The 288,358-nt window shown below is 40.7% G+C and overlaps 5 protein-coding genes and 1 long non-coding RNA gene across 27 annotated transcripts in view; 1 reads left to right on the forward strand and 5 right to left on the reverse strand.

The window, feature by feature from the left end:
- Window positions 1–1,392: 1,392 nt before the first annotated feature.
- Window positions 1,393–30,377, reverse strand: VPS33A (VPS33A core subunit of CORVET and HOPS complexes). Its single transcript, XM_006047181.4, has 13 exons — window positions 30,205–30,377; window positions 26,646–26,711; window positions 25,908–26,035; window positions 24,278–24,464; window positions 18,469–18,585; window positions 17,238–17,412; window positions 13,557–13,750; window positions 11,878–12,004; window positions 10,603–10,670; window positions 9,577–9,714; window positions 6,604–6,741; window positions 2,495–2,663; window positions 1,393–1,979 (listed from the first exon to the last, which is right to left on the reverse strand). The coding sequence occupies exons 1-13, from the start codon at window positions 30,304–30,306 to the stop codon at window positions 1,798–1,800; spliced, it is 1,791 nt and encodes a 596-aa protein (XP_006047243.1). The 5' UTR covers window positions 30,307–30,377; the 3' UTR covers window positions 1,393–1,797.
- A 4,851-nt stretch (window positions 30,378–35,228) lies between these two features.
- Window positions 35,229–151,668, reverse strand: CLIP1 (CAP-Gly domain containing linker protein 1). Of its 13 annotated transcripts, XM_044930229.2 has the most exons (30): window positions 151,517–151,654; window positions 147,177–147,229; window positions 119,125–119,319; window positions 114,311–114,882; window positions 103,023–103,147; window positions 101,585–101,804; window positions 97,686–97,883; window positions 96,730–96,833; window positions 94,735–94,795; window positions 93,295–93,327; window positions 89,617–89,721; window positions 85,043–85,987; window positions 82,933–83,049; window positions 80,706–80,763; window positions 79,414–79,497; window positions 78,331–78,487; window positions 76,278–76,443; window positions 75,955–76,170; window positions 71,196–73,463; window positions 69,999–70,115; window positions 67,808–67,914; window positions 65,961–66,056; window positions 62,499–62,619; window positions 47,429–47,481; window positions 40,937–41,054; window positions 40,707–40,857; window positions 40,150–40,199; window positions 39,011–39,016; window positions 37,710–37,834; window positions 35,229–36,902 (listed from the first exon to the last, which is right to left on the reverse strand). In XM_044930229.2, exons 3-30 carry the CDS (start codon window positions 119,207–119,209, stop codon window positions 36,677–36,679), a joined length of 6,684 nt encoding a protein of 2,227 aa, XP_044786164.1. In that variant the 5' UTR covers window positions 119,210–119,319; window positions 147,177–147,229; window positions 151,517–151,654; the 3' UTR covers window positions 35,229–36,676. The 13 variants fall into 13 exon arrangements, with proteins under 13 accessions (XP_044786164.1, XP_044786163.1, XP_044786165.1 ...); XM_044930228.2 differs by lacking the exon at window positions 147,177–147,229 and having other exon boundaries at window positions 151,517–151,668; XM_044930230.2 differs by lacking the exons at window positions 147,177–147,229; window positions 151,517–151,654 and adding an exon at window positions 136,194–136,969.
- A 30,701-nt stretch (window positions 151,669–182,369) lies between these two features.
- Window positions 182,370–204,641, reverse strand: ZCCHC8 (zinc finger CCHC-type containing 8). 5 transcript variants are annotated; one of them, XM_006047188.4, is made up of 14 exons: window positions 204,162–204,641; window positions 202,892–202,934; window positions 199,226–199,300; window positions 197,183–197,288; window positions 195,966–196,040; window positions 193,680–193,783; window positions 193,499–193,564; window positions 192,871–192,931; window positions 192,261–192,403; window positions 191,212–191,354; window positions 188,394–188,515; window positions 186,607–186,693; window positions 186,238–186,355; window positions 182,370–184,430 (listed from the first exon to the last, which is right to left on the reverse strand). In XM_006047188.4, exons 1-14 carry the CDS (start codon window positions 204,358–204,360, stop codon window positions 183,649–183,651), a joined length of 2,124 nt encoding a protein of 707 aa, XP_006047250.3. In that variant the 5' UTR covers window positions 204,361–204,641; the 3' UTR covers window positions 182,370–183,648. The 5 variants fall into 5 exon arrangements, with proteins under 5 accessions (XP_006047250.3, XP_044786173.2, XP_044786174.2 ...); XM_044930238.2 differs by having other exon boundaries at window positions 202,892–202,929; window positions 204,162–204,636; XM_044930239.2 differs by lacking the exons at window positions 197,183–197,288; window positions 204,162–204,641 and having other exon boundaries at window positions 202,892–202,936.
- Window positions 204,642–211,305: 6,664 nt separating this feature from the next.
- On the reverse strand, window positions 211,306–227,025 carry RSRC2 (arginine and serine rich coiled-coil 2). Of its 5 annotated transcripts, none has more exons than XM_006047192.3 (10): window positions 226,836–227,025; window positions 222,984–223,140; window positions 221,874–221,917; window positions 219,258–219,470; window positions 218,585–218,788; window positions 217,423–217,545; window positions 214,986–215,065; window positions 213,444–213,673; window positions 213,011–213,100; window positions 211,306–211,950 (listed from the first exon to the last, which is right to left on the reverse strand). In XM_006047192.3, the coding sequence occupies exons 2-10, from the start codon at window positions 223,062–223,064 to the stop codon at window positions 211,771–211,773; spliced, it is 1,245 nt and encodes a 414-aa protein (XP_006047254.1). In that variant the 5' UTR covers window positions 223,065–223,140; window positions 226,836–227,025; the 3' UTR covers window positions 211,306–211,770. The 5 variants fall into 5 exon arrangements, with proteins under 5 accessions (XP_006047254.1, XP_006047253.1, XP_006047252.1 ...); XM_006047191.4 differs by having other exon boundaries at window positions 213,444–213,676; window positions 226,836–227,024; XM_006047190.4 differs by having other exon boundaries at window positions 219,258–219,448; window positions 226,836–227,023.
- Window positions 227,026–227,141: 116 nt separating this feature from the next.
- KNTC1 (kinetochore associated 1) overlaps window positions 227,142–288,358 on the forward strand; it is a 69,544-nt gene continuing 8,327 nt past the window's right edge. Inside the window, exons 1-55 of one of the 2 annotated variants that reach the window (XM_006047195.4) lie at window positions 227,142–227,335; window positions 229,415–229,593; window positions 230,261–230,381; window positions 234,343–234,458; window positions 235,313–235,391; window positions 236,168–236,245; window positions 237,749–237,783; window positions 238,020–238,130; window positions 239,107–239,200; window positions 239,563–239,615; window positions 239,829–239,944; window positions 240,441–240,495; window positions 241,021–241,119; window positions 242,233–242,276; window positions 242,382–242,447; window positions 242,540–242,615; window positions 247,197–247,322; window positions 247,413–247,502; window positions 247,893–247,946; window positions 249,262–249,323; window positions 252,187–252,298; window positions 252,993–253,136; window positions 253,322–253,378; window positions 253,481–253,576; window positions 255,464–255,580; window positions 255,671–255,814; window positions 256,238–256,336; window positions 257,036–257,139; window positions 257,289–257,388; window positions 257,831–257,965; window positions 259,536–259,655; window positions 261,191–261,263; window positions 262,357–262,424; window positions 266,352–266,632; window positions 267,540–267,712; window positions 268,335–268,432; window positions 268,976–269,114; window positions 269,702–269,758; window positions 270,258–270,421; window positions 271,103–271,207; window positions 271,508–271,636; window positions 272,279–272,395; window positions 273,436–273,545; window positions 274,886–275,093; window positions 276,503–276,592; window positions 278,508–278,679; window positions 278,766–278,824; window positions 278,953–279,169; window positions 280,313–280,386; window positions 281,445–281,655; window positions 281,791–281,900; window positions 284,251–284,297; window positions 285,666–285,744; window positions 287,509–287,627; window positions 288,006–288,141. In XM_006047195.4, coding sequence (XP_006047257.4) covers window positions 229,465–229,593; window positions 230,261–230,381; window positions 234,343–234,458; window positions 235,313–235,391; window positions 236,168–236,245; window positions 237,749–237,783; window positions 238,020–238,130; window positions 239,107–239,200; window positions 239,563–239,615; window positions 239,829–239,944; window positions 240,441–240,495; window positions 241,021–241,119; window positions 242,233–242,276; window positions 242,382–242,447; window positions 242,540–242,615; window positions 247,197–247,322; window positions 247,413–247,502; window positions 247,893–247,946; window positions 249,262–249,323; window positions 252,187–252,298; window positions 252,993–253,136; window positions 253,322–253,378; window positions 253,481–253,576; window positions 255,464–255,580; window positions 255,671–255,814; window positions 256,238–256,336; window positions 257,036–257,139; window positions 257,289–257,388; window positions 257,831–257,965; window positions 259,536–259,655; window positions 261,191–261,263; window positions 262,357–262,424; window positions 266,352–266,632; window positions 267,540–267,712; window positions 268,335–268,432; window positions 268,976–269,114; window positions 269,702–269,758; window positions 270,258–270,421; window positions 271,103–271,207; window positions 271,508–271,636; window positions 272,279–272,395; window positions 273,436–273,545; window positions 274,886–275,093; window positions 276,503–276,592; window positions 278,508–278,679; window positions 278,766–278,824; window positions 278,953–279,169; window positions 280,313–280,386; window positions 281,445–281,655; window positions 281,791–281,900; window positions 284,251–284,297; window positions 285,666–285,744; window positions 287,509–287,627; window positions 288,006–288,141 — 5,868 coding nt within the window. In that variant the 5' untranslated portion in view covers window positions 227,142–227,335; window positions 229,415–229,464. The remainder of the gene's footprint in view (window positions 227,336–229,414; window positions 229,594–230,260; window positions 230,382–234,342; window positions 234,459–235,312; window positions 235,392–236,167; window positions 236,246–237,748; window positions 237,784–238,019; window positions 238,131–239,106; window positions 239,201–239,562; window positions 239,616–239,828; window positions 239,945–240,440; window positions 240,496–241,020; window positions 241,120–242,232; window positions 242,277–242,381; window positions 242,448–242,539; window positions 242,616–247,196; window positions 247,323–247,412; window positions 247,503–247,892; window positions 247,947–249,261; window positions 249,324–252,186; window positions 252,299–252,992; window positions 253,137–253,321; window positions 253,379–253,480; window positions 253,577–255,463; window positions 255,581–255,670; window positions 255,815–256,237; window positions 256,337–257,035; window positions 257,140–257,288; window positions 257,389–257,830; window positions 257,966–259,535; window positions 259,656–261,190; window positions 261,264–262,356; window positions 262,425–266,351; window positions 266,633–267,539; window positions 267,713–268,334; window positions 268,433–268,975; window positions 269,115–269,701; window positions 269,759–270,257; window positions 270,422–271,102; window positions 271,208–271,507; window positions 271,637–272,278; window positions 272,396–273,435; window positions 273,546–274,885; window positions 275,094–276,502; window positions 276,593–278,507; window positions 278,680–278,765; window positions 278,825–278,952; window positions 279,170–280,312; window positions 280,387–281,444; window positions 281,656–281,790; window positions 281,901–284,250; window positions 284,298–285,665; window positions 285,745–287,508; window positions 287,628–288,005; window positions 288,142–288,358) is intronic. The other variant, XM_006047194.4, reaches the window with a different exon arrangement.
- Window positions 233,854–245,297, reverse strand: LOC112579936. Its single transcript, XR_003104253.3, has 3 exons — window positions 245,154–245,297; window positions 242,474–242,670; window positions 233,854–235,073 (listed from the first exon to the last, which is right to left on the reverse strand). It is a non-coding gene; the product is annotated as an uncharacterized LOC112579936 (long non-coding RNA).

Here is a 288,358-nt window from a genome sequence, read left to right on the forward strand (position 1 = left end):
ATCCCAGGAGCCAAAGCAGTGATGGACAAGGTGCATTTTATTCTCTACAGCAGCTGAGACTGAGAGCCACTGGGGCTGGAAAGTATAAACTAATCCCCCTGGGCTAACAAGGAGTTGAGAAAGGATTCCTAAAACAGGAATTGCTTTCTTTAAGACCTTTCCAAATACTGAATGTTAAAGCCAAGTTAAATTCACAAGAAGCTTATCTTTTAAATATTCCCTCTTCTACCCCTCATTTTTACATTAAAGAGATTTTTTTTTTAATGCAGGATTTCTCCTTCACTCATAACATGGCATGTGCTAACAGACTTTCACTAGAGACGAAAACATGTACAGGTACTAATTAACAACAGAAATGACACCTCGGGGGACTTCCCTGGTGATCCGCTGGCTAAGACTCTGTGCTCTCAATGCAGGGGGCCTGGATTTGATCCCTTGTCAGGGAACTAGATCCCACATGCTGCAGCAAAGAAGATCCCAAGTGCTGCAACTGAGACCCAGTGGAGCCAAATAAATAATTTTTTAAAAAAAGAAAAGAAATGACACCTGGGGAGGGACACTGACTTTGGACCCCAGCAAAGAAGGGGGAGGGGTCAACTAATTTTGCTGGAGACTTGGGCAAGGGCTGTAAAACCATTAATTTAGTCCCCTTCTTGGCCTTAACTCTTTCAGATGCTGGGACAGTGCAGGAGGGAGATTTCCAACTTCTCTGCCAGCACTTTCCCTCTTCCTTTCCACAGCCTAGCAGTCTCCCCCAGGAAAGGTAGCAGCTGGATGCCTGGATCACCAACAAGCTGTACCAGAGGGGGATGACATCACCAGACCAGGGAGCTGGGTGTTTCCTAGCATAACAAACACCAGAGGCCGTGTAAGGAGTGGCTGCAGACTGCTGGGGCAGCAGGTGTGGCACTTACCTGGGAGGGGGAGCTGCCACATGCCGAAGCAAAGCTGTCACTGCTCACGGGGGGGAACCAGCTGGATGGTGGGCTCACGATGAGCAGGGAAGAAAACTGAAGGCATCTACCACTGAAATTTCTTAATAAAATGCACTAAGAACGCATCTTCAAATACATTCTCAGAAAGCTGAGTCTTCCTCAATGTAAAAAGCTCTTGATAAGTTGGGGACCCACACCAATTCAGCTGATCACAGAGAGCATAAAATCTGTTCTGGGGCAAGAAGCTCTTCCAAACCTTTTGCTCTTTTAGAAGCAGTGGAATCAAAAACAGAAGGGGCCAAAACTTGCCCTGACGACCGGGTAACATAGAGACTGGTGACACTGGATGTATGGTGCCATGTTCGACAGGAAAAAACAATCTCAAACTCAGGTATTTGAGATACCAGCCCCAGGCCCCTAACACTTGGCCACTGCCCTAGGCATGATGCACCTCCAAGAAATTCAGCACTGTTTATTAGGGGTTGGACTTCCACTTTTATTTTCACTTTTACCTGGTTGGTCCCTGCGTTCTTAAGAACTGGCCCCATTTATGGCTGAATAGATTATCCATCCCCACCATGCTTCATATATTTCCAGAGGTCTCTAATGGAGATCCTGGGCTCAGAACATGAAAAACTGGGATTTCTTTTACACAGGCTGAGTCTCTTCCATTCTTCTTTAAAAAATTTAAGAACACAAAAGAGAAACTGAATGGAGAAAACAGCCTAATTTAAGAAGCTGACCCCAAAGTAAATTCTGCGTTCCTGTTGTTATTTCTCCATGGAACTGCACTGCCATTCCCGTAACTTCTTCAAAGGAGCAGTTTTTTCTGTAGTTCATTGGTAAGTCTACTTGGAACGCCCTAGAAAGGTTTTTCCATTAGTGACTCTAACCAGCTGGCCCCGTTGATTAGTTTAGTGGTGGCGATGACATATTCTGTACCTCCATCTTCCAGCTGGGAGAGAAATCGCAGGGCAGCAATTTCAGCAAAGGTTACACCCCCAAGGAAAAAGATCAGAGTGACTCGGTTTTCTCCTGGTTGACCTAAAATTTGAACATTTCAGAATGAAGAATCATTACCATTATTTTTGAAAATTATGTATTTATTTTTGGCTGTGCAGCATGTGGGATCAGTTTCCTGACCAGGGATCAAACCCTCACCCCCAGCATTGGAATGCACAGTCTTAACCCCTAGACTGCCAGGGAAGAACTATTTATTATTGATGCTTCTTTTCCCACCTCTTAAAAAAACTGCATCATTCCTAAGAAAAGTCGTATATGTCTTGGTACAGACAGTTCACTTGAAACTCAGGAACCATGATTTTGATCTCAATGTTTTTTCTAACTTAGGAGATCCTCAACTCAGAGGTTGAAATCTGCTACTCCTAAGGGAGTAATGAGTTCCAGTGCTTACAATGTAATTCACAGCTAACAGCAGCAGTATGTTGGACTCTGACTCCTAAGTCCTTTACAAATGTATTTTACAAAGCAAGTGCATTAATATGTGAAAACCACAGAAACAGTGCATGAGTATCTGTAGATACGGGCCCTGGACTTACGTTTCTTTTGCAGTCCTGTGGGCAACGGCTGCCGTTCCTCAAAGTGGGGCCCTGGGAGGATGCGCAGAACTTCCTCAATACTCCGCCAGCCAGGCCGGGAAAGCAGCTGGGCCAGTCGCACACTGAGCGGAGCGTAACCACTGTATACGTACGATATGTCTGTGGGATTCTGTTAAATAATTGAAGAGAAAAAAGCTTGTACAGCAAGAGACAGAGAAGTGGAGCCACCTAACTGCGGCTTTTGGGGTAATGCAAAATTACTTGATTTGGCTTTGAAGGTAGAAACACAAAGCCCCAAAATAGCTTGCTCCAATGCTGAAATATCTGGCAGCAATATTGAAATATCTTTCTCTAATATCAAAATATTCTCCAGTCTACTCATGCTTGGCTCTGTTCTTAGCAGCCAAGGGGTCACCTTCTTCTTTTTTGTAATTTACTTTTAATTGGAGGATAATTACTTTACAATATTGTGTTTCTGCCATACATCAACACGAATCAGCCATGTGTGCATGTGTGCAGTCGAGTCTGACTCTCTGCGACCCCATGGACTGGAGCCCACCAGGCTCCTCTGTCCATGGAATTTTCCAGACAAAAATACTGGAGTCCGTTACCATTTCCTCCTCCAGGGGATCTTCCCAACCTAGGGATCAAACACAAGTCTCCTGCATCTGCAGGCGGGTTCTTTACCACTAGCACCACCTGGAGAGGTATACATACATCCCCTCCCTCTTGAGCCTCCCTCCTACCCCATCCCACCCCTCTAGTTTGTCACAGAGCATTGGATTTGAGCTCCGTGCGTCACACAGCAAATTCCCACTGCCTATGTATTTAACATATGGTAATGTACATGTTTCCATACTATTCCATCCAAAGGTTCACTTTCAACTCAAACCTTCAAAAGCCACTCAAAGCATCTCTAGGAAATGAAGATGGAAAGTTGTTACTTGGTTTGGCAAGAAACTTCTTGGCAAGTAAAGTGGAACTCTCTAGCCGAGAAACAGAACCCTTGGACCCGTCAATTCAATTTTCAGGCATTTATCCCACAAAGGGGCTTGTGCTCCAGAGGAGAAAAGATCAAAGCACAAACATATTAATGCAACACTGAATGAACTAGTGAAAGACTGCAAATGACTTGAATTTCTAATAAGTCATAAAACAAGATATAACTGAAAACCACTATGGAGCAATTAAAAAGAAATTAAAAGAATGAAGGAGGGGGGACTTCTCTGGTGGTCCAGTGGTTAGGAATCCACCTCCAAATGCAGTGGATGCAGGTTCGATTTCCTAGCTGGGGAACTAAGATCTCACACGCTGCAGGGCAACTAAACCCACATATCATAGTAAAAGATCCCACACGCAGCAACTAAGACCCAATGCAGTCAAATACGTATATAAACGAATGAAGGAGGGGACCTCCCTGGTGATCCATTGATTAAGACTCTGTACTTGCACTGCAGGAAGCACAGGTTCCATCCCTTCTCGGGGAAGTAAGAACCTGAGTGCTGAGAGGGTAAGAGGTGGGTGGGTGAGGTAGGTACAGGCTGGTCAGGGCAGTGAAGAGCCAAACTAATACATCATTTACACTGTACAACACAGGAATTACGGCTGTCATTCCAATCCCAAAGAAAGGTAATGCCAAAGAATGTTCAAACTACTGCACAATTGCACTCATCTCACACGCTAGTAAAGCTCACAATTCTCCAAGCCAGGCTTCAGCAATATGTGAACCGTGAACTTCCAGATGTTCAAGCTGGTTTTAGGAAAGGCAGAGGAACCAGAGATCAAATTGCCAACATCTGCTGGATCATGGAAAAAGCAAGAGAGTTCCAGAAAAACATCTATTTCTGCTTTTTTGACTATGCCAAAGCCTTTGACTGTGTGGATCACAATAAATTGTGGAAAATTCTGAAAGAGATGGGAATACCAGACCACCTGACCTGCCTCTTGAGAAACCTATATACAGGTCCAGAAGCAACAGTTAGAACTGGCCATGGAACAACAGACTGGTTCCAAATAGGGAAAGGAGTACGTCAAGGCTGTGTATTGTCACCCTGCTTATTTAACTTATATGCAGAGTACATCATGAGAAACGCTGGGCTGGAGGAAGCACAAGCTAGAATCAAGATTGCTGGGAGAAATATCAATAACTTCAGATATGCAAATGACACCACCCTTATGGCAGAAAGTGAAGAAGAACTAAAGAGCCTCTTGATGAAAGTGAAAGAGAAGAGTGAAAAAGTTGGCTTAAAGCTCAACATTCAGAAAACAAAGATCATGGCATCTGGTCCCATCACTTCATGGGGAATAGATGGGGAAACAGTGTCAGACTTTATTTTTCTGGGCTCCAAAATCACTACAGATGGTGACTGCAGCCATGAAATTAAAAGACGCTTACTCCTTGGAAGGAAAGTTATGACCAACCTAGATAGCATATTCAAAAGCAGAGACGTTACTTTGCCAACAAAGGTTCGTCTAGTCAAGGCTATGGTTTTTCCTGTGGTCATGTATGGATGTGAGAGTTGGACTGTGAAGAAGGCTGAGCGCTGAAGAATTGATGCTTTGGAACTGTGGTGTTGGAGAAGACTCTTGAGAGTCCCTTGGACTGCAAGGAGATCCAACCAGTCCATCCTAAAGGAGATAGGTCCTGGGTTCATTGGAGGGACTGATATTGAAGCTGAAACTCCAATACTTTGGCCACCTGATGCGGAGAGCTGACTCATTTGAAAAGACCCTGATGCTGGCAAAGATTGAGGGCAGGAGGAGAAGGGGACGACAGAGGATGAGATGGTTGGATGGCATCACCGACACAATGGACATGGGTTTGGGTGGACTCTGGGAGTTAGTTATGGACAGGGAGGCCTGGCATGCTGCAGTTCATGGGGTCGCAACGAGTTGGACACGACTGAGCGACTGAACTGAACTGAACTGATAATCCCACCGGGGAGAAACAATCCAATTTTAGTACTGAGAGAAGAGATTGTTTAATTGTTAGCTTTTGTGCCAAGAGGCAGCCTAATAAAGCCCCTTATGAAAAACCAAAAAAAGAATATAAGAAAAATGAAATTTAGAAAGATGGGAATAAATAACAAATATAAAGCAATGTGCACCCTACTTTGAAGATCCAAGGTATAGAATATGCACCATTTATGTAAAAATGTTTGTCTAGGATTGCCTGGTGGTCCAGTGGGTAATACTCTGTACTCCCAATGCAGAGGGCCCGGGTTCAATCTCTGTTCAGGGAACTAGATCCCACATGCCACAATTAAGACCCCAGAGTGGCCAAATCAATAAATAAATATTTTAAAAAATGTTTGTCTATATACAGAATCTTTCTGGGAAGATGCATAACAAACTGGTTATAGTGATCAATTCTGAGTGTCTGTGGGAGGAACCTTGCTTCTCACATCTGCTTTCCTTTTGTACTGGATCCTTGGCTGACCCTCCCCACCTTCTACCTGGTGCTGTATGCCCAGGAGGCAGCCCCGTGGGCTCCACACCAGCTGGAAAATGGAGAGGACAGGACTGTGCGGTCACGTTTTGTTGCCCGAATCCCTCTCTGTAATGCTGCCAGAAGCTGGTTGAGTCCCTTGGCTTGTCACCACACAGCTCTGCTCTCCTGGTTCTGGAACCCCTGCCCTCAGACCTCAGATGGGAGAGGGTAAGTGGTTCTCTACTGCGCTGCCTGTCCCGCCCCATCTTTATAAAACTCCATCAAACTACTCAGTACAAGAGCACTGCTTTCTGCCAGGATCCACACATTTAAAAAAAAAAAAATTAGAAAACTGTCTTTAGAAAGCAAAGCAGGTGAATAGATCAAGTAGCATATGTCATGGCAATACACCAGCAATGGGACCTCAAATGAGCTGAAGTATGCACAGGGGTGTCTGACTCTGCGACCCCGTGGACTGTAGCCCACCAGGCTCCTTTGGCCATAGGATTTTTCAGGCAAGAATACTGGAGTGAGTTGCCATTTCCTCCTCCGGGGGATCCTCCCAACCCAGGGATAGAACCCGAGTCTCCTATTATTATTATCTTCTGCATTGCCAGGCGGTCTCTTTACCACTGAGCCACCTGGGAAGCTCTCAGTGAGTTGAAGAGGAGCATCTTACTTGCTCATTTACATCATCCATCCAAAGGCGTAACGTTTTCCGGATAGTGGGGTAATTGTTTCTGCCCCCCGTCTGCGGCTTCAGCAGACCAGCCTTCTCGAGGTTGTGCAAGGTCAGGATGTGCTCATAGCCGTAGGTCTGCAAGAGAAATCAAATCAGGAAAACGGTTTCTGTGACTTTCAAAAAGGAGCACTTCCAACAAATTCACTGGTGAACATTCTGGGGCACGTTACCAAAATCCAGGCGATGACTGTCCAAGGGCGCAGGCAGGGCAGGACGGAAGCCTGTCCTAAAGCTGCTTGCCCATGACAACAAATCCAGCTCACTGGATTACTCAAAGGATTTAAACTTTTCACTTTAAAGTTCTGAGAATTTATGGGCCCAACTTAAGTGAGCATCAAATAAATTATAGTATTCTGGACTTCCCTGGCAGTCCAGTGGTTAAGATCCCATGTTTCCACTGCAGGAGGTGGGGATCTTATCCCTGGTCAGGCAACTGAGATTCCCCACAGCATGGGCAAAAAAAAATTATAGTATATTTTCATATGGAATATAACTAGCTGTTAAAAGCAGAATGAGGCAGACCTATACATCCTGATTAAGAACAAGTTTCTGGATTTATTCTTAAGGACAAAAAAATAGAATATAGTAAGTCCTCTAGATACGAAAAAGTTCTGTTCTGAGAGTGTGTTTTTAAGTCCAGCAAAGTTAGCCTGAGTACCCAACTAACACAATTGGAGGGCAAGCTGCAGTTTCTCTTAAGTCTCACATTGATGGAATGCACATTCACATCTTTGAAAGTTTGTAACTTTTGAAGGTTTGTGTGTAGGGGACTTACTGTACTTCACATAATAGGATTTTATTTCTATTAAAAGAGATCTAATGAGTAATAAAAGCTGATGCTTATATGATACTTTTCATGTTTTAAGTGCTTTATATATGTTAACTTAATCATTCTTACTATAACCCCATGAGGTAGATACTATTATCTTCATTTTACAGAGAACTTTAAATAACTTGCCCAAGGTCACACAGCTAATGAGTAACAGAGCTGGGACTCAGATTCAGTTGGTCTCGCCCCATGGTCTGTGTATGTAAACATTCTTTGTACACACATGCAAAGAAAGGGATCTGGAAGCACTCAAACCAAACTGCTCATGTAAGTCCCCTCCGGGGAGGGGAATGGTGGGGAGGGGAGGCGAGGCGGGGCGTTACAGTTTGTACCGTGTGTGTGTGTGTGTGTGTGTGTGTGTGTGTGTTAGATGCTCAGTTGTGTCCGACTCTTTGCAACTCCATTGACTGTAGCCTGCCAGGCTCCTCTGTCCATGAAATTCTCCAGGCAATAATAATACTGGAATGGGTTGCCATTCCCTTCTCCAGGGGATTTCCCAGACCTAGGGACTGAACTCGGGTCTCCTGCATTGCAGGCAGATTATTTACCTTCTGAGCTACCTGGGAAGCCCTTGCACCACATACTTCTGCTTCATTTGATTGTTATATGATGAGAATGCACATGTAATTTTTTAAAGGCGAAGCACACAAAAAACCCAAACTGAGTATTTAGTTTTGACAATAATGTACTTAACTGTAAATAGTAACAGCAAGTACATACAGCTGAAACATTTTTAAACAGAGAGGAGAATTTTAAAAACAATGGTGGGCTTTTCCTTACTATAAAGTAACAGACTTGATTTAAGTAAGTCGGCTAAGGAATCGTCATCAGAAAGTTCCCTTCCTCTGTGGAATTGTCTGGTTAAAGAGCAGGAGCACTAGTCCCTGGCTGTCTGGGGTTAGTCCTGGCTCCGGTATATACTATCCATGGGATTCTCTGGGAAAGAACACAACAACCGCAGATATGCAGATGATACCACTCTTATAGCAGAAAATGAAGACGAACTGAAGACTCTCTTGATGAGGGTGAAAGAGGAGAGTGGAAGAACTGACTTAAAACTAAGTATTAAGAAAACTAAGTTCATGGCATCTGGCCCCATTACTTCATGGCAGATAGGAGCAAGTGGAAGCAGTGACAGACGTTGCTTTCTTGGGCTCCAGAATCACTGTGGACAGTGAGTGCAGCTGTGATACCAAAAGACGCTTGTTCCTTGAAGAAAAGCCACGCCAAACGTAGACATCGTATTAACCTGCAGAGACATCACTTTACCAACAAGGTCCACGCAGTCAGAGCTATGGTTTTTCCAGTATCACGTGCGGATGTGAGAGTTGGATCATAAAGGCGGAGCACCAAAGAATTGATGCTTTTGAACTGTGGTGCTGGGAAGACTCTTGAGAGTCCCTTAGACTGCAAGGAGATCAAGCCACTCAATTTTAAATGAAATCAACCTGAATATTCATTGGAAGGACTGATGGTGAAGCCAAAGCTTCAATACCCTGGCCAGCTGATGCGAACAGCCAACTCATTAGAAAAGATCCTCATGCTGGGAAAGATTGAAGGCAAAACGATAAGGGGATGACAGAGGATGAGATAGTTAGATGGCATCACAAACTCAACGGACATGAATTTAAGCAAACTCCAGGAGATAGTGGAGGACAGAGGAGCCTGGAGCACTGCAGTCCATGGCATCTCAAAGAGACACAACTTAGGGAATGTAAAACAACAACCGGCACACACTAGCTGCTGACCCTGGGCAAGTTACAGCACTCCTCTGTGCCTTGGTTTTCTCATCCATAAAATGGGGATAAGACTATCTCGCTCATCACCTTTGTAAGGATTAAACAAATGAATACACATAACACTCTTCTAACTAAGCCTGGCATGTAGTAAAAGCTCAATAAACATTAACTATTGTTATTATTATGCAAACACAGCAGATAAATACCAAGGACAATCCCTCCAGGTATTAAAACATTTAAAAGATAATGGAAACCCTACACCCAAATAGCAGCTTTGGGAAGTATTTTTTTTAGAAAGACGCTTTCACCCCTGGCAAATCAGTCATTTAAAAATATACTGACCTGTAGAATTTCTCTTTTGTAATAATCCAGAACTTTCTGTTTGAGTCCACTATTGCACACAGACTGGAGGCAAACTAGTCTTAACACCTTGATCAAGGGATGTTTTTGGGCAATACAATCCTCAATGTAGCTGTTAACCTGAAAACAAAGTGTAGATGGGCACTAGCATCTGGTCTGGGGACTGACAGAACTGGATATTTACTATTATTTTTCAAAGTCAAATAAAGGAGATGAGTGGGAGAAGGGCTCATTCTTTTTGCACTTTCCCTCAGCTCCCTCCAGAGTAGCTCCTTTGGCCCTTGCTACACAACCCCCCCCACCCCCCCCACCACGCAGACACGCCAGCGATCAGGAGCACAGGCTGGCGAGGGCAGACTCGAGGGACCCAGCAGCCTGTCTGGACTCATCTGTCTCCATGGATGGACAACCTCCAGAGGCTGCTGCATGTCCCGGGTGTGTGATCCTGGCTATCCCAGCAGCAATTTATCAGCATAAAGTAACAAGAATCTTTCTAGAAGATGGGAATTTTCACAAATTCGATCATTTCAAATTCAGTAATAGAGGTGGATATGTAAAGGAACTATCAGACCAATTTGCTGGGACCTCCCTGGTGGTCTAGTGGCTAGGACTCAGCAATCCCAATGCAGGGGGCCTGGGATCGATCCCTAGTCAGGGAACTGGATCCCACATGCCACAGCGAAAAGATCCCACATGCCTCAACTAAGACCCGGTACAGCCAAATTAATTAATTAATTAAAAAAAAAAATCAATTCACTTAGGAAGTAAATCTATTCATTTAGAGATCTTTGATTTTAGGAGTGGGGCCTCACCTCTCTGTGCACTGAAGAAAGTGCCTTCAATACAATAATCTTAAATACTTGATTAAGATCTCTGTTTTCACATTTTGCACCTGCTCTTCAAAATATTTAGATAAGGCATGGGAATCAAAGCAATTGCTTTTCTAGCTGTAATCTTAGTTTTTATAAGGTATCAATTATTTGTTAGAACAGTTTCATTTTCACATACTTTATCAGTGTCTATTCCAGACATAAACTCCTGCTCCACTGTCAATTTATCAAAGAAGTCTTCAGAAGCTAAAATGGAAACAGCAAATTTGTAAGTAAGAAATTCAATAAATGTTAATGCTTTTATACACAGAGCATGATTAGGAAATATGACATGCAAAAAAGAAAGCAAACAAAAATTCAAACTGCCACCTGAAGAGAATCGAAGAAACATGGAAAACTATAACTCTGACCTCCTAAGTTACATCCAGGAATAGTCAACCACTGTACCCTTTCGCTATTCTTAGGACTCTCATGAAATCTCAAGATCCTTAGGATTCTAATAAGATCTTAGGAATTTTTCTTCAGTATCTGCTGCTACTGCTAAGTCACTTCAGTTGTGTCCGACTCTGTGCGACCCCATAGATGGCAGCCCATCAGGCTCTGCCGTCCCTGGGATTCTCCAGGCAAGAACACTGGAGTAGGCTGCCATTTCCTTCTCCAGTGCATGAAAGCGAAAAGTAAAAGTGAAGTGACTCAATCATGTCTGACTCCTCGCGACCCCATGGACTGAAGCCTACCAGGCTCCTCCGTCCATGGGATTTTCCAGGCAAGAGTACTGGAATGGGTTGCCATTGCCTTCTCCTTTTCTTCAGTATCAATGAAAGCTAATTTGCCAAGAGCCTTTTACTTGCATCATCAGATCTAACCCAGTTTCACCTGATCTCCACTTCCATCAATCTGAAAACAAAGGACTGATTTTCTAACACTTTTATGTAAGATTCAAAGCATACTTTATAAAACAGGGCATTGAACAATCTCTAACTCAGCTTTTATAGCCTGTGTTTTAACAAGTAAATTCATCTTTGGTGTAACAGACATTTCCCAAGCTCTTTCAAAATACTGAACATATACTCTCTACCTAGGGAGTCTTCAAGGGAAAAACAAAAACAGAAACTGGATTCTGCTCTAAGTAATCGTTAATGACAGGATAAAAACCAGATTGAAACAATTAACTGCCTCATGTTAGGGGAAGAATTTTTTTCTCTTTTTGACATTCCAAATATTGTATCACATGATTACATTATCTTATTAATGAAAGAAAACTGAGTTAACCACAAAGGGAACATTTTTGACTATAAACATGGGAACATTTAATTAACACTGAGGATAACATACGGTATTAAAACAGAGCTAACCCTCCAAGGGAGCATGGCGGTGCCAATGGCCATGGTGTCAGTCATGGTGCGTGCTAGTCAGCCCCAGGCGAGCTCCATCACTTCCCAAGGATACTCACTAGTTACATCTTTGATCAGCTCTGCAATCGAGGTGTGATTTGCGAGGGAGCCTCGCGCTGCCTGCATGTGGGGCAGCTGTGAAACGAACTGCTTGATCTCCCCAACTGTCTTGGCGTTGTGCCTTTCCTGAAATGCATAAAACAGCAGGAGCGGGAAGTGGGGAAGATATTTTAAGCGCTCTGTTCTTTGTATTGCTTAGTGGACATTCAATTTATACTAATGCAAAAGAAAGAAGGGAATACAAATAAATCAGGCCAGACCCATCTTCAACATGACACAGAAAAACAGAAAAGATAGGCTCGCTGCTCCTGTTCACTACATTAGTACTTTTTTAGGGAGCAAATGCCTAAGGTTTTTCCCTTCCCAGGGACCAGATAATATTGTGATTAGTATTTGTGGGGGACGATATTAGGTTATCCACAAACATTTCTGAGTAAAAAATTAAAATCAAGACATTATATTAAGAGGGGAACATAAATAGCAAAAAGTTTCCTCTGTAACAGAAAAAAAATCCATTCTTACTGCTGAACCTCAATCTCGAATACTGTCCATGGATAAAAAGAACCTTACTTCGTGATGAGAAATTTTTCTTTTTTTTTGCAAAGTTTAGTAATTGTAAAGCAAGTAACTCAGAAAATTGAAGAAAATCAATTAACGAATCCTAACAAAGATGAACCTAGGGACCTCCCAGGTATGTCCAGTGTTTTAAGACTTCACCTTCCCATGCAAGGGGTGTGGGTTTGATCCCTGGTCGAATCACACATGCCTCATGGCCAAAAAACCAGAACATAAACAACAGAAGCAAAAATTGTAATAAGTTCAATAAAGATTTTTAAAATGGTCCACATTAAAAAAAAAACACTAAAAAAAATAAAGATGAAACCTGGAAATACACACTCAGTGAAAAAAATCAGTCTTCAAAGTTCTCCTAATACATGTTTCCAAAGACTAAACATGCAGAGTTCAGCATCTTACTGAATTCCCGTTTCAAAAATGAGCTTAACCAAGAATAAACCAGTGGCTGGGCAAGAGGAGGCAGGAAGGTGATAATGAAGCCGTCCATTTAAAAGCTCTGGGCTCCTGGGATTTCGCTCTTATTATCACCTCCTGCATCTGCAGAGTTCCCTTGCCATTGGCATGTTGGCTAAACTGGGAGCTTTTGGCCCAAATTGCAAGTTCTATTATAGAGGATCTTTTATTTAGAGTACAGCTGGCTTCCTCTTAAGAGAGATGGGAAATAATTAAAAAGAAGGTAAAACAAATATTTATGGTGAACGCTTGTAAACTCAAAATACTACCCCTTTCTCTCCCTAAAAGAGAAAAACACCTTTTCTCATAGGTCTGGGGAGAAGTTTAAAAAGAAAACCTTGGGGGGGATTTCCCTGGTGGTCCAGAGGTTAGAACTCCTTGCTTCCAATGCAGGGGCAGGGGCTCCAGCCCTGATTGGGGAACTAAGATCCTGCATGCTACGAAGTGCAGAATGAATGAATGAAGGTGCATATATTTAAAAAAAAAAAAAGAAAGAAAATCTTGGGTTCTCCAGTAGCTGAGCCCACAGTTGCTCAGGAGAACTGCAGCCCTGCTCAGTGGCTGCACTTTGGCAGTCCTTGCTCGCTAGGAGGGGTGGGCACTCTAGCCTGTGACCTACAGAAGCTGGGTAACAACCAAACCATCTCACCTCAAATGCTGCGGAGATCACCTTTGCTTTCTTGCTAAGCACAGAGCCCACAGCATTGAAGTTTTTATCTCTGATCTCAGCGTACAGCTCCTCTGCAGAATTCAGCTGAAGCTTCTTTGCTTCCGTGGGAAGGTCCTTACCACCATCACCCTGTTTTTTAGGTGCAAATTTCTCCGGAGGTAATTTCACATAACCTGAACAACAGCAGAAGGGAACAAGGCCCTGCGTGCGTTTAATGGAAGAACCAGTTTAGCTCAGGCACTAAACAGAATTTTCCAACTCAGAAGAGGGTGGAAGCCGGCTTTAGAAAAAATGGTGCATGGCACTGAGGCTCTGATTTTTCCACAATCACAGTACAGAATGCAGTCACTCTTCAATATTAATATCATGGTTCCACTTTTCTTTGGAGTCACCTATCTAAATCACTGCAGCAATGTTTAGTTACTTCCTAAACTTATTCAGGGATGGGTTACGTTTTCACTTAAAAAAATTTTACAAGGATCTCTCCCATTATCTTATGGTGTTTTTCAAACTGTAGGTCATGTCCCATTAGTGGATCATGAAATAAGTTGGTGGGTTGCAATGAGCATTATAAACAAACATACAAAACATTAAATACATGAAGTATTCATCACATGAAGTAGGGGAATGGTTTTTTTTAAATAAAATTTTGCTTCAGTTTCATATACACATATGTGTGTATATAATAGGTCATAATATAATACATATTTTGTTGTTGTCCAAAATAGTTTGAAAGCTATCACCCGAAAGTCAATTTCAGCTCACTTCCTGTTTTTATAAAGTTTTATTGGCACAAAGCCATGCCCATTTGTTTTCTCTTATCTGGGGCTGCTTTCACATTACAATGAAGAACTGAGACTCCACAGAGGCACTGTATAACCTAAAATATCTGCTGTCTGGCTTTTACAGAAGCTATCCACTCCAATCCAGGAGAAGCTCCCAAATTACTCGGTACAGCATCCAGTTCCTCCACTATGTAGCCTTAACCCACTTCTCCCACCTGTGTTCCCTCCAAACCAACTTAGTCGCCATTTCCGGAAATACCCTACATGCTCTTACAAGTTGCCTTAGCACATAAACTGGTTTAACTCTAAGAAGCTTGGCAGTATGAATCAAGGACCTTATAATATTAATACTTCTGACCCCTAAATCCCGCATCAGAGAATGCAGAGGAAGAAATATAGTATATGAAAAAAAATTATGTACACAGATGCCTTTATAACCATTAAAAAAAAAGAAACCCAAACATAAATTGCCCAACATTAGGGGAACGGTTGTACAAACCATGGTATAATATATATTATGGATCTTAATTAAGCTATTAAAATTATACATATGCTGAGAAAATGCTCATCTTATACCAAGTCAAAAACAAGGTTCAGGGAATCCCCGTACCTAGTCCAGTGGTTAGGACTCAGCGCTTTCTCTGTGAAGACCTGGGCTCAATCCAGGTTCAATCAAAATCTGGTCAAGGAACTAAGATACCCCACAAGCTGCGTGGGCTCCCACAACCCCCCTCCCCAAATTTTTCAGAATAATTTGTACAAGCTGATTCTACTTTTTGTTAACTGAAAACAAACTCTTAATAGAAAAAATGACTATGAGGAAATACATATTGGTTGTCCCAAAGTTTGGCAGCAGGATTTCAGGGATCATGGAAGATGTATGTTTTCCTTCTTTATTTTTTCAATTTTCCCTTAATCAATGCTTGACTTATATTATGGAAAAAGAAAAAAAAAAACCTTGCTGCCAAGATACTGAATTTACACATAGTCCTTCTCTTCTTGGAGAATCCCTTCCTACCTCTCACCTATCTTACATGGCCTCCCCTCACTCCCCAGGCCACCTCCCTGCCCTAAACCCTAGCTCCTTCTAAAGGTCTCTTAGGTGTTTGCTCTCTGCAACCATGAGAGGAGGAGCTCCCTCATTTCTTTGATTTCTACCTACTATCTAGCATAGAACTCCTCTGTCCATGAAATGGAGTTTTTAGAAGTATTCAAGATGACATCTTTTGGTGACTTCCCCGGGTGGTCCAGTGGTTAGGAATCTGCCTTCCAATGCAGGGATCTTGGGTTTGATTCCTGGTCAGGGAACTGGGATCCCACATGCTGCAGGGCAACTAACCCCATGTACTGCAACTACTGAGCCCCTGCACCACAAAAAAGACTCAACACAGCCAAAAAAAAAAAAAAAGCCAAATTTTGGAACAAATAATTTAAAAATAAGACTTTTTACAGCCTTATCATTAAAGACTCTGCTTTGTGGAAATTCCTCTTCATGGCTGTGTCTTCATCTACTCCCTTGGCCATCCATCTATCCATCTGCTCTCCATGCATTCTTATGGTAGAATTCACCTAACATAAAACCATTTTAACCATTTTACAAAAGCATTTATTATATACACAACTGTCTACAACCACAGCTGGTCTCTAGTTCCAGAACTTTTTTTATCCCAAAAGAAAACCCTGGGACTTCCCTGGCAGTCCAATGGTTAAGACTCCATGCTTCCACTTCAGGGGGTGCAGGTTCAATTCCTACTTGCTGAACTAAGATACCGCATGCCTTGTGGTGCAACCAAAAAATTAAAGAACAAAAAACCCAAAGGAAATCCCGTACCCAACAGGAGTTGACTCCCCACCCTTTTCCTGAGCTCTGGCCACCACCAGCTGGCTTTCTGCCTCCATGCTTTCCTCCAAGGCTCTTCCTTGGCTCCCTGTGATATAACTCAGGATGCCAAAAGAGACTGGGGCTCATGTAAATGAGGGAAGGAGGCCTGGATGGGACAGGAGTGGTGGAGTCTGCGGTATTCTACAGAGAAGGGCCTGTCTAAAGAAGGGATCTTCACTGGGCACCAGCTGCCACATACGAATGTGGTCATGGGGTTGCCAGAGCCTCATAGGTTTTTAAAGACATGGAATACATCAAGATCATTATTAGAGTCTTCTCCAATTTTAAACAGTGACAGAAACAGGCATAAATCATGCGGTCAAAACCAAATAAAACATATTTGTGATCTCTGACCCCAACTGTCTGTTAAACCTAACTCTAGTAGGCCTTCAAGTCTATCATCAAGTGTCTCCAACCTCCTGTTATCACTTTTCTTCCAGAATGTATCCCGCTGTGCCCCCTGCCTCAGCAAGCTACTTGCCCCATGGTTCCCCACAGGTGTTATGCTGACTGCCCCTCACCAGGAACGCCCCCCTAAATTCTACCCATCTTTCCAAACCCAATACAAAAGCTACCTCGTCCACAAGCTTTCCTGAATGACTGCCTACCTTGGAATCTATGTTCTCCAACTGCAGGGCCACCTGCATTCAGCCCTGGGCCTCTGCTCACAGGGGGCACACACAGTCCTGTGCAGTAAACACTCACCAGCCTATGTGTGACCAACAAGGACAGTTTGCTCAGATGTCACTGAATCCTAGTGTCTAAAATCAGCATTTTAATTTTTCCAAATACTGAGTTATTTAGAAAAGAAGCGTCTTCTGAAAAAAAAAAAATGGTCTTTTGAATTACTATTTCAGCATATTTTTTCTTCTCTGTCCACTATAATAAATACTGCTTAGAATATGGGTTTTTCTTTGAAAAAATTTTTTAACTGGTCTTTTGGATATTCCTATCAGATTACCTATTGGTAAAAGGCAGGGTTACTTTACTCACTGTTCTGAATGCCATAAATTTCATCAATGAGTCCTTCGTACGTAAGCTGAGTGGCGAGAGGCGATAACAAATCCACGTTCCGATCAAGCAACAAGAGATTATCAAACACGGGGAATATTGAATTCTGGCTTCCTGTAAACTCTCTCTTCATCCTGATCATCATATTGGCCACTTGCTGGAAACAAAACATGGGATCAGGTGGGACTCTCATGACTATAAGCAGATTTAAAAATCTTGCTAGGACTAAAAAAAAAAATTGGCTAGAACTTCTCTAGTGATCCAGTAGTTAAGATTCTGCGCTTCCACTGCAAGGGGCCCAGGTTTGATCCCCGGTCAGAGAACTAATATCCCATGTGCCACACGGCACAGCCAAAAAAAGAAAAAAATCAGCTAAAAATGGAAAGTATCAAAAAAGTAAAAAATGGACAAAAATGGTGGAAGAGTGAGATGGACAAGAAATAAACAGCGACAGAAAACCACTCCATGTTGGATGCCCATTCCAACACTTACACTTTTGCCAGCTATTTCTCAACGAGGCATAAAATCAGAGTCTATTATTCACGGAAGTTCTATTCTAGAAAGTCACCGTGAATGCTGAATCAGTGAATACTGAACCACTGCTCTGCAGGGCCATTAGGGTGAGGGCTTCTTGAGTCTCTGGTTACAACAGTTTCATCATCTGATCAATATATAACCTTGTTTTATGTGTGTCCTATTTAAAGACATTAAATATATGCTGTTGATTCGCCAACACTATCATTTATACTAAATGAAGCTCATCTAATATGAGTTTTCTCCCTAAAGGACCATCATAGCCTTCCTACATTCTGAAAACTGGATAGCACTTCCGCACCACCCCTGGGGGCCATTTTAACAGTGAAATCACCAACCGAAAAAAAAAAAAGCACAAAAATGCACACACACACACAAAAGTGGCAATGAGTACTGCATGGCACTATAGTGGCAAAAATCACACTTGTTCATGGTATGAGTTGAAGGCAGAGGGTTGCTTGCTGTGATCTCAGCTGAGAACATGCACAACTTCAATTACTGGATGATACAAATTACTGCCTCCCTGAGCATATCTGCAAAACACTGTGCCAATTTGGGAGCTATAAAGAAATTTTTAGCAAGTATGCGAATTTTCAAATCAAAACAGATTCTCACTCCTCCCCCTCCCAGGGACCAGGGGGCCCTTGCTCCACCATCAGAAGCATCTCCCGTTTCTTACCCGGGCGCACTCTCCTTTCCCAAAGATCTGGGGGATGGTCCCGTACAGAGCTTGCAGGGTCATCAGCCCCTTGGCTGCATGGTACAGGCTGGTCTGGTCACTTTCCAGATAGCACTCCTGTGGAGAGGAAGGGCTAGTTACAGTCACGGTTACCTGGGTGCCTTGTGGTGCCTGCCTCTGTCTGGTGTTGGGACCTGGCAGCCACTGGGTAAGATGGTTTCCACTTCCCCACTTTGCCAGGAAGCTGCAAACTGGGGTCCAGTTTACAAAGCTGCTGTTTGGCAGCCCAGGCCAGGAGCCCAAGAGCTCTGCCATCAGGGGACAGTGTGGAAGCCATTCTCCCAGGGCAGAGCTTTCTGGAAGGCACTCCTCCCAGTTTACCAGCTCTTGAATAAGCTACTGATTAGAAAAGATTTTACGGGCTTTCCATATGGCTCAGTGGTAAAGAATCTGCCTGGCCAGCAGGATCGGGAAGATCCCCTGGAGGAGGAAATGGCAACCCACTCCAGTGTTCTTGCCTGGAGAATCCCATGGACGAGGAGCCTGGCGGGCTACAGTCCAAGGGGTAACAAAGAGTTGGACATGACTTATTGACTAGACCACTACTACCAAGAAAGACTGAGAAGGGAACCAGGCTCCCTCACTCACAGTGGCGAGTGCAGAGGCTAGGAGGGCACTGCGGGAGCCACATGGCGATGCCCACAAGTGCACGTATTCCCTGAGCCCCAGAATCCCAGGTGACCTCACAACGGGCTACGCGGCAGTCTTTACAAACATGACACAGATTTTCACACACTGACGCCGACTGAAGGCCATAACATCTTGAGAAATGCAAAAGGGGCAGCTGAGCATCTTTAGAGTGATCCCATTTTCAGAAAATATATTTTGCCTTATGAAGTATACAGGGTAAATTTTGTAACGTAGGCAAAATTATGCTTCTTTGGCATAGAAAAAGGGACACAAAAATACACACCAAACCAGCTGGGGGAGGTGGGAGGGAGGTTCCAGAGGGAGGGGACATACGTATCCTTATGGCTGATTCACGTTGCTGTATGGCAGACACCAACACAACATTGTAAAGCAATTATTCTCTAATTGAAAATAAAACTAGAAATAAAAATAAACATAATATATAAAAGTGGCACAAAAGTGACAACTCGAGAAGAAAATCTAACAAGTCAATAAATTATGAAAATTATAATAAAAATGAAAAAACACATTGTTAATTGGCTATATTCCAATATAAAATAAAAAGTTAAAAATAAAAAAAACAGCTAGGAAGTGACAGGAGAGACTCCAGAAGTTTTGACACTGGTAGGAGCACAGGTTCCTGACTCTGGTTGTCTTGTTCCGAACCTCAGCTGTGTCATTTCCCAGCTGGTGCCCTGGGGCAATTAGATAATTTCTCTATGCCTTATTGTCTGCAGAAGGAGTATATTCAACATAGTATATGGATTAAATGAGGAAAACACACGTAAAACATTTCATCCCAGGACCTGAAACATACAAGTGCTTATGTTAGCTTTTGTCATTATTTACAATATTAATATTTAACATTATTAATGTAATATTAAAATATAAACAAAATTATTAGCTTTTCTAGTTATATTCATATATAGCTCTTATTAATAATTTTATTATTTTATTATATAACAATTAGAAATCATTTGGATTTTTCCTTTTCATAATCATCATCCACTCATAAGTCAGAATGGAACACTGGACCAGACACCCCTCACTGACCCTCCTGACATGTCTGTAGCCTCCAAAGCCAGGAGGGAGGGGACGCTGGAGGGATTCAGGATGAGAGGGTGGAATTCATCTGTTCTGCCCCAGGGAGGAAGGGGGGCTGTGCCGGAAGGAGCCTGTGAGGATGCTTGGTCTTCACTGAAAGTAATGCCTGGTGGCTCTTCCAAGCCTGGCAATGCTAACGTTTCACTGCGTACGACACAGCCAAATCAAGAATGTCCAGAGACATACTTTATGGAAAATTACTTAAAACTCCCTATCGGAGCAGAGCCAAGACAAAAATTAAAAAAAAAAAAAATTAGAGAACATCTCTCAAAGTAGTATTAATTGTTTAAGTTTAGAAAGCTGCATTACTATAAAGATATTCCTTTTATAATTCTATCTCTTAAAAAAGATTTAAAAGTTGAGGATACATATTTATCTTGAATTTTTTGCTGTCATATGACTGGTGGTGGGTGATTATTTGTCCTAATATCCCTCTATTCTGTGCTTGTGGAATTTCACCTGGTATTTCAGCCATGAGGACATTTTTGGAGGGGACAAATGCTAATACCCATTAACATTTAAATATACATGTTTTTTTGACCCCAAAGTCCCACATGCCTATACAGTAGAGTATCTTGCAATGTTTAAAAAGGAGGTAGGCAGATTTTCTATGTATTCATTCCTACATGTACAAGTGAAGGCCAAAACAGTTTAAGCCCTGTGACTGAGCATTCAACTGAACTGAACTCTAATTCCCACATTCTGTACAGTACAACGTTCAAGATGATCAAAATCATATCCCCAAAGCACAGAAAGGTCCACGTATGTCTCCTGATGCCAAAAAAAAAAGAAACCAAAAACCTAATTATGCTCATTGTTTAAAATCCAATAAATAAGTATAATTACTTCACCTCTATTAGAAATCGGACTTGAATTTAACATTCAAGTAGAATTCTTAGCTTTATTATCCAGGCAAAATCCTTGATTTCTAAAATAGAATCTTCAGTGAACATATACAGCCAAGGGCTTGAAATTCTTGGCAGAAAAGAATTCTGCCCTTTCTTGCAAACCAGCGGTTAAATAAACAGGAAATCTCTCCTCTGGGCAGGTTTTGTCATGCTGGGGCAAGTTTTCCTCAGCTGCTACCGAGTCACATTAATTACACAGATGTGAATTGATTATACCAGGGTACATCATTAAGGTACATGATTTAAAGTTAATACAGCAAAATGTTAATTCCAGAATCTAGGTGATGAGTATACAGGTGTTCACTGTACCATTCCTTCAAGCTTCAACTTTTCTGTATGTTTCATATAAAACTTTAGGTTGGGGGCGGGGCAGGGGGCAGGTGGAGAAATCTGTACTACCATTGGAAGAGGTCTGTTGTAAGCAAAACAATGGGGAACATGACTTTAAAAAAAAGAGCCAAGAAACTCTCTTGGTTATAAAATTCATCAGGGGTGTCACTGAGTTCTTCCTCAGGTTAACTCTTTGAAGGTGGTGATCACAGTAACAACATAATACAGAAGAAAAAGTTTCAAATAATTGTGGGCACAACACCAGTGCTTCTCAAAAGTTCTAGTCTCCAGACTAGCAGGATCACTGTCGCATACGCAAAATTCAAAGAAGGAAACACAGATAAACATGATTACATTAAGAAGACACAATAGGGTGGGGAGTCACTAGAAGTGGCAAAAGGAGGCATTCTGGAATACTGGTAGCATTTTTGTTGTTTTTTTTTTAAGCAGAGTCCCAGGTGTTTTCACTTTGTGAAAATCCATCAAACTTTATACTTATGATTTGTGCACTCATCTGAGTACAGAATATACTTAAAAAGAAAGACATACACATAGCAAAAACTATCACAAACTAAGTCAAGAGACAACTAGAGAGTAGCCCCTGCTTGCGGCAACTAGCCCCCTAGCGCAGCAACAAAGACCCACTGCAGCCAAAAATATAAATCAACCAAGAAAATTTGTTTAAAAAGTGCCATGTTTACTTAAATATAAGACGTGATACCATAAAACTCCTAGAAGAGAATATAGGCAAAACATTCTGACATAAATCATACCAATGTTTTCTTAGGTCAGTCTCCCAAAGCAATAGAAATAAAAGCAAAGATAAACAAATTGGACCTAATCAAATTTATAAGCTTTTGCAAAGCAAGGGAAACTATAAACAAAATGAAGACAACATACGAACTGGGAGAAATTATTTTCAAACAAGGCGATGGACAAGGGCTTAATTTCCAAAATATACAAACAGCTCATACAACTTAACGAAAAAATAAACACTCCAATAAAAAAAATAAGCATACGGTATAAACGGACACTTCTACAAAAAAGATATACTGATGGCCAGTGTTCTTGCCTGGAGAATCCCAGGGATGGGGAAGCCTGGTGGGCTGCCGTCTATGGGGTTGCACAGAGTCGGACATGACTAAAGCGACTTAGCAGCAGCAGCAGCAGCAGCAGTAGGTACATGAAAAGATGCTCAATGTCACTAATTATTAGAAAAATGCAAATCAAAACTATACTGAGGTACCACCTTACACCAGTGAAAATGGCCATCATTAAAAAGTCTACAAATAATAAATGGCTGGAGGGAGTATGGAGCCAAGGGAAAAGGGAACCCTCCCACGCTCCTGGTGGGAATATAAATTGGTGCAGCCACTATGGAAAGCAGCATGAAGGTTCCTTAAAAAACTAGAATTGCCATGTGAAATAGCAATACTACTCCCGGATATATATCTGGAAAAAATAAAAACACTAATTGAAAAGATACTGTATGTACCCCAACTCATGAGAGTTCTAATTACAACAGACATGGAAGCGACCCAAGTGCTCATTAACAGATGAATGGATGATGAACATATGGGGTGTGTGTGGGTGTATATATAAAAAAATGTATGTGTCTGTATACACACACACACACAATGGAATATTGGGCTTTCCAGGTGGTACTAGTGGTAAAGAGCCCACCAGCCAATGCAGGAGACATGGGTTCAATCCCTGGGTTGGGAAGATGCCTTGGAGGAGGACATGGCAACCCACTCTAATATTCTCATCTGGAGAATCCCATGGACAGAGGAGCCTGGAGAGCTACAGTCCAAAGGGTCACACAGAGTTGGATATAACTGAAGCAACTTAGCAAGTGTACAATGGAATATTACTCATGCATTAAAAAAGAATGAAACAGTGCCATTTGTAGCAACATGGATGGACCTAGAGAATATTATGCTTAGCGAAATAAGACAAAAAGACAAACACTATGTGATACCACTCATCTATGAAATCTAAAAAGATAATACCATGAATGTATATACAAAACAGAAACAGACTTACAGACATAGAAAACCAACTAGAGGTGGCAGAGCCCCCTCACCTGCCGGCCTGCACCTCTTACAAGTGTCCTATGTTAATAACTCTGCTTCTCGCCTATCCCTTTGCCTCTCACTGAATCCCTTCTGTGCTGAGACACAAAGAACCTGAGCCTTAGTAAGCCCAGACACCAGCTACTGACACCCCCACCAGGTGGCAGAAGTTAACTGTATGCATGCAGACTCCAGACCCACTGGAATCAGAAGGTTGATGATGCTGACCTCCACTCACCTCACCACTGACCAATCAGAAGCGTGTCCACAAGCTGATTACGCCCTCTTTGGACCATTGCTATAGAACTCCTCACTACTCCCTCCAGGAGGGGACACACAGTTTTGAGGGCATTAGCCCACTGTGGCCCCCTTTGCCTGGCAAACCAATAAAGCTATTCTTTTCTACTTCATCGCCCCCCCATCCAAAAAAAGACAAGACAAGGAACCAGTGGGGCACGGAAGAGGGGAGGGACAAATTAGGGGTATGGGAGTAACAGATACCAACCAGTACAAAAAAAAATAAGCTACAAGAATATACTGTACAGCACATGAAACTATACCTAATATAATAACCCAAAATAGAATATAATCTGCAAAAATACTGAAGCATTCTGCTGTACATCTGAGATGAAAATGACCATCAAGCTCATAAATTGGGCAAAAATCACAGCCTGACATTAAAACAGAAAATGCCAAACTTACTTTGAATGCACCCTCCGATTCCATGGATAGGAGATCCCCATCAAAAGGAATAAGATCTAGGCTATACTCCTCCCTATGAATAAAGGATCCCAAAACACCCAGATCCTTCAACCTCTGTTCGCACAATAAGCTACGTCGTGGCACGAACAAAATGTGGAAATCTCTTGCTGGGCCACGTCTGTCTTCACTGCAAAAGAAGGAACATTTGTTAGCTTATGAGTTCCCTAGAGTCTTCGACTATTTCACTTACTCTATCCCCACTGCCACGCACACAGAAAGCACTAAATAAATGCTGGTGAGATAAACATACGACATTGGCTTTCAGACCCAAACAGTTACAGTCACTTTCTTGCTCTCTTTTTTTTCCCCCGACAGGAAACCAGCATTGATGCATAGCCAATATGTGCATTTTCTAGCTTTCTCTTTAACTATTTTCAGGGACATTAAAGCTCTGAGGTTTACTGATATGGTGTATCTGTGTCTTATTGAAAACAAATGGTTCTCTAACCAAACCAATGCAGCCACAGAGACTCCTTTTCAAATGAAAGCTCAGTATTGACTCTTCTTTCTCCTCTCCTTGGCAGTGAACTTCTCAAAATAGCCCATATGGCTTTTAAGATTTTAGGGGCCACATCAATCGATTGTATCACAGAGTGCAAATGGAGCTGGGAGAATTTCCTCTCTAGACTGGATGCTATATTAAATTTTAATCAGCTCTTACTTTGCTTATGAAATTCAAGCACTTTGTAATCAGTATAACCATTAGAGGTAGGCTTTTTTATTGTTGTTGTTCATTTTTAAAACCAGGGTCCTTTCTACTGATACATATCCAAACTTTTAGCTGTCCTAAAAGAATGCAGTTTTATAATAACTGCCCTCTCAGACTGTTTGAACAATGCCACAAGTTTCCTATTTCCATTCTTGTATTTTTCCATGTTTGTCCTAGTTTTTCTAAAAGACCACTTTCTGGGATGTCTTTGGTGATCCAGGGTCAAGACTCTGTTCTCCCAATGCAGGGGGCTCGGGTTCGATCCCTGGTCAGGAATCTAGATCCCAACAAAGGGTTTGCATGGGTTTCCCTGATGGTCCAGTGGTTAAGGAACTGCCTGGCAATGCAGGTAACACTGGCTCAATTCCTGGTCTGGGAATATCCCACGTGCCATGGAGCAACTAAGCCCGTGCACCACAGCTACAGAGCCTGCGCTCTGGAGCCCATGAGCGGCAGCACCTGAGGCCCACATGCCCTTGAGTCCATGCTCCACAAGAGCAGCCACTGCAAAGAGAAGCCCACACATCACAACTAGAGAGTAGAACTCACTCTCTGAAACTAGAAAAAGCCCATGTGCAGCAACAGAGACCCAGCACAGCCAATAAATAAATATTAAAAAAAAAAAAAAAAGCTTGCATGCTGCAACTGAAGACCCCACATGCCACAACGAAGATCGAAGGTCCCGAGTGCTGCAACTAAGACATAGCACGGCCAGATAAATAAATAAGAACAAACAAACAAGAAGCAAAAGACCACTATCTGAGGCACTGGCAAGAGAAGGGGTTTACAATGAAAAGCTCAGGACATTAAAAACATTAGAAGGATTAACTCCTACTGGCACAAACATAAGTTCTGAGATACCTGAGCACATTTTCAGCAATGATATCCATCAATTCTAGCCTAGGTCTGACAAAAAAAATTATATTCTTGACATCGGCTGCTGGCAAACGACTTCCTTTAAGCGTAAACATTTTTTCCACTTCATGTTCCTAAGAAAACACATACACAAAAGGTTAACAAAATCACTCAACTTTAAGTATCATAGTCAGACTCGGACATCAGAAACACTTGCAGTCAATGCACATCAATGCTTTGTTCTCAAAATTTAGATTTCCCAAAGCCAGCTGTATTAACAATAAGGTATCAGGATGAAGTCACTGTGACAGTCTTTGAGTGTAAATGACTCTAACTATCAAAGATACCAGGTCACAGTCATATATTTCGTGGTGGCTCAGCAGTAAAGAGTATGCCTCCCGATGCAGGAGATGCAGGTTTGATCCCTGGATCAGGAAGATCCCCTGAAGAAGGACATGGCAACCCATTCCAGTATTCTGCCCAGGGAAATCCCATGGACAGAGGAGCCTGGTAGGCTACAGTCTAAAGGGTCACAGAAAAGTCAGACATGACTTAGCGACTAAATGACAACAATGAGAGCAATTAGGATCAATATTGAATCATTAACCAAAGGATCACTGTATACAAAATGTTAGCCATACATTAGCAGCTGTTTTATAAAGACCAAACAGCCCTGCAAGCCATTTACTATTGCTGAAGTACAGAGTTATTAATTCCTGAACAAAACCTGAACAATTCACTTACCTTCAACAGTGAATACTGTGCAATCAGGCCAAAGGGTCCAGTGAGATACTCATCCCAAACTATTGCCTACAAGAGGGGAGAAATGAACATTACAGTTAAAATCAAGAATTTCAACAATATCAACAGAAAATGGCAGTCATACATAGTAGAACTACTGCACTCAAAGTCTGAATAAACAGACTGTAACTGGCTCTGGTCACATTTATATCGTGTGGATCTTAAAAAACAAACAAACAAACAAACAAAAAACCCAGCATCAAGGCAAATAATGTTACTGGCAGTCCTAGGAAACTTAAGATTTAATCACTGTCCTTCAAAGCCAAGTGGGCATTAGGAAGCATCACTAGGAACAAAGCTAGTGGAGGTGATGGAATTCCAGCTAAGCTATTTCAAATCCTAAAAGAGGATGCTGTTAAAGTGCTGCACTCAATATGCCAGCAAATATGGGAAACTCAGCAGTGGCCACAGGACTGGGAAAGGTCAGTTTTCATTTCAATCCCAAAGAAAGGCAATGCCAAAGAATGCTCAAACTACTGCACAATTGCACTCATTTGACATGCTAGCAAAGTAATGCTCAAAATTCTCCAAGGGAGGCTTCAACAATATGTGAACCAAGAACTTCCAGACATTCAAGCTGGATTTAGAAAAGGCAGAGGAACCAGAGATCACATTGCCAACTTCTGCTGGATCATAAAAAAAGTGAGAATTCCAGAAAAACATCTACTTCTCCTTTATTGACCATGCTAAAGCCTTTGTGTGGATCATAACAAACTGGAAAATTCTTCAAGAGATGGGAATGCCAGACCACCTGACTTGCCTACTGAGAAAGCTGTGTACAGGTCAAGAAGCAACAGTTAGAACCAGACATGGAACAACAGACTGGTTCAAAATTGGGAAAGGAGTATGTCAAGGTTGTATATTGTCACCCTGCTTATTTAACTTATATGCAGAGTACATCATGTGAAATGCCAGACTAGATGTAGCACAAGCTGGAATCAAGATTGCTGGGAGAAATATCAATAACCTCAAATATGCAGATGACACCACCCTTGTGGCAGAAAGTAAAGAGGAACTAAAGAGCCTTTTGATGAAGGTGAAAGAGAGTGAAAAAGCTGGCTTAAAACTCAACATTCAAAAGACAAAGATCATGGCATCTAGTTCCATCACTTCATGGATAATACATGGGGAAACAATGAAAACAGTGACAGACTTTATTTTCTTGGGCTCCAATATCACTGCAGGCAAGAAATTAAAGGACACTTGCTCCTTGGAAGAAAAGCTATGACCTAACTAGATAGCGTATTAAAAAGGCAGAGACACTACTTTGTCAACAAAGGTCAGTCTAGTCAAAGCTATGGTTTTTCCCATAGTCATGTATAGATGCAAGAATTGGACTATAAAGAAGGCTGAACACTGAAGAACTGAGGCTTTTGAACTGTGGTGCTGAAGAAGACTCTTGAGTCCCTTGGATTGCAAGGAGATCAAACCAGTCAGTCCTAAAGGAAATAAACCCTGAATATTCATTGGAAGGACTGATGCTGAAGCTGAAGCTCCAAGACTTTGGCCATCTGATGTGAAGAGCTGAAAAGACCCTGATGCTGGGAAAGATTGAAGGCAGGAGGAAAAGGGGACGACAGAGGACGAGATGGTTGAATGGCAACATTGACTCAATGGACATGAGTTTGAGCAAGCCCCAGAAGATGGTGAAGGACAGGGAAGCCTGGAGTGCTAAAGTCCATGGGGTTGCAAAGAGTTGGACACGACTGAGCGACTGAACAATTAGAGGAAACAAGGAACTGTAGTTTGCTGTGTATCTGTGTCACGGTATTATTATTAGACTGAACCACATGGAAACTGTCAAATGCAACAGTTCAACCTACTATTTTATAAGTAGCATACAATTCAATTATAAAAACTAAAACCTCTGATATAGGTATTACAAAGTTTATTTTGAGAAAAATTTTAAAGGCTCAGAAAGTTTAAGTAACATGTCCAGGACTCCCTGGTGGCACAGTGGATGGAAGTCCACTTGCCATGCACAGGACATGGGTTTGATCTCTGGTCTGGGAAGATTCTATATGCTTCAGAACAGCTAAGCCCATGCACCACAACCACTGAGCTCAAGTACTGCAACTACTGAAGTCTGCATGCTCAAGGGCCCTTGAACCACAACTAATGAGCCCCCGTGCTGCTACTGAAGCTCACGTGCCTTAGAGCCAGCAAGCCACAACTACCGAGCCTGCATGCTGCAACTAAAGAGCCTGTGCACCGAGGGCCCGTGCTCCACAAGGAGAAGCCACGGCAAGAAGCCCGGACACCAAAACTAGAGAGTAGCCCCAAACTCTGCAACTAGAGAAAGCTCACAGGCACAACGAAGACCCAACGCAAGCAAAAATAAAAATAAATAGACTAATTAATTCTTAAAAAACGTCCAAGGCCATATTAGGACCTTGAATATAAACAGCATAAAGAAGTCAAGTCTCCAGCCTGGGACTGAACGACCTCACAGAGCACTGCTCTGGGATCCTCTGAGCATTTCTACTGCTAAACTCCAATGTCGGTTCCTTTTCTTTCTTTTTTAAATTGAATTTTTATTGAGACATCTGTAGAATTATAAATATTCAGTTGAAGAAACAATACAGGGAGCCTCCCCAATATGCTTTGTCCAGTTTCCCCCAATGCAAACATTTCACAAAACTATAGACAATTACAATACAATAGACTTTACAACCAGGGTATTGACACTGATACAATCCATGATCTCATTCAGATTTCAGAGTTATTTAATGAGCTGGAACTGGGCGCCTAGGACTTAGCCTGCTTTTGTTTTCTATCCATAGCTGCTAGCAGTCACCCCACCTCTTGGGGTCCTATTTTTTCTAATACTGACTGCTGAATTTCCCCAATTTTCCTCTTCTCTTCAGAGTTATATTGCCAGTTACTTAGAAGACTGATAAATCCTAAAGGGAGAGGAGGGAGGTAATACCACTTAAAAGAAGTCCTATGAAGTTCCTGATCTACGGTTTCTGATTCCATTGTGAATTGGGTGCTAATAAACATCTAACAAGAAAAACAATACTATTTAAGTAAGCTGACATTAAAAATCTCAGATAGTTACGACTTCTCACGATTCAAGTGAGCAGCAGATTGCAAGGTGTTGGTAGTTCATGTTAATTCTTTTGAGAATATGATCTATAACGACACGTATGATCTTTGTAATGAATGGACACTGGTACAGCTACGTTCCTGGGCGTGGCCGCCTCCCCAGTTCCAATATCTCGGGTGGGAACTGGGCAGGGAGCACCGGATCCGCCTCTCTGGGCCGGAGGGGCACCTGACACAAGCTGGTTCACGAAGGACTGAGACAATACGGTGGCTTATTCTGCAGCCACGAAACAACAGCGATGCCACGCGTACTTGGCGATGGAAGCCCCACCAAAAGGCCCCTCTCCCCGACTTATGGTTCCCGCCGGCTCTCCTCCCTGGAAGGAGAGCCCAGGCAGTTAGGGACCGGATGAGGCCAGGCCGGACGGCGGTGTCGCCGCGCACTGTCCCTCACCTTGCTTCCCGCGCACTTGTCCAGGAACTCGCGCAGCTCGCGACGCACTGCCTCGCGCAGTACATTGAGGTTCACTCGCCCGTAGGACAAGTGTGCCGCCATCTTGCCCCACCGCCCCCTTAACCCCCTACTCGAACCAGATCCGCATTCCCCTACGTGTGGCCCACCGACGCTATCACGTGACGACAGGTTCACGTGACCAGGGCCGCTGACAGCACGCCAAACCCGGAAAACCGGAATGGGAGGGCATCTGCCACTCTCCCTCCGGGTCCTAGTGCCCGCCTCTTTCCTCGACCGCGTGGGTTCCGAGGCATCCCAAGACCCCATCCAGACTACTCCACAGTCCAGGGCACCTGAGCTGGGTGCTGATTGAGTTTAAGAACAGAGACTAGATCCTGCACGTCCGGTTTAAAAATTGAGGGTTTCTTAGCAGCAAGTATACTCTCTGTAAAATGATAATGAAGCTATATTTGAATGGAAATCTTTTCAGTGAGTCAGTTCAGTCGCTCAGTCGTGTCCAACTCTGCAAACCCATGGACTGCAGCACGCCAGGCCTCCCTGTCCATCACCAACTCCCAGAGTTTACTCAAACTCATGTCCATTGAGTCGTTGAAGACATCCAACCATCTCATCCTGTGTCGTCCCCTTCTCCAGCCTTCATTCTTTCCCAGCATCAGGCGCTTTTTAAATGGGTCAATTCTTCGCATCAAGTGGCCAGAGTACTGGAGTTTCAGCTTCAGCATCGGTCCTTCCAGTGAATATTCAGGACTGATATCCTTTAGGATGGACTAGTTGGATCTCCTTGCTGTCCAAGAGACTCTCAAGAGTCTTCTCCAACACCACAGTTCAAAAGCATCAATTCTTAGGCGCTCGGGCTTGCTTTATAGTCCAACTCTCACATCTATGTATGACTACTGGAAAAACCATAGCTTTGACTAGACGAACCTTTGTTGGCAAAGTAATGTCTCTGCTTTTTAATATGCTGTCTAGGTTGTTCATAACTTTTCTTCCAATTTTTAAGTTATAGCAATGTCTTAAATCTTTTAATAAATCTTTTAAACTATAGCAATCTAAAGGTCCTGTGCTTTGCTCTTTTGAGTTTGTAGGCTAAATTTCCAAAAATGGCTAAGGGCTGAGGGAACCTTGAGTGACTTTTCTGTTTAGCTCTTCCAGTAGACATTTATACCACATGGTATTTCACATAACTAGTATCCGAAGTAAAATCCAGGTAAAATTCGCATGTTACCTGGTGAGTTGCAAAGATGAAACAGGATGTAATCTACATCGTGTAATCTATGTAAAAGGCTTAGCAGGGTGCCCATAATTTAATAATTACTCAATAAATAGCTTAGTAGAAAGATATATGCTTTTCAATACTTTGAGTGTTAACTGGCTATTTGGGATCTGGTGAAAGAGGCTTATTGCCAAATTCAGACAAATTGAAGAAAGTAGGGGAAACCACTAGACCATTCAGGTATGACCAAAATCAAATCCCTTACGATTATACAGTGGAAGTGAGAAATAGATTCAAGGGATTAGATTTGATAGAGTGCCTGAAGAACTGTTGGTGGAGGCTCATGACCTTGTACAGGAGGCAGGGATCAAGACCATCCCCAAGAAAAGGAAATGCAAAAAGGCAAAATGGTTGTCTGAGGAGGCCTTACAAATAGCTGTGAAAAGAAGAGAAGTGAAAGGCAAAGGAGAAAAGGAAAGATATACCCATCTGAATGCAGAGTTTCAAAGAATAGCAAGGAGAGATAAGAAAGCCTTCCTCAGTGATCAGTGCAAAGAAACAGAGGAAAACAATAGAATGGGAAAGACCAGAGATCTCTTCAAGAAAATTAGATATACCAAGGGAACATTTCAAACAAAGATGGGACATACAATACATACAATAAAGGACAGAAATGGTATGGATCTAACAAAAGTAGAATATATTAAGAAGAGGTGGCAAGAATACACAGAACTATACAAAAAAGATCTTCATGACCCAGATGATCATGATGGTATGATCACTCACCTAGAGCCAGACATTCTGGAGTGAGAAGTCAAGTGGGCCTTAGGAACATTACTACGAACAAAGCTAGTGGAGGTGATGGAATTCCAGTTGAGCTATTTCAAATCTTAAAATATGATGCTGTGAAAGTGCTGCACTCAATATGCCAGCAAATTTGGAAAACTCATCAGTGGCCACAGGACTGGAAAAGGTCAGTTTTCATTCCAATCCCAAAGAAAAGCAATGCCAAAGAATGTTCAAACTACTGCAAATTGCACTCATCTCATATGCTACTAATGTTCAAAACTCTCCAAGCCAGGCTTCAACAGTATGTGAACCAGGAACTTCCAGATGTTCAAGAATTTAGAAAAGGCAGAGGAATCAGAGATCAAATTGCCAACATCCACTGGATCATCGAAACAGCAAGAGAGTTCCAGAAAACATCTGCTTTATTGACTACACCAAATCCTTTGACTGTGTGGATCACAACAAACTGGAAAATTCTCCAAGAGATGGGAATATCCAGACCACCTGACCTGCCTCTTGAGAAACCTGTATGCAGGTCAGGAAGCAACAGTTAGAACTGGACATGGAACAACAGACTGGTTTCAAATTGGGAAAGGAGTATATCAAGGTTGTATATTGTCACCCTGCTTATTTAACTTATATGCAGAGTACATCATGAGAAATGCTGGGCTGGATGAAGCACAAGCTGGAATCAAGATTGCCAGGAGAAATACCAATAACCTCAGATATGCAGATGACACCACCCTTATGGCGGAAACCGAAGAAGAACTAGAGCCTCTTGATGAAAGTGAAAGAGGAGAATGAAAAAGTTGGCTTAAAATTCAACATTCAGAAAACTAAGATCATGGCATCTGGTCCCATCACTTCGTGGCAAATAGATGGGAAAACAGTGGAAACAGGGACGGACTTTATTTTGGGGGGCTCTAAAACCCATCACTTCATGGGAAACAGTGGAAACAGTGTCAGACTTTATTTTTCTGGGCTCCAAAATCACTACAGATGGTGACTGCAGCCATGAAATTAAAAGACGCTTACTCCTTGGAAGTAAAGTTATGGCCAACCTAGATAGCATATTCAAAAGCAGAGACATTACTTTGCCAACAAAGGTTCGTCTAGTCAAGGCTATGGTTTTTCCTGTGGTCATGTATGGATGTGAGAGTTGGACTGTGAAGAAGGCTGAGCGCCGAAGAATTGATGCTTTTGAACTGTGGTGTTGGAGAAGACTCTTGAGAGTCCCTTGGACTGCAAGGAAATCCAGCCAATCCATTCTAAAGGAAATCAGTCCTGAATATATTCATTGGAAGGACTGGTGCTGAAGCTGAAACTCCAATATTTTGGCCACCTGATGTGAAGAATTGACTCATTTGAAAAGACCCTGATGCTGGGAAAGATTGAAGGCTGGAGGAGAAGGGGACAACAGAGGATGAGATGGTTGGATGTCATCAGTGACTCAATAGACATGAGTTTGAGTAAACTCTGGGAGTTGGTTATGGACAGGGAGGCTTGGTGTGCTGTAGTCCATGGGGTCGCAGAGTCGGACACAAGTGAGCGACTAAACTGAATGAGGCTTGAAGTTTTGGTCTTGCCTGGTTACCTTCAATCCTCTATACACTGTTATGAAGAAAGGATGCACTAAGCAATTACCTTGGTGGTGCTAATGCTCAAGCATCCACTTGCTAATGCAGGAGACTTAAGAGAGGAGGTTTCAATCCCTGGGTGGGGAAGATCCCCTGGAGAAGGGAATAGCAGCTATATACCCAGTCCATCCTAAAGGAAGTCAGTCCTGAATATTCACTGGAAGGACTGGAAGGATGCTGAAACTTAAACTCCAAATACTTTGGCCACCTGATGCAAAGAACTGACTCATTTGAAAAGACCTGATGCTGGGAATGATTGAAGGTGGGAGGAAAAGGGGACGACAGAGGATGAGATGGTTGGATGGCATCACCAACTCAATGGACATGAGTTTGAGTAAGCTTCGGGAGTTGGTGATGGACAGGGAAGCCTGGTGTACTGCTGTCCATGGGGTCACAAAGAGTTGGACACGACTGAGCGACTGATCTGCAATATGCTTGCCTAGAGAATCCCATGGACAGAGGCACCTGGTGGGCTACATTCCAGGGGTCACAAAGCGTCAACCACCACTGAGCGACTAACACTTTCACTTTCTTTTTTCACATATGAATAAGCAGAGTGGAATTTGGAGGTAATAATCAGTTCCACATATTTATATACTTCCACTCTCAACTTGACTCTATCAAAAATTTTCAGACTCAAAATGCATCATCAGGATCTAACCAGGGATGGAATCTGTGCCACCTGAATTGAAAGCACTGGGCCTTAACCACTGGGCAACCAGTGAAGTCCCAAACATATTTAATTTTAAAATAATTTGTTCAGTGTTAGAAACTTTTCTTTTTAAAATGTATTTTTATTGAGATATAATTGACATTTAACATTCATTTTAGGTGTACAACATGATTTGTTGTGTGTGTGTAATATATGTATATATATAGAGAGAGAAATGATCTCAATAAGTGTAGATTAATAATTTGAGTCTTTTCATTAGTTCTGTCAATGCTAAGTCAAGGACTACTGTCGGGATACTTTTTTGGTCGTGTTCAACTGGTACCTCTGCTTTGGAAATATCTACCTGTGGGGGGATCAGAGCTCATAAAACCAGACTGCTTGGTTCAGTCATCATTTTGGTAAATATCACAGCAGCTTTCACAGAGTTTCTTTCCAAACCTCATTCTTTAGTAGGTAGTTGGTACTGCACAGTGCCACTTACATTTCTGTGAGTAATATAGTGAGACAATGCAATGGATAACCACCTTGGGTATTTATTTTATGCTGAGTGGGTCACAGAATGCTTTGAGATCATTTCTTAAAAGCAGTTTCTCAACAGACTGCAGTAGAAATTGCTATTTGGACCTCTGGTGCTTACTCATTTAAAGAAAAACCATTAGGACAAATAAACCTGAGAATAATACCAGTCTACTACACTGGCAAAAAAGAATAACCATTTATTAAAGTAGTTACAGAACACTTGTTTGCTTGGATTTTAATACTGCTTTACATTTTGTGTTTGTGAAACAGTTCCTATTAGGATGTTTGTTTATAATCCCAAATTTCAACTGATTACATATTTATTTTTCACTTGTCAAACACATAGTTGATAATCTGGAGGGGAAAATACATCAAAGGCATATGTACAATTATAGAAGTTTTTATTATACATGTCTCCTGGAAGATACATTTATTTATTATTTTTTACATATTCTAAAAGACATTCAAATAAAGATAAATAGATTCAAACTGGTTACTAAACTTGTGGTTGAGGTCCTTCATTTTATTTTTTGTGATAAGAAAATCCAAAACTATTAATGTTGAATTTCTCATAGTATATTCATCTAAAAACACAGTAAAAAAAAAAAGTTGTAAAGATTGTAGACTGGTTCATTTAGGTGTTTTAGAGTGGCTTATTATCTAATTAACCGACTGCTGGGGATATTTGTTGGAGAAGAAAAACAAAACCTGGAGAAAATTCTCCCATTTATTCCTGATAAAGAAAGAAAATGAAAACAGAGAACACACAGCTGCGAAGCCACGTGATGCTGATCCTGGCCTAGTGCATCACGTCCTGATGAACATTTTAAGTGTTTCCTTTTTCATAAAGATAAAAATCTGAAAAGAAAGACATACTGTATAGGTTTTTTCCCCAAAATATAGATTTTACAAAAATATATACATATAATATATAGAAGCTGAAATTATGCAAAATGGATAAACAAAACACCACAGTAGAGTAAAGTGGGTGCAGCATCAAGATTATAATAAAACGTCCCCACAGCAGTTTGGGGGCTTCCCCCTCCCTTTACCTGTTTCATGATTTTATAATCACACCTAAAAGTATCATCAAGCCTGAAATAAAGGCACTACTGACATTGGGTAGTGCAAAGAACTCAGCTATTTCTTTGACTAAAAATAAACGAGTAGATGAAAATGCAAAGTGGCATACATTTTTTTCAACTCATTCCAGTGTCAAAGCTTAACCCAAACATCTAAATATACAAATGCAGCCTGGAAATATTTTAGTGCAAATATGAAGAGGAACGGCATAATTTAAAGTTAACTTAAATAAGGTACTGAAAGGCTAGGAGTCGTTCTGTGAGGTCTCCCTCATAGGGACGGTTAGTGTAATGGCATCTGGTGCAATGGAATACTTTTTAAAAATCAAGAAGACAAAAATCAGAGGTGAAAACCCCCCTTTATTTATTATTCTAACTAAAAGGGCGATTTTGTGGAAGATCGAAATATTTTCTTAGATTTGTTGATGGGGGTCAAAAATAATGTGAGTTCTCCTGAAGTCTGCACGCATAATGCTGGTGGTCAGTTGCCTACACGCCAGTGCATCTGAGAGAGCCCAGTTCTGGGTGGAAGGCTTCATCAGAAGGTCTCATCGTCATTGCAGTTGGTAGCCCAGTGCCCAAACATCTCACAGATGTCACAGTAGGGGCGTTCCTCGCTCCGACTGCCGTGGTGTGTGGAGTGGGGTGGGTCCTCGGACATCTGGGCCTGGGTGGGACAATCCTCTGTGTCGTGGAGATCAAAGCAGTCACATATGTCACAGAAGAGGCGGGGTTTCTTCTTGGACTGTTTCTCCTGGTCATCGCTGCAAATGTTAACAATGTGTATGATCAGAAACTCATCTCCCTCAGAAGAAATTCAAGAGACAGTACCATTTGTAAGGAATAAAACACAAGCAAGAATTCTGGCGCAGTGTGCGAAGCCTCAAGTACAAGTACTAGGGTACGCATTTAAAATCTTCAGATCAAACCATTTCTACTCTTGCCAGATTTGTGGAAGTCAGTTTATGGCCAAATAATCACAAAGCAATTGTTTCTCCAATCCACTGGAGAACCTAACTTTTAAAAAAAATATTGAAGTACAGTTGATTTATAATGTTTCATTAATTTTCTACTGCATAGCAAAGTGACTCAGTTATATGTATATTTTCCTTTTTTTAGTTTTGATTGGATTATATTTGATTTACAGTGTTGTGAAACCTTCTGCTGTACAGCAAAGTGAACCAGCCATACACATACATATAGCCCCCTTTTTATAGATTCTTTTCCCATATAGTTCACCACAGAGTACTGAGTAGAGTTCCCTGTGCTATAACAGTAGATCATTATTAGTTATCTATTTTATATATAGTAGTGTGTATATGGCAATCCCAGTCTCCCAATTTATCCCTCCTCCCCTTACTCCTTGGTGACCTTAAGTCAAGACTGTTTTCTACATCTGTGACTCTATTTCTGTTTTGCAAATAAGTTCATTTGTATCACTTTTTTTTTTTTTTTTAGATTCCACATAGAAGCCATATTTGTCCTTTTCTGTCTGGAGAACCTAACTTTAAAAACACACACGTATTTAGATGGAACTAAGGTTCCACTCAGCATCGCTGAACTTGAAATACCTGTCGTAGTTGTTCAGGTCGTCCCCATTCCCATTCAGGGCTGCTTCTGACATCATCTCCACCTTCATCTTGAGGTCCTGATTCTTCCTCTGAAGGTCCACTATTACTGAATTGAGGAAGTCAATCTAATTTGTTTGGGGGAAAAAATGTGTAAAATGCCTGAAATATGTACCCTGGAGCATCAAGAAGTCAGCAATTATACTCAGGCTGTGGATGCAGTGTGCTGAAGTCACAGGGGCCAGCAATGGCCGTGACTCAACCCTTTTTAAACATGTTTATACACACACACACACACAATTGTACAAAAAGCACAACTAGTTACTTGTTCAGCTAAACTGTAGGACCAATCCAGGACTTTCACATTCTGTAGATTTGAATAAGCTTATGTAAATTCTCCTCAGACCACAATTTAACATTCACTTATTATGGTGGGATGGTAAGTGGGTCTTCAGAGAAAAAGGAAGGAGCTTTTTTGGAGTTTTTCTGTTTGGGGCCACACCCCATGGCATGTGGGATCTTAGTTCCCTGACCAGGGATTGAACTCATGCCTCCTGCAATGGAAGAGAGGAGTCTTAACCACTGGACTGCCAGGGAAGTCCCAAAAGAAGGATTTTTAAGAGAAGACCTAAGCGCCCTTTCAACTGATGCAGGCACACACTGAGAGGGCAGCGTTCAGGGGACTGGGGCCCAGACTCGGAGCAGCGGGGTAAGGAGGTGACTGACCACCAGGAGGAAACACTCCTGTCCGACGTTTCAAAGCAAGGGCACTTTAATTTAAAAACGGTTTCTCCTCTCTTCTACAAATAATGAAAAGGTCTCATTTCTCTAAATGTCCATCAGGAAAAAAAATCCTACTTTACAATTTAAAAAAATGTTGTGTGTGTGTGTGTGTGTGTGTGTGTGTGTGTGTGTGTGTACACTCATATATACATATTGGGTTGGCCAAAAAGTTCATTTGGGGCTTTGTTCAGATGAAAAATCTGAACAAACTTTTTGGCCCATCCAGTATTTATTTTTCAAAGAAATATTTGGCCTTTTTCTCCCACTGGGGCAGTTACAAAACAAAGCTAGAAATCACTGGCTTTGTTATTCTCTGCAGAATATCCCTTCTGACATTGAAGGCAGACCCACTGACTCTTATCTCACTTCTCAAACTGTATTTTATAAGACTATATCCTGTGGGGAGCTACGTATCATATCAGGAAGGGGGAAAAAAGCCATAAAATGGGAAGTACAGTGGGAAGCCACACATATACACACACTCACATACATGCTCACAAATTAGGAAACATAAAACAAACCATTTGCTGATGGGAAGAAAAGTGTTGGCAGTGGCAGATGAAACAAACGGAAGCAGAAAGGAAGAGGGGGGAGAGAAAACATTGTTAATTTTGTGCTCATTAGACATATAAACTAAGCAGAGACAATGCTAGCCAGGGTTAAAGTTAGGCTGTTGGTTGAATTCTTACATGCCTTTCAAAGGAGATGTCATAACAAACAAATCACCAACTCACTGAGTTTCTCTTTTATTTAAAAGTGAAATATTGCTTTTCTACCTTTGAATTTTGAATGGGATAAATATGTTCAAAATATTAATTAAAACTGAAAATACATGTTTATTACTTCTGGGCTCTCAGTTCAGATCAGTCGCTCAGTAGTGTCCAACTCTTTGCGACCCATGGACTGCAGTACGCCAGGCCTCCCTGTCCATCACCAACTCCCGGAGTTTACTCAAACTCATGTCCATTGAGTCGGTGATGCCGTCCATTTCCAAAAATAGAATAGTTTACCTCCATGTAATCCCACTTTTACAACTAAAGCTATTTTGATAATTTTGGCTTTAGGAGACAGTTTTCAAGAACTGTCTTTTTAAGGTAAAGATGAGGAAAGAACCTTTAACAGAGTAATTCTACTTCTAGGAATTAATCCTAAAGAAATATTAGTATAGCTGTAATATGATAGATGTGCAAGACAGTACACTATAGCATTGTTTATAATGCACCTAAAAGATCAGAAATGTCCCACAAGTCATGTCAACCAATAAGGACTGATTAAATTATGGTGTGTGTATATATATATCTCTCTCCATATAATGGAATACTATACATGTGTAAAAAATAAGAGATCAGTTTCTATGCCATTTGTGTAACAAAAGAGGGGAAAGACTGTGTTAGTCTTGGTTTGTATATACATTTTTTAAAAATCTCCGAAAAAATTTAAAAAGACAGTAATAACCCTGATTATCTGTTTAGGGGGTTGGAAACTGAGCAGGAGAGGGATGGTGTTAGGAGGGAGAGTTTTTTTTTAAACAGTGTATATATTTTTAATACTGTTCAATGTTCAGACCATATGAATATATTATCTAGTCAAAACATTAAATGATTAAAAAAAAAAAAAAAGAAAGAAAACAAGTAAGCAAAGCAAAAGGAAGGCATATTACCTGACTCTCCTGGGCTCTTTCATCCTCTTCTGCCTGAGTATCAGTATTACCTTATGTTTAAAAAAAAAAAAGTGGAGGGGGGATATTTTAAAAAATTGCCATCCCATCCTGTTTCCTTGTTCTTAACAACGAAAGGGCCAGTGCGAGAAACTCATTCTGGTGTGGAATCCCCACAGGCGCCTCTGAGCACACGTCTGGAGTTCCGGTCCCGTATCTGGCCCCCTAAGGCACGGCGGCGCTCCCTTGGGCTGGCCCACTGCTGGTGGGTGGCCTATCATGTTCTCCTCCCGGCAGTGCACTTTCAGAACCCACGGTCGCCCCCTACATGGCAGCGGTCACCTGCTGCCTTATATAAATTTCTGCAGCTCAGGACCTCGGGAAGGTCCGGAAGTGCGGAGAGGCAGCCACGCCCCCTTTGAGTGGGGTCTCCCTAGATGAAAGCGCGGAAGAGCGCAGGCCAGGGGGGCGGTCCTCGGAGGGCGGCGCAGGTGCCTCCTTCCAAGGGCAGCTCTACCCCGGGAAGAGCTCCTCTCCGGAGGCGGCGGTGGTCACGTTACCTGAGGAGCTGCTGAGCTGCCTCTTGTTTTCTTTGAGTTGAAGCTCCAAGTTCTTTACCTTGAGCTCAAGCTTCACCTTATCAGACTCTAGAGACTGAACAACTGAATGCAAGGACTTGGCGGACGCGTTCTCTCCCCTGAGCGCCGTGACCTGAAATACATGGGCTGGCTTAGGCTCGGGTTCCGGGCACAGACAGGCGCGGGAAGGCTCCCTGAGGAGGGGACCCTACCTCATTTCTCAGTTTTTCCAGCTCGGCATCCTTTTCTGTGAGTAAGGCACTAGTGATACTGATGGATTTCTGCAAGGAAGCTTTTTCTTCATCTGCGTCTTTTATTAACTTGGATTCTCTAAAAGACCAAAGAGTTCAAAAAAAATTCCAGAATCAACCGAGAGGGTGGTCAGTGTACAAGGATGGGAGAAAAACACTCAATTAACTTTAGCTTAATGTAAGGGGAGAAAGTATCACAGGGAAGTTTTACAGGGGGTTTAAGGCTATTATGCTGGCGAAATTTTACTTGAAGTTTTACTTACTGTGAGGGGAGAAAAAGTTTACCTATGCAGAGATATACCAGAATCTGCATATCATTGTATCCGTTTGAATTTAAAGAAACAAGTTAATAACTTCGGAAGACGAATTAAAAAAACAAGACTGTTGCCCCCCGCAAAGAATTATTAAAAACAAAAAAAATCTAACCCCCCTCCCAGATGAATTGTTATTTCTTGATTACCAGGCAATAACAACAATTAAAATACACACATGCAAAGCGATTATACAGACATCATGCAGAGCAGTTTTATGCTGGAAGTATCGATTGGTTCTCACTAATTTCAGTAACTTTGAGCAAGTTCCCAGAGTGTGTTTTGGAGATCTTATGGGCCAAAACAGTAGTAGAGATTATGACCACTATTCAAACTGAAGGATCATTACTTTTCATCCATAAAGACTCTGAAGACGACTTTTGCTTGCTCATAGAAATGAAAGGTAAATTACAAAAAAAGGCTAGGACAGAAACGTGAAGATGGATTTTCAGCCGTAGAATGGAAGCTGGGAGGACACCTGGAGGGAGCAGGTCAGTGCTCTGGGAGTCTGTTCTCAGGCCGACCCAGCATCTGGTTATCAGCACAGGGAGGGGCACCAGGCTTTCCAGGAGAGGAAGATGTTTCTTGGAGTCAGGGGAGTGGGAAAAGAAAGGGAGAGATGAAAGGAAGACAGGGAAGGAGGGACACAACAGAGACGACCCCAAAGGGCAGGAAGCTACTGTGTGTTTATAAACGTGTGTGCTTTTATTTACATTTTTGTGGTGAAAATTCAAAAGTGCCAGTGTCACGAAAGCCAAGGAAAGACTGAGGGGGTGTCACAGGTTGGAGGAGACTAAGGAGATGTGACAACTAAAGGTGATGGGGTCTCCTAGATGGGTCCTGGGAGAGGAAAAAGGATGCGGTGTGGAAAAACTGGGGAAATCTTAACAACGTCTAGAGTTTGGCTAAGAGGTCTGGACCAATGTTACTCTCTCGGTTTGGATCCAAGGACCAGGGGTGCTAAGATGGGCATGTGAGGGGAAGACGAGTTGCGGCTCCTGGAAAACTCAAATTTTGAAATAAGTTTTTTTTTTTTTTTTTTTTTAAATTACATGCGGTGTGAAACAGAGGAAAAAAGACCTTGTATCACAAAAATATTGGAGGAAAAACATTACTGGGGGAAAATTTCCTAGCTAGCCCTCGGGTCTTACAACCTAAGGCACTGCCTTCACGTGGATAATCATCATTGAGAGTTCACGGGGCAAAGAGAAAAATCGCTCCCGGTTCTGTTGGGAGGAGCTGGGTGAACATGGAGCACGTAGTTGTTTGGTCTGTCTTAGAACTGACAGGAGGGATCAGAAACTGAGGCCCAGGTTAGAAATGGCAGAATGTATGTCTGGTTAGTGAGACCCAAGATATCCGGCACACGAATTACAGAATTCTCATGGTTTATGGTAAATTGAAGTTCTACACAAAGATGGAAAATATAAGTGTTGTATTTATCTCAGTGTGTGGCTTACACTTATACCCCAGAATAAGTAGTAAGAAAAGAATCTGAGACTTACAGAAAATGTCTTGAATTCAACACCCAAGTGTTATACGAACACTTGGTGATGTTAAATTACTAACTGCATGACACCTCACTAGGAAAGAGGATCGTGCTTGCGTGAAACAAAAAACAAAAGAACCCCAAAGATTTAAATGAAAGAAATCTATAGGCATCTTTTTCTATCTGGAAAGTAAGTATCTATTTTTATCTGAAGATTCAATAAATCTTCTGCTCCTTATGTTTCTATTAAAGGATATTTGGTAGTTCATGTTCATTCTATTGCAAAATCTATTTCAATTTCTTGCTATATACAGCACATTAGGTAAAGTTAATAAGGCTATTAAAAGTAAGAGCTTGTATTTCCATGATTTGGCCATTTTTACTTTCTGCTTGTTTGTAAAATAATAAAGGAATTATTTCAAAGCAAACAATTTCAAGAGATTCACTTGTAAATTCAACTCAAATTTGAACAATGTGATTTTAAATATTTTTACTGAGAAATACCAGGGTTGGGGTATTAGCAGATTTAGATTCTTCTAAATCTTTGTGTTAGGGAGGATAAGGACGCCATCAGCTGGCAGAAGAAAAAGGCACAGGTGTCTTTGCTTATCCCCACATACATATGGCCTCTAAGAGGCTGCCTTCTAAGAAGATAGCAAACCGTTATTTCTTGGACAAAACTCATCAAAAGGTGGGTGGTTAAGAAAGGGATCTGACTTGTGATTTGTATACCAAATTCTGAAGGGACAAATAGACCTTGGCAGCTCCTCTTGGTGACAGGTCTTCAATGTCAGCATCTTAGGCAATTCCTGAGCCCAAACCCCACTATGCAAACCAAGATGGTCTAAACTAAACTAGTTCTGCCAATATTACTGACACCTGAGTCACACATCACATTGACAAGAGGGCCTGTGTTACTTTAAGGCCACTCTGGCTTGAGTGACTTGGCCTTACTAAAAATATCAAGGAGGGAAGATAAACAACATGAAAGAAGGGCTTCAGGGGCCAGAAATCTTTCCCCCAAGAGAACGTATAACCCAGATTCTTTCCTTACTACTTACATAAGAAATAAATTCCGGTAATGAAGGAAATACCTTAAAGTGTTACGGGGCAAGCTTTAAAAACGCAAGATAACAAGAACCAAATATTAGGAACAAGAAGAGAACTGCAAATACAGCAAGGAGAACTAAATTTGCACTGAAGTTCTGTGCTGTATATAGAGAGATAAAAAAGATATGTGCGTGTGTGTGTATGTGTGTGTGTTTACTGCTGAGGATATTTTTTCAAAACAAAAGCAAGACACAGAGGGACAAAGGCAGCCAAAAAATATATACGACAACTTGGTTTACTAAAAAATATATGAAATTTATTTATTATAACGTGGATAGACTTTCTTTAGTCTTACCATTAAAGACACACAGATAGAGCAAAGGAAGCAAGTGTAGGAAAGGGAAAAGAGAGGGGGTGAGATGAGCATTGGTAAGTAGCGCAAGCTCGAGACAGTCAGACACTTAGCAACCCACAGTGAGCTGAGCGAGCTGGAGGGGCAGTGACCTCTTCAGAACTGGCAGGCGGGCCGCCCACCAGTCTTCCTTCCTGACGGGAATCTTGCAGGGGTCGCCCGCAGAATTAATCCCGACTCTACAGTCCGCATCTAAGATTTTGGCTCTGGGCTCCCTTCTCTGACATCAAAAAGCCTACAGAAGGGAGGGAAGCCAAACTGGTTCCCGAATCTGCCACAGGCTTTCTGGCCAGAGGAACATGTTTCTCTCCTTCTGTTAGGTAGAGCAAGTCAAGGTTAGCTCTGCTTCATCTACTGGAGGCCTTGGAAACTGCTTTGAAAGAGGTCTGCCTAACTCGGAGTCTGGTTTTCCAAAGAAATGATTACATTTTCAGGCTAAGAGAAAAAATTTCACTGCATGTTGCCTGCGATTCAGCGTTAGAGAGCAAAAAACCCATAGTTTTTTGGGTTAATAAGTCTTAACTTATTAAGTATGTCTTAATAAGTATTTTGTTTCACCCCATGTCAGGAGTAAGTACTGCACTTCAAAATAATGAACAATATAGTCTGAATGAAGCAATTATATTCTTTCTTGGCTATGTATGTTGACTAAGATCTCAGTTCTTGCTTGAACAACCACATTTCAAATATCTTTTGTGATTTTTAAGTACTTCCCAGATTTTTTTTTCCAGTTTTTTTTTTTTTTGATGTGGACCATATTTAAAGTCTTTATTGAGCTTTCTACAATATTGCCTTTTTTTTTTTTTTTTAATGTTTTGGTTTTTTGACCACAAGGCCTATGAGTGGGATCTTAGCTCTCCAACAAGGGAGAGAACCCCCACCCTCTACACTGGAAGATGAAGATCTAACCACAGGACTGCCAAAGAAGTCACTCCAGACTTTTAAATTAAGGAAGTATCCAAATTTTTTTTAGTACTCTATGCTACATGTACTTAACTGTTACACACCTAGATCTACATACAAATCCTTTACAAAACTGACTTTCAGAATGCATTCATGGTCCCCCCAAATTAGCGAAAATATATTTGCATCCAGACTTCTCAAATAGACCTAATTTTCCATAAGGGTTAATTAACAATTTGAACCCCTCCCCCACCAAAGCTCTAAATATAAGAAACCATGTTTAAAATTTTTTCACTCCCAGAAAAAATTATCTTTATCTGCATTTTTCAATTAAAAGAATAATTTTCAAGAGAGATTCTCTTAAACATACCCAGGACCTAACACGGGAGCAGAATGAAATAAGGAGAGAGGGACAGACAAGTATCCAAATTTGTTCTATCTTCTAAAGCCGGGAAAAAAAGTCCCATGTCTAATCACACTTGGAGAGGCATGTGATTTAGTCAAAGTCACAAGGAAAGGAGTAACAAAGCCTCTCATCTTTCTTTTTAAAAAATATTAAAAAGTAAAAATAAACAAACATTAAATGTACAGCAAGAAAAGACCCCGTGTAAAAAGATCTGAAGCCCTGGGTCTTGTGCCTGCATCTGAGTTCTTAGCCAAGTTGCCCAAGTTTGGGGGTTTGGATTTCATCATTTTTAAGTGCAAGCCCCAATATACATTTCAATGGTTTGTTTAGAGATATGAGAAATCTGTGAATTACAAGTGCTACATAAATGCAAAGGGATTAATTACATCAGTACTCACATCTGCTGATTTTTATACATTCCCTTACCAGAATGCCTCAGGAGTAAGTGCCATTATGTTTTCACATACCCTTGATAACTGCATATACAGGGTTCTTTTTAAAGAAACAAAGCCTTTTTCATGTAAAATTAAATATCCCAAGGCCCCCATGGGCAGAGCCGTGCTTGTACCCAGGCCCCAGGGTAAGTCATAGCAGGCCAGTCACCACAGCTCACGAGGGGCATTGGTGGACACCTGGCTGGACCGGGGTGTGGCGGTCATGGAACACATATGCAGTCTGATGTGAAACTTTCAAGAAGAAAGAGTTTAAGGATGTCTTAAAAAAAAAAAGGAGGAAGGCACCCCTGGACTGAGGCCTAATTTCCTTTGGAATGTAGCTTATGGAGCCCACGTGTCTCTGTGGGCTACGTAAGGGCCTAGGTCCTGCAGCAACTGCCAGGCCGGCACTGTCAGTGCAAACGCCTGTGTCAGCCGTCGGTAAGGGAAGCTTCCTCTGCCCTGACAATCGAGAATAAGGTGCTCTGCAAGACTGGGAAGGAATTTTTCTTCCCTATTTTATTTTCTTATGTTTTTTAAGTTGAGGTATACAGGAATTCTTTTCAAAAAACTTATTTATTTATTTTTGGCCGTGCTGCACAAGCGCCACGTGGAATTCGAACTCATGCCCTCTGCAGTGGAAGCGAGGAGTCGTAATCACTGGACTGTCAGGGAAGCCCCAGGAATTCTTGATTGTACTATTTCTAAAGGTTTATTTTTCTTTTCACATTTAATAAGACAGAAAAGCACATCACTCTGTGATGTACTCTACAGCAAACCGCTATACAGGCTGTGGGTCTTAGCAACAATGCACGCTAAACCTGCTTGGCATGCAGAGTAAAGCAGAGAGTTTCTCTAAACACAAACTGCACATTTTAAAAGAGCAGACAGAGACCATCAGAAAGCATAAGCATCAGGCTGATTATTCCTGGGGGCCCATTTATCCTTACTCAAAAGTCCTGGAAACTTCCATTTGAATAGCATTTGATTATCATCAAAGAATAACAAATAACAAAGCTCTTGTTCAGAAAATAAATAGAAATGTTTAAAATGGTGCTTCCCATTATTGTGAAAAAATTAAACTTTTTATATAGCTGAAATCAGTACTTATATGCAGATCAATTACTCTAGGTAAAATGGCAGTATTTTTAGTTACTGAAACTAGGAGGTACAGCAGTATGTAATATGAGACAATCTGACTTTAGGATACTTCTGAATAAATGCAACTGAACATGACTTAAAATCAAAAATCTTCTGTTAGTAATTCATACTGAAACTTTCCAAATTTTTCAATTATAAGTACCAAACTAACACGATGCAGTTTTCTGAGTATAAGAAGGTCATACGTTTTCTACAAGTCACTTCACACAGCATGTTCCAACATTTTCCTTATTAAACACGCGCGCACACACACACACAAAATAATATACACAAAAAGAAAAGCCTACCTCTTTTTCATTTCTAACAACTGATTATTGAGCACTGATCTCTCTTCTTCCAGCTGGAAAAAAACACACACAGAAAAAAAAGTTCAGTTCATAACAAGCCCTCAGAGAGGCTGATTTCTCATCCTGCAGGTCACATTCCCACGCTCCAGTGAAGCTAAAGCAACTGGCTTTCCTGAGAGGCAGTGAGAAAAGACCAAGTGTACATCACCATATGGATTGAACCCGTCCCCCTTGCATTCGAAGGGTGGAGTCTCAACCACTGGACCACCAGGGAAGTCCCAGAGTTACTAATTTACAAATCACTTATGACCCCAATGACTCCTCTTCCTCAGGCACCTGAGAGTTGAAGTATTAAACAACACTGTGTACATGCCATATCTTAAACATTCAATAAATGTTTCCTTCACTTGTTAGATGCATGAGGGGAAGCTTCACTATTAGCATTCTGGTTCCTTTCCTGAAATAATAGAAGGCAAATGTCACCAACTTGGGTAGGGCTAAGAACCGGTAATTTATTCTACAAGGGCCTCATCTTAGGCCTATTATATTCCACTCATTTCTTTCTCACCTATAAAATAAAGTTACAAAAGAATTTCCAGTGGCCCATTAGTTCTAATGTTTTGTTCTTCTATGAAGGTTGAAAAAACAAAAGATTCAGCTAGTCAATCTTGTGAGGGAAGACACACCTCTACTCCCAAACTATACCACAGAGTTTAGCCAAATACAGTCACACTGTTAATAACACAAAAAGGTGAACAAACTCTTACAGTTAAAAAAATTATTTCTTTTTGGCTGTACTGGGTCTTGTGGCCATGGGCTTACTTGCCCCGCAGCATGTGGAATCTTCCCAGATCAGGGATTAAACCCAGGTCCCCTGCATTGCAGGGCAGATTCTTTACCACTGGGTCACCAGGGAAGTCCTTTTTTGTTTGTTTGTTTTTTAATCAAAGGATAACGGCAAAGACTCTGTAATGGTTTTCATTTATTTAAGAATTTATGGATTCTAGAATTTAAGATTCTAGGTTCCTAGAATTTAAGCTGCTACTCACAGTAAGTAGTTGTGGTCTTATTTCTGATTACGTGTCAGTTATGTATGTGCTTTGCTATAAAGGTTTTTATACTTTAAAAATTCTTCAATAGAAACATGTATGTTTTGAACATGAGTCTATCAAGAAATCTACAGAGGTTAACATACAGGTTTTTTTTCCCACTATAGACATTCCTTTCCTAGTCCATTAAGATAAATCCTTCTGCTGCATGAGTAATTCACTTCACGGAAATATTTAGAAATTTTTAAAGAGTAAAAGGAAGAAAAAGAGTGGGAGGCAAACTTTAAAAAATGAAATGAGAGAGGGAGAAGAACATCTGGAGAGTGGGATATGGAGATAAGAGGGGCTCTCATTCTCTCTGCATCCTTGTATGTGGTTTGTATTTATTTTTAAAACAAGGAAGACTGTTTTATAGTTATAAAAACTGAAACACAAGAAAAAAATTAACAAATTAACAAAGCTGCACCAATCAGCTTGCAGGATTTTAGTTCCCCAGCCAGGGACTGAACAAAAAAAATTAGCAAATACATAAGTGACATGGCAGGTAATTCACAGCAGAGAAAATACAAGCAATCAATAAACACTTGGAAAATCATTCAATACTGCAAAGAACAGCATGCAGAGATTCTCCCTGTTTCTTGGAGGATGAAGTTCTTGTGCCTGAATTTCCATGGAACAGAAATTTAGGGTACTTATTGTACTGACTCTTATTTATTTTTTGGCTGCGCTGGGTCATCGTTGCCGTGTGGGCTTTCTCTAGTTGTGGCAGGTTGGCTGGCATTACTAACTCAATGGCCATGAATTTGAGCAAACTCCAGGAGATAGTGAAGGGCAGTGCTGGAGAAGACTCTTGAGAGTCCCTTGGACAGCAAGGAGATTAAACCAGTCAATCCTAAAGAAAATTGCAACGATTCCTATCGCAATTCTTTGTCGCGGTATGTGGGTTTCTCACTTCAGTGGCTTCTCTAGGTTCAGAAGACGGGCTCTAGGGCTCGTGGGCTCAGTAGTTGTGGTGTACAGGCTTAGTTGCTCCTCGGCATGTGAGATCGTCCCAGACCAGGGATCAAACCCCTGTTCCCTGCATTGGAGGGGGGGATTCTTAACCACTGGACCATCAGGGAAGTTCTGTACCAATTCTTCATCGGAAATAGTGGGTTTTTTTTTTTTTCCTTCTTCTGGTCCCGGATCGAATCCAGGATAACAAGTTTCATTTAGTAATCATATTCCTTTAGTCCAGCTGGTTCCTCATTCTTTCCTTGTCTTTTGTGACCCTGACTTTTGTTTTTTGGCTGCATCAATCAGCTTGCAGGATTTTAGTTCCCCAACCAGGGACTGAACCGGGTTGACAACACAAATGAACTTCTTGGCCAACCCAAAAGAGAGGCAAAACTATAGCACCATAGAAGAGAGAAATGGTGTTTAGGAATTGGGAAGTGACTGACTATAAAAAGAGTATGAGAGAACTTCTTGGGGAGAAGAAAATCTTGATTGTAAGGGTATATTATATGACTGTATATATATGTCAAAACTCACCGAACCATATATCTATGAAAGGTGAATTTTATGTATATTTTACCTTAATAAATATAACTTTGGGTGGGGGGAGGCAAACCTAGACAGTACATTAAAAATCAGAGACATCACTTTGCCAACAAAGGTCCATATAGTCAAAGCTATGGTTTTTTCAGCAGTCATGTATGGATGTGAGAGTTGGACCATAAAGAAGGCTGAGCCTGAAGAATTGATGCTTTCGAACTGTGGTGCTGGAGAAGACTCTTGAGAGTCCCTTGGACTGCAAGATCAAACCAGTCAATCCTAAAGGAAATCAACCCTGAATATTCATCAGTGGGAATGATGCTGAAGCTCCAATACTTTGGCCACCTGATGCAAAAGAGCCGACTCACTGGAAAAGACCCTGATGCTGGGAAAGATTGAGGGCAGGAGGAGAAGTGGGCAACAGAGGATGAGATGATTGGATGGCATCACTGACTCAATGGCCATGAATTTGGGCAAACTCCAGGAGATAAAGGACAGGGAAGCCTGGTGTGCCATGGGGTCACAAAGAGGACACAACTTAGTGACTGAACAACAGGCAAATTTGAGTAATATACACAATATAGGTTTTGTAAAAAACAAAAACTATTATTATATATAGAGAGACTGTTACACAAATGAAGAGCACTATGGAAAGAAACACTCAACCATTTATAATGTTGCCTCAATGAAACAACAATAGGAGGAATGGTAACTTTGAAATGGTATGTATTTGTATTGTTTCATGTTACAAACAGTTCAGTTCAGTAGCTCAGTCCTGTCTGACTCTTTTCGACCCCATGGACTGTAGCACGCCAGGTCTCCCTGTCCATCACCAACTCCTGGAGCTTGCTCAAACTCATGTCCAATTATTTCTAATTGTAAAATAACATTACAATTTAAAAGAAATGAATAATTTTATTTTTTAGAGGTATTAAGTTGTTCACAGATAAAATGATAGTATGTCTAGGATTTACTTCAAATTAATCCATGAAAGAGTAGAAGGTCAATGAGAGTAAAATTGAAACAAGAGTGACCAACAGGGACTTTCCTGGTGGTTCATTGGTTAAGACTTCACCTTCCAATGTAGGGGGCATCGGTTCTATCCCTGGTCAGGGAATTAAGATCCCACATGCCTCAAGACCAAAAAACCAAAACATAAAACAGATGCCAATATTGTAACGAAGATTCAATAAAGATTTTTAAAATTTCTTTAAATTTAAAAATCATAAAAAAAACTTTACCAAAAAAAGAATGACCAAGAGCTGATTGCCTTTGGAGTTGGATATCCGGGAGTATCGCTGAACTTGTTTGTAATAAAAGGTTAAATAAAAGGAAGGGTTATTTTACAGAAAACTATTAAGAATACAATGTTGCAGGGAAAATAGTATACAAATGATCATGATTGAAGGGAACACTGGACCAGAAAACCTCAAAGAGTTCATCTGTCCACAAAACTGTTCTATAATGTGATAAACATGGTGAGTAATTTGTTTTAAATGTTATCATTTAAGAAAATACTAGCTTGTGTGACGTGAAGGATGTGCTGAAGTTCAGAATCAAGACACACACTTCTGCTTCTGCAGGTCCAGTCGAACTACTTTGTAATTTGCCTTATATGTAATTATTCTTTTCTTTTGAATTTCATTTCAAAATGTGTATTTTCTGATTAGTATCACGAGCTCTAAAACAAAGGATTAATATCTGAAATTCTCCCAAATAATAAATTTTCAGGATTCAACAAACAAACAAACAAAAAAACCCAAAAAGCTACTTGAATAAAAATTTTCCTGGAGGGACTTCCCTGGTAGTCCAGTAGCTAAAACTCCGGGATCCCAATACAGGGGTCAGGGTTCAATTCATGGTCAGGGAACTAGATCTCACATGCTGCAACTAAGAGTTTGCATTCCTTAACTAAAGATTCTGCGTGCTGCAACTAAGACCCAGTGTAGCCAAATAAATAAACAAATGTTTTTTAAAAACCTTCACATCAGATCAGATCAGATCAGTCACTCAGTCGTGTCCAACTGACTTTATGCGACCCCATGAATCGCAGCACGCCAGGCCTCCCTGTCCATCACCAACTCCCGGAGTTCACTCAGACTCACGTCCATCGAATCAGTGATGCCATCCAGCCATCTCATCCTCTGTCGTCCCCTTCTCATCTTTCCCCCAATCCCTCCCAGCATCAGAGTCTTTTCCAATGAGTCAACTCTTCGCATGAGGTGGCCAAAGTACTGGAGTTTCAGCTTTAACATCATTCCTTCCAAAGAAATCCCAGGGCTGATCTCCTTCAGAATGGACTGGTTGGATCTCCTTGCAGTCCAAGGGGCTCTCAAGAGTCTTCTCCAACACCACAGTTCAAAAGCATCAATTCTTCGGCGCTCAGCCTTCTTCACAGTCCAACTCTCACATCCATACGTGACCACAGGAAAAACCATAGCCTCAAGGAGGAGAAGCAATGTTCTGTTTTGTTACTGGCAGGCATACAGTAGGCATTCAATAACTTCCCAGGTGGCGCAGTTGCTAAAGAATCCATCTCCCAGTCCAGGAGAGGTGGGTTAGATCCCTGGATTGGGAAGATTCCTCAGAGAAGCCAAGGGCAACCCACACCAGTACTCCTGCCTGAAGAAGTCCATGGACAGAGGAGCCTGGCGGGCTGCAGTCCATGGGGTGACAAAAGTCGGACACGACCGAGCACACACGCACGGGCACACGGCAGGCACTCGATAACTATGTGGCACGTGAACAACTGTGTCAGATAGTCAGTGAGCTGGCGCTGTGCTCGGGTGTGAGTGGCAGTGGCACTGGGGAGCCTGGGTCCCCCCAGAGGAACTCTGTGCTCAGCTAGTCCAAGGGAGCCAGGGCTCAGTAGCTGTGATTATCACTGACTTCCCCAGGGAAGTGGTTCACGCGTGGGCGACTTCAGCCTCTTCTCTAAGCTAGTGTTCTGAGGTCTAAAATAGTGGCTCTACCTTGACAGCACAAGTCAGGGCCCCAGCCCCAGCATCTGACGAGTTCTAGTCTGGCCTCCCACACAGACAGACTCCTGCTCTCAGAAGTGGAGGAGGTAAGGTGGGGGGGGGGGGGGGGTGCAGCGCGGAAAGGAAGAGGAGGATTTGGCAATTTCTGGGAACAGCCCTTTCAGAGAGGAAACGATTAATATTAGCTGTCTTGCCACACACACACATTTCTCTTTGTATACAGAACAAGAAGGACAGAAAGGAGAGAAAAAGCAAATTTAACTTTATATGAATTTAACAGAAGAAATAAAAAAGCAAGTAAATATAAAAAATGATTGAGGGCAGAAAAAATGTCCTTTTTAAAAAAAAAAAAAATGTTTTGGCTGCGACACATGGCATGTGGGGATCCTAGTTCCCAGACCAGGGATTGAACCCCATCCTCTGCACTGGGAGCTTGGAGTCTTTTAACCGCTGGACCACCGTGGAAGTTCTAGAAAAATGTTCTTTACCACAAAGACATATTCTTTTCTAAGAACTCCTACTAGGTTTATACTATACATTTATTTTGTAAAATTTTAAAGTAGAATATATATATTTTTTAAAAACCTAAGATGTTAATATCATTTTCTTACATATAAGCAAATTTTAATTTAAAATAATATCAAACATCATCCTGATGTAAAAGATGAGGAAGTTTGCATACTTCCACTTGCTTTCAAGTCTATCACCTCAAATTTGGTTAGTCATATTCTCTGTATGTTTTTCTTATTTCTCCTTTGTCTTTGATCTTTTTTTCTTTTTGTCTTGCAAATATTTTGACGTTACCTCCACTAAATGATCAAAACTGACATCACCAATAATGGGATAAAGCAATAATGGGTATCACTTATGCTATTTTTCTGCTAAAAATGAGTGATCCAAATATCATCATGAGGAAACACTTGAGAAAACCAAAATGAAAAATTTTATATGTACAGGCCTGTTTTTATTTAGTCATAAAAGACAAAGGCAGAGAATCATTCCAGATAAAGATGACTGAAGAGACCTGAGTCAACTGGATCCTGAATCAGGTAAAGAAAAAACCCACAAAAACTATAAAGGACACCACCACCAACTGCCAAAGCAGGAGTAGGGCCTGTACCTTAGATAATAGTGTTCCATTTCCTGAATTTGACAATCGCACTGTGGTTAGGTATTCTGTGTTTTATTTTCACAACTTTCCACAAAGCATGAAATGATTTCCAAATAAAAAGTTGGAATCACAACTCTATTCCCTCATCTGTAGTCCCCTAAACTGTCAGCTTAGCTGTCTATTTACCTGGATTTAGTACTCACGTCCAGTCCCTTTGCCCAGCTTCCCTCGATCTAGTAAGTCTTTGGTTGTTTTTTTTTTCCCCTTTAATGTTTTGGCTGCATGACATGTGGGATCTTAGGTCCCAAACCAGGGATTGAATCCGCATCCCCTGCATTGGAAAGTAGGTTAACCAGTGGACCACCTGGAAGTCCCAAGTCCTGTATTTTGAATCATGTCTTGCTTGGCTAAATTTTATCAGCAAGTAGCTACTTTGCAGGACTCACAGATGCTGCGGCTTCCAAGTTCTTTCATGTTCAGAAACATCTGTCTTCCTACCTGAATAATAACTGCCTGGATATGAGGCTCGTGATCATATTTTCTGTCCATTAGAACTTGGGAAACAATGTACTACGTTGTTTTTCCTTTTTTCTGCATTGAATGCAGCTGCAGTCGGCTGTTTTTTCTTTTTTAAGGAATCTGCTTTTTCTGTCTGGGGACCTGAAGAATTCTCTGTATATTTTCAGAAACATCTGTTAGGTCCCTGTCTATTTCTACATATTTAGCAGTTCTGATACTGTATGGCTTTGGTCCTCAGTTTGTTTCCTTAACTCTTCCTTATCTCCACTCAGCTTGTATTATTTCATCTTTGTCTCTTTAAACAGTTGTTTTATTTACATCACTAAAGTTTTTTTTAATATGTATTTATTTGGCTGCACCAGATCTTAGTTGAAGCATGCAGGGTCTTTAGTGGTGGCATGCGAACACTTAGTTGTTGCATGTGGGAATCTAGTTCCCTGACCAGGGATCAAACCCTGGCCCCCTGCATGGGGAGTGCCCAGTCTTAGCCACTGGACCATCAGGGAAGTCCCTACATCATTTAAATTTTTATATAACACACAGCAATATTTTACTCTGGGTAATGCTTTCTCATGGCCTGAATTCCTCATCACTCTTTGGATTCCTATGTTACTTTCTTTACTTTTTTCCTCTTTTGGTACAGCATGTTTTCAGTTGCTCATCCTACCATGGGCAGCTCTGCTTAGACCTTCTATTTGCTCACATGTAATGTCAATGAATTGTCCTTTATGTCCTTCCTACTTTATCTGAACCCCTTCATCTTCATGTTCAAGGTACAACTGAAAATTGGGTGCTGTGGGCTATACTTTCTGTAGTCAGAGTGCCCGGGGCAAGGATGGGGAGACTGCAATTCAGGTGATGAATAGAGTCTGCTATAGGTCTCTCTCTGAGCTTTCTCCTCTAGATCCTGCATCTCACCCAGTGTGTCGGGACAGAGGTAACTCTATTACCTGGCAGGTATTACAAGTTGGAAGGACTGATGCTGAAGCTGAAGCTCCAATACTTTGGCTACCTGATGTGAAGAGCCGCCTCACTGGAAAAGACCCTGATGCTGGGAAAGACTGAGGGCAGGAGGAAAAGGGGGCAATAGAGGATGAGATGGTTGGGTGGCATCACTGACTCAATGGACATGAGTTTGAGCAAGCTCTGGGAGAGGACAGGGAAGCCTGGTGGGCTACAGTCCAAGGGGTTGCAAAGAGTCAGGCACAACTGAGCAACTGAGCAGCATCATAAGTTGGCTCTTTCAACATCTACTCTCATTTCCTCTGTGTTTCCTTCCCTTTCTGCAGGAATCCAGACTCATCTCTGCAACTGGTGACACTATTACAGAGATCTGGAGGGTCCTCTCCAAATGAAGAGATAAATGCCGTGAAGAGGAGCCCTCTGCTTGGCCTTCCCCCTGCTTCCTTCCAGAAAGTTCTGCAAGGTCTGCATGTTTAAGTCATTGAAAAAAAAAAAAAAAAAGACTCATTGAGATTGAGAGGATGAAACCTACATGCTTAAGGACAGCAGCAGAGCCAAGAGAGAGGGTAGGCTTCCCTGAGGAAGTTCTGGAGTGGCTGGACCCACTGGGACTACCTACCTGTGCATTTATCATCATTTGAAGTGGGGGTGGGGGGGAAACCCACCCATTCCCACCCAACCCTCATTTACTTAAGCCATTCTGTTGGCTGGACTAGCTGTGGAAAATGACAGCTAGCACTTTCTTCCAGGTCTGGTAGAATCCTGAGTGGTAGCAGAGGGCTCCTTAGCCTCAAAACTCTTTCCTTGGCTGCCTACTCACTCCCTTTAGTCTAGTTTTCTCCAAACTGGGGGTGAGGGGAGTTAGAGTGAAATTCTGGGAATTTTGCTATCTGTTTCCTTTCCCTTACCACTATGAACACAGAGTCAGGCCACAGTCAATTTCAGTGTTTACAGCAGGAAACTGGTTGGCTTTGCTGGATTTTCCTGGAGCTCTTGTTATTTATTTATTCTTTATCATTTAAAAAAATTATTTAATTTGTTTGTTTACTTATGGCTGAGCTGGGTCTTTGCTGCTGCGAGTGGGCTTTCTCTGGTTGTGGAGCATGGGCTCTAGGCACTCGCGGGCTTAGTCAGCCTGTCGCATGAGGGATCTTCCCAGACCAGGGATCAAACCCGTGTCCCTTGTATTGGCAAGTGGCTTCTTAACCAGGGAAGCCCCTGGAGCCCCTTTTAATAGTTGAAAAAGTATGTGTCTTTCATTAGGTATTGAGGGAGATTCTGTGATCAATCTTCACTCACCCCTACTTGCCCATGAGCACCCCCACTTCAGCCCAGATTAAAATTTGATGGCTGATGATCACTACTTTTCCAAAATGAAACATGACAAGCTAAAAATAGTGCTTCCTTTCTAAACATTCAGGTCTGGGAATGCAGGCTTATGTAAAAGGCAGGTGATTATTCATGGATCAATTGAGATGATAACCCCTAGTCTTTTGTTTACTGCATCTGTCATATCCTCTGGGAGGAGGAACTGTTGATGAAACACCGTGACTGAGTCATCTAATATCTGTCTCGTTTCCATAAGCCAACTGTGACCTCATTTTGCAAATAACCAGGGGGAAAAAATCAGCACTGTTCCCATAGTGACAGTTCAGTGTCTCTGCAGCCCTCCCAGGGAAGAAAACACGTGCAGTTTGGGAATGATAAATCAGACATTCCGAAAGTGACTCCCTAAGGTGACTGCCTCTATAGAAGAACTCACATCACTCGGATTATTTTTAGTGTTTTCTCTATGAAAAGAATAATGCGCTGCATGGATTCCTTAATCCTGAAACCACGTGACCCTGCCTGAATCCACTGTACGAATCTACCATCCACACGGGGCGCATGGCCTGCTTATGTTGAGGTTGGATTTTGGCAATCACGACCTCTCTGCAACAAAGTCAGGAGACTGGAAGTGAGTGGACTCATGTGAGAGAAGTGGAAGGGGCAAGTCTCACCGTCTCTGCATCATATTCTGCAAAATAGGACTGAAGGGCCCTGGCTGAAAATGAGGAACTTATTTCATCACCCGTTCACTCCTTCATTCATTCAACCTGCATGTCTTGCTCTAGGAGTCCTACTGTCTCAGCGCCAGGTGGGGAGACAGCCTGAGTTCCGAGTGTCACACACAGAGAGCCAAGAAGGAGATTGTGACCCAAACCAGGGAAGGCAGCGGCCACCTGGAGAGGAAAGATGACGACCAGCAGAGAGGCCAAGTGCACCGAGTGGGGGACGAGGAAGAAGACCTGGAAAAGCAGACACACAAATAGCAAGTGATGCGGTGTGGTGGGAGAGGCAAGAGAAACATGAGCAAACGGTGTGGAGGAAGCTGAAGGAGGAGACTCAGAACATCCACAGAGGGCGGAAGGAGCCATCCGAGTGTGCAGACACCACAGGGAAGCCATCCTTCATGCCAGAGTGCACTGGGAACGGCAGGAAGCAGACTGGAGGGGGCAGGGAAGCAGAGGGGGAGGTGAGAAACAGGGCACAAAGCAGGGCACTTCCAAGTTTGGAAGTAAAGATGAGGAGAAGATAGGGCTGCGAGTGTCAACAGTGTGGCTAGGCTGAGCACTGCTTTTAGGAAAACGAGGAGGCTTTCCCAACCCGCAGAAGACCCAAAGGGGCGATGAGAGGTAGCAGCTCCTGTCACGGATGGAGGCTTCAGGAGAGATGCGAGGCAGTCTGAACAGAGGAGGAGCCTAAGACACCTGAAGCAGACAAACAAAATGCAGTCTATCCCTTCGGTAAAATACAACTCGGCCACGGAAAGAAATGAAGTCCTGACACAGGCTAGCATGGATGCGCCTCAATATGCTATGAAAAGCCAGATGCAAATGGACACGTACTGTCTATTGCCACTTATGTGAAATGTCCAGAATAAGCAAATATGCAGGGATTAAAAATGGATTAGTGGTTGGCAGGGCTGGGAGGATGGAGGAATGGGGAGTGGCTGCTTACTGGAGTTTTCTTTGTGGGGCGGCTGGTGATGATGTCCTAGATAGAGGTGATGGTCACACAGTGCTGTAAATGACCTAAGTGCAACTGAGTTGCACGCTGTAAATTGGTTAAAACAGTACATTTATGCAGTGTGTATTTGAACACGTGCACACACCCAAAACCTGAAGCAGCACGAAACCAGTTGGCCATCAGGCGGGAAACAATGTGAGCGCAAACCATCCACAGGAATTATAATGACAATCCTCAAAACCGTCCGTCGTGAGAAAGGGTAAATTACGTTATCTAGTTGGTTGAGTCATATGAAATTGCAAAACAATAGCAATTCCATATGTCCAATCTAACACAGCCTCTTTGAAAAGAGGAGGCACTCTGTAACATTTTGTAAGGATTTCTGTTACAGGTGATGCCAGCTAACACCAACACTTCCGCCTCTCACAACCCTAACTGATCTTGGTTATCACTCCCCTCCCCTCTTAAAATGAAAATCCTGCTTGAGAAAGTGGACTTAAGAGACCCATTTTTCACTGGAAGGGACAATATCTGATGGAGCAGACCACAAAGAATGCGCACGTGTGGGTTCTGCTTCTGGCTTGGTCAGCTGGGTTCTCGAGGGCTACGAGCCAGAGCAGGTGAGCCTACCAACTGTTCCAACACTTCTTCCGGGGGGAACACGGCACCCACGTGTCAATCAAGGCAGATGTGGGTTCTAATGAAGCACAGAGTGGATCGTCTCTCTACCTTCCATCAGCCAGTCCTGCTCTCTGTTAGCCCTCGTTATTTCAGAGCTTCCTACATCAGCTTTTAAGATAAAAGGAGAGGACATTCTACAAAACCAGTCACAGGGACACAGGGATTCCTTTATTGCAACAAATCATCTCACTTCCAAATAATACACAGGAAATGAAATAGTTCTCTTCACAAAAGGCTTCTTGAGGAAATCAAAACCCTTGGCCAATATTCCCAGCGAGAGCCTTAAGATGCAGAACGGATTCTGGGATCCCTTGGGTTTTCTAAGCAAAATAAGTATTTGAGGCAGAAAAAAAAAGTAATGGTAGGATTGAAAGTGCATTTTTATAGTACTATTTGACCCCACATACTCCATTCCTGGTTCAGAGGGTTTTTCTTTTTTTCTTTTAATCTTATCACTTAATGATGAAGTACAAAGAAATAAGTTTTATTCTCAGCAAAAGATAGTAGCAGGCCAACAGACTTAGGAGTTAGTCAGACATGAGATCTGATCTTGGCTCCTCCACTGCCTGGCTGTGTGTCCTTGGTGAATTGCTTCATGTTTGAGCCTCAGCTTCCTTCCTATAATGTACCTCACTATTGCAGGTATGATGATTCTATGAAACAGCAGCAGAACAATCTGCTCAGCGATTGAAACACGGTCAGCGAATTGTGGTGCCACTGAGCAAAGGGAACAGGAAGGAACTCAGGTCCAGGTCAGTGTTTATCTGTCCCACATTCAGTCTTTACTGTCTTCATTTTAGCATGAAACACTGGATATTTCTACAGCACTACAATTAAAATTCTTTTTTTTTTTTTTTTAATTAATTTGGCCGCACTAGGTCTCAGTTGCCGCATGCAGGATCTAGTTCCCTGACCAGGGATTGAACCCAGGCCCCCTGCATTGGGAGCATGGAATCTTAACCACTGACCACCAGAGAAGTCCCTCCTCCGCTTCAGCTCTTTTTCTGAAATAGGGTTTCTGCCCAACCCTGTAGTATATTTCTGAACAAAGCTGATGGATAGTTTGGCTCAACCATAGCAAGCAACAAAGTGGAAATTCGTGATTTTACACAAGTAAGCGGCTTATGTAGACTGCTTAGAGTCTAGATCTCTGGACTCTTGGAAATTATGTAGTACGAGTAATAAGAGCCGATGAATGAATCAATCTTTAGCCTAAGGTTGCTTCTAAGTTACTTTCAATGGGGAGACTCTCTCCACTCTTTTGAGACGTACGCATGTCAAGTGAAGCGTTATCTGCAGTCTTCCTCAGTGCTCACCATGGACATTCTCTCGAGTCACAGCCTATCGTGGTTTGGTTCCCAGCCGCCTGCTTCTCTCTCCAGAGTAAAACTCAAAGGACAAAACCACCCCCTGTTTAAACGGAAGTCACTGCCCCAGCTGCTGCTTGCAGGTGCTATTTCCTAACACTCTTCAAAGTCCCCGCGTTTCAAATTTCTAGTCACAAAACCTTTTCAAAAGGAAGGTAAATGTGAATCCCAAGGCAAAAGAGGAAGAGCTGGCGGATGGAGAGGAGCCCTGAAAACCCCTGCCTGAGGAACCGTGAGGCGTCACTCCTAAGTCTTGCCGGTTCTGAGTGACAGACAAGAGAAATGTAATCAACGGTCCAGTCAAGGTCACAACATAAGACGAGAAGCTGACCTCTGTGTGTTCCTCCCGCTGGTGGGATCCACGCTGTCCACCAAAGATGTTCCGTGAGATGAGATAAAAGGAGACAGACAGACTCAGCACTTGGCTGAGATCCTTCCCTTGCGAGTCCTTACAGACACGCTGATGTCAGAGGTGCCCAGTGTTTCACACACTGGTTTGAGCCAGGAAGAAAAGAACCTCGTCTGGTCCAAGGGCTTCTGTTTTTCATGAACCCCACTCTCTCACATACTGACCAAAGCAGAGTGCAGTGACCCCGTTTAAGTCAACCCACTCTGATTCTTTCCCTGACCCCAATCAGAATCTGACACGCGTCTCCCACACTACCAGCTGAATGAGGCTGAGCACGTGACTACCTTCTGGTGCTTCCGCTTCCTCTGTAACACATGGAGTGATGACAGGGCCGGCTCATGGGAGGACGGCTGTCAGGTATTTGTGCCTGTCTCACAGTAAGGTAAGAGCCACTGAACGTGAGTTATAGTCACCAAGAGCGTCGCTTGTCATCCTGGGGTCTGGGGAGATGGGCCATTTCTCCCACGAAGGAGGGTCATTGTGGAGAGCTCTAATGAAGACTTACAAGTCTGAAATCAATTCTCCAAAGAGTGCTTTTACCACAAACGACGCCACATCAATGGACAGCCAGTACAAATTACTCCAGAATACTCCATCCAAATGAGAATTAATGTTTGTAAAATATGCTTGGGGAAAAAAAATTTCCCCTTGACATGCAAAGCAAAGAATAATGACCACGTGGTAAAATTCTCTTTAAAGTGTCTTTTTTTTTGAGTTTCTGCTCTGAGGCCAGATGTGGCTAACAGTCTAGCATTTTGATTCAAGAATTAAAAAAAAAAAGAATAGGGCATTCTTTAAAATCAGTTTTCCTTCACTGTTTAATGAACTTATCAGAAACCTTTATAATTTAAATAGGGAAACAAGTGGGTTGTGGTTAGCTTCTAGTTCATTGCAGGTATAACACACATTTCATAAACCAATGCATCAGTGCACAGGTATACACAGTTCCCTTAGGAGCTGTTTAAACATTGTTTTTTACTTAAAAGAAAAGCAGAGTTCTATTTATAAACAGCTTCCAACCTTCACACCAAATCTGTATTCTTGGAACCTTCTTCTTAAAATCAATTTTGATGAAAGAAAAAAAAACATCTTAGAGAAAAAAACAAAACTGAAACCAAGGCAGGAGGCAAAACATACTGTGCCTTTCCATTTATGCACTGCCATAAGATCATCTGATAAAAAATCTTATTTTCTCCTTGCTTGCAAGTTCCCGGTGGTTTTTTTTTTTTTTTTTAAAGGACCTGTCAGCTCACTCCTACCCAAGTGCTATAGCAGCATGCTTGAAAATGAGGGGACATAAAACACAGGTGACTTGAGATCCCACTGGAATGACCCAACCACATCAAGCACAGTCTCCGAGGAGCCTCCGCGAGCCCTGCCCAAGGCAGCAGCAGATGCTGGCCTGGCAGGGCCGGGGGTGCCCACCCCGACAGACGCCCACTGACCTTTTGGTGACTGGTGACTTCGTCCCTGCTCCTCCCCAGCTCCTCGTTAAGTTTCACGTTCTCTTCTTGCAGCGCTGAGAGCTGCTGGGACTTCTGAGCTGCTGCCTGCTTTAGGGTTTCTCTGCAAGGACAGCGAGTGTGGGGTTACCATAGAAACAAGACAGGCAAGGAAACTGTGGGAGACGACCAACTCCACTGCACTGGGGAAAATATATCTGGGTCACGTGCCTGATAGGATCTGTAATAACAGGAGGCAGTATTGTCTACCTGCAGGAGGGGCCAAACGGCTTTAACCTCTCAGGGGGAGGACTGCTGCCTGCAATTATTACTTTTTTTTTTTTCCCCAAACCTAATCAACACTACATCTACTCTCTCACCACCCACACTTACCCCACTTCTAAATACTCCCCACACAAAAAAGCAATGTTACTCTCTAAAATAAATGACAAATGAAATGGCCGGTATTCCCTTTGTTTCCATTAGAAAATTAAATACACTACGTTGATAGTGATTTCCATCGTTGCCACAGTATTCTGCTCTAACTGTACAAATCTGTAATCTTTTTTTTCTTAGGAAGAAAGGTAAAGCTGATAGTTCCATTTGCTAGCATTTGTCAGAATCAAGTGTTGCTGTGAATCTGGGTATATTTTCAGGACAACTAAAGGTGAAATGCCCAAAGGAAATGCAGTTTTCTAATTACAGAACAAGTGTTTAATTTTGATTGTATTCTTTCCATACTGTTGACTTGTAATTAAAAGAAGCAAATAAAAATACAGCTTGCTGACCATACATATCATGAATATCAGCATATAAAATGTGAGCAGGGTAAACACATGTATTAAACATCTTCCTGTTATTAAGCTTGACTAAAAATATACATCCCAAATTATCCTTTACATGTGGATATTCAAAATAGTTTATTGGATTGGTGGATTCTAGTTTTAAACCATAGAAGGTGGTCTTGATGCAATTATGAATTTTAAGTCTGGGCTGGCCACGCTCCATTCAGCGAGCTGTCATACGTGGCTGAATTCTGAATCAAGTCATCCGGGTATGATTCCATCTGCTGATTCGTGAACACGTCTATTTTTAACCTCAGTTGTCTAATGGGTGGCAGTATTTGGTACCTGCAGTTTTCTTGATTTTTAACTCTCCATGTACCTATAACATACCTATAGGGCTGACCTTGTGAAGATATAGGGGAATATGTCAACACGAAAATTCTGTTAGCATATTAAATTTGGCATTTGATAGAGATGTTTATTTAGCAAGCGAAGAAAAACTAAGAAGGAATTTTAGACTCAAAAGCTGGGAGGCTTGATTTCAATTATGGATCAACACACACACACATACACATATACACACTACAAGTAAAATTTATCTTCTGGCTAAAGTCTATCAATTCTTGATAAATTAGAGGATTTTACTTATGATGAAATCATCATAAGCCAAACCTTTTATTCCCAAGTGGTCACAACCTTCATTAGGAGCTATTTGGACTCAGCATTTGTGTGGCCTGTCAGTGGTACGTTCTTGATCCTGTTCTTTCTCTCTTACACATTTTCATCCTTAAAAAAATTTTAAAACCTTGGTTTCCATTAAGAGCCCCCAGTAAGGAAAATTAAAACAAGGAGTCAGGAAATATCAAGATGCCCTAAGATTTATACAAATGATATATGCTCAGTGTTTTAAAATCTACAGTATGATTTCATGTATATTTTCTCATTTAATCCCCAAAGCCCAAGGAGGCTCATGTTATTATTTATATTTTAAAGATGACAAAATTCAAGCTCAGGGAAGTGAAAAGATCTGCCCCAAGTAAGTTGTAGAATCAAGAGAGCTAGAGGTAGAACTGGCAGACAGACCTCAGTTGTGATCTGAACATAGAAACACCTTTCAACTTTTCTTTAGACCACAGGAGAGATATGTACATTTCATAGAGGACGCTCCAACAGCCCAACTCCTGGACGTACTCTAAGGAATAATTCTGAAAATACCTACAAATATATTTCTCACAATTTTATAAGTTGCTTTTTCTTCCCTATATATATAACGACATCTTGCAAAACAAAAGAAGACTCATGATTTTAAAACTGAGATGCAAAATAAACACTGCTGATATTGACTTGCAAACATTCTACTGAGGAATCTACCATAAATTTAATAATTACCATGCTAAACATATTCTACTTTTAAAAAATATTTATTTATTTGGTTATACCAGGTCTTAGTTGTGGCATGTGGGATTTAGTTCCTTGACTAGGAATTGAACCTGGACCCCATGCATTGAGGGCCTAGTCTTAGCCACTGGACCACCAGGGAAGTCCTAGTATATTCTAGTTTTATGACTGAGCCAGGTGAGTAATTAAAGGCAAAAATTAGATTGCTTATATCATTTTCCTTCAGAGTCAAAAATTACACACCAGAGATACACAATTTTGTTCTCTTTCCAACTAAAAATAGGACCTGGCTAGCCAAAATCAAGAGTTTTCCTAAAACCAGTTTAGGAAATGGCATAGAGGAAAAGAAACGTTTAGTTGCCAGGGCTGGTTGAGTTTCCAGGGCCAAGGGCAAGATTCCTAAGGCTGGTTCCCATTAGAACTCCTGAGTTTGCAGAGGTGTCCCTTTTCCTCCAGGAACGCCAGTCCTGGCAGGCAATGAGAAACACCTGAAAAGCTCCAGCGCCCATGAAGATCCCAGGTATGTGGTAAACCACAAAACTCAAAGAGCTGCTCCTCCTCTAGCTCAGAGCACAGTAAAATGACTGCGGGTCTCTTTTTGAGCAGCACTGTTCTCATGACACAGTACATTTATATCAGCTGGTCCCTGAAATGTGGCCAAGGCTCAGGCAGGGAACAATGAGTCACTGGGGGTGTATTTGGGGGGGGCGCTTTCAACCCACTCCTCACACCTCCCTCCCGCGGCTTCTCACGAACGTCACCGCTGTGTCTCCCGCTGCCCTTGTGTCCTGCTCTGAGTCCCGGCCATGATGTGCCAAGCTACTGACACGGGGCAAGGTTCTCGTAGCCCTGGGGAGCCAGGAAAAATGGCAGACTAGCAGTAGCAGCTCCTCCTTGCATGAACTACTCCCTTCGGGGAAGGGAGATGGGGGAACCCAGCCCTGCGAGGAAGGCAGGCCCAGGTGAGGTGGGAGGCAGTACGGCTTGTGGGTTTTTGCTCCTGTGGGCCTACAGGCGCGGGCTCAGCTTTTGCTATTCAACGGGGTCTTTCAAACAAGGGCACACAGAGTGAGCTTCTCTCTTGACAGAAGTGAGACCACCCCATGCTGACTAGGGGTGGAGACAGAACAGAAAGACTTGAGTGAGGACGGGGACACATAAATCTAGACCAGTGTGACGACCCTTACAGGAGGCTCCTGCAGGGTGCTACAGGACAGGGGATTTTATCTGACTCCCCGGGGCTCTCTGTGATACGTCCGCTCTGGCCCTGCCCCTCCATTACCTAGTACGGCCCAGGGAGCTCAGAGGTGGGATTATGGCACAGGGAGGTTGGTGAGGGAATCTTCTCTTGATGCTCAGATCCTCCCTCACCAGATGCCTGTGTGACACAAATGAACTGAAGTCAATGTAGTGCTCCAGACCCTCAGGCCAGCAGAGCTACTGTGTCACGAGGTGGGGGGAGATCCTTAACTGTAGCTGAACCTCCCCTCTCTGAACAGCTTTGAATTTTTTTCCCCATCATAGAAAAAGCAATGGCTGTTTCTATTTATGCTGTTTAGCCTTGGCAGACCAGGAGAGTCAAGCCTCTCCCGGTGGCCACCACCACAACTCTACACATATACACAGGTGTAAATGGAACTGTTGGGAGCTGTTTAAATACCGTCTAGAGCAATATCACTAAAACGAAGACTGACGAAAGGATCCATCGTCAGCATTGTGAGCTGTCCATCCCAGGTAAGTAGTCCAGAGAAGACCTCTTCTAGGAGGATTTTAGGAACTCACAGAAGAACTAGAGATAATATACTAATTTAACCCAAGCTTGATCAACAAGCAGTATTGAGGATGGCAACTTGGGAAGAGGAGTTTGGAACTAATGCTTTTGTTTCTGTTTGAATCTCATCTATTTGTTTGAGCAGAACTGGAAATAAATACAAACCCCTGAAGGGCAGAGTCCACATACAATTCATTTTTGGATCCTTCCTAGCTCAACTGTACCTAGCCGAAGGGACTTCCTCAAATGTTCACCAGATTAACTGGCTTTAAATGTTCGGTTCACACAGTTGATACCGAGTAGTTCTCAGAACAGATAAGCAAAATGAAATCTACTCTGTAACTACCACTTACAGCGCCAGATAAATAACCATCTGCAGCGGTTATAAGAACCAAATTCGAAAGGCGGTATTGACAAAGGAAACACGGGCAGCCTGTTTGCCTAAAATATAGGCAGCAGACTGATGAGTAAACTCGGATTAGAAAGAGGCTTTCAAAGTTCTGCTCATTTAATGTCCACACCAGAAGATTAGATTAATCTTAAAATCAAGACTATTTGATACTCTTCAAAGTGCATGCTTTCCCCCACCCCCTATTGAAAGTATTTTAAGGGATTAATTAATAGTAGGTCTGATGTTTCCTAATGTTGAGATTAGCTACCACATAAGCATACTATTTTTTTTAAGGTTATTATTGGGGTATAGTTGCTTTATAATGTTCTATTAGTTTCTGCTGTACAACAACGTGAATCATATATATGATTTATACATATATTCCTTCCTTTTGAACTTCCCTCCCGCCCCCACCCCCATCCCACTCCTCTAGGCCATCACAGAGCACCAAGCTGAGCTCCCTGTGCTACACAGCAGCTTCCCACTAGCTATCTGTTTTACACATGGTAGTGTATAAATAAGTCAGTCCCAATCTCCCAATTTGTCCCACCTTCCCCTTCCTTCTGTGTCCATGTGTCCGTTCTGTCTCTATTCCTGCCCTTGCAAGTAGGTTCATCTACCATTTTTCTAGATTCCACATATATATAAACATACTACCTGAAAAAGTTCTAATTCTCCTTGTATTTGCAAAAGGTTTTATCAAGTCACATTTGAATTCCAAGTGTTATAACTCACCAGCTAGCACATATTTCATTTTGACCCTGTAACTGAGCTATAGTTCCAACTTCACAGTGGTTATAGGGGTGAATTCTCAAGGTTTGCAATGGCATTTAGCAGGGGCAGGACAGAGACTATTACTTTGACTTTATATATACTTGTCAAGTACTTGAAAAAAGTAACTAGCACTGTTTCTACTTTTGCAATTTTAAATAAGTTCCATAATTTCTTTCATAACAGGTAAACTTACATTTCTTTCTTGAATTCTTCTATTTTTTGGTTCTCTACTGTCAGAAGCTCTTTTGATTTGTTCAGCTCTTCCACGTTTTTCAAGTTGTTTTCTTTAAGTGTATCCAACTTAAAGACCAAGAGAAAAAAACTTAATGAAATTATTTCATTTTCCAGTCACATGAGTGGATAGACAAATCATTCATGAAAATGTGCATTAGACAGGTGAAATTAAAATCCTTTGCAAAAAAAAAAAATTAAAAGATCATCTGGGTGAAGAGATTACAAATGATCAAGTCTGTTATAAACTGCAGCCTCCCCCATAGGTTAAGTCAGATATTCCCTATACACCTGGTCAAAAGGTCAAACTAAATTGCAACATAAAGCAAAAGGTCTCTTTCACTTTTATACAATTCCTAAAATTTATCACTGAGCTTGCTATTCATGTACAATGCATCTTAAAACATGCCTTAGAAAATAAAAACATTAGAAATAAATTGCAAAGGCATGACATCAAGGACTAATTTTTTGTAATGAAAACACATTCCTTTCTTCCCGCAAGACTAGTAATTTAGGATATGATATTTTTCAATGTCAGTGCCAAATTTCAATTTATATAATCCTCATTATAAAAATTCCTGGAGTATTTGTAGATGGGAAAGATTTAATTATTCACCTGAACTTCAGTCTGAAAAGGGAAAGACCACATAGCGAGACTGAAAAGCACTCACTCACATTCAGTCCCATCACCTGCCCACGTGGGATGTGGCCAGCCTACAGCCTGGCCTCTGGTGGGAAAAGCAGACACATTACTGGAATCAGCGGGGACATGACCAACCTCAGGCTCTGGCAGGTGGCTGGAGTTCTAGGTACGCAGCCCTGAAGGACGGGGAGCTTGTCATGGGTGACCCATCATACAGTGTGCGCTCCTGGTGCCATGCTGGCTTTCTAGGACTTGTATCGTTATGTCCTTCAGCCGGAGGTCGTTCTGTCCTACCACATGCTACCAGTCAGGAGCCCTGGAAGTCAGGAGCCCTGGAAAGTGTTCTGCAAATTTTAACACCACCATCTTCCTTTTAATGCTCCCTAACATTCCAGATTCACGGAATGTTCAGTGGGACCAGAAAATGATTCATCCAGTCTGAATTCTGGCTGTGGCGAGACACCAAGGGGTAAGTTATGGAAACACGGGATTCTCCCTGAATCTACCTTCAAAGGTTAGGGACATTCCTTAAAATCTTATTTACTTTAGTTTCCAATCGATTACCATCTAAAATTTTTAATGCTTTTATGTTTTCAGCTTAAGTCTTGTTCTCTTAGGACCGTCAATTCAATCACAAATGTACTCTTTTCTACGTCAAGCTTTATTTCCCGTCTAATTATTTCAAAATGTTTATGCCGTTATGGATTTCATTCCTTGCTCTGCTTCCCATGAGGAGGCCTGATCTTTACGACAGCTATTCAGTGTGCCTGTCTGGATCTTCCCTGGCTTTAACTTCTTAACATCTCACCTGACTGTCACTTTAAAAAGCATCTGAAGTTCTATAGAACTTCACATAACTATTTCGGCGAAGCAATCTGCTTTCGATTTACGTAACAGCTTTCCAAAGAAAGAAAGGGCTGGTATGGGGTGTGGGGAGGAGGGCGGGCAGGAATCAAAAGAGAGGTGCAAGGATGAGAGATGCTACTTTTGGACAGAATCAAAATTACCCTGACGCCACAAATCTGTCTGAGACCCAGAAGTGACTGATTCAAAATGAGATATAAGGGGAGGCAGTACTGAAACAGGCCAAGAAAAAGGCCTATGTCAAACTCAGGGCTGAGGGATGGAATCCGGTGGCTCAAAGTTGGGAGGCAGTTGGGAGAAAAAAAAATGCATGTGATTTAAGATAAAAAACACAAAAGCTAGAGAATGCCATTGGTACCTCCTCTCAGTAGTTGTATCAGTAAACAACTATCGCAGAAACCCACACTACCAGGGTTTTCCCCTCCTTTTTTAAAGGTTGATCTTACTAAATAGGTAATGAAGTAATACACTTTATTTCATAGGATCATCATCCTGGTGTACACGTGACTCCACTAACATAGATCAAGCCTGTGTAAGGCCACACTTCAAAAAAAATTAGTAAATAAACCATCCTGAGTTAGTCGTCAAGAATTCCATGAAGTCGATAGGCTGTCCTTTGTACAAAAAGCCATTTAAATCTGATTACTTCATTCTGCAGTTTTTCATTTGTTTGCTTGGAATCTTCCAAGGAGGCCAGTGTTTCGGTCTTCTCTTTGGTCATCTGTTCCATTATCTGCATGGCATCTTCAGCGGTTTGAGCGGCCTAAGTGTGAGAAAGCAGTGTGAGAAATGAGGGCACCCCTTATCAACCTGGGAGGGGGTGACTAACGCTCAGGCCACGAGGCTCAGGATCTGTGTGGTGAAGGGAATCACACAGAGATGGTGAGCCGGTAACCAACCCCATGCCAAGACAGACAGACCAAGACGAACAAGCAGAACAAAGTTATAGACACTTTCTGTGCCATTTTTCAACAAGCCAAACTGAAATATGCAATTTATGTATTTTCAGATCCCTATAAACCTACGCCTTCTAAGTTCTGAATTCCACTGACAATGGGGCTCATCACTCTGACTTATGTTTGAGAGAAATGTTCACTGATAAGAAAGCCTTACATCCTTCTGTGGCCAAATTTTTTCTCTTAATCATATTTGAGAGATTGAAATATGGAATCTCAGTTGGGAACTTTTCAAACAAAAATGGAAATTATTTGGGCAGTTACAGTGTTTAAGGCTCAAGTGTTTAATGAGAAGCACTGAATGACCACGTCTATGAGAAGCTGTAGGCAATGAATACAAGCATGGCTGTGAATAAAAAAGATAATATACACATGGAAACAAATCCTTAGTTGATACAGTATTGAAAATAAAATCACAGAAGTGAATTAAAATCTTTTAAGGCATTAGATCACAATTTCATGTGATCTTAATCCAGCTTCTGAGAATTCTGCCTCTACACCTTCCCAGTAGCTGGAGGGAAGATTTATGAAACAATTAAAGCCACATAGAAGATGCTAAGTTTTAACATGTGACCATTTTATCATTGTTCTTTTAAGCCTTTAAGAACTATGGTTGCCTTTCTCAGAAAAAATCTCCCTAAATTAAAAAACATTTATCCTTTTTATTCACAGTTTGCAATCTTTTCTAATAGAGAGAGATGACAGCAATTAGACATTTGGTAAACACTTGCCCTTTCAGGTGGTAACAAACAGCTTGAGATACCTGACCAAGTGATTAAGTGGGGTGCATTTCCTTCTTTGGAAATGAAGGCACGTTCCCTCAGCCACTACAGGGTTAGTGAACAGGATTAAGGCCAGGGGCCCAATCCCTGAACCTCCCACTTTACCGTAAAGGAGTGCAGGGTCTCGAGCTCTCTGATTTTTAGAGCGAGCTTGCTCTTGTCTTTCCTCAAAATACGGTTTTCGTTTTGAGACTCCAGGAGGTTGGCTGAGATGTGGCTGTTGGTTTTGGCCAGCTGGCTGATCTCTTTCTGGAGGAGGAAGTAGCTTTCGGCCAGCTTCTCCTTCTCCTTCAGGAGCTCGTCGTTTTTCAGCATCATCTCTCTTTTCTCGGCCAGGAGTTTCCTGTTGTCCTGCGTCGCCTTGGCCTGCTTGGCCAGGGTCACCTCGTGCTTCAGCTGCAGGTCGTCCAGCATCTTGGTGAGGTAGCCATGCAGTTCCTGCAGTTCCAACTTGGACTTGGACAAGGCAGCAAAGTCACTCTTCAGAGTCTCTATGTAGGTGGCCAAACGCACCGTCTCTGCTCTCAGGAGTTCCTTCTCCTTGATGATGTCAGCCACTTTCTGCTCCGAGTTGGTCTTACCTTGGACAAGCGTGTAGTTTTCAGACTGGAGCTCCTGGGTGCAGGTTCTCAGCTTCTCCACCTCCTGTTCCAGGAGCGCCACCTTCCCATGGAGTTTGTTGCTCTCGTACAAGGACGACTCTTTGTCCTGCGTCCTGGCTTCTTTCTCCAGCACAAGGGACTGTTGCATTGTGTGAATCTTCTCGTTTAACTTCTGACACTCTTCTTGCAGATTCAACCCGTCCCTTAACAAGATGTTCTTTTCAGAACAGCAGGCCTTGAGTTCAGCATTTAAACTCTCCTTGGCTTGCAATACGTCAGTGTGTTCTTTTTCTAGCATCTTTTTGGCGTTTTGGGCCTCTTTTAGCATCAGAGAGAGATCACACTTGGTGGCTGTGAGCTCTTGGTTTTCCTTTTCTCTCTCTTGAAGCTCTTTCTTCAGAGCATCGAGATTGCTGAGCAGTTTCATCTTCTCGTGCACAACGATTCTTCTGTTGGCTGACTCTTGATCATATTTCTTTTTAAGGTCTTCCATGGCCTTCATGGAGTTCTCTCTTTCTACCAGTAAATCCCCATTCCGCATCTCCAGTACCGATTTTTCTTTCAAGAGGTTATCCTGCTGCTTTTTGAGCTTAGTGATTTTCTGACAAACCAGCTCCTTCTCAGAAGTGAGGTACGTGATCTTCTCATTCAGGTTCATCTCGATGCGGGCGGACTCTTCTGAGGATTTGCTGAGTTTTTCGGTGATGAGCCTATTTTCATTTAGCAGTTCTTCTTTCTCAGCCAAGAGCCTCCTCTCGGAAGAGGTTAAGGTCTCTTTTTCGTGCAGAAGCTGGATGCACTCAGAGTCTGTGATCTCCCGGCTGGTCTTAATTTCTTCCAGCAGGTTTGTGAGGCTTGTGTTCGTGGCCTGCAGTTGCAGAATCTCCAGCTCAGCTTTCCTCAGTGCCTTGCCAGCCTCCTCCAGCTGTGCGCGGAGCTCGCCGGCTTCTGTGCTGAGCAGATGTTTGACCTGGAGGGCAGTCTCCAGACTGGTGTTCAGCTTTTCCTGATCTTGAAGCAGCATGTCCTTCTTGAACTGCAGGTCTTTGCTGCTCTGAAGAAGACGATCTCTTTCGACCTTTAGGGCTATACACATGTTGTCAAGACCTGATTGTTTCTCCAAAGTTGACTTTTTCTCTATTGTAAGATCCTCGATCTCCTGCACCAAGCTCTTCTGATCTTTGACCAGCTCCTCATAGGAGCTCTGAAGCTTCTGAATAATTTCATCTTTATCTTTAGCCAATGCGAGGTTTTCAGTGACCAGCTTCTTGATACGATTCTCCAGGTGATCTTTTTCTTCCCGATACTTCTGAGACTCGGCCATTAGAATATCTTTGCTGAACTGCAGTTCCTCTGCGAGTGCCTGCAAGCTTGCTTCGGAAGCCTGCAAAGACTCGTTTTCCGTATTTATCTTCAACAGTTCCTCCTGTGTGATATTGATCTCTTTCAGTAATTTCTCTCTCTCCACAGCCAAAGCTGCTCTATCGAGTTGTTCCTGCTGATAAAGCTTTTCAGCGTCTTGCTTTTCTTCCCAGATTTTCTCCTTTTCTAAATTAAGAGTTTCATTTACTGACCAGAGCTTCTGTTGGTCCTCCTGAAGTAAAGTTATTTTGGCCTCCAACTCTACAAGTTTGGACAGAAGTGAACCTTTTTCTAACTTTAAAGCATTCCCCTCCTGGGCAAGAAGCTGCTTCTCTGATTTCAGACCCCTCAGCTCTTCTGACATTAGTTCAATTTCTCTTTTGGCTGATGTTAATAAGTAAGTTAGCGACTACAGAGACAAAAGATGGAAAGAACGGAAACAAAATGAAATCAAGCAGACAAATGCAAGCCCGAGTAACTTAACATAACCTAAGTCATAGAAGTTAAAAAAAAAAGTTTACGATAAATGTCATAGAAACTATCTGGATAACAGGGGAAAGAAACTAGATGAACAGAGCCCATAAAAGGATAATGCAAAGCAACTGTAGCTTTGCAAAACCCTGATAACTCCATTGGTTCATCTTTGAAACAACCTCTGAAGTACTCCTGACAGTTAACTAGAAGATACAAACAGTAGTTTGACATCAGGGCATGGGATTCTTTTGCCGTTCCCAATTATCCAGTAATTTCTATCATAGGAGGGATTCATAGAAGAATTTTTAAAAACACAATCCAAAGAACTACAAAAAGTAAGTATCTTTTAACCAAAAAAAGGAAGAGGGAGGAGGTGTTATAAACTGTTGCCTTTCAAACTAACAGACCCTTACTTACTAAAGAACCTGGCCTGAGACCGATTTAGTCCCAATGATACATGTAACTTACAAAAAATGCAGACTAATTTGCTAGGCTTTGATGACCAAAATAAATGGGCTTTTAAAAAAATGTACTAGTTTATAAAATAAATTGACCACAGTGTCTCTACCAGCACTGTCCAGAACTTTCTGCCATGATGTAAAAGGATTTGATCTGCACTGTCCATTGTGGTAGCCACTAGCCACACGAGTGGCACGTGCGACTGAGAAGGGGAATTTATAACTTGAACTAGTTAAAATTTAAATGGCCACATGCATCCAGTGCCTACTGTACTGGATGGCATGGCATAGTTTGGCTATTAAATTAGGGAACACAGGAGCATCGTGGGCTCCATGAACTTCCTGAGATTTCACCCAAAACGGGTTGAGTGTGTATATCAATTTTCCTGGGGAAAACATCTGAAGGTTTCATCAGCTATCAATCGCTGAGCCCTTGCTGCTGACAAACACTGAGGTTCACAGAAATCGGATATTCAGACTACTTTGGAAGGGAAACAATTCTGGCATTTTAACCAAATGATCCTGACAAAAACAACAACAAACAAAATTAATGGGGCTTTACACAAACCTCTAGAATGCTGTGGTTTGGTCAGGCTACAGCATTTTAAGGGAAACATTAGAAAACTGGTGTCTACCAAGATAAAGGGAGCCTCAAAGTCCAAAATTCTGGAAATTATATACAGTGTTAAATGTTTCATAAAACTGGAGATATTTCACAGGGAAAAGAGAAAGCCTTGATGGGCAGCATGTAGCTTCCCTGGTAGCTCAGCCGGTAAAGAATCTGCCTGCAATGCAGGAGACCTGGGTTCAATCTCCGGGTTAGGAAGATCCCCTGGAGAAGGGAAAGGCTACCCACTCTAGTATTCTGGCCTGGAGAATTCCATGGACTGTATAGTCCATGGGGTTGGAAAGAATCGGACATGAATGAGCATCTTTCACTTTCACACATGACGTATATTATGATGTGTTCCATTTAATTTAAAAGGGATCTGTTTTGCTGTTGTTCAGTCGCTGAGTCATGTCTGACTCTTGGAGACCGCATGAACTGTAGCACGCCAGGCTTCCCTGTCCTTCACTATCTCCTGGAGCTTGCTCAAACTCATGCCCATTGAGTTGGTGATGCCATCCAATCATCTCATCCTCTGTCACCCCCTTCTCCTTCTGCCCCCAGTCATTCCTAGTATCAGGGATCTGTTTTAAGTCCTACATATATTCTTCTGTATTTTATTCTACTCAACTCCTACATGTATATAAACATTTCTCTGATACATTAAAGACAATAATTTACTTTTCTTTGAGCAATTTAAATAGCAGTAAGAGGGTCAGAAAACATATTGGGACACTGACACGATCCTGACACCATAGAATAACATTCAATGTATCAAGTTCTACTCTACTCAGTAGTAGGATATTTTCTCACAGCCCTTCAGTCCAACCTCCTTGTTAATAAGCTTTCAGTGCTTTCCTGGGGACCTACGAAAGCCGTCTCCAGAGGTCTCCCTTCTGATTTTTTCCTCTGTTCTTCCGACCGGGCTCCATTCCCTGCCCACCTGCCTCATGCATGGCCTCTGTCTCTTGCTTTTCTGCACGATGTCTCTCCTAACCCTGGTGCAAGGTGGCAGCAAGACAGCTAAGACTAGAGGGACATGCTTTTCTGCGACAGAGAGTCTATTACGAGCAGACGGACAGAGCTCAGGCAACAGAAGGCTCTTTGTGAAGCAGCGTAGGGGTGATGGCTACACAGTGCATTCAGGGTGGAAAGCCCTGTGGCCACCACCAACCCTGAGAAGGAAGAGCGCCTGGTACAAAACACTTGAAGCCACAGGAGACGTCATTCACCCTCCCGCCATGCGCTCTGAAGGCCACTGAACCCATTCCATGCACTGCTGCTTTCTAAGCACCCTTACAACCTTGACGCGGGATGCAGAGCTCACTATACTGGGGCACACAGTCCTCCCCACCACATACTCTGGCTCTGTCGGCTTGCTTCCCCAGCTCCTCCAGCTTCTGCAGCAGCTCGTGGTTCTCCTCCTGTGCGGCCTTCAGCCGCTCCTCTGTGTCCCGTAGCAGCTTGTGGAAGTTCTGCAGGACTTCTTCGTGCTTGGCTTTGCTCTCGGAACTGGCTTCCTCGTACCTGGCTTTCAGATCTTGACATTCGTTCCGGCTCATTTCCATCTTCTTTTCCTGCAGACACCCCACGTCAGGAGGAAGTCACCTGGCCACAGCTGTCCTGCTAGCCACCCCCTCTGCCCCTGCTGGCCACCAGTCCCACTGACTCTCTCTCTCCTTACCAGGTCTGACAGTTTTCTCAGCAGTTCTTTCTTTTCTTCCTCATGCTTTTTAGCTGCTTCTTTCTGACTCTGTTCAGCTTTGAGAGTTACTTCCCCAATACTTTTCTGCAGAAGGCTTGCATTTTCATTAGCCTTGGTTAGTTTCAGCTGTAATTCTTCTACATTTCTAGAAGGAATTTCAAAACGAAGCGTCAGATTTTTCCAAAGAGTACTTTAAATCCTGAGTTATACTTTAAAAGATAATATTGATAATAATTGGCTTAATGATGATAAATGTTATGAGCAATAACATCTAGAATTAGGAAAAAAAAAAAAAACCCTTGACTTGTCCTGAAGCATACTTTTTAACGACTGTGATGGTTATAAATACCTTAGAGTAACAACTACTCTTAGTGTGAACGTTTATTATTTTATGTCCGGCTCAGACGGTAACGGATCTGCCTCTAATGGAGGAGACCTGGGTTTGATCCCTGGGTCGAGAAGATCCTCTGGAGGAGGGCATGGCAACCCACTCCAGTATTCTTGTCTAGAGAAGCCCATGGACAGAGGCGCCTGGCGGGCTACAGTCCATAGGGTCGCAAAGAGTCAAACACGACTGAGCACAGCACAGCACACAGATCAATGCAGAGAGAGGAGCGAAAAGGAAACGTATTAAGTACTTAGAGGTTTCCAAATTTTAGCAGACTAGAATATTCAGGACTCATTTGGGTGCCGCTTCAGAATGCAGATATGAAAATAACAATAAATAATTTGAAGTTCTAGCTTAAAGATAACCTTGTGGTCCAATGAAGATGTATGACGGCCATCAGCCTAGAGAGCAGGCTGTCTCATACATCAGAGGAGGGAAACTTGGATGGAAAGCCTGGATAAAACACCGACAGAAACGGAACTTCTCCAAGGCTCTCGCCACCACCACCTGGCAGCTGTGACCGCCTCACGGCAAGTCTGACCAGAGCCAGGCGACCAAGGTCCAGAGCCCATCACCCACCACCGCTGAACCGGGTGGGAGCGCTTGGCCGAATGCTTTTGTTGTTATTTTTTGGCCACACCTCACACCATGTGGGATCTTAGGTCCCGGACCAGAGATCAAGCCTGTGCCCCCTGCGATGGAAGCGCATTAACGGAACAGTCTTAACCACTGGACCACCAGGGAAGCCCCCGCATGGCTGGATGTAAATGTAACTGCCAGGTGTTACCACTTTCAGAATCAGAAGTCTAATGGTGCTAACATGTCTTCTAAAAAATGTGCCTTGTAAAATAAACATTTGATTTTTATACAGCAGCCATTAACACAAATCAAAGCAACAAGAGCCTCAGAATAAAGACAAGAACAGAGAGTTAGATGAAAGAAGCTTTAGCCCTGAAGAAGTACGGTGTAGTGATCAAGGGCAGCAAGGACGCTGGGACCAGAACTTGCCTAGACTTGAAACCTCAGGGAAGTTGCCTAACCTCATTATGCCTCGATTTCTTTTTCTTTAATATGGGAACAATAATACACTCAGCTCGTGGGATTATCAGAAAAATATACTCTATACAAAGCGGTCAGCATACCATGTGGCATACGGTCAGCCCTTCACAATCGTTATCTATTGTTACACTGCAATAAGTTGAAAATATTTTAAACTGCCTGTAAAAGATGTTACTGCCTGGGACTTCCCTGGTGGTCCAGTTAAGGACCACTTCCCTGGTGGTCCTGGTGTGAGCTAAGACTCCATGCTCACAATGCAGGGGGTCTGGGTTCGATCCCTGGTCAGGGAACTAGATCCCACAAGCTACAACTAAGAGTCCACATGTCGCAATTAAGACCCAGCACAGCCAAATTAATAAATTAAAAAAAAAAATTTTTTTTTAAAGACGTTACTGCCATTGGTAAACTACTACCTTCTCCTTAGAAGGTTAAATAATTGATTCAAGGATACACTGAGACAATAAAGGATGAGAGACAGGCAACTTTTAAAACATAACTATCCTGAAGAGTTTGGCTCTCCTCCCATCTAGACCTTCCTTGAGAGCCTAACCTAAAGCAGGCGCTCTTATTAATACTCATACATACCTTTCTTTCAGACGTAGTTCGTCATTCATTTTTGTCAGCTGAGAAGAATTGTCTCCAGACATTTTCATTATTGCTGCAATGTCATTTTCCAGTTTTTCTTTCGCCTTTATCAGCTGCTCTTCCCTTTCATCTCTCTCTCTAAATTTTGCCTCCATGTCTGAATATATATATATAGAAAAAAAAAATAGAGCTGTTGTGTTATAATCAACAACAATGTATTAACTACATTCTGTATGCCAAAACTTGCTCTGGGAATATCTGTACATAGCAATCCCTGCCCTCATGAAAATTATATTCTAGCAAAGAAGAGAGACAATGAACAAGAAAGAGAACAAATCATATATTAGAGAGTGGTAAGTGCTAAGAGGGGGAAAAGAATACAAGCAGAGACAGGAGCCAGGAAGGAAGCTGGGGAGTGTGAAATCTTAGAAAGAGCCTCTCTGAGATAGTGACATTTAAGTAAAACCCTAGGGGAAATGAGGGAAGAGGAATGCAGGCAGAAGAAAAGCAGGTGCAAAGGCCCTGAGGCAGGAACATGCTTCACAATCGAGTATCACCAAGGAGGCAGATACGGCTGCAGTGGAAGGAACCTGGGAAAGAACAGCATGGGAGGAAATCAGAAAGGCAACAGGACCTGATGGGAGCTGAGGACCACAGCCTTTACTCTGAGCGAGATGGGTGCCACTGGGCCACCTTGAGCAGAGATGTGACATGAGCTGACTTAAAGTTGAAAGCATCTCTTTGGCTGCTATGCTAAGAGAAGACTGAAGGGGGCAAGAGCAGAAGTGGGCAGCCCAGGTGGCCAGCTGTTACTACAGCTCGGATTAAAGATGCTGGCTAGCTGGGATGAAGGGCAGCACTGGGAGTGGTGAGGTGTGGTGGATTCTGACTTGTTTGAAAGCAAGGCAGAGAGGATTTGCTGCGGTTTACAGACCTCCAACAAGATTTCATCACAAGAGAACACAATGAGCAAAGACTTTATGCTTGAACAGTAGATACATTGTAACCACACACTAAAACAATCTCAAATCCTAGGAAGCCTACTATATTTAACGTTTATAATAACCAGAGACGTGTTCTTACCTGTTAAATTTTCTCTCAACTTCTCCAGTTCAGAAGACAGTGCGTTAAACTGTTCCTCTTTTTGATGTAATTTATTTACAGTTTCTATTTGGGATTAAGTTAAAAGTTTAATACATCTCAGAGTTAATAGGCCACCTAAAGCTTGACTGTCTTATAATCAAATCAAATCAAAAGTTTGAGATTTGGGGTCATGGGAATACTTAAGAATCCCATTAGAAACCAAACCACTATATAATGAACCTAAAGAAGCAAGCAAGCAAGCAATTTTCTGTCTCCCCAGATCTGAAGATTAGGTAGGCACTGAACATCCATTTTCCAGGGATCTCTTGCCTCCTTCCACTTAAAACTCAATAGAGCTGCCAATGACTGAAGCTTAAGTAAGATGATACTTTACCCAAGTACATCTACATTTTTTAACATGCCTCAAGCTTTAGGTCAAAAAGAAGAAAGAATTAATGGGAGTCAACCTGACCACCCAGAGTTCATTACTAGAAATATCGTGGACATGATCCATTCAAACATCTGTGTTGGGGGTTAGTGCTGAATACATGTGCATATAGTTCTGTATAAGCTTCCCTGGTGGTGCTAGTCATAAAGAATCTACCTGCCAAGGGGATGTATTTAATGAAAGTTCAACCCCTGAGTCAGGAAGATGCCCTGGAGTAGGAAATGGCACCCATAGGTTTGTATAAATGGAACCATGGAGTATATACTATTTTGTAACCTCCTGTTCTTACTCAATGTGTCTTGGGTATATTTGACAGGGGTGAGTTTTTTAATACAACTGGACTGTATATTTCTAGAAGGCAGGATAGATTCCGGGTGAAATGATTAGGCTGCAGAGGTGACAGCAGTTTGGGAAGATAAGCTGTGTCTGGATGGTGATGTTGGCTCTCTCCAGTACTAAGAACATGTTGGGACTTCAGGATGGTGAGGAAAGGAGGCTGAAGGCATGGACTGAAGGCTGACACAGCTCGGTTGACTTGGTGATAGTATAAGAGAAGTGATGATGCCTTTCAATTTTTTTTTTTTATGTGGAAATATTTTAATGTGTTAGACATATTGGCATCTAATAGTAGGTATAATGTAGAAGGGGATAAACTGAAAATAAACCCGTATACATTTCATACTGCTCACAAAAAAATAAAACGAATTAATTGGAATTTGAGGCTTTAAGAAGCCAAGGGAATGTAGTGTTACTATGCACTGCAGGAACTTTATTTGAGCTGAAGACTGGCTCCCGCTTGAGGACATGACCTTCTCTAAAGTGCTCTTATGTTAGTGAGACGTACCTTGCATACTTCTCTGAAAAGAGACTGCCTCCTCTGAAGCATCAGCAAACTTTTCTTTCTAAAGAAAAACAATCGGACATTCAGAATAGACAGATCTCAAATTATAAAAAGTTTCAATAACTGTAACATTATTTTTTGTTGCTAGTTTTGTTTCATTAAAGCTAACTTATGCTTAAAACATGTAGGTGTCAATTACTACCATATGCATACCATGCATGTGTGCACACAAGTGAACGAGGTTTGTGTCTGTGTGCCTGCCTGGGCATGCACATATGTCTGTATATGTGTATGGATATGCACACTTAATGTCAGTACATGCACGTGTGGGTATATACATGTGGTGCCACGTGTATACTTTTTCTGCATGTTGCTACCCTCAAGTAGCAGAACTTCTCCAGAAATCTGCCTGAGACAGCAAACAGGGTTCAGAACTGTTTTTTAATTTTTTTTTTTTTTGGAAGTTTAGTTGATTTATAATGCTATGTTAGTTTCAGGTGTACAGCAAAGTTATTTTGTTATACACACACAACTATCTATTCTTTTTCAAACTCTTTTATAGGTTATTACAAAACATTGAGTATAGCTCCCTGTGCCATACTAGGTCCTTGTTGGTTATCTATTTTTTATATAGTCATGTGTATACGACAATGATAAGCTCCTAACTTATCCCTTTCTCCCACCTTTCCACTTTGGTAACCATAAGTCTGCTTTCTACGTCTGGGGATCTGAGTTCTGGCATGTTTTACATCTAAGAATAATTAGAACCTAGTATCTGGAAACTAGATCTGTGTCAACTACTTTACATTAAAAAGTCCATCGCTCAATCACTATCTTTTCTAAACATGACAGGAGGGCAGGATAAAACCCCTCTCCTGATTTTCCTGAGATGAATTCTGAGCTAGAGACACCAAGTGAATTTTTAAATGAATATGTGATTTAAAAAATGGGCTCACAAACCACAAGCCCATCAAAGCCCACAGGTTGTCCACCTGCGTTATTCCCAAGGCCAGACTTCAGGAGGCATGTTTTCTCTTCAGAGGACACAGAGAAATACTCTAACTTGAAAAACAAACAGTAAGGCATCCTGAAAGTTTGGGGAGGAGGGCAGAGAAATGGCACGACACCCCAAATGCATTTTCTTAAAGGACACTATATTAAAAAATGGTAATCTCCAGGCCAACTTTTCTCAAAATGTACCTGAAATACTATGCATCAAAACTGGGGGTTCGTCAGAACTCTCTACAATGATAGTGTTGGTCAGTTGGCAGCCACTGGCCACGTGTAGTTATCAAGCCCTTAAAATGTGACTAGCGCAATGGAGGAACTGAATTTTCTGTATTTTTAAAAATATTTATTTATTTGGCTGCACCAGGTCTTAGTCGCAGCATGCAAACTCTTAGTTCGAACACATGGGATCTAGTTCCCTGATGAGGGATCAAACCTGGGCCCTCTGCATTAGGAATGTGGAGTCTTAGCCACTGGACCATGAGGAAAGTCTCGAATTTTATATTTTATTAAATTTTAATTAATTCAAATTTATAGAGCCAAGTGGATGGTAGCTATCATAATGAATAGTGCAGTTAACTACGTATTAACATTTTTAAAAAAGTAGAAATATGTAATATTGGCATTTAAATCAAAAAAATATCAAAACACCTTTATCCCACCACTGGTATTGGCACAGAGGTATAAAAAGTGGAGAGCAAGAAGGCACATGGAAGACCTCCCATTCCAGCATTCTTGCCTGGAGCATGCCATGGACAGAGGAGCCTGGTGGGCTACGGTCCATGGGGTCACAGAGTCGGACACGACCGAGCACAGACAAACATCACCGCCTTGCTAATGGAGGGTGCCTGTGGCCCAGGGAGCTTGCCGGCTTTGCTGTCTCAGGGCAGGGAGGACAAGGCACAGGGCAAGAGCTACACATGAAACCTGACATAACTTGGAAGGCCCCCATGTTCAGTGAAACTAAGTGGTCAGCAACATGTCAAAACGTCAATGCGTTACCAGAGGCAAAGGACAGATTTTAAAAAAAGCAATACTTACCTTTATTGCTAGTTTGGGTTTGATCCAATTCCCCTGATTATCAGCCAATCAATACTTTGCAAGAGAAAGGAAATAGGTGCCATACTTCTTTCTTTATAGAAATTTTCGTGTTTTTTTTTAAAACAGGAATGATTCAAATTGGCCAGAAACCCTGAGATTCAGATTCCTGACAGGTACTTACCAAAGTCTGCAGTTCTTTTTCCAAAGCCTCTTTCACTCGACTGACTTCACTCAAGTTTTCCTGAAGGTTATTAAGCATTAGCTCTTTTCCCTGCAGCTCTTTGGTGATGCTACTAGCCTACCAGACAGAGTTACAGGTACAGAAGCCAATGGACCAAAGGAAACAAAAAGGAATGAGAAAGAAAACATAAGACAAACATGAAAACAATGTATGAGAAACAAACACAACCAAACAAAACTGAAAGGAATAAAGGCATGGGTAAAAGGTCATTTTAGTGTTGTTGCTTTTAGTTCTAAGAAGCCAGTGACTCGTCACACAATCAGTTCTAGATAAGACTGTCCATGGCTATTTTTAAATAATCAAAATACAGTATTTCTCTATACCTAAATTTGGACTATCAGCACGATCTAAAACAGAAAATATAGATGTTTACTGTATTTTTTTTTTTTCTTTTTTGTGGCACACAGGCCTAGCTGCCCCGGAACATTTCAGATTCGAGTACCCAGATCAGGGATCAAACCCGTGTCCCCTGCATTGGGAGATAGATTCTTAACCACTGGACCACCCGGGAAGTCCCATCAGCTTACTTTCTAAATGAGACGGTTGAGCAGTTTTACTTTCTGGATTTTTAAAGACCGTAAGATAGGAATGGTAGTAGACTCATGTGACTGTATTTCATTTTCTGTATTTTGTACATGCTTGAAGTTTTTCAACATGTAAAATAAAACTTTAAACATGTACTAGACAACAGCCATCAGAAAAATTGGCTTTCACTGAATCTTCACGTAAAAAAGTAGACCGGCCATTAGCTACATATTCTTTATTAATTTAATTTCTGTGTTTGGATTGGTAGTTTGAAACCAAAAGAGGAGACTGGAGAAAAATTTTCTGGGCTTGTCATCCTCGGCTAAGATTACTTAGCAATCTTTGCCACTCGTCTGTCCTCACCTCTCCCCATTTAACCATCACAACCTTTCCTTCCTTGCCAATAGAGCAGCTTCTCCCACAGAAAGCTCAGAACATTCAGCATCAGTGCCAGCACCTGAGCTAGTGGCAGGAGGACTGGGAAAGAGGATTCCTTCCTTGAACAACAGTTAAAAATGATTATGACATTTAACAAGGCTAGTTAGTAAGAAATGTAGCTGGCAAAGGTTTCTTATCATTTCCTATGCCTTGGTCAAAAGCACACTTGTCCAATGTATCCTCCCAAGAGCAAGGAATAGACCATGCTCTCACTGTGACGTAGGAAAAAACCCCAATGAGAATAAGTAGCAATGTGGAGGGATCTGGGCTCTTAACCTTCATTTTGCTGTGACTCTTATTGATCATAGCATGTTAATTTACAAGAGTCAAGTGCACTCAGAGTTCACATTCTGTTTTACCTGTGACTCTTGTTATTTAGTCACTAAGTCATGTCTGACTCTTTTGCGACCCCATGGACTATAGCCCACCAGGCTCCTCTTTCCATGGGATTTTCCAGGCAAGAATAAGGGAGTGGGTTGCCATTTCCTTCCACAGCGGATCTTCCTGACCCAAGGATCGAACCCATGTCTCCTGTGTTGGGAGACGCATTCTTTACCACTGAGCCACCTGGGAAGCCTACATATGACTCAACAGACAGGCAATGGGAAAGGATGAGATTATCTTTTAAGCTTCTTATACATTCAATTTATTTACCTCAACACCATCATTTTGGGGAGTTCTCTATTTTCAAAAGAGTTTACAGACTGGAATCAAGCTGAAACAAGAGATCACAGCAAGTCCAGAGATAAAGTATCAGGTTGGTCAAAAAGTTAGTTCAAGTTTTTCCGTAAGATGTTAATGGAAAGACAAGAATGAACTGTTTGGCCAACCCAATAATAAAGTATTCTGATACGAGGAAACCAGAATCTATCCACACCCCTGAGTCATTATTTTCTCTAATCTCCTCAGATGAAACCACACTCAAGATGCTCAGAAGATACTCCACTCATATGGGAAATTAGGTCAGCACCAGTTTTAAATAAGTCAGGAGTTTGAAGGATGAATGACCTCAACTGAAAAATAAGGTACAACGCAAGATAAGAAATGGAGGGGAAAAAAAAAAAAGACAGAGGATGTTGCTACAAACCTTGCTGCTTTCAGCATCCTTTTCAATCTCTAAGTTTTTAATCTGTTTCTCAGCTGCCTCAAGCTGCTGTCTGAGGTTCTCGATTTCCAATTTACCTTCGGAGCTGGCTTTCTGAAGCGCGTCAAGGTCTGAGAGCTTTTCTTCGGCAGCCTTGAGCTGTGATGTAAAATGATCAATAACCTTGGTTTGCTCATTGCATTTGGTTTGTAGCACCTCTAGCTCCTTTACCTTTAGCTCGGCTTCCTGCAGTTTGTTTAAGGTGTCCTCCATTTCCACTAGGTGCTGCTCTTCCGCTTTGTCCAACTTCGACTGGATGGCTTCCAGACTGTTCTCTTTCTCTTTAATGACTTGCATCAGCTTAGCCCTTAGGGCTTCAAGCTCTTTCGTGTGAGCAGATCTTTCTGAGTCTTGCTTGTTCTGCAGATTTTCTATTTCCTGCTGGTAGTCCAGTCTCATTTTCTCTATCTGCGTTTTTAACTCGGCGAATTCGGCTGTCTCGGTGCCGACCCCCTTGCTGAAGGACACCTTCAGCTCCTCCATGGCCTGCTGGTGGGACGCGATGGCTGTCTCCAGCTTAGACTTCCACAGGGCGATCACGTCTGAATTCTCCTTGTTGGCATGGTCGAGCTTGCTTTTCAGGGACTCATTCTCTTTGGAAAGCTTCTCTGTGGCAGCCTGCAGAGCCTTTAACTCCTTCTGGTGCGTTTCTTCCCGGGCTCCAAAATGCTCCTTCAGAGAAGCGACTTCTTTCTGGTGGTCACTATGGGTGGCTTCTAACTTCTCCTGCAAAGCGCTGATCTCTTGCAAGAGGGACAGTGACATGTCCACATCCCCAGCTGGCTTATTGGACTCCAGCCGCCTCCGCAGCTCAGCTACCTCCTGCACTCGCAATGCGAGGTCTTTCTCGAGTTCCATGATGCGGGACTTTTCTGACACTGTGGCCACCTAGTTAGCAGCAGTCAAGGAGAAAGAAGAGACCATTTAAAGGATGAATCACTGATGATTTTCTCTAACCTTGGAGATCTTTAGGGACTACCCCATCTCAGGCACCAGTCAAGCCACCAAGAATGTCTATGTGTCAATCCAGGCCTGACTGTGGCTTAAGCCTGGTTCTGGACACTCCAATTCAAAATATAGTCCAATTACAGCCTTTGGCAAACTTTTCACCATTTTGAGATGCTAAAGGAAAATAAAACTGAATTTTATTGAGCTTAACTCACTCCTCAAATAACTCTTTTCCCTCTAAAGAACCTTAAATCAAGAAGAGTACCCATTAACTATAGTTAGTTAATATAAACAGCACCTTTCAAAGTTCTTATATATTTGCCTTCTGGAAGAAGAATCTTTGTTTTGCCTACTCTACCCAAGGGGTATACACGCTTATCTATCTGTTGGCAGTGACTTTACGGAAGTGTGCTGTCCGGTTAGCAGCCATGAGCCACATACAGCTACTCAGCACTTGAAACGAGGCTGTGAAAGTCACATATACATCAAATAACGACGACTTGGGGAAAAACAGAACATATCTTGTTAACAATTTCTTACGCTGATTATATGATGAAATGATAATAGTTTGGATATATTGGTTTAAATAAAATGTTATTAATTTCACCTGTTCCTTTTAACCTACGCATGTTAATGTGGGTACCAGAAATTTTTAAATTATAAAACATCTGTGGCTCATGTCATAATTCTATTGGGTAGCACTGGCATAAAAACACCTAGGAAATGTTTCAGTGAATACCACGACAACTGGAGAAAAAAAGCCTCAAGTGGATAAAGAAGAACAAATTGACTTTTTTTTAAGAAAGGACAAGGAAAAAATGGTTACTTACCTGCAATGACACGTAAGAGTCTTACACAGAATCCCTCCCCCTTTTAGAGTTTGTAATCGTTCACCGTCTTGCGTACATGTGTCGCTGCCCTAACCCAGTGGTTCTCCGACCTTAGTGTGCGTGTGAGTCACCAGGGATGTGCGTTCGCAGGCCCACACACGCTGATTCTACCTGAGCTTGGGGACAGAACCTGGGAATCTACTGTTATTTAAACTCATACCCCAGGATGAGGAAAACCATTTTCCTAACCTGCATCCTTTTATTCTTAGGAAGCTATTTCCCTCTGTTGTCTGATAGGCAATCAGTTCGGTGCACAAAAAATGTGGGAAACGGTAGCTTCGGGCATAAAAATTAATTATTGGGCTAACCTGGGAAACAGAAGGGGATCTTGAATGATTTCAAGACATCAATGAGTCCCAAATTCCACAGATCAAATGTCCTGCAGGGTGAAGGCTTGTTCCCTCACTGCCTTTAACAGGACAGGAGGCAATGGATGTAAGCTTTCTTCAGCCCCTTGGCCCAAACACAGGCTGTGAGGTGGATAAAGACTCAAGGGTTGACCATGAACAAGAAAATAAAGCACTTGGGACTCCCAAGACTGCATGATCAAGTCACTGGACATTTCAGAGCTGGCTGTAATTGTGTTTCAGGACTGTAGGTATTTGAAAGATGGTAATTCATTGACTTAGCTTTTTCTGGGGTGGAGGTGGGAAGGTGAGGACTTGGAGAGCTTGTTACCACAAAATAAGGTACATTATTAAACTCCATTGCTACGACATCTATACTACAAATAAATTGAACCCAACAGGGCACTAATTCTTAATCAGTCACAACAAAACAGTCAAACTAAGGAAATGCCAAGTAAAAAATGAGGGAAAATAATAGTTTGATTATGGAGCATTTTCACAGCACTTCTATTTTTTATTTCCCCAAATCTGCCCTGGGGCGAAACTATCTGTGTCTGCCTTTCCCAACATAAAAGTCAGGTTACTGTTTCTTATTCTGGCTAATGTCTCTACAGCACCAAGCACACTGTTTATAAACTGGGCTTACTGGCTTAGAGGAATTTTACAGCACTTCCCAAAAAGGAACGTGGGTGATGGGAAATTTATATGGGTCAGTAGTTAGTTCCATACTTGGCAGACCGAGAGTGAGGATCAACAGGACTGTTACAGAAAGGCAACAGTTTGAATCTGAAATACTTGAATAAACTGTGCTGTGAATGGATGCTTTCTTATCCACAGAAAATTAAAAAAAAAAAAATTTGTTTGCTGACAAAGCTGTACAGGAAAGCACTTCAGAAGTTAAAAAAAAAAAAAAACCCTTGCTTCAGTAGCCAGCCACACCACAGGGGCTCAGTCTCCCTATCAGTCCCTTGTATTTCCCAGATCAAGTCTGACTCTCAGGTAACAAATGCCTGGCACCAAATTACCAGGATTTTTTTCCTTACCAAATACACAGAAGACATCTTTAGTTTTGAGGCCAACTGAGAACATTTTCTTTCTTCTTAAAAAATAAAATACTTACGACTTAGAGAAGAAAAATGACTTGATTTTCTAGATTTTTTTAGATTAATGATTTCTTGAGAAAAGAATTTTTTACAAACACTAATAATTCAAAAGAAAAAAAATCAGGATACCAAATTTGATTAGAGACAGAATAATTTTTGAAATTTTAAAATTAAGGATCTTGGTGATTTAGCTACTGACAGTCAAATCCAGGATTTAAAAGGTATACATACATACATGTTTTCTTATATGTGAGTCAGATTAGTTCTTAAATCTTTTAGCACAAAATGACTTCTGTAATAGACAGACTCCATCCTGTAGTGGTTAAGAGCACAGACTTTGGGGTCAAATGGCCCAAATGCAAATCCTGGCCCCACTATCTCTATTAGCTGTGTGAGCTGGGACATATTAGTTAACCTCTTAGTGCCTCAGTGTCACTCATCTGTAAAATGGGGACAATGCTACTACCTCCCTCGTGGGACTGTGGTGAGACTAAGTTAACATTTGTAAAGTGCCGGGTATAGTGTATATATAAATAAATTTCACTTTTTTCATTTTTCAAGTGAACACATGACTAATGCACTGCCTCCTAGGGTGAAACACTGTGAGCTGGGGGTTGGCAGAAGTCATTCTGTTCCCAACACACTTTTCCCTCCTGACCGCTGAGAATTTAACCTACTGGGTAACAGAAATACAAAGAGATCAGGTGCCAAGGGAAAAAAAAAAAATGGGGTGAAAATCTTTAACTCTCTTTAAAAGGAGCCAGTGTTTTCCATTCTCTTCACCCAAGAGGTCAGGGAAGAAGGCAGAAAAAGAGAGCTAAAGTAAAACAATAACAAAAAAATTACTTAGGAAACCCCTAGGAATATGAGAACAAGAGGACAATTGACTTCTGGTGGCAAACAGGAGAAAGGTTATTTCCTGGTATTCATACAAAGACCCACAAATGCAGCTGCGGCTGTCCATGCAGTCTGTATAGCTGCAGACTTTACGTGATGATTTTGGCCAAATTAACCAAAGGAATGAATCTTCACCTTGGACAAAAGGTTCAACGTAAAGCACCTGGGCCCACCCATCAGCCTACACCCATGAGGACCTGGGCGGTACCAGGACCAGCAGACTCAAGTCGAACCACTGGGTCAGGGCTGTAGGCCAACTGCAGGGCCCGTCACCCGCGGGGTCCATCGTTCACAAACATGGATCGGCTTCGTTAAATAGTGAAAACCATTACCCTAGTGTCTTCTAACTCCCTCTGGAGTTTGTCAGCTTTGGTCTTTTCAAAGAGCAGGCTCTGTTCAAGCTCCTTAATGCGGGCATGCTCCAGTTTGGTCTGCGTCTGTTAGTAAAAAGGAAGAGGAAGAAACACAACGGTGCCACCGTGACATGCCAGCACAAGAGGAGAAGGGCGCGGCATGCAGGCTGAGCCACCAGTACCTTCCGCCAAAGGGTGAACAGAAAGGGTGATGGAGAAGGGTGAGGGTGGACTGAGATGAAGAGGTGGGGGGTGACGATGAACACTATGGACGAGAGGATGAGGTGGGCAGGGGACATGAGCTAGTCTACTGAGAAAGAAAAAATGGAAAACACGTGAGGCAAGATGAAAAGTGTCAGATGCATGCAGCCAAATATAAGTTATATTGATAAGTGAAGTTTATCAGCACAAATTAGAATAGTTAATATTCCTCTAATCTATCATTTCCCCTCCTCCCCGCAACAGCTACTTGACATTAATGTGTATGTAACTGACTCAGTGACTTTAAAAAGTAGATTGGCCCTCAAACTGGACATCCATCACCCAAATATGGACAAGATTAATGTCATGACTCTACATCTGGTTGGTAAGTTCCTAGCACAGATCTCTGTACTTCTGCATACAATTTGATGTGAGCAAGGGTCAAGTATTAAACCTAACGAAGGAAGTCTAGGAGCTGGAGCTAAGGAAACCACGCCAGTGGTGCTGGCTGAGATGAATGAGAAGGATCTGGGATTCTTAGCAACATTCCCATACATGACAGGTGAGGAGCCATTAAAATGGGCTTTCCAAAGAGTGTCACCAGGAAAAAAAGAGGAAGGGGATTAGATTTAAAAGAGAAAATTCAGTGACAGTTATACTTGAGAGCCTCCATCCCTGGAGCTCAAAGCAGGAGAAAAGCTTAGCTGGAACTGGGAAGGGGCTCATACTCTTAATCCTAAAACAATCATTTTGCCTCAGCTCAGACGTAAGAAACATGGTGACTCAATAGAAAGGCAAGAGTTTCAACTCCATGCAAAAAGAGCCAGTAAGATCCTCACATGTTTTAAAACCTCAGATTTTGATGGAACCTGATGCAGAACCCAGAGGGCCATCTCTTTCTAACAGTCTTAAGTGTGGCAGAATCTTAATCAACTTGAAATCATCTAGATCAGTCTGAATGGACCTCTTTCCCCACTCACCTCTCCAACCGAAGAGGTTAGCAACGTAATCAACTGATAAAACCTGTCGACAGACCTTCCCCCGGCAGTTTCTGGTTATTCTGTGGTTTTAACTAGTTGGATAGCTCTGTCAGGACAATATAAGGGAAAAGACAACAAACCCTAAAGTGACAGAAAGCAGGGCAAAGCTTAAGCAGAAAGTAGAATCTTTTATGCTATAAATATCTTTACTCACTCCAGGGGTACTCTAGGGATTTCAATGCATTCAAGGGGTCAGTTTGCTTATGAACCAGGTATAAAAAACCATCATAGAATATTTTAAAAGTAAACAAAAAAATTTCTGTAAAAATTCTTCACTTCTTTCAGTCTATACACTCAACAAAATAATGAAATAAAAATAAGAAACTTAATTGTTTGGAGAGTCCCCTTCATCTATATGTGCCTTGTGTGTGTATGCTCAGTTGCTGAGTCATGTTCCAATGTTTGTGACCCTATGGATGTGTAGCCCACCAGGCTCCTCTGTCCATGGGATTTCCCAGGCAAGAATACTGGAGTGGGTTGCCACTGCCTCCTCCAGAGGATCTCCCCGACCCAGGGATCGAACCCGCATCTCCTGCATTGGCAGGTGGATTCTTTACCACTGTGCCACCTGCGAAGCCCCAGATGTGCCTTAGACAGAGGTTGTTCAATTTACCTGCTTTCACAAAAAAAGAATCTCATCCAGATCTACATTTTAATAATTGGGGTCACAGTCGCAAGAACAGAAGTGCAAAATTAACAGGAAGAAGCAAAGGCAACAGTACCTTTCTTCTCTTGACGCAGAGTTCAGTGTCCTCTGGGTAAAAGGTCACTTCCCACCAGGGAAGCCCCAAGAACACTAGAGTGGGTACACGTTCCCTTCTCCAGGGGATCGTCCCGACTCAGGGATCGAACCCAGGTCTCCCACATTGCAGGCAGGTTCTTTACTGTCTGAGCCACCAGGGAAGCCCAAAAAGTTGCTACTACTTCCAGATAAAAAGCAAATACCCACTGAACGTGATCTTCTCCCCATTCCGAGATCCTCTGGGTGTCTCCCGACTGGTGAGAGAGTGCCCACGGACGATCTGGGCTCTGCACTGCACTTGGCCAGCCATCAGCAAAAGGAACTAGCAAGCTGCCTCCCTGTCCTTCCCTGTATGTCATAGAAATGCTTGGCTGGATAGGACCACCCTGCTTTTAGGATTATTACTTTCTCAGACCAGGATAGAGTATCCCAAGAGGAGCGTCCTGGGGCCATGTAGGGTGGGGGAGTTGAGAGGGAAAGCCAAGGCTCTGCGAGAAGCGCACAGGAGAGGCAGGAGGGCGGCCTCATGCAGACTGACTCTGGATGCAGCAGAAGGAGCCTGCTTTGGGAGCAGAGAAGAGACCCAGATCACTGAAGTAGCTGCACAAAAAGGAACCCTTTGGAACGGAGGCTTTAAAAAAAAATTCAGTCTTGAGTTGTCTATTTCAGCTGCTGGGAAGAAAAATCCTTTGTTTTAATCTCTTTCTCTTGTGGTGGTCAATCAGAAGAGGAAGAAGCTTTCAGGTTTTTTTCAATTGGCATCTTGGCCGGCAGGGTGCGCCATGAAGCCATGCTTTTAAGTACTCTGGTAAGATCGCTTCTGAGCCACTCTGGTAAGACCTGAATTGGGTGTTTGATACTAAACAGAGGGAGGAAGAAAAAACAAAACAAAACAAAACATCTCCATACCTTGTGGCACTGCTACTAGAAAAAAATCTCACTTCAAGAATAATAAACTTAGAGGGATGGGATATATGTACACTTACAGCTGATTCACCTTGTTGTACAGCAGAAACCAGCACAACATTGTGAAGCAATTATCCTCCAATTACACATTTAAGAATAATAAATTTAAAACACAGTGTCTTCACTGAAGAGTGCTTGCCTCCAGCTTCACCAACTAGGGGAAACACTGACCCAACAAACTGGAAGTCTGAATTTCTTGTCGGCCGCACTGGCAGCCACTGGCCAGCAGCAGGCGCTCACACAAAAGGCAATCAGTCTGGGACTCCGTGTTCCTTTATTCTAATGGGAATAAATGAAACTTGGGGAAATTTTACCCCAGAATTTCTGTAACAACTTCATCTAATATGTTTTATGTTTTGGTCAGCTATCATATATTTTGGAAGAATTCTATTAAAACTAGAAGGCCTTATGAATTAAATGAAGTAGGTTGGGCCCCCAGACATAATTCTTGTCTTTTTGCCAAAATTCTTTATAGAACAAACATGTGCCTGTGTGTTAGACAAATGGGTTTACAGAACTTAGTCATTACATACAATTTCTTCAGGATTCAAATGTAACAGCTTTGAAAGCCACATGCACAGAAATATTAAGAACAATGTCTCAAGGTCAGATTATGCAGTTAGTATTTGAGTGTATCAATAAGCATTTTAATCTGTAATCAATCTGTGTTAACAAGGAAAGTATCCATACAGTTAAGTGCCCTCTTACATTCTCAGGATCTTCAGAAATCTGGCTCTTTTGCTATCAGTAAAAAAATAAAAAAATTAACAACAAAAGAGACATTCAACTAGAGTTTCAATATGTGTTAGGGTTTCAGCATAACTTTGATTAATTACATGTTTACCGGACATACTAGCCTATCTAGTGCTGATGTCAATATTTTAACTTGCTCCTCCTCAAAACATTGTAGGCTGTATTTGACATGAATTAGATGATGATATGAAACTTCTAATGAGATTTTGGGGTGTTTTTAAAATGGATGAGAACAACACAGAAGTCAACTAAAGGAGTGTGACTCTATATGAAATGAGTGAGGAAGATAGCTGTCAAAATTACTCATAATCCATTACATTCTGGGCCTTATAACAGCGGACCTCAGAAAATGTTTCCCTTACTCTTTGTTGATTGTAAAGATACATATATTTCAAAAGAAATCAGCCTTCTTATTTGGAAGGGCTTTGAAATTCAAGCATGGGGTGGGCATTCAGTAGACTCTAAAATCGCAATGATAGCAAAAATGTGTATTCTGAGAACTGCACAGACAAGAAACGTCTATTAAGATATTACAGATTAAAGTACCAAAAATCTGCTAAATTTGAAATTTTTTAAATTTGCATTTGTCATACATCTAGCAGTGGTTTGAAAAGCATCAAAGCCATTTAATTCTGGGGTCTTATTAAAAAACTCATATGAATCACTGTCATTGTTTAGTCACTAAGTCATGTTTGACCCTTCGAGACCCCACGGACTGCAGCCCACCAGGCTCCTCTGTCCACGGGATTTCCCAGGCAAGGACACTGGAGTGGGTTCCCATGTCCTTCTCCAGGGGATCTTCCCGACTCAGGGATCGAACCCAGGTCTCCTGCACTGGCAGGTGTGTTCCTTACTACTGGGCCTCCTGGGAAGTCCTGAATAAGGAAAATCTCTGAATTTAAAGTATGCCATGAGATAAAAATTGCTTTTTCTTTTCTGGTAATTACTAATACTTTAAAAAATCAGTTACCATAACATATATTTATTTTCTATAGGGTTATAAAGGATTTATCCTGCTCAATAGAAAAGGAAAGCTGAGAGTGTTCTGAACCATCATGATAAAATAAAAAATGCTCTTTAAAATGCCATTCTGATCAAGGGAAAAATAAGTAGAGTCTCACTTAGGACACACTGCCAGATTTATGACTTGATTGACTCCAATGCAAGGTTTTAAATTTGGAAGCATGAGAAAAGGGTAGTGAAAATTTTACCCAGCTACCAGAGTTGAGATGCATAGTGACAGGCTGGAGGGCAGGCAGCCCCTCAGCCATAGCCCACAGCCCAGAGGTGGGGATTCCTGCCACCCCCTCTGCTGCCTGTTCTGGCCACAGTGGTTTTATCCAAATTTCTGAATACCGCACCCGCAGAAGCTTTAGATGGCCGGTGGGGTTTTACCTCAAGATCGCCCTTAGTAATCGATTCTTCTTCAACCCGGAACTGAAGGTCCTCAACCTTCCTGTGGAATAAAATCAAAACGAAATACTTAAGAAAGTAACTAAGGAACACCTCTGCCTTATTCCCCAAATTATATATATAAAATCAATGTCCTGATGAATTTAGCAGATGACGATGGAAAGAAATGCCTTAGAGATGTAGAAAATGAAGAAATGCATTTTAAAGCCTCTGGTTTACAAATCCACAAAGTGGAGGAGAGCTCTTCTCCATTTAGGAAATGCCAAAGTTTTAACCAGGTATGGATCCCAGAAAGGGAAGAGTTGAGAAAATCAACTGGTTCGCCAGGTCACAACCACCAGAAATGGATCTAATCAAGACAAGATCAACCTGGAAGGAAGAGGTCTGATCACCATAGAGACACGTATGAGAAGGGAAGTCTATAATTTCTGCTTTCCAGTAACAGAACGTAGGGGGGAAAGTAGCACAAAAAACAAGTCTGTCTTTATACCACCCACATCAGATATTCCAGGGTGAGGTCAGCAGGCTCCCCATGCAGAGATTCCCAGGACAACATGAATACCTGTTCCAAGGCTGGGAGAAAAAGGCTGGGAATAATTTGGGAGAGAGGCGATCAAGGATTCTATTTCTTGCTTCTAAAAATGCAAGCTTTTTCCCCCCAACCATATCATAAAAATCTCTGATGAGGGCTGTGGGTTTTGATTAATGCCATCACAAAGTCAATGAAATATGATATTAGGAAGATTTACAAGACCTGGGTAACACCCACACTATGAATCTTTACAAAATTGGGTATACGAGAAGGAAGAAAAGGAGGACAAAGTCCATCATCACGCTAAGTCGCTTCAGCCATGTCCAACTCTTTGCAACCCTATGGATTGTGAAAAGAAGGACAAAGTCCATAAGCTACGTGCAAAAAATAAATAAAATTCACTAGCATTTCTAACAAAGTATAGAATAAAAAAATTCTACTCAGTAGAATTTTGAGGTTGATGCCCTCAAGTTTACTGAAGAGCTGGGGGAACATTTCTACTGTCCAGAAGTCAGCTCAGCAAGAGCTGGTTTAAAAACCCAAGCAAGTGGTACAGGGGCCTTGGCCTTCAGAGGGGCCTGGAAGGGTCTGTCAGTGTCCTGTTCACTTGTAGCCATTTTTATGAATGAGATTCAAGGAGAACTTCCTCCCCAGTGGCTAGTCATCTCCTCAGTGAAGCACTGAATGTATGACCCCCCCCATCTCGTACCTCCCACCACAGCCAGTGCTTGTGATCTTCCTGAGCACCTGGTCATCCTAGAGACCGCTAAGTTACATCACTGTGATCAGAAATGACAGCATATGGCATTAAGTGCAACTGAGGACAAATGTCTCATAACCCAGAGACAGTCAACCGATTTCATGCAGACACCTTTTCCGGAGAGCTTGTTCGCTCACGGCCTCAAAAGTCCTATGAAAAGCAAGCTTGCTTTCTCTGTCTCACACAGTTTAGCACTGGATTTCATCCTGCCCTGGATAGTTCTCTAACTGAGAATTCTGTTTTCCTCTAAAGGCAGTGAGTTTCTCGAGGTCAAGACCCCTCTGTCACTACCCCACTCCCCAACACACATAATTTCATCAGATACGTGGACAATGTTTCATAAATACCAGGTAACTGGGTCCAGAAAAAAAAAAAATCCCCTCTCGAGGAATGGCTGAGGTGGGCCCCGGGCTTGAATGGACTGGCTCGGGCCATCCCCTAGAGGACGTCTGGTGCACAGCTGGTGCTCAATACAGCTGCTCAGTTCATCAGAGCACATCTATCTGGTTCCAAACTTCTCAAGAAAGCCAAGTCAAAGCAAACCCTCCTCACACAGCATGGGGAATCCCATCTCCACTGAACACACAGTCAGTCCTCTGGTTCCAAGGGTTTGACCCCAACAAGGCTGTGGATGGGAAAGCACTCCCTAAGGTGGTTTAAAAAGGAGAGCAGGTTTTGGGATCACCTTTTCTCCTCTTCAAGTTGGTTGAGAAGTTCCACCTTCTCCCTGTCGGCAGCTTCCACCATCGTTCGCAGCTGGTCCATCTTGGCCTCCAATTCCAGGACGTGCTGGGAAAGGCAAGGGTGTCAGTGAGTGGCCTCCTCCTGACCCAGATGCTGGCCCAGACGTGCCTCCAAAGAGCTACAGCTAAGTGGTACAACTGTGGGTTGGCATTAGTCAAAAACCTTGTCACATTAAAGTGCTTTCTACGATCTCTTATAACAGGTTATTCTTGGCAGCACTTCTGGGAGCCGGATGATGAAAAACCACACCATTAAAGCAAAAGGGGGCAATGCTAAAACAACTCTCATCTCTTTTTAAAAGATTTTTTAAGGTGGACCATTTTTAAAGTCTTTATTGAATTTGTTAAAATACTGGTGTTATTGGTTTCATGCTTTGGTGTTTTTTGGTTGTGTTTTTTTTTTTTTTTTGGTCACAAGTAGGATCTTAGCTCCCTAACAAAAGATTGAACCTGTACCCCCAGCATTGGAAGGCAAGGTCTTAACCACTGGGCCACCAGGGAAGTCTCCACTCTCATCTTTTTTGAAGCTGAAACTCATACAAAGCATAATCTACAAAACAGGAGTTGTAACCACTACTAAGGTCCTGGTGTATAAGCTCATCTGACAACAGACAGGCCAAGAGACCTGGATGTAAAGACCAAAGAGCGCAGCAGACTCAAGAAGAACAGAACTTCATCTTTATGATGATGGAAACTGGGACCCAGGGCACAGCTTTCAAACAAGCCCAGCAAAGACGTCTATGCTCATTTCAGCACACTCGAGATCAGCTCCCCAGCTCCGAGCACCAGGTATGCTGCCCAGCCTCCTCCCTCAATTTAGAAACCGTCACCGACTCTGTGACAAGATCAGCCTAGAACCCGTCACCATCTCCGCCACAAGGTCAGGGCCAGACTTCACCTGGTCGTGTCCGTCCCGGGCCAGGGCGAGCTCCTGCTCTATCTCCCCCACGTGGCTCGTGGCCTTGGCCACCTCCGCCCTCTCTAGATCCCGTTCGGCCAGCAGCTGCTCAATGTGCTGCTGCTTCTCCTTCAGGGCCTCCTGGAGGGCGGTGGTGCCGGAGATCTTCCTGGCGTAACGGGAGGAGGTTTCGGTCAACTGCAAAGGAAAGTTAAAGACGTGAAGGGCAACGATGCTGTGAGGGATGCAGGGAGGGGGCGGTGCATGCAGGGTGGGCGTCTCCTCGGCAGAGTAAAAGCGCTGCCCCTGGCTCGCAGGCTTGCCCGGGCTTAGGAAAGGTTTTCCATCGTGGAAACAAGACGGCGCATGCCTCGGGTCTGTCAATGTCACAAAGAACCCACCGATGTAAAGAGGCCACAGAAAAACCAGGAAGATGTTCGTGGCTCAAAATCAAAGGTGCCCTGAGCTGGGCTGAGGGGGCCGGATGGAAAATCCCGCAGGACCCAGGTCACAAGCTTCTCAAGACTCCATTTCCACCTGGACTTCATGAATAGTTATCTTCTCATGAAGACAGTGTGGCCAATCTTCTGTTCCGTAGACTTCAGGATGAGACTTTTTTCAACTTCTCGAGCTTCTACACACCATTAAGTGACCATGATGTCACCCACGGAATCACAAACCTTCCTTCAACTGATTACATAGTTTACACACTTGGAACTTTGTCAGATTTTCTTCACCTTTCTTCTAGAATGAAAGGCAGAGGTGATTTCACCCAGGGATCCAGCTGTGAGGACCTGATTTCCAGTCCCCAGAAAGATTTGCAAGGATAAGATGAAAAGGAAACTCATGTTGTGCTTTCAAAGCATGTGTGAATGGGTGAGTGTGCAAGTACACACATAAGAGAAAGGAAGAAAAAGGGCATGGGGGTGGGGGGAGAAGAGGGGGAAAGGAGAAGTTCGTGGAGAAAGAGAAGTAGGGGGAGGAAGGAGAGAGAAAAAGAGTGGATGAGAGGGGGAACAGGGAGGAGAGCAGGAGTTGAGGGAGAGACAGCGGTGGGGGGAGGCGTGGAGAAAACCTGTTTCTGCTCTCATCTCTGCTGTTTCACACAGCAGACACCTCAAGGTGCCTGTCATGTGAAAACACAGAGAATAGAACCTTCTGTTAAAGAGTTCAGAGGTCATTTGGACAAGCTGAATAACAATCTTGCAGGCTGGACCCTGGGGGCTGGGAGGGGCTCCAGAAGAAGCTGCAAACCTTTGGCCAGCACGATCACTGGCATGAGGAGAATGCCACTGTTTCTACTGAGAGAAATTTCTTAAATTACTTAAACATATGAGGGGGAGGGGGATTTCCTGTTCTCTCTTTTAACCACCTGACCTTGACTTTCCAGTTTCACTATGTGGTTATACTTTCTCGTACTAATATTTCCTCCCTTTAAAAAAAAAGATTTATTTATTTGGCCGTGTCAGGTCTACATTGCGGCATGCAGGATCTTCATTTGTTTCAGCACGTGGAATCTTTAGCGTGGCATTTCAACCCTTAGTTGTGGCATATGGGATCTAGTTCCCCAACCAGGGATAGAACCCCGGGCCCCTTGCATTGGGAGCATGGAGTCTTAGCCAACATTTCTTCCTGAATACGCAAAATCTGAGCTTCTCAAACCCTGCAGGATGACACACACACACCTGGGGTGTGTCTAACCTGTGCTGCAGCTAACTCGCAGGGAAACAGTGACACCTGTTGGACATTATGCAAACTACTAGCTTGGAGGCAATTCAGCTTCAACCTTGGATTGTATTTACATTGACACTACATTCCTTTCAGTCACATCTCTCCAAAGCTGGGTTTTGGCCACTGCCAGGACAAAAAGCCCAAATCAATGCAGCACAGAAAATGAGGGTGGCAGTGTTCACTACGAGTCCAGGGCCTGATAGGATGTGCAATGCCCATGAGGAGCAACCTAACAGTAACTCACTGTGGTTATTTAAGAATGAATTACAAATGCTATTTTTGCTTTCAGCTAATGAGTGTCATTTTTTTTTTGAACAGTTACTAAACCGTGAGGACATAAATATTAAGTTGTTTGGACTGAAATACTTAATAAACAGAAGTGTTAGCTATTTTTTTTGGCCTACGGGCACTGTGAAAAAATAACAGAGACTCTAATGGTTCTGTGGAACCGTGATAAATACTGTCAGAAGATCATTTTGCATTCAAGAATCTTTCAGCTTTTTTTACATATGTACAATGGATCATATTGCTGAGCTGTATTTTTAGGAAATCATGCATTTGATTATTCTATGTTTTCCACATATTCATTTATGGTGATTTCTGGTTTAGAAACTATAACCACTCAATATAAAGAGATATAAAAATAAGCTGCTTTAAAAGGCAATGAGACTCATTTCTCTTTTGCTAGTTTTCTTCAAAGAGGAATCAGAACTGGTCTAAAAAGTAAGAGGAGAGGTTGGGGGGACAGAAAGTGCTTGGGGAATCTCCAAAGAAATGGACACAATTGTAACATAATAAAAATGTCTCATTAAAAAAAAAAACACCACTCAAGAAAGAATTTCGAATCCAGAGTAGACATGTCCACAGAATTGCTCCTGGATTAGTCCTGAAAATGTAAACTCATGTCCTGAAACATAAACTCGATGTCCACATTAGAGCTGGCTGACTGACTCTCAACAAGGCTTCATCCAAATAGAGGGTTTTCTTCACCTTCATTTCGCTCAGACATTCTAAGAGTTCTTGTCAAGCTTTTCTTATCAAGTTCACTTGTAATTTTCACGTTCAAGATGCAGGCTTTTATATGCAAAATGACATAGTCCAAGCAGGTACCTGTATCACCTGACCGTAAGGGGAAGAAGTCCAATGGCTGAAGAGGAGGGTAGCCCCTGCTATAAAGAAAGATGCCCCCGAAGGTCCCGTCCCTGCTCAGTGTCAACAGAAAGAAAGCAAGCGAGATTAGGGGCCAGCAGCCTTACTCCCCAATCGCGCCACTTCACATTCTAATTCCTGTCTGCAGTTCATTGTCATGAACCAGAGATCCAGAATCCAGTCTGGAGTGTAATCCCACACAGTCATGTCAAATTTGAACAGTATCTACCTCACTTCAAGCGAATAAACTAAAGGACAGGGGGTGGGGGTGGGGAAGCAAAGCAAAAAGTCATTGCTTTGGCCCTAAGAAAGCATGACATTAACAAACAGAACAAGATGCTGCCTATTTTGATTCTGATGATTTTATCTTACTGATCAAAGCAGGAAAAGGGGAGAAAAGGAGAGAGAGTGGGAAGGGGAGATGGAGAGAGGAGGCAACACAAAACAGGGCCTTTCAGGCATCTTTTCCAGTTGTCTAAGTTCTTCTCTGCATCCTCGGGCCTGAGGCAGGAACACTCCACACCCATTCAACTGCTTTCAGTGGGTGAGATTGCATGAACACAACATGAAAATTCTAAGAACATGCCTTTTCTCAAAATACTTTTAGTTCCTAGTCTGACAACAAAGAGAAAGAGACCCAGGTCCTTGGGGAAAGGGATCCCTCCAATTTTCCTGTCTTCCTGATGCAAAAATAATATCAGAATGATCAACCATCCCATATGTTAGACTAGGGAGTCGTTACTATGGATTCACCAAGCACTGTGGTATCTCCCAGTCTTAGAAGTCTGAAAGGAGGTGTTAAAAATTCTTTATTTCAAACTTGTACTGGTGCTAGAGGTTTGGGTTCTCTTTTGTCACGAAATGTGTAAGGACGTTCACAAGCCACAGTGAAGGAACAATTCATACAAGGGCGAGGGGAGGTGTAACCTTTCCTAAAGCAAAGCAGGCGTGCTGATGGGGGTGGGGAGCATCTGATGTGCCTGGAATGCAGAGACACACAGATGGGAAGGGAGGCTCACCAGTCCTGTCCGGCTGGGCTTGCTGCTCACGGAGGCCACGGAGCTCATGGAGCTGAGAGAGGAGGCAGACGGGCTGCGCTTCATGCTGGCGGGCGTGGTCGCCATCACTCGCCTCACCGCGGCGGCCTTGGCTTTGGCTGGCGTGGTGGAGGGGAAGCCAATCTTGGTGACTTTGTGGACCGGAGCAAACAGGCCATATTTGGGTTGACACTGAAAATACCTTGAGGGGACAACAATTAAGGACAGTAACAAAAAGCGGCTTAATGAAAAGAAAGAAAAACTTACAACCAAAAGGCTCTCCTGACTCTTGTGACTGGCTTGCTGTGAATTCTACCAACTGGCTGGGGTGGTACACCCAGCCTGCAGCATTCACTGGCTGTGCAGGCTGATAAATAACTTCAGTAATGTTCAAAGACACACGAGGAAACAACAGTGTGATACGCAGAGACGGAATCACTTGTCTGTTGCTAAGATTCTATGTAAAGAGGAAGTCATTTCTACTATCTGATAAACACACAGCAGAAGAGTTCAGCAACCCAGTGATCCCACCTAATAAAACCTTGCTAAACAAATGGAAAAAGAAATCAAACAAGCACCTAGTTGGCAAAGTCACTCAAGTAAAGGTGGAGAAGTATCAGGTGGTTAGTCAGTTATCAGACTGACACTTGGAGATGTTATGACTCTAGCAAATTTTAACATCTTAATATCAAGAATATGAATGCTATAACTTCATAATCATCACAGCACTAAGAGATTTTTGAAAATCTCAAGGCATTATTACTGTATTTGGCGCATAGCACCTATATACTTATAATCATCAGCTGTAATAAATACATCCCTCCAGATACTGACAATGGGGGGAGGCCTGTGCACGAGGTGGGGCAGGAGGTCGAGAAGGGCTATCTGCATCTTCCTCTCAATTCTTCTGTGAACTGAAAACTGCTCTAAAACAAAAATAAAATCTTAAAAATAAATAGATACATAAACCCAATGCTTGCTCGGAATCTACTCAGATGCACTGCACATATCACTAAACGAGAGTCAGGGGACTTCCCCAGTGGTCCAACGGTTAAGACTCTGCCTTCCAATAGAGGGAGTGTGGATTTGATCCCTGGTCGAGGAATTAAGATCCCACATGCCACAGATCCCATGTGCTGCAGGGTGCGGCCAAAAATTTAAGAAATAAGTAGTTTTCTTAAAAACCTGACACACACACACAAAATTTTTAAAAATAGAACAAGGGGGAAAAAAAAGACAGAGAGACCATCTAAGAGAGAACAACTAATCCTAGTGAAAGGGAAAATCAGTAGATGAGTCTTAGGAAATACAAGTGCAGCTCTTCAAAATGCTCATGTGCATTTTATTACACACACTGGGTGGGGCTGGCTTGAGCATCTTTACATGTAGGAGGGAGACGAAATTCCAACAGCAGACGCACCTTGTTCCAGCAACAGCCCCATCGTTCTTCCCAAGAGGCTCATCCAACTCCACGCCACACCACTCCCCCTTGGCGAAGTCTGTCTCCCCAAGAAACCGGACTACACCGGCCTTCGTGCCACCAACCTGGAAGCAGAGAATAGTAAAAAGAAGACGTGAACAAAATTCCACAGCTTAATCGTTTGCAGTTAGAGCCAATCATTAATACTTTGTTCCATCATTTCTGTAGGCAGCTCTTCTCTTAACCCCCTCTCCAACTGTTTAAAGAGTTCTCTTCAAAGGTCAGCAAAGGTCACCTGGGTTCTGTTGCTAGAGTGATCTGATACCTGCTGCTGCTGCTAAGTGTCCAACTCTGTGTAACCCCATAGATGGCTGATAGTTGGTACAGTCCAATAATGAATTCTTTAGAAAAAGGGAATAATTACTATTATTACTATTACTTCATGCCAATAGTAATAATTACTGTTACTCCAGAGGGAGTTTCCTGCTTCAAAATAAATATCAGCTAAAAAAAATACAACCCCTACATTACTAAAAGAAAAACAAAATTTGTGTATAATCCACTGTAACAATGGCTGTATTCATTTTCTCAAACTTCCTTTACATCATTACCCATGTAAAGCAATAACATATACATATTAAGGACAAATATTCATACATCCACATATATGAAATATTAATTCTTCAAAATATTTAAAATATTGATATTTTCTACTGTGAGGCTCTTCATTGCTTCACAACTATTAAAATGACAGTTTTTCACATTTTATTTCACATGAACTGGTCAAAGCTTTGAATCTTTTTAAATGTCTCTTTGTCCCAGCTGCTGGCGATGTAACATGCAAACAAAAGTATACCATCACCATTTACTAATCCTTCCTTTGCCACTATTTTTGTTTCAGATACTCATTTTTATCATATTCTCTCTTGTGTGCACAGAAAGAGAACAGATCTGAGTCTTTTTACAGTTTCAGAAATTCAGTATCTGTGCTACTGCCATTACATTTTAATTACTGCTACTTTGCAACCTGTATCATATTTGCTAAGTGCTGGTTTTCCTTTCTACTCTTCTTCAGAATACTGATCTTTCTTACTTTTAATTAAGCTTCTTTTCTTCTTTCTAAATTTTTTGGCTGAGCCTCGTGGCTTGCAGGATCTTAATTCCCCAACTGGGGATGGAACCTGGGCACCTTTTTCTCAATTAAAAAAAAAATTCCCCAATTATAAAGGTGGTAAGTCACTGTAGGCCACTGAGAACATCACAAACAAAAAATACATGTTATTTGTGTATTCTCAACAGCCAGGGACAGTTGCTGTTGACATTTTGACATTTCACTTTCCCTGCTATATTATGGTAGCTGTTTAGTATCCATAATACAGATGTATCACAATACGGACTTCACTCAGTTTTTGTTTGGGATGTTCCCTTTTTTCTTATTGATTAAAAAAGTAACTCTTTATAATAAATTAATTCTTGAATAGACGATGCATTCTCATGGTTCAAAAGCTTTCAAATGTTAGGTATACATCAGGACTTCCCTGGAGCTCCAGTGGTTAAGACTGCCTTCCAATGCAGGGGGTGCAGGTTCAATCCCTGGTCAGGGAAATACGGTCCCACATGTTGGGGGTGCAACCAAAAATAATTTTTTAAAAAGCATGTATCTAGAGAAGAGCCTCTCTTCCTAGACTTCTGTCCCTACCTGCCCCCTCTCCCCACCACAGATAACCTCTGCTATTGATGTACAATATTTCTTCATGCCAGCATTTCTGCAAGCATTTCTTCATGATCTAAAGGCAAAAGTTAATTCGCATTTTTACTCCTCCCTTTCATTCTCACACTAAGGCCAGTGCACTACACGTGCTGTCCCGCACCTGCTTTATTCCACATCAAGACACAGAACGTCCTGCTTGTGTTTACATTCGCGTGTTGTTCCACTGCATGGATTCACTCCAGTTTATTAAATCAGCCCTTACTGGGAGACATTTAGGTTATGTAGGTTTATTTATTCAATAAATTTAAGTCATTTTAGTTAATTAAAAAAGAGTCCAGTGGGACTGTGTTAAATGTAGATTACCTTGGGAAGATAACTTCTTTAATCAACCTTCACAAGGAACTGGCTTTTCAGTTTTTCCTTTTTGTTTTTAATGTTCTCTATTTTATTTAATTCATTCTTTATCTCACTACTTCCTTTTTCTTACTTCCTTGGGGTTTATTACTCTCCCCTTCCTAATGTCTTAAGATCAATAGTAATTTGCTTTTTTTAAAAAAAATAAATTTTCTTTGGCTGTACTCCATGACTTGTGGGATCTCAGTTCCCCGACCAGGAGGATCAAACCCTTGGCAGTGAAAGTACAGTGTCCTAACCACTGGACCACCAGAGAATTCCCTAATTTGCTTTTTAATACCAAAGTTATTTGTTTCCAGTTTTTCTCCAAACACAGCTTCCTGAGAGTTTGGGATGACATGCGTTTTTTTTCCAGCTCTATTTAACCTTTGTTGAGGACAGAAAATATTAAAGCCTCAAAGCTACTGTGTATACTTTTTCTCTGAAAAAGAAATTCTTTGTGAGTCTGATTTGAGGACCCAAAGCAGTTATGGTTGAAGATACGCAGGCAGGCAGGGAGTGTGAGGGTGACAGCGTGCAGACGGCCGCTCAGAAACGCCCTGGGGTCGTGACAGGCGCCCCGAGGAAAGACGGAATTGGAGGCTGGAGAAGACTCCCCGCAGGAGCCGCTGTGTCCAGCGCTGCCACCCACGGCGCGCAGCAGAGCGGAGGAGCACTTGGCAAACGCCTGCTGAGGAGATGAAAGCAGACTTCTCCGTAGGGAACTTCACAGCAAAGGCCACTTCCCCGCGTAAACCCATGAAAGGAAAAAGGTATGCAGTGGCTTGACACTGAATTTGATGGCTCAGAAGCGAGCAGAGGATGAGCTATGCTAACACAGGTTAAGTAAGCATGGGCTCCGAGTTGGACAGATTCACATGCCGGCTCTGTAGGGCTTCCCTGGTGGCTCAGAGATTAAAGCATCTGCCTGCAATGCGGGAGACCTGCATTCAATCCCTGGGTCGGAAGATGCCCTGCAGAAGGAAATGGCAACCCACTCCAGTATTCTTGCCTGGAGAATCCCATGGACGGAGGAGCTTGATGGGCTACGGCCCACAGGGTAGTGAAGAGTCAGACATGACTGAGCGACTTCACTTTCACTTTCTGTCTATGGATGAGACAAGTCGCTTAATTTCTAAATCTTAAATTTCCTCATACGTAAAATGGGAATAATTATAGGGCTGTTGTGAGGATTAAATAAAATAACCCACATAAAATTGCTTCGTGCAATGTCTGACATATATTAGCAGCAAGCGTGTCCATGCCTAAGAGAGTACTAGTTCCAGATCTGGCAAACCGGACTTTTTAACACACTTCTTGGTAACCATGGAACGTATGAATAGCAACCTGCATAGAACTGGCCTCTGTTTCATCCGTCCTCTGATTCCACACCTTCCTAAGCAGCAGACTAACCAACATCACATGAGCAGAACATAGCACATTAGTCAAAGATGAGGCAATCTCTCCAGATAATCTGCTGGATTCTTTGGGGGTGAGTCTAAGTTACTGTCATGACCACTGCTTTTCCGAGAGGCGTCGGATAGGCTGTGGGCTTGTTAAACAAACCAGCAAACTCTCCAGACAAACCATGGCTTCACTCAGTTCAGAAGCTTTATAGCAAATTACCACAAACAATAGATCAGCAATGTTTCCTCTAAATGCAGGTAACAGACTATATGTCTACCCTGAATGCCACAAAGTTTGTTTCAAATGGATGATTACTGGTTCCTGCTGCTGCTAAGTTGCTTCAGTCGTGTCTGACTCTGTGCGACCCCATAGAATGCAGCCCACTAGGCTCCTCCGTCCCTGGGATTCTCCAGGCAAGAATACTGGAGTGGGTTGCCATTTCCTTCTCCAATGCAGGAAAGTGAAAAGTGAAAGTCAAGTCGCTCAGTGTCCGACTCTTAGCGACCCCATGGACTGCAGCCTACCAGGCTCCTACGTCCATGGGATTTGCCAGGCAAGAGTACTGGAGTGGGGTGCCATTGCCTTCTCCTAGAATGAACAGTTTTCATATCCTTTTCCCTCTCCCCTAACCTGGAATTCTTGACTCATAACAGATGAAATGCTTTCCTTTCCCCTATAAAAGATCCTCCATGATTATTCAAAATATCCTCAACAGAGACAGATAGTCACATGAAGTCCTAAATCACTTACTCTTCTACTTAATCATTTTACAATGTCTTTTCTAAGCATCTAAATATGATTTTATAAAGCTAAGTTTTATTTCTCATGTATTGAAGAGAACTCAGAGCATTACAGTATGTGCATTTACATTAAGTATAAGCCACAATTTTCAAATCTATGTTTCAGGGGTAGATAACAAGATTATTAAAAAAAAATTTTTTTAGAACATTGAAACGAAAAAATAGGCAAACACAAATAACTACCATTCATTCTCTTTACTTTTGGAATATATATATATATGTGTGTGTGTCAGGAGTCATATATATATATATATATATACACACACACACACACAGAGACACATGTTAAGAGTCATATATATTGCATGTACACACATATATGACTCCTAACACTGTGGTCAACCTAAATCAAAATTGGAGGTCACCACTGGAGACCTCTAATTAGTTCAAACCATACCTCTTAACTCAAACTAGAAACTTGGCTAAAGGAAAAGCTACCTGTGCTCATGCTTTAGCAAATGTCAGATTTTTAAATTCTCATTCATTCATTCAACATGTATTCCTTGCATGCCTGGGCCCTTGGATACAAAATAAACCAAAAGAAGTGTTGACCCTAACAGAAAGAAATCCAAACAAACAATTCCAGCAAAAAGCGATAAGCACTTGAAGTTTCTAAAAAATGCTGTGGGACCAGAGACAGACAACCTCTTTGTAAACTCTTAGGAAAAATAAGAACTCTGATAAATTCTGCAGGGCTAATGAATGGGTCCAATAACAGGAAATGGGAAACCTTTAATCCTCTCTCAACCCTCCCATCTACTCATCATCAAGTCCCAAACAAGCCATTTAACCTCACTGTGCCTCAGTTTATAAAGCTATAAAATGTCCAATGAGTGGCCACGAAGGACTGTTCCACAGGGCTCTCTGAGCAACAGAATTCTGTGAGGTGGCTGCTTAGCTGCCATGTGGTTAAGTTAAGCGGCTTAATTTAAAAAGGTAAACATGGCTAACTGGTATTTACCAATACAAATTTAGCCCTGACTTAACACTTAATCACCTGTGAGACGGCCTGTCAGTAGTTTATGCCACCTCAACTAGAGAACAATCCAGCTCTGGGCAGCTCTACTGTGACAAACTCCTGCCAGAAAGGTAAGGTCCGCCTGGCCCAGTGTTCATCCTCGGGTCCTAACTGCATCTCCCATGATACTTACAGTGTTACTCCTGCCCTTTAAGGGTGTCATGTGACAACAGTATTTAAAACACTCTTTTTTTCTTTTCTATTTTTTGGCCACATATGGGATCTTAGTTCCCCGGATCTAAGGATCAAACCCAGGGATCAAACCCATACCCCTAGCAGTGGGAGTATGGAGTCCTAAGCACTGGACTGCCAGGGAAGTCCCAACCCTCTGATTCTTTTGACAACATTTTATGAGTACCTACTGCGTGCGAGGCATTGTTCTAAGTGCTGAGCAAAAAGCAGTGAATGAGACAGAGAGTTTCCAGACTTTCACGAAGCCTAAATCCTGGTCTGGGGAACTAGACAATGAACAAATAAATTAAATGAGGTCATTTTCAGTACATAGAGGGCTGTGAAAAGCACACAGCCGGGTGAGGTGATAGTGCTCTGAAGGGTCTTTAGTTGGGGTGACAGGGAAAGGCTCCTTAAGGAGGTGACATCTGAGTCAAGGCTCAAGGACTTTGAGACACCGATCATGCAAAGACCTGGGGGCAGAACATTCCAAGCAGAAGAAAGGGCAAATCCTAAGGAGAGAATGAATCTGGGTGCTGAAGTGACTGCAAGGAGGCCAGTGTAGCTGGAGTGCAGTGAAAAAGGAGCCGAGCAGAGAGAGCTGAGCTTGGAAGTGTGGGCAGGGTCCACAGCATCAGACTCTGCGGGTCCCTGGAAGGAACGGAGATGTTTATTTTAATGCAGTGGGACATCCATTAGGGAACACTGGGCTGGTTTTGGTCACTGCCAAGTCTCCAGCACATAGAACACTGCCTGGCACACACACAGCAGACACTCGGTGTGATCACTGGATGAACTGCAGGGTGGTAAACACACTGTTGAGCCACCTTTTCTCTAGACCAAATAAACAGACCCTTTCTTTCACTATTCCCTTTTCATCATTTTGAGTCTCCCTATCTACAAAATTTGACGGTAAGTAAGTTCTCTTAAAAAACTAAAAGAGCAGATGACGGACATTCTCTTATACTTTAATTCTCCCTAGAACAAACAGGTAAACAAAATGACATAATGAGGAAGACGCCACTTAGAAGTTAAGTGACTTCACTTCTATCTCTAGAAACTAATCTTTCTTTCTGAAAAACATATTAACTCCTTCGGGATTCAGGACCCCAAAAATATCAAGAAACAGGAAAAAAAAAAGTTCAGGGGAAGAAGATTAACTTGTTACCATGGAGAGTGAGCATAAAACTGCTTTACAATATAAGATTATAAGCACCAAAAACGTGACATTTTAAACCATAAGCAAGAATGCGTTTAAGGGTATAGACAGATCTATTTGCGGGGCAGAAATAGATTCACAAACACAGAAAAAAGACTTGTGGACACAAAGGGGTTAGGGGAGGCAAGGGTGAACTGGGAGATTAGGACTGACACATACACACTAACATGCGTAAAAGAGACAGCTCAGGAAATGGCAACCCAGTGTTCTTGCTTGGAGAATCCCAGGGATGGGGGAGCCTGGTGGGCTGCCGCCTACAGGGTTGCACAGAGTCGGACACGACTGAAGTGACTTAGCAGCAGCAGTGGGAAGCTGCTGTATAGCACAGGGAGCTCAGCTGGGTGATGTGATGACCTAGAGGGGAGGGACAGGGGATGGGAGGGAGACTCAAGAGGGAGGGGATGTATGTATACACATGGCTGAGTCACGCTGTTGTACAGCAGGAACTAACATTACACTGGAAAGCAATTATACTCCAATAAAATTTTTTAATTAGTTAAAACTAAATAACTAGGTGAGGAGATAAATAAGACGTGGCATAACCCTAAAATGGAGTATCATCAGTCATAAAAAGCAATGAACTACATGATGAACCGCAAACACTCTGCTGAGTAAAAGGAACCAGACATTACAAAACTACGGAAGATTTGGGGGCGTTTATAGGAAATATAGGCTTCTCTGGTAGCTCAGCTGGTAAAGAATCCACCTATAATCCAAGAGACCCTGGTTGGATGGGAAGATCCATTGGAGAAGGGATAGGTTACCCACTCCAGTATTCTTGGGCTTTTCTGGTGGCTTAGCTGGTAAAGAATCTGCCTGCAATGTGGGAGACCTGGGTTCAAACCCTGGGTTCGGAAGATCCCATGGAGAAGGGAATAGCTACCCACTTCAGTATTTTTGGCCTGGAGAATTCCATGGACTGTATAGTGCCAAAGAATTGATGCTTCTGAACTGTGGTGTTGAAGAAGACACTTGAGAGTCCCTTGGACTGCAAGATCAAACCAGTCAATCCTAAAAGAAATCAATCCTGAATATTCATTAGAAGGACTGATGCTGAAGCTCCAATACTTTGGTCACCTGATGCCAAGAGCCAACTCATTAGAAAAGACCCTAATGCTGGGAAAGATAGAAGGCAGAAGGAAAAGGGGATGACAGGGGATGAGATGGTTGGATGGCATCACCGACTCAATGGACACTGAGTTTGAGCAAGCTCCAGGAGATGGTGAAGGACAGGGAAGCCTGGCATGCTGCAGTCTGTGGGGGTTGCGAAGAGTCGGACACAACTGACTGACTGAACACCAAAAATAGGAAATATCCGTGAAAGGCCAATGTGCAGAGACAGAAAATGGATCATTGATTGTGCCTGGGGCTGGAGGTGCTGGTGGAGAATGACTTGCAGACTGGCAGGAGGAACTTTCCAGGGGATGCAAATATTCTAAAACTGGATTATAGTGACTGCATAACTGTGTACATTTATTAAAAATCATTGAATGTTTGGATGCATAAATTACACCTTCATACAGCTGCTTAAGGAACAAAACAGATACAAATTAAATAAAAGGGAGGATTAGCTTAAAATTAAGATGGAGGTGATGGATACATGTTAGAGCAGCGAGAATGGGAGGGACTTCCCGAGGGGCTGACAATGCAGAAAACTGAAACACCATCTGGGTGTCCCACAGCATTTACTTATTTACTTTTTAAAACAAAAGACAGGGACTTCCCTGATGGTCCAGTGACTAGGACTCCACATTCCCAATCCAGGGGGCCCAGGTTTGGTCCCTGGCCAGGGAACTAGATGCCACGTGCCACAATTAAGACTTGGTGCGTTGGTGCAGCTAAATGAATAAATGCTTTTTTAAACAAAAATAAAATCTATTTGTAACTGTTTAAACATTTAATAGGAACTGGAAAAAAAAAGAAGAAGAAGAACCTGAGACTGATAAAAGTACAGAATATTTAATTGTAAGAGTCACACTCTTATAGAGCACTAAGATCAAAAAAGTTTAGCAAAGACTCTGGTCTTGGGAGCAGACTCATCTTACTCATGACCATTTCTGAGACAGACTCCTTGACCAACTGCCCCAACTCTCATTTGCCCATGGGCTCAGCACATAACTGAAATTAAAAACATACAGATCATGGCGCTCCACTCTTTTGAGCAGGGGAATTTGGGAAACTCGGAGCCAAATCCTCTTTTGCTAACAGCAGAGGGAGAACCCAGGGCTCCCCTGGTGGCTCAGATGGTAAAGAGTTCGCCTGCAATGCAGAAGACCTGGGTTTGATCCCTGAGTTGGGAAGATCCCCGGGAGAAGGAAACCACAACCCACTCCAATATTCTTGCCTGGAAAAGTTTCATGGACAGAGGAGCCTGGTGAGCTACAGTTCATGGGGTCGCAGAGAGTTGGATACACTGATCAACTAAACACAAAAGCATCAAAAAACCTCCAGTGCAACAAAACTGCAGCTGGGACAGATTCAAAGCTGGTACAGAAGTGAACTGTGACTGTACTAGTCACTCAGTTGTGTCTCATTGTTTGTGGCCCCATCCAGGCTCCTCTGTCCACAGGATTCTCCAGGCAAGAATACTGGAGTGGGTTATCATGCCCTCCTCCAGGGGATCTTACAGACCCAGGGATGGAATCTGGGCCTCCTGCATTGCAGGCAGATTCTTTACCATCTGAGCCATCAGGGAGGCCCCCAAGAAGTGAGTACATGCCAAACAAACAAGTTACAGATTGAGCCTTGGTAAGCACTGATGTGCTGAAACGATGCTCTAAATTCTGAAACATCAACTGCTAAAACTCATGACTTTTATAACTGGAAGAAGGAACCACTAACCTTGAAACTAACAGATCCAGAAGGAACTCCTTGAAGGTAACAGGTATAAAGGGCCGCCACAAGTATGAGGGGACTCGTGAATTCACAGGCTGCTACTCGTGGATGCTACAGGACCGGGAAGCAGAGTCCTGAATTCTAAATCTAAAACCTGCCTTCAACACACTGTATGTCCTTGTCTGTAGGACAATATAATCACAAAAACTGCCTATTTCAAAATTACGCTACTGGTCATCAACTCTACATAACAGGTTCTAGGGTAAAAACACCTAAACTTGAATTGCAGAAACATCACTCTTAAGGTTGTACAAACTTGGGCAAATGACTATACTTCTTAAAGCCTATTTTCTCATCAGTTCTGTGGTGCTACTCCATTCACTGCTGATACAGAGTTCCCTGGTGGTCCAGTGGTTACAACTCCTCACCTGCTGAGGGTCCAGGTTCGATCCCTGGTCAGGGAACTAAGATCCCACAGGTTGTGCAGCCCAGCCAAAAATGAAAATTTTTAATTAAAAATAAATAAATAAAGGATCCACTGCTAAAACATTAAATGAAATGCATAGGATACTCCAAAGACTAACAGCCATGTTTCTTTTCCTTTTTTTTTTTTTTTTTAAAGCAGTTGTACAGATATAAAGGATATTGAAAGAGCCCAGGGTCAAAGACTTCAGACAAACGTTATGCCTTGAACTTAACAAAAGTGCTGAAAAAGTAAAAGAGTAAAGCTTTAAATTTTCAGTGAGAAAAAGAGCTACCATTTATTGAGTGTTGACTGCTAAGAATTATATATGCATCATCCAATGATGAGATGTTTGGACAGCATCTCTGACTCAATGGACATGAACTTGGGCAAACACTGGGAGATGATCCGGGACTGGGAGGCCTGGCGTGCTGCAGTCCATGGGGTCACAAAGAATCAGACATGATTTAGCAACTGAACAACACCAACAACATCTAATTTAACCCTCAAAACAATGCTAGAGGTTAGCATTATTACTCAACCTTGTTTTCACAGACAAGAAAACTAAGAAGTTAAATAACTTGCTCAGGCCATAACGGCAGAGTTAGACTCACCTTATGTTTTTAGCACTGCTATACTGCCTCTTATGTAAAACAAACAAAAAAAGAATAAACCAATCATCATGTCAAATTCGGGGATTCGTGAATGCACAACATATAGACCTTAAACACTGTGTTTCCTGCCTTTTTAGCACAACAGAACCTAGTGTACATTTCCTTCCTTTTCCTAGACCTAAAGCTGATAGTTTAAAAGGCACAGAAGTTCTGAAATAACATCCTGTGATGTCTGAGTTTTCCAAGACACTCAAGGAGACAGGAATTCATATTTATCCACATACTATCCGAAAGCAAAAATTAAAAACCAGAGAGGGAAAAAAAAAACCCTTTGTTAAAAAACATCTCAGTCTATCTCTCAGCCTGTTTTGTCAAATAAAGCTATCTTAATATTTACAAGCTAAAAATTCAATATTCTTTTAGCTAAACTGGAAGACAAAACTAGGTTGATCACTGCAAACCTATGCTTAAACTATGTACAAACTACATAGCCAGTTTCTAATCTGTTGGATATTCACACAAACCAGAAAACCTGATTAATTTCTCTAGAAATGAGTGAACAGAACAGATTCTGAGCCCACACGTGTGTATTTCATCCCCTCGCCAGTGATTATCTCTCAAATCAACACGACGACCTCAGAAGGTTTCTGCACTCACCAGTACTCGGTCTCCGATTTTGAGTTCTCTCTCTCCTTTCTTGATTGAGCCGGCCTCTGAAAGGTTGGAGATAGATTCGCTGGCGGTTTTCGTAAGGTTGCTGATCTGAGACGTAGCTGAAGGTTCCTTTGCGGTTGGTTGGGATGATTTGTGGGGAATATTTGAGGGGGTGGCTGGGGACGAGGACGCCATGCTGATTCCTGAAGTGGACAGAGACGAAGTCGCCCGGGAAGCGTGAGGTGTCTGCGGGCCATCAGCTTCATCCTCTGCCTGCACCTTCCTCGTCAACTTTGAAGGTCGGGTAAATATCCCCTTTAGAGGCTCACACTGGAAGTACCGAACTCCTGCTACTGAGCCATCGTTCTTGCCTATGGGCTCATCCAAAACGATCCCGGCCCACTGGCCTGGTGCAAACTGGGTTTCTCCCAGGAACTGGATAAATCCAGGCTTATTACCATTCACCCAAACTCGCTCCCCAACTCGAAAGTCATCCACAAACTCCTCTTGTGTCTCAGAGGACAGAGTGCTTGATGCTCTTTCACTGGATATTGTTTTTTCTATTGGAGCAGCAACTGCAAACAGAAGAAAGGATCAGAAAAGATTCAGTTTCATATTTAAGCAGACAACTCCTAAGTTAAGGAAAATAAAACAGAGAAGAAGAGTCAAAAGCAACAGAAGTAGCCACAATACTTCAAGAGATACTCTGTTTATCTTTCTTCTTTTTTTTTAAGCAAGGAGGTAAAAAGACTCTTGAGAGTCCCTTGGATTGCAAGGAGATCCAACCAGTCCATTCTAAAGGAGATCAGCCCTGGGTGTTCTTTGGAAGAAATGATGCTAAAGCTGAAACGCCAGTACTTTGGCCACCTCATGCAAAGAGTTGACTCATTGGAAGACTCTGATGCTGGGAGGGACTGGGGGCAGGAGGAGAAGGGGATGACAGAGGATGAGATGGCTGGATGGCATCACCAACTCGATGGACGTGAGTCTGAGTGAACTCCGGGAGTTGGTGATGGACAGGGAGGCCTGGCGTGCTGCCATTCATGGGGTCGCAAAGAGTCGGACACGACTGAGCGACTGAACTGAACTGAACTGAAAAAGTATTAATACTTGATCCATTACTACTGTTTTCAATGCTATCAAAACTCAGTGAGCTGATAAGACTTAATCTTTATTTGAAATTTAGATTGCTGCTAAGTCACTTCAGTCGTGTCCGACTCTGTGCGACCCCATAGACGGCAGCCCACCAGGCTCCCCCGTCCCTGGGATTCTCCAGGCAAGAACACTGGAGTGGGTTGCCATTTCCTTCTCCAATGCATGAAAGTGAAAAGTGAAAGTGAAGTTGCTCAGTTGTATCCGACTCTTAGCGACCCCATAGACTGCAGCCTACCAGGCTCCTCCATCCATGGGATTTTCCAGGCAAGAGTACTGGAGAGGGGTGCCATTGCCTTCTCCTGAAATTTAGATTGGAAGAAGTCAAAAACAAGGGGGAAAAATGTAGTCCTTTTCCCAGAATTTATAACATAGGTCTGATTTCATTGTTTTCCCGTATCCTGCACAACATGAGTGAACTCAGACCCATTGAAATGGACTCTATTCCCCCATTTGAGAGGTCACCTAAAATTGACAGGACTAAGCCAATAGTCACAACAGAGATTCTCAATTAACTTGACACAGGAGGAGATTTAGTGCTGGAGTCCCCACCGTCACTGTTTCAAGACCATTCTTTTGCTAGCAGAGGTGGAAGCCCCAGGAAGGAAGAAAAGAGAGCCAGACTCCCTGTGAAAGCAAGATGAGTTTGCAAACTCTGCTGCTGCTAAGTCGCTTCAGTCATGTCCGACTCTGTGCAACCCCACAGACGGCAGCCCACCAGGCTCCCCTGTCCCTGGGATTCTCCAGGCAAGAACACTGGAGTGGGTTGCCATTTCCTTGCAAACTCTGCCCAGTGGTAAAGACAGAGTTAAAATTTTGCCAGAAATGTGGTATTTCCACTAGGAATACATTCATGCATCCACCCAGCAACCACTGATTAAATATTTAGCGTGAACTGGCAAACAGAGCCTGAATTCTTAATGTCTGCCATTTACCGGGCATATCCTGATCTTAGGACGTTAGATGACCCGAGTTTTTTTTAATCTGTAAAGGGGGAAAGTAGTGATATCTATCTTGATGGTTTTTTTTTTTTTAACCCAAAATGAGAATTAAATGAAATAATGTATTTATCCATGTTATACATCTTTTTTTAGTTCCAACCACTCTAGAACTAGTCCCAGGCACTGTTCTTCACTGGGAGACAAAGCAAGACAGTATAGTCCGTGCTTTCGTAGAGCTCAGAGTCTAGAGGTAGAGAAGCAGACAGTTACGAGACACACCAAGCCATTTCAGGTGGTCTAAGTGCTGTGGAGGAAATAACGCCTTTGGGTAGAACAGTCAGGGAAGGCCTCCTGGAGGAGGTGACATCTAGTCTGAGGTCTGATCAGCTGGAGTGAATCACACAAAGCCTGGGGAGCAGAGTGGCCTGGCTGGCTGAGAGTGGGTACTGAGCATCTGAGCATCTCTTTACCTTACATAGAAAGGGAGACGGGAGTTTCCGTTTGTGGAGGGTTTTTATTGTTGTTTTTTTTAGAAGACAGTGGGTGCTCTCAGATAGAACAGATAATAATCTGCCAAAGACAGGGGCTAGTTTATTTTTTTTTTTAAGAGTTAGTGCTAGCTTTGTACATCAATGTGTCCATGGAGCCTGGTATGCTAGAGTCCATGGGGTCGCAAAGTGTCGGACACAACTGAGCGACTTCACTTCGACTTCCACTTTGTACATCAACAATCATTCTTCAGAGTGTGGCAAGCATGAATTTCTGAAAAACCATCTTCATAAACGTGTCTTGAATTCCTTGGCAATGACTTCCTTTCAAGCATATAAGTTTTAGTCTTAATAAGCTACTTTAATCTCATGTGTGCCAAGGAAGGCTGGGGAAACCAAGTTGAATTACATATGATCTGTGGACTCAAGGACTCTATATGCTAAAAGGTGTGCACAAAAAATATTAAAAGTGAAAAAGACAATTCTAACAGGGGTTAAGTATAACAGTGGATGGCTTCATAGAAGGTTTGGCATTTGAAGGGGTCTTAAAAGAGGAAAGATTTTGGGGAGAAGAAGGGGATGCCAAAATTAGAACTGATTTCCACAAGGCTAAATAGCCCTGAAATAAGTCCATTTCTTCATAATCCTTTGCCTTATTAGTAAAGCTTTCTTTTTATGGCCTCTCTGAAAAGAACCAGGTTTTATCCTGATACATACAATGTAAAGAACTCACCATCTCTAATCAGTCAATACTTACTGAGCTCCTGTTACATGCCAGGAAATCTTCTAGGTGTGTAAATGGAATATAGCAGTGGGGGAAAAAAAAAAAAAAAAAACACAAAGATTCCTTTCCTCAAGGAAGCACAATGAATGTCTTTATGAAAGAATTTGAAAAAACAATGTTGGACTTAATAGATTATGGTGGGCACCTGTCTAGAATGGCTGAAAACCTAAGATTTAGATTTAATAGTACATAAATCACATAAAAAGATGACAAAAGCAAGCATCAGATGTCCTCTCCTCCTGCCTCTCTGATCGTTATGGGATGTAAGTGGAAACGGTAGAGGAGAAGATGGAGAACAGATGAGAAACAGGTTTCTGCTGCTGCTGTGTCACTTCAGTCGTGTCCGACCCTGTGCGACCCCATAGACGGCAGCCCACCAGGCTCCCTCGTCCCTGGGATTCTCCAGGCAAGAACACTGGAGTAGGTTGCCATTTCCTTCTCCAATGCATGGAGTGAAAAGTGAAAGTGAAGTCGCTCAGTTGTGTCTGACTCCTAGCGACCCCATGGACTGCAGCCTACCAGGCTCCTCCGTCCATGGGATTTGCCAGGCAAGAGTACTGGAGTGGGGTGCCATTGCCTTCCCAGGTTGCTAAAGATAATCAAAGGCGCAGGTTCATCTATAAACTGGCACAGGCCTCGCTCGTGAGCCAGACTTGAGCCACTGTAGTACCTGCTCCCTGATGACAATGGCCAATTTCGGGTCAATGACTGTCATCGTATCTTTTAAGTCTGACTAGTCTTTGCTTTCTCTACATATCCCTAAACCCCAAGGAGAAAGGTCCTGATGGGCTCAGGAAGATACATGGGGAAGAAAACTGAAGAAATACTTTAACACTGTCAGGATCAAATACTGAAGTTAGCTTGACAATTATTTCAGCACCGGTGTACCAGGGGTCCCTAACCTCTGGGCTACAAACGAGTGCCTCCTGTCAGATCAGCAGCAGCGTTAGATTAGGAATAAAGTGCACAATAAACATAATGCACTTGAATCATCCCCAAACCCACCCCCTCCACAAGTGTGTGAAAAAACTGTCTTCCTTGAAATCAGTCCCTGGTGCCAAAAAGGTTGGGACCACTGCCTTACACTGAAGAAATGAAATTAAGATAGACTCTTCATTGAATAAGACTTCTAGAGAGAAGACTTGGAACTTCCCTGGTGGTCCAGTGGTTAAGACTCCATGCTCCCAATGCAGAGGGCCAGGATTCAATTCCTGGTCAGGGAACTAGATTCCACATGCCACAACTAAAACCCAGTACAACTAAACAATATTTTTTTTAAAAGACTAGATATAAAATTCTATGTCTTTTAATTGAAACTTTTTCAAGTATTTTCAAGAATATGAAGTTCTATAAGGACTGTCTTCTTACATTTTTAAAATCAAGACTTTCAAATAGAAGTCTTCATATCGGATTAAAATGTACTTGCTGTTAAAGAGAAACATAAAGCATTACCAGCAGCAGGCGTCTTCAAGGCTGTGCTTCCAGGCTTCAGAATCTTGGTGGGGGCCTTAAGCCCGCTTGGTTTTAGCATACTCATTGTCTTCTGTGTGTCAGAGCTGTTTCTCCTCTGCCTGTTGCCACTATCTTTCCCCAGTCATGGATGCATCTGTGGGTGATTCTATAGTGAAGTCAGTCTCTGGGTTAAATCTGCAAAGGGATAAACAGAAAGAGAGTTTAGAATCTAGAGAAAGAAAATAGAAACAATTATGGAACGCAGCTTTCACAACCTAAACTCTCCCTTATGTCTCCACAATGAACGTAAGAACCGAGAAAACTCCAGATATCCAAAAAGATTGAAGATTCCTGGTGGTCCAGTGGCTGAGACTCCATGCCCTCAATGCAGGGGTTGGCGTGGGTTCAATCCTTGGTCAGGGAACTAGATCCCACATGTTGAAACTAGGAGTTCACAATCTACAACTAAAGATCCCTAAGCAAACAAAAATAAATATTTTTTAAAAGTCTTTTAGAAAAATGAAGATGCTGTTGAAATAGGTTTAAAAGCAATTTACTATCCTAAAGACAGGAAGCTAAGGCTAGCAATATGCTCACTTTTCTTTATAGCATCTAATAATACCAGTTCAGTACACTGCCCAAAAACCACATAACCCATAAAGAGGTTCAGAAAAATGCCCACCAGACTCAACAGAGTTCGCTTTCAGTTTTCACTTCATTCATTTCTATGTAGCTTAAGATTCATGAGCACAAGCCTATATTAACTATATATATAGATTAATCCACAGAAATATATAATAACTCAATATAAAACCACATATATGTTAAATGAGAGAGAGGGTTCAACGGCAAACTCTGTAAGAAGAAAGCCGTATCTAGAAAGTACTAAAGGAAAATTATCTTTATTCTGTTTATAGAAACACAATCATCTGATTTAGTCAAGACCAAGTACGAATCTACAACTTTTGGGCTCATGCAAAACTGTAATTTGCTCTTTAAGAATGAAGGAAGACCTTTGGATTTTGGAATAGGGAAAAATATTTCTAGACATAATACCTAAGAAAACAGAATTCAAAGAGAAAAATGCTATTTACTAACACTCTCTCAAATGTTTGCATTCTGTGCTTTTTTATTTTTTTTCCTGCTAGTCGAGTTTGGGTGACGAAGCACAGACCTCACTCTCTCTTTTAAAAGCAATTCGGAGCATCAGTAAACAACATGGCCAGGGCTGACGGAGGTGCTGCTGTGGCCCCTTCGTCCCTGTGGTGGGTTGAATGGCAGCCTCCCCAAAAGATATATCCATCTGGGAATTCCCTGGTGGTTCAGTGGGACCAGCCTATATTAACTATAGGCTAACATTAACTATATTAGCCTATATTAATGGTGGGACTCCATGCTCTCACTGCCGAGGGCCCGGGTTTGATCCCTGGTTGGGGAACTAAGATCCCACAAGCCATGAGGCTAAAAAAAAGGAAAGGAAAATCTGTTGCTCAAAAGAGATATCCATCTGGAATCTGTGAAGGGACCTTGAGGTGAGCGCCTCCTGGATGACCTGCATGCCCTAAACCTGAGGACCAGTGTCCTAATAATGAAGAGAAGAGCACAGAGGAGACAGCCAGGTGAAGATGGAGGCAGGGATTACAGCCGAGTGTCTACAAGCCAAGGGTGGCCAGCAGCCACAGAAAGCTAAGAGAAAAGCCTGAGATGGATTCCCTGAGATGGATTCTCCCTCAGAGCTCCAGAAGGAATCTACCCTGGCGACACCATGGTTTCATACATTTGGCCTCCAGAGCTGTGACAGAAGAGATTTAAGCCACCAGGTTGGCAGTTGCTTGCTATGGCAGACGGAAACTAATACAGCCATGTATGTTTTTCTGTTCAAAGCTAATCAGACTGAATGGAAATCAAGCCAAGACAGCAGCTTCATCAGGTTCACTCTGCAGATTCCCCATGGTTCTCAAGAGGGTTCAAAATGTCACAAAAGTGGCTTTTTTTTTTTTAAGTCAAAGGTAAATTGTGTGGTTTGGGAGAAGATTGTGATTAACAGATACAGAACTGCTGTGAATCTGAAGACAGTGATTGCCTATTCTGACTATTAATACAAAATTCCCAGGTTCCTTACTATCACCACCACCACCAGCGCTGCCAGGACCGTGGCAGTGGGCTGGGAGTCTCTGCACCAGGTCGGGTGGTTCTGACTCAGATTTGAAACCATGTGCTTTACTGCTAGATCCTCACCACCCACAGTCGGTCAGATGCAAGCAGAGGTACCTGCTCTTGCTACTGCCTTATACAGATGGAAGGGTTTGGCTGAGTCTCCTCTAGACCAGAGGTCTCCAACCCACCAGGACACAGACTGGTTCCTTTAGGAACCAGGCTGCACAGGAGGTGAGCAGCGGGTGAACAAGTGAAGCTTCATCTGTATTAACAGCCGCTCCCCGTTGCTCATATTACCTCCTGAGCTTAGGAAAACAAGCTCAGGGTTCCCAATGATTCTGCATTATGGTGAGCTAATTATTCAATTATATATCACAATGTCATAATAATAAAGTGCACAATAAATGGAATGCACTCGAATCATCCTGAAACTATCTCTCACCCCAACCTGCTCCCTGGAAAAATTCTTCCATGAAACTGGTCCCTGGTGCCAAAAAGCTTGTTTGCGTGTGCAAAAATGTTTGAGGAGGATGGGGATAAGCTAAGTGCAGAGAGTACCAAGGGGTCTGTGTCTTGCCAACTCTTCACCCTGGTCCAACATCATAAAGTGATGACGATCAGGTAGGGAAGGACAGAACAGATGGAGGAGGCACAAATGTCCTGGAAAAGCTATTATAGTGTTAAGAAGAGAGGATGAAGTACTCCTTAAAATATTTCACTCAGGCGCAACAGTGAATTCTTGAGCTCACATCAAGCGCTCCTCCCTAAAGAGAAATTCTGAAAACCGCCACAGTAAGTGACTAGGTCAGCCTCAGCCAGTTTCAAACCTTGCAGCTCAACACTCTAAGCTCACAAAACGCTGCCCCCTAAAAGCCTTGGCCCAAGAAACAGAGGCGTGTTTTTATCAGGAACCTAAGAATGGTCATAAACTCGGGGTCTTTAAGTCTTCTGTTGTCTGATCTTTGTGCCTCTGGCTCTCAGTCCATCTGAGCCACTTGAATCCCAAAGCAGGGGAACTGTGACCAAGATTTAATGAAGGAGAAAAATCTATGTCTCAATAAGAGAATTAGGAGGAACATCACCAATGTTGGCTTTTAAATCTTCCAATTTAAGTTTCTTTTTCATGCATTATTAATGAATGCCATGTCAGGCTTGCTTTTGGGGAAAAAAAAATCAATTCACTGAGAAAGAAAAGATCAAAGTTCTTGATCATGGTACCCACAAAATATAATGACCCAGAAACAATTGCTCTGCACAATGTTTCAAGGTCAGCCAATGTCATATTGAAATGAATCAATTCCAAAACACATGCAACAAGAAGAGAGATGTACTTGCCTCACTAATACATTGAGAATATTTGAAATTCTGATGCTTATGGTCACTTAATCAAGAAATTTGGATCTAAGGTAAGACCCCTTCCACCCTCCCAACATGTGAAGACCACAACACCAGAATATTATCATTTAGAAATAAATGTTATCCTTATTATCGCAGTTGAGCCTTATAATACTATGACGTGTGTGTATGCGTGCTCAGCCATGTTCCACTCTTTTGAGACCCCATGGACGGCAGGTCCACGAGGCTTCTCTGTACATGGGATTTTCCAGGCATGAGTACTGGAGCAGGTTGCCATTTCCTACTCCAGGGGATCTTCCCGAACCAACGATGAAACCCTTGTCTCCTATATTGCCTGCATTGGCAGGAGGATCCCTTATTGCTGAGGCACCTGGGAAGCCCAGTTATTTTCTTTTTTTTAAATTTATTTATTTTGGCTGTGCTGGGTCTTAGTTGCAGCTCGAGGGATCTTTGTTGCAGCACATGGGATCTAGTTCCCCAACTGGGAACTATGGTTACTCAGACTTTGTATCCTGCAGCTATTTCCTTAAAAATGAATCATGTGAGCCTGTCACTTCAAGGAAAACAACTGTTTGTTGACAAATAAAATTCAAGTTATTCACACATCCTCTGTGAACCTGAGAGTGTCTCAATACTACAGGTTTTTCTCATGAGATAGACAATACTAACAAATATAATTATATTGTATAAATGAAATGTGCCAATATTTGCAAGATCTCGTAACTCCACGGTGAGTCAATTTTTTTCCAAGCAACAATGTATAATATTACAAAATCACATTCATTCAAAGCACAAATTAGACCAGTGGATTTTTATGTCATGATAGAAGTTCATTCATACAGTTTGAGATTTCACCTTTAAGAAACTACAACCTATCAAGTTTTTGGAGAGTATTAAAAGAAAAAAATCCATATGTATCTGAAAATGCTTTGCCTTTCCTATAAATCTGGGTAAGGCCAATTTTCTTCATAGACTTCAACCAAAATAACGTATCACTACAGTTCAAATGCAGGAGTTGTCTTTTACTAAGCTTGTCTTCTGTTAAAGCCAGTCATTTAGAGATTGGCAAGAACGTGAAATAATGCCATCTTGTCATTCATTCTTTTTTTACTTTAGAAAATAGTTATTTTTCATTAAAGACATATAACATGTTAGTGGGCTTATTATTATTATTTCTGCTGCTGCTGCTAAGTCGCTTCAGTCGTGTCCAACTCTGTGCGACCCCATTGACGGAAGCCCACCAGGCTCCCCCGTCCCTGGGATTCTCCAGGCAAGAACACCGGAGTGGGTTGCCATTTCCTTCTCCAATTATTATTTCTAATGATTAATAAATATTTAAAATATTTTCAGTTTTAATTTCTAATATGGTAAATATCAAAAGATAAAACCAATATAAATGAAAATTCTTTGGAGACCTCAATTATTTTTAAGGATGTACAGGGGTCCTGAGGAAAAAAACATTTGAGAACTGCTACTGTAAGCATTTTTGCTTTACATTTTGAGCCACAGAGGGCTTCCCAGTTCCAAAGGGCTTCCAGAAGCATGTGCTTCTCCTTCAGATCATTTTTAGACCTGGAAGTCAAGTTAGCAAGTACAGGGTTTACTACTGTATTACCTGCATTGTTACAGCCCTGTGCTAGGGGCTGAGTGATGGAAGAAGCCTGAACCTACAATCGATACAAGACCAGATGTAGGTACGGAAAGGAACGTGAACACAATGACACGTTGACATTGGGGTATCTGTATACATAAGACGGACATTTCTCTAAGGCAGACATCAGATGGAACGGAGCTATCAGCACTTTTCAAAATGTGCAGCGGCAGCAGCATCTCCTGGGAACTTGCTAGAAATGCAAATTATTTGGGATCTTCCCCAAACCTACTGAAACGAACTCTAGGGGTGGCGCCGGCTATCTGCATTCCAAGCCCTTCAGATAGTTCTGAGGCTAACGTTTGAGAAACACTGCTGAACAACTGATAAGATCAGAGGTTCATTTTCTCAATTACACACACATGAATCACCCACGTGACGGATTTGGCAACTATCCCTACAGAAGTCTTGGTGCTTTCACTCTATGCTTTTGTTTCAGCTTTTTCACTCAGTCTTGAAAGCACTTTCCAAGCCTGGTGGTTTGTGGTTCAGTTGCTAAGTGGTGTCCAACTCTGCAACAACCCCTTGGACTGTAGCCCACTAGGCTGCTCTGTCCATGGGATTTCCCAGGCAAGAACACTGGAGAGGGCTGCTACTTCTTTCTCCATTTCCAAGCCTACTTATTTTCATCTGCTGAAACCCTACGCAAGGGCCAGTTAGGGATGCAGCTGCCCCACAAAACCTTTCACCAATGAAAATGTGTTCATCCTTCAATCTCTCATAGAACTAAGTCTGTATCTCTTTCCTATTACCTGGCACACCGAGCTGGGTCTATATGGCCATAGAGTCTGTGTGTGTATGTGTTCAGACATTAGACTCTCTGAGACCCCATAGACTACAGCCCGCCAGACTCTGTCCATAGAATTTTCGAGGCAAGAATACTGGAGCAGGTTGCCATTTCCTACTCCAGGGGATCTTTCCGATCAGGCAACGAACTTGTATCCCCAGCGTTTCCTTCATTGGCAGGCGGATGCTTTACCACTGAGCCACCTATGAAGCCCCCTAGAGATTCTACCAGATTAAACACACCCTGGGGGGGATGAAACCGTATTTTAGTCATCTTTATATCCCTAGTTGTACTTTATAAACAAAGCTGACTATATAAAAATGAGAAAAATACTCTGAATTGTTTAAATAAATTAACAAACCAGTTGGGACGTACCCAATATTTTAAAAAGTTATTTTTGGTGCTTGCTACAGGTGACAGAACAACATATAACACAGGCCTAAGCTCAAGAATTTATGATGCAGTTGGAAAGAAAAGACCCACAAATATACAATAATTAAAAATAAAATGCCACTCATGAGAAATACCAAACTATGGGATGTGATGGTCCTGAAAGTGTCTTAGTAGATGCAAAGGTGGAGTGGACTGAGGCAGAAAGAAAAGACTTCAGGGACAAGGCAGAATTTGAGGGGGTGGTGGTCAGCAACAGTGTTGGACAGATGTTGGGAGTCAGGATTTTTTTTTTTTTTTTTTTTTTAAGGCAGAGAGAAAAAATTTCAGAAAAGAAACGAGGGAGGAAGAAAGGTATGGAGCATGTGAATAAGATGCTCAGTATGGCAAACATTAGAAGATTCTTGTAAGAAATCAATTTAGAGAGTTAAATAGGAAAGAGACTTGAGTTTTAGAGGGAATTCCTTGGTGATCCAGTGGTTAGGACTCAGAGATTTCACTGCTGTGGCCTGGGTTCAGTCCCTGGTTGGGGAACTAAGACCCCCACAAGCCACGCGGTGTGGCAGGGTAGGGCAGGGGGATTCTCTTTTTTTAATCTACTGGTCCAAAGATTAAAGATCTTTGGGAAAGACTAGAGATCTCTTCAAGAAAATTAGAGATACCAAGGGAACATTTCATGCAAAGATGGGCTCGATAAAGGACAGAAATGGTATGGACCTAACAGAAGCAGAAGATATTAAGAAGAGGTGGCAAGAATACACAGAAGAATTGTACAAAAAAGAGCTTCACGACCCAGGTAATCGCGATGGTGTGATCACTGACCTAGAGCCAGACATCCTGGAATGTGAAGTCAAGTGGGCCTTAGAAAGCATCACTACGAACAAAGCTAGTGGAGGTGATGGAATTCCAGTTGAGCTATTTCAAATCCTGAAAGATGATGCTGTGAAAGTGCTGCACTCAATATGCCAGCAAATTTGGAAAACTCAGCAGTGGCCACAGGACTGGAAAAGGTCAGTTTTCATTTCAATCCCAAAGAAAGGCAATGCCAAAGAATGCTCAAACTACCGCACAATTGCACTCATATCACACACTAGTAAAGTATGCTCAAAATTCTCCAAGCCAGGCTTCAGCAATACGTGAATCGTGAACTTCCAGATGTTCAAGCTGATTTTAGAAAAGGCAGAGGAACCAGAGATCAAATTGCCAACATCCGCTGGATCATCGAAAAAGAAAGAGAGTTCCAGAAAAACATCTATTTCTGCTTTATTGACTATGCCAAAGCCTTTGACTGTGTGGATCACAATAAACTGTGGGAAATTCTGAAAGAGATGGGAATACCAGACCACCTGACCTGCCTCTTGAGAAATCTGTATGCAGGTCAGGAAGCAACAGTTAGAACTGGACATGAAACAGACTGGTTCCAAATAGGAAAAGGAGTACGTCAAGGCTGTATATTGTCACCCTGCTTATTTAACTTAAATGCAGAGTACATCATGAGAAACGTTGGGCTGGAGGAAGCACAAGCTGGAATCAAGATTGCCGGGAGAAATATCAATAACCTCAGATATGCAGATGACACCACCCTTATGGCAGAAAGTGAAGAGGAACTAAAAAGCCTCTTGATGAAAGTGAAAGAGAGTGAAAAAGTTGGCTTAAAGCTTAACATTCAGAAAACTAAGATCATGGCATCTGGTCCCATCATTCATGGGAAATAGATGGGGAAACAGTGGAAACAGTGTCAGACTTTATTTTGGGGGGCTCCAAAATCATTACAGATGGTGATTGCAGCCATGAAATTAAAAGACGCTTACTCCTTGGAAGGAAAGTTATGACCAACCAAGACAGCATATTGAAAAGCAGAGACATTACTTTGCCAACAAAGGTCCATCTAGTCAAGGCTATGGTTTTTCCAGTGGTCATGTATGGATGTGAGAGTTGGACTGTGAATAAAGCTGAGTGCCGAAGAATTGATGCTTTTGAACTGTGGTGTTGGAGAAGACTCTTGAGAGTCCCTTGGACTGCAAGGAGATCCAACCAGTCCATCCTAAAGGAGATCAGTCCTGGGTGTTCATTGGAAGGACTGATGCTGAAGCTGAAACTGTAATACTTTGGCCACCTGATGCAAAGAGTTGACTCATTGGAAAAGACCCTGATGCTGGGAGGGATCGGGGGCAGGAGGAGAAGGGGATAACAGAGGATGAGATGGCTGGATGCCATCACTGACTCGATGGACATGAGTTTGAGTGAACTCTGGGAGTTGGTGATGGACAGGGAGGCCTGGCGTGCTGTGATTCATGGGGTCGCAAAGAGTCGGACACTACTGAGCGACTGAACTGAACTGAACTGACTGGACTGGTCCAAAACGAAAAGATGTCTACAGTTTCCCTTCAGGCCTTACATTTATTTCATTTGTTCCTTTCATTATCTTAACCTAACCACCATTACCAAGCAAAGATTTTAACTGACAGTTGGCAACCTCTTTTCCAGGGACAAGTCGAATTTTCATTCATTCCAGCCATGGGTGCTGGTAACAGATCGGGGCTGGCTGCTGAGACAGGTCTTAACCAGCAGGGAAGAACCATGAGCATCAAAAGACAATGATTAAACTGCAAACACAAAGAAAGCTTCTCTTCTAAAACCCTTCGGATAATACCTTAGCCAGGATAAACTTGGGAGAGGCTATAAAGATTAGTATCACTGAATACAAATGACAAATTCCAGACTTTACTACTCTACACACTGCAAGAGGGGAGGGGGATCAGATATTTCACAAGCTACTGTGGCTTGATAACTTTTGGTTTCTTACCATAAGCTGCTCACCCTAGTTTATAAGTCTAGCAGGAAGCTAAATATTCTAGGTCTGTACTATCCAATACAGTAGCCACTAGCCACCTGCACTGTTTAAATTCTTTTAAAATGAAATCAAGTTAAAAATTCAGTTCCTCTGTCACACTAGCCACATTTCAAGTACTCAACAGCCTCAATGCAACATACAGAATAATTTCCAGCACCATGTAAGTTCTATTGGCACTGTTGTAGAACCACCTCCATCCAAGGACCATCTATGTGACAAATAGTGTCCTTCAAAGTAACCACCTGAGGAAACACTAAGTTTATTTGAATAATACTGCTTTGGTCAAAAATATTTTTAACTCTTCATTTAGAAATAACTTCAGAGACAGTTTTTAAGTTGCACCTTAATAGTGACCCAAGGCAATAGCGACTAACCATCTCAATGGCTCAATACTCTTCATTGGACTTGGCTCTTAAAATTACTACTAGCTGTTTCCAAAACTTGAACCCAAAAACCTCAAAAATATAATGATGTGCAATTACTGAACAGAGCAAAAATGTATCCAAGGCACATGGGCCAATTCCAAGAGTTCCAAAAAGGGTTTATGAACGGCTTATCACTATAATTAGTGAACAACGCCTCCCTAGATGAAACAACTGAAGTTCTGGTGTATTTTTTTTCATTTATTTTTAAGTCTGTCACATTATTTTATTATCCCATTTTCCAAACTATAATATTGCAACACATACCACACACCAACCCCCAGAACCTTTTATTTATACCACTGAATGATGCCACAGTTCTAATATATTTTCAAGCCAAAAACCATTTGTAAAATGTTTGTCTCTAGAACTTAACAGCTCACTTCTGAACAGTTAACAATAGCTACTATTTTGCTTGTATGCTTCTCAAACGCCAGACAGAGAAGAGAGAACCAACTATGCGGCAAGGGCCCCAGGACACAGGCAGCTCAGCTGCAGAGTCCCTTGCTCCTCCCTCCTCACCGAAAGGTTTACATTTCCACCTAAAAACAGGAATCATTGTTGTCAAACATCAACACCAGAAGAACAGTTTTGTTTTGTTTCTGTGTAACCTACAGGTTTATTTTAAGAAGACAAAAAAGCCAGGCCTGAAATAAGCAAAAATTTTTGAACTAGGTTAATAACCTGTGTTTGTGATTAACTCCAAGATCTGATCTAGATACCAAATACAAAAGGACAAGATATTTATTTCAGGGAAGCAAATAACCTTACAAGACCTAGCCTCTTTGGAATTTCTACAAAAGAAGTGTAGTATTGTATTTCTTGAGAATGTCAGCTTTACCTAAAGGTGGGATTTCAGAAAGAAGGGCTATTCTTCCACCCAATAAAAAAGAAATGTCTTCTACCCTCTATGAAGTCAAGGATTCCTATCCATTTGTCTAGTGTGTTAGATACTGGAAAATATCAGCAACTGGGGAAGTTTCACGAGATGAAAACAAAGCCAGGACATAGAAAGCATCTCAAATACCAGCTATTACTATTTCTAAGAATCCAAGCACCCCACTTTCCTCTCAAATAGAATCTCTCTCACTGCACATTACTGGACAGGAAATTACATACAAATCAGTCTCCCATTCTAAACAAGCAAGTTTTCAGAGATTAAAGATACAGTTCTAGCTATAGCCTTCTCCAAACACAGAAAGAATTGCTGTAGTTCTTCCTTTTAGTAAGCAATAAGCAATCACCTATCACCTGCCTCGTAAACGTAAGAATATTGAAAACATCCAGATAAAATTTTTTTTTTACTATAGTAAGGACAGTGGGTTAGTTATCAGGACTTTGAAAGGGAAAGAAAAAAAAAAAGACCCAGTAATGAAGCCTAAGTTTAAAGGTGACTCTACTGCCATCTAATACTTAATACAAGACACACAGAGCTGGTACTGCTCCAACCGCCCCAGCAAACTGCCACAGTGCCATTTCAAGATGCCTCTGGGGGCTTCCCTGGTGGCTCAGTGGTACAGAATCCACCTGTCAAGGCAGGGGACATGGGTTCGATCCCTGGTTTGGGAAGACCCCACATGTAGTGGGACGGCTGGGTCCATGCACCACGACTGCTGAGTCCACACGCCCCAGCTACCAAAGCCCATGTGCCTAGAGTGCATGCTCTGCAGCACGAGAAGCCACGGCAATGCGAAGCCCGCACACCAACGAGAGTAGCTCCTGCTTTCTGCAACTGGAGGAGGCCTGCACACAGAAATGAAGACCCAGCACAGCCATAAGTAAGTAAAAATAAATAAATAAATCTTTTTAAAAAAGACCCTCTGGGATCACCCCCCTGTACCCATCTGCAAACACCCACTACCATTCAGACTCCATCCCAGTTAACCCTTCCATGAAAGAGGTCTTGCAAAGCAAACAAAAATTCAAAAGTTAAAGATTCAGTTCTCCCTACGTTAGAATACATGCTGAAAGCACAGAAATGTTTACAACCGTGAACACTGACCTAGAGCAGTTAAACAGGGGTTCCATATTGTACCCATAGATAAAACTGACTTCAAACTGGTGATTTTGGGGGTCTACAACCTACATGTACAGGACGACTCATTTCAAAAAGTTGTCTTGGGACTTCCCTAGTGGTCCAGTGGTTGAGACTCTGTGTTTCCAATGCAGAAGGGTGGGGCTCGATCCCTGATTAGGGAACTAGATCCCACGTGCCACAACTAAGATTCAGCAGTCAAATAATTAAAAAATAAAAAGTTGTGTTAAAGACATCCCAGTCCAAGAGGCTCATCCAGCACATTTGGAAGGGAACACACCAAGTGAAGCTAAGAAAGGGCTCCTAGTCTCAAAGAGTAAGTGTTTTGAGACTCTAGGTCGTATGTGTTTAGGAAAATAGGGCCATGTGACCGTTACAGAGGGGAAAAAGTAGAGAACACAGACAACAATGCTTTAAAAAGAGGTCTAATCCAGAAACTGGAATGTTGAGTCTCTCAGATACGGACATGCTTTGCAGGGAGAAAAATGACAACAGCAACAGAATTTTGGCCACGTGATCTTTCAATTCAAACTCATGGAACCAAACTTAGAGAAAGGGTCCAATATCTACTTAAATAAAAAATAGCTGGGGGAGGGGCTTCCTTGGAGGTCCAGTGGTTAAGACTCTGAGCTCCCACTGTAGGGGGCACAGGTTCGATTCCTGGGGTGCAACAACAACAAAAAAAGACAATTTAAAAAAAATAGGAGGGGTTAATTTATCAAGTGCTTAACACCCAACACACAGGAACACAGTTTCCTAAAGTTTTTGTCTGTTTAAAGAAAGACATTCTTTAGAAAATTCTATTATGTATTAACCCTCAGAGACTAGATTTCTGGGTATCTATGTGGACCAACACCTTTTCTTCCAACTCCAACTAAAACATGTTCAAAGAGCAAAGCGATACATTCAAAACCAAATGATGAAAACTTCTCGATTGTGATATATCAGAATTCAGGCCTCCAGGTCATAAATAATTTATACCACTAACAAACAAGTCTAATCATTTCAAACTATTACTTGGCTGGTGCTATAGATATATTTCCACAGAACAAAAATTGTTATGTTTATTTGCAGGGAATGGGAAAACAGACAGCAAATTTCATAGCAAACAGAGCCACTGGTGAACCACATACCCATCCACACAGTTAAAATATTTCTGCTCTTCTATTGCGTTTTGTTTTCAAATGTCCTGCCAGAAGTGCTTTTAAAACGGTGATCTTCTTAAACATTATACACTCTTTTTCAATAAAATAGGGCCCAATGTCAACGTCTTTACTTTTTAATCTACTCAAGTTGCAGAAAAGTCAACACAAATCCAGCAAAAAGAGACAAACCGATACCTCAAGATGTCTGCAGAATCGGGCCATGCCTCCACTCATATCCCAGCAGGAGCTGGGCAAATATTTTGAGCAATCCTGACTGTGAGGTCATGATGCTGACATCACAAACAGGAACTCTGACGCTGGTCAGCCTCTAGGATGCCACCTCACCACGTTAAAGGAAAACCAGAAGGTTCTGTAGCCCTGAATCTGGAGCTGATAATTCAAAAAAACGTAAACTTCTCCCAAGAAATTATCATCCTGTGAAAATTAAGCAACTCGTTCTCCACTACAGACCAGCACAGGCAATGCAGGTGAGCAGAGAACAGCACATCCCCTAAGTTAAGGATTTAGCTCACTACCAGGCACATATTTTTATATACTTCAAGTTTGCAAGTTGTTATTTTGGTTCAGTTTCAAACACTTCCTCTTATTATTCTCTCCTGGGAAATTAAGCTATGTTTAAGAATTCTGAAAACCGAGGAAGAAGTAAATCATGAACTTAAAATGTCATCTTGGTCTCGCCACTCCACTACATCACTAACTTCACCAAGTCCAATATTTATTTATATTGATGGAGGGTTCTGATGTGTAAGCTGGAGGTTGATTTCACCAGGGCTTCCCTGGTGGTGCAGTGAGTAAGAATCCGCTTGTCAGTGCAGGGTGCATGGGTCTGATCCCTGGTCCAGGAAGATTCCACATGTCAAGATTCCACATGTCCTTCCACATGTCAACTAAGCCCACATGCCACAACAACCAAGCCAGTGCACTGGAGCCTGTGCCCCGCAACAAGAGAAGCCACACAGTAAGAAGCCCGTGCACCGCAAGGAAGGGTGGATCACGCCTGCCGCAACTAGAGAAAGCTTGTGGGCAGCAATGAAGACCCAGCTCAGCCAAAAATTTCTAAACAAATAAAATTATTTTAAAAAATAATTTCCCTAGGGTATTTTCCTGACCCAGGAATCGAACCCGGGTCTCCCACATTGCAGGCAGATTCTTTACCATCTGAGCCACCAGAGAAGCCCTTAATATAAACAAGATTTAAAAAAAAAAAGAAAAGAAAATGCCAGAAATACAAAGCCTCACCACAAAGTTCTGCACAGTGTTTCTTTGCTAAAAAAGCCAAAATTGCCAGATTGTTGTCATTGTTGTGGTTCCCCACCACCCCAGGAGTTCTGGAATTTGCAACCCAGAACAAAGAAAGAGCTAGTGACATTTTATTATTTCTAAGTGGTTAAAGATTCTTAAATTGGAGGGAAATGTAACAAAGGATTAATAATCATTATCTCCGGGTGATGGGATTACTGGTAGTTTTAATACCTTTTTTGTATTTTCTTGGGTTTCTCAAATTTTATTTAATGAACAAATATAATTTTTTATACCTCCTTTGGATTTTCTTGGATTTCTCAAATTTTATTTAATGAACAGATATAATTACTTAAGCAGAAAAAACAATATTTTTTTGTTTTTTTGGCCAAGACACACAGCAAGTGGGATCTTAGTTCCTCAAACAGAGATTGAACCCACACCCTCTGCACTGGAAGTGCGGAGTCTTAACCACTGGACCACCAGGGAAGTTCCAGGAAAAAGATTTTTAATGACTTTTTTTGAGTCACAGTAAAATGGGCTGCTTCCTAAGGCCCATTTCCTAAGGCCCGCCTTGAAAGAAAAGTTATATCCAACCTAGACAGCATATTAAAAAGCACACACTACTTTGCCAACAAAGGTCCGTCTAGTCAAAGCTGTGGTTTTTCCAGTGGTCATGTATGGATGTGACAGCTGGACTATAAAGAAAGCTGAGCGCCAAAGAACTGATGCTTTTGAACTATGCTGTTGGAGAAGACTCTTGACAGTCCCTTGAACAGCAAGGAGATCCAACCAGTCCATCCTAAAGGAAATCAGTCCTGAATATTCATTGGAAGGACTGATGCTGAAGCTGAAACTCCAGTACTTTGGCCACCTGATTCGAAGAGCTGACTCATTGGGAAAGATCCTGATGCTGGGAAAGATTGAAGGCGGGAGGAGAAGGGGATGACAGAGGATGAAATGGTTGGATGGCATCACCGCCTCAATGGACATGAGGTTGAATAAACTCTGGGAGTTGGTGATAGACAGGGAAGCCTGGCATGCTACAGTCCAATGGGTCGCAAAGAGTCGGACACGATTGAGCAACTCAACTGAACTGAAAATGGGTTGCAGCCAGGGAGTGAGGAAGCAGACTCTAGTGTGCTGTGTGCGCAGGAAAAAGAAATCAGCACAGCAGGCCAGTGTAAGCAATACGAAGTGGGTAGCCAGGCAGAGAGGCTAGGTGTTTACCAAGCCTACTTCCTTCTCTTCCTGGAGTCACAGACCACATTTCCCAGCTCCCTCTGCAGCTCAGTGTGACCGCGGGACTGAGTCCCAGCCAATGGAAGGAGAGCAGGGCCTGCTACGAGTATACTTTTAGGCCTTCCCCATAAAATCTTTCCACTCTTGGCCCTTCCAGTGGCTTGATGCAGATGAGCAGGGCGACTTCAAAAGCATCAGTGGAGGACACCAAAGGAGCCTGAATCCCTGCATCACTTTTCTTCATTCCCCCACCATGAAATACCTACCCCACTCTTCTATAACTGAAAATAAACTTCCATCCATTTAAGTCATTAAAATTAGTGGAGTATGTTACAGCAGCTAGCTTTTCTTACCAAGTGACAAAGAGATCAAAACTCTGCTGAGACCTTGAAAAACATCTCAGCTAAGTAAACTCAAAATAAATTTGAGGATAAGCTCCTGAGACAGAAATGCTTCACACTATAAAAAGCATGATCACATGAAAGACAAGTTAAAGTACTGTGTTTTTTTAAAAGCAAAAAGACATTTTACTGGCAAGAGCAGAAATATGTTTAAAGAACACAAGTGTGATTGTATGTAAGATAAGACTGATGGTGAGTTGATAAATGTTCAAGAGTTCGGTGGTGATGGGACTACTTGTCTACATATGTGAATGAAACTGTCCACAATAAAAAGTTTTTATTATAGAAGATATTTTAGTAAAATCCAAACTCCACATTCTTCTTCACCCCTTCATAACCTAAAGAAAAAAGCTTAAGCACTTTACAGAAATAAGAAGTTCCTTAAAACAAGCAGTCTCCCACAACAAGTGTATAAGTCCAAGTGAAAAGGAATAATCATCTTCATAATTCTTATCTGATTTCCTAAGGTCTTGTTTCCTCTTTTGCTGTTGCTTTGCAGGTTTTGTTTTTGTTTACTGTTATTCTTTTTTCAATGTGAAAAGAAAAATGTGGCTCTAAAAAAAGAAAAGTATGAGAAGAAGGTTAGATTGGGAAATGAGACAGCTGGATTCTGTCCCAGCTGGATGACCTTCAGCTAGCACTTAACCCCTTCCTGGAACTCCGCATCCTGAAGATAACTCATTACATAAGATCAGTTTCTAAGTCTGTCCTTTTGTAGTTCTACTGTTTTGGATTCAAATACAAACTCCCTAAGTGAAAGGGCAAGGATTCAAAAGTGAAAGGAAAGCTACCGTGACTTCAATTTTGCCAGAGTTCAGAGTACCCTGCAGTCGGGGAAGAAAGAACCACACCTGATAAGATCAGCCTCCGAAAAGCACTGCCTCTCCTCTCGCTCTCCAGCATCCTCCGAGGCAAATCAGATCTCCTGCACTTCCCTTTAGCCCCTTCACAGCCCATCAGAAAAACAAAAATACTATATTTACGAAATTTGGAAATTCTACTGGGAGGCCAAGGAAGAGTTGAAGAATTTGCAATGAATTTAACCTGCCAGGAGAGGGAGTTTCAAGGGAGGTTTTGAGCCTCCAAAAACAAAGCGCCCACAACAGCAGAGTGGGCACCTGGACACTTGGATTTCTGCTCAGTCCTGCTGGGTGCCGGGAAAGAGATGGAGCATCAGGCAGGTTAAGTATCATAGGTGCAGGCGGCCGCACACTGAGACTTCTGAGCACCCGTCTAATTCTAAAATGCTAAAAGTCTATACACTTAGAAGTGAAGGGGAAAAGAAGTTCTGAGAATAAGGCAAAGTCTAGTCGAGAGAAAAGATGTTCCTGAAGCTGATTTTCAAGTCAAGCTAGAGACAAAAACTCACAGGGCTGCGTTCTAATATCCTGTTCCGGAGACTGGGAGCTTCATTCACAGCCTAATCCCATCCTCTGAAGTCACGATTATGTAAGTGTCTGCTGCCTGCTGTGTCACTTGCTGCCCCCCACCCCCACCATGGGAGACGCTGTGTAACCTGAGCTCCCCTGCTTCACCCACTGAAAACACTTACACAACACTCTGGTCATTTTCCAAACTGACTCGTATTTATACCAGGGAAAGGCAAGTTACTCAATTTTTTCCATCTTTCAGTTTCATTCACACTGATACGTCTGCACATACATAAAACACAATTAGAGCTGAAGTTCATTTATACATGTTCTTCAATTTCTGAGTAAAACAAGGAAAGTCAAGTGTTTTCAACTTCACAGAAGGATATCAAAACCCAATCAGTAAGCTGATGGGCTTGCCTTGGCCGAGTGAAACAGTTCTCATCTCTCAGCTGAAATGAGGTAAAAGTCCTCATATGGCAAATGCAGAGTCATGCCTGTTTATGCACCCAAGGCCCATATTCCACTGCACCGCACGGCACATCCCCTCATGCCAGGACTTCCGGGGGACACAGGAAATGACTCTAGAAGAATAAAAGTAGATGCATCATCTCCTCTCAAGGTCTCTTCTGACTGTGAGGCCTGCACTCTCTCCTTCTCTGGACTGCCCAAGCCACCGTGCAGTCTTCTATAACTGAATGATGAATCAGTTTGGTTTGTACACTGTGCGATGACTAAGTTTCTCCTGGTCAGGGATGAAACTGGTCTCTGCATCCAAAGAGCCTAAAAAAGTCCTTGATACACAGTAAGAGTTTTTAAAAGTCCTGAACTGACTCAATGAAAGAAGAACCCCTAAAATGATGCAATACTGAGATTTTCAACCTGAAGCAACCTGTATCTCACCTTCTAAGCATTTGATGAAGACAACATTAGAGGGTTTCCCAACCCTGGGATCTCCTTCAAAAAGTAGGCCAGTGAGGCTTTGGGCAAACGATTCAATTACCACCCCCAGTGAATGCTGTATAAGAGCTAGAAGTCTTGAATTAGATTTCCTTTGTGGACACAGAGATACTCGCTCTTTGCAACGGAAATAAAATGTGAGGCAAATGTGTAACTTTGAACTTTCTAATCATTGTATTTAAAAATTTTAAATACAAGGTGAAATTAATAACCTATTTTTGTTAACCAAATATATGCAAAATATGACTTCAAATGTAATCAATATAAAACTGTTAATCAGTTATTTTACATTCTTTTTATATTAGGCCAAAATCCAATTGTGCTTTTTTTAAGTTTTATTATTGGAGGACAATTGCTTTACACTGGGAATCAGCTATATGCACACATATGTCCCCTCCCTGTCGAGCCTCCCTCCCGCTCCCACCCCACCCCTCTAGGTCATCACAGGCCCCCGAGCTGAGCTCCCTGTGCTGGACAGCAGCCTCCCACTAGCTGCCTACTTTACACGCCGTAGTGTATATGTGTCAATGCCACTTTCCAATTTGTCCCACCCTCCCCTTCCCCTCTGTGTCCACAAGTTCATTCTTATGTCTCTGTCTCTATTCCTGCCCTGCAAACAGGTTCATTTGTACCAATTTTCTAGATTCCATATATACGTGATAATATATAGTATTTGTTTTTTTCTTTCTGACTTATTATGAAGACTCTCGGTCCATCCACATCTCTACAAATGACAATTTTTTTTCCTTTTTACAGCTGAGTAATATTCCATGGTCGAATTATGTATTTTTCTACTCAGATCTCAACTTGGACTTGCAACAGCCATACATGGCTTATGGCTACTGTACTGGGCAGTGAGGCTCTAGAACTATGTGTAAGGCAGACTATAAGGACACTCTCCCCTTGACATAGATAATGAATTTGCCAATCAGACATCTGAGTGCCCCTGGGTATGCAACATTCATCTTTCCTACCACATTACAGGCTTCCCTGGTAGATCACATAGTAAAGAGCCTGCCTGCAATATAGGAGACCTGGCTTCGATCCCTGGGTCCAGAAGATCCCCTGGAGAAGGGACTGGCAACTCACTGCAGTATTCTTGCCTGGAGAATCCCATGGATATAGGAGCCTGGCTACAGTCCATGGAGTTGCAGAGTCAGACACCACTAAGCAACTAACACAAAACAGCAACAACAATCACATTACGACACACTGTGAAAGGAAAAATGGGTAAGCTCTTGAATGTACAGCTGTGAATAATTTAGTTGTTCTTAAGATAAAGATGAAAAAAAAAATAACATTTCCAGTAAGAGCACCTTTAAAATATCTATTTGACAGGGATACATGATGCATGAAGAAGCCCTGCTTACAGCACAAGGCACTGCCCAGTAAAATTGATGGCTCAACACAGTTTGAAAACACACCCACGCAATACTCAAAGCAAAGAACAGAGACTGAGTTACAGATGAAAATTTAATAAGTGTGTCTCAGGATACAAGAAGGGAACCTGAGAGGTAGCGCCTGGCAGATTTAAGGGCGACGGAGCAGGAGGCAGCGTTTCAAGTACAAAGAGGCAAGTGAACGCATCTTTCTACTGAGGCGGCTCCACGCTCAGCTGCTTCTGGCATTCTGACTGCAGGAAGCCGACACAGACTCGGGGAAGTGTGGAGTGAGAACATGCGGAAAGCAGGACCAGAGACCGGAGGGGAAAACTAATAGGAGAGAAAGAGGGACAAAGGATGAGACCTCACTGTCATCTCCTACTCATCTGTTATTTCTTCCCCGGTGAACTTTAGTAAAGTTGGCTTTGATTTAGAGATAGTCCAGTGGCTAAAACGTAAGACTCAGAGAGGAAAAAGCACTGTCCCAAGTATCAACACTGGGGAAATGTGTCAGTCTACTGAATGAAGACACAGAACACGTCTTGTGGGATGAAGAGAGGCGCGTCTCCTCCAGGACAGAGTATCTGGCAAGTGTTCAATGTGCTGGAACAGTGATGAGTGACATGGAGCCACCTGCGGTCATCCTAAGGTTCAGGCCTCCTGGAAGCTTGCCCCGTGAACACAGAGAAAATGTGTGTGATGTCACCAGACACAGTTTAGGGCACAAGCCACCAAAGAGCCACTGCTTCACATCACTGCAATACCAAGTGAGATAAACTAGAATAAAGAGTGAGCAGGGAACTGGAGGCATCTGGTTTTAGCAGCAGCTAAGTGGTTGGCTTAGAGGGTAAAGCAAGAGGTAAGTCTGCTAAGGCTGGGTGATGAGAGAGGCGGAGATCCAGATGGCCCCTCTGTTTCTTATTCCACCACCTCCACCAGAGCATTCCAACCCTAGGGACTAGTGGGCAAGATCAGCCAGGGGAAAAGTCACACAACCCTCCCCAAAATAAACATACACATGACGTGAAAGATTGCCACTTTCCCTTGTAGAATGAGAGAAAACGAGAGAATCCATCTTCCAGAGAGCCGACTGTCCTGCCGTGGAATATGGATAAAGGTGGGGGCTGGGGGGCAGGGAGGCAGCATCTGGTATTTGCTCAGGAGGCCAGAGCATCTGGAAACACCTTAGAGAATTCCATGAAGGGACTTCCATGGTGGTCCAGTGGTTAAGACTCTGTGCTCCCAATGCAGGGGGCCCAGGTTTGAGTTCTGGTCAAGGAACTAGATCCCACATGCCGCAACTAAGAGTTTGCAAGCCACAGCTAAAGATCCCGCCTGCCACAACAAAGATCAAAGATCCCAAATGCTGTAACTAAGACCCAGCATGGCCAGATAAATAATAAACAAAATAAATATTAAAAGAAAGAGAATACCATGAAATACTGAGACATGGAACAGAGTCTGAAACATCTTAAGACATCCATAGCAGCAAGAGACTAAGACTTAAACTAAGAAGCCCTATACAAGGTAAAAATTGAAATTGAGAAAACTACTATTCAGTATTTAATTTCTCATATAAATTAGAAAAAGCAACATCTCAGTCTAGCCTGAAGATTACGAGCATTCTCCAAAGATCACCTGGCTAAAGACACAGAACCTTCTAAGGACTGAAAGTTGCCTGATGCCTTTCTCACAGTTTATCCAAGTTACTTTGGTACTGCTTTTGATAAGTTTATGGTTAATCCACAAGCTGAAGATGGAGCTGGTAATAATTTATACTCATGGAATGCTAAATTTATACTTTTCAGAAATCATTATAAAGCATGACACAAAACAATAATGCAAGTTAAAAGCAGAGAAAAGGAGACATGGGAGACAGGAGTGAAGTTAAAATGTAAAAAATACCAACTTAACTGTAATGCCGCTTTTCAGTACTTCCACTCAGTCCCACATCTCCCAACTTAACCACCTTGTTTTTATAGGGTTGACTTATACCAACTCCCAGGAGACATGTATCTGAGTAAATGCACTAGCAGCTATTCCTCAAAAAATGGTCCTCACAGGACTTCCCTGGCAACCCGCATTCCCACTGCAGGGGGCATGGGTTCGATCCCTGGTCAGAGGACTAAGATCCCACATGGGGTGGGGAAGGGGTTTGTCAAAAAGAAAAAAAAACAAAAAACCATGATCCTCACTGTCTTCACTTGCTGACTTCAGATCAATGTGCCTCTCACACGGTAGATTATTTAACAAATATTTATCCGGTATTAAAGACATGTCTTTTTTTTTAATTCCATTGTCAAAAGAATTATTCTCCTCAAAGATTTCCAACCCCTGAGTAACCCTTGCCACCCAGAGTGACGACGGCTACAGAGCCACCCAGATGCCACAGAACTCTCGATGGGTTACTCTGGGCTGGAAATCCTTGAGGAAATACTGGTGTTTATGAAGAGCCCAGGAGGCATAATTCTGGGTCTTCTTTAGCCTTTTACCACCTTATTGTACTGGACGACCACAAAGATTCATTTACACTGAAACTTATCTAGGTAAGTATTTATATATATATATATATATATTTCACACACAATATATAACTTTTTAAACAGGCCAGACTCCAACAGCCTTAAAATTAACACAAAGGTTAAAAACACAAACTACACATCTCTAGCCAAGGATAAAGTACAGATGAAAATAGTGTAGTCACTGTTTGCCTAAAAGGATCAATGTGAAAAACCCATTTAGACATGCAAGGGCAGACACAAGCAGGGAAGGATCAGAAAATTAATTGGCCTCTTAATTCAAATAGTGCTACACGGAAGTTGTAATTTCAATTTCTAACTGGCAGAGCCCTTATCAAGCAATTTATAAAGTCAGTCTACCAATCTTAAGTGTTGGTTTGAGAATATCACACAGTAGGATGCTGAAGATAAACAGAAAGTTTTACATATTTCCATCAAAGTCAGAAGTAGAATGTTAAATGATTCAACACTCAGTTAAGGATGCTTGCCAAAAAAAGTCAGAAAAGGATGTCAATAGAGAGACATAACCCCTTGAAAAATTATTCTGTGCTCGAAAATTACACGTGTTTAAATTTTGAAGCATATATGACATAGTACCAAATACAAGTTGTACCCAGAGTTTCAAAGTCTACAGCTGTTTTTGAAAGGAGGGGGAGGGTGCCAAAACCCAAGCAAAGCAAAGAGAGCTGGAACATTCGATGACTTTTCTAAGACGGAACGCTGAGCCATGACGTGTCGGCCTGCAATTATGAGTGTCTCTGCACGGTTCAGTTTGAACAAAGATTTATTTTCTGTTCCTGTTACTTAGATAAGCAGAAAATAAGCAGTCTCCCAAAGTTCCTCCATCTGCAAAGGACATTTTTTTTTTCAAAGAGCTGAATAATTTGAGCTATTCTGCTCATTTATACAAGTTTTCACAAAATTCCTACAATTCTGCAACTCTAATACTGCCAGCTTAGAGACAGATCTTAAATAAGGAACTGAAATGACTAGGCCTGGTTAGTATCTCCCAGAAGAACTTACTTAATAGGTCGGCAGCAGTCAATTATACTAATGTGTAAAAAGGAGCAAATGTGCTTAATATAGCATCATAAAATTTTAGAATTAGAAGAGACCTGCAATCTAGTTCAACTTCCTCATTTTACCACGGAGGAAACTAATTCTAAAAAATGAAACCACTTGTCAAGGTCACAGTTACTTAACGGTCCAGGACTTAAACCCCAGTCTCCAGTTTAAAGACTCCTGACCTTCATCTATGCAGATGAATAAAAGTTTTCTGGTCTGTTATAAACAGCAATGAGAAGAGTAAGTCAATCTCAAGGCAGGTTAAAACTCATTTCCTTTTCCAGCCTTCACAAAGGAATCAAAATTGGCACACTTTTCACTTGCCCTTCAACAGTCACACGTGGCCCAATCCAAACGCAAACGCTCACCAACTGCTTGTTCTGAACAGGAAAAGGGCACACAGACAACAGAAGAACCAATGACTTCCTCTCTGGGTTGTTTTTCCCCCCTCTTTATAAAAACCTTCTTGCTTTTACTTTGCAAATGAGCAACTTTAACAGTTGCAGGCTGGGAATTCCCAGGCGGTTCAGTGGTTACGACGCAACGCTTTCACTGATGGGGGCCCGGCTTCAATTCCTGGCCAGGGAACTAAGATCCTGCGAGCCAAAGGAAAAAAAAAAAATAGTTGTAGGTCTTTAGAGGGAATGGAGAAAATAACCAAATTTCAGTTTGCACAATCCTGAAGGATACTCGGCTATTTCAAATTTATTCAGATGTCCCTAAGACGGTTTTCCCGTACAACCACCGCTGATACTGTCAATGGAAACTAGGAATTGGTTTCATTTGGATCTTAATAACCCAACTTCATTGTTGGTTATTTTTTACCTTTGTAGGTAATCTTTCACACAGACACATGCAAGTTCTATCAGATCTCACAAAGAAACTCCTTTGAGTTAAACAGTGGGAAATCAAACTGACAAACATACAAAAGGGCCTGAGGTTTGGCAAGGCACAAGTTCTGACACGAGAAGCACGAGTTCCTACCCCATGCGAAATACTTAGCTCCTCATATATTAAAGTTCATCAGTGCAAGCTGTTGTCTAAAAGTGTGCCCTTAGACAGTGGCAAGGCACTCCGACTCAAAGTAATTTTCTATACATGGCAGGAAATAAGGTTTTCATTTCCCAGACTAGTAGAAGTGGGTTTTCCCCCATTCAAGTTACATGAGAGAAGAAAACTGAGGTGCTGAACCCCGACTTCCTTTAGGAATGGGCATGCAGGAAGACACAAGGGATCAAAGGGGAGAGAAGAGTTCGGATACTGTTTTACAGATATTAATTCATTTAATCGTCATGACGACTATTTGAAATTCCTTTGATCCCCAGTTGACAGATGAGAAAACTAAGTTCTAGAGGTTATCAGTTTGAACCAGATCTTCCAGAAAGCATTAACATAAAGTGAATAAAGTAGCAAAGTAATAACAGAGCTGGGATTGGCTGCTGGAGAAGACAAGTCAATCCTAAGGGAAATCAACCCTGAATATTCATTGGGAGGACTGACGCTAAAGCCAAAACTCCAATACTTTGGCCACCTGATGCGAAGAATTGACATTGGAAAAGACCCTGATGCTGGGAAAGACTGAAGGCAGGAGAAGGGGATGACAGAGGATGAGATGGTTGGATGGCATCACAACTCAATGGACATGAGTTTGAGCAAGCTCCAGGAGTTGGTAAAGGACAGGGAAGCCTGGAGTGCTGCAGTTCATGGAGTCACAAAGAGTCAGACATGACTGAGTGACTGAACAACAACAAATAACCAGAAGTTTGCCTATTTACCACCTATAACCAGATAAGTTTTGAGCAATCATCATAAGAAAGACTTGCAAAAAAAAAAACAAAACTGAAATGATTACAAAAATGCTGCTATGTTGTGCTCAGTCGTGTCTGCCTCATTTAGACCCCATGGACCTACAGACCAATAAAAGGGACTCCTGCTCAGAGCAGGGAAGCCTCTCCTTGATGCAGACCCAAATGTCTTAGTTTTATTTCCTATTACCTGCCCTCAAAGTACAGAGCAGTAGATCTGATATGATCTCAGCAGGCTACCCTTTATGCCTTTGTTCAATCCAATCCAGCCTAGAAAGTCTTCTCTAACCCATCCCTGCCTAGAGACCCTCCATCTCCATCAACGCCAAACGCAAGAGCTACTTCCCACTTTGTTGTTACTGTTCAGTCGTTCAGTCGTGTCTGACTCTTTGCAACCCCACGGACTGCAGCACGCCAGGCTTCCCTGTCCTTCACTATCTCCCAGAGTTTGCTCAAACTCATGTCCATTGAGTCAAAGAAGCCATCTCAACCTGTTGCCCCCTTCTCCTCCTACCCTCAATATTTCCCAGCATCAGGGTCTCTTCCAATGAGTCAGTTCTTCACAGCAGGTGGTCAAAGTATTGGAGCTTCAGCATCAGTCCTTCCAATGAATATTCAGGGTTGATTTCCTTAAGGACTGACTGGTTGGAAGCTTCCTTAATCCTCTCTCTCACACACACAGAAAAATCCCAAGGACAGAGGAGCCTGGCAGGCTACATACAGTCCATGGAGTCACAAAAGAGTTGGACATGATTTAGGGACCAAACAACAACAAGCTGTGTGAAATGGACTGTCTTCCAGGGCCCCAGCACGCCTCCACTTTAGCCTCTAACTGGCCCACTGTTAGCTGCCTCACCTGGTGAGACAGCTGCTTATACCCAGCACAGAGTCCTCACAGCTCTCAAGAGATTTTGATAAATCAGTATTTCTGGGGTTTTCTCCTACCCCACAGGACACTTTTGATTGGTCACATTCATCTGAAAAGCTTTACTATAATAAATCTGCTGCTGCTGCTGCTAAGTCACTTCAGTTGTGTCCGACTCTGTGCGACCCCAGAAATGGCAGCCCACCAGGCTCCCCTGTCCCTGGGATTCTCCAGGCAATAACACTGGAGTGGGTTGCCATTTCCTTCTCCAGCCATTTGCAAAATATGCCAGGTGACTCACAGTCAATCAGTGATGCAGGACTGGTCTTTCCTCTGTCTTCCTGGGCCTCTTTGGTATTTGAAAGGGCCAGTAACTCCCTTAGCACTATTATCATCACCAAATCCCCACATTAAGACAGCAACCCCATCAGGTGAACAGGGCAGGTGTTACCCCCACTTTACAGAATGAGAGACTAGAAGTCAAGCAACCGTCCAACTTCACAAGATTCACGGAGCTGGGGCTGAAGCAAATTCAGGACCGCAAACTTTTTTTTTTTTTTCCCCTTAAATCTTTATTCCCAAGGTTCAAACTTCACTGGAGAAAGCAAGTGCTTTACACCAATATAAAAGCATGCATATAGCTAAGTAATTTAGCACTATGAGGCTTGTGGGATTTTAGTTCCCCAACCAGGGCCAGAACCCTCATCCCCTGCATTGGAAGGTGGATTCTTAACCACTGGACCACCAGGGACGTTCCTCAAACTTAAAAGTAGTCCTGATTCCCCCCGTGTTGGTGCACTGAGAATATTTCCTGTGAAAATATTAAGCTTTTAATTACGTCAAAACAGAAATACAGGGCTTCCCTGGTGGTTCAGTGGTAAAGAATGTGCCTGTTAATGCAGGAGACACGAGTTCAATCCCTGATCCAGGAAGATCCCACATGCTCAGGAGCAAGTAAGCTCCTGTGTCACAACGAATGAGCCTGTGCTCTAGAGCCCAGGGAGCTGCAACCACTGAGCCCACGCACCCTAGAGCCTGTGCTCCACAACAAGACAAGCCACCAAAATGAGACGCTTGTGCACAACTACAGAATAGCCCGCACAGCAACAAAGACCCAGCACAGCCAAAACTAAATATATAAAAATATTAAAATCTGTCTATATATAAATACAGATCCAGCCATAAAGACATTTTTTAAGTATAAAGAAAAAGATTAGAAGGATATACTCCAAAACACTGAAATAATTTTCTCTGGGCAGTAGGATTATGGATAATTTGCTTTTTTCTCTGTCTTTTAATATGTGTGTTTATATCTTATACACTGAAATCACATATTATAGGATGGCTAGTATATGTTATTAAAATGCAAAGGTCCTTTTAAAACTGGTATGCAAGGCGAAAATAAACCCGAGAACCTCAAAAAAGTAATCACTTCACTAGAAAACACTTTTTAAAAAATCTAAATTTGCTGATTCTAGAATCTCAATGTCGAAACTCAAGCAAGCCACATATGCCTTACAACAGAAATTAGCAATACACTTTTTTCCAGTCACCCATGTGTGAAAAAACACTTAGTGATAAAAAGTTTTCTTTCACTTAAGCTGTAAAAAAAATTAAAATAAAATTACCCTGCCTATAAAGTTTATTTTTCTATAGTCTGGAAAAGTAGAGTCTATGCATCTTCCTTCCTGCCTTAAGTTACTAGAATGTAATGTCTCCAGTAAGAAATCATTCTATGGAGGAAACCAGATAAACAAAGAAGGCAGGAGATCAAAAGATTTGATTGAAATATTTTAAAGAAAATTTCCCTAATATCTCATCTTTCCTGAGAAGACAGGGTAAAAAAGTATGCCAAATATTTTAGTGTTCTACTTGACTAGGGATCTGTAGAACCAGGGAGGGGGGAAAAAATCTATTAAAGTTGCCTTCCGTTTCACATCAAACCCAAATTTTGGATGATCTGCACGTCCTGAACATCTGGATCTTCAGGCCTTTAACTTCAGAAAAGATACAGTAAAACAAGCACTTGGCAATTTTAAGTGTAAAAAATGGGCAGAGTTAAAACTGGGATCTAATCCAAGCTATACTTAGACATAAGTAAGCAAAAGAGAATACAAATACCAAACTACTTAATTCAAGTCAGAAGTATATTAGACCTTATGCTTATATAAAACATTAGGGCAGCGAAATGCCTGTCTGTAGTCTCATTAGGATTCCTAAGAAGCAGCAGATGAGAGTATACTTCCCCAGGGAAAGAGATATAGGATAGGGTTCCCAATAGGGATTCTGTAATAGGACTACTATTTTTCTCAGATTTTGCAAAGACTACTTTTAAGATTAAGTTGCTGAACCACCATAAGACAGACAATCAAAAAAACAGACCCACCCATTGAGTTAGTGCTCGTGGAATCTGTCTTTCTGTAAGTGCCAGATGGAGATCTGAAAAAAAAAAAAAAGCTCTTTACTAAATGTGGCCAAGATTCCTTGGTACTTGGTGCCAGGGCCAGGATATTAACCCAGATGTCCTAGCCAAATTCAAGGATGGTTAATTACAATCTGCCAACCCACCGGAAAAAAAAAAAAAAAAGACTCTTCTGTTCCCGATTTGAAATCTGAAGAGGTCACTCTTGAAATTCTTATACAGTACCATCAGTCAATATGTTTTCCCTTAAAAGTGCATTGTAACTCAAGTGCTGATTTAAAGCATATGGATTCCTTGAGTTCCATTTACATGGGAAACATACATTATGTATATTAAAATACATATATAAGATGCTATATTAGTTTAGAACCTCCCTTAACAGTCATCTAAAAAATTCATATTGAGACTAATACTGTCACTGCCTTCCCATTAAGATTGAAGACACTTAAAGGCTTATATCAAACACAGATTTTGAATCATGAATCTTTTAAGACTAAAAAGGAAGGCTTTGCTGCCAGGAGCATAATTCCAGGAAAATGCAATATATGCAAATGTCAGTTACAAGGTCTCCCAGGGCTGAGCAAAAATCCTGCATACAAACAGGAAAGTATATTCTTAACAGCAAGTCTGAACATCAAGTACTGGTCTGGCCTTTCTGCCAGCCACTTACTTAAGGTTTCATTGCCAATATAGTCTGTGCATTGCTTAAAATAATAGAAACTAAGGTTCAATTTCTAGCTCTCTATTCACTGGCTGTGTGGCCTTTAAGGCAAGTTAGTGAAATTCTTTAAGCTTTACTTCCCCCACATCTTCAACTTTTTCTTCAACAAAATCGCTAGTACCATGGCACAAAATTCTTTATCTTTCACTATTTTAAAATATTTTAGGGACTTCCTGAGTGGTCCAATGGCTAAGACTCCAAAGCTTCCAATGGAGAGCAGGGGCCTGGTTCAATCCCTGGTCAGCGAACTAGATCCCACATTCCGTAACAAAGACCTAGCACAGACAAATATGTACGTAAACAAAGATAAATATTAAAAATAAATTAATATTTTAATACATATGTATTTAATACATATTTAAGGACTACAACCTTAAATTATCTGGCCCCTCCCAAGCTCCTGCCTCGGGACCCTTGCAACTGATTCCTCTGGAATGATCTTCCCTCGGGGATCAACATTCCCTCACTTCACCTAGATCTCTATTTAAAAGCCATTTTCTCAGCAAGGTCTCCTCTCATCACCCTATCTAGAATTTCTGTTACCCTACCTCTTGTCTCCAAAACTTGTAGTATTTAGTCTTAATATGTATCACTTTCCAACATACAATAAATTGTATTAGCATGGTTACTGTCTGCCTCCCCTACCTGAAGGGAGTTCCAACAACAGGGCTTTCCCTTTTATTTACTGCTGTATCACCAGCACCCAGAACAGCAACCGGCACACAGTAGGTGCTCAATAAACACCTGCTGAGTGAATTCCAAATGAGACCTCAGTACAGCCCACATACAGGTGCACCACAGCCCCACAAACTCCTTCTGGGGAGACTACCACACACTACAAAAAAATACTGAAAAAGAGAACTTACTGATTTGCAGTGATTACAACAGTGTCCATTCTTTATATTAGAGAAAACAATCGACTTCCCACGTCATTTGTACAAGGAAGAGGAGAAAGAAGCTGATAATTCAGATAAAGTGGAAAAATAAACGAGGTGAAAGGCTCGTGTTAGTTAACATTGCATAAAGTTTTCTTTTAATGTTAACAAGTAGTAAGCCATCTTCCTATGACTTTACTACACTACCTTCAGTTTTGTTTTGTTTTGCCTTTTTCTATAAAACCAGTCCTGGGACTTCCCTGGTGGTCCAGTGGCTAAAATTCTGTGCTCCCTATGGAGGGGACCCAGGTTCGACCCCTGGTCAGGGAACCAGATCCCACATGCTGCAACTAAGACCTGGTATAGCCAAATAAATAAATATTAAAAAATAAAAACCATCCTGAAATTTATGCACCTCATATTTTCAATTAACTGAATAATAAATATTGACTGAACACACGGCACTCGGCAGAATTCTGTAGAGGGTACTATAAAGCAAAAGTCAAGGTCCTTGAAATATACATATAGATATGTATCATATACATATGTATACATACACACATACACACAAATAGCTTGAGATAGATACACACAGACTCTGGGAAGAACAGAAATACATCTGTAATAAATAATGAAGAACAGGCAGCCAATATATGACCAATTCAAAAGTGCCTACCTTTTGTGGAGCACAGGAGGACCAAGCCCCCTCTTACACACCATGATTTGGGTTTGGAATGCCAACAGAGACAGAACTTAAAAGCAAGAGTCAAACATTACTTGCTTAAGTTCATATGCATTTACGGATCACAAGGGATGGGACAGACTCAATGTTTGACAATAGGTTAAAAACATTTTTTTAAGGTAAATGAGAAAAGCACCAAATTCCAAACTTATAAAGAACAGAAACCAGATCTGCTGATGTCTCTCTCACTGAAGCACAAGTAAGTGCTTAAGCAATTGTTAGGGGAAAAAAAAGAGGGATGGGCGATCTTTATCTTTAGACAGAATGCTTCACAGGGTCCACCCAGTTTGTTGTTCATCCTTTTGAACTAGGCCTAGTAAGAAGCCTAAGCTGTACCTTACCACTTTCTCTGAACCTCAGAAACTCAGGACCAGCCCTTGGCCAAGTAATCACCCACTGTCTTTGCTTTAAGGAAGGCAGACTTGCTCCTTGCAGGAGAGTCACTATACCAATTACCAAGCACCAGGACTCAGAATACCGGAGATTAAATCCTGACACTACCACTTATCAGCTATGTGACCCTGAGCACGGTTCCTGACCTTTCTATGCCTCTTCTGTAAAATGGGATAATAGCACTGAATAGCACCATCACTGGGCTAGGTTAATTGAGACAAAACACATAAAAGACCTGCCCAGAGCTTGACCACAGGAAGCCCTCAATAAATGTTAATATTTCCAGAGAAAAATGCCCCAAAACCGAGGAGCAACATATACCTGAGGATTCTTGCAAAAGGTTATTATTACACCCCAAATCCTAACAGACCTGGTCTCTGGACTTGTACATATTATAGGTAACAGTAGTAATCAATGGGAAAAGAAAAAAACACCAGCCAGAACCACAACCATAAAAGCAGCAGCCGTAGCACTAGTCCTGAGCTCTTACCGGCCAGGAACTGTCCTAACCTGAAACAGGAAGAAGGCAAGACTGCTGAATCCAACAACAACCAAAAAAGGCAGCATATATTTTCCTCCACCCTCCTTTTTAAACACGTTAATTGGCGCCCAGGTTTTGCTAAAAACAGGTAACTAAAGATTACAGACTTAACGTGTAATTTCTTCATACCAAAGAGGTGGGGCTGGGAAGGGAGGAAGGGGGTGGTGCTCGGTCCCTGCCAGATGGAAAAGCCACATGAAGTGGAGCAACAGCGGAGTTGAGGGTTTCTCCGCGGATCAAAAACCACAATTTCTGAAGCACAGGACCTCCAAAGGAGGGGAATCAGGAGGCTCTGCTTTGAAAATAACCTCTGAACAAGTGTCATCTGTCTCCGGAGCCAATCCCCTGACGAGGCAGAAGGTTCGGGTTACGGGGCAGCGGTGTTATTTCGGAAATCCCTGTCAATCTTGTCATCCACCTTCTCCAAGAATCACGGTCCCATTCGTGGGGGTGGGGTGGGGGACAAAAGCCATGGCCGGCCGAGCCCCGGGCCAGCGAGGCCAGCCCGCCGGCCGGCGCCCGCCTCGGAGGCCACGGCCAGGGTGCCCTCCATGCCGGCTCGCGGGCACCGCTGCCACGGGCCCGAGGAAGGCTAAGGCGACCGCCGGGGCAACAGGTCCCGCTGGGCCTCGGCCCCCCGGGGGTCCGGCCCGCCGCCCCAGGACTGAGGGGAGCGAAGAGGGGCGCCGGGGAGGGAGCGGCGCCTGGGGCGGCGCAGGGGCAAGGAGTCCAAGCTCCATCTTGAGGCGGGCGGAGGAAGGGAAGGCCGGGCTCGGCGCTCACAGGGCCGGCCACTTTCTGGCTCCGGGGAGAGCACCCCCAGGGACCCCTGGCCTCCAGGGCCATCTCTCCGGGGCCGCCCGCGGCCCCACGGGGATGGCCCGGTGCGCGGGACTCGGTCCTCCCTCTTGGATGCCGGGCCCGGTCCCGCCCGCCCCGATCCGGGCGGGCAGAAGCCGGTCGGGCAGGGAGGAAGGGAAAGGTGAGAAGGGGATGGGGAAGGGGAGAGGGCCCGCGCCGCGCCCCACTCACCGCCGCCTCGGTCGCCGCCAGTCGCCACCACCTGCCCCACTGCAACAGCAGCAGCCGCGCGGCCGCCGCCTCCCGCCTCCCGGCTCGTCGGCTCCGGGCGGGGGAGAGCGTGACGCGCCGCCGCGGGGCCGGGAGGGCGCGCGCCGCCTGCAGAAGACGCCGCGGCGGCTCCTCCCAGCGCGCTCCGCCGCCGCGCCCACCGCGGCCAGCCCCGCGCCCCGAACCCCGCGGCCGGCACCCCGCAACCCGCGTCGGGCCCAAACTCCCCCCCCCACACACACACACCACCTCCTCTTTGTCTGCACCCGCCGCGGCTGGAGGCGAACCCCCAAACTCCTGGCGCGCCCGCCGTCCCGCCCTCAGATCCCAAAGAGGACCGGGTCAGGGAGGAAGGTACCGGGGAAACCCATGAGGCCTGTACCAAGGGGCTTCTCATCATCTCGCTTCGCTCCCCATTTTCTGAAAGTGTGCCCAGAATTTGCAAGCCACACCCGATAGATCCATTCAGCCTGATCACACAGCCGTTTGGTTTAGAGCTGATTTTTTTTCCCCTCCTAGACCCCCAGGGTGAGAAACCCTTTGAAACAATCTAGGAGGAGCGGCCAACAGCTGGCTAAGTTTCAGGAGCACGCTCTTCTGCCCTCCTTGCCCTCCAGGGAAGACTCGGGATGAGGAATCCCTGGGGAAAACGCTGAAAGGCGCTGCCTACAGCAGGTGAAGCTTGGGAAGGACCGTCTCTACTCTCCCTTTCCCTCCAGGGAAAGACAGAAGCACGACACTTGCTCTATTACTTTGAGAAAAGCCTTTTATTCGCCCTAGCCGCTTGCACTGAAGCCCTGGTTAAGGTCCTGGTCCCCCTACCGTCCCCCTGCCCCTCACGAGGATCTCCTTTAAAAGCTTTTGAAAGGAACTGGAGGAAAGCATCAGCAGCCTGCCCCGGGCTGGTGCAGCGGAGGGCGGCCAGCATTTCGCTCCCATGGACCATGGCAACCCCAGAAGCTTGGCAGCTCCTGGGAGAGGAATTTGCAGCTGTCAGTGGAAGCCCAGGATTTTGCAGCGACTCAGTGGTGGACAGGGGGCCGGGGGCTTCCTCCTCCTCTCTGCTAGAAGGGAATAATCAGGAGGGTGACCCCTTTGCTGACCCTTATTCAAAGCACCGGTGCTGCCTGGACCAACAGGCGTGCACAGAGCAGGAGAAGGAAACGACATTGAAAATGCATGGAGTTCTGAACAAATAAGAAAATTCATGTGCTGGCCCCTCCCCTCCAGTCACCTTTAAAGACACAAAAATTCTGTCTCTTAATTCAACATCGCATTAGTTTGCAAGTCTTGAAGCCAAACTGTGGTAGCACCTCGATAGTATGCAGTGGCTTCCGTGGTGGCTCAGATGTAAAGAATCTGCCTGCAATGCAGGAGACCTGGGTTCGATCCCTGGGTTGGGAAGATCCCCCGGAGAAGATAATGGCAACCCACTCCAGTGTTGTTGCCTGGAAAATTCCATGGACAAAGGAGCCTGGTGGGCTACAGTCCATGCTGTCACAAAGAATCACAACTGAATGACTAACACACACACACACACACATTCCTAATCTGGAAGGCACACCTTCCTCTCTCATCTGAACATTTTTCAGCTCTAATACACAACCTATGTAATCATAGATGCTATAAAAAGAGGAACAGACCACCATTAATTGTGGGGTACAAATATAAACATTTTGGGGGACTTCCCTGGCCATCCAGTGGTTAAGACTGCACTCCCTTTTCAGGGGGTGCAGGTTCAAACCCTGGTCAGGAAACTAGATCCCACATGCCGCATGGCACAGTGAAAGCAAAAAACAAAACATGTTTTTCTCTTTTTTCCTCTACTCATTCTCCTAAGCCTATCTTTATTTCTAAATGCCTTTATTTTCTTCATTCTGGACTGTTTTTTTATTTTTTTGCATTAATTTTTGTTTTTAAAGTATTATATCAAAATAGTAACTGTCTTGACTACTGAGTTTTTGGTGCCCCCTTAAATTTTGTGACCAAGGCCTAGTCCCAGCCCTGCAACCTAGACATTGACTGTGTTCAATCCCATGATTTGGCTGGTGTTAGGATAAAAGAAGTTTCTCAATTCTGTTTCATATAAAGCATTCACATTCCACTTTCAGAGATTTCAGAGCTTAGCCACTGAGTTTTCTTTAATATATGTCTGCTGTAAAATTATTACAACTCAATTGACTCTTGTCAATTGTTTGGAAGATGGAGGGAAATGGCAGAAGTTGAAAGCCAGTAGGAGCTCCCAGATCTTCATTTTACCAAGTGGGGAAATCATTAAATACTTTTTGGGGGTTAAAATAAATAAATAAATAAAGGTTAACTCATAACATTAGGGCTTCCCTGGTGGCTCAGGCAGTAAAGAATCCACCTCCTATGCCAGAGACCTGGGTTCGATTCCTGGGTTGGGAAGATCCCCTGAAGGAGGGCATGGCAACCCACTCCAGTATTCCTGCCTGGAGACTCCCCATGGACAGAGGAGCCTGGCGGGCTACCATCCATGGCGTCAAGAAGAGTAGGACACGACTGAGTGACTAAGCACGTATCATTAAATTATCCCATAAGAATAACCACAAATAGTGGTAGACCTGTGTAGAGGGAAAGAGGTAGTAGCACTTTAGTCATATCACAAAGTCAATAGATAATGTCTATAGATGCTAAATAGATAGCAATATAAGTATACTTTTACATACATGGAAGTTACTGCCTGAAGAACTGAAGACAAAAAATTAATGGTGTCTGTGGAACAGGGTTGGAGGGGATTCACAGAACAATGTTACCTTTCATTAAAAACTCTGATGTCCTTTATTTTTTAAAATGTGCATGCTGTACTTTCAGTTCAGTTCAGTTCAGTCGCTCTGTCATGTCTGACTCTGCGACCTCATAAACCACAGCATGCCAGGCCTCCCTGTCCATCACCAACTCCTGGAGTCCACCCAAACCCATGTCCATTGAGTTGGTGATACCATCCAACCATCTCATCCTCTGCCGTCCCCTTCTCCTCCTGCCCTCAATCTTTCCCAGCATCAGGGTCTTTTCAAATGAGTCAGCTCTTTGCATCAGGTGGCCAAAGTATTGGAGTTTCAGCTTCAACATCAGACCTACCAATGAATACCCAGGACTGATCTCCTTTAGGATGGACTGGTTGGATCTCCTTGCAGTCCAAAGGACTCTCAAGAGTCTTCTCCAACACCACAGTTCAAAAGCATCAATTAATTCTTCAGCGCTCAGCTTTCTTTATAGTCCAACTCTCACATCCATACATGACCACTGGAAAAACCATAGCCTTGACTAGATGGACCTTTGTTGACAAAGTAATGTCTCTGCTTTTTAATATGCAGTCTAGGTTGGTCATAACTTTCCTTCCAAGGAGTAAGCATCTTTTAATTTCATGGCTGTAATCACCATCTGCAGTGATTTTGGAGCCCAGAAAAATAAAGTCAGCCACTGTTTCCACTATTTCCCCATCTATTTCCCATGAAGTGATGGGACCAGATGCCATGATCTTCATTTTATGAATGTTGAGCTTTAAGCCAACTTTTTCACTCTCCTCTTTCATTTTCATCAAGAGGCTCTTTAGTTCTTCTTCACTTTCTGCCATAAGAGTGGTGTCATCTGTATATCTGAGGTTATTGATATTTCTCCCGGCAATCTTGATTCCAGCTCAAAAATGACAGAATGATCTCTGTTCGTTTCCAAGGCAAACCATTCAATATCACAGTAATCCAGGTCTATGCCCCAACCAGTAACACTGAGGAAGCTGAAGTTGAACAGTTCTATGAAGACCTACAAGACCTAGAACTAACACCCAAAAAAGATGTCCTTTTCATTATAGGGGACTGGAATGCAAAAGTAGGAAGTCAAGAAACACCTGGAGTAACAGGCAAATTTGGCCTTGGAGTACAGAATGAAGCAGGGCAAAGGCTAATAGAGTTCTGCCAAGAGAATGCACTGGTCATAGCAAACACTCTCTTCCAACAACACAAGAGAAGACTCTACACATGGACATCACCAGATGGTCGACACTGAAATTAGATTGATTATATTCTCTACAGCCAAAGGTGGAGAAGCTCTATACAGTCAGCAAAAACAAGACTGGGAGCTGACTGTGGCTCAGATCATGAACTCCTTATTGCCAAATTCAAACTGAAACTGAAGAAAGTAGGGAAAACCACTAGACGATTCAGGTATGACCTAAATCAAATCCCTTATGACTCTACAGTGGAAGTGAGAAATAGATTTAAGGGATTAGATCTGATAGACAGAGTGCTTGATGAACTATGAACGGAGGTTCGTGACATTGTACAGGAGACAGGGATCAAGACCATCCCCAAGAAAAAGAAATGCAAAAAAGCAAAAATGGCTGTCTGAGGAGGCTTTACAAATAGCTATGAAAAGAAGGGAAGCAAAAAGCAAAGGAGAAAAGGAAAGGTATACCCATTTGATGCAGAGTTCCAAATAATAGCAAGGAGAGATAAGAAAGCCTTCCTCAGCGATCAATGCAAATAAATAGAGGAAAACAATAGAATGGGGAAGACTCTTCAAAAAAGATCTCTTTTTTTGAAGATCTCTTCAAAAAAATTAGAGATACCAAGGGAACATTTCATGCAAAGATGGGCTCAATAAAGGACAGAAATGGTAGGAACCTAACAGAAGCAGAAGATATTAAGAAGAGGTGGCAAGGATACACAGAAGAACTGTACAAAAAGATCTTCATCAGATAATCACGATGGTGTGATCACTCACACTCACCTAGAGCTGGACATCCTGGAATGTGAAGTCAGGTGGGCCTTAGGAAGCATCACTATGAACAAAGCTAGTGGAGGTGATGGAATTCCAGTTGAGCTATTTCAAACCCTAAAAGATGATGCTGTGAAAGTGCTGCACTCGATATGTCAGTAAATTTGGAAAACTCCGCAGTGGCCACAGGACTGGAAAAGGTCAGTTTTCATTCCAATCTCAAAGAAAGATAATGCCAAAGAATGCTCAAACTACCACACAATTGCACTCATCTCACACACTAGTTAAGTAATACTCAAAATTCTCCAAGCCAGGCTTCAGCAATATGTGAACCGTGAACTTCCAGATGTTCAAGCTGGTTTTAAAAAAGGCAGAGGAACCAGAGATCAAATTGCCAACATCCGCTGGATCATCGAAAAAGCAAGAGAGTTCCAGAAAAACATCTATTTCTGCTTTATTGACTATGCCAAAGCCTTTGACTGTGTGGATCACAAGAAACTGTGGAAAATCCTTGAAGAGATGGGAATACCAGACCATCTGACCTGCCTCTTGAGAAACCTGTATGCAGGTCAGGAAGCAACAGTTAGAACTGGACATGGAACAACAGACTGGTTCCAAATAGGAAAAGAAGTATTCAAGGCTGTATATTGTCACCCTGCTTATTTAACTTATATGCATAGTACATCATGAGAAACGCTGGGCTCAATGAAGCACAAGCTGGAATCAAGATTGCCGGGAGAAATATCAATAACCTCAGATATGCATTACTTTCATTTCTTTTCTTTTTTTTTTAAGTATTTAAGGTCCTCAAACAAATGAATTTAAGAGTGTAAGGTCTTCAAACAAATGAATAGAGAATATTCTCTGCAAAGTGATGTGTGTCAATAGTTTCTTTCTATACAGCTCTTTAGAGTCATTCTTTCTCTGACAGCTTTCTGCTGTAAAGCAGGTTTATTTATTACCTGTTCTACTCCACCCCTCCTAGCATGTAACTTTCAAGAGAGCAAGGATGATTGGTTCATTGCTCTTAGCTGCATCCCCAGAATATACTTGGTTCACAGTAGTTTGGTTTCATAATGGATTTAGTGTAAGACTTCAAGTGCTACGTAACTAGGGACATTTTTCCAGTATTTTGTCTTTATTTTTTAAAGAACAATAGGTGTTCATTATTTAAATTAAAACAAGCAAAATGAAGAAAACAAAACAGTTATAATCCCATATATCCAGAGAAAATTACTATAAACAATGGTTCTAAATTCATTCATTACTGTTTATTTTAAATATTTCACTAAAGCACAAATAGTCCTTATCACCATTCAGAAACAAGACTCAATATAAAATAGTGGTTGAAGAGTAGTTTGTAAATTTCTGAAAGATGTGAGGATTTATATAGCTTTTAAAATGGAAAATGAAACAAAAGCTGTCAAAACAAGAATACTCCTTGGATTAAAAGTAAGTTTTTTTCTTTCTTTTTTTTCTTTTTTTAAGTTCCTGAACTGTAACACATATCAATTAAAAATGTAAATTCTTCAGTTACAAAATAAATTAGTCATGAGGATATAACATACAATATGGTGACTACAGTTAGTAATACTGTACTGCATATTTAGAAGTTGCTGAGAGAGTAAATCTTGAAAGTCTTCATCACAAGGAAAAAAAGTGTTTTTTGCAGCTGTGTCTGATGACAGATGTTAACTAGCCTTCTTATGGTGATCATTTCATAATATATACAAATATTGAATCATTTTTATACTTGAAATTAATATTATATGTCACTTATACCTCAATAAAAATTTATAAGTGTAACTCCTAAGAGATAGTCCATAATTAAAACAATATTTATAAAGAAGACACAGGAATTCATTTTCACTACGCTATTTTTTAAATCACATCTATTTTTATTAGTATTGTTTCAAAAACCAGAGTCAAATTAATTTCATTCACTCATCCATCAAATATTTACTGACCTCCTACTGTGTCCAGGCACTGTTCCAGATATTAGGGGAGCACAACAGTGAAGATTAAGTCCCTACCCTTCAACCTTGACTTTTACTGCTCTGTGGTTTGCTAAATCAAGGTGGGATAATCACTGTTCCATGAATTTCACTGGTTTTATGTTCAGAGTGGATATAATGCACCAGACCATACTCCCTGTCACTTTCATTCAATTGCTAAAAATGGAAAGATTTACAAGGGCGTATACAAAAAAAATGTTTAACCTTGGTGTTTAAAGAAATATTAATATTTCCTTGCAAAAGTATTACGTGCTAAGTAGCTTCAGTCGTGTTCAATTCTTTGCGACCCTATGGACTGTAGCCCTCCAGGCTCCTCTGTCCATGGGATTGTCCAGGCAAAAATACTGGAGTGGGTTGCCATTCCCTCCTCCAGGGGATCTTCCTGACCCAAGAATCAAACCTGCGGATCTTACCTCTCCTGCATTGGCAGGTGGGCTCTTTATCACTAGTATCACCTGGGAAGCCCCAAGGTGAAAGTCACTCAGTTATGTCCTACTCTTTGCGACCCCATTGACTGTGGCCCACCAGGCTCCTCTGTCCATGGAGTTCTCCAGACAAGAATATTGAAGTGGGTAGCCATTCTCTTCTCCAGGGGATCTTCCTGATGTAAGGATTGATCCCGGGTCTCCTGAACTGCAGACAGATTCTTTACCATCTGAACCACCACGATTGCAGGCGGATTCTTTACCATCTGAGCCACCATGGAAGCCCAAGGTGCTGGTTCATTTAATCAAAAAATAACTAATCCAGCATCTTCCTTGACTGTCCAGTGGTCAAGACGTCCCCTTTCAAGGTAGCCAAGTTCAATCCTTGGTTGGGGAGCTAAGATCCCACATGCCTTGTAGTCAGAAAACCAAAACATAAAACAGAAGTAATATTGTAACAAATTCAATAAAAACTTTGAAAATAGTTCATGTCAAAAAAAGAGAAAAAAAGTCTTAAAAAAATAAAAAACGACTAATCCAGAGCAAGACAGTGTCTTAAACCTCAAAGAAAAGAAACCAAAAAATAAAACTCACAACGCAACGAAGCATTTGGACTATTTTGTACTGAAAATTAATTTTATCACTGAAACCAATTAAGACTGTCTGCCATATCTACTTTATACAAACAATGCTGATGATGGTGGTTTTTTGGAATATTTTGTAAAGAAAAACAACGAAAGAATGACAAACCGCTAAATTTAAATTCAGAGATCACTTCTCAAGGAGAACCATCTGTGACTACAAAAGCTGTATTGTACCCATTCAGTTAACAAAGAACAATATCAGTAGGGCCCCACGCATCATGATGTAAAGTGTATTTAGGGCCTTCTAAATAGACTACTGCTTTGAGAGCGTGTACTTTCATGATGAGGGGGTTGAAAAGATGACTTATAAAGTTCCTATCACAAACATTTTAAAAATTCTGTGACTTCTATCCAGTGAAGCAAAACATTTGTGAAACCAGTGGTTGATGCAGCAGTTTTAATCTAATGCAACAAATATTTGTTGAGTACATGAAAAGTTGATTCTGTCTGCAGCCAAAAAAAAAATCAAGTAGACTCAGACAAATACAACACACAGGTTCACAGAAACACTATTAACAATAGCCAAAAGGTGGAAACAAGTCAAATGTCCATCAGTAGATGAAAGGATAAACAAATTGTGATATATATGTACAATGCAGTATTACTCAGTCAAAAAAAAAATGAAGTACTGATGCATGCTACATGAAAGATGGAAAGCAAAAGGAGACCAGGGCAGCTGAGGATGAGATGGTTGGACAGCATCACCAACTCAATGGACATGATCTCGGACAAACTCTGGGAGATAGTGAGAGATAGGGAAGCCGGATGTGTGCAAAGAGTTGGACATGGCTTAGCAACTGAACAACATGCTACAAGCTGGGTGAACATCGAAAACATTATGCATAAAATAAAATTTAAAAAAAAAAACTCAAAAAAAAAAAAAAAAAGAAAGAAAACATTATGCTGGGAGAAAGAAGCCAGACACAAGACGTCACATATTGTCTGACTCCATTTATATGATATATGCAGAAAGAATATTTATATGAGATAGCCAGAAATATCTAAGGCCATAGAGACAGAAAATAGATTAGTGGGGATTAGTGGGGGAGAGGCAAGTTGGAATCAACTGTTTAATGGGTTTATGTCTCTTTTTGGGGTGAAAAAAAAATGTCTGGAACTAGATATAAGCAGTTGTGGCATACTAAATGCTACTGAATTTTATACTTTAAAACGATTAATTTGGGGGACTTTCCTGGTGGTCCAGGGGCTGAGACTCTGAGCTCCTAAGGCAGGGGTTCTGGGTTCAGTCCCTAGTCAGGGAACTAGATCTCACATGCTGAAACTAAGACCCAGTGCAGCCAAATACAGAAATATTTTTAATGATTAATTTTATCTTATGTGACTAGTATCTCAATAAAAATATACACATAAATAAATGAAAGTAATAAAGATTAAAAAAAAAGACAAATGGAGAATATATGAAAACCAGGTAGGTGAGAGATTTTAGAAAAGAGATTTTTTAATTGGAAGGATTAAAGTCCTTCCCCAGAGAAGGCAATGGCATCCCACTCCAGTACTCTTGCCTGAAAAAATCCCATGGACGGAGGAGCCTGGAAGGCTGCAGTCCATGGGGTCGCTGAGGGTCAGACACAACTGAGCGACTTCACTTTCACTTTTCACTTTCATGCATTGGAGAAGGAAATGGCAACCCACTCCAGTGTTCTTGCCTGGAGAATCCCAGGGAAGGGGGAGCCTGGTGGGCTGCTGTCTATGGGGTCGCACAGAGTCGGACATGACTGAAGTGACTTAGCAGCAAAGTCCTTCCCAACTCTAATACTATATTATTTTAAAAATTGAGCCTCTTTCTTAGAGTTCAATCACATCTGTGTTAGATCGAAAAAGTCCAACTGTACAAAAGAGACCAAAATTAAATTTGAACTATAAATTAAGGAAACGAGTACCAGGAATTGTCAGCCACTGCCAGGGCTTGTCGGAGAAGGCAATGGTACCCCTCTCCAGTACTCTTGCCTGGAAAATCTCATGGACGGAGGAGCCTGGTGGGCTGCAGTCCATGGGGTCGCTAAGAGTTGGACACAACTGAGGGACTTCACTTTCACTTTTCACTTTCATGCACTGGAGAAGGAAATGGCAACCCACTCCATTACTCTTGCCTGGAGAATCCCAGGGACGGGGGAGCCTGGTGGGCTGCCATCTATGGGGTCGCACAGAGTATGACATGACTGAAGTGACTTAGCAGCAGCAGCTGCAGCCGGGGCTTGTATTCCAATAAAATGACTAAATCGCGTTTAGATACCTTGTAGAAGGAAAGACTCAAACCAAACAGCCAGATTTGGGCTTCCCTGGTGGTCCAGTGGTTGGGAATCTGCCTACCAATGCAGGGGACATGGGTTTGATCCCTGGTCCAGGAAGATTCCACATCCCTCGGAGCAACCAAGCCTGTGTGCCAGAACTAGTGAGCCTGTGTTCTAGAGTCCATGCTGCCCAACAAGAGAAGCCACTCTAACTACAGAAAGCCCTCTCATAGCAACGAAGACCCAGCACAGCTAAAATTAAATAAATAAATAAATAGGCAGATTTAGTATGCTCCTCATTCTTACATCCCAGAAATACTAGTTTTTAATTGATTTCAAACAAAAAATACTAGATTAACTAGTTTATTTAACTCATGAATACTAAACTAACTGATTTCTTGCCTCACCATCTGTGTGGGTATGTGTGTCTTTCTGAGTATTATTTTTATTACATGTGAAGAGATCAGGAAGAAAGAGAATATGGTATCAAAGAAATAGAGAATGCTGTACTTCCATGCTTGGGAGTTGATGGGGGAAAAGATCAGGAGAAAAAGTGAGGAGGCAGATCCACAGGCTGAGACCTGGGGGAGGGAGGTGGGGAGCAGCCTCCAGAACAAGGCTGTTTGTCTCTACTCCACATTTGAGAGTCTGGAAGAAAACCCTTAGGCAAGGTGGCAGCTCTATGCCAACGTTGTTAAGAAGATGGGCAGCAAGGTCAGGTATAGCCAAGATCCAGTTTGCACTGCTGGGCCTCCCTTAGGCATGGATGGCTGGTTGGGAGCTTTCTGTGCCTGTTCTAGGACCCACTGTGGCAGAGACTCAGAGGTACCAGTTGTGCCAGTAACAGGAGGGGGCTGCTGAGTCAGCAGGAGAAGGTGCCGAGTCCTGACCGAGCCAAGAAAGAGCATATGTTAGGAACAGACTCCAAGCAAACACTCGGACACAGAACTAGGACTGCCTCCCTCAAAGAGCTCAGCTGTGGCTGACGTCATTGATTGCCCGCCGGAGATCCTCTCCCCTCCTGTGACTTGACAAACCCCAGTCATATCTGACATGGCAACGTGCCCAACAATTCATGTTCAGTTACACTTTTCCTAGCAAATTAGGCTAGAGGTGCTTCTGGGAAAGCTTTTGCTTCTCCAATAGATGGAGACAGACACAGATGTGCTATCTGGAGCCAAAGCAGCTATGTTGCCATCCTGAGGTAGTGAACATGGACAAAAGCCATCAGGCCAAAGTGTCGGAGCAGAAAGATTAAAAGGACAGAATTCCTCTCCTAGAAAGACCACTGTTTGTCTGGGGCAAATATTTGAGAAGAACAAAAATAGAGCTGCTTAGAACGAGAAAATAAATATTTGAGGGCTAACGGACTTGTTCAAAAAGGAACTTTGTGAAGAAAACACAAGTGGCTGGTGGGGATTTTTATTGTTACTATATGTTGTGTGTAACTGTGTTTTACTCCAATTTTTTAAGAAAATGTATATTTTTATGAATTCGAATTGGCTTTAAAGGGAAAGCCCTGTAGTCCTGAATCTGGCTGCAGTGTAGACATGGGCTGAGGGGAAACCAAAAGTTGGTTATAGGAGTTTTTCCTTAGTGAAGAGTCCTCAGATGACACTTGCATGCTCTGTAATGTATAGGCCACATATACATAATGTATGTAATCCACATGAGTAATGTGTGTAATCCACATGAGTCATGTATGAATCCATGCGAGTAACGTACGTAATCCATATAAGTAATGTATGTCCCATATAGGAATACAAGCACAAGTAGAATTTTCACATACAAGTCATCTCATTGTTCTGGACTTTGCCAGAGAAGGTAGTTTATCCTATTTTTATTTAACTTTCTGCATACCTACATCGATCTCAGGTTGAACACTAATGCCAAGCATATAAATTATTCATTTTTTAAAAATTTATTTATTTTTTAATTGAAGGATAATTGCTTTATAGAGTTTTGTTGTTTTCTATCAAACCTCAACATGAATCAGCCAAAAATTATTCATTTTTAAAATAATTTTTTCTTTGTATACAATTTTAAAGGTTGCTTTCTATTTAAAGTTATTACAAAATGTTGACTATATTCCCTGTAAGCCTGTTACATTCAATAGTTTGTACCTCCCACTCCCCCACCCCTAGATTGCCCTATGTCCCCCAAAGTATCCACTTCATAATCACTCAGAATCTACCCCCCGTTTCCCCAAATTGGAATGTCATTTGGATCCTAGGCAGCAAGAAGTAATAAACGTCCACTTCCCCTTCTAGGACTCAAGTGTTCCAGTTCAAAGCTATCGTAAGAGCAACTGTTGTATTTGAATAATCATCTCACCAGTCAAAATGGTTAGAGTATTTCATCAACCTTCCCAAAATGTTAAGGATGATAATTGCCTGGCGGTGATTCTCATGTTGTTATCCTCCAGAAAAGATTCCATAATTCAACAAGCTTATTAAAAACCTCTTTTCATTTCTTAAATTATTATTGCGTGCTAAATTGCTTCAGTCATGTCCAACTCTTTGCGACCCCGTAGACTGTATAATGTGCTAGGCTCCTCTGTCCACGGGATTTCCCAGGCAAGAATATTGGAGTGGGTTGCCATTTCCCTCTCCAGGGGATCTTCCCAACCCAGGAACCAAACCTGTGTCTCTTATGTCTTCTGTAATGACAGATGGGTTCTTTACCATGAGCACCATCTGGGAAGCTTGGGCTAAATTATCATTACTCTCTCAAAAACCATAAGCTGATGTTACAGCTTATCACCTCACATCCATTTCCCCCGTATGTCCACCAAGCCCTAAGCCTTATAGAATCTTTTTGGCCTCTGAAGTTAGTTTCCTATGCGTTGTACCACAGTGCGTTTTCACTTTGTAACTATGTGAAAACCATAAAAGCAAAAATTGGCGTCTTTGGTGAGAAAGTTAATTTTAGTTTAGAATGTTCCTTTTGTCATTATGGAGCAAGGCTTCAAGCTGCTAATGTTAATTCTCCTCCCTGTGTTTATTTCAAGGAACTTAAGTGGGAAAGAAAATTAGTTTGTTTTTTTTCCCATTATATAATCTGTATACAGTACTTCTGGTCTGGCAGTAAAATTACAAACATTAGCAGCAGTAACAACAACAAAACATACACAAGCATGCACACACACACGCACACACACACACACATACAGGCTTTAAACCTAAATGCACAGAGTCATAAGGCCAATTTTATCTAAGTGAATTTATTCACATATGATATCTCCTTCAGAAAACAGAGCCAAAAAAAAAAAAAGAAAGAAAGAAAACAGAGCAAATGAAGATGTTCAAGTTGTATTGCTCAAGAGGAAAAGGTACAATCTCTTCCCAATAGACACCTTTTACTTTCCAGCTACTCATGCCTGTAAAAAGCTGCATTAGAGGGATTCCCTGGCAGTCCTGTGGTTAAGACATTACCTACCAATGCAGGGGGCGTGGGCTGGGTCCCTAGATGGGGAACTAAGATTCCACATTCTTCCAGACCAAAAAATCCAAAACATAAACCAGAAATGATATTGTAACAAATTCAATAAAGACTTTAAAAATGGTCCACATAAAAAAAAAAAAAACTTAAAAAAAAAGCTGCATTAGAAAACTACCTCCCAAGAAAACCAGCCAGTTATATTTTCCATGTCTTCCAGCTATAAATACAACCAGCATAAGAACAAACAATAATGCCCTACTTTAGATCTCTGCTTCTAAATAGCACAGGCTAATTACTTGCTATAATACTGTGTCCTTGTGAGAACAGGAGGTAGAGTATTATTATCCCCATTTCACAGATTAAAGAACTGAGACCATGTAAGTTAAAAGCTCAAGGCTACTGGAGTAACTGAAGGCTGAAATTCAAAGAGTTCATAGGCCTTCCTCTAAAATTGATGACTGTGCTTTTCAGCAGACTCTCGGCAACTGTCAGGTTGAACCAGGTGAAACTGCTGGCAATCTTTTCCTATGTGTTAGTAGCTTAGTCGTATCCGACTCTTTGCAACCCCATGACCTGCCAGACTCTGTCCATGGAATTCTCCAGGCAAGAATACTGGAATGGATCGCCATTCCTTCTCCAAATCTTTTCCTGTAGTCATTCAAAGTATCTTCCTGTGTGGATTACTGCTTTATGTCTGTTACCATTATTCCATTGGATTGTCTTTAATTTTTTAATTTGAATACAGAGGTTCTTTATATATTCTGGATATATATGTTTGTATATATGTATATATATACTCTTTTCCCAATCTGTGGTCTATTTTTTTCACTTTTTGAAAATGCTGCTTTTCTTTTTTTTTTTTAATATTTATTTATTTATATTAGTTACAGCATGAGGGTTCTTATTAAGTTGATAAAAAAGTAATTGCAGTTTCAGACCATAATTTTTAAATCATTATAACTAGGCTCAAACACATTTTTATTAATCAAAATAGGAACCATTACAATCAACATATTTTTGCCAACAAGAAATAAGTTTGTTTATTTCTGTGGCATAAAAATCCATGCTTCAGGATTCGACGAACTCTTGGAAAGCTGCTTTCCAAGACCAAATTTCTGCATCCTGCTGGTTGTGGAAGTTATTTCCCCTGCTAAAAGTTGTCAAGATGCTTGAAGAAGTGGTAGTGTGTTGGCGAGAGGTCTGCTGAGTATGGCAAATGAGGCAGAAGTTGTAGCACAGTTTGTTCAACTTTTGAAGTGTTGGTTGCAGTTCAATGTTGTGGAGAAAAATTGGCCTTATTCTGTTGCCCAGTGCTGGCTGCAGGCATTGCAATTGTTGGTGAGCTCACTGATTTGCTGAGCACACTTCTCAGATGTAATGGTTTTGCCGGGATTCAGAATGCTGTAGTGGATCAAACAGGCAGGAGACCACCAAGCAGGGATTGTGACCTTTTTTTGGTGCAAGTTTGGCTTTGGGAAGTGCTTTGGAGCTTCTTCTCCGTCCAGCCACTGAGCTGGTCATTGCTGGCTTTCATATAAAATCCACTTTTCATCACACATCACAATTCAATCAAGAAATGGTTCATTGTTTCATAGAACAAGAGAAGATGACGCTTCAAAGTGATGATTTTTTTGATTTGCAGTCAGCTCATGAGGCACACACTTAACAAGACTTTTCACCTTCCCAATTTGCTTCAAATGCCACGTGACCCTACATAGAATGGTCAGTGTTGAGTTATTTTTTTCTCATGTAGTTGTAAGAGGATCAGCTTTGAAGATTGCTCTCAAATGGTTGTTGTCAACTTCCAGTGGCTGGCCACTACCCTCCTCATCTTCAAGGCTCTCGTCTCCTTTACAAAACTTCTTGAACCACCACTGCACTGTTCATTCATTAGCAGTTCCTGGGCCAAATGCGTTGTTGATGTTGCAAGTTGTCTCCACTGCTTTATGACCCATTTTGAACTCAAAAAAATTGCTCAAATTTGCTTTTTGTCTAACATCATTTATATAGTCTAAAATAAATATAAAATAAACAGTAAGTAATAAGTCATTAGCAAAAAAATAAAGTGAGAAATGCACATTAAAATGATATATAACATAACCACATTTATTTAAGAATATATTCCAATATCAAAGTTCAACAGTGCAAAACCGCAATTACTTTTGCACCAACCTAACCGCTGGAGCATGTGCAATCTTGTTTCCTGATCAGGGATAGAACCCGGGACCCCTGCTTTGGGAGCATGGAGTCTTAGCCACGGGACCACCAGGGAAGTCCCTGAAAATGCTGCTTTTCAACGAACAAATGTTTTTAAGATTCTCGTTCACAAAGTATTCTGCCATGCTCATGCTTAGTCACTCAGTCGTGTCCTACTCTTTGCGACCCCATGGACTGTAGCCTGTCATCTCCAGGGAATCTTCCCGACCCAGGGATCGAACCTGGGTATCCTGCATTGCAGGCGGATTCTCTATTGTCTGAGCCAGAAAGCTATATTTTCTTATAAAAAAAAAAAAAAATGTAAGGGCTTCCCTGATGGTTCAGTGGTAAAGAATCTGCTTGCCAGTGCAGGAGACATGGGTTTGATCCCTGACCCAGGAGAATCCCCCATACCTTGGAGCAACTAAGCCTGTGTGCCACAGGCAGGGAGCCCGTGCTCTAGAGCCTGGGAGCCACAAACACCAAGGCCATGTGCCCCAACTACTGAGCCCCCTAGGGGCTGTGCTCTGCAACAAGAGGCCACTGCGGTGAGAAGCCCTTGCCCCAGAACTAGTTAGCCCCCACGCGCCGCAACTAGAGAAAAAAATTTGCACAGCAACTAAGACCCCGTACAGCCAAAAAAAAATAAATAAATTTAAGTTTTTCTTTTCACACTAAGACTTTATTCCCCTGGGATAGATTTTTAGGTATGATGTGAGGCAGGAAATCAAAATTGTTTAATCTTATTAACAATATAAAATTATATACATATAACTTAGTTAATGTTTATGGGTACTATATAAAAGTTAACATATATTACATAATACATGTTATATATATTAACTTACATATAAATATATATTAACATGCATATAGATTCACACATACTATTTAGCTAACACATATATTTGGGAGATAACTCTCTTTCCATGTCAGAAGATGCAGAATTCCTTATTGTTTTCAATTATTACAGGATCATGAGTGCACTATGATTTAATGAGGCTCCTATCAATAGATGTTTAGGTTATTTTTAGTATTAGCTACTATATTCGCTGCTTCATTAAACAATCTTGTACATTGTATATTTTGTATTATGGACATATATTTGCAGGATTAATTCTTAGATTATAACTATTTAATCTAAAGTATGTACATTTAAATTTCATTTTTAGGTTGCCCTCCAAAAAAGGATGAATCAATTTACAGCTCCACCAGCAACGTCTGAGAATGTCTGTGCCCCCAGACTTGAACCTTTTCTGAATGCAAAATCAATATTACTCCATCAAAGACAGGCCATCAAAACTACCTGGAAATCACTGTGCATAGCTTCCTGTCAGATAAAGCTATTTGAGTCCCTGGTGAAATTCCCAAAGCTAAAAGAAGATAAGAGCACTTAAATCTGCAGTGGCCAGTCAGATGCAGAGGTTCCTATTCTGTTCAAAACTCTTACATTGTAACAGCGTTGATTTCAGCACCTGGTCTAACTCAACCTAGCTCAAACAATAATGAAATCCTTTTGCAAAACAGAAATTGTGGAGCAAGGTTGAATTTCAGGTCTGGTTGATTCCGCAACTCAACTTTTTCAAGAACCCACAAATTTTCTTTTTCCCTGCCCTTGGCAGAAAGAGTGTCTTCCTAAGGCTGGTGGTAAGATGGTTACCAGAGCAATGGATAATACACATTTCCTTATTCATGTTTTCATGTGGCTTTCTAAGAACACACACACACACATATCCTCTGACTTGCATCTCCTTGCCTCTAATTTGGCCCAGACTAACATACATCTGTCCATTCTGAACATGCCATAATCAGGGTAAATTGAGTATTGCATTCATCACAGGTACTGCTTTGGTTTTCAAAGGCTATGCTGGAGACTATTAGATGCCTGCCCCTGCCAACTGGAAAAAAAAAAAACTTTTCTGCACCTGAATTTTCCAGCACATGGACATACAGAATGAAGGCTGTTTCTAAATGTGGCCCTGAGAGTAAGTCTGGCCAAGCTGAAGTAACATGTGCAACATCTGGGAAGTGTCCTTAAAGGTAGAAGGCAAACCCTTCCCTTTCTTTTTTCCTTCCTGCTGACTGGAATACAGATGTGATGGCTGGAGCTGGCATTGTTATGTTGACACCAAGGGGGAAAACCACTTGTTGTAACTGACTCGGCACCAGGAAAAGAGTGTCCTGTGTCCCTGATAATGGAGGTACAGAAGCATGCTAATTAGCTAACTGGGCATTATGAATCTCATGAATTGAGATTATGAATCTTAAGAAAGTACTAGGAACTGAATGGCTTAAACAACTGTCATTGTCTCACATTTCTGGAGGAGGAAGTCAGTGAGGTTACTTCCTTCTGGGCACTCCAAGGGAAAACCTGTCCCATGCCTCTCTCCTGCTTCTGGTATTTGCTGGCATTACTTGGCTTGTAGATGCATCATTCCAGTGTCTACCTCCAATCTTCACCTAGAAGATGTGTCTCTTTGTGTCCAAATTTTCCTCTTTAAGGACATCAGTCATATTGTATGAAAGGCTCACCCTCCTCCAGAATGACCTCATCTTAACTAAATATAACTGCAACAACCCTATTTCCAGATAAGGTCACCTTCTGAGCTCCTGGATCACATTCAACTAGGTAATGCCAGTGGTAACATCTTCAAATATAAGCTAAACTGACTCTAATTCTGGTACTAGCTGTGTGTCTTCCCCAGGAACATAGCCCAGTACCTCTAAGCTGTTATCTAAGAACCAAGTCTAATCATTAAAGTCATTAATTTCAATAAGCATCCCTTTCACTGTATTATAGCTTCAAGAAATATAATCTTTTCTTGAAGTTACTCTTGGATTTCTCATCTCTATTTGACTAAAGTCTAATGCATTCTGATTAAATGGCAACCTTCTCGGCCACTCTGAACTTTCAGTCATACTTCATGTCATCATCTGATGTTTATCGTATTCTGCCGCATCGAGTAGTTAATCACGTGCTTTCTCTTTTCTCCCAGGACTAGAGGCCTTATTCCTCTCTGCATAAAGATGTCTCAGAAGGGACTACCCTGGTGGTCCAGAGGTTAAGACTTTGCCTTCCAATGCAGGGGATGTGGGTCTGACCTCTGGTCAGGGAGCTTACATCCCACATGCCTCCAGCCAAAACATAAAACAGAAGCAATATTGTAACAAATTCAATAAAGATTTTTAAAATGTTTCACATCAACAGAATATTTTTAAAAAGGGAAAAAGAAGTCTCAGAAAAGTAGAATGCATAGGGTAGGTGCCACACAAATATTTATACCATATACTATCTTTTTCATTTGAATAGGATTCAATTTGTGTCAACTTGAAATTTTATCAAACTAATGTCTCATATCAATTATGTGACACAAAATATATGAGTTTAAACTTGGATGTGGTATTTTGGGCCAATCATAAGACAAACAATTCCTTGAGTAATCTATTTTTGCTAGCCAAATGGATAAGGGTAGAGTGTTTTCAAAATTTAGTGTACTAAAATTAGGGTGGCTTGTTAGTATTACCATTTGACATTGTTATCCCCGTGGTTTCTGATTTTAAACACTATCTTATTCCACTTAATTTTTTCCCTATTCTGGAAGTTACTTGTTTTTAATCTCAGTTTCCAAAATAGATGAGTTTCAAAACCATTTTAAAGCATATTATCATTCATACTTTCTAGACTGAACAGATTGCACTGTGTTAACGTGATATATGAGAATCCTCAGTTAAAGAACTGAAGTGACTTACAATACTTTGCTTGAAATATATATGGTAGTAGATTTTTAAAAATAGCCACAAAGTTTTATGGATCATCTCCTCAAGAGGTGGATTTTTTTTACCTTTTAAAAATATTTTGGCCACATAGCATGTGGAATCTTAGTTCCTAGATCAGAGATTGAACTCACAACCCACTACAGTGGATGTGCAGAGTCTTAACCACTGGACTGCCATGGAAGTCCTGAGAGGTGGGGTCTTTTTTCCCATCCTTGAATCTGAGCTGGTCTTTTCAACTTGCAATAGAATTTGGTAAAAGTGACATTGTGTGACATCACAGTGTGGGCTCAAGAGACCTTGCCGCATCTGCCTCTGCCTTCCTGAAATGCTTCTGCTGTAAGTAAATGAACTCATTCCAGACAACTGAATGGGAAGAGGGGTCTAGCTGACAACAAATACCAAGTGCCCAGCAATGCGAGTGAAGTATCTCAGGCCCTCTGTCTCCAGTCAAGCCACCAACTGAATGCAGTACCTGAATGAACTTCATTGAAATGAGCCAAACCACCCACTCAACCTACAGAATCAGGAGGAATAATGAAATGCTGATGTTTTAAGTCACTCAGTTTTGAGATCATATTACACAGCAATAGGTCACTTCAGTTGTGTCCAACTCTGTGCAACCCCATAGACGGCAGCCCACCAGGCTTCCCCGTCCCTGCAATTCTCCAGGCAAGAACACTGGAGTGGGTTGCCATTTCCTTCTCCAAGGTAACTGATACACAATCTTTAATATAACATTACTAAATTATTAGCCAAGTCTCAGTTTTACATATCAACAAAAGTCAGAGTTAGATGTAAAATGCCCAGAAAGCAGATGCTGGAGATAAAATCAGCAAAAGTTAAACAATGTGTTGTTTGTTTATTATTAATTAATTTATTTATTTATTTTTGGCTGCACTGCACAGCTGTGGGATCTTAGTTCCCTAATCAGGGATTGAACCTGGGCCACCACAGTGAAATCACTAAGTCCTAACCATTGGACTGCCAGAGAACTCCTGAAAGTTAAGAATTTAAATTCAACTAAATTGGATAATAATTACATAACATTTATAAATAAATTTTATTTTGGGGGGCTTCAAAATCACTCCAGATGGTGACTGCAGCCATGAAATTAAAAGATGCTTGCTCCTTGGAAGAAAAGTTATGAACAATGTAGAGAACATATTAAAAACCAGAGACATTACTTTGCCAACAAAAGTCTATATAGTCAAAGCTATGGTTTTTCCAGTAGCTATGTATGGATGTGAGAGTTGGACTATAAAGAAAGCTGAGCACCGAAGAACTGATGCTTTTGAACTGTGGTGTTGGAGAAGACTCTTGAGAGTCCCTTGGACAGCAAGGAGATCCAACCAGTCCATCCTAAAGGAAGTCAGTCCTGAATATTCATTGGAAGGACTGATGCTGAAGCTGAAAAACCAATACTTTGGCCACCAGATGCAAAGAGCTGACTCATTGGAAAAGACCCTGATGCTGGGAAAGATTGAAGGCTGGAGAAGGGGATGACAGAGGATGAGATGGTTGGATGACATCACCGACTCAATGGACATGAGCTTGATTAAACTCCGGGAGTTGGTGATGGACAGGCGTGCTGCAGTCCATGGGGTTGCAAAGAGTTGGACATGACTGAGCGACTGAACTGAACTGACTGAGGTGCCCTTTGGCACATGTATATGAGATCATAGAATGGAATATATCATTGCCCTTAAGGTTTATAATGAGACAACTTTCTCAATAACTGTTCAATAATAATAATGAATAACTTCCTTAACAGCTCAGAAGAATGAAAGATGAAAGATTTTTTTTAAATAATTGTTCAAGGACGCAAGTTCTTAGACAATTGGATTACTATCCACAGACTCATTTATCTTCATTGTATTTTAAAAATCAATACAACAAAAAGAGAAAGTTACACACCAATATTTTTAATAAATATAGATGTAAAATTCTCAACAAAACACTAGCAAATTGAATCCACCAATATATAAAAAGGATTATACATTATGTTCAAGTGGAATTTATCCCAACAATGTAAAGTTGGCTTAACATCTGAAAATCAGTTAATGGGATACACTGTATCAATAGTGAAAGCCACTCAGTCATGTATGACTCTTTGTGGACCCATGAATTATATAGTCCATGGAATTCTCTAGGCCAGAACACTGGAGTGGGTAGACTTTCCCTTCTCCAGGGGATCTTCCCAACCCAGGGAGTGAACCCAGGTCTCCCACACTGCAGGCAGATTCTTTACCAGCTGAGCCACAAGGGAAGCACTGTATCAATAGAATGAAGAACAAAAACCACAGGGGCTTGCATGATGCTCAGTGGTGAAAAATTCTCCTGCCAACGCAGGAGACACAGATTCGATCCTTGGTCTGGGAAGATCCCACATGCCTCAGAGCAAATGAGCCCACGCACCACGACTACTGAGCCTGTGCTCCAGAGCCCAGGAGCTGCAACTACTGAAGTCCACATGCCCGAGAGCCTGTGCTCCACAAGAGAAACCACCACAACGACAAGCTGGGGCACCACAACTAGAGAATAGCCCCCACTCGCAGCAACTAGAGAAAAGGCTGCACAGCAACAAAGACCTATGAAAGGTTGTTGTTGAATCACACGAAGACACAGGGATTCTTGGCCCCAAGTGGAGAAGAATTCAATCCGGGGCCAGAGACGAGGCTTGATTGCTCAGAGCTTTTGTGTAATAAAGTTTTATTAAAGTATAAAGGAGATAGAGAAAGCGTCTGACATAGGCATCAGAAGGGGGCAGAAAGAGTACCCACTTGCTAGTGTTAGCATTGAAGTTATATACTCTCCAATGAATCCACAGAATGTCTGGAGGTTGTAAAGACCTCACCAGACCTACTCCCATAATTTACATTTTAAGATAACAGAATTAGCCAGAAATTTTAATCCAGAGACTGTCCTCAGGCAGGATACATCCTTGTAAAGACCAGGTCTACTCCCATAATTTACATTTTAAGATAACAGAAGGTTTAATCCAGAGACTGTCCTTAATCCAGAGACTGTGCTCAGGCAGGATACATTATTGTTATATAATCCTAAGGAATGTAGAGAAGGAAAAAAAAGGTTTGTCCTTTCTTCCTCCTTGAGAATTCCAGATCCCTCTCTCCTTGGGGACCCCTAGACTCCTTATCAACCTGCCTAGGAAATGACTCTCTCACCTAGCACAGCCAAAAAATTAAATAATAAATACAATTTTAAAAAATAAAGGTTTTTTAAAAAAAACACATGACAATCTCCATGCGGATAAGGTATTTGACAAACTTCAATACTGCTTCATGAGAAAAGGCTAAATGAACTGGGAAATCAACATGAGCTGTCCCATTGTAACTGAGGACTGTTCAATAGATCATGTTCTGTGCCTCCAGTTTTTCTCTTTTGTGAAATACACTTGGCTACAACTTCTCCTTGAGAGCACAATATGATCTGTCTTTGCCTACACACCCTACATACACCCAAGAGTGAATCATTCACACAAAGCATATTAAACATGAGGGCAATTTTGCTCAGAATAAAGAATGAGCTTAGGAAATTGCTTTGGTTCCTCAAAAATGAAATCCGGTTCATGGTGAAGGAAGCCTAAGTGAGGACAAAACCCAGAAATACATTAAATTGGGAGGGATCTTAGAGATCACAGAGTTTACTCTCTTACCTTGTGCATGAATACACTTCTCTGCCAACATGCCAGCTTGTCTTTAAAAGGTAATAAACAAGTAGGATATTCCAACTTCCAATCTAGTCACTTAACCAACAAGGATTTATTGAGCATTTACTAATGCGCCAGGCACTGTTCTAGGTGCTTGGGATATATCACTGGACAAAAAAATTTCTGAGTCTGTGGAACTCAAATTCTGGTAGGCGACAAAAGTCAATAAACAATAACCCAAATAATTTGATAATATGTTAGAGAGTAAAAAATGCTTACAGAGAAGAGTATATCAATATTGGAAGTAATTGGGTGTGTGGAGGTTTATTTTTTTTTAAATATTTATTTGGCTGTGCTGGGTCTTAGCTGTGGCACGTGGGAATCTTCATTGCAGCATGCAGAATCTTTCAGTTGTGGCATATGAACTCTTAGTTGCAGTACGTGGGAAATAGTTCCCTGACCAGGGATCACACCTGAGCCCCTTGCATTGAGATTGCAGTGTCTTAGCCACTGGACTGCCAGGGAAGTTCCAAGTGTGTGGACTTTTAAATTGGTGGTCGGGCTGGTCTCAGTGAGATGAAATTTAAGCAGAGTTGAAGGAGCTGAGGGACTTAGCCAAATGGATTTCAGGGGAAAAGCAGTCATGGAAGAGGAGACAGTCAGAACAAAAGCCCTAAGGCAGGCCCTAGACAGCCCCTCCTCTCTGATCGCTCTAATGGGAGGTTCTTAACTGTGAATCACCACAACTGCAGAATTCAGGGGAAACTGTGTCTTTCAATTATGAAGGTTGGCAACCCTTTCTGCTCCTACCAATGCCTGCTGACTGTCCTAATCTTTGATTCTCTAAATTATGAAACCACATTATGTCATGAAAATACATTGTTTCAACCACTCTAACACAGTAGAGCCTCAGGATTCCTCTGTATATTCTCATATAAAAGCATTAAAGCAGGATAAATAACAAAGTCCTACTGTATAGCACAGGTTTCCCAAGTGGCTCAGCTGTTAAGAATCCGCCTGCCAATGCAGGAGACTTGGGTTCGATTCCTGGGTCGGGAAGATCCCCTGGAGAAGGAAATGACAACCCACTCCAGTATTCTTGCCTCAGGAATCCCACAAAGGAATCTGCTGGGCTACAAGTCCAAGGGGTCACAAAGAGTCAGACACAACTTAGCAACTAAACAACAACAATACTGTATAGCACAGGGGAACTATATGCCATATCCTGTGATAAACCATAATGGAAAAGAATGTGAAAAAGAATTATGTATGTACCACTGAGTCACCTTGTTGTATAACAGCAATTAAACACAACACTGTCAATCAACTATGCTTCATTAATATTTTTTTAAAAAATCAACAAAAACACCCACATGGAGATGTTGCTCATTAAATAATTGAAAAAAATATTCTAGAATTCAAGAGGATTTTAGCACCTAGTCATGAAGATTTGAAAATCATTTGTACTTAGTTGGTATTGAAAGCCATGGGGTTGAATGAGATCACAGAGGTTTGCAACAAGCAACTGAGCCAACCCTTTCTTTTGTTTATTGGATGTTATTGCCTGTCATTAATTAAATTCAATCCAATGTTAAAAAACATCAACAGAAAATTCAAAAGTCCATAACCAAAGCGGAAAACAAAACCAAAAAAACCCCCCAAATCTCCACCACCACCGATACCAAACATTAAAGTAAACTGGACCAATACAAGAAGCAGAACTGTAACTGGTCTAGAGTCAAAGATCAGGACAGGCATGGAAAGCACGAGGTAGGAACAGAAGGACACTTGTTGGAAGGCCGTGAGAAATCTGCCCCAGGTCTAATCCCACAACCTGTCCTAATCCTGTTTCATTTGTCATTCTTGCTGATGACTCATGAACTAGCTTCTGGCATGATGTCACCCCTCTGAAGGAGCAATCTCAGCTGTCTACTGTGACAGAAAGCTGAGTCAGGGTTAGACCCTTGCTTTTTCAGTAATTCTTCATATTACAAAAATCCCAAATGTGGCCAGATTGTTGAATTTAATTTCATTTTAAAAAGTGCATTTCCAGGAAATTCCCTGGTGGTCCAGTGGTTAAGAGCTCACCTTGAAATGCAGGGGACACGGGTTTGACCCTGGTTGGGGACATAAGATCCCATTTGCTTCAGGGCAGCAAAGCCCGTGCACCATACTAGAGAGAAGCCTGAGCACTGCAACTAAGACCCAATGCTGGAATAAATAAATAAAAATATTTTTTAAATAATGCACTCCTGATAAACAGAATCTCCCCTTTACCATAGATATAATAAAAGAATTAGGTTCATAACATTTTTTTCTTTCCCCCAGCCTGATCTGTTTCTCTTGTTGGTTGGGTTATAAGATATTTTGAGTAGTTTTTTTTTTTTTTTAATCCTATGTAAAAATAATCCAATAAAATGAAAGACAATGTCATTGTCTTTCCAGCTTATTCCAAAAGAAAATCCAAAAGAGAGTGATATATTAGGGTAGAGACAGAGGAGCCTGGTAGGCTGCAGTCCATGGGGTCGCTAAGAGTCGGGCACGACTGAGCGACTTCACTTTCACTTTTCACTTTCATGCATTGGAGAAGGAAATGGCAACCCACTCCAGTGTTCTTGCCTGGAGAATCCCAGGGACAGGGAAGCCTGGTGGGCGGCCATCTATGGGGTCACACAGAGTCAGACACGACTGAAGCGACTTAGCAGCAGCAACAGCAGCAGCAGACCAAATCTAGACAGCAATTAGTCAAATCTATATGAAAATAAAACTGCAGAATTGCATAGTGGGATAGTCTTACTAATCACACAATTTAAATAGTAGGGATGGACTTCCCTAGTGGTCCAGTGGTTAAGAATCCACCCGCTGATTCGGGGGAGGAGGGTTCCCACATGCCTTGGGCAACTAAGCCTGTGCCCTGCAACCACTGAAGCCCGTGCAGCCTAGAGCGCATGCTCCTCAACAAGAAAAGCCATCACTAGAAGTCCACACACCACAGCTGGACATGCAGCCCCCGCTTGCCACGGCTAGAGAAGGTCTGTGCTTCTCTTGAAGCTTCTCAATGAAGACCCAGCACAGCCAAAAATAAATAGGTATTTAACAAATAAATACACAAATACTAGAGGGGAAGTAATTTTTCAATAGCAGCTTCAGTCAATAGCTACATTATTGGAATATCAGCTGGTGAATATCCTATAAGAATGTGAAACTTCTGTACTTCAAAGGATATAATAAACAAGTTAAAATATACATGACAAATTAAGAACATAATTTTGCAGTACACCTGAAAACAGATAAGTTTTTTAATGAAAGGATTATGTATCATTGAGTAAACTAGTATAAGAATGAGCAAAGGATATAAAGACATTGCATAGAAGAATAAAAATAGCCCATAAACCTAAGATATTGAATTAGACTTATAATCTAGAAATGATACATTGCATGCACATATTTCCACAAATAGATTTCCTTGTATTATTATAAACAATATTTAATAAAATATGGTACACTACTGTGCAGCCATTAATAATTAACATTCAGATTTCAAATACCGACAAGGAAAGTACAGTATAACCTCGCTTTTGTTAAAAACCACTTATACATACAACACATTAACAAAAAAATTCTTAGTTACATGTATTTGTTCAGGAAGACAATACACCAAACTATGAACAAAATTTTCTCTGAAAGTTGTGGTTATAAAGGATGTTTATAGTATTCTATATCTCAATTTATAAAGCAAATGTGTATTACATTTATAAGCTACAACAAAATCAAGAATTTCCATTTGGGGAAAAAAAAAAGTTTAGGGTTTAGAAAATTATTTGGTGAGAAAATACATTTCTATACCTTATGAAGAAAAAAGGATGTGGGCTTTCTCTATGGGTTATTTTCCTTCAAATTTATGGCTTTGTTATTCTTTCTGCTTATAATTTTAAAAGTAAACATTTTAAACCAAGAGAAATCAAGCCTCATATTTATTCTTTAAATGGTTATGAAAGTGTGTAACTTAATTGCAAATAAAAATGTCTTAGAAGTTGGATCCAACTCATAGACACTGAACATCAGCTAACAAAAGGGTATGGGAGGTGAATTTTAGAGATTTTGTGGATGACAGAGACAGGCTTAGCCATAGAGTGATGAAATACAATTTATATTTAAAGGTATAACAAAAAGTAGTTAACATAAAATTTTCTCTGCTGGTTTGGTCTCCTCTCTCCTCTCTAATGTGTACTGTGCATCCACATTGTGTTAACCAGATGTTCACAGCAAAAATAACTGCTTAACCATAAAGGTCAGTTTTCCCTTCTGACACCAAACCTAACTCCTTAGAAGACAGTTTACTTACTGATGACCTGATTAATGTCACAAGCTATATTATTCATATTCTGCCTATTTTACAATTTGCATTCTGCCTATTTTTTTCTTACATTACCAGATGTGTGACTGAGCCTCTGATAAAAATAACTAGGTGACTTAATCAAAGTATAGTTCCATAAGATCCATGATTGTAATAGTATAGCTCTAGATACGCGAAGAAGCATAAGAAGGAACAATTTCCTGGACAATAACAGACCAGTAAGAGAGATTAACAGGGGCCTAATTCAGCAATGGCACATTGAGACGCCTATCAACAAAATCCCCATCTGACCTCGGAATGAGCATCCTAGTGTTGTGAGACAAATTGAACACAAAATGCCTCCCAAAACCTTAGTCAAAATTAAGATCAAAAGGGAGGGGATTGTAAAATAAAGAATGTTGCCCACCATCCAGTTCTACAGGAATCAAGTCACGAGCCGCTGTAGTCGTCCTACAACACACCCTGAAAGGAACTCAGGGCAAAGAGCAGGATGAGGCATTTTGTGCTCTGGGAAAACTGGTAGAACTGGCTCTTGGATAGATATTTTCAGGAGAAAATTTTATGAACCCAGTTTCTTGCAGTTTCCCATACTTAGAAAAGCACTCAAACCATTAACTGAGTGAGGCGTCTATTCCTTTCGAATAGCAGTCAGTTTCGAAGGTATGTGCACATACCCCTTCGCCAAAATCACATCTTCCCTGACCTCTGCCCTTACCTCTTTGGAATAGTCCCGAGATTTCTGCAAGACTGTCTCACAGGCTATAATCCTCTGGTTGGCTTGGATAAAATATTCAGTTTCTTTCTTAGATTGACTATGGATTACCTTTTTCATCAATACGAGGGAGGTATTTTAGCTTAATCTTATTTCATAGCCTCACTCCATTTCTCCCGTCTCCCTCCCACAAGAGTTATTTTTTTAGGAGACAAATAAAAAAAGATATTTTTCTTTAAGACAGCTGTCACTTTTCCCCCCTCTACTCCAATGTTTCAATATACACATTCTAGCTAGAATGCTGGTGATTTTCAAAACATGCTTATTCAGAGATCTCCATGTTATTAATAGAAAGAGCTCTGTAATTAGGAACTATTTAGAAATGCTTTAACAAAATAATTTAACCCTAAACCTTTAAAAGTGAATTTGTACCAGTAAGTCCAATGAATACATTGAAAAAAATTTTTTTTCCTAGAGGCTAAAGAAAAACACAAGTTCTTAGGAACTGAGGCCTATCTTATAAATTCACAATTATTACAACACCCTTGTTGGTTTTATGGATTATCATTATGCTAATGATAATCTACCAAGTATGAGGCAGAAGGGCAAAATGATTCCAACAGAGAAGCTGAAGAACAGAACCAACTAGGAGGAAGCTTCTTGTTGGCACAAAGTAGACTATACTTTTGCCCACGTAAGGACATGCAACCTTCTGAAAAATAAATCAGTCCTTTAGTATTTTAGAAAGGAAAGTGCCTTCTTACCTGCTCAAGGAGATGACAAACAGCTGGCCTTGATTTAGCAGCCTGTGTGACAATTCACATTCCTTTTCACTGAAAGGCAAGGATTAGATACGGGTCCCCACCCTGGCTCCAAGTCCATCCTGAAGTACAAGTGTTTGGTTATGACCTCACCTCCCCACACCTGGAGACTTGTCACAACATGGCTAAGTCCAAACAATAACTCGCTCCTCCACCCAACACTCTTCCTAATACTCCAATACATGGGACAGAATACATTTGAAAAATGGGGCACCTTCTTAAGGCAACTACTTCCTGCTTTTCTGAGTTCCCGTCCATAAAATGTCTCCTCTCAAATTATTCTGAATTCTGCTTTAGGATTCTCTTCCTCAAAAACCATTTGGATGAGGTCAAGTCACACTGCAAGAACTTCAGTAGATCCTTAGTCTTAATAAAATTCCAACCCCATAGTAAAGCAACCAAGAGTCCTTAGCATCAATGACGTCTTTTAAGTCTTTTTTCCCACCCCTACCATCCTACATTTCCTGAGTGTTCCTGCTTGGTTTCCCTCATGCCATTTCTTGTATATTCCAATGCTCATTCTGTCTTTGGAAATCTGTAGTTCTACCTACCTTTTCTAAGGATTAGCTCAAAGGTTCTTTTTTCCAGCAGTTTTCAAATGCCCTCCAAATGAAGACTGAAACTCCTGGCTCTGTGAATTTAAAGGCAGTCTTCCCTAGCTGCCTTTCCCACCACCCCAAAATAGCTGAGGCACCTTGCCCACTTCATATTGCCATGTGATGAATCTCCTAAGAGGAAACCATCCATTTTCTCCCACTAATATCCAAGCTCTTCTTAAAACAGATTCTATTTTCCAGTTTTCCTCTTTTAATGCCCCAAAGCAGAGAGAACAACTCAACACACGTGTGCCTTTAATACATAACTGAATAAATGGAGAAATAGGAATCAGCTGAGAAACTAGTGCTTTTCTAGAGCTTTTGACAGAGAGGTAGTACAATGGATATGGATATTGATTGGGGGTCTGAGTGATCAAGATTTAGGTTCACCACATTACTCACCTGCTGTGTCTCAAGCATTTCCTCTAAAAGTGAAGTTAACAATCCCTACTTAATATGGTGATTGTGACAGTGGGATCAGTTTAGTTCAGTTCAGTCGCTCAGTTGTGTCCGACTCTTTGCGACCCCATGAATTGCAGCACTCCATGCCTCCCTGTCCATCACCATCTCCCGGAGTACACTCAAACTCACTTCCATCGAGTCGGTGATGCCATCCAGCCATCTCATCCTCTGTCGTCCCCTTCTCCTCCTGCCCCCAATCCCTCCCAGCATCAGAGTCTTTTCCAATGAATCAACTCTTCACATGAGGTGGCCAAAGTACTGGAGTTTACAACGGGATAGTAATGCACAAAGAACCTCAACACGAATTGTCTGTGGGACATGCTAGAGAAATAACTGCTAGCTATCTCTGGTCATAGGAGACTGCAATGCAATGTTTAAGAGGGTAGTTAAACAACTGTGTGTATGATTTAGGGAATGGTCAAGTCTTTAGTTGGACTGGCCTCTCAACAACCACTTCTTTTTTTTTTTGGCTGTGCCTTGTGGCACATGAGATCTTAGTTCCCCAACCAGGGTTCAAACTTGTGTTCCCTGAAGTGGAAGCTAACCCGTGGACCGCCAGGGAAGTCCCGACAACCACTTCTTGAATGCTGACAAGTCCCCTTGACTTCTCCATGCTGCTGAAGTTTCCTCAGGTTAAATACATAATGTGAAGAAGATGTTTACCTAACACAAATGTTGAGTACGATAATGTATGTAAAAACACTATGTAAACTATGGTAAAAGATAAGTTTTATTATGGACTTTGACTCAGAGAAAAAAGCCAAAAGGATTAAACATTTTATTCAATTTTTAGCATGTTCTATGAGGGCCTTGAAAATAATTTTTCCCTTTTCATATAATTTCCCTTCTCTTTACTATTTATAGAACACTAAATTTGGATATTCAAGTTACCAAAATAAAAACTAAACCTGGAACGGTTGTATTTTGCACCCTCTGCTGGCCTCTGAGGAGAATAACATTACCTAAGACTAATTCAAGATCATCTATATGTTTATTTTCATGGACTTGACTGTAAAGATGTCATGGCATTCCACATAAAGACAAAAACATAGTTTCAGCTCTATATTATGTATCAGACAATTAAGCACAATATGTGTATGCCTACTTTTTGTTTGTAACAATTATCATTCAAATCTAGAAAATTATTTTTGTACAAAGGCTAGCTGCCCACCATTTATTTTTTCAAAATAATTACTTTAAAAGATTCTGCTGTTTCTATTAATATATTTAAGGCTGAAATCCACTGAAAATACCCAAACTTGTAACGTCTTAATTTCCTTTGCTACCACTAAGATTTGCAACCACATAATTTACTACCAAACTTACAAGGTTGTATATACTAATTTAACTGTGAGTCATTTTTTTATATTCAAAGTCTTAGATTATGTATATGAAAACTAATTTATTAAACCTTTGTACACAAAGATGAACATACCTGTATAGCAAGCTTATATGAAGAATGAAGTTACAAAAAAGTAAAAGTGTTATTAAAACGGATGCATGTAAATCATTTACAAAAATACCCCAAATGGTATAAAGCTGCTCGTCCCTGATTTTTCTCATTTGGTTGTTAAGAGTTGAAATATGAATTTTAAATGGTTAGAATTTTTTCTTTTTAAAAAGTGATATATTAAACTTACGTACAGGATAATTAGCAAATTGTAGAAAGGGAAAACGATGTACAAAAGACAGATTAAAAACCATCACTCCTGACAGACATTCACAATCCAAAAATAGTATAAACCTTAACAAACTATCTCTAAACCAGCTCCTACTTACCTCCCCCCAAGTTTTTATCAATAAGAATAAAATATAGTAAACCAGCAAGCTCAGTCTTTCCGTTCTTTAAAAGAGGCCTGACCTTAGACCACAATTAAGCCTTGGGTAAATTTTTTTTTCTTTCACATGGGAGGGACCAATAGGAAAACCATTTAGTCCTAATTACCAGAACACAGTTATAATTAAGTAGCACTGGGTGCTATGCCAAGCAGTCATTCAGAAGTCTTCTTGTTTTTTTGCTGGTTTCGGGGTGAATTCTTTAACAAGTTTCTTATCCTGAGGTACATTCCAGTAGATTCCGCCATATTCTCGAATTCAAACGGCGTTATTCCGGTTGCAAACTTGCTCATGTCGGGGATAGCACTGTGGGCCTTCGTGGCTGCTGCAGGACTGCAGTCCGCATGAAGGAGCTGCTGGCTGCTCCCTCCATTCCTGACCTCACTGTTTGACTCGACCCTGCCGTGGTCAAGAGCACCTTTAGGGTCTACCTGAGTGGACTCTTCCTTTTCCTTCTGGCCAAGCAAAGCAGTCTCAGAATCTGGGCTCGAGGCTTGTTCCTCTTCCGATTTCTTTGCAGCAGTGTCTGGTATCTCGGCCTCCCCTGGCACCTGCTTTTCGGATGTTCTTCCCTCTGGGACAGGGAGGTCAGGTTCATTTGGACAAGGTGAAGAGGCCACCGAATTCCCGGTTAAAGGTGTGTCCACAGGAATATCCGAATCACTGTTGACACTCTCGGCCTGCTCCAGGGCCGCCCATATCTGCCTCTGCTGTTCTTCTAGTTCCTCCAGAGTCAGCGCGTCCTCGTCCATGGTCATGGATGCCGTTCTCGTCCGGGGTGAGTCACTGGGAGTCAGCGGCGGGGTGCCCTTGGGGAGCGGAGGAGTGAAGATGGGTGGAGGGGTGCCCCGGGGGAGCGGAGGAGGCGTGCCAGGGGGCAACGGGGGCTGAAACTGAAAAGCTTCGCTGCTTGGGGACCCATGTGGGACCTCGGCATCTGAAATGAGGATGTTGAGATACTGAGTTGTCACACAGCACTTGATTTTACTAGCATTTATTATTTGAACTCAGGTGAACCCAGATGTTTGATGGCAAAATAAAAGGCTCAAGAGGGGAAAACTGGATCCTCAGATACCACATATGTAAGGTGTGCTCAACGGTGTCCGACTCTTTGCAACCCCATGGACTGTAACCCTCCAGGCTCTTCTGTCCATGGAATTCTCCAGGCAGGAACACTGGAGTGGGTTGCCATTTCCTTCTCCAGGGGATATTCCCGATCCAGGAATCAAACCTGCATCTCCTGCACTGGCAGGTGGATTCTTTACCACTGAGACCCCTGGGAAGCATACGATCATCATTGCTTAATGGCCTCAATCCACCTGAAAAGAACATCTGCAGGGAGAGAGGTCAGGATCTCTGGTGCCAGGAACTCTAACCGAGAGTAATCTTTAACACAGTAGGAAATCTGGCTGGAAATGAGACTGCCTAGACTCTCGAGTGGGCAGATGTGGAAGAAGCAGCGGAGGAGGTAACTGGAAACTCCCTGGCTTATTTCCCAGTTCTGTACCCCAGTCTAGATTGCTCGACCGAACTGTGGGTTCATGTGGTCAACTGGTCACCAGTCATCACTATCTGGGTGTCTCACAGACACAACGGATCTGACCTGTACAAAACAAGGAATCTTTTCCTAGAACTCAGACTCTTCCCCTGTTTGTTAATTCGTTCACTGGCACCACCAGTAGTATCTGGTTTAAGTCTCCAAAACCAAAACCTAGTCACCAGAGTCCTCCTCCTTTCCTTCGGCCCACACCCGGTCCTTAGCTCTCTGGGGTCCACCCTTTCCCACAGCCTGTCACAGCTGCTACATTATTTTGGGACCATTACTGTTGGTCAGGAGTATCAGTCATTCCTGCCTCTCGACTCGTCTTCCTTATACTCATCCAAACAATTAGTCTTTCTAAAACACAAATCTGGTCCTACTAACCTTTCCATCTCATTAGAAACCCTTTAGTGCCTTGCCATGATCTAGAGGAAGAAGTTCAATCTCCTCTGTACCATGTGAGGCTCTCACAACCAAAAACTTGCCTATTTTGACTACGTCATTTCTTACAGCCTGGTCTGAACTCCAGCTATCACACTGTTGGTGGACAAACATGCTGTGATGCTTCATGTTTCTGTATTTGCATTTCTCACTGTCTCGAATGCCCTAACCCTGCTCATCTCACCCTGGTCACATCCCTCAGGACCATCACAACCCTGCTTGACCACAGGTTCCATGGTAAACCCAGAGGATTCAGAGAGCAAAAGACTAGGGCAGTACAGAGGGCAAGGTCTTTGTTCCCTTCCCTTGGCTTTCTGAAAGGATGGACTTTCCTCACGATCTCTCTTTCCTGGGGGGAGACGGGATTTCGTGAATTTATACACTTGGGAAGAAGAGAAGGCCTGACTCAGTTCTGCCCTTCCTCCTCTTGGGAATGAGCTGCCAAAGGGGAGTATTTTCCATTGTGTGTCTCAAAGCATTGCCCATCAGGGGGCCAGTCCAGATCCAGGGCCGCTGGGACTGGGTGGAAAGGTCTGTCTAAGGAGCCCGGTTGGCGGGCCCATCCGGCTCTCACGCCAAGCTATAAGCCTTCCAAACTCAGCTCTGACTGGCAATAGTGGAGGTGCTCTGATACCCAAGGATAAAAGGGAAGATTTACTCTCAAGTTACTGCTCACAAGAGCTTCCTCTTTCTTAGGGAACTCAGCAGCATACAAACTCGTCCTACTTTCTCAATGAAAGCAAAACCATGGGGTGGAACCTACCCGAGTCCAGTTCCATGTCGGCGGGGGAGGCTGCTGCACTGTTTTCCTTCTTCTGCTTCTTTGGACTACTGGGGCTGGACCGAGACGAAGACCTTTTGCTGCTAGACTTCATGCTTGGCTAATGGAGAACCAAACACAAGTGAGGTGGGGGAGACAAAGAATTACACTCCATCCCTCCATTTAAACATGATACAGAGAACCAATCCAGGTAACTGGTGAATGTAGTTACCTTTTGCCTTTGGATTCATCAGAAAACATAGAGCACTTTATATACAAAACAAGAAAAGGCAACAAGATGCCTATGAGTTACAAAACCCCATGGATGAAAGCAATACATTTTTCTAAACCACACTCTGAAAATCTATTTACCGCTTGGAAGTTAGAAGTTAGGTAATTGGCAAACACGTCCTTCTGCTGACACGCCTGCATTGGTATTGACCCAAATATCCTCCATTCCTATCAATGAAAAGAGAAGGGAAAAAGAAGTGTGTATTTGGAAAATGTCATGCTCTGAAGTCTGCTTACAGTAGGTGAAGTGGAGATATCAAATTACATTCCTGTTTCATATGTGACTTTTCCTTTTTGCGGGGGGTAGGGGGTAAAAATAATAGTGCACTGAAAGGGAAAAAAAAAAAACCAACTCTGCCTGTCCAACAGTCAGGACAGAATACTAAAAGACTCCTTGACAAAACCACTTGAGCCAAAAAGGCTCTGCCTACTATCAAGAAGTTACAGGCAGTGACGACAGCCTCTCAGCAGAGTGGCTGGTTTCCACTCGCCTCCTGACACGAACCAGTACTGCCCATACACTGTTCTTGTCCCTTTCTCCTAACTTGCTCACTCATGCTGTTTTCCACCTTCTGTCTTTTCAAACTGAGTAGTAATCCCTCCTTTCTCTCTTATTGCCAGTAACACATTCAACAGCGGCTCTCAACAGGAATCACTTTGAGCTCCTGTGAAACCAAAAGACTCTTGGGACTAAGTTAAGTCTAAGGAGAGGGGGTGCTCAGGAATGTGCACTTCTAATGCGTACCCCAAGGGGATTCTGATGTAGGCTGGGACTTGGACCCAACTTCCAGAGGCACCGATGGTTTGTACATGCAATTTAGCCAGCCCTTAACTAATTACACACATCTTCGGATCTGTTCACCAGACTCTTTAAGTTCAGACCTTTGGCTGCTTCTCTACTGCCCAGTCCCTAAGAATAGCTAGAATGAATTTTTTTTTAAAGTCATTTACTTATTTGGCTGCACTGGGTCTTAGCTGCAGCATGTGGGACCTAGTTCCCTGAGCAGGGATTGAACCCAGGCCTCCTGTGTTGGGAGCTCAGAGTCTTTGCCACTGGACCATGAGGGAAGTCCCTAGAATACATTTTTATTAAAATACCACCACCACCATCACCACTAATACAGTTAGTTGTTGAATCCTGAAACATAAGATAGAAGTTGGAAAAGATTAAGTATAGCAAACCTTTCTTGTATCGGAGAAATTTTACTTTGTCGGGGGAAAAGAAGGAAAAGTAGGAAAAAGTTATAGTACACGTAGATTGATTAAAGGTAGAAAAATACTTTCCAAGCAATTCTGTAAAATTTATACTGTTTCAAACCACCCCATGTTGTTAAAAAAGAAATGATAATCTTTTAATTTTAGAACAGTTCCCGATTTACAGAATCTAATCATTCTATTTTAGTTCCTTAGGGCATAAAATCAGAAAAAACTGGGTTTTCTTTTTGACGAATTCAAGATTTCACTTAACATTCTAGTCAACACAAAAGAAATTAAAAAGTTAAACTCATAAGTAACACATTTTGTTGTCGCTGTTCAGTTGGTAAATCATGTCCGACTCTTTGTGACCCCATGGACTGTAGCACACCAGGCTCCTCTGTCTCCACTATCTCCCAGAGTTTGTTCAAATTCATGTCACATTTACTATTTTTTTCTGTTCACACTGCATGGCTTATGGGAGCTTAGTTTCCCAACCCAGGATTGAGCTCCCAACCTCAGCACTGAATGTGTAGAGTCCTAACCACTGGACAGCGAGGGAATTCTCAACCATAACTTCTTTATGAGACAGTAATTGCTATGTAAGGTAACATTTTGAACAATCTACACAAATAATTTTATATCCCAGAAGAATATAAAACCAATATACTTACATCTGGAATTCCTCTGGGAGTAGATATATTAAAACCTGGATAGTTTACCAATTTTGAGAGATCATAAGTGACACTTTTATTTTGCTGTACTTCTCCAGCTTCCGTCTCTCCATCAGCACCATCTATTGTGGATCATCAAAAAGGTTAATATTGCTAAGTGCCCATATAAATCCCTTTCTGGACCAAAAGCAGACCTGGAAAGTGCTTATATTTATGGCCACAAAATTATTCTGAGAATGGCTTTCATTATAATTTGTCTGAACAAAGATTAGAATTTTTAAACAACAGGGACATATCATTTTGACAAAAATATAAATATTGAAAAACTTGGAAAGTTTAGTTCTTCCATGAATTGCTTAAAAGTCTATTTTGCACTGATTTTATGATTTGCCTAATGCTCTATTCCAGTTCTTTTATTTAAGAGACATTTATATAATGGTTACTATGTATGAAAAATGTTTCCTTCTCAGATAGTGCTTTAAACAGTTTATAAGTATTCACTCACTTATTCTTCACAACCCTAAGAGGTACTTACTACTAATACCACTTTACAGATGAGAGCAATCCTTGAAGGATGGTTGAGAACTACTTCATTCTTTTCGAACATTTATGTTGCTAATCCCATGTCTATATACCTAAGGTAACCAAATGGTTGATGAGAAGTTTCTCTTTATAGAAGTTTTCAGGATAATAAGCCAAGAAGTAATGAAAGAATGAGAATACAACCACTGTGCCATCCCCAATAACTAGATATTGGCAACGTTCACTGATGACTGATTTCACCAACAATTCACAGCAAACAGGGACAGAGAAACATACTGAAAGAAACCATGGGGATGATCAGCAAAACCTCAAAAATCCCAGGACAAAACTCAGAGCTTTGTTAAAAACAAGAAAGCAACTTACAGGTTAAAAGACATTTAAGAGACTCTCAATTATCTACAATTATGTGTCCAAAGAATCCCTAGGTGAACAAATAAATTTAAGAGACCGGTGGGGGAACTTCTCTGGTAGTCCAGTGGCTAAGACGCTGCATTTTCAATGCAGGGGACCCAGGTTCCATTCTTGGTCAGGGAACTAGATCCCACATGCCACAAGAAGATCAAAGACCCTGTGTGCTGCAGCTAAGACTAGGTGCAGCCAGATAAATTCTGTCTTTTTTTAAAGAGAGAACAGCGGACTTGCAAGCACCTACAGAAAGTGGCATGAGTAATGATAATTTGAATGTCAGCATGACTTGGGGACATAAAATATTAAAAGGACTGTGCTAAATATACTCTTTTTGGTACTACGTGAGAAGGGGGGCTTGGTAAATGTTTTGTTTTTATTTTAATGACCTAAGTAATATCTAGAAACACTTTCTTTTCTTTTTTAATTTAGAGCATTAGAGATAATACTAAAATCTTAAGAGCAATCCTGTTTTCCTTCTCAGGGATAACCACTGTTGAGTTTGCTGTATATTGGTTACAACTTTTAAAAACTTAGTTACCATCTACCAGATGTCAGGCACTGTGCTACACGACAGACAGACATATATGAACTGTGACAGGGCATGAAGGAAACAAACAGGGTGCAGTGAGAGAGACTGGCAGGACACGCAGGTGAACGCAGGAGACAGACGTTTAAATAAGCTGGTCAGGGGAGGCCTCTGCGAGTCTAAACCCTAAAATCTAGACAGTTCTTTTCAAAATATCTTTTACAAACATAACTCCTCATAGAAAATATACAGCATGGCTTCATCCATGTGGGATTTTTGTTTTTTAAGATCGACAGTAGTGGTAGCGGGAGCAGGAGTAGCAGTGTTAGCGCTCAGTGGTGTCTGACTCTTTGCGACCCCACGGACTGTAGCCTGCCACGCTGCTCTGTCCCTGGGATTCTCCAGGCAAGAACAGTAGAGTGGGTTGCCATTCCTTTCTCTAGGGGATCTTTCCAAGACAGGGATCAAAGCCAGGTCTCTCTCATTGAAGGCAGATTTTTTACCATCTGAGCCACCAGGAAGATCAACAGTATCATAATAAACTACCCAGAAATTTATCTTTTAAACTCAGTATTGCATAAGAATCTTGCCATGGGAGCTCCATGGATTTACTCCATTTATTACATTCTACAAGGATTCTAACCCCTAGATCTACCACGGTTTACTTAGCCATTCTCCCTTACGGCCTTAATGTTGTCTTAAAAAATATATATATATTCTTAAAATTAATTTATTTTGGCTGCGCTGGGTCTTAGTTGTGGCATGTGGGATCTAGCTCCCCAACCAGGGCTTGAACTGGAGTCCCCTGCATTGGGAGCACAGAGTCTTAGCCACTGGACCACCAGGGAAGATCCCTTAATGTTGTTTTTTATTTTTCACTATCATATTCAATGCTAAAAAGTATCTTCATATACATACATTTCCTTGGGCACATGTGTGAATATTTTTCTTTTTTTGTGAATATTTTTCTAGATACCTAAGAGAAGTTTTAGATTATATTAATAAGACGGTTTATTTATTGTAACTTTTATAGATCTCCTGGCAGAGATGGGTCATATTTCTGTTACTATTACTGACAAAGGCAAGAGTTTATGAGGTCTAGCTGGAGAGCTAATACCTTGCTAGGTAGTCACTGAGCAAGTCCAGATAATTATTTGGTAACTCTCAATAAAGTTTTAGTTCCTTCCTTGTAAAACAAAGGAAAATCATGGTATTTTTTAGTTAACTCAGTACACATTAAACAAGACAACCATTCCCATTCTATTTTATTGTTATTCTTTAAAAAAAAAACCAAAAGAGACAGAACCCTTAAGTTGACTTATCTAACTGAACATACTATACCTTTCCCATCATAGAGCGCAAGCCCTGAGTTCTCCAGTTCGGCCTCTTTGAGCCACCCTGGTGGGTATCCTAGCTGGCGCATTCGATATATAAAAGGTGGAAGACTCTTGTCCGTCACACCCAGTGCGTCCTGGAGTTCCTCACTGAGTAAAAATAAGAGGAGGAAAAAAATACTGTATTCTCGCTTGGATGAAGATACATACTGTTCTAGTATTTCAAACACGTCCATGTCCTTAGAGCACAGACTTGTGGACACGGCAGGGGTGGGGAAGAGGAGGATGGGGCAAACGGAGAAGGCAGCATGGAAACATACACATCACCATATGCAAAACACACAGACAACGGGAATTTGCTGCATGACGTGGGGAACTCAAACCGGGGCTCTGTAACAACCTAGAGGGTGGAATGGGGCGGGAGGTGGGAGGGAGGTTCAGGAGAGAGGGGACACATGTACACTTAGGGCTGGTTCATGTTGATGTATGGCAGAAAACAACACAATATTGTAAAGCAATTATCCTTCAATTAAAAATAAATTAAAAAAAAAACACCAAACCACTTCCATGTCTCATACTACACAGCATGTGGTACAGAAGTGCCTCTCAATCACAATACAGTCAAGTCCCCTACACACGAACCTTCGAGTTGCCTCTGCATGCTAGCTGTTGTAGTGTTAACTACTGTCCTTTTCAAGGTACTGTGCTATAAGATTAAAATTGTTTATGTTTTGTGTTAGTTTTTTAATGTATTATTTGTGTGAAAAATATTAGAAACCTATTAATCTATATACACCCAATTGTGTTAGTTGGGATACCTAGGCTAACTTTGTTGGACTAATGAACAAACTGGACTTACGAACGTGCTTCTGGAAAAGAACTCCTTTATATGTAGGGGACTTACTGTAGATATTTTTTGGATTAATCGATGTACCTTTTATATACAGACTTGTGGGAGAACACTTATTTCCTGATTATTACCCTGAAGATACACAGAACTTGTTCCAAATAGTGGGGACATAGAAATGACATTCTAAGGTAAAATGACATAGGTACCTAATAACTCCTGGCTTAAATCTTCCAAATCTCTCTTCTACTTCTTCTGCATGGTATCGCTGCTGAAAATTCTGATTGTTTGTCTCACCACAGGCATCCATATACTCTTTTCTCTTTTCGCTTATTCGAGCAGCATTTCGAGGCTAAATCATAATGTGTTTGGAAAGAATGGTATCAAGCAGTGTAGAAATAGTTCAGAAATTAAATAAACATAAGCACTTTTCCTAGGTCAAGCACACAGATTATTTCAGTTTTAATGCATAAGGAGCAAGTATAAAAGAGACTGGATAGTTTAGAAAAATAAGCAAGGAAGAGAGGCAGTCCTTCAGTTTCTTATTACCTTGGTACTATCACAAAGTTTTTAAAATAAATTGTCTAAACATGAATTCTCATCATGTTTTATTCATCTCAAATAGAGACCACTGTAATAAATTATTATTTTTTAAAATAATGTCTTAAAACTTATGGACAAATTTGGAAAGATTTAAAAATTAAGGACTACAGGAAAGTAAGACAGGAAGTTTCTTTATATTGCACAATGCTATAGATGCATTGAAAATATTAGAAAGCTCTGGTTCAAAGATTTTTTTTTTATATGAGAAAAATTTACCATTGGGCAATCTTTCATTTGATGCTCTTCAGAACCACAATTGAAACAGTGAGGCTTTGGCCTATTTGGTCAAAAAACAAAGATTTTCACAATGTAAATAGAAATATCAAAGCAAATCAATAAAATTCTGTGTGACAGCAACGTGTATCAGAACAAGAAAGTACGCAGATCACCAATTACTAATATCTGCAGAAATGACCTCACTTTTACCACCTGTCCTAATGAGTTACACAAATATTACTTTTGATCAAGTCTTTTAACCAAGAGCCCTTATGTTCCCAACTGATCTGTTACCTCTGAATTTTGTCAGTGGCTGATAACAGAAGGATTTGAGGCAAACAGATTATCATATTTTCTTTTAGGAAACTTGGAAAGGGGTAGGTGGTTATAAGACAGCAATCAAAGATAGCAGTAATTATTCCTTTCCACCCACCCAGGCACATCAGGCCTGAACCAATGAGTTGCAATATGACTGACTTAGAGATTTACTCTATGTCTATGTACTGAAATTCTGGTTTAATCTGTTTATTTATAGTAAGCCGGTAATATTAACTTTTCAAGCTATAAGAGTTTATGGTTTTGGTTAATAAAGAAGAAGAAGAAAACAAAAGCAACTCCCCACACAAACCTTTTTGCCTTTACTTGTATTTCTTGCCCTTCTAGAGAAACAATGTGGCTGAAGACTTGCTGGTACCTTTAGTGAGTTTTATTAAGGAATAGTTATCATAGTCTGCACAATTTGGTTTTTTTTTTTAAAGGTGAACTTAATGGCAAGATGCATAAAGATCTTCATTCACTATGTAGGATACTTGGGTATTTCCCATCCTTCCGTAAGCTGAGGGTTTTCATTTAGTAGCGGTTGCCCCAATTTATCAAGGCAAAAATTAGTAAAATACAGGACACTTCCTACAACCTGCAGAAAACAAGTCAAAAAATATTGCTATTTAAGCAGAAAAAAAAAAAAAAGATGACATTAGATACTGTAAGACTATGATTAATTGTTTTACCAACTTATTTCTGGATGATAAAATTACTAGAAATAATAATCAACTCCCTAGTGAAGGAGTCATATCCTGATGTGTCAGTAAAATCTCCATCACTGAATTCCCTCACGGTGCCTAGACCATGGAGTTTTTCCTGTTGGATCGCTGCTGTCAGGGGCACTCCCTCCAGACTTAAAGAGCAAAAATTTGTCAACAATTCTTCTATTTCCCATTTCTTTGCTTCCTTTTGTAGCAAGATCCTCAGAAAGCTGTCTTTATTTCTATATTCATTGTTTCCATTTCCTTGTCTCCCAATAGGAGAAAAATTCCATACAAATTTGCAAAAATTTCATACAGAAAAGTTGGAACACCATGAGCCCTCATCTAGATTCAACGATGGTTAACTGACATTTCTGTGTGCACATCGCTCTCTCCACACAAAAACATACTTTCTACTGAGCCATTTTTAAAAAGTAAGTTGCCACCACTCTCACCTTAGTCTAAGCTATTATTTGCTCCTGCTGGAGACGAACAACTTCCTACCCAAGTTCCAGCTTCCACATACAACCAGCTATAACACTGCCATTCACAACATGGCACCCCTAACTCCTTCAGTATGAGCCTCCTAAGAATAAGAACATTCTCCTACGAATCGTGATACCACCATCACACTTGAGAAAACTAATAACACTTTATATCATCTATATCCTGTCTGTGCTGGGAGGATGAAGAGCCCACAGATCTTACTGAGAAGATTTACAAGACATGGACACAACTCTGCATATGTGATAAAGGCTAATATCTGCAAAGGTATCATGTGAGATCACCCTATAGAGTGCCAAGTGGCAAGACTAGGACCAGTTAGTACAAGAAGCACATTTCAGCTCAACTTTTAGAGAGTGCAAATTTCTATCAGAGATGTGAAAAATGAAGAAGTATGTCTCTCTCTTTTTTTTTTAAGTGAATTCCACATTACTGAGTCAAAAAAAAAAAAAAAAAAGACCAGGATGCTAGCTATCAGGGCGCTTTAAAGAAAGATCCCTGACCTTGAACTAGATAACTTCATCTCCCTTCTAAACAATAAGGTTCTTGGATTTAAGGTGGCACCTGCCTAGGATGTTGCACACTTATTAGTCTAAATTGTGGTATGTCAATGGCACACAATACTCCATGAACATGAAAACTGGTCTTCCTTTAATGGAATCCAGGATTACATCATCTTCTTTAAAAACTTTTAAGTTGCAAAATCACACATGACACTGCACTGACCCTTCTGAATTTTGCACAGGTATCAAAAGGCCTGCATATAGGCTCATCTCTGTTAAAAATCTTCTGTTTTTCACTCACTATATGAGTCTTTCAAATAGTTAACATTTCCAAGTTGCCACTTGTTATACTAGTTATTTATCCCTCTCGGATTCACCCATCTATAAGTTCCACAAGCATGCTTTCTATATTTTCATCCAAGTTCTTGAAAATGATGAGTGGGGCGAGGATGATGAACAGGTGGAGTAAAGAGAATTTTTAGGGCAGTGAAACGACTCTATGTGAAGGTCTAATGGTAGATGCGTATCACTGTACAAATCCACAGACCACAGAGCACCAAGGTGACCCTTAACTTAAACCATGGACTCTGGGTGGTAACGATGTGCCACTGCAGATTTATCAATTGTAACAAAGGTGCCATCTGCTGGGAGGTGTTGATAGAGGGGGAGGTTATAAATGTGTGGGGGCAGGGGATGCATGGCCAATCTCAGTATGTTTCACTCAATTTCTCTGTGAACTTGAGAAAAATATAAAATCTATTAGAAACTGCTCTAAAAAATATAAAATCTATTTAAAAAAAAAAGAAAGGAGAATGAACAGAGAGGATAGTCAGGAGAAAAAGTCCTCTGAGGTGTATCCATTGTACCCCTAGGTCACAATGAAATAGTTCTTAAAAAGCAAACTATAATATTAGAAGGCTGAAGCCTACACTGTTGTTTACAACAAATTTAATGAAAGAATGTGTGATCATTAGATGACATATCAGTTTACCATTTAAATGCTACCCAATGGACAGAGGATAGGAAATATATCTGCAGAATTCAAAACTAAAGCGTCCAAACTTACACTAAAAGCTTCCTTATTATTAACGGCACTGGATTCTTCTACTTTATGGTCCTCTTCTAGCATAACACTGGATGGCTAACACAAAGAAAAACACAAGTTACAAAAGCTAAACAATTCTTAACAACTTTAAATTTCATAATTGAATCTGAACACATTCACTTTATTTTCTAACACATACCATTAAGGTATATAAAAGTTTGAATTCATTGCTATGATAATTAGGGTGAGTGAGAAGTTAAGCTAGGTAGGAAAGTTTATGAAAGCTACTTCCCAAGTGGGAAAGTTAAAAAAGATATAAAAGATAGTATCCTCTGAAGCATTAGCTTACACTATGACTTTTATGTTAATAAATATTAATTATGGAACTTTCAACATTTAAACTGACAAGACAGGCTTTATCTTCAAATCAGATAATCAAAAATTTAAAAATATAAACTTGACATTGCTGGTCAATACTGATACTCAAGGCACAAAATTCTGAAGTGTTTCTTGAATCAAAAATCAAATAACATTCACTACGGTTTTTATTGTTAAATGTATTCTGTTCCTTGAATCTTTAAAAAAAAATTATATATAATAGATGAAAACTAAAGGTGACAAAAATTTAGTAAATTAGAATACTCCATTCTCCAACCTCTGAGGATAAACAGCTAAAGATCCTTATTTGAGAGCCTCTACTTACCTTAACTTATAAGTAAAAAAAAAAAAAGCCCAGAAATCATAATCCTGATTCTCTTGAGATAAATTTATGCCCTAATAGTCACACAGTGGAATCTCTCAGATTTCTTTGGGCATGCTACTGACTTTTAAAACAAATAGAGGGGGGAAGAGGATGATATATGAACTTTTTCATTTTCGGAAAAAAAACAAACAAGAAAACCCATTTTTTATAGTCCCCACAAAAAGAGATGTTTTTCCCTGACCTAAAATTAATTTTCTGCCCCAACCATGTGTCCAAGTTAGGGAATGATGCATGGGGAAAGGCTTTGAGTGTAGCCAGGTGTGAATATTATTCCCTAAGAAAAGCAATCACAATCCCAAAGAAAGCACCATGGCTGCATTGGTCAGACTGTGGAAAAGGAAGCCAGGTTGCAGGATGGAAGGTGAACAGACAATCTCAACAACCATTTTGGTTTTGATTCAAGAGGATCCCCAGAGCCGCCTAATAATTGGCAGTAAAACGCAAAACCTACTAAAGTCTCTTAAGTTTGAAATACCTGGGGCAAAAGATTAAAGGAAGTCTTTTCCACATCATTTTTCTGCTGTTCCTCAAATCTTTTTACTAAATTTGATACAAATTCCTCTATTTCTTGATGATATTGCCTGCATAAGAGGACAAAATGGTCAGAACCCAGACAGAGTAAAACACTGACTTGACTGAAGTCATGCATTTTTAGAAGATGGCATGTGTAAATATTGTTATTTTGTTTTTCAGAGTTTATATCAAATCACTGACTCTATGTAACAGTCTAATCTATTCTTTAGAGAAAAAACAAAACAAAACCCATTTTTGTCAAGTTAACAAAATGATGATGATAATCTAACATAGTGCCTAGCATGTAACAGCTGGCAGATAGTTACACAAAGACTACATGGATTTATAAATTTTACAAACTTAATTTGTAAATATATAACACATGGAAATGGTTCAAAATTCAAAAGAAGTAAGAGAGTCAGTTACATAACAAAAAGCCCCCTTCCTACCCTGTCTCACAGCCACTTATTTCTGCAACACACACACACAATCAATGCATTCAGCTCTTCCACAGCCTCTTCCTACAGACTCTGCACACACAAGGCAACACCTATGTAAATATGACACTGGAGGAAAAAAAAAAGACCAAAATGCAATGCAAGAAAAATGACCACGGTGTATGCTCTCCAGCTCTCCAGGTCAAGAACCATGTTCATCAAATACTCTACAGTACTCAGTTCGGAAGGGGCCAAAAGAGCCCAATTCCTCTTCATGGACTTGATGATTTGTCAGGTCTCTTTAGCTCTGACATTCTAAGATTTCTGCAGGTACAACCCCAGGTGAGCGGTACAGACATTAAGACTGTCAGGAGGGACTTCCCTGGGGGTCCAGTGGTTGAGACTCAGCGCTCCCAATGCAGGGGGTGCACGTTTGATCCCTGTTCAGGGAACTGAGATCCTACATGCCGTGCAGCATGGCCAAAAAAAAATTTTTTTTTTTTAATTAAAAAAAAAAAAAAAAAAAAAGGTCTGCCAGGAGCTTGAGTTAGAGGCTGACTCTGATGGTGACAGTAGCCCTAGAGTCCCACGGGCCCAGCACTGTGCCACCGGCTGTACCACCCCACTCAGCCTCAGGTTCCGCTTCTGTGAGATAAAGTAGCCAATGGATATGCCATGCAGGTAACACCTAAGTATGCTCCCTTTACCTTGCACAGCGTCTAAGATAACAACATGTGATGCGGGAGGGGGCAAGCAACCATCTGAAATGTCTATGACCATGCTTCAAGCAAGGCATGGGTCAAGGCCTCAAACCATTTCAGAACATTCTAGCAAACATCGTAGGAAAGCACCGAGTCATCCTAGACCCAAGAATACTGAAAACTAGCAAAGGTCTAGTTTTGCTAGTCAAAAAAAAAAAAAAAATCACGTGGTAAGTTTTGACCATAGTCCACAGGGAAAACTCAGCTCCCTGATTTTGGTAGCGAAATGGTGGTAGCAGTGACTTTTATTAGCGGTTGTCTATTGGGGCTTCCCTGGTGACTCAGTGGTCAAGAATCCACCTGCTAATGCAGGAGCTGCAGGAGAGGCAGGTTCAATCCCTGGGTAGGGAAGATCCCCTGGAGAAGGAAATGGCCACCCATTCCAGTATTCTTGCCTGGGAAATCCCCTGGACTGAGGAACGTAGTGGGCTACAGCCGATGGGGTTACGGAGTCAGACGCCATTTAGTAACTAAACAACAACAGCACTGGGCTGCTACAGGTGCTCATTCAGTTACCTAAAAGGTGGTTACTATTAGTGTCCTGTTTTCCAGTAAGGAAACTGATATGCAGAGAGGGTCAGTGACCTCTCCAGGTTCACATATGTAGAAAGCAGAGGTAGCCAGATTCAAATTCAGGTTTATACGACTGCAAAAATAAGAGCCAAAATCTGGCTCTTATCATGATTCCATAAATTTTAAGTAAAAGAATACAGATGGTATAAACACAGATGAAAACAGCATATTTATACAAATACTGTATCATAAACACATTAGCTCATAATATTTAGGAAAGAAAAAATTACTTACTTTGAAATAACATTGTTCATAAATAGAATCTGTAATAAAGGTCCATCTAACTTAGTATCGTTCACCAATATTCCACTAAAACAAAAGTTAAAACATATTCTTAGAAGACATTAAAGTAAAACTTGCATATGTATATATAAACACTGAACCTTTAGCATTTCTAAGTACCAAAGATCATATAATATTTTACGAATAAGATCAAGAACCACCAGGAACTCCGGTTTTCACCAATTTTACATACTTGAACAATTTTATAAAGATTATCTTTTACTTTACATGTGTATTTTAAATATTTCATAAAAAATTAAAAGCTGCAGTTCAGTTTTCAACCAAAAAGTTTCTTTACCTAATGGCTGTTTGTTTATAAATTGAGGAGAGGGAGGAACTGGGTAAACCAGCAGGTTACAAAGAATATAATTCTGAAAGAATCAGAATGAATTTGGCTTGGAAATATATAGGAAATGGAAACACTTTATAAATAAATGGGTAGACTCTTTTTGGAGGGCAGAGCACACTGCACTAAACATCTCAGATCCAAATTTTAAAGTAAAGATGTAAAATTACACTATTCCTGGATGTGACTTTCAAAAACTGGAAAAAATAGAACTAGACTGCAGCCTTGAAATCTGCTATATATTCCTTTGGTAACCTGGGAGCAGCTGTATCTGATTTCTCCACACCTTCTTCAAATCCTTGTACCTGTACAGCATGTGAAATCAATCAATCTGTATGTGGAACTGCTCACATCAAGTAGAGAAATAAAATTAAAATATGAAGACATCAGACACTTGTTTCAATTTGTACAAACTTCAGCTTTAAAAAAAAAATACATTGTGGGCTTCCCTGGTGGCTCAGTGGTAAAGAATCCGCCTGTTAATGCAGGAGGCACAGGTTCGATCCCTGGTCCAGGAAGATCCTACATGCCATAGAGCAACTCATCCCATGCACCACAACTGTTGAGCCTGTGCTCTACCAGCCAGGAACCGCAACTACTGAGCCCCTGTCCACAACTACTGAAGGCCAAGTGCTCTAGAACCCATGCTCCACAAGAGAAGCCGCCGCAATGAGAAGCTCGCACAGCACAACTAGAGTAGCCCACACAGCAACAAAGACCCAGCACAGCCAAAAATAAATAAACAAATAATAAAACTATCCAACAGAACAAAACACCATGTTTTTAAAAACCACATGCAATTGTGACTCTTGATTGGAGCTCAGTTTGAGCAATCAGTGATAAAGACATTCAGTTGGGGAAATCTGAATATGGTTGAGAATGTTATTAAGGAAATCATGCCAGTTATTAAGTGTGATAATAGTGTTGTGGTAGTATATGAAAGTTTTTAGAAAAAAGAATACCTGCTGAAATATTTGGGGTAAAATATGTATATGGAATTAGAAGAAGGTGATATGTCAAAATATTGTTAAATCTAAGTGATAAAAACATGAGTATTAATTATACTATTCTTTCCACTTTCTGTACATTTAAAATTTTCATCATATAAAGAAGAAACAACAACAAAAACCAACTCACAATGTTTACTGGCTAAAAGAAAGAGGCACTTTGATATGCAAGTTCCAAAAATAAGGGTTAAATCAAGACAAATGGGGTACAAATTTTATCTAAATTTTTTTCTTCCTTGGTTTTCTGTAGAAAGTTCTGTCAGTCTCACAATGTGGAGAACCCTAATTCTAAATAAATAAATAAATATATAGATTACTCCTTTTTCAGGATACTAATGCTTCCTTCTTATAAATTGGCAAAGCCTATAATGCTCTAATCGTTTGAACTCAAGTGATTGTAACCCACTTATAAATATTTAATGTTCAAATGATCGACTCTATTACAAAGCATGCACCTGTCTAAATAATATATCTCTACATATATAAAAATTATGATTTTTTTTTAGGAATCCTATTCACATTCAATACATTTACTACCTAACTAAAAATAACTGTAGATCCACAGAGTGTGCTCACATAGATAGGAAGGAAGGTAGGGCATAGAGAAATTATTCTTTAGACATATTCTGAAATATGTTTAAATTCTAAAATTTTAGTCACCAATGTAGCAGGTTACTTCAGCTGGTACCAGGGACAAAAAATTTCATGTTAAACTGCATCATGGCACCCCAAAGTCTGAAAGCCTTAATATACCATTCTGTGTAATAAATCTGTTTTAATAAATATTTTAGATTTAGTGACTACTAAATAAATGCACACTAAGAAATATCGGAGCCTTCCTGGTGGCTCCATGGTAAAGAATCCACCTACCAATGCAGGAGACATGGTTCGCTCCCTCGTTCGGGAAGATCCCACTTGCTGTGGAGCAACTAAGCCTGTGCGATACAACTATTGAGCCTGTACCCTAGAGTCCGGGAACTGTAACTACTGAGCCCAACTGCCACAGCTACTGCAGCCTGAGCCCTAGAGGCTATGCTCTGCAAGAGAAGCCACGGCAACGAGAAGCCTGTGCGCTGCAACTAGAGAGTAGTCCCTCCTTGCTGCAACTAGGGAGAAGGCAATGGCACCCCACTCCAGTGCTCTTGCCTGGAAAATCCCATGGGCGGAGGAGCCTGGTGGGCTGCAGTCCATGGGGTCACTAAGAGTTGGACTACTGAGTGACTTCACTTTCGCTTTTCACTTTCATGCATTGCAGAAGGAAATGGCAACCCACTCCAGTGTTCTTGCCTGGAGAAACCCAGGGACCGAGGAGCCTGGTGGGCTGCCGTCTATGGGGTTGCACAGAGTGGGACACGACTGAAGTGACTTAGCGGCAGCAGCAGCTGCTGCAACTACAGCAAAGCTTGTGCAGCAATGAAGATCCAGCATAGCCAACAAACAAATACAATTACATAAAAAAGGAAACATCAACATGTAATTATCTATTAAAATTAGACGCCTGAAAGCAAATTTACTCACTGTACTTTTTTCAAAAGCAACTCCTTTCTCTTCTTCTAAAATTTATCTTGCATTGTTTCTATTCACAGACACATTTTAATTGTGTAAATAAATCTTCAGCTATATCAACACTGTAATTTGAATTCTGCTGCTGCTGCTGCTGCTAAGTCGCTTCAGTCGTGTCCGACTCTCTGCGACCCCATAGATGGCCTCCCAACCAGGCTCCCCCGTCCCTGGGATTCTCCAGGCAAGAGCACTGGAGTGGGTTGCCATTTCCTTCTCCAATGCATGAAAGTGAACAATGAAAGTGAAGTCGCTCAGTCGTGTCCGACTCTTAGCGACCCCATGGACTGCAGCCTCCTCCGCCATGGGATTTTCCAGGCAAGAGTACTGGAGTGGGGTGCCACTCCCTTCTCCAAATTTGAATTCTAACTCCCCAGAAATGTTCATTGAATAGAAACAACGTGAACAGATTGATAACTTGCCTGAAGATAACTTGTTCTAAAGATTAAGTAAAAAATTTCTGGTTTGTGTTTCACACGTATTTTCACCCAGTCAGTTTCAAAGTTTAACGCAGTCATAAGAATTCAAACTTTACCCTCACAAATTAAAGGATCATTACTCTGATTTCTTCAGAGTATATGGAACAAATAGAAGCGATACAGAAATCCCAAATACTTTTTAAAACAAAAACAAAAACCTGTGATTAAATATTAATATCAGGACAAAATAAAAAGTACATTACAGTGCAATTTCAAGATCTCATACCTTGGTCGAGTCAAAATATTCAATTTTCTTTTAAGTTCTTGATGTTATTACTTGTTAAGGACTATAGCCCTCATTAAACAGAAATAAGATCATAAAATTCAACTACTAACCTCATTTTTGATGTCAATGTTATAAACGTATGTTACAGAAGTTAAAAGACAAATGTTTTGAGGACGACACACTTACTGACCTTTTCTGTTGCAGGACTAGTATCTGGATCTAAAAAACTAAAATACATACCCTTCCAACATGGTATTTCTAAGACGGGGGTCATGTAATTCAAAAGAGACTAACAGACTGAAACCAAAAATGCTATTCGGTCAACGGTGCACCGTCAGAAGTTAAAGAGCCACTTAAGAAAACGTTCCAGGTCAAAAGCATCATGATAACTCAACAAGGTAAATGCAGCATAACAAACTGTTAAGAACGGAAAAATTTAGGATGGAATCTACGAATGTTCACTGCCAAATCCTTTCAACTTTTCTGTCTTTAGAAGTTTTCCACAATAAAATGTCCAGGAAAAAGGCATTATGAAAAAAAATGGCTTCGAAAACCTTACACTAGAAAAAAGTTCCTGAACCAAAATTGTAAGCTAAGTAAAAATAAACAAAAAATTTTAAAATAAACCCCACCCGCAAACACCTTCTAAGAATGTATTAACATATTAACACATTTTGCTAGAAAGGCTGTGGACATGTAACTAAAGTCAAACGGAAACTTAAATGCACATTCCACACGGAAGCTGTTTCAAAGTGGAAGAACTTTGAAATGAATCCCCAATGGTCATCAGCAATGAACCATTTCTCTGTGCATGCCTCGACTCCTTAGGAACCCCAACTCCACAAAATAGGACCACTAACTTTGGCCCCGCCTTAAAAACACATGCACCCAGGTCAAAGTAGCCGGTATCTCCTAATACACCACATAGCTTGACTGCATCAACTTTACATTGGTTCCAAAAAAGGAGACCGGATAATGACTCAAAAGACGGGAACAGACGTGGTAAACAGTCTGCAACTGAACAGTTGAAAGAGTCCGTAATAACGCTAAAATCCCACCCCAGACTCGCGGACGGGAGAAACGAATGAGGTCCAGGAGACGAATCCCACAAGGGGAGAGGTCTGCGCCGAGGCCTCGAGGACAGCTTACGCAACCCGAACCCTAGATTCTCAGGCTGAATTCTGGGCCTTGTGGAATTTCCGCCCGCGCCCTCCCGGCACGGGCCCCACCACACGCCCTGATGACAGGGCCCAGCGAGCGGGAAGGATATTCTCGGCGCGGAGCTGCTCGATGGTTTCCTCGCACTGCCGAAGCCGTTCCCGCAGCTCCGCGTCGCCAATCCCATTCTCGTCCTCCTCGTCGCCGTCGTCGTCCTTGAAGCGGGAATGAACGGGCTTCGGAGTCGACTCCTCTGGGTGGTCAAACGCCTCGAACAGCTCTAAGTCGCCAAAATCCACCTCCGCCGCCATTTTGGGCTGTGGGAAAGATACGAGAAGAGGCGGAGCTGGCCACCAGGCCGGAGGCGAAGGTTTTGTTGGGCGGAACCGCTCTCTATGGCCACCACCGCGCTAAGCCACTCGAGCGGCGTTTCCTCCAAACGTAGGCCGCCAAAGTTGCACAAGGGGCGGACCAGTCCTGTGAGACTACAACTCCCAGAATGCAGTGGCGTCTCCTCTACCCACTTCCGAGATTGCTTGAGACCATGGCATTCTGGGATATGTGGTTTCTAGGCGACTGTTAACTCATTGTTTGCATTGCATACTGGGATTGGTTGGCTTTGACGTGAAGAAAGCGGAACCAGTTCAGAAAGTGTTACAATGCGAGTTGTTCCCGTTTTGCCTCAAAAGCAGGGGGGAAAAAAAAAAAAAATCAGAGCACGATGCATGGCTTGACACAGATTCTGGTGTTCGTGCCAAACAGCAATAAAGACCTCCAGTTTTGCCACAGACTACCTTTTTTGTTCTTGGAGAAGGTACTTCAGTTGATTGGACTTGTTTCACTTTTTCATAAAAAGCTAGCTTGATTTTAGATTATTTTAGATTTGTCCCTAGAAGCTTTTGGTGGTATCTCTCCTTCAATCAACCCACTCCAGTACTCTTGCCTGGAAAATCCCATGGGCGGAGGAGCCTGGTAGACTGCAGTCCATGGGGTCGCTAAGAGTCGGACACAACTGAGCGGCTTCACTTTCGCTTTTCACTTTCATGCATTGGAGAAGGAAATGGCAACCCACTCCAGTGTTCTTGCCTGGAGAGTCCCAGGGACCGGGGAGCCTGGTGGGCTGCCGTCTATGGGGTCGCACAGAATTGGACACGACAGAAGCGACTTCGTAGCAGCAGTAGCAGCACTCATTCATTCAACATTTATTTACCGAGTTCTGTGTGCCAGGCACTGTTCTAGGAGCTGAGGATGCAAGAGTGAGCGAAATAGAGACGGCCCTGCTTTCATAGAGGGTGCAGTCTAGCAAAAGAAACAAAACTGAAAGTCGCCAAGTAGTGTCCAACTTTGGGACCCCATGGACTGTAGCCTGCCAGGCTCCTCGGTCCATGGAATTCTCCCGGCCAGAATACTGAAGTGGATAGCATTCCCTTCTGCAGGAGATCTCCCAACCCAGGGATTGAACCCAGGTCTCTCACATTGCGAACCAAGTCTTTACCAACTGAGTCACTAGGGAATCCCAAGAATACTGGAGTGGGTAGCCTATCCCTTCTCCAGGGGATTTTCTGGACCCAGGAATCGAACTGGTGTCTCCTGCATTGCAGGCAGATTCTTTACCAGCTGAGCTACCAGGGAAGCACAAGTTCAGTTCAGTTGCTCAGCCGTGTCTGACTCTTTGCAACCCCATGGACTGCAGCACACCAGGCCTCCCTGTCCATCACCAACTTCTGGAGTTTACTCAAACTCATGTCCGTCGAGTTGGTGATGCCATCCAACCATCTCATCCTCTGTCATCCCCTTCTCCTCCCGCCTTCAATCCTTCCCAGCGTCAGGGTCTTTTTCCAGTGAGTCAGCTCTTAGCATCAGGTGGCCAGAGTATTGGAGTTTCAGCTTCAACATCAGTCCTTCCAATGATTATTCAGGACTGATTTCCTTTAGGATGGATTTGTTGGACTCCTTGTTGTCCAAGGGACTCTCAAGAGTCTTCTCCAACACCACAGTTGAAAAGCATCAATTCTTCATGGCTCAGCTTTCTTTATGGTCCAACTCTCACATCCATACAGAACTACTGAAAAAACCATAGCCTTGACTAGACGGACATTTGTTGACAAAGTAATGTCTCTGCTTTTTAATATGCTGTCTAGGTTGGTCATAACTTTTCTTCCAATAGGCGTCTTTTAATTTCATGGCTGCAGTCACCATCTACAGTGATTTTGGAGCCCCCAAAATAAAGTCTGTCACTGTTTCCATATCTATTTGCCATGAAGTGAAGGGACCAGATGCCATGATCTTCGTTTTCTGAATGTTGAGCTTTAAGCCAACTTTTTCACTCTCCTCTTTCAATCTCAAGAGGCTCTTTAGTTCTTAACTTTCTGCCATAAAGGTGATGTCATCTGCATATCTGAGGTTATTGATATTTCTCCCAGCAATCTTGATTCCAGTTTGTGCTTCATCCAGCCCTGCATTTTGCATGATGTACTCTGTCAGATCAGATCAGTCGCTCAGTCGTGTCCGACTCTTTGCGACCCCATGAATCGCAGCATGCCAGGCCTCCCTGTCCATCACCAACTCCCGGAGTTCACTCAGACTCACGTCCATCGAGTCAGTGATGCCATCCAGCCATCTCATCCTCTGTCATCCCCTTCTCCTCCTGCCCCCAATCCCTCCCAGCATCAGAGTCTTTTCCAATGAGTCAACTCTTCACATGAGGTCGCCAAAGTACTGGGGTTTCAGCTTTAACATCATTCCTTCCAAAGAAATCCCAGGGCTGATCTCCTTCAGAATGGACTGGTTGGATCTCCTTGCAGTCCAAGGGACTCTCAAGAGTCTTCTCCAACACCACAGTTCAAAAGCATCAATTCTTTGGCGCTCAGCCTTCTTCACAGTCCAACTCTCACATCCATACATGACCACAGGAAAAACCATAGCCTTGACTAGATGAACCTTTGTTGGCAAAGTAATGTCTCTGCTTTTGAATATGCTATCTAGGTTGGTCATAACTTTCCTTCCAAGGAGTAAGCGTTTTTTAATTTCATGGCTGCAGTCACCATCTGTAGTGATTTTGGAGCCCCCCAAAATAAAGTCTGACACTGTTTCCACTGTTTCCCCATCTATTTCCCATTAAGTGGTGGGACCGGATGCCATGATCTTCATTTTCTGAATGTTGAACTTTAAGCCAACTTTTTCACTCTCCTCTTTCACTTTCATCAAGAGGCTTTTTAGTTCCTCTTCACTTTCTGCCATAAGGGTGGTGTCATCTGCATATCTGAGGTTATTGATATTTCTCCTGGCAATCTTGATTCCAGCTTGTTTCTTCCAGTCCAGCATTTCTCATGATGTACTCTGCATATGTTAAATAAACAGGGTGACTATATACAGCCTTGATGAACTCCTTTTCCTATTTGAAACCAGTCTGTTGTTCCATGTCCAGATGTACTCTGTATATAAGTTAAATAAGCAGGGTGACAATATTCAGCCTTAACGTACTCCTTTTCCCATTTGGAACAAGTCTGTTCCATGTCCAGTTCTAACTGTTGCTTCCTGACCTGCATACAGATTTCTCAAGAGGCAGGTCAGGTGGTCTGGTATTCCCATCTCTTCAAGGATTTTCCACAGTTTGTAGTGATGCACAGAGTCAAAGCCTTTGGCATAGTCAATAAAGCAGAAATAGATGTTTTTCTGGAACTCTCTTGGTTTTTCGATGATCCAGCAGTTGTTGGCAATTTGATCTCTGGTTCCTTTTGGGAAGCCCAAAAGAAACAAAAAGTAAACGTAAATGTTCCTGATCTTGGGTCAAAATGGATGTTGATGGGAATTCATTGTATTAAGAAATAAATATGCATAATAAAAACATAGGAAATTATTGATATGTAACAAATTTAAGATTTCTGTAGGAGTCTAAATTGAGGAATTGAGGTTTGAACTGAATTATGAAATGTTAAGAGGGCAAAGTTGGTGGTGAGCATGGGCGATGGTATTAAGAGTCTTAGGCTGGGACTTCCCTGGTGGTACAGTGGAAAAGAATCTGCCTGCCAGTGTAGGGGACACCGGTTTGATCCCTGGTCTATAAAGATTTCATATGCCTCAGAGCAACTGAGCCCGTGTGCCACAACTACTGAGTTGGCTCTGGAGCCCTTAAGCCACAACTACTGAAGCCTGCTCACCCTAGAGCTTGTCTCCACAATGAGAAGCCACCACATGAGAAACCAGTGCACCACAATGAAAAGTAGCCCCAACTCTCTGCAACTAGAGAAGGCTTGCACAGCAATGAAGGCAGAGTACAACCAAAAATAGGTAAATGAGTATTAGGCTGAAGAAGTGGAGTCTTAGGCAGAGTGGAGCAAAATGTGGCTGGAACATTAGGCAAATACTCACAGACCACACTAGGGATATTCTTTCCACTCCTAGAATTGGGAAGTCATTTCAACATTTTAAACAAGCGGTGTATCCATGACCCACAAATTTTCATTGTGATAAGATGATCCTGATTCCATGATTGGAAGAAGATTGGCATGGAGCAGTAACAACATTCTGATTGTAGTAGACAGATTGCTATTTTGTAATAAAATCAACAAATGTTAGCTTGGATTAGGGTAGTGTCAACAGTAACATAAAGTTGATATTCAAATAGAGGATATTTAAGCGGCTTCCCTGGTGGCTCAGTGGTAAAGAATCTGCCTGCAATGTAGGAGACTGGGTTCGATCCCTGGGTCAGGAAGATCCCCTGGAAGAGTACTCTTGCCTAGAGAACCCCATGGACAGAGGAGCCTGGCAGGCTGCAGTCCTTAGGGTCACACAGACTGGAATGACTAAGCAGCAGCAGAGGTTATTTATAAGATAAAGTAACAGAGGTAACTGAAGGGTTGTATAAGGAGAATGAGAGAAGAATTAATTGCCCAGATTCTGACTTAAGAAACTGGCTGAATGATTGCTTGAAATAGAGAAAAATTGATGTTGACTGTTGGGGAGTAAAGAGCGAGTTCCATTTTCGCAATGTGGTACCTTGAGGCAATTTTATCCTTAGAGATAAGAAACTATCAATAAACTAGTGGAAGAAATTCTTGAAGCACTGGTGTATTAGAATATTGAAGGTAGAATTTTAGGCCCCAGTGGAGGCATGTATTAATCAGGTATTTGGGACTAAACTCCAGAAAGAGGTCTGAACTAAAGATTCGCATTTGGTTCAAATTTTTATGGAAAGTCAATACAAGGATGATAGGAGAATGAGACTGCATAATGTAGAATGGGAAGTCCGGGACTGAGTCCTGGAGGGCTGGGATTGAGAAGGATGAGACAACTGCAGAAATTGATGAATGGCCAATGGGAGAACTTGGAGAGGGCTCCAGGGAAATTACATACTTATTCTTAAAATCATCTTTTGGCCTATGAAATGTAACTTGGAATGATAACACTATTTGTTTCTACCTCCTTCTACCAACCTACTACTTAAAATGGAATTTACATTAAAAAAAAAAAGAAACTGGGAGTATTTACATTATTTCTAATTTAAATCACAATCATAACCCAAATTGGAATCCCCATCTTTAAATTTACTTACCCTCCAAGCCAACTGCATTTACATAGTTTATCAGACATTGCTTCCAACAGTGTGGTGTTATCTTCCTGCCTGCCTAGTTACCATGTCTTTACAGAACCTACTGGACAACTTATGTTCCTGTTGCATACAAAAGTAAAGCCAACATCCATCAGAAAGTACCAGGCTTTGAAAAAGAAAGCAGAGTAGTAGCCAGGAAAAAGGGGAAACAAAGTTTAAGCACATAAAAACTATGGAGTGTATCTTCCTATGAAGTCATTTCCAACTGAGCCAAGCAGTTAACTGTCCCTTGCCTCCAGGACTCCAGTAATTGTTTCCTAAAGTTTAATCATGCAAATTACAATAACCTATATGCCTCCCTCTAAATTTATTGTCCAGGACAGTTGCCCCTGGCTGTATGTGGCTATTATAGTCCAAGTCACTCAGTCATGTCCTACTCTTTGTGACCCAGTGGACTATAGCCCACCAGGCTCCTCTGTCTATGGGATTTTCCGGGCAAGAATACTGGAGTGGGTTGCCATTTCCTCCTCCAAGGGATCTTCAGATCAAACCCAGGCCTCCCACATTGTGGGCAGGCTCTTTACCATTTGAGCTACAAGGGAAGCCCAAAACGGGTTTTTCACCACTGGACGACCAGGGAAGCCCCTACTGTTTAAATGTAGCTAGTCCCAACTGGGTTAAAATACAAAATAGCCACTGGATTTCAAAAATAAACATGAAAATAACAAATGAAACCTCAATTAAAAGTACGTATTACCTATTCAATTATTTAGACATTATACTAAATGAATCAAAATCAGCTCCCTGTTTAAAACTGGCTACAAAAACTCTTAGAATGGACTGTTATTCATAATGTATGGCCAGCACCTAAAATACCACAGAAAAATACAGGAAGTTTAATGTGTGCTCTTCATAACCGCACTGCATTACAAGCCCACAGACTTTAACAAAACTGATTTCAGAAGGTACAGCTCAACAGCAAATGTGAATCTGGGATGACTTCCAAAATGAAAAACCACAGTGTTTCTTTCCCCAGAAACTTAACTTTGTCACTTAAGACTCATCTCTCCCTAGAATTACTGTGCTCTGGGAAAACTAAACATTTATCAGAATGCATTAAGTAGTCTTCCCTTGTTCTACTGTGCTGCTACATTGTGGAGATGTTTTTCAAAGGACTTTTCCAGGGAAAGCTAAAAATTATGAATTTGTCTTAATAGAAGTAAATGAAGTACAAGTTCTGTAGTCCCCTCCTTCTGCGAATCTATGCCCTAAATTTATTCAATTTAGTGACAAAGTGGTTGTCTCTTTTAGCACTTTAGTCCATGATAGAAGAATTCTAAATGGATAATGAGGAAAGGGCATACAAAGAACTTGTTATAAGGCACTTTATTAAAATAAAAGTGCTTACATCCCTTTAATGTATTAATCTATTTCCTGAATAACATATGGAATATTAACAAATACTGTACACCAATTCTGTCCCTTATAATAGTAGGAAAACAGTATTATTTTAGTAAGTTTTTTCACTGCTCCCAACTTTCTTTTTACATTTTTGCTCACCATGGTATTGCCTATAGCGTAGTTGTTCTTAAAAAAAAAAAAAGAAATTTCCAGCCAGTGTCTTCTAACAGAAATTGCAAAATGTCATAGAAACCATAAAACAAATTCAAATAAGAATTCCAGGTAACTTAAATTAACACCAGTCTTGAGAAAAACCAATTTTATTATCATTACCACCCAGCTTTATTTGTGCTGGATTATGTACCAAATGGCCAGATCTTCTAAAGAACATCTACATAACATTTCTTTCATGTTTCAAGAGATGAAAATAACTGTACAAGGTTAAGTACAAAAAGTACACAAGACAGCGGACACCAAAAATTCATGTATGAGATATTTATCCCACCTGCAGCTTTTATATATTTGAAAAGTAGAATTCATGAACTAAAAAATATTGTCCTTCTATAGTCCTGTCAAGTTTAATGGAAGTGGGTTTAACCTGATTACAACACTAACACCAGTATCACTGATCTGATATTTACAAAAAAATCATATTTTTCAATAAATTAAAGTCAATGCAACGCCCATGCACGCTAGAATGCCAGCTGTTCGGTGATCAAGGACCTGGCATCAGAACCAGTCTGTAAGAGTCCCCAGTATAGTGTGGTCTTCAAACCGTGTCCATTCCTCGCATTGATGAGGTGAACCCCAAACCCATTCCTCTCTGTGTGTGGGTTTGTGATCTTGCCATTTCATACTGAGCATCTAGATTTCTAAATACTTCTTCCTGCTGTTTCAGTGTCTTGTAACTTTCTTCATCAACAGAGCTACATCCAGCTTCATCTTCACTCTAAGCAACAAATACAAAAATATACTATTAAGATGAATTATTCACCTAGACTAGAAAGTACTTCTCTCACTTAAAAGTCCTGCTAGATCATATTTTTGCAGTATATATTTGATCTCACTTAGCTTCAATTCGTTGTTCAAGGCAATGTTCATTCTTGGTACTGGGATAGAAGATGTTAACAAAAATCAACTTCATTCAGTGGGAATGAGAAAGAACATTTACAACATGAAAAACTATGTAAATAAATGTCTAGAAGAAAAGTAAGTAGAAAATGGGGATCAAGTTTCATCTTTTCAATGAAAAACCAACTCCCTTAGTAATGACCAATATTTGAACATTTGTGGACATTATCAGGTTACTGTATAAAACCTAATACTGTATTTGTTTATCTATACATTATTCAGCAAAAAAACACAACCTTCTACATCTCCTTTAAAGGAGATGGTCCACTTGTTGGGAAGCTGCCTTCCAACAGTGGACGCAGGTTCCATTCCTTGTCAGGAAACTAAGATACCACATGCCATGGGGCAATTAAGTCCATAAAAAAGACCCTGCATGCTACAACTAAGACATGATGCAGCCAAAAATAATAATATTAAAAAAAAAATCTTTCTTGAAAAAATAAAGAAGGTCTGATGACAGTTAAACCTTAACAAATACTCTATCAACAAATACCAAATTTAACAACCTCTATTGTCAGCTAGTGATAATTTATTGGTCTAGCGTGTTTCATTTATGTTCTCTCTATTCTCAAAATTAACCTAGAGAACATAAATGAAAATGCACTAGATGTATAGCAAAGGGAACTATGCTTAATGTTATGTGGCAGCCTAATGGAAAGGGAAGGGAAGAATGAATACATGTGTATGTATGGCTCAGTTCCTTTGGTGCTCATCTCAAATTATCACAACATTCTTAATCAACTATACTCCAATGTAAAAAAAAAAAAAAGGGCATTAGAAAGTATCCAGAGATGGCATATCACTAAAATAACATTTGAGAACCAGTTACCCTAAAGATATAAATTAACATGAGTTTTAATACAAAGTGTGTAACTCACCTTAATACCCATTAATTTCCTAAATTTGACGTTTTGGTCCTTGTTTCCAAAATTCAATTTCTCCCATATTTCAGCAGACTGGGATTTGTCCTGTTAAGAAACAAAGCACTTTTAAGATATGTAAAATTTAAATATCTTTTATTAGGATACTCAAATTTTCCATAATACAGCCTAAGTAAAAAAAACCATTTATGACATTCTATCAATGGAGTTGGTATTGTCTTCTATAAAACATAAAAACTAAGGAACTCCTTCCCTTTAATAAATATATGGGCATACTGGTTTTCTCTGAACGTCTGACTTAGATCATGCATTTTACCCCCAGTATTAATAATAGTAGCAAGAAAGAGAAACCCAAACTAAAGTATTCCAATCCACATGAATTTTTCTAACTTAGAAATCAAGAACAAAACAGGGGAATAAGAAAACTTACTCCTTCTTTCTTGCCTTGCCATAGCATTTTCCTTTTTTTCTCTTGTTCAGCAAATTTCATTGGATTCACAGCTGCTGGGTTGTAATAGCTAGGTACAGCTATTCCGGTCTCTGCCAAAGCTTTCGCCTGCAAGGCTGCCATCTGAGCTGCCATAGCTATCTGAGGAGTTACTTGTGTTCCTGACGCCAAGAGGGCAGCAACATTGAGAACAGAACCTCCAGTAGCAGCAGCTGCTGATGAGGAAGCAAGTATGGATTTTAATGAAAACAAGCATCTTAATTTACAGTAACATATTATTTATATGCAAGAGCTACTAAGGTGCAAAAGGCAGAATATTTTCACCAAATATAAAAAAATGACTTGTGTTAAGCTTATAAAGCAATAATATTCTATCAAAACACTTAATGTATTCATCAACAGACATTGCTGTATGTAATTCCTTGTATGAACTAAAACTTCATTTTCTTCTCTGAGGATAAAGAGAATTCTGTCAACATGAAAAAGGTGTATGATTTCAATGGAAATGAACTATGGTGACTGTAGCTAAACTTTTAATAACTTTCATTTGAATGGTTCTTGATAGGTCACAATATGATTTCACTATATCATTTGAAACTCATATGAAACATTTAAAACTATTAAACAGGTTGTTGTTTAGTTGTTAAATTGTGTCTGACCCTTTGCGACCCCGTGGACTGTAGCCTGCCAAGCTCCTCTGTTCATGGGATTTTCCAGGCAAGAAGACTGGAGTGGGTGGCCATTTCCTTCTCCAGGGGATCTTCTTGATCCAGAGATCAAACCCACATTTCCTGTACTAGCAGGCGGATTCTTATCACTGAGCTACCTGGGAAACCCAAACAGGTTATTACACTCACTTAACAGATAGATACCTGGCCCAAAATTATAAAGTATCAGGTCTGGTACTTCTACCTTCCAAATTACATTTCATACAAGCTCTCTTTGATCACCCTTAAGACATCCACAGGCAGCGCATTTGTGTCATATATAAAAGCTTGGATTCCTTAAGCAGTGACGGCTAACATGCTACGTGAACAATAGTAGTCACTATTCACTTGTCAAAATTATCTACACTGACCAAGTCAGAAATACAGCACAAAAAAAGTTTTATGAGGTAGAAAATTAAAATAACATGTTCAGGACTTCCTGGTGTTACAGAGAATAGAAACCTGCCTGCCAACGCAGGGGAAATGGGTTCAATTTCTGGTCAAAGGAGATTCCACATGCCATGGAGCAACTAAAGCTCGTGTACCACAACTAGTGAGCCTGTGTGCTGCCACTAATAAAGACTGTGCACCTGGAGCATGTGCTCTGTAACAGAGAGAGAAGCCACCACAATGGGAAGCCTGAGCACCGCAAACAGAGAAAGCCTGCGCGCAGCAACGAAGACCCAGCGCAACCAAAAATGATTAAAAAAAAAAAAAAAAGCTAAACACACACACACAACAAACAACAATAACATGTTCACAAGTCAGTAATGGTTTTTAAAATGCCATACATCCATAATAAAGAAGAAAGACTTACCTGCAGCTATTTCCTGTTGTTTTTGTTTCTCAACCATTTCCTTTTCTCTCTGTTCTTGTAATTTCTTTGCCCTTTCCAACCTGTCAAAGACAATTTAATAAAAAATAACATCATACAGCCAACATTTATCTTTATATATATATACATGTGTAGGCACAATACACTATATAGAATTTTAAATAAATTTAGTATTTTCCCCAAACTGACATCTGCATGTGAGAAAAAAAGCAATCATTCTTAAGATGGTATCACAGTCACAATCCAATGTTATTTCAATACTGGTTTTAAACATTTTTAAATTTACTGAATAGCCAACAACTCTAACTGCTTTTATATATAGTTCCCAGAGAATGGTTAAAATGGTTAAGAGATAAAAATTATTCAGTCTTCATCAGTGCTGGTTACAGGAGAAGGATAAAATTTAACCTTGCAAATTTGAAACACTGAAAAAATTTATCTGAGTAAATTTTAGGGTACGTTCAATCATTTACAAAATTACCTAAAAGCTTCTTAAGTGAGGCTGATTGGGAGTAAGGCCAATCAAAACATGCAGATGATATTTATATTTAAACAGACTTTATTGTCTCTAAATTAATGGACATTAAAAAGGCAAAAATAAAATTTCTAAAAGGGCAAGCAAACCTTTCCTATAATCTAATAAAACAGGGAAAAAACTATTAGAAAATTATTTTTAGGAGATGAAGAAATTAGTAAAGGAATTGGAAACATGAAACACAAACTCATCCCCAAGCAAAATAAAAACAAATTCTGGTTCACACTAAATTCACTAATGAATACACATACTAAACAAAATGTGCTGTCAAGTCAGCGCCTGGTATATTACAAATCTTAAGTCATGTTATCTTCATAATGAGTTCCTGAAAGAGAAACCCCTTTTCTTCTCTGAAGACTCCTTGATTTACCAATCATAAGTTAAACACTGTCCCCTCCCTCCTTTTAACATGGTATAAAGAGGCAAGGATTGGGGAAAAGTTTTTTGGGGGAGGGGAGCAGTGGGCACGATGGGTAAAATATAGTGGTAGAAAACTGGCATTCCCTTTAACAATTACTGAAATTTACATAAAAGGAATATAGCAATCTTGCACACATAAAAGAAAGGCATGTAGTAAAGCCTTGAACTTGTCCTTGGAAACAAAAGTTTCTGATTAGAATTAATGTTAAAATATAGATTTATAAATACTTAAAAATATTTAAAACGTTTTAGAATTCTGTTATTTAAAAACAAAAAACAAAAGGTCTACATACTGTAGTTTAACAACAAATAACCACCCTTCAAATTTCAAGGTAGCCAAAGAATAATTTGGTATTCTGAAATTAGAGCATTTCATGTATTGTCATCTGAAAATCACTCAGGAGACTAAGTCAGTTTTAGAGGCTAGTCACAAACTCAACTTTAATAAAATCAAAAAATAAAACACAAAAAAATTCATGATCGAAGTTAATGAACTATTCTTCAGAAATTAGTTCAGATATTGTGGGAAATTATTTCCTAACTCCGTTGATTTTAGTTTCAGGAAGAAAATGATTGACAACTTTTTGTTTGCATATTTTAAATGGCCATTGCAGGTTTGGAATCAACACCATTCACTAAGGTGAATGGAATGAGGAAGGGGTGAGCTCACACCTTTGCTGCTGCTGTTCAGCTGGAGTTTCTGCCAGGCTGGGTTCGCAGGGCAGCAGCCCATCAGGTTACATTGTGATAACTGTATTTTTGTAATGAAAAAAAAAAATACAAACTCAATTTCATAGAGAAAAAAAATCAAAATCGAAAGATTTTAGTTTTTAGAATATGGGAAAACCTGCAAACAAGGGCTTGTATTTTACTTCTTGCCTCTATCAGGTAGTTCAGTCAATGGTTTTGCAGATTTAGTTAGACAGCCCTGTTGTTGTGTGGTCCCACAGTCACCCATCTTTGAATTATAAAACTTAAAAATACAATGATCTTTCTATGGTATTAGCAGTAAAAATGTTAAGATCAAATAAAGTTGTTTATTATTTGCCACCTTCAAAATAAGAAAATTATTGACAGAATTCTACTTATTGTTTCAGAGACTGTTTTCTTAGGAACAAAGAAAGTAATGACAAAGTTTTAGAGACAAAATGGACAGAGTTCTTAGATCAGATTTAGGATTTTTAAAAATGTTTCCAATTGCAAACTGAAAATATTTATAAGTCTAGATTGAAGAAAAATGAATGAATGAATCATGGAAGAGAAAAAGAGCAACTGCTGCAAAGTACCTTTTCCAGAATTAACAAACCACTTACATAGCTCTGTATCACAAAGCACCAAGTAGTCATGGCTACATTTAGTTGTTTGAATTCTTGTGACTGAAAGCATTCATTTGCCCTACACAATTGAGTATCCATTTCAAGATGAAAAGGAGAAAAAAAATCCATCAAACAAAAATATACACACCTCCGAGCTAAAGCTTCTTGTGCATCCATTGCTGTGTTTCTGCCTCTAAAGGGAGGTGGACTAGGAGTTCGGCTTAAACTTCTGCTAAATCTTCTTGGTTTTTCAATTCTCTTCTTCCTATCTCTTTAATAAGTCATATTTTACATGTCAGTATGGCCAAGTAATACTTTACTGAGTCAAAATCACGGTTACATAGTTCAAACTGTGTAAGACTAGTTTTCCATAAATTCATTGTAAGCACTCCTTTTTCAGATGACATTTAGGTTGTTTCCAATTTCTTGCTATTATGCCCAATGTTGCAAAAGTTAAAAGATATGTACATTAGTAATTTTACACATGTGTAGGTCAATATATGTGCTTCCCTGGTGGCTCTGCAGTCAAGAATAGGCCTGCCAATGTAGGAGACACAGGTTTGAGCCCTGGGTCAGGAAGATCCCCTGGAGAAGGAAACGGCAACCCACTCCAGTATTCTTGCTTGCAAAATCCCATGGACAGAAGATCTTGGCAGGCTATAGTCCATGAGGTAGCAAAACAGTGGGACACGACTTAGCCACTAAACAACAAGGTCAGTATGTAGAATAAATTTCTAGTAGTGGAATCAATAGGTTAACTGATCATACAAGTGACAAACCCAAGTTCTTATAATAAGTGTAAGTGCACTTATACCCATATTTCAGCCTTTTATAGGCTGTTTGACTTGAGCAATAAATTAGCAAAGAAGCTTCTCCACTAACTTTATACCAGTACCTGTGAATACAGATATACTATACTATTAGTCCATGGGATCGCAAAGAGTTGAATACAACTGTGTGGCCTAACTGAACACTATTAATAACTGCTTTGTAGAGAATAAACCTATTCTTTGAATACTTGAAATGCTCTTTATTGAACTCCCAGTTTCAACAAATTGAAGCCTCCTTCCAATCAAGACAAGTTTGAACTAATAAGCTCATCTTTTGAATATCTGAGAAAATAAACCAGTATGGTGGACAGAGCCCATGTACTGACTTTGCTTTCAGATACATCTGGGACCAGGTCCTAGCTTTACCATTTAAGAAGAGTATGATACTGAACTTCTTGGGCAAGTTACTTAACCTGTCTAAGTCTGACCTATCAGACCCTGTTCCTATCTGAGAGTTTATTCAAGATGATAAGTACCTACCGACTTCTACTCCTTGTCCTACTCCTGCTTCTACTCCTATGCCTGTGTCTTGATCTTGAGCGGGAACGAGATCGGATCCGACGTTTTCTATCCCTGCTTCTGGACCGTGATTTCTTCCTCTCTCTGCTTCTGGATCTTGACTTCTTCCTATCCCTACTCCTGGATCTTGACTTCTTCCGCTCTCTGCTTCTACTACGATGACGCCTAAAATTAAAGCACACAAATTTTCAGTTATTTAAGAGTTCTGTGTTCAATTATAAACATTATGAATTATCTGCAGCATATGCAGCCAATACTCTTGTGTTGTATAACTGAAGTTTTTTAATGAAAGGAGTTACACAAAAAATAGACCTTTGTTCTTATTTGATGATGTTTCCTAGAGAATAACGTGATAATGTCAAAAATGGAATGTTTCCTCCCCCAATTTAAGATTTAGTTTAATAGTTAGCAGCAAACAAATCCTACACCAGCGATGTAAGAGGACTGTTATATGGGCAAACCATATATAGTTTTCAGCAATATCTTTTTTTTTCACTGTAAAAGACAGACAAATCAAAACGTCAAAAATTCCAAATTTTCTAACCAAGATTTTGTTGCGTTGCTCTGTTAATGTAAACTTTTTATGTAATTTAGAAGTTCTGTAGAAGGCATTAACTTAGGAAAAACTACTTACCTTTCACGAGACCTAGACCTTGAGTGACTTCTGCCTCTTGATGATTTTCTTTCTTTGCGTTTGTGTCTGTCCTCACCATTTTCAGATGAATTTAGCCGCTCTCTTCCTTTATCAGAAGAATGTTCTTTGTCATTATGTTCCTCAGACTTGTGTTTCTTAGACGACTTATCTTTGGATTCATGTCTTCTTGCCTGTTTTAAGAAGAAGTTGGTTCTTTCAGGAAAATAGTGCAACAAAGAGAGTTAGTATGGGTATCAGAAGCAAAAATGTTGTGATGCAACATTAGTAACCTTAGGACTGTGTGGCAAATTTAAAAAAAAGATCTAGTTTCACATCACCCAAATGTTGCAAATATATACTACTAATTTTACTTTTTCCTTATACACCCCCCAAATGCAGTTTTTACCCCAGAATATTTTCAATATCACAATTAAAACAATGACTTTCAATGTTAAAATAATATAAACCATTATTTCAGAAAAACAGAAATCCCTCGTTTCTTTTATCTAAAAGGGAAGTACACATGTATCAAAATTTTTTCAAATTTCCAACAAACCTTTTAGAGAAACAGACCATATATATATATATAAACACAACAACTTCTAAATCCAGAGTACATAATAAGTTAACAATAGTGAAGATAAGGACACAGAAATGCAGCAGAAAATGCATTTCCAATTAGGCAGTTAAGTAAAATTAATCTAAGTATTAATATTTTCTGCAATTTCAAATTACTTTACGCAGAGTTAAGTGTCCTTTTTATATAGCTATACTGCCACATCCTTTCTTAAAGACGGCTCTTGATTTTTCTCCCAATGTCTACACTGTGAAGCAATCACTTTTCATCTTGCAATATCCCAACAGGCTTGGAGTTCTATTACATTTCATGTACCTAGGGTAGAAAATGGCAACCATATCTTTTAATTTTTATGAAATCAGACTAGGTATAACACAATAAATCCCTATACCATTATATAATACATACTTCCCCCATATTCTGAAGAATTATAAAAACTGAGGCTTTTGCTTTCACAACATATGCATTCAGAGACTGAGCTAAATCAATTGTATGATCAAGTCTCCATCCTACACTCAGTGAATTACAAAGTGCTAAATGTTAGATTCCCCCACATTAGGATTTGTTAGACCCATCCTATAGCTAAAGCTTACAATCCTGGACATTTCAGAATCACAATTTTAAAGCCAGAAGGAAACTCAGATCCTCAATTCCCCTTACTTTATATACGAGTAAGACCTGAAGTCACAAAGCTACGTATTAGGAGAGTTGAAACCAGACCCCATATTTGATGCCCAGACTACGAGAGGACAGTTAGCTCATAGGTTCCAAACTAGACCTTAGCATATTTCCAAGATTAACTTTTCTTAAAAACAAAAAACTCAGTCAAACATTTTGGAACATGCACGATGATACATTTGAAAAGGGTCATAGTAGGTAATTCATTATTTTGCAGAAAAATAAGAGACCTGGAGACACAGCTAAAGTTTAGTTTCAATGCCAGTTCTCTGTATGAGCTTATAAAACACTATTTTCTTGATTTTGCCATATGGCGGCAAAGTGGAAAAGCTTTAAGTGGTTAAGCTTGCAAAAGTTTTAGAGTTTATTTTAAACCAGTTTTCCAAACATAACATTATTTTTAAAAAGAAAAAAAAAAACCATTTAAAACCCTTAACTGATTTAAGATATACTTAAGGGAAATAGGAGTTTGAATGACTAATAGTTACCTTATCATGAAGTAGGCTTATTATTTTGCTATCTGAGTCTGCAGCGTCTTCAGTTCAGTCTCTTCGCGCATTAGCACGCTGAGTATGATTTATTATAGAAATGTTATCATGTGAGCTAAACAAAATAGTCATTTTCACAAAAACTCTCCTAAATTAAAAATTTAACAGAGCTTCCATTAGGGGAAGAGGTGAAGTCCCTGCCCACATTTGTTTAAGGAGTCCCTTGCCCAGCCCCCAGGAGACTCTCCTCCCTTTTGGCTTCTACTTCTGCTCTTCCTTTGTTGGCTCATTCCTTGTCTTCTCAGGTGGGCAAGTTATCTCTTCTGCAATACAGCTGCTGTCTGTATCCTCAAGGTTTGCTGTCACTGCCACCTTTCCAGCTGTCCCTCACTGACGCTTTTATTTCAAAATTCAGTATTACTATTAGGGAACTAGTTTACTAATGAAAAGGACTCTTGTTACCTTTCACAAAGAAAAAGTAGCCCATAGATATCCAGAGTACTGCTACTTAAGAATGATTGCTATTTAAAAATCCTGAGCAGTCGTAAGGCATAAGGAGACTCGGGACCTCAGATTAATGGAAGCTCTGTGCAACAGGCCTAAAAAACCAATTATATTCTTCATATGAAATTTTTATGGTGAATATTTTCACAACATAACATATTAATAGTTTCTGAATGAACTTTTCATATAAACAACTATCTTCTTGAAAAAACGATGAATCCAAATCATGCTTATTTTATAACTCAATTAAACCTTTTAAATTTCAAGTTTTGGTACTTACCTTGACAATATCATATATTCACACAAACATTTCTACCAAATACTTTACAAGTATTTTAAAGTGCCTATTCACTACAAAGTGTTAATTACCTCTTTGCTTCTGCTCCGGCTCCTGTGTTTTCTTCCTTCATTATCTGTGAACACACAAAAATTCACTATAAATAAACATATAAAGACATCTCAAACATAAATTCCAAAACTCACACAAAGAACGTTTCTGTCCATTTGCCTAACTAAAGAATTTATTAAATATTTACTAGTCAAGTAAAGCCTCTAAAGCCTATTTTTTATGGCAGGGGTGGATATTTGAAACAAATCAAGCAATCTGAGTAAACCAGAATATAATCAAGTAAGTAAGTAAAAGAAGTTCCACAAAAAGTCCATGTTCTATGACACATGACCAAACAGAAACTTTTAGGTGGCCGCAGATTCTTAGTATTTTACAAAACATTCTGTCCAGTCCATCTTGTTTCCTATTACACAGCAAACTTATAAAGAAGTCAAAAGGACAGAAGACTTCCTTTAAAAAGTAGTTGTGATGATACTGCAGTTTCCAATATATAGATAAAAATCACACTTAAAACCATTTTGTAGATGATTATCTGTGGGTACAAAAGATAAATAACTAGATCCCGGGTCTTAAAACTTTTATTAAACTCATTTCTATTCTACTTCTCGTTTAAGTACCTCATTAAGTGTTGATTCATTATCAATACAGCATGCTTTCTATGCCACATCAGTCTAGTTTTTAAAAAAAGAAGTTAAAGACCATTTCAAAACACAACTCTTGCTTTCAGAAATAATCTAACATTAAGTTAAAAAGAAAATCAAGGTTAAAAATGTTCTTGTAACTTGTGTCAGAGATGTTAAATAAATTCAGAATACGCCACTGCCCAGACTGCATCTTTCAAAATATTGTTTTGTCTGTGTTAAAAGGACAAAATTTAAACCTCTAGGGCTAATATTACTGTGACACAAGTTTAATCATACAGTTTGAAAAATTATGAAACTTCTGTATGTATTAGGACATTTTTAGTCCTCATAATTGAAAATCTCTCCACCAAATTACCAACGCACTTTTCACTATTCATTTCTCAATTCGAAGAACACATATTAACTGTATCAGTAAACTAATATCTTTTACATTTTCACATGGATTATAAAAATGCTCGTAGTGGAATCATTTCTAGCAATTCTTACCTGACTTTCGTTTTCTTTCTCTTGACCTTGACCGTGATCTTGAATAATGATGTTTTGAGGCTCTAGGAGAAACAGATACATCGGACTGCTCTTTTTTCTTATCTGTATCTGGGGATGTTTTTTCTGGGGCTAGTCCATCTCGTTCTGTGTCACTAGCCTACAAGTTCAAAGAAAAATCTTTGTAAATTCTTAACTGCTTTTAAAATGTTTTCAATTTCTTAAAAGAGAGAGGAGGAAAGACACTTATCCTTGGGTTTTACACAATTAAAAACAGAAAATCAAGTAATCAGAACAGCTGATTTCCAAGTGGCTAAATACGCTTTGTACTTAGTAAGTCTGAGTAAACTGAAACGACTAACCCAATACCAAACAGACCTATGTAACTGGATGGATTTTTTTTATTCATTGTTTTTACATCTTTCAAAACAACGAGGAAAGGAAAAATAAGGGTCCAAGTATTTCCAATAAATACTTAAGCAGAGAAAAGAGTCCATTTTAGATCTCTGAATTCATTTAGTTGCCTTTACTACATGGGCATAGCTTAAAAAAGCATTTTAAATGAGCTGTGAAAGGTTAAAAAGACTGAGGACTGTGAAATCTTAAAAAGCAGAATGCTTCTAGAATATTATACATGAAAAAAAAAACCCAGAAAATTAACTTACCTATCTGAGAACCCAATCTTAATTTCATTAACCCTCTTTAATGAAAGCCCCTTGGCACAGTGCTTCTCCAAGTCTGCCTCTCCTCACATATGAAAAATTGTTTTTGCTTTAAAGCATTTTATGTTACACAATATAAACTTTAAAAATGGAGAGGAACAGTCAAGTGTACACTCACTGAGAGACCTGATTTACCTGAGACAGTAGGGTCCTTCATTTAACTATCAGCTTTTTGTTTCCCAGTTTACAAAAGGAAACATTTTTTTTTTTAAAAAGGAAACTTCCTGTGCCTTAATCATGACATAGTACTCAGCACAGAGATCAACCAGTAAATGAACAAACTAATTCCAGTTATTAGTTTTCCATTAAGAAATATATTTCTGTAAGAAATTGATTAAGTAAGTCATAGGAGAAACTAGAACCTTACTGTTCTCGAGTCAGATTCTGATAAAAGGCAGGGAAAACAGTTTCAGTATATGTGGAAGGTGGTGACCCATCTGATCAAAGAGGGAATATGAAAGAGTCAATACGCTAATATGCCTGAGGAACTAATTACTTAGGGCATGAATTGGCAAAGTATGGCCCCTAAAAATTACTTTTACATTTTTAAAAGGGTTGTTAAAACAAGCAAGCAAGAAATGTGATAAGAGACTGTATGTTGTATGTGGTCCACAATGCCTATATCATTTACCAACTCGCTCTTTACAGAAACAAATTTAAATGGTGAATTACTATACATTTTCAGCAGAAGGAATAATCACATGATAATGAACTTCTTAGGAAAATTAGTCCAGAAAACAAACACCAAGTAAACTAAATGGACAGTAACTTAACAAGTGAAGTTTGAGAGGCTGCATTATTTCATCGACTTTTTTCTGAGGGTCAAAAATGAACCCAACTCACTCAAAGCTGGACACTTCAGGAATAAACTAATATATTTAAAGGGAGGGATTTACAGACTGGGTTAGGATAAAAGACATTATGTGTTAAGCGTCTAACAATATTACGAAAAAACAAGAAACAAGAGGAAGCACATAACTACTGGGGAGGCTCATTCGAGCGTATTTGCTTCTTTATGTATGGGTCGTATCTAGAATCAGAAAACTTTTGTGCAGAAAGGCTCTCATCCCTTAGAATCAGACTCAACTTTCATTCCACAGATGGGATTCAGCAATATGAGCTGACTCACCACAGAAGATACTCATCTGCTGTCTACTATTAATATATGATACTCATATCACACAACAAAAGAGGATTCTGATTTTCACACTAATACTGGTTATTTTCTTTTATTCTTGTCCTCATCACTATTCTTAAGGATTGTTTATAACAGGTTTATGGTATGTTGGTCAAGTTACACTGAATATAAAATAAAGCAACAGCACAAACTTCAAGCACTGCTATCTCTTCTCTCAGTGCATGCCACTTTTCTGTCCAACTGAGACAGCATACCTGAAACCACTGGCACATCTCATTCACTTCTAAGACATCATGACTAGTTAAAAATCTTTCCATGGAAATGCCAGCATCTAGCCCAGGTCATAAGTTTTCAGTCAATGGTTTATTTAACTACATGCTTAACATTAAGAAGTCCGGCAACAGGGAAGCCAAATGTCCTTGACTTAAAGGAAGGCACTCTGTAATACGGGGTAATAACACATCAAACAGCCATTTTCATCTGTAAAATATATACAACAAGACGCCAACAAAAACCATCGTATCACTAAACAGATGAATAATAGGTGGCCACTTAGACCACCCTAAGCTTTTATGTCCTTTAGGATAGTTTACAGTAGTTAAGATCTCAATTTAGTAAGTTCAGTTCTGTAAATCTTAAATGCTAACTGCAAAAATGCCCTTCACTCTAGCATTTGCTCTATTAGAAAAACATCATGGTTTCTTAAAATTTATATCTTTACTCAATGATGCTCAAGACACAATATACCAATGTTTTCGCAGTGCAAAGAGAAGTACATTGGACTTAATACTAGGCTACATCTCCAGGGGATCGTGTCTTTCTATCGAACAAGGCACTGAAGAAACAAATGTTTTTTTAATATCTGAGCTCAGGTAAAACAATATTCTTCCAAGTCACTATTTAAACAAAAGAAAACACCAAATCGATTATTTGCAAAAATACCAAATAGCCTGCCGACTGAAACTGGTTCGATTGTTACCAAAAAACCCAGTTCTAAATCAAATCGATTAGGAATGGGTTGACAGGGAGGGGCAGATTAACGATTTCTAATGCCAGATGGAGTACTCTATATGTAATAATCCTATTAAAGCGAGAAAACAACTTTTTAATCAGTAGAAAAGGATGCAAAATGTTTGCAATTTTCTTTTAACCGGGTAAAGTAAAACGAAATATTCCCACAATAATGCGATCCATCTGGACTGGGTATCATATCCAAAGTAGGCTTATTTTACACAAGAGGTAATTGAAAAATTGTAATTTTCATTTAAAATTAAACGGGCCAATGAAGGACTCAAATTTAAAATAACAACGCCAATGATAGGGCTTGATTGTTTCTCAAAGACTTCAAAACGGAGCATCATCAGTCCGAATTCGTAGTTTCAAAGTCTTCTAATTAAATCGAATTTCTACCCCCTTCCAGAAACTCGTTCCCTAGATGCTTACTAAGGAATAAACTAAGGTTTACGCAGACGCAACACTAATTGAAATTTTGCGATTAGAATTGTCTCATTGAGCGTAGGCAAAATGATCGCTCCTAGACTGCTCTCTTTTCGCGTTCTATCCCTTACAGGTACCGCCTTTCTGACCCAATACTTTTCTGAGACGACCCCTGATCCCTTTTCTCTTTTCCCCAGCCCTCTCCCACTGCGAACATAAATGTCCAAGCCTTAACGAAATTCAATATAACCCACTAACTAGTGAGTACGCTAAACTGCAGTCAGTCCTGTGAACCAAAAGGAACAAAAAACTGGGAAAGAGACAGGAAAGTTCTGGAAAAAAAAAAAAAAAGACACTCCCTGCTGCTCCCCACCCCCAACAACAGCGCCTTATTTCCCCCTCCCTACAGCAGCCAGCCATGATGGCGGGCGCAGAAGAAGGCCAAGGCGCCATTTTGTCCACACACAAGTGCGGACAACAGCCCTGGAAGCCGCTCATCCCTTCTTTGGAGAGTAACAGGAAACTATCCATGATTTTAAACTCAAGTTTGGCACCCACCGCCATAGTCCAGAGTCTTGGCCGCAACGGCGGCGCCTCCACTTGCCACTTTCACAGTACTGGCCGCTTCGACGCTTCGCCACGGACTGAATCGCTCGCGCAAGAGACCCGGATGGCACAAAGGGGGGAAAGGCCCGGCGCACAGCACAGCTTGCTGGGAGGAAAAGGGGTGGGGATAAGAGTTTCTGTAGCAACGCGGTTAGACGGTGATTGGTTGTTCTTTTGAAGGAGCCGGTAAGGCGGGGAGAGGGCGGGGCCAAGGACGTACCACAGAAAGACCTGCATGAATTTCAGAACTGATGGAATTTAGGGTGGGGCGACTTCCTATTTCGCTTCTAGAGCAATCTTGGCCTCCCCTAGTCGCCGTAGAAGGGGTTGGGCTTGGTTTTCTCCCGCCAATTTAAACCTGTGGCAAAGACCCTAAAGACTTTAGGAGCGGTTGTGGGAACGTGGATGCGGGGGAGGTAAATTTGAGTGTTCTTTAATTTCTTCAATTGCAGGTGAGGAGGGGGAGCCACGCTACTCTAGGACCTGGGGGGTGGGGTGGTTTTAGGTCGAAATAGGAGAAACCTCAGCTCAGTTTGAGGCGTTATCCTCTTAAGACGCCGGCGGGAGATTGGTTGGAGTTGTTTCTTGCTGGCCCATGTCTAGCTGAGAGCACTTAAGCAAGGAGGCCTATTTGAAACTTTCATTTCGTTTAATTCGTTTATGTGTTCACTCAGCACCCAGAGTAATCTCAGACTTAATCACATCACGTCACAGGCCTACTTAGTATTTTTTCCACCCTAGCACTGAGGATGAAAGCCAATCTTGTAATCAAGGATTCATTGGTTCCACCTGTTGGTTTAGCCCCCGCACTATCCCATTCTTCATATGGCCCTACAGCAGCCCCAAACTCATTCCACCCTCTGCATCTTTGATTTTCGGCCTGCATCTTTGTCCCCCCTGAGCCTTGCATAGTTGCCTTGTCTTGTTATTCAGATCTCAGCTCAGTTGTCATCTCTTTCCCCTCCCAGATTTTTCTTATGCGCCACCCTCTGTTCACCTGAGCATTATTTGTTGTTGTGCATTTACTTATTTTTTCATAGGGAAGCAGTATAACAGTTAATAACTGGCATGAATTTGAATCTTCTCTAGCGACATCGTTAACTCATTTTAGGTGACCATGGCCATTTACTTAGCCCCTGATTCATGCTTCTCAGCTGTAAAATGGATTGTTGTGCAGATTAAATGAATAATACATTCAAACTATCTTGCCTGCTAAATACCGCATTTATTTTTGTCTGTCTTTCCTATGGGATATGAATTTCATAATGCCAAAGACCTTTTCTGTCTTCTTCACAGATGTATTCCCAGCTCCTAGAACAGTGCCTGACACATAGTAGGCATTCAGTAAACGTTTGTCAAACGAGTGTGACATACCTGGGAGGCTGATATTTCTCTGTTCTTAACAGATGTGGGACTCCGAAACTCAGAGAAGTATTTGCTTCAGCCTGTCTTAATCTCCCAATTCCCGCCCAAACACAGCCACTAAAATTATTGTCTATTCTAACGTGCCTTGTTTTCGTGCCCTTGCTTACACTCCTAGTAAGAGCTCTTCCAATGTTTAAAAAGCTCCTGTAAATACTAGCTCAAATGTTACCTTCTTCCACCAATACAGTAGTGGATTAGCTGCACTTAAAAGTGAGTGCTTGCTGTGAAACCAAGCATTGTTTTGTGAACGTTTGAAACTGGTAGTGACCTTTCTGGCTATGTACAACTGTATTCCTATTTATAGAAGAGAATTGAGGAACAGAAAGGTTAAATTACTTGCTTGACCACAACAGATTATTAAATGTAAAAGAGCTCCAAGTCAAAAATCATTTCTTTCCTGTACTGTAACTGTCAAAGATTAAAAAAAATATCTCTGAGCAGTTATCAAAACAACTGTAACTATTTGGTTATTTTCCCCTGCAGTCTTGATCCAAGCATTGCTTTTCATTTTAGTATTCTATGCCCTGGAGACCCAGTGAAATGAGTTATTTAAGTCCTTGCTGATGAAATAGTTAAGTGACTCCTAAGGTTACAAACACACTCTTTGGTCCAGCCAGAAGCCTGATCCGTTTTTTTCCACCTCTCGTTAAGATTTTCATTTATGGCGTAACAATCCTGGAAACATGAATGGACATGGTTTTTTAAGTTCGTCTGGAACCGTAACCAACCTAAGGTATCCCAGACGATGTGCATTCAGAAACTTCACTGTTTTTTGCTATTCTGGTTAAAGATTATTTTCAAATGAAAGCTTGTTATAATTTCACCTAGGTATACAAAATACTAGAAACTCGAGGACACATTGGTAAGATCGAAATTGCCCGTGTCCCTAAACCAGTATGTTCTTCTCTAGTGATAATCATAGTTCTAGTTCCATTTATCTTATTGATCCAAAGTGTCTAGTGACCACAGAAATAACACAGAGAAGTCTCTGTTTATTGGTGTGTATGTATATATATGTATACATATATATATGTATTTAATAAAGCCTTTTTATTTCCCAAGGAGCTGGAGTCTATGCAACGATGTAATTTGGTTTGATTTTACAGTTGTCATAGGGAAGGCAGTGATTCCTGATCAGGAAAACAATCTCAGAAACATGTGGAATGATATTGAGCTGCTAACAAATGATGATACAGGAAGTGGGTACCTAAGTGTTGGTTCAGGAAAAGAACACGGAACCGCTTTATATCAAGTAGATTTACTAGCAAAGATCTCCTCTGAAAAGGTAATGGTTATATCACTGTTTTCATTCACAAAATTTTTACTGTGTTTACTAAGACTGGTAGCCACAAGGTAGTTGTTTATAAATGAGCATAGTCCTTTCTCAGGGATTCAAAGTTTAGTGTCAGATTACTGGAAATTTCCATCTGAATTCCCCATACGTCATTTTAAGGTCAATATTTCCAAACCTAACTTTTCATACATCCTCTTGGCATTTTAGAAACACAGATGTATGCAAAAATGATACAAAGAATATCTACCACCAGCTTAGGAAGTAAAACATTACCTAGAATTGAAGCAAGCCCCTGGAGTCTCTCCCTGATGGTCCAGTGGCTAAGACTCCATGTTCCCAATGCAGGATTCAATCCCTGGTCAGGGAACTAAATCCTATATGCTGCAACTCAGAGTTCACATGCCACAGCTAAAGACCCTGGATGCCACAAAAAGATCTAGGATCCTGTGTGCCACAACTAAGACACGGTGCAGCCAAATAAATAAGTAAACATTAAAAAAAAAAAAGAAACACTTGACTAAGAAGTTATATGGGCTCAAGAAAAGAGGCCTGTCAAGTGAAGTTTTAAACTTGGGTGCTTGGGTGATGACATTATTGATGACTATTGTTAAACATGTATGAAAATGCTTTATTTTAGTCCTACTTTTCCCTCCCCCAGGCCTCATTAAATCCAAAAATACAAGCATGCAGCTTAAGTGATGGGTTTATTATTATAGCAGACCAATCGGTGATACTGTTGGACAGTATTTGTAGATCTCTTCAGTTACATCTTACATTTGGTAAGTCTAACGTAATGCAGTAAATAAATTGGAAGTCAACTATATCTTGCTACCAATTTCTACAGCATTGCCTTTTCTTTACTCCATTATTTATAAGACTTGAAATTAAACTGATTTTAGGAAATGAATCTTGAGTACCAGATGGAAAGGATACTGAGATGATCCTTTCTGTCAATAAGTCTAGGGAAAAGCATACTAGGAGAGCAACAGTTGATTTGCATGGTTTTTGTATTAGTAGAAAACGGCTTCCCTGGTGGCTCAGCAGTTAAGAATCTGCTTGTAATGCAGGAGACACAGGTTTGATCCCTGGGTCAGGAAGATCCCCTGGGGAGAAGGGCATGGTAACCCATTCCAGTATTGCCTGGAGAATCCCATGGACAGAGGAGCCTGGTGGGCCACAGTCCACGAGGTCGCAGAGTCAGACACGACTGAAGCTACTTAGCACACATGCATGTTCAAGTTCCTGGATCTTATGCATAATTTCAATACCATCAGAAGATATTTGAATACTTCTAGCACTATATATGTTTAAAAAGTGCTTATGAATGAATTCCTATTGGATTAAAGAGCTTTAAGTATGTATATGCAGATATGGATTTAAGAGTAAACTAAGGGACAAACAAGTCAGTGGTTTTGTTGGAAAATAGGCAAAAATATTGTGAAAGTTTTTCTGAAATTTTTGAACAGTTCTATCAAGACCTACAAGACCTTTTAGAACTAACACCCAAAAAAGATATCCTTTTCATTATAGGGGACTGGAATGCAAAAGTAGGAAGTCAAGAAACACCTGGAGTAACAGGCAAATTTGGCCTTGAAATACGGAATGAGGCAGGGCAAAGGCTAATAGAGTTTTGCCAAGAAAATGCACTGGTCATAGCAAACACCCTCTTCCAACAACACAAGAGAAGACTCTAAACATGGACATCACCAGATGGTCAACACCGAAATCAGATTGATTATATTCTTTGCAGCCAAAGATGGAGAAGCTCTATACAGTCAGCAAAAACAAGACCAGGAGCTGACTGTGGCTCAGATCATGAACTCCTTATTGCCAAATTCAGACTTAAATTGAAGAAAGTAGGGAAAACCACTAGACCATTCAGGTATGACCTAAATCAAATCCCTTATGATTATACAGTGGAAGTAAGAAATAGATTTAAGGGCCTAGATCTGATAGATAGAGTGCCTGATGAACTATGGACTGAGGTTCATGACATTGTACAGGAGACAGGGATCAAGACCATCCCCATGGAAAAGAAATGCAAAAAAGCAAAATGGCTGTCTGGGGAGGCCTTACAAATAGCTGTGAAAAGAAGAGAAGCGAAAAGCAAAGGAGAATAGGAAAGATATAAGTATCTGAATGCAGAGTTCCAAAGAATAGCAAGAAGAGATAAGAAAGCCTTCCTCAGCGATCAATGCAAAGAAATAGAGGAAAACAACAGAATGGGAAAGACTAGAGATCTCTTCAAGAAAATTAGAGATACCAAGGGAACATTTCATGCAAAGATGGGCTCGATAAAGGACAGAAATGGTATGGACCTAACAGAAGCAGAATATATCAAGAAAAGGTGGCAAGAATACACAGCAGAACTGTACAAAAAAGATCTTCACGACCCAGATAATTACGATGATGTGATCACTGACCTAGAGCCAGACATCCTGAACGTGAAGTCAAGTGGGCCTTAGAAAGCATCACTAGGAACAAAGCTAGTGGAGGTGATGGAATTCCATTGAGCTATTTCAAATCCTGAAAGATTCTGCTGTGAAAGCGCTGCACTCAAGATGCCAGCAATTTTGGAAAACTCAGCAGCGGCCACAGGACTGGAAAAGGTCCGTTTTCATTCCAGTGTCAAAGGCAATGCCAAAGAATGCTCAGACTACTGCACAATTGCACTCATCTCACACTCTGCTAAAGTAATGCTCAAAATTCTCCAAGCCAGGCTTCAGCAATATGTAAACCGTGAACTTCCTGATGTTCAAGCTGGTTTTAGACAAGGCAGAGGAACCAGAGATCAAATTGCCAACATCCGGTGGATCATCGAAAAAGCAAGAGAGTTCCAGAAAAACATCTATTTCTGCTTTATTGACTATGCCAAAGCCTTTGACTGTGTGGATCACAAGAAACTGTGGAAAATCCTTGAAGAGATGGGAATACCAGGCCACCTGACCTGCCTCTTGAGAAATCTGTATGCAGGTCAGGAAGCAACAGTTAGAACTGGACATGAAACAACAGACTGGTTCCAAATAGGAAAAGGAGTACGTTAAGGCTGTATATTGTCACCCTGCTTATTTAACTTAAATGCAGAGTACATCATGAGAAACGCTGGACTGGAAGAAGCACAAGCTGGAATCAAGATTGCCGGGAGAAATATCAATAACCTCAGATATGCAGATGACACCACCCTTATGGTAGAAAGTGAAGAGGAACTAAAAAGCCTCTTGATGAAAGTGAAAAAGGAGAGTGAAAAAGTTGGCTTAAAGCTCAACATTCAGAAAATGAAGATCATGGCATCTGGTCCCATCACTTCATGGGAAATAGATGGGGAAACAGTGGAAACAGCGTCAGACTTTATTTTTTGGGGCTCCAAAATCACTGCAGATGGTGACTGCAGCCATGAAATTAAAAGACGCTTACTCCTTGGAAGGAAAGTTATGACCAACCTAGATAGCATATTCAAAAGCAGAGACATTACTTTGCCAACAAAGGTCTGTCTGGTCAAGGCTATGGTTTTTCCTGTGGTCATGTATGGATGTGAGAGTTGGACTGTGAAGAAGGCTGAGCGCCGAAGAATTGATGCTTTTGAACTGTGGTGTTGGAGAAGACTCTTGAGAGTCCCTTGGACTGCAAGGAGATCCAACCAGTCCATTCTGAAGGAGATCAGCCCTGGAATTTCTTTGGAAGGAATGCTAAAGCTGAAACTCCAGTACTTTGGCCACCTCATGCAAAGAGTTGACTCACTGGAAAAGACTCTGATGCTGGGAGGGATTGGGGGCAAGAGGAGAAGGGGACAACAGAGGATGAGATGGCTGGATGGCATCACTGACTCGATGGACGTGAGTCTGAGTGAACTCCGGGAGTTGGTGATGGACAGAGAGGCCTGGTGTGCTGCGATTCATGGGGTCGCAGAGAGTCGGACACGACTGAGCGACTAAAGTGAACTGAATTGAGAGAAATTGAAGTGTTTGTGTGAAAGAGCTGAAAAATTAATGAATTATTTTAAAACAAAACTTAGCTGAAAAGGAATTAGAAGGTATGCATGTGAGAACAAAATCTTGATCTCAACATGTAGGAGGAAAACCCATATTTTGTGTAATCTTAGCATATCTACCCTGATGGGGCCACAAGATTCAGTTTCACCAATGGAAAGTGAGACTCTGTCTACATATAGTACTCAGTGTACAGACATTGCTAGTGAATAAGTTTAGTTATAAACAATTTACGTTCTACTGCCTTTTGTCTTGGTCTTCCCCTTGCAGTCTTCACTTCCCCCTGGCCTTCTTGCTTTTGTGCAAACAATGACTTTCTCACCTCCTTCAAATTTTTGTTTAGATCTGACAAAGGGAGCTGTCCTGAGCACACCAATTAATACCACATGGCTCTTCCGAGCTCTGTTTCCCTCCTCTGTATCACCTTTGTTTGTGTCATATAATTAGATTGTTTTGCTGACTGTTTATCATCTATTTCTGCCTTAGCATTTGAGTTCCATGAAGATGGGACTCTTGGTAATATTCTCAGATGTATACAAAAGGCCTTGAACAATGCTTAGCCTATCAGTGCTCAGCAAATATTTATTGACTAAGAGTCAGTAGCATTCCTTTTGCCATTAATTAGTACTTTCCTGAAATATTTAAAAGAAGCTTCTTAAATCGTTGACTTTTAATAACAAAATTTGCAATTCTTTGTATTGAAAATAAGCATTTTTGGAGGAAGCTTGGCATAACTTTGATTTGAAATTTTCAGATACTGAAGTGGACGTAGTTGGCCTGTGTCAAGAAGGAAAGTTTCTTTTGGTTGGGGAGAGAAGTGGCAACCTACATCTTATTCATGTAACGTCAAAGTTAACGTTACTCACCAATGTAAGAGCTTGTTACCTTGTTATGTTTTTCATCTTCATTATCTAAATTCTAAACTATCTCTTAGCTAAAAACTCTAGCAAAGCTTTGCTTGATTTGTGTTTTAAATTACAAGCATAATGCTTCTTAACGTTGAATTTAAGAATCATAGCTTAGAAACTGAAAAAAATGCATAACCCGAAAGTTGAGAATTACGTTTTATTGGGTGGACTTTCTGAGAACTTTAAGCCCAGGGAGCAGTCTCTCAAGATAGCTCTGAGGGACTGCTCTGAAGAAGTAAGAGAGGAGCTGGGATATATAGGAGTTTTGCAAGACAGACCATATAGTTAGAACATCAAAAGAGTACTGTTAACTGAAGAAAATCAGGTATCTCAGGTTAATGAATTGAATTTAGTGTTTTCTATGTATGGGAAGATGCAAGAGTGGGCTCACTGAAATCATTCCTTGATATGTGCACCTTTACCACCCAGGGCCAGTATCAGGCGCTTCCCCATCCAGAGTCCCCTCGGTGTACACGTGGGAGTAGCTGCCGTGACTGAGGGCTGGCCAGTGGGCAGCCTGTTCATCTCCATCCTGAGTTCCCTCATGGCTGGATGTGGCCGCAGCATCCTTTGTTTGCTGAAATGGCAGGCAACATTTTTTAACCCACAAAACATGACATAAGTGCAAAATGGAAAAATTACAGTTTGAAGACTGTATACTTGTCCATAATAGTTTTCCATTTCAAGACTAAAATGTTTGGGATATAGGTAAAATTATTGCTAATGATAATTGATAACCCTCGAGTTTAAAGAAAATAATCTTTGATTGTATTTTTCTGGGTTTAATCTTATCATTTGATATTAATTTATAATTAGGCATTTGTTCAGAAAGCTAACGATGAAAATCAGTGTACTTACCGGAATCTTGTTATTGAGAAAGATAGTTCAAGTGAAGGTAAGTTTTTAAATTTCTTTTTTAATATCTTCTTAATAATGTTCAGTCAAAAAATCAGATTTGTACTTAATATATTAGGTAAATTACTTTGCACTAGGTGGCTCAGTTGGTAAAGAATCCACCTGCAATGCAGGAGACCTGGGCTCGATCCCTGGGTTGGGAAGATCCCCTGGAGGAGGAAATCAACCCACTCCAGGATTCTTGCCTGGAGAATCCCCGTGGACAGAGGAGCCTGGCGGGCTATAGTCCATGGGGTCACAAAGAGTGGGACACAACTGAGTGACTAACACTTACACAAAGTTAAACTTTTGGGGTGCAATTAATATTGTTTTAAAAAATAAGTTTATTTTAGGTCTTTTCAGAGGCTTAAATGTTAACTCTTCTTAAATAATATATCCTAAACTTTTTTATAGTTTTAAGAGTTTTATAGATAATTAAGGATATATAATATTCTTTTAAAATGTTCCTATGGATTTTAGTATATTTATTATACTTCTTTTTAACAAATGTTAACTGGACTTTATTTTGATGTAGCTGAGATTATTTTTTTCTGGCAAATGAAGTTTGGTTTATAAAAGTTTCTAAGAAGTAATTTTGCTTTTACAGATAATATACCAACTCTCTATAAATAACTTTTATCTGTGTTGCTACTATATTATTTGGTTATTAGACTTTAAATGAGCAAATGGACATATTTTGAAGCTAGGTCCAGAGTCTGATTTAAATTTTATATTGATGTGCCTTTTAAAGAAGCTGGCTTGATTTTATTTTAATAGATACCTATTATATGCTGCTTCTTACAAACAATGGACTTTTTTGTATTACGAACCTTCAGCTTGTAAAAATTCAACAAGGTAAGTAATGTATTATTTTCTTATTACTGATTTGCAGCGAATTTTTTTTTGAGCAGAGGGCTCTTTTTTTTTAATCAATAATTTTATTAATTTTTTGTTTTCACTGGGTCTTTGTTGGTGAGCATGTGCTTTCTCTATTTACAGAGATCAGGAATTCTGCTCTCCTGTCGCGATGTGCAGGCTTTTCATTGTTGTGGCTTCTTTTCCTGTGGAACACGGGCTCTAAGGGGGCATGGGCTTCAGCAGTTGCAGTTCCTCAGCTGTAGAGCACAGGCCCAATAGTTGTGGTGCACAGGCTTAGTTGCTTCTCAGCATGTGGGGTCTTCCCAAACCAGGAATTGAACCTGTGTCTCCTGCATTGGCAGGCATAGTCTTTACCGCTGAGTCACCAAGGAAGCCCCACAGCAATATTTCTTATGTGTTTTCCAAGTAATTTTAATATAGTCTCTTCGAGAATATTTTAGTGTAACTCCATTCTTTGATACTGGGTATACTTTGAGTATTTGTAATATACTTATTCTCCAAGTTAGGGCTGCAACAGAATCTGAAGAACTATTTATTTATAGCCTTCAAGGACTTGACAACTTAGTTGGAGAGACGGGTGATATGCTAACATAGTAATAAATGCTTTTTGTTGGAATGAATGAACCTGTAAACTGAAATGATTGCATTAATAATTAATAATACAGAGCAGTAATCTAGAGTGTGTTAGTGAATTGTGTGGATCTTATATCCCTCTGAGCTGGCAGAGATTGAGGAATTGATTCTAGGCATGTATTCAACAATTTTTTTTTTTAAAGATCTACTATGTGTTAAGAAGGCTTCTCAGGTGGCACTAGTGGTAAGGAACCCGCCTGCCAATGCAGGAGACATAGGAGATAAGAGTTCAATCCCTGGGTTGGGAAGATCCCCTGGAGGAGGGCATGAAAACCCACTCCAGTATGTATGCCTGGAGAAGCCCATGAACAGAGGAGCCTGATGGGCTACAGTCCCTAGGGTCACAAAGGTCACAAAGAGTTGGACCCAACTGAAGCGATTGAGCATGCATGCATACATGTGCTAAGAATGTGCCAGATGCTGGGGATATGAGGAGATTTAAGATACACAGTTCTCTAAAGTTTGATGAAGGAGCCGGACAAGTGAAACTGCTCTTCCAAAAGGGAGTGCAAAGTGTTGAAGACATCACAGGTGGCACTTCAGAGCTTGACTAGGAGAGTTGGGACAGGGAGAAGACCCTGAGTAGGAAGAACTGTGGTGCGCGAACGTGTGGAGAGGCCCTATAAGGATGTAAGACACGCTAGAGGGTGCCCTGAGTACAACATGCCATCACAGCTTATTTCTTTGGTCAAGGGCAAAACTGAAAAGTCACCAGCACTTTATTAATTTCTGACCAGTTGTTCTTCTCACTAGATTGTATATAATTTCATCTTGACACAAAAGGGGAGACTCGTATGTATTTTATGTCATACTATAAATTTAGCCTACTTTGTCTTTTTCATGCAGCGATTGAAAAGGCAGACTTCGATACAGCTAAGAAGGTAAGAAGACAAGACCACACTGTCTTCTTAAAACTTAAATGCCAGTTTAGGAAAGTGTTTCTGCATAATTGTCTAATGGTTGATTTGGGGGAATTAGCATAATGAAACATTTTAATGACATTCCCATTAAAAGATAACATTTGTAACTGTTGATTTAACTGATTTTTATCAATCTTTCCAAGGAGTTTGGACTATGGAGCATATATATAACATTCTTATTTTTTTAAATCTTGCAGTTACAAGGACAAATCAAGTCCAGCTTTATTTCTACTGAAAATTATCATACTCTCGGTTGTCTCAATCTTGTGGCTGGTGATTTAGCAAGTGAAATCCCTGTGATAATTGGGGTAATTCTTTTTTTTATAAAATTTCAAATTTCTTTTTCTGAAATGTTTCTTCATTAAAACATAGTTTTGGTAAAATTGTGAATTTGTAGTGTATAGCAGAAACAGGGAAATTAGAAAATTTCATGAAATTAACTCAATAGAGTTAACTAAGTTTCTACATGGGAAAAACTATTGCATCTTTATGTTCATTAATCTCTACCTGACATTTAGCATGTCTTTAAGTTAGGGCTTCCCAGGTGGCTCAGATGATAAAGAATCTGCCTGTAATACAGGAGACCTGGATTTGATCCCTGGGTCCAGAAGATCCGCACAAGAAGGGAATGACTTCCAGTATTCTTGCCTGGAGAATTCCATGGAGAGGAGCCTGATGGGCTGTATAGTTCATGGGGTTGCAAAGAGTTGAGCAACTAACACTTTCACTTTTCACTTCAGCTATGAGTGCAACAGCAGCAAACAAAACATCTAATATCATATTCGCGGAGTAGGCAAAAATTCTATGTTGAATTATATTATTACAGCATTTACAACATGTTTGCTTGCCAAATTTATATATTAAGCAGGTATTTTTCCCTATCTAGTGAGTGTATCCTATTCAGCATTTCATCGGGCGTCAAATAATTTGAAATGAATATTTATGAATTTTTTTCAAATAGTAGTTATTTTAATGACAGTACTTCATCAAACACTGTATTTATCTCATAATTCTAGAGGAAGTCTTAAAGCTTAACTGGTGTCTCTAAGTTGCCTGAACGTGCCTGCTCCTTATTAAATGTTCATGCGGTAGGAGTTCACTTTTCTTTTCATTCTGTTCTCTTGAAAACTAAGAGAGGAACAGGATGATAACAGCTAGCTGAGCTTGAATATATATAAATATATTTAGAAATTAGTCACATGTACAGCTTTGATGTTTCTACTTGGAAGAGAACTTGGGTCTAAAACCAAGTTTGTAATTGACATACTGTTTTCACTTCTGTAGGGAACTGGCAATTGTGCACTCTCAAAATGGGAGCCAGATTCTTCCAGGAAAGGGATGACAATTAAGAGTGTTATTGATTCAGAGATTATCAAAGGTAAAAATAAGTTAATGAAACTACTTTTGGTAATTGAAAGTGAGTTGTTATTTTCATGTCAATATGCTAAGTCTAGCATGTGGCCCATTTTAGCAAATAACTTGCAAATAAGCCAGCTTATTAGTCTATGATTGTCTGCATATTTGACTTCTTGGAGCGTTGCAGTTGTTACTCTTCATTTTGGGAGGTTTTTTGTTTTAGTAGTCATCCAGAAAAGTAGAGGGGAGGGAATAAATGGGAATGGAAACTTCTTGTTGAAGTGCACTTCTGCCTTTTCATAAGTATGTTAGTTTACTGTCTTAAATATGGTGATACGTAACCCAGAAACATAGTCCTTACACACCTTGCTTTCTCTTTTGTAGGTGCAAAGAAGTTCCAGCTAATAGACAACCTACTTTTTGTTCTTGATACTGATGTATGTTTCTGATACTTCGCCTTAAGTATTTTCACTTGGTTTTATATTTAACAGTGGAAATGTTGTTAAACTTTACCAAGACAAGGACTTTAGCTGGGGTGAATTACTGTCTTGTGTAATGTACTTTATTTCAGTTACATATCAAAAGATAGATTCCGAAATGTAAATTTTTAGCCATTAAGAGGATGTATCAATGAAATGTCTCTTTTGCAGAACGTGTTGAGCTTATGGGATATTTACACCCTAACTCCCATATGGAACTGGCCTGTCCTTCATGTAGAAGAGTTTCTTCTCACCACAGAAGCAGAGTCACCTTCATCAGTCACCTGGTACATTATGACACTCACATTGATTTCCCTTCTGTTAGAACCAGGTTTCTTGCCTGGTTCTGATCAGATCTTTGCTACCCCGTGGTCTGTACAATCCATGGAATTCTCCAGACCAGAATACTGGAGTGGGTAGTCTTCCCTTCTCCAGGGAATCTTCCCAACCCAGGGATCGAACCTAGGTCTCCCGCATTGCAGGCAGATTCTTTACCAACTGAGCCACCAGGGAAGCCCCATTATGTGTTACATTCCAAATAACACTGTGAACAGACTGACAGGGTAAAGACCATTTCATTGTTAGCCATTAAGAACAAATGGGTTACGCAAAAACCTCCAAGTGAATGTGTTAGAAAGAGTGTCAGTCTAGGCCATAAACACTGAGAAGTCAAATCCATTATCTTCTGTGTGAATAAATTTTTATACAAGGGTATCACTTTGACTTAGCTTATGTCTAGCAACTGGCTTATGTGATTCACTTAAACCTTCTTTTCTCTTTCAGGCAAGGGATTACAAATCTCAAATTAGTGGCTCTGACAACTACTACTAATAAGAAGGTTTGGGAGAATTTATTTCACATTTGTCCATATTATGTGTTAGAAATAGCATTAATACAAAACTAGTTGTTAAGTAGTGCTTGAAATATATTAGCTCTTACTTCACACAGGTACTTGACAGATCAGAAATAACCCTGCAGAGCTCTTTTTTCTCATCTAAAAAACAAAGTATAAATCTCTGTTCCATACTTTAATTGGAGCATTTCCACAAGAAAATGCTTATTATAGTGATACTTCATAGTTCTGACACTGAGGAATTACATTTGCCTTACGTTTACATTTGTCTTCCAAATTACATTTGCCTTAGGTTCAAATTGTAAAATGGACTCCAGGTAGCAGATTTAGAAGATGGGATAGGATGTAATTTTATATGTAACCTTTAAATGATACAGTAACAGATTTACTTATTTTTTCAATTAACTTTGTATCAAATGTTTTCATCTATGTCCTGGATTGTGAAGTGGTATCTTGTGCTTGTAGGTTTATACTGACCTAAGAAATTCATAGCTGTCCTGTTTTTCTTAGATGAAAAACCTTGTGGTCTGTTCATTACCTACGATGGAAATACTGTATTCTTTGGAAGTATCTGGTATTTCCTCTCTGGTGCAAACAGGAATTAGCTGGGTAAGGTGACATGTATTTTGAACTACTTTACAACAACAACAGCAAAAACAATTAAGAATAACTGAGTCAAGAATGAGTGGAACCTAGTGGAATACCTGGATAGATCTCAGGTTTATAACCATATTTATTGTTATCATAGGTCTTGAGATACATTTATTTGTAGGAGGTCGGTTTTCATTTAAAGACAAATTTAATTGACTAAGACATCAGTCAATTGCATATTCAATTTTCTTGTCTGTTCACAGAGAATATAAATGATTGTTAATTTGGGAGAGGTTATCACTTTTTACTTATTTTTTAACTGTTATCCTAAAAAATTTTTTTCTTACCATGTTTCATCTCTTTTTTATACATATGCCCTGTATTTTTTCCAAACCATTTGGAAATTACTTGCAGACATCATAACCTCTCATCTCTAATTTCAGCAGGTATCTCCTAAAGAGTCAAGCCATTCTTCTAAAACATAGTCATCACACTCACAACATTTAACATTAATGCAATATTATTGTGAAATATGCCATCCAAATTCAGATTTTACCAATAGTGCCAATTACTTGAGAACTTTTTTTTTTTCCTGACCTAGGATTCAGTCAAGCATCACAAATTGAATTTTGTTGTTGTGGTCACATGGTGGTTTACTTTAATCTCTAAAACTTCCCTAGTCTTATTTTGGTCTTTTCCAACACATTTTCTTGAGTACTAGTAGAATGGTTGAATGTTCCTCCATTTGGATCTGTCAGCCTCGTCATGATTAGATTTGTGCTAAGCTTTTCTGGCCAGGATCCTGCATAAGTGATGCTGGGTCCTGACTGGATCACATTAAGGGACTCAAGTTTACTCATCTTGTTATTGGTGCTGTTAAATTTGATCACTTGGTTAAAGCAGATCTACCAGATTTCTTCTTTATAAAGGTATACGTTCCCCCTGATAATTAGTAAGTAATTTCTGTGGTACTATTTTGATACTATGGGAATATTCTTTTCTTCAACAGTTTTTCCCGGTAATTTTAGAATCCATTGATGGATAATTTCTGCCTAAACCAGTTGTTACTGTAGTAACTATAAAGTGAATTGATACCATTTCTCAATTTTAAACATGTTTTTGCTCTTGTAGGATACCATATACCTTCTGGAAGGAATTTTCAAAAATGATCCAAGGTAGGTCACATTTTGTTTATCAGATACATCATTAAATAACAGCATAGTTAAAACTTATTTACTAATATTAAATGACAAATGTCAATATTAAAACGTTTTTTTCAGTCTGTCTGAAGACTCGGTCTCCGTTTTAGCACTCAGATGTCTTACAGAGGCTTTACCAGAAAACAGGTAACTTCTTTTTTTCTAAGCCTTACCTTAATGAAAGACTTGACTTCTCTGATTAATAAAAATTTTACTGAAATTTCTTTTCAATTTTTCAGATTGAGTCGGTTACTTCACAAACACAGATTTGCTGAAGCTGAGAGCTTTGCCATTCAGTTTGGACTAGATGTTGAGGTAATTATTCATGTATTCATTCATGCATTGAAAGCATTTCTTCATGTACTAGAGGCTGAGGAGACAAACAGGTAAAACATGATTGAGATTTAGTGTCATCAGACCTGTAATTAAGATATGACCAAATAGAATAAGGGATTCAAAGGAGATATTGAACTTTTAAGTAGGGTGGGAAGACTTCCTGGAGGAGGTAATTTTATGTCATATCTTGAAGGTATTCCTGATAGTCCTGGGAGAGGAAGGGAATTCTAAGTATTAGGACACATGAAGAAAGTGAGGGATGGGACTTTCCTGGCAAACCAGTGGTTGGAGCTTCACCAACCAAAATGGGTGGGGTTGCAGGTTTGATTCCTGGTCAGGGAGCTAGGATCCCTCATGCCTAGAGGCTGGAACACCAAAGCATGGAGCAGAAACAACATTGTAACAAGTTCCGTGAAAACTTAAAAAAGAAAAATTCATCCCTTATTAAGAAGAAATTCACACAGATATTAAAAAGAAAGAAAGTGAGGGAGTCTTATGGTTTCCAGAAACTCCTAGTAATTAGTCAGGACTAGCATATAGGTTCAAGGTGCATAGAAAGAAAAGGAGATGATGGAGAAGAAGGTCAGAGTCTGGAGGGCTTTGTGTGCGCTGCAGAGGATTTAGGTTTTGTTCTGCAGGTGATAGGGAGCTACTAAGAATTTCACTGTATAAAGAGGGGAAATTGATAATGGGATTGAACCTGTATCTCAGCTGGAAGACTGAGCCAGTGCAGTGAGGTAGAGACGTACAGGAGAGAAGGCCAAGAGAGGTGTGTAGAAGGTAGAAGCAGTGGGGCTCAGTGATCAAATAGGGTGATAATGTCGGGAAGGGACTTGCAGGACTCTGCTCAGCACACTAGTTGGGATGTGATGATATGACTTAAAATGAAGAGTGTTGTGGAAGAGTTAGGGATAACATATAGAGGGTTCTGCCTATGAACATTGCATGTGTAACTTCCCTAGTGGCTCAGTGGTAAAGAATCTGACTGCCAATGCAGGAGATATGGGTTCAATCCCTGGTCCAGGAAGATCCCACATGCCGGTGAGCACCTAAGCCCATGTGCCACAACTGTGGAGCCTGTGCTCTGGAAGCGGGGAGCTGCAACTACTGAAGCCTTGTGTGCTCTAAGGCCCATACTCCCCAACAAGAGAAGCCACTACAGTTCCATGCAGAGAGTAGCCCTCACTCACCGCAACTAGAGAAAAGCCCTCACAGCAGCAAAGACCTAGCACAGCCAAAAAATATAAATAAATAAATAAAATTATATGTTTAAAAAAACATTGCATGTAAGGGATCTTATAAGATGAGGCTCTCTGATAGGAACCTGGAGAGTGATCTGAGCTGAATCTGGAGGTGGATAACACGGGAATGGCTCAGACCTCTCAAGGAGAATGTGGAGAGTCAGAAGAGGTCTGAGTATGAGATACAGGGAACCACCACACGGGACATAGAGGAAGAAGGGCAATGAACACATTTGGGAAGAAACCCACCCAAATGTGCAATTGAAGAAGCCAAGGAAGAAGAAACTTTGAAGTTTAGGGAGGAGAATCCCTGGCAGTCCAGTGGTTAGGGCTTCTTGCTTTCACTGCTGAGGGCCTAGGTTCAATCCTTGGTGGGGGAACTACAGTCCCATAAGCCATGAGACGTGGCCAAAAGACAAACAAAAAGTTGAGTGGAGAGTGATCAGCAGTTGCAGATATTACCGATAAAATCAAGCATAAAAACTGAAAGTTGTTGAATTTGGTGATTAGGAATTCATTGATATCCCTTGAAAAGTCGTGGTAAGTAATGAAGGAGGAAGCCTAGTGGTAGTGAAGAACTAATATTTCCTTTGTGGGTGGTGAGTATCCACATGTTTGTTGTTTAAAAAATGTAGCATATTGGGGACTTCCCCACTGATGCAGTGGCTAAGACTCCAGTAATCCCAATGCAGGGGCCTGGGTTTGGTTGTGGTTAGGGAACTAGATCCCCACATGCTGCAACTGAGAGCTTACATGCTGTAGCTAAAGATCCTGTGTGCCACAAAGACCTGGCGTAATCAAATTTTTTAAAAAAGGAATGGAAAAGTGTAGCCTTTCATATTACGTAACAACCTAAATGAGAAAAGAACTTGAAAAAGGGTAGATGCAGTGCATATGTATAACTGAATCATTTTGCTGTACACCTGAAATCATCACATTGTTAAGCAACTATACTCCAATAATTAAAAAGTTTTTAAATATAGCATTTTAAAACACACAAAAGAATTCCATTTATTGTTTAGAAGTGTATATGAGTAAAGAAGTAAGTAAGTTAATGGGATAAAAAGCACCAAAATTAAGATAACAGATACTTCTAGTTCAGGGAAGGAGGATGACACGTTTGGAAAAAGAGAATGAGACCTTAAACTATATTAGTAATTGCTGCAGCCAGCACAGCAGGTAGGGAATCAAAAGTGGTCAACGCACAGTTTGGGAAAAAGAAACGAGAGACAGAGCCACATCATTTTCATTTAGTGTTTTGGCAAGCAGAAAGTACCTTGTGTTACGATGAAGTCCGCCTCCTGTGTCCCCGGTCACGTCTCCCATTTTATTGATTACTTTAAACTATCTTTGTTATTTTCTTGTACAAGGGCTATCACCTAGCTGGAGGTCATAGACCCGCATATGCCTTGGGAAAACATCTTAGTGTGTGTACAAGCAGTGTTCTGAACTTGTGCTGACCCAGCACTCCAAGGTCCACACTGTTTTTCCTTAGCTTAGCAGGGTGTGACAACCCCAACTGATCAACCCAATGTACTTTTATTTGGGTTATGCTGTATTGCTATATTTTGCTTTTATTCTTTTCCCATGGCTATTTTCTCATGGCTTAGCCAGAGCAACAGGCAGCTGATGATTAACCCTGCAAGTAATGTGCTTTATTTTTTTTTTTTAATTTGAGTGATAAATATATAAGTATTTGTTATATTATTATCTTTTTAAACATCTGAGAGTTTCTAATTTTTAAAAAGGTAAAGAGAACAAAAAATCAAAACCAGTGAAAGGTGTTTTCAGGTACTGGAGACACAGAACTAGAGAAACTACTCTTTTATATCTTTTTTATTTTATTTTATTTTTCTCTTTTAATAAAAAAAATGGGTGTACATGTGTTCATATTTACATCATGTGTACATATCATTTTTAGTTTTCGGAACCAGAAAGCCCATGTTAAAATTGGTATTTGTTTATAAGAAAGGAACCTGAAGTACTTCCCTGGCAGTCCAGTGATTAAGACTCCATGCTTTCAAAGCAGGAGGCTCTAGTTAGATCCCTAGTTGGGAAACAGATACCACATGCCACATAGCTAAAAGATAATTAAATAAAATTAAAAGAAAAAGAAACCTGAAAATTTGGCTTTGTCTATATTCAAGTCGTATCTAGCTGCTAAAGAACCTTTGGTGGAAAACTAGACATGAAACATAATTGTGTGGTCATCTTCTAAAAACCAGCTCCATTTATTAAAAAATTTTTTTTAATTAATTAATTTGGCTGCGCTGGATTGTAGTCGCAGCACGCGGGGTCTTCAGTCTTTAGTTGCAGTACGTGGGATCTTTGGTTGCAGTGTGCGAAGTCTTAGTTGTGGCATGCGGGATCTAGATCTTTGACCAGGATCAAACCTTGGCCCCCTTCATTGTCAGCACCGAATCTTAGCCACTAGATCACCAGGGAAGTCCTTCCATTAACTTATGGACAGCATAATTTCAGACCCTCTCTTGAGTTTCAGGCTTTTTGGAAGGGGTTTTGAAATTTTTATTTTGTTTATTTATTTACTTTTGAGTGTGCTGGGTCTTCACTGCAGCATGCTGGCTTTCTCTAGTTGCAGCACATGGGGGCTGCTTGTAGAGCACAGGCTCTAGAGTGTGCAGGCTCAGTAGCTGTGGCTCATGGGCTTCTCTAGTTGTGCTGTGCAGGCTTAGTTGCCTCATGGCATAGGGATCTTAGTTCCCTGACCAGGCATTGAACTTGAGTCCCCTGCATTGGAAGGTGAATTCTTAACCACCAGAGCACTTGGGAAGTCCCAAGTTAAGTTTTCTCAGCCATACAATAGGGATCTTAGTATTTACCCATAGGATTATGATGAGGTTCAAATGCTTACTTAGGTTTTTATGAGAATTCACTGAGATAATTCACATAAAGCTCTTAGTACACTACTGGTCACGTCTAGTGAGGACTCAGTAGAAATGATTTACGTAACTTTGCAATCTGGATTACCTTTCAGTTATCTAAGTGTTACCTTCTTTAATGCTTTTTTTTTTTTAATATTTATTTTTATTTATTTACTTGGCTATACCAGGTCTTAGTTTTGGCATTTGGGATCTTTAGTTGCAGTATGTGGAATCTAGTTCCCTGACCAGGGATTGAACCCAGGCCCCCTGCATTAGGAGCACGGAATCTTACCCACTGGACCACCAGGAAAGTCCCAATGCTTATTCTTGAACTGCATGAATACTCACTTTTTTCTTTTTTTAGCATACAGCATAAGGTTTCATCAACAAGTGTTATTTTGCTTCAGATTTCTTGATGTGGCATGTTTATATTACAGCTTGTTTACAAAGTAAAATCAAATGATATATTGGAGAAACTAGCTTTGAGTTCTCTGGACACCAGTGAGCAGACTGAATGGCAAAAACTTGTAAATGAAGCCAAGGAAAATCTACATAAAATCCAGGTACGTTTTCCCTGTTGTATACTAGAATATTCAGATTGATGGACTGATCTGCATTGTGTTGCCTTACCATGTCTGGCATTCATGCAACAGGATGATGAGTTTGTGATGAATTACTGCTTGGAGGCTCAGTGGATAACCTATGAAACCACCCACGAAATGCTAAATTATGCCAAAACCAGGGTAAGTTTTTCTAACGTTTGTCCATGTTAGTTTGTCTTATGCAAAAGAAATAATTTCAAGAAAGCTGAATTGTTTTTATGTCAGTTTTTAAAGTGCATTTTTAATATATGTTTTTTTTTTCCAAATGATGCCATTTTTTGCTATAGGTTGTTCTTCTCGCTGATCTTTGAATGAATACTGTTGCTAGTTATATTCCTTAAAATCAAGGTGTAACAGATGGGCAAAATGTGAGCTGTTTTCATGAAATGCATTATTTTTAAGATATATAATTTCTTTATTCATCTCAGAGTTCAGTGCAATTTAATTTTTAAAAATGATTTTTTACTTTAATTCACAGAATGGAGAACCTGATATAGCCAATATTCTAACTATGTTTCTTATTCATCTTAGCTTTTGAAGAAAGAAGATAAAACTGTTCTTGTCTATTCTGATGGCTTAAAAGAGGTAATTGCATTAGATTTATAGGTTAATTTGGGAATGAATGTACTAATAGAATATGCTTTTGAATTCAAGGTAGGTCTGTACTTTTTCAAGAGCAAGTTACTTTAATACATTTTTCCTTATTGCAAAATGGGATTAATAATAGTACTTAAGGGTTATTTTGAAATCAAATGAAATATTTCCTCTTAGGTATTTTTTTAGTGATTGCTACCTCAAATAATTATAAATTATGATGATAGTTATGATGGTGTCAAAAAATATATGCGTGTGTACATGTACATACAGATCTTCATAGACTTATGATGGGGTTATGTCCTGACCAACCCATCATTAAGCTGAAAATATCATAAGTGAAAAATACATTTAAGGGACTTTCCTGGCAGTCCAGTGGTTAAGACTCCATGCTCCCAATGCAGGGGGCACAGCTTCCATCCCTGCTCGGGGAACTAAGATCCTGCATGCCGCATGCAGATAAAGAAAAGTACGTATAATACACCCAACCAACTGAACGTTGTAGTTTGGCCTCGCCTACGTTAAATGTGCTCAGAGACTTACATTAGCTAGACTTGAGCAAAATCATCTGACTTAAGGCCTACTTTGTAATAAAGTGTCAAATAGCTCATGTAATTTATTGAATACTGTACTGAAAGTGAAAACACAAAATGGTTGAAAGGGTATCATTTGTTTGGGATTATGTGGCTGAAGGGGAGCTACAGCTTCTTAATTCTTCCCAGCATCACAAGAAAGTATTATCTTGTATATTGTCATTAACACAGGAAGAGATCAAAATTTGAAGTGTGGTTTCTATTGCATGCATATTGGTTTTCCACCATCGTAAAGTCAAAAAATCTTAAGTTGAACCTTTGCATGTCAGGGACCATCTATATAATTTTTAACTCTTATCTCAAAGTAAATGTTTAGTATAATCCAGCTAGGTTTTACCAGAAGGTCATATTTAGAAATCAGTGGGAAAACTAATTGATTTTGAAAGACACTTTCCCTGCTAAGCTTTAGGCACTTCCTACATCATCCATTGGGACTGAAACATTTGGAAGGCAGATTTAAAGGCACGGTTCATATACAAATACCTTCCTCTTCTTTGCAGTTTTATTGCAATGACTGTGATTGGAAATGTTTCCATCAGTCCAAGTTTTATGTTTTGTGCTAAATAAAGGCAGTCATATTTATGGGTATTGACCTGTAATGCAGGATAAAAGGAAAATATGTGCAAGATTTCTAAAACAGAATGCCTAATTTTGGGTGTTTTTTATTTTAATGTTACTGCACACAATATTCAGACTGTTGGGTTTCTTTTTAGGTACTAAGGGCTCATGCAAAATTGACTACTTTTTATGGAGCATTTGGACCAGAAAAATTCAGGTGTGTACATTTGGACTGTCATAAAAGATACAGCAATGCTTTGTATGAATTTGTGTTTCTAGGGAGTGAATGATGGAAAACGTTATCTTCCCTGCTAAACTTTAGGCACTTCCTACCTCATCCAGGTAAGGCAGACCACCTTACCTGCCTCCTGAGAAATCCATATGCAGGTCAAGAAGCAACAGTTAGAACCAGACATGGAACAACAGGCTGGTTTCAAATTGGGAAAGGAGTCCTCAAGGCTGTATATTGTTACCCTGCTTATTTAACTTATGTGCAGAATACATCATGTGAAATGCTGGGCTGGATGAAGCACAAGCTGGAATCAAGATTGCTGGGAGAAACATCAATAACCTCAGATATGCAGATGACACCACTCTTAAGGCAGAAAGTGAAGAAGAACTGAAGAGCCTCTTGATGAAAGTGAAAGAGTTGAGTGAAAAAATTGGCCTAAAACTCAACATTCAGAAAACTAAGATCATGGCATCCAGTCCCATCACTTCATGGAAAATAGATGGGGAAACAATGGTAACAGTGAGAGACTATTTTTGGGGGGCTCCAAAATCACTGTAGCCATGAAATTAAAAAACGCTTGCTCCTTGGAAGAAAAGCTATGACCAACCTAGACAGCATATTAAAAAGCAGAGACATTACTTTTCTGACAAAGGTCCGTCCAATTAAAGCTAAGGTTTTCCCAGTAGTCATGTATAGATGTGAGAGTTGGACTATAAAGAAAGCTGAGTGCCGAAGAATAGATGCTTTTGAATTGTGTTGTTGGAGAAGACTCTTGAGAGTCCCTTGGGCTGCAGGGAGATCAAACCAGTCAATCCTAAAAGAAATCAGTCCTGAGTATTCACTGGAAGGACTGATGCTGAAGCTGAAACTCCAGTACTTTGGCCATCTAATGTGAAGAACTGACTCATTGAAAAAGACCCTGATGCTTGGAAAGACTGAAGGCAGGAGGAGAAGGAGATGACAGAAGATGAGACGGTTGGATGGCATCACTGACTCGACGGACATGAGTTTGAGCAAGCTCTGGGAGTTGGTGATGGACAGGGAAGCCTGGTGTGCTACAGTCCATGGGGTCGCAAAGAGTCAGACATGACTGAGCGACTGAACTGACATCATCCATTGGGTTTGAAACGTTTGGAAGGCAGATTTAAAGGCACATACCTTTGGCCTTAGCAATTCACTTCTGGAAATTAATTCTATTAGATATACTAACGTGCACCAAGAAAGCATTTATAAATATGCAGTATAGCTACTTCAAACGTAAGTTTATTTATCATGATAAACTAACAACGAAGGAAGCTTAATTTTTTTCCTTGTGGCTCTTCAGTTATCCCAATACTATCATTAAACATTCCACCTTTTCAGTGCTGACTGAAAATGTTACCTTAATTACATATTAAAATTCTCATGTGTATTTAAGTTTCTGGAATATAATTGTGTTCACTTGATCTCATCTCTATTCATTCACCAGTATCCAATAGTTTTAATTAATGTAGTTTTAAAGTGTCCTCTTAACTGATAGACTAGTCCCACTATGCTTATTTTCCAGAATTTGGGGGATTACTCTTTTCTGTATGAAAGAGTCAGAATCAGCTTATTCCGTTTTTTAAAAATCTTATTTTTGTTGGATTTTTTATTATTTTTTAAATGGGAATGTGCTGAACCTAAGATCAATTTGGGGAGAACCACTATCTACAATATCAAATCTTGATATTTAACGACAGTATGTGTCTTCCTTGGAGGAGGAAATGGCAACCCATTCCAGTATTCTTGCCTGAGCAATCCCATGGACAGAGGAGCCTGGTGGGCTGCAGTCCATGGGATCACAGGAGTCGGACACAGCTTAGCAACTGAGCCCACACGCACATGTCTTCCTACTCATTCTATTCTTTTCTTATATTCCTGAGTGATAGCTACTCAGTTGTCTTCATGTAGACTTTGTATACTTTATGTGAATTTTGTTCTTTCGTCCTACTATTATAAATGGAACTGTATCATATTCTCAAAAGAATATAGAAGCTATTGATTTTTTTTAAATTACTTTTAAATCAGTTACCTTATTGAACTCCTTTCTTTTTTTGCGTATAGTAATATTTCAGCTAATCTTGCCTTTTCCAAGTATATTATTATATATGCAAATAATGATAATTTTGCTTCATTTTTTCATTTCTTGCCCAGTTTCATTGACTGATACTTGTAGGACATTATTAAATAATGGTGGTAAACAGACATCCTTCTGTTAGTCCTGATGTTAGTGGAAATGCTTATTTTGTCTTATTTATTCATGACACAGGCTTGTAGAGTATTGTCTTTTTGTCATTTTAAGGAAGTATTCATCTTGTATTTCTGAGCTTTAATTAATACTGGGTAGTCACTACAGCATTATTGATTATAGCAAAAGACTGGAAATAACCCTAAGGTTCACCTGTGGGGGGTCTGGTTAGATTATAGTAAATCCATGCCATGGAATCATATGTAGTCCTTAAAAAGAATAATAACTATATTTGCTCATTTGGTACAAGTGCCAAAATAATATTAAATGAATTTTTTCAAGTATAAACAGTATATATTAAAAATTCATTGAAATTATTCATTTAAAATTTAAAATGGTTGCTTGAATATGTAGTGATTATTTCAGAAAGGGTCTATAAGAAGAGCTGTGTCTTCTGGGGAGGGAAATACAGGAATTCTATAGGTCTGGATAGGAAGGAGACTAACTGTATAATCTTTGGTATTTCTTTTTTTTAACTCTGAGGAAAAAAACTAGTTAAAATGCATAATGATATCCACTTGTATAACCTTAATATATATTTTTAAACTATTAGCTTCTTTCCTCTTTTTGACTTTGCAGTGGTAGTTCTTGGATTGAATTTCTGAATAATGAAGATGACCTTAAGGATATTTTTTTACAGCTAAGAGAAGGAAACCTTGTTTGTGCACAGTACCTCTGGCTGAGACATCGGGTAATTTCTTTTGTATTTTTTTCTGAATAGCTTTATAGTTCCCTAGAGATGTTATTGAATCAGTGTTGGAAACAAACGAGGTGGCAGGAGTGACTGGGCAATGGGGCATTTTCAGACTGTTTGATAAAATAGAGAAAACCGTCCTCTGATGATATTAACTCAGAGGAAATATGATAAAATAGGAACTTACGTTGTCTCATCACTCAGAGTCTAGTTGGCTCCTAAACTTAGCTCAAGAGGTAACATTCTATTAAACAGTTTATTGACATTTATTCACACCTTTGTTAATGGTGGGGAGGGTAGTCCTCTTGCAGCTCAGATAGTGGTAAAGGGTTGCCTATTACAGTTGCTGCTCTAAATCACCTGGATAATGATACAGGGTATTAGGCCTGAAGAGCAGGATGTGGGTGTGAGGCTGTTAAAGACACATGCTTGTTAGGGCTTGTACTGTCACCTTCAGTTAAGTTTTCCTTAGAATGGCATCTCTGCCAGTTCCTCTGCCTCGATTTATTAACTCGTACTCACTGCTGTGAGGTTTCATGGAATTTGGCTACCAACTTGAATCATTTGCTTTAAGGGTCAATTAAATCAGTAAAATATTTCTTGAGATGACTTCCGAATAAATCTTTCCCTCTTGGGAGGCTCTCAGATTAAATTTGTCAGATAAATCTTAGTTTCTCACTCTATGATTTAGGCAAACTTTGAAAGCAGATTTGATGTGAAAATGCTTGAGAACTTGCTCAACTCAATTTCTACACCAATCTCTCTGCAAAAGCTTTGTCCATGGCTTAAAAATGATGTGATCCCATTTGTGAGAAAGACTGTACCTGAAGGACAGGTAAGTTGCTGTCAGTGTTTCCACTCGGGATGATTCAATTTTATTGTTTACTTTATATGGTTAAAGATTAAGTCATGCTAACACCAGGTAGTTCATTTTAGTATCTCTTTTGAAAGATTAACATGGAGGTTTTAAATGATTTCAGTGATTATCTATTCGTACTTTATATGATGTATCTATTTCAGAAAATTCTTGCAAAATGGTTGGAGCAAGCAGCCAGGAACCTTGAATTAACTGATAAGGTAATACCAGTATACTTAGTAGTAAACAGACATTTCAAGTACTCCCCATTTTGTTTTAAAAATAAAAACATTATTTTTAATGGTCTCTAATTTTTTTTAAAGGCAAACTGGCCAGAAAATGGGCTTCAACTGGCAGAGGTATTTTTTACAGCAGAAAATGAGTTGGGATTGGCATCCTCTTGGAGTTGGAGTTCCTTGGTATGATACAAAAAAGAAATTTTTAGTAATAAAACATTTGATTCTTTACCATCTGAGCCTCCAGGGAAGCCCAATTAAAAAGTATTTAATTTATATTAAAAAGTTTGTCTCTGTAGTTAGACATATCTGCCTCTTATATTTTCTTTCTGTGTGTTCTTTTGTTGTGTACATTTACAATCCACAAAAAGGAAAATTAGCTTTTTTTCTTCCTAATGTTTCTGTCACAACTTCAACCTGTTCTAATGCATTGTTTTTCTTTATTGAACCAAAGGGAAACAATATATAAACATACTCCTAAGTAGTCTAATTGGGATTTTATGCATTAGTAGCATTTCATAGTCCTTTAAAAGGGCAAAACTTAATAATGCATTAGGATTAGTTTTTTGGAGAAGGAAAAGACCCACTCCAGTGTTCTTGCCTGGAGAATCCCAGGGACGGGGGAGCCTGGTGGGCTGCCGTCTATGGGGTCACACAGAGTCGAACACGACTGAAGCGACTTAGCAGCAGCAGCAGCAGCAGCAGCAGGATTAGTTTTTAAAGGCTGTATCAATCCGGTTTATTTTTATTTAAACTAGTAAACTACTTCTAGTTTTGATTGCCTTTCTTAGACATTCCAACAGTCATAATGGCTTAAGAATCAAAGAATTTTTTAAACGATCAAATTGAAAAAAGTCTGGAACTTTCTGACTGACCAAAAAAATAGTGACACTAGAAGGAGAACTAAGAGCAGGAATATTGATGTCACATATAGTGTTAGTTTGGGATTAATGAACTGAATTTATTATTTGGTTTCTAAATTTCTTAAGTTGATTGATTTTCCCCTTCATATTTCTGAAAACTAGAAAGCATTCATTGTATTAAAAAAAAAAGTGCATTTTTGTATTTTTAAAAATGTTTGTTGGGGGTACCATAATTTAGTTTATAAACTAATATTGAGACACCTCAATATATAATCTCAACTCTGAGGTATAAAGTACTTAAGGACCAGAAGGTATGACTTTTTGGAACATATGTACATTATGAAATTATACTTATTCATTAATCCTCCTGCTTTCTGATATAGCAGTTTCTTGTTATTATTTATATTTAGTGATGATTATATACTATTAGGGAGAAGGCAATGGCACCCTACTCCAGTACTCTTGCCTGGAAAATCCCATGGACAGAGGAGCCTGGTGGGCTGCAGTCCATGGGGTCGCTAAGAGTCGGACACGACTGAGTGACTTCACTTTCACGCATTGGAGAAGGAAATGGCAACCCACTCCAGTGTTCTTGCCTTGAGAATCCCAGGGACGGGGGAACCTGGTGACCTGCCGTCTATGGGGTTGCACAGTCGGACACGACTGAAGCGACTTAGCATAGCATATACTACTAAGAATAAAATAAAAATTTTTTCTGTAGGTTGCAAGCAGTATATTGATATCATATAATCTTTATGTTATAATCTATAAAGTATATTGATCATTATATAGGTTTTTCCACAAGAGAGCTTTTCCTCTTTTTCTTTTCCCTAATTGCCTTTTATCAATTGAAAATTCTGTTTCTTGTATATAGCTTTAGGAAATGTCATAGCTTTATATCTGGTTTTAATCTATAGCTTTACATCTATATGATCAGAACATTGAGGACCATCTAAATGATGTTCGTGTACCTAAGTATATTTGGGGTTCTGAAAAAATATTACACTGTATTAATAGTTTTTTCTATTTTTTTAAGAAAGAAAAATTTCAGATTTCTATTGGATTATGATCTGTTAATTTGTACTAGTTAATTTTAGTTAGACTTATACAAAATTTAAAGGCATAAGTTACAGGTTTCCTCTTATTTGTCTTTCCCTCATACTTTTATTTCATATCCGTAACAACTTCAACACTTTTGTTTTATAAGGATAATCAAAACATGGAGGAAGTATGTCAGTTAAGGACTTTGGTAAATAACCTTCGAGAGTTAATCACACTGCATAGGAAATACAACTGCAAATTAGCCCTCTCTGATTTTGAGAAGGTAGGTAAAAGTCTAGATTTATCAGAATTATTTTACCACAGTCAACATGACTAGAGTTTGCATTTATGCCATCTTTATTTTGATATCCAGGAGGATACAACCACCATTGTATTCCGAATGTTTGATAAAGTGCTGGCCCCCGAGCTTATTCCTTCCATCTTCCAGAAATTCATAAGAGTTTACATGCATGAACATGACTTACAGGAGGAGGAACTTCTGCTTTTGTACATAGAGGTAACTTCTTTTTTCCTGGATCCGTGCAGTGTGTCGTTGTATTGAATGTTTAACTCTTTGAGGAATGTGGATACTTAACATTGGGATTTGTGCAGCATATTGTTGTTAAAATGTGAGTTAACTCTGCTACTCATTGGCTGGTAACCTTGGCACAACGGGATAATATTAGGACTTTCTGCAAATGGCTGTTGTGAAATAACAGAAGTGTGAACAGAGTTTTCTGTGCCATGTAAAACTGAAGACCAAGGTTTTGGCAATTTTGCACTGTTGACCATCATCATTCATAGCTAAGTAGAAGTTTTTGGTTTTTTAAATATCCATAAAAGCTGTTTATCTGTATTTATTTATGTGTGTGTGGGTTGGTTTTGTTTCTTTGTTTTCTAGTGAGTTTTAAATTTAAACAAAATGTTTGTCTCATTTTAGGATTTACTGAAGAGATGTAGCTCAAAGTTCACCTCACTCTTTGATACAGCCTGGGAAGCAAAAGCCATGGCAGTAATAGGATGTTTATCTGACACAGATGTAAGTGAATAGTGATCATATAGGTTTTTCTTTTGAGCATTGCATCCTTTCTTAAAAGTTTTTTTTTCTGGTCACAAAAGCAGCAGATATTTTTCACTGTTCACCTGAAACTGCCACAACATTGATAGTTGGCTATACTCCCCAGTACAGAATAAAAGTTTAAAGTTTGAAAAAAATAAATATTAAAAAGCAAAACCAAGAAAAAGCAATACATATTTGTTATGAAGAATTTATATAATAGGAAAAAAAACAATAAAAAGAAAATAAAATCACAATCACCCATGATTCTTTTTTCTTGTGGAAATAAAAAGTGAAAAGTCTTCTCATTCCCACCTGCAGAAATACCATGTGGACATTTGAATGCATGTATTTCCAGCATTTCTATGGTCTTACAAACATACAGTTTTTTAATATTTTTATCATATGCCTTTATTTTTACTTCACACTGTGTTTAGTCATTATTGTAAAATGTGAATAAAATCATAAAAAACCTTTTTAAACACAGAGACTATAGAAAATAATGACTTAATATGTGTGAATATTGGAAGAAATACATGGTTTTGCTGTCAGAAGATGAAATATTCTCAAATTTCCATACAGTAGATGCAGGGCCCCTGCTGTAGATGGGGCAGCATCGTTAATTTGCATGAAATGTAAACCTGAGGGCTAGTCACTGTTGGTGTGTGTGTGTCTTTGTAGCTCATATTTGATGCTGTGCTCAAGATAATGTATGCCGCAGTGGTCCCCTGGAGTGCAGCTGTGGAGCAGCTGGTGAAACAGCACCTGGAGATGGACCATCCCAAGTAGGATCACAGTCTCCTGATCTACTTTTTTGGTGTGGGATAAACTATGTTTTGAGTTGAAATTAACTATTTTTTTCTGTCCTTTACTGTGTCTCTTAGTATTTCATAACAAAGACAGTCCATGTTAATATCAATAAATTTGCTTTTAGGGTCAAGCTGTTACAGGAAAGTTACAAACTAATGGAGATGAAAAAACTTTTACGAGGCTATGGAATAAGGGAGGTGAATCTGTTAAACAAGGAAATAATGGTAAGACCAATAATTGAAGAATCTTTTAACACCTTTGTTCCACTTCTAGAACACCACGGGAAATGTGACCAGGTTTTACATTCCTAAAGATTCATATACCTAGGTTCTTTACTACTTTCCTTTTGTTAGATAAGATGTTAACAGAGTGTTTGATTGGTTATTAAAACAGTAAAGACAACAGATAATTAAGGAGCTAAAGAAGCAGATTACATCATAATTTGTGTACCTTAAATATATATAATTTTTATTTATCAATTAAATCTCAATAAAGCTAAGGGGAACAAAAAAAAGTGAAAGGATTGTCATTAAATTTAGAATACAAATTGTGTTTTAATTCTTCATACAGTTTAGTTTTTGCCTCATTGTTTTAATTACATAAACATGATTTCTGGGTTCTCTGTGAGATTTCATAACAAAGAAATATGAATTATCTCTATTTCAGAGAGTGGTCAGATACATTCTCAAACAAGATGTCCCATCTTCTTTAGAAGATGCTTTGAAGGTGGCTGAAGCATATATGTTGCCTAAAGATGAAATCTACAGTCTAAGGATTATTGACCTGATTGATAGAGAACAGGTGTGAAAGTTTTATATTATTCTTACTTTTATCCATATATGGTTTCTTTGTTTTGAGTTTTTAAAGATTTAACTATCAAATTATACAAATAGACAAGCATTAAAGCAAAGTTATACCAACATTAGGCATTAGATTGGCCTCTATCTATAGTTTTTTTTTCTTTTAAAGTATTTTGTGAGTACCTAAAGAGCTTTCATGGGAGAAGGCAATGGCACCCCACTCCAGTACTCTTGCCTGGAAAATCCCATGGATGGAGGAGCCTGGTAGGCTGCAGTCCATGGGGTCGTGAAGAGTCAGACACGACCAAGCGACTTCATTTTCACTATTCACTTTCAAGCATTGGAGGAGGAAATGGCAACCCACTCCAGTGTTCTTGCCTGGAGAATCCCAGAATGGGGGAGCCTGGTGGGCTGCCGTCTATGGGGTCGCAGAGTCGGACACGACTGAAGCGACGCAGCAGCAGCAGCAGCAGCAGCAAAGAGCTTTCATAGTCTTTGGTAGTTAACAAAACTTAGCTCATGTTTTATATATGCTGTAGGACCCTTTGTTCCCAGAATAGGATGTGGGTTTATTTTTGTATTTTTAAGTGTCTTTATATAATTCTAAAACTATTTAGTTCAGTTCAGTCGCTCAGTCGTGTCCGACTTTTTGCGACCCCATGAATCGCAGCACGCCAGGCCTCCCTGTCCATCACCAACTCCCGGAGTTCACTCAGGCTCACGTCCATCGAGTCAGTGATGCCATTCAGCCATCTCATCCTCTGTCGTCCCCTTCTCCTCCTGCCCCCAATCCCTCCCAGCATCAGAGTCTTTTCCAATGAGTCAACTCTTCGCATGAGGTGGCCAAAGTACTGGAGTTTCAGCTTTAGCATCATTTCTTCCAAAGAAATCCCAGGGCTGATCTCCTTCAGAATGGACTGGTTGGATGTCCTTGCAGTCCAAGGGACTCTCAAGAGTCTTCTCCAACACCACAGTTCAAAAGCATCAATTCTTCGGCGCTCAGCCTTCTTCACGGTCCAACTCTCACATCCATACATGACCACAGGAAAAACCATAGCCTTGACTAGACGAACCTTTGTTGGCAAAGTAATGTCTCTGCTTTTGAATATGCTATCTAGGTTGGTCATAACTTTCCTTCCAAGGAGTAAGCGTCTTTTAATTTCATGGGTGTAGTCACCATCTGCAGTGATTTTGGAGCCCAGAAAAATAAAGTCTGCCACTGTTTCCACTATTTCCCCATCTGTTTCCCATGAAGTGATGAGACCAGTTGCCATGATCTTCGTTTTCTGAATGTTGAGCTTTAAGCCAACTTTTTCACTCTCCTCTTTCACTTTCATCAAGAGGCTTTTTAGTTCCTAAATTAGGCATACCCAAGAATTACAAAGGGTAGTATTTTAATTTTTTTGTTTTCTGTCATATGAAACGATTTTCAGATTTTTAAACCATGGAATCATAATCTGTTTTTCAAAATGATATCATTTCATCTTTAAGTAATAAAGTTAGGAGGTAAATCCAAATCATTCCTTGCCAGTACCAGCTGTTTTTTTCTTCCTTTCAAACTCTGACTGTAGGGTGAAGATTGTGTCCTTCTGTTGAGGTCTTTGCCTCTTGCTGAAGCTAAGAAAACTGCAGAAAGAGTAATCATCTGGGCACGACTGGCTTTACAGGAAGAACCAGATACTTCTAATGAGGTGAGATTTTTACTAAATAAAATGAAGAGAAATCCAGTTTTTATGGCTATTTATCAATAGGATAGAAAAGACAGACTCACAGGTAAGAGTATTTGTCCTTCTCACTGCTACAGTGGCCTAATATGAAAATTCCTGTTTACTATGTCAAAAATTTATCATATAGAAATAAAAACAAATATGGCTGCTTGGAGCAGTGCCTCTGCGCCCACACTGAGTAATCTAGGATCTGCAGATCAGAAGGAATAATTGAAGCACCTGTTGGACATTGAGTTTTCCCTAATGCCTTAAAGTGTAAACAATGTATTACATTGCATGGGGCATAATCATTCCTCTCAAGTAACATCAGCCACAGAAACAATGTATATCTAATCTGAGAACAGAACCTTGAAACTTAGAAGCAGTTACCAGAAAGCCAATTCAGGATAGACAGATGAGGAACCTAAAACCTAATTTATCCAGGGGAGTTGAGTTTTTTAAACCTTTGGAGATACTTACTTCCCAGTCCTTCTCAGTGATTCACTTCCCTTCAATCTTTTTCTTTTTTTCCCCATTGCAGCCTTTTTTTTTTTAGAGGTGGGGGCTGCTCCTGGTCTTAGTTGCTGCATGTGGGATTTAGTTCCCTGACCAGGGAGCCAAACCCAAGCCCCCTGCATTGGGAGCATAGACCACCAGAGAAGTCTCCACTGCAGTCATTCTTTTACCTTTAGGGAAATGATTTTTTAAAACACCTAAAATTTATTATTTTCTTATTGTTCACTAAGCATTAAAGTACTTCAAATGGATTACCATTTCTTCCTTACAGTAAAGCAGTGAACATCGTTGTGAAGGAGGCCCTGTTGTTAGCTCCTTACTGATTGAGTGTAGAAACTAAAATTTTAAAATTAGTGGCTTTCCCAAGAATATCTGGAAAGTGGCAGCGCCTCATTTAAAACTCTGTCTTCTCAATTACCAGCTTCAACTGCAACCCATGATCAAAATGTTTGAGTACTTCATATGAACCCGACCCTGACTAAGCCTTTTACATACATCATCTCTTTAAATTAAAGCTTTTCCCTTGTTGGTTTTTCTTATCTTAAAAAAAGAAAGTTTTTTTTTTTCTTTTTTGGTCTTGAGGATAATGATTATTTCTTAGACTTCTGATTTCTATACTAAACAAGTTCAGTTCTTTTTAACTTTTCCAGAGAGCTTTATCCCGATGTTTTCTCAAATAAGTATAAGCTATTAAAAGAAACAAAATCCAAATGCTTGTTAATTATAGGTAACTGAAAGGTGATGTGGGAGATTTGCATATTCTGTGATATCCCTAAATCATACATCTGAGAGTCCGTTTGGTATTTTTCATATTTAGCTTATATAGTATTCGTTTATCATCCTTTCCTTGAGTGCCCAACTCCCTATAACACAGACCTCTCGACTGTTCAGCCATTTCTATTATTTATTCTGATTCTGTGCTTTTTATGTATTTGTTTATATATGCACTACCTATACAATGGCAGATACAAGAAATGGACTTCATTTTGCATTTCTCTTTTTAGGACAAGGCCTGGAGACTGTCTGTAGCGAAAACATCAGTAGACATTCTTAAAATACTTTGCAACAGTCAGAAAGGTAGTTTCCATTTCTATTCCCTCACTTTGGTGTAGTTCTAAAACCGATCCTTTTCAGGAGCAGGTATCAGTGACATCTGCCATACTGGTGCACATACTCTGATCGTGTCTTTTTGTTTGTTTGGCTCAGACTGTATGTTTTCATTTGTTTGTTTGTAATATTTATTTATTTGACTGCTCCAGCTTTTTTTGCAGCATGTAGGATCTAGTTTCCTGACTAGGGACTGAACCCAGGCTTCCTACATTGGGAGTGTGGAATCTTAGCCACTGGACCACCAATGAAATTCCCTGGTTGTCTTGTTTGATCCCACACATTTTTCTTCAGGAAAAGCCTTCCTTGCCTTATCCTTTTGATTAGCAGTGTAAGAGCAGAGTCATCTAAGAGTAGCTCATCATTTGTATATACTTCAGTGAATGTTTAATGCCGGGCTAGATTTCTCTGGTGCCTTGCACTGTTTACTCACATTACTCACTTATCATTTGATTATGACTAAGGAAAAAACCATTTAACCTTGAACTTAAAACAGTTAGCAAGGAACTTCCCCAGCAATCCAGTGGTTAAGACTCTACCTTCCATGGAGAGAGGGCCCAAGTTTGATCCCCGGTCAGGGAACTAAGGTCCCATATGCCTTGAGGTGTGGCCAAAATTTTTGAAAAAATAAATGTACTATTTCCAACAAGAAAAGCTAGAACAGACAAATAATTACCAAAGTAACTTTCTTGGGGGGAAAAATCTAGAATTTATTTCCAAAAAATTGCCATTTCTCATGTAACCAAAAAACTTCTTTTTTCTAGTTTCAAAGAGAATACTTAGATTTCTTTTTCTTTTAATTGGAGGACAATTGCTTTACAATGTTGTATGGTTTCTGCCATACATCACCATGAATCAGCCATAGGTTTACTTATGTCCCCTCACTCTTGAACCTCCCTCCCTAGATTTCTTTTTGTGCTTACTTAAATTGTCTTCTATCAGAATCTGAAAAGAACTACTGAAGATTTGAGAAAACCAAAGTGAATTAAAATTTTAGCTTTTAAAAATTCTGATAATATTAGAATTTGGATGTCTTCTATAACTTTTAAAAATTGAATTACAGATAATCTGCAGAAGAAGGATGAATGGGAAGAAACCTTAAAACAGTTTAAAACTGTTGCTAGCTTACAGGTAAGTTAAGCCATGTTGAACATTATTACCTGGCTAATCAGTGCATTTGACATAAATGATCAGTTCCTCCTTAAGATTTTCTGCAGTAGCCTTCAGGAACTTTAGATATACTGGTTTTCCTTTTCTCTTTTTAAAAAAGTAATTTTATTTATTCGTTTACTTTTGGCTATGCTGAGTCTTCCTTGCTGTGCAGGGTTTTTTTCTACTTTCCAGTTGCAGTGCTCAGGCTTCTCATTGTGGTGGCTTCTCTTGTTATTAGCACATAAGCTTCAGTAATTGTGGTGCAAAGGTTCAATAGTTGTGGTTCCCAGACTAGAAATCATAGGCTCAGTAGTTGTGGTGCCCAGGATTAGTTGCTCTGCCACTTCAATCCCAAATCAGGGATTGAACCTGTGTCTCCTGCATTGGGCAGGTAGATTCTTTACCACTGTCTCTTTTTTTTGGAAGCAGCTTTATTGCGATATAATTCACATACCATACATCTCATCCATTTGAAGTGTATGTATAATTCAGTAACTTTTTCGATGTACTGCATTACTGATTGTTTAAATCATGGTAAAGTATATACAATGTAAAATTGGCCATTTTAACCATTTTTCAATATACAATTCAGTGGTGTTGACTCCACTCACAGTGTTGTACAACCATCACCAGTGTCTGCTTTTTATCACCTCAAGCAGAAACTCTGCATCTGTTCAGCAATACAACTCCCCATTCCTCTCTTCCTGCAGCTCCTGGTAACCTCTAATCAACTTTTATCTCTATGAATTTGCCTGTTCTAGAAATTTCATAAAAGTGGAATCATACAATATTTGTCTTTTTGTGTCTGACATTTTTTGCTTAGCGTAATGTTTTCAAGGTTCATTCATGTTGTAGGATATATAGCACTTCCTTCCTTCCTCTGAATAATATTCCACTGTACAGCTCTATCACATTTTTGTTTATTTCTTGATGGCCACTTAGTTTGTTTTCACATTGGGGCTGTTGTGAATAATGCTGCATTGCACATGGATGTTCAAATATCTGTTAAGTTCCTGCTGTCAGTTCCTTTGGGTATATACCCGGGAGAGGAATTGCTGAGTCATATGGCAATTCTGTCTTGTTTTAACTTTTTAAGAAATGTTCTCTCTTTTTTGAACTAGTCAGTTGTTCCATGTAAGATTCTAACTGTTGATTCTTGACCCGAATACCCATATATAAGTGAAGAGGAACTAAAGAGTCTCTTGATGAAGGTGAAAGAGGAGAGTGAAAAAGCTGGCTTAAAATTCAGCATTAAAAAACTAAGGTCATGGCATCCGGTCCCATCACTTCATGTCAGATGGAAGGGGAGAAAGCAGAAGCAGTGACAGATTTTCTTTTCTTGGGCTCCAAAATCACTGCAGATGGTGACTGCGGCCATAAAATTAGAAGACAGTTGCTCCTTGGAAACATAGGCAGCGTATTAAAAAGCAGAGACACTTTTCCGACAAAGCTCTGTGTTCAAAGCTGTAGTTTTTCCAGTAGTTGTGTAGAGATGTGAGAGCTGGACCATAAAGAAGGCTGAGTGACGAAGAATCGATGCTTTCAAATTGTGATGCTAGAGAAGACTCTTGATAGTCACTTGGACTGCAAGGAGATCAGACCAGTCAATCCTGAAGAAAATTAACCCTGAATATTCAATGGAAGGACTGATGCTGAAGCTGAAGCTCCATCACTTTGGCCACCTGATACAAAGAGCTGACTCATTGGAAAAGACCCTGATGCTGGGAAAAATTGAAGGCAAAAGGAGAAGAGAGCAGAGGCTGGGGTAACATCACTGACTTAATGGACATGAACTTGAGTAAACTCCAGAAGACATTGGAGGAGAGAGAGGCCTGACGTGCTGCAGTCCCTGGCGTTGCAAAGAGTTGGACACGACTTAGTGACTAAATAACAACTCTCTTTTTAAACTATATTCTATCAATCATTTATGCCTTTTTAAAAAACCATTTTGATTTAAGGTATCTGTATAGATTATTTAATTCCAATGACCCTGAATGATGGCTAACAGTAGCCATCACTTAGTTCTTACCATGTACTCGACATGATTCCAGGGGCTTCTCATGTGCTATCTAATTGCCACAGTAGCTCCCCACAGAGGTTACTCTTACCATTCTCCTTTATAGAGGAGGGAACTGAGAAACCATAGCGTTTCAAAATATTGTGAAAGAGAGCAAATTTTATGTAGAAACCAGTCCAAAAGATGACTATCTACTTCATGATCTCTCTACTTTTTTTCTATATAGTTTCATTCTAGGCAGTTTGCTTTTTCTTGAAAATTAATTTCTGTTTACTTTGAACGGATTAACTGTCTTCAGATGTGAAATTTGAAATTAACTTTATTTTGGCTCCAGGTCTTTCCTAATGTGAAAAGACTTTGTAAATAGAAAGGCTATCAGGGCTCACCAAAAAGTAGGAAATGGAGTACATACAAGGATCTCTTTGTGAAAGGTTGAAGTAAATACAGTGGCAACTGCACCTCTCAACTGTTTTATCTTGAATTATGGGAAGAAAAAATAACTTATCACAATTTATTGTACCACAGTTTCTCAAAGAATAGCCCATGGAATCCCAAGGGTCTCTGAGACCCTCTCAGGGAGTCCATGAGATTAAAACTATATTTATAGCAAAAATAAGAAGTGATTTTTTTCTTTCCATCCATATTCTCTCATGAGAGTAGTGGGGTTTTCAGAAGCTTCATGCTGTGATAACATTGTCATTCTAAAGGCTGATAGAATGTGCATTTTTATATGCCCATGTATTTAAAAATTTTCTGTTTAATTTCCAATACAGTAAATATTGATAGATATCTCATTAAAATTTGGGGGAGGGCCCTGTTTTGTTTTTGGTTTTGCCGGGTTTTGGTTGCTGTGCAGACTTTCCTCTAGTTTCAGAGAGGAGGGGTGCTCTCTAGTGGTGCTCAGGCTGCTCATGGTGCTGGCTTCTATTGTTGGGCTCTTGGGCCTGCAGACATCAGTAGTTGCAGCTCCCGGGCCTAGTTGCTCCTCAGCCTGTGGGTTCTTCCCGAACCAGGGATCGAACCTGTCTCCTGCACTGGCAGGCAAATTCTTGAGCACTGAGCCACCAGGGAAGCCCCCCTCAATAGTTTTTAAGAGTATAAAGAGGTGCTGCACCCCTAAAGTTTGAGACCTGTTTTAAACAATAGATGTCTTCATGTAAAGCACCCAGGAGTCAGCATAAGTTAACTTCTCCACATTCTTCTTAAATTTGAGAATTGCAGATCTTTTAAAGCAACAGGTTTGATCTAAGCAAAGTCGTGTTTAGTTATGCTATTTGTGGAGCATTCCTTGTGCCAGGTGAAGTGGGGAGAGGCCAAGGATCCTGCCTGACAACCTCTTGTACCCGGACAGCCTCTGCAGGAAACGATTATCTGGCAGATAGAGAAACCCTGCTCCAAAGTGTGGTGTCAAATAAAAAAGTCCCCCTCACTGCCACTGCCTCTTGGTGTCCTTCCTTGGGCTTCAGGAGGACTTTTTTTATTGGGTTGGAAAAGTAAATCCTAGTTCTGGAGTTAGAAGCCAACCAGGAGTTATTACAGAAAACAGCAAAGCTGGCTTCTTCAAGCCGCCAGGGTGGAATTGCACAAACCTAATACTTAACCTCTTTCTCCTTCTGTTCAGGGTTAGGTTTAGAATTACTGAGAATTAGAATAGGTTTAGAGTTACAACAGAATTGCTGAGCCAAATACACTCAGCAGTGCTGGAGTTAGGAAACCCTGGGCTAAAGTGATATTTTCCCCTGTCCCAACCTTTATATAAGTTACTTTTGAAATATAGAGACTTAAATTCTTAATTTACAAGGGAGAAAAGAGATCATGACACGCCAGTGATGTTCAACCATGGATGGACTGAACTGACATGGGGCTTTGTCTTGATTGCCTTACTGCAGGAGAACTTTGAGGTCTTTCTTTCATTTGAAGATTACAGCAAGAGTTCCCTGGTAGCAGAGCTTCGGGAGCAGCATATTAAAGCTCACCAAGTTGCACAGGCTAAACACAAACCCTGGAGGCCAGCAGAGCCCCGGGCCGCTGAGGAGCAGAGGCTGAGCGCTGAGTCCAAGCTGCACCGACAGGCGCTGACCCTGCAGGTGTCCAGGCAAGAGCTGGAAGCCGAGCTGACCTTGAGGGCCTTGAGCGATGGGAACGTGGAAGCTGCACTGAGAAAATGCAGGTGAGTTCTTAGTCCCCAGATCACACAGCTCATCAGAAAGGAACACCGACTTCATTTTTTTCTTTGATGATAAGGATAGGGCTGGTGGTAAGTCAGAAAGAGAAATACAAATACCATATATTAACAGATATATGTAGAATCTGGGAAAAAATTGGTATAGATGATCTTATTTACAAAGCAAAACTAGAGACACAGACGTAGAGAACAAACATGGACACCAAGGGGAATGGGGGAGGGGGATGAATTGGGAGATTGAGATGACACATATATACTATTGATGCTGTGTGTGAAATAGATAGCTAATGGGAACCTACTGTATAGCACAGGGAACTCTGCTTTGTGGTGACCTAAACGGGAGGGAAATCCAAAAAAAGAAAAAAGTATATGTATGTATATATACTCTTATATATATACAAGAGTATATGTATGTATATATAAAGAGGATATATGTATGTATACATATAGTTGATTCACTTTGCTGCACAACAGAAACTAATACAACATTGTAAAGCAACTATAATCAACAATTTTTTTAAAGCTATAAGCCTAATTTTCAATAAGCAATAAAAAATTTAAAAAGATAGGTAGGGCTGGTGACCCTTTCACTTCCACAGAAATGATTCTTGGTTTCTCACCCTGAGAGCCTGTCTTGGTCACCTGAGTCAGAAAGAGGGAGCGTAGAAGTCTAGTAACTGACCCCCCAAGTATCTGAATGGTTCAGAAAACTGAACCGTTGAGTGTAGGTCATCTTGCACTACAACGGTACCCCAAGCAAGTTTTCACTGTATACTGTGAAAACATTTAAAGACATTGTACATGTTGGTAGTGATTATATATTAGTCTGAGTAAGGCAAACACATCTTCCCATGTGAGTGTTCTAACTTCTGACACTTGCTTTCTTCTAAAGGGACTTGTTTAAATATCACTGCAACACCAACACTGGGCAGTTCCTGTTCCTGATGTGTCAGAAGCTGTGTCACATGTTGGCCAGTGGCGTTCCAATGACAGTACCTGTGGGTCTAAATCTTCCCTCCGAGATACACGACCTTGCATGCCAGGCTGCCACCATCTGCAGTCCAGGTGACAAGATTTATAATCTACATAGTTTTATGTTCTCTGCTTCATTCCATTTTTGTCTAGCTAATGCTGTCCCCTTACAATTGGACATGTGAAGGTATGGAGTGATCGTTACCCCCTTTCACAAGGGACACTTATAATTGAATCCCTGTGGGGATTACTATTTTAAAATATTTCCAAAGTTAGCGATGTCATTTTTTTAAAATATTTATTTCTCTATTTGGCTGTGCCAGGTCTTAGTTGTAACAAGCAGGGTCTTCAGTTGCAGCGTGTGAGATCTAGTTCTCTGACCAGGGATCGAACCCAGGCCCCCTGAATTGGGAGTGCAGAGGCTTAGCCTCTGGACCACCAGAGAAGTCCCAACAATGTCCTTTCTGTTGTTGACAATACTCAGTTTCAGGGGATGGTAAAATTCCTTGCCTCCCCATATGTGATCTTACTTTCCAGTCAAGCTTAAGAAAAATATTGACCTGTATTATTTAGGGTAGTCAAAGCTATGTGAAAACCTTTCTCTCTACTTTGTGGCCTGTCTTAGAATTTTGAATGGCAATTATTAAAAAGATTTGTTGTTGTTGTTATTCTAAACACATGAAATAATAGTTTAATGATTTTTCTCCACTTTCAGATTTTTTGCTGGATGCCTTAGAACTCAGTAAATATACTTTGATGGCAGTAGAGCTTTCCAGACAGTGCCAAATGGATGATTGTGGAATTCTCACGAAAGTAAATTGCTTTGAATTTCTTTCCCATAAACAAAACCCCAGCCCAATCCATTATATACCACTTTTAAATTATTTGCATAGTTTATAAAAATACTGAATCAACCTCTTATATTTTCTTACTCTATACCAGAGAACTACTTAAGGACATGAGACCACTTCTCTTTTCTAGTCACATTTATTGGCTTTAATTTGCATTCTTTTGAAACAGTGGGCCTCAAACGAGGCATCTCTGGACATTGTCCAGAGTAACTATTTAATTTTTTTTTTCTTTGGCCTCACAGTTTGTGGGATCATCCCTGACCATGAATGGTACCCAGACTCCCACAGTGAACACACCAAATCCTGACCACTGGACTGCTAGGAAATTCCCTGAGCAATAATTTAACTTAAAGCAGCATTATTTTAAGCCCTCGACCAGAAGAAACAGACTTTATAGTCTGGCTAAAATTACATTTGGCTCTAATAGATCTGATTCTGGATTCTACTCAATGAAGAGGGTATCTTTGTCCTTATCTATGTGTTTTCTGTACACTTTGATATTTAGACTTCTTTCGGAACTCATAAAGATCCATATGAGGAGTGGTCTTACTGTGACTTCTTCAGTGAAGATGGAATAGTTCTTGAGTCACAGATGGTGCTCCCTGTCATCTATGAATTGATTTCGTCACTTGTACCTCTGGCTGGTAATTCTCATCCATGTAATATTTTTTTCCTGTGTATTTCTGGGTTTGGAGCTGGAACTACTCACAGTAACATGGATGAATCAGTTGTAGGCATGAGTGTGTGTGTGCTAAGTTGCTTCAGTCATATCCAACTCTATGTGACCCTGTGGACAATAGCCCGCCAGGCTCCTCTGTCCATGGGGATTCTCCAGGCAAGAATGTTGGAGTGGGTCGCTGTGCTCTTCTCCATATTACAGGCATAAAGCTGAACAAATGAAGCAAGGAATAAAAGAATACATATTGTATGATTTCATTTATGTAAAAAACAGGCTATAAGGAGGCCATGCTGTTGGAAATGAGGATAGTGGTTACTCTTGAGGGGTTGACCAAAAGGAGACAAGGGGGCGGTTTCTGGGAGCTCTTAGTGTTCTGTTTATTGGTCTGGATGTACACTTTTCTGTGTATTTTTCTGTATGTATACTTGGGTTTTTTATTTTTTAAGTAGCAGATTGCTTTAGAATGTTATTTGATAAGAGCACAATATTAAAGTATCCCTGGGACTATGTGTTCTATGAAAGAGTTATTATTGAATTTATTCTGTTTTGTAGAAAGCAAGAGATATCCCTTGGATTCTATGAGTTTGCCATACTGCTTCACCAGTGAAGGTATTTGGCATCAAACTTGTATAACCACTGTTTCAATTTTGTAAATATGCCAGTACAGAAAGTTCTTTAAATCCTGAATATGAACCTGATACAATGTCCTCATTTCTTAGTTACTATTGTTACATTGTTACTCTTCCAAACAGTCAGGAGAGTGGGTCATTTGGCTTATCTATTGTTAACTTTTGTGAATCTGTTCTACATTTTGGTCTTCCAAGTGGAGAAGTGGTTTTCTTCAGCTCATGACTTAAAGCATGTCAGAATAAGCAAGTTAAAATCAAAGTACCTCCATACCCATGTACTTAACTATTTTCCGATTTCAATCAGACCTCTTGTTAACTCTCATTTACTAACTTTGAGAACCAATTCTATGACTATTATGTGCGTTGAAGAAGTAGACCGTCCCTGAAGACAGTTTCCAAATATGGTCTTTGTTTAAAAAAAAAAATCTAAAGATTAAAATACTTTTATTCAAGTAAAATTCTTTTTTATCATTTCACAGGAGACAGCCTGATGTTACCTGTTATCAATTCCATCTCTGCCTTGCTTCAGAACCTTCAGGAATCTAGTCAGTGGGAGCTGGCCCTAAAATTTGTGATTGGTTCCTTTGGTACCTGCCTTCAGCACTCTGTGTCAAGCTTCATGAATGCCAGTTTGAGCGAAAAGGTATTATTTCGAGAACAAATACTTTCAGTTTGCAAGAATATAAATACAAAAGCACTGTTAAACAAAGGAATTGGGGGCCCACATTTTCCCATTTGGCTTTGTAGTGAGGAAATGGATTATTTGCCAGGTTTAGGAAACATCTGTTGAACATCTACAAAAATGTATACTTGCATTTTATCAGAAATTGTCCATCTGCTCTTTGTTTTTACTGTGGCCCAAACTATTGTAATTATTACCTGACAACATTATGAAAAGACTCTAGAAGACAAGCTATCCTTGATAACTTGCTTATGAAGCTGGTCTCAGAAGGAATTGCATTCATTTCTACTACTCTATTGATATTTACTAAATGCCAGTTTTTCTTTTTTTCAAAAAAACAACTTTATTGAAATATAGCTTTCAAAATTAAAATGCATTTTAAGAATGTCAACCAATGTATTTTCACCTTGTCACCAACACTATAATCAAGGTACAGATTATTTTAAAAGGTTCTATTTTTGTCCTTTCCCAGTTAATTCCCCTTCACATCCCAGCTTTCTGTCATTATAGATTAAATGACAGTGCTGTTTGCATATGATGGTGAATTTTCAAAGTTCCTTAATATTTAGGAAAAGTTTTCAACATGCTCATAGAAATGGACCTGAGGATTATTTCCTTTTTTTTTTTTTTTTTTTTTTAAAGTTGTTTGAAGAGGCCCCTTTAGTTAAATCCAGGCACGTTGTTATGGAATTGAAAGAGAAAGCTGTTATGTTTATCAGGGGAAATGCCACCACACTCTTGTACAAAGTGAGTATTTGTTTGTGCTAAGTTCCTCTCCCTCCCCACTGCCCCCACCCTGATTGCTTCTGAAGGTAAGTGTGCTCTGTCACATAGAACTTGCTAGAGTTGCTTTCCTTAAATTTGTGATAGTGATAAAAGACATGAAATCTAAGCAGCAAGTCGGAACTATTTTACTATAAATAACTTTTTGTGCAACGCTTGTTCTTTCTTAGTCTAAAATTAAATTTAGTGGCAAATCAGCCGTTAGAGACCAAGTTCTGTTTTAATTGTGAGGAACTTGCTTCTCCAGGTGCTTTCTCCCTACAGGTATTTAATTGTCGCCTGGTGGATCTCGACTTGGCACTGGGGTACTGCACTCTCTTACCGCAAAAAGAAGTCTTTGAGAATCTCTGGAAGCTCACAGATAAAGCATGGCAGAATTACGACAAAATATTGGTATGACCTAGGGAGGCACACCTTCGGTTCCTGAAGAATTAAAGATTTAGCGAAAGAAATAAAACTGGCCTTGCCACCAGATTTTCAAGATTTAGCAGAAGAAGCATCAAGCTAACTCACATGGTTTCTATTAGCTTTTCCCTAACTAGTGACACACCAGAGATTGCATATGCAGGTCCTAAGCATTGCTCAACCCAGGGAATTGTATTTTTTTATTTCTTAAATCTGTATGCAGCCACAAAACCTCACTGCCTATTCTTACTCTAGTGTATTTGAAACCTTAGATTTACAGGCCAGTTCCTTTTTATAGGACAAGTTTAATGGATGCGAAACTTGTCTTTAATGTTTGTTTTAAAATTTGCCCTTTGTGGGGATTTTACTTGTAGGATAGTTCAAATTGGGGGGCCTTTTCTTATGAAAGAAATCCAGACTAAATTTATGGCATCACACTAAAAGCCAAATTACTGAAGTAATTATTACCTAAGTGTAAGTAATAATGGTTTATAAAGCAACATATAACATTCCAACTGTTACCATAAAGAAAGACTGAAGATTATGGTTTTTATTGTTGAGTTCTGCATAAAAAGTATTAAAACATTGTCTATTTGCAACTGAATTTTAATTCTATTTTTAACTTTTTAGGCAATATCTCTGGTGGGCTCTCAGTTGGCCAGTCTCTGTCAGGAAACAGAAACGAAATTTAAGTTCTGTGAGCTCAGTACTGATGCCCAGTGGGGTATTCGTCTTAGTAAACTTGGTGTGAGTATTCTTCAAGTGCTGTGAAGTTTCATCCATTCTGATAATTACCCAGTTGAAAAATGTGAAACAAAGGACTCATTGTCCTTTCTTTTTGGAGAGGTTGCTCATGCTCGTGCTCAGTGACTTTAGTTGTGTCCAAATCTTTTGCAACCCCATGGACTGTAGCCCACCAGACTCCTCTCCTCTGTCCATGGGATTTTCCCACCAAGAATACTGGAGTGGGTTGCCATGCCCTTCTCCAGGGGATCTTCCCCACCCAGGGATTGAGCCCACGTCTCCTGCTTTGCAGTCAGATTCTTTACCACTGAGCCACCAGGGAAGCCCTTTGGAGAGGTTATATGTAAATATAAACTGTGCACATAAGTTTTAGGTAAATGAAGTACCCTCATTTTCAATCTCAAAGAAATAAGGACCTTTTGCCTCATTTTCGTTTTGCTCTATTTTTAAGTAAATTAGAAGCTTGATATTTCATCTACTAAGCCTTCTCATTAGGAATGTATCTAGTATTAATTGACATTTAAAGCTATTCCAGGCCTGCCCTTTAACCTCATACTTTATTGTGTGTTGGTAGGTTAAAGATAATATATGTAAATGTAAATACAGGTATACTAAGCTTCAGCAACTCCTCCCAGGGAGTAGTAAGTAGCCCTTGTTTTTCAATTTGCAAAAACAAAATCCTGTTTTCTTTACTATGAATGTAAAGCATTTTATTTTATTTGCAGATAGTTGGCTTATCAGGAATGAAGCCACTGTAGAATATATTTTGAATATGTATTTTGAACCCTCATTCCTATTCCAGAATGGGACTGTTTGTTGCCAACTGCCATACTTTAGTGCTGAATTGCCAGGGGTTAGTATGACTGAGATTTTGGACCTGAAATTTCAGAGTGATGCTCAACTTGAGTAATGTAAAAGTTGAAGGAGCTATAGAAAAATGTTTCTCTATAAAAGTGGACAGTGAAAGGGCACGACACGATGGTACGCTTATTCTGATACATTTCAGTTTAGCAGGTTTTTTCTTTTGCTCTTTTTATTTCCAGATTTCTTTCCAGCCAGTTTTCAGGCAACATTTTCTCACCAAGAAAGACCTCATCAAAGCTCTCGTGAAGAATATAGATATGGACACAAGCGTCATTCTGGAATATTGCAGGTAATTCTTTAAATCTCAATGGTATTTTTGCTATTAGTGTAACAAACTGGTAATCCTAATGAAAGAACACAGTGATTAACAATGATTATTACACATGACCCATGACTTCTGATGTTTTCTTTTGCTCAACCCCACACTGAGTAAATCCAAACCAGATTAAATTCTCTTATATATCACCTTTTAAATTCACTGTTTAGTATTTTCGCAGCTTGCCTCATGATAAGCATCACCTAGGGCCCTTAGTTAAAAATATAGATTCCTGGGTCCCTCTGTTGGTTCTGATTCAGCTGATCTGAGGCCCAGGAATCTGGTCTTAATATGTGTTCCAGAATCCAGACCATTTACATGATCAGAGAAGCTTGGGATATTCTTCCAAGCGAGTAAACTTTTGTATCAGATCAACTTAGGGGCTCAAAGTAATCTTAAAATTGGTGGAAAGTATGATTTAGGGAGAATTTTTTAAAAAAATAACTTAAAAAATCTAAGACTAAATGTTATTTATAGATACAGCTTAGTGTAATGAGAACAGTCAAACGATTTGTAATTTACATTTGAGTTTTATCTGTCTGATAAATTTAGGTATTAAATCTGTTGGCTCATTATTAGTTTCAAAGTGATTTTCCACACATCATCTCATTTCATTTTTATTGTATATTATCAACCAGTTTACGTATGAGTGAACATACCCCTCTCAGGTGCCCTGCGCAGGGTCAGATAATAAGTGATCATTTCTAAAATACCACGGATGCCGTAACCCTCACCCAGTTTGTGACAGATGAGTGGAATCTTGAGTTCTTGATAGTGAGACTGCTGAGCACCCTTCCTCACCAGACAGGGATCTAGTTCTTTGTCCTTGTGGATGGTGGGGAGTATTGTCCTCGGCTGTCACCTTCCTGGACTTGCACATCAGGAACTGGAGGCTACTCATAGCTCTGAGGAGCTCTGATTTACCTGTACTCCGATGTAACGAAACTCTGCCATTCTTGTTTGGACTGCTGCAAAGCCAGAATGAGGTACACACACTCCCTCTTCTTTTTTAACTGAAACTGGGAGATTTTTGCCTGTTGTTTTCTGGTATTGACCTCTTTTGTGAAATGTAAAGAGCTCTAACTTTGTCAGCTCATTTCACCGTCTTTATGCTCACATGGCATTGGTGATTTTTCTTTGGTTGACAGTGACTTTTGCCTCAGGCAGCCCCACTGAATAAATTTAGATGACCTTTAGAATTTCAGGGAATGACTTTAAAATTGTTGTTTGTAAACCTGAGTTTTCTGCGAGAAGCTCTGTCTAGAAAGACATGCATTCTGGGAGATTCATGTGTAACTGAATACTCATTTCAGCACGTTTCAGCTGGATGCTGATGCGGCCCTTCAGCTGTTCATTGAAACACTCCTCCACAACACGAATGCCAGCCAGAGCCAGGGAGACGTGAGCACAGGATCCACAAAGCAGCAGCGTTCCAAACTCCTGGCCAAAGCCCTCGAAATGGTTCCTTTACTGACGAGCACGAAAGATTTGGTCATCAGTCTTAGTGGAATACTGCATAAGGTAGATGAATGGTGAAATGAATGCATCGGGTCATTTCAAACAGCCGTCCTACCCTTAACTAATCAGATATATATGGTAACAAATTGGAAAAGTAAGTCCTATATTTTTTTGTAAAGTATTTTCAGAAAATTTTAGATTTCTGTATTCTTATTATAATTTAATATAGCAGTTTTCCTGTCTTTTTCCCCCCAAAATAAAAAGAGCCCTTTTTTTCCAGACTTTTAAAAATAGCACACATTCTTTGAAAAAAATCAAACTACAGAGAAGGGTATAAATCAAAAAGTAAATTTCCCTATAATCCCACTCCTGTAGATAAAAAGTTAATAGTTCGGTAGATATCTTAGATCTTAGACTAAATATACTATCCTTTTACTCTTTTTTTTTCATTTAACATATTTTACATGTCAATAAATAGACATCTCTCCCATTTTTGGTAGATATATATTTATTATTCCACTATGTGGATGTAACATCCTGTGTTTAACCAGGCTTTTATGAATGGACTTTTACATTGTTTGCAAATTTTAATTACTCTAAGTTGTTACAAGGAATATCTTCATACACACATATTTGTGCTCTTGTCTGTTTTTTTTTTTAGGGGATCTTCTGAGAATTGGAACTTTGAGGTCAAGGGGTAGTTTGATGGGGGAATGAAGGTGGATGGATGGGGAAATAAAATTATATGCCTACAAGAAATACCTCAGTTAAAGTTTTGTCTGTAATACAGCCAAAAATAATATAGGCTAGCTCAAAATTTATAGGTACTATGGAAATCATCTTCTCACTTTGTTCAGTGTTATTATTCATGTGAATTTAGTTGCCATTTAAATTGTTTTTTTTTAAGTAATGGTATGTGGGCAGAAACAGAACAAAGGAAATATTTCCTTTCTTTTTATAAGCATATATGGATACCACCACCCAGCTAGTTTTTGTAGCTTGTATGTGATTATAGCTGGAATGAAGTCCTTTGAAAAGGTTTTACTTGGAGGCCCACACTTTTAATTATGTCATTTCCAAAAAAAGGTCAGTTTTATCCTGTTCTAATTTTCTCATCGTAAAAGACAGAAATAGAATTTTAATTTAAAAATCTTATAAAATTTTGAAATTTTGATATGTTTATTTTTCTAGGTTTTTAGTCCCTTAAGAACATTTTTCTTTATTCAACCAACTTTGCCTCATACAGGTTTTTTTAAAAAAGAGCTTTCAAGATGTTTTAAAGCACATGTGTTTATTCTAAGAGTTGATTTTAGAGATGAGAAAATGTTAGTTCATTTTTTAAAAGAATAATCTAATTTAATAAGGTAAGGCACTGAGGTGTTATATTTGTAATCTGTGCCGATGAACATAACTGGCAACATCAACCAGCCTGGCAACATCTTCAGTTTTGATACATTTTTGTTTTTATGCAGTTGGATCCCTATGACTATGAGATGATTGAAGTCGTCTTGAAAGTCATAGAAAGAGCTGATGAGAAGATAACCAACATTAATATTAATCAGGTATAACAAATATATCATAGATTTTAAAATTATGTTTTTAATTTAGATCATTTTTAAAAATTACTCTTATTTAGTGTCTTTCTGAACTGTTCTCTGAGCCCCCTTGAAACTGTACATTTTTTTTTTTTACTCTTTCCTTTTCTTTAAAGGGATACAGAGTAAAAAGAGTTTATTATTCTCCATGTTTTATCTTATTTTATTTTATTTTTTGGCCACACCTCATGGCATGTAGGATCTTAGTTCCCCAACCAGGAATTGACTCTGCACCCCTTGCATTGTAAGTACAGAGTCTCGTACAAAGTCTTAACCACCAGAGAAGTCCCCTCTCCATGTTCTATCTTAATCCAGTTTTTGCTCTACTGGGGCAATTTAAAACTCGCCAAAAGTACAAAGCCACTAAAAGACTGATATAGAAGAATTAAGGCAAAAATATTTGTCATCTGGCAAAAAAATCCCAAAGCATGTAAGACCCAGAATCAGATTTAGCTTTCTATATTAGGTAGGTCCTGGACTCAATTCTATTTGAGTACTTGCAGTAACTTAATGGGCTTCCTCCCTGGTGACTCAGATAGTAAAGAATCTGCCTGTAGTGCAGGAGACGCAGGTTCAGTCCCTGAGTTGGGAAGATTCGCTGGAGAAGGGAATGGCTACCCACTCCAGTATTCTTGCCTGGAGAGTCCCATGGACAGAGGAGCCCGAGAGCTTCAGTTCACGGGGTCTCAAAGAGTGGGGCATGACTGAGCAACTAACACTTTTTTTTAGTAACTTCCTATTCTTTTATATATTTTGGTCATAGGAGCTTATATATTTTCTTAAATTAGCTTTTAAAAATCAAAAGAAAATGGGTTGATTTAAAAAGTAGTGCAAGCCCCAAGGATTTCCCAGGCATTCCAATGGTTAGGATGCAGCACTTTCACTGCCAGGGTTCAATTCCTGGTTGGGGAGCTAAGACCCTGCAAGCCTTTGCTGCTGCTGCTGCTAAGTCACTTCAGTCGTGTCTGACTCTGTGCGACCCCATAGATGGCAGCCCACCAGGCTCCCCCGTCCCTGGGATTCTCCAGGCAAGAACACTGGAGTGGGCTGCTATTTCCTTCTCCAGTGCACGAAAGTGAAAAGTGAAAGTGAATTTGCTCAGTCATGTCCGACTCCTAGCAACCCCATGGACTGCAGCCCACCAGGCTCCTCCATCCATGGGATTTTCCAGGCAAGGGTACTGGAGTGGGCTGCCATTGCCTTCTCCTTGCAAGCCTTTAGGTACAGCCAAAAAAAAAAAGTTATACAAGCCCCAAAAATATAAGATAAAAACTTAAAAGAAGATGCACGTGTGCACAGTTGCTCAGTCGTGTCCAACTTTTTGTGACCCCATGTAGTGTAACTCACCAGGCTCCTCTGTCCTTGGGATTTTTCAGGCAAGAGTACTAGAGTGGTTTACCATTTCCTTCTCCAGCAGATTTTCCTGACCCAGGGATCAAACCCATGTCTCCTGCATTATCAGGCACATTCTTTATCACTGAGCCACCTGGGAAGCTACGGAAGCCCTAAGAGAGGACATAGAGGATTCATTTTAGATCTGCTGCCTATGTACTTAAAGTGAAATCGAGTATTTTTAAGATACATCTAAAACTATTTGAAGAGAGTATAGAGAACTTTGAACTCTAGAGTATAAGACATCCCACCAGCAACAGCATTGCGGTGGTTTAATTTCCAGTGGAAATTAGTATAATTTCTTTAATAATCACAAAAGTTACAGTTTAGAAGAATAGTATAATAGTTTTAAAGGTAAAACTACAAAAGGTTTTGATCATCTTTATGAGGAGAGACTGTCCCAGGAATCCTGTGATGGTATAGAATTAGACATAAAACGCTTAACAATTAGTTTAATCTCATAGGGAAAAACCTTTTTATTTTAATACAGGCACTAAGTCTTCTGAAACACTTGAAGTCATACAGAAGAATTTCTCCCCCAGTGGACCTAGAACATCAGTATATGTTGGAGCACGTCATAACTTTGCCATCAGCTGCCCAAACCAGACTGCCTTTTCACCTAATATTCTTTGGCACAGCACAGAGCTTCTGGAAAATTCTCTGTATGTTCATTAACCTCTTTTGAATTGTCCTGAACAGCCAAAACCTTTTCTGTAGGTAAATCATACTATCTTTGTTTCCTTTCCAGCTACAGAACTCAGTGAAGAATCCTTCCCAACCTTGCTCTTAGTTTCCAAATTAATGAAGGTAATGGGTTAAAACTGAAAGTCGTATCTTTGTTCTGTGATTCTTTCAGCCCCTCTGCAGAAAAATTTATGTAAAGCCCGTAAAAGTGATCATATAAGTCAGTCATATAACTTTTCCCTTCTTTGAAGTTCTCTTTGGACACTCTGTATGTGTCTACAGCCAAACACGTTTTTGAAAAAAAGCTGAAGCCCAAGCTCCTGCAGTTAACACAGGGTAAATCCTCAACACTGATTAACAAGGAGATAGTCAAGATCACTCAAACCATCGAATCCTACCTGTTGTCCATAGTTAACCCAGAGTGGGCCGTAGCCATCGCCATCAGTCTTGCCCAGGATGTCCCAGAAGGTATGGATTCTTCCTTTAATTGCGCTTCAAATGGTTGGCTGTGTTGTTTTCATAACTTGTTAAAAAAAAAAAAAAAATGATGCTCCTTTCATTTCCTTCCGTTTCTTTTAAGGAGAAGAAGTATGATAGCTTAGAAGTGTATGGGACTCCACTGGCAGTCCAATGGTTAAGATTCCACGCTTCCAGTGCAGCGGGAGGAGTTCGGTCCCTGGTCAGGGAGTTAAGATCCCACGTGTTGCGTGGCATGGCTAAAAAACTTCTTTTAAAAAGTAAAGAAATATATTTGCCCCCCTGTCCTCACTTGTAGCACTGTCATATGTTAAAGAGGCACCAGTGAGGGGCCTTCCCTGGTGGTCCAGTGGCTAGGACTGTGCTCCCATTGGCAAGGGGTCTGGGTTCAATCCCTGGTCAAGGAACTAAGAGCCCATATGCTGCAACTAAGAGTTCAAACACCGCAACTAAAGATTCTGCCTGCCACAAGTAAGACTTGGAGCAGCTAAATAAATACATTAAAAAAGAAGAGGCACCAGTGAACTAAGCAAGATGCAGTGTTGCTTGCTTGGGGCTCAGTGCCAGAGACACTGCCCAACTTGAGTATAAACTCATACCCTCTCATGTCCAATCATACGTACTTTCTGTAACGAAACCTTAGACACTGTCTCATGGTCAAACAGGTACACAAACACTTATTGCCATGTTTTCAGTTGTAACAAGTCTAAAATAAGTAATTTTTCTAAATGCTCATTTGTCAAAAACTGGTTAAAAAATATAAAGAGTATTCATAGAATAGAGTACTGTGTAGCTGATTTGGAAAGATATCCGAGATATATATTAAGTGAGAATAGCAGATTATGCTCCATATATGATCTTATCCCATTTGGGATAAAACGCTTGTACACACGTGTGCACACTTGCACACAGAGAACTTCTGGAGGAATGTAGAGGTCTAGGGAATGGGAACAGAAGCTGCAGAGATGGCCCTCTGTGGACTCTGCTTCCTGCTTTGTCTCCTTCTGTCCTGCTTTAATTGTTTTTTTACAGTGAGTATGCCTTCCTGTTGTTTTAAAACTGGCTAATTTGACTAAAATGCATTGTCTTTAAAGGATTATGATTTTCTTTTAAGTCTTTTCTTTATCTCTTTAGGTTCCTTCAAGATGTCCAGTTTGAAATTCTGCCTATATTTAGCTGAAAGGTGGCTTCAGAATATTCCATCTCAGGTGAGTCTGAACTGTAAGATGGAAGGCTCCTCTTTCTTTCTTTCTTAAATTGAAGTATAGCTGATTTACAATATTAGTTTCAGGTGTACAACATACTGATTCAAAATCTTCATAGGTTATACTCTGTTCATAGTTATTATAAAATATTGGGCTATATTCTCTGTGCTCTACAGTATATTCTTGCAGCTTATTTACTTTATTCATGGTAGTTCATGCCTCTTATTCTTGTACCCCTCCCAGCTTTCCTCTCCCTACTGGTAAGCACTAGTTTGTTTTCTCTATCTGTGAGTCTATTTCTATTTTGCATATATACTCATGTATATTTTTTAGATTCCACAGATAAGTGATGATATCATACAATATTTGTCTTTCTCTGTCTGACTTATTTCACTAAGCATAGTACCCTACAGGTCTGTCCATGTTGTTGCAAATGGCAAAATTTCATTCTTTCTATGGCTAAGTGTATTCCTTTATATATATATATGTATACCTCCAGTACTCTTGCCTGGAAAATACACACACACACACCACACACTATATCTTCTATAGCCGTTTATCTCTCAGTGGACACTTAGGCTGCTTCTGTATCTTTGCTATTATAAATAATGCTGTTATGAGCATTAGGGTACAGGCTCTGCTTTTTTTTTTTTTTAAGTTCACATTTCTATTTCTTTTTTAAAACTTCTTTTTAATTGGACGATACTTGCTTTACAACACGGTGTTGGTTCCTGCTGTACCACGGTGAGAATCAGCCACAAGCATACATATATCCCCTCCTTTTTGAACCTCCCTCCTCTGCCCTCATCTCACCTCTCTGGGTTGTCAGAGTCCACTTTCTTTTTAATTTAAGCTGTGCTCTCTAGCATCCCTTTTCAGCCCACCCTGGTGATAGATATTTTCAAGGGTTGGGGACCTAAACTGGAGAAAGAAGATGAGGCTTGGTGTAGATACTGAGGTTGTAACTAAGGCAGGAAGGGACCTTGATTGATAAAGATGGATTCTTAGTCTCACTGAAGATTTAGAAAACAAGTTTCTGTTTGCTTGGAATTTTTTAAAAGGATGAGACACGTGAAAAAGCTGAAGCTCTGTTGAAGAAGCTTCATGTTCAGTACCGGCGATCAGGCACGGAAGCTGTGCTCATAGCCCACAAGCTGAACACTGCCGAGTATTTAAGAGTGATCGGAAAACCAGTCCATCTCATTGTCAGTCTGTACGAACATCCCAGCATAAACCAAAGAATTCAGAATTCATGTGGTAAAGATTATCCTGGTGAGGGCAAAACTCTTTTTGTATCTTTCCATCCAAGGAGAATTACCCTTTTGATTCCCTGGTATCTTGCATTGAAAACTTGGGGTTCTTTTTTTAATTCTTTTTTTCTTTTCTTTTTTAAATTCTTTATCTTAGATATTCACACAGCTGCTAAAGAAATAGCTGAAGTCAATGAAATTAATTTGGAAAAAGTCTGGGACATGTTGTTGGAAAAATGGCTGTGCCCATCCGCCAAACCTGATGAAGTAAGTGCTTGCTTGGATGGTGTCTGTTGTTGAATATGAGCCAGTGGTGTCTTCTCAAAGAAGAGGGTAATTATTTGTCTCGCCATGATATGACTTCTCATTAGAAGCACAGGCTCTTAGAAGAAGGAACATTTGAGCATTTTAATACCTCTGTCATCTGATGAGTTTTAATGAAGTTGTTTACTTTTTCTTTTCCTTTAAATATTATTTTGCAGCTAGTCTGTCTTTTCTTTTTTCATTTGCCAGTATTTTTTTAATTGAAATATAGTTGATACAGTCTTCTTTTTAATTGATGATTTCAGATGAACTGTTATATAATAGAAGTGGCCTATGCTTAGACTTTAGGGTCATATGATTATTTTTTATTTTGAAATAATTTTAGAGGTACAGAAAAGTTGCAAGAATAGTACAAAAGAATTAGCTGTGTATCCTCCACCCAGATCTGTCAGTTTTTAAACATTTTGCCACATCTGCTTCGTCATTCTCCCTATAATATGTTTACCCATAACATTTTTCCGAACCCTTTGAGTAAATTCCATGTGTCATGCCCTTTTACCCTTAATAATTAGGTGTGTAATTCAAAGAACAAAGATTTTTCTCTTATTGAACCACAGTATAATTATAAAAATCAGACACAATTTTAATACAGTATTGATAAAATACATATATGTATATGTTTGTATACTTGAATTTATGGTCCATGTTAGAGTTTAACCAGTTGTGCCAATGATGTTCCTTATAGTAATTTTCTCCTCTGAGACCAGGATCTAATCCTGGATTATGTGTTATATTTGTCATGCCTGTAATTTCTTTCACTCTAGAACAGTTCCACAACTTTTCTGTCTTTCATGACACTGACATTTTTGAACAGTTCAGGCTCGTTATTTTGTCAGCGGCCCCTCCCCTTGGGCTTTTCTGTGTTCTCATGATAAGACTGGAGTTTTGCATTTGGGGCAGTATGTTACCTGGGTGATAGGGTGTCCTTCCCAGGGTATGAGGTTTAGAGGCACATGATGCCTCTTTGCCCAGATAGAGGATGTGAATTTAGATAACTTGGTTACACTGTTGTTTATTTCTCTCAGACACAGTTACTATATTTCCTTTTGTAATTACTAAGGGAGGTGTTTTGAAACAGTGTAATATCCTGCTCTTCTCCACATTCCTCCCTGCACCACCCATAGCCCTTACTTCCTTTGTATTGATGATTCTTATTTGACTCTTATCTGTGCTGAGACTTTGTCTTTTTTGGAGGGTGCAGACTCTCTGGTTTGCAAAATGTCTCATTCTGGATTTATGTTTCTGATGTTTCTCATGATTAGATTCAAGTTATGGATTTTTAGCAACAATATTCTGTAGGTGATATGTTCTCTTCAGTGTATCACGTAAGGAGACACATAATGCCAGTTTTTTAGAAATAATATTAACATCTAAATTTGTGATGGGATTCAGCATTCCAAATGCAAAATTTTCTGCACTGTTTCTTCTCAGTTTTCAGGGAGAACTTACTTAAGGAGATTCTGTAATTCTTCTGTTCACCTAGGCAGGTATCCTTGGAAAAAAAATGTATTTGTAAACAAGTAGTAAAACTGATGTGACATTAGCTTTTCAACTCATGGTTTTTATATCACTTGTAATTCAATTTAATAAGTATTTTTTAAGTGTTTACCAAGAGCAAGGACCATGTATCAGTGGAAACAGAAGAGTTAGAAGCATATCCAGGCCACACAGAATCTATGGTTGACACTCAAACCCCCATGTTTTAACTTAATGCATAAATCTGGAACACTAAACTGAAATCCCTGTGAGACTAGAAACTGGATTTATACACCTAATGCACCTAATGCATTTCTGTGTAAGTCCCCATAAATATATACTGAATTAATGGACAATTCATACAATTCACAGTCCTTTCCTTTTAAAAGTTATGCAATGAATGTAAACTCCAGGAGGATAGGAATATTTGTTTTGTTCACTCAGGGAACCCATGTGCCCAGAATTATGCCTGGTGCATGGTAGGCACTCACCATGTATTTGTTGACCGAATGAATTTGAGTAAACCCGTTTTTAAAGCAAGAATCTTCTCATCAAGTGATGAATTACACTAATTTCTTATCTGTAAATGTAATTGTTTTATAAACCTTTTTTTTTCTTTGTTGTCATCAAACATGGAGGTGCTGGGAGTTGAACCCCAGGCCTTGTGCACGCTAAGCATGTACTCTGCCACTGTACCACACCCCCTCCTGTAAATATAATTTTGCATGTTGGACTTTTTCATTTAATAGACTTTCATAAGCTTATGTAGTCAATCAATTTTCTTCTGTTTTTAACTTGTTTATCCACTTTTTCAAAGACACCATCAGAATTGTTTGAACTTCAAGAGGATGAAACACTACGAAGGTATTCTTCCTTTACTTATATTTGTTTACATCCTGTCGCCCAATAGGAATCTTACCAATGATTTTAAAACCAATGGTTTTAAAAAAGGCTTTCTTAGTATAACTTGGATCAGAACCTCTGAGAAGAATCAGTTCATTGACACATGACTATGAGTGTGTTTAAATATCTCCAGTCAAATAAATAAAGAAACAACCAAGATCCAGAGTTTCTGAATCCTCTGTGAGTTTGTACATTTAGCAGAGAATGTACCGTGAGCAAAGGAAAACTCTTGTGTAGCCAGGACTCTGACCCCAGACTTGTACGTGTTCTCTGTCCCTGTCAAGCTAGGCTGGTTCAGATATGGGCCACCAGGATTCCTTTTTCACTTCTAACCTAAGACAGACCCAGAAAGGCACACTGGTGTCACATACTATAAGTCTGATTGGTAATGGCTTGCTCTCTTGAGCAGACTTATCCGTGCTCAAATCAGAAAACATGGTAATCCATTAATGATGCTTGGCTTAGGCATGAGAGAGGGAGTGGTGGCATGCATGCCAGCTTCTTGCCATTTTGGTATAGGCCAAAAGTGTCGATAGGTCGGGTCACTCATGCAGCTCTACACCCTACATCAGTCATGGAGATCCGATAGTGAGAGAGGGTATAGGAAGATAAACCCCAGAAAAGGATTTCTCCTGATCTGGGCAGAACTGGTCTAGTACCCCCTCCAGGCTCTCCTTCTCTCTGGGCACTCCCTCGTCCTTGCTTAGTCCTTCAAGAGCAAGAACACCTTTGTCTGAGCAAGAGGAAGCAGCCAACACGGAAAGGCTTAGGGGGAATAGTTCATAGAGAAAACTCCCAAGATGGAGATCCCAGAGAGTAAATCATGGCAATTTCATAACTTCCTGTCTTTTCCCACTGGAATCTCTATCCCTTTTTCCTCCAATTTGCCTGATCCATCTTGCCCTTCTCTTGGGAGCCAGGGGGAAGGCAGGCAGTCTGCCCTGAGTCCCGAGGTTAAAATGTGCCCTAACAAGGTCCTGTGAATTAAAACACAAGTTTCCATGTATAGTGGTGTTCAGTGTACTTTGCAGCTATGGTTTGTATTAATTTCTTAACCAGAGAGATTTAAACTATCAGAGGTTGCTTAGCCATTTCCTAGATGAAAAGAGTGAGGCCTATCTTTTGTGTCTTTATTATCTTCTTTAGCTGTGAAGGAACCCAAGAACAGATTAAGCATCCTTTAAAGAGGAAAGTAAACAGTGGCCTTGACCCATAGCCCTTCTTTGGGCTGTCTGATGCTGTTTTTTTATGGATAATAAAGCAAGTCTCTTGTTTTGCTAATCAGTCACTAAATTAAAATCTAAATGTAATAAAAAAATATTTTTTCAGAGTCCTGTATCTCCTTCTGTCTCGTCCAATTGATTATAGTTCAAGAATGCTGTTCATCTTTGCAACATCAGCCACAACCGTAAGCTCTAAAAACTTGGTCAAAACTCATTTTTGTATCTCATATTTCAGCTTAACATTTTTTCCCTGCATATTTACTATTGACAGATGAATAAGATAATGCTTTCTCTGTACTTACTCGAACTATGTCTTACTCTGTAGATGAGGTTTGTAGTGTCTGCTGAGCTCCATTTAGTGCTGGCTGCAGAAACATCCTATTTTGCAAACTGAGTGGTGCAAGTGTTGGCAGTTCCCACGGGTTATCCACGTTCCCTCTCCTGACACCCTGGTCCAGTGTTAGTCACTCAGTAGTGTCTGATTCTTTGCAATTCCACGGACTGCAGCCCTCCAGGCTCCTCTGTCCATGAGATTTCCCAGAGAAGAATACTGGAGTGGGTTGCCATTTCCTTCTCCAGGGGATCTTCCTGACCCAGGGATCGAACCCGGGTCTCCCACATTGCAGGCAGACTCTTTACTGTTGGAGCCACCAGGGAAGCCCCCAGTCACATTCCTAATACCAGGGACCCCCAGCCAGCAGGCCTGAGAGAAGTCTCCACTCTGGTCTCCAGGCCCTGCCTGACCTGTCGCACCCCCCTCCCACTAAACTCTTAACTAGTCAGAACTTCCCCTTATCCCTAAAAGCATGTGACTTCTTTGACCTTCAGGCCTGTCTGTATGGGAATGCTCTCTGGGGAACTTCCCTTAGTGCTTCATTCTCTCATTGCTGAAGGCTCAGGTTTGCTCTCTGGTCAGGGAGCTGAGATCCCACAAGCCACAGGACGTGGGCAAAAAAAAAAAGTGCTCTCTGAGGCAGTTGGAGCTGAGGGACAGGAAAGATGTAGGTAAAAGGATAGAAGGAAAAGAGGGAAAGGCTAAGATGCTGATCATTTGTCCTTGATGACAAGCAGCGGGAAGGAACTCCCTCTTTCTCTTGCATCTTAGTTTATCTGATAGTTATCCTGGCAAGTAAGTAAAAATGATATTCCTTGACAAAGTACCAGGTTCAGCTCCCAACTCAGTCATACAAGTGCTTTTCCCTGAGAAAATCCTTGCACCGCGTTGTGTTCATGTGTACGTCCTGTCGTGTCACGTAGACATTAATGAAAGCACTTTGATTAATTAATAATGTGTATGCAAATGTGAACTCAGTTATATATTAATTTTTACTGCTTCATCAAGAAGCCTCTTAAGTGGACGTCTCTCTTGTTTTCAATACTGAAAATGTGAAGAATGCGGCGGCTCTCACAGCAGTCGGGTGTTCCGAGCATTTACCCACGAGGGCTTTTGCACCATGAGTGCAAATACTGGGTTCACAGGTCAAAAACTATCTTATGGGAAAACCCTAACCTGAACTTTTTGGCCAACCGGTATTAACAAAGTGTAAATGGTAGAGTCCATCATGGTATTATTATGAAAGTGGTTCTCACCCTGTTCTTTCTGAAAGACTGTGAGGAACCCTTCAGCCCCCAGGCAGGGGACCATGGAACACAATTTGAGAACCACTGAACCCCCTCCCCCAAGGGCAAACATAGACTTTAATCTTTCTTTTTTTTTTTTTTTTTTTCCTAATTTGGCCATGCAAATGGCTTGAGGGATCTTAGTTCCCCCACAAGGGATTGAACCTGAGCCCTGGGCAGTGAAAGTGCCGAGTCGTAACCACTAGACTGACCGAGAATTCCTGGCTTTAATCTTTTAAAAACCAACATGGCTCAAGTCACCTAGATTGAAGCTCAGTTACCCAACTAAAACCCACGGGGGCAGCTCTGAAACCTCTTTGGTCTTACAGATGCTCAGGATGCACCAGCTCACTTTCGCCCACAGAACTCGAGCCCTGCAGTGTCTCCTCTACTTAGCTGACAAGGAAACTATAGAATCTCTCTTCAAAAAATCCATCGAAGAAGTGAAGTAAGTGGAATTTTTAAAATTGTATTAATAGAAAACGGGTCACTCTTTGGAACCATAACTTTTAAGCCTCTTAGTTCAGAAGATTACATTAGAGGGGCTGTGTCAACAAGGTGCTCTTGCCTCGAGTGTCCTTGTTCTGGCAGAGAGGAAACAGGCCCTGAAGGACATCTTGTTTCTCTCGAATCTTTGAGACTTTCAGAAACTGAGTGTTTTCTTCATTTTCCTCCAGTTGATTTCTTTCTAATATTTCTTGACTATATCTTAGAAGCCTAAAACAGACATGTAATAGACCAGTCCAATATTTCTAAGTGTTGGCTTTTATTTTAAACGTAAATGTGGCTAGTGAAGAGATTCCCATTTCCTGCCTCTGTTTTCCAGATCTTACTTGAAATGTATAACTTTTCTGGCATCGTTTGAGGCGCTGAATATCCCCATCACCTATGAATTATTTTGCAACAGCCCTAAAGAAGGAATGATTAAGGGTCTTTGGAAAAACCACAGCCACGAACCCATGGTATGTACACCAAGATACCTGCAGTGGCGGCCTCCGTTGTCTCAGATGCTGCCTACCACCACTCAGATCCCTGAAAGACAGATCCAAAGAAACCCTTGATTCCTGAACAGGTCTGCTGCTCTGAGAGCTTTCCTGTTTTCCTCTCCTGGCAGGTGACATGGCAACTTGGAAGTCACCTTACCTCTCTCCCAAAAGCCTAAGGCCTGAAGCCATCCCT

Source organism: Bubalus bubalis, chromosome 17 (genome assembly GCF_019923935.1).
Source record: "Bubalus bubalis isolate 160015118507 breed Murrah chromosome 17, NDDB_SH_1, whole genome shotgun sequence".
Classification (NCBI taxonomy): domain Eukaryota; kingdom Metazoa; phylum Chordata; class Mammalia; order Artiodactyla; family Bovidae; genus Bubalus; species Bubalus bubalis.

What these genes read in the sequence shown, in the direction of transcription:
- CLIP1 (XM_044930228.2), bottom strand. Translation starts at nt 119,209, where the DNA reads ATGAGTATGCTAAAACCAAGCGGGCTTAAGGCCCCCACCAAGATTCTG. An exon ending in AAATCGGAGACCGAGTACTG is followed by an intron (nt 103,148 to 114,310) that starts GTGAGTGCAGAA and finishes CTCTGCTTCCAG; the next exon opens with GTTGGTGGCACGAAGGCCGG. An exon ending in TTACTAAGGGCGATCTTGAG is followed by an intron (nt 93,328 to 94,734) that starts GTAAAACCCCAC and finishes TTTTACTGATAG; the next exon opens with CAAAAGAGCCAGATTTCTGA.
- VPS33A (XM_006047181.4), bottom strand. Translation starts at nt 30,306, where the DNA reads ATGGCGGCACACTTGTCCTACGGGCGAGTGAACCTCAATGTACTGCGC. An exon ending in ACAAGTGCGCGGGAAGCAAG is followed by an intron (nt 26,712 to 30,204) that starts GTGAGGGACAGT and finishes CCCCTCTTGTAG; the next exon opens with GCAATAGTTTGGGATGAGTA. An exon ending in AATTTATGGCATTCAGAACA is followed by an intron (nt 13,751 to 17,237) that starts GTGAGTAAAGTA and finishes GCTGTTGTTCAG; the next exon opens with GTTATGTGAAATTACCTCCG.
- RSRC2 (XM_006047189.3), bottom strand. An exon ending in GGCAAGGCAAGAAAGAAGGA is followed by an intron (nt 213,101 to 213,443) that starts GTAAGTTTTCTT and finishes GTTTCTTAACAG; the next exon opens with GACAAATCCCAGTCTGCTGA. An exon ending in GGAAATTAATGGGTATTAAG is followed by an intron (nt 211,951 to 213,010) that starts GTGAGTTACACA and finishes TTTGTTGCTTAG; the next exon opens with AGTGAAGATGAAGCTGGATG.
- ZCCHC8 (XM_006047188.4), bottom strand. Translation starts at nt 204,360, where the DNA reads ATGGCGGCGGAGGTGGATTTTGGCGACTTAGAGCTGTTCGAGGCGTTT. An exon ending in ATACAAGTAAAGGCAAAAAG is followed by an intron (nt 192,932 to 193,498) that starts GTTTGTGTGGGG and finishes TTGACCAAATAG; the next exon opens with GCCAAAGCCTCACTGTTTCA. An exon ending in CTCCCAGAGGAATTCCAGAT is followed by an intron (nt 186,694 to 188,393) that starts GTAAGTATATTG and finishes TTTCATTGATAG; the next exon opens with GAATGGAGGATATTTGGGTC.